We start from the raw sequence: 288358 nt of genomic DNA on the forward strand, positions 1-288358 counted from the left end.
GAGGGTTCCAGCCTGTTAAGCATCAATTTCACGTTTAGTGAGCAGGAAGTGGACATCTATGTTAAACTGCCGGGCAATCCGATGATTGGTCTTAATGGATGGAGACAATGGGCTCGTCGTGGGGCCCCTAAATCTCACCATAACAAATTGGAACAAGGTGGATTTGATGCTTCAATTATTATTATTATTATTATTATTATTATTATTATTATTATTATTATTATTATTAAGGATATTGATTTAACAGGGAAGGTAAAGTTTATAGTTTTAAAAGTCGGTTGTTGACCCTTTAACTCATCTGCTGACTTTATCTCAATCACTTGTGAATGGGAGTAAGTGAGATATTTCCCAAAACGCTTTTGAAAACGTGGGCATATGATATGAGAGGTATACTGAGAGTGGGAGAGGGAGAGGGAGAGAGGGAGGGTGCGAAAGAAGAGAGAGAGGGAGAGAGAGAGAGAGAGACGCGCAGAGAAAGAGCAGGTCTGCAGTCTGAATCTTGGCGTCGCACAGACCCGAGACGACGCTGTGGCCGAGCGCTTCGATCCTGGGAATACATACATTCACAACTGCTTATTTCTCTCCGTACAATACGATCACTGACTACACTCCAACGCTGGCCGAGAACTTCTAAAGCGAGGCGGTTTTTGTTTTTTCTTGGATTCGGATAACCTCTGTGGCTCATTCGTCGCTCGTTCCTTTTGAATCTCGGTCTAATGACGAGTTTAAAAAAAAACGTGGATTATCGGCACCGCAAATGCTGTTATTAACTGGAGATACGTTCAAGAGAAGGACAGATAAGTGCTGCGGGACAAACTGAAGGAGGGATCTCCTGGTTTATTTTGACGTGTGCCTGGTAAGATCAGTCACATATGTGGAGCGGACGAGGGATTTTCGTGATTTTTTACGCGTGCGGGGCAGATCAGTGACCACTTGAATCACACGTCTCCCCTTTGGGTTTGCCTTCCCTCCCTTTATACCCCCCCCACCTCCCCCTCCTTTTTAGGTGTGAAATCTATCTTCTCAGACAAGAGACTCTGAACCCCTCGGTCCCCGCATGACATGGTTCAGTCCAGCTGCGAGATCCGAGCCTCCTCCATGCATTGGGATTTTTCTCAGCGCCTACACCGAGTGAATCTCCCTTTTCTGACCATCTGAGAACTATCGCGCCCGCCAGTCCAGAGAAGAAGAAGAAGAAGAAAAAAAGCCCCTGCCATGACCGCCGCTTCAAATCGGGACGGAGCAACGGGACTTGAGAGGAGACCGGAATGCGCATGCAGGAGAGGGGACGGAATACGGATTTTTGCTCTAATGAAGGCGGGAGTGCAGGCGCACCGTTGGAGCCGGGTGCTGTTCTTATATATGGGGCTACTGGCCGCCTCAGTAGAGGGTAAGTCCCCGTCTGTGCAGCTGAAGACATGCAAAATGCAGCAGGCTTACCCCCCCTTCACACACACACTCTCTCCCCCCTCACACTCCACCCACCCTCCCCGATCCCTGACTGAATGCAAATCAGCATCAGCAACACACACGCACTCATCCTAAAGGCGCATTTAGGATCAACCTTGCTGTGATGTCGCTGCTCCAGCAGCCCAAAGTTATTAATAGAGGAGAGGTGGCTGGTTGGGTGGCTATTTTGGTGACAGCGGATGCTCAGGAATTGCAAACTGAGCTTGTGTCTGTATCCTCGACTCTGTTGCTGCGCGTCATTAAAGGACTGTGTGTGTGTGTTAGGCAATTTTTTTTGAGGAGCAGGGGTGGATTAAATGAGCTGTAGGGATGTTTAAATAACCATCTGTATGTGTGTGTGTGTGTGTGTGTGTGTGTGAGAGAGAGAGAGAGAGAGAGAGAGAGAGAATGTTGCTTCTCAGGTTTCTCAGGTAAAGAGGCAACGTTAGTGCAGCATGAGGAAATCAGTTGAGGTGGTCAAGCAGGCGGCTGATTATTATGCTGTTCAGAGTCCAAAAGGGTGTGTGTGTGTGTGTGTGTGTGTGTGTGGAAGGGGATGTTCTTCTTTCTAACTGTTCTTGCTGAGTTTCCTCATAATATAAGATTCCCACTTTCCCAAGTAAACACCCATGAATAACATTTATGGGTACAGTTTTTCCCCTTCTCTTTCTGTATGTGTGTGTGCGTGTGCGTAGACTAATTGAGCGTGCGCGGGCGCGTGTGTATGTGCGCATGTGTGTGTATGTGGGGGTTAGGCCTAATTAACAGACTCTGGGTTTTCTGTCCCTGATTAATTGCAAATGGAAAATCTTGTAACCGGAGCTGGACATTCAACAGATTATCATTACTATTCATTAACTTTCAGGGCCTTTCTCAACCTGACGTGTTTCTGAAAGGAGACTAAGTTACAGGATCCAAGACCCCCCCCCCCCCTTTCTTTTTTCATGTTGTCGTGCACATTAATGACAAAAAGCTAGTGGCGTTATTTAAAACCAGGAGAAGAGCCGCAATGATTTTATTTATTTATTTATTTTGCCAACCCGAGCAGGTCCTATTTTGGCAAAGAAAGCCAAACGTTTTATCACTGTCTTGGCTCCACACCACAGAATGGGAACTATTTTTAGCCCAAAAAAAAAGGGCCAAGAATATACTACCACTGCCACAATATGAATTTGACAGTGAGTCATATGGCTCCGCGTTCGCCCACTCATACCTTCGCTTGGACAAGACCGAATCCACGAGTGAGTGGAAAATAGGCACATTTTCAGCATCACCACGGCACAGTGGGCCGTATCATCTCATACTGTATGAGTGTGGTTTAAGCTTGAGCGATACTCTTATACAGAGAACGTCAGCTCTCATGTCTCCCACCATGCAAACTCCCACTTTGTCACCCACTTTTGATCAGACTTGTGTCATCAACCACCTATATGGGTTTTTTTTGGGGGGGTGAGATGTAGATTTTTTTATCACACTCTCAACTCAGTCCCAATGATGCTGACAAATCTCTCTCGACTCTCCTGTGGAGTAAATCTCATTGCGGCTATATTCGTGGGAGGCTGCTTGTTTTATTTGCGTTCAGGGAGCCTTCTTTTTTATTGCGCACTCACTCGCAGTTTGAGTCTACTTTTGGAGCCAGTAAAGCGACTCTAACTTATTGCACATATTTACGAAGAGCCAGGGGTGGCTAGACTATCTATCTAGTCCCTTGTAACGACGTTTACTTTAAACGGTGTCAATAAATATGTTTGAATACCACACCGCCGGCGTTGAGGTGGTCTGGCGCGTCCCTCGGTGGTGCAGCCACCAGCAGTTGCCCCATCCTCCCATTGAGCGGCACCAGAGCTTCACACTATGCTGAGAGGCGGAGCGGTGAGGGAAGAGGAGACCTGGGGTTCGTGGCATTTTCTCAACCCACATACTTCATCAAGCCAAAGCGAGGCGGGCCAATTAATAACCAACAATGGCTGATTCATATGTGAGGTTGCATGTTTGCCCACTTAAAAGACTGTTCCTCTCCAGGTTACGTTTGATACGCATCATTAGATGTACAGTACACTGTCTTCATTTGTCAACCAATCTTACTTGAAATCATTCTCAGCCTCCTCTGTAACCTTATTATCGTTCCCGAGGGCCACACAGACAGAAAGATAGAGATGCGTGAAAGGCTTCTGAAAAGAGAGAGATCTTTAGAGAGAGCGGCGCGCCGCGTCTCCGTGGGATCAAAACCAGCTGTCCCAGTGGACTCGTAGCTCAATAAGCGGTAATCAACCTCTATTCATTTAAAACGCACAGAGGAGAGAATGCAAAAGGCCGAGGGAGGGAAAGAAAGGAACGAAAATAGGAAGGCGAGAGGAAGCAGATTGGGGATGACGCGTCTTTCCTATCTGCTGCAGGTTTAACCCCCCCCCCTCCACTCCAGCTCGGCCGGGTATTAGATCATTCGTCAGCGGCGCATGAGACAGTCGCTCAGCGTGTCCATTTACACGCAAGATCACGCTCAGTCGTCCTCTCCTCTCAGCCACGCTCCCCTTTATAGGAAGAAAAAGGCGCCGCGTTGTGCTCATGATGCAACTTGCGGTAATGTTATGAAGACTGGAGGGCTTGATGCCCCTCTCTCCTTTTTATCTTTTTTTACTTCGTGACATTTGCTTGCATTCGCACCGTCATGAGGCTCCTGAAGAAAGAGACAAGTAGATAGTGTGTATGTGCGCGCTAAAGTGTAGGGGTTAAGGAGTGCGCTGGTGCGTGTATCCGTTCCATTTCAAGTTTCACAAATAGAAACTCATGCAAATTTTCATTTTAAAGACCTTCAGGCACAGAAAAAGGCCATGGACCTTAAATGGATAAGATTTTAATTGGGAGCACTTATTTGGTGTTGTTAATTTAGAGATTAAGCATCTAATGTCTTTTTAGATAAGAATGGAATAAGAAATTAGAGTGAAATCTAATCGTCGGGAGACTGTGCTGTACTGTGACATTTTCAGCACCACGGACAGCGACGGGCGCAGCTGAATCTGCCGAAGTCCTCTTCGGCACCAGGGACAGCTCCCCCCCCAGCCAACAGCCTCAGCAACAGCTGCTCCTCAGTGGAAGGCTAGCTGGTGTTCATGACTTTGAACCTTCAATTGGACACAGACTTATTAGATAAGTTCATGTCCTAAGGGTTCTGCTGTTGGATTTTATACAAAATGTATTAATTGGCAAACATGCCACATTACACCTAGTTCCAGTTCCCCAAATGTGAAGATTTGCTACTTTTTTTGTCTCATATAGCTCATGTTTGGATGTTTTGGACTCTTGGTTGCACAAAACCAGCAACCTGAAGGAGTCAGCTTGTGCTTTATATAAAATAATGCACCCTAATAGACTAGAACAGTGATGTTCCAATTTTTTTTGCTAGGAACTGCTGAGAACTTTCACTTTAAGATACCTGGAGATCCCAAACTCCATCATGGAGGCACTGTGTCACCTCCTTAAAAAAAGATATGTGGTACCCTAACTAGAGTCGGCTCAGTGGTCTCAGTTGTTCATGTAGCTAAAGATGTTGTGTTGACCTTCTTGAAGACCTGTCACCCCTAGCATGACCAAACCAGCGTACAAACAAGTCCATATATACATTTCTGCCTATATGGTTGCCTCACTCTTTCCTTTTTTTCTCACCTCTCTCCCACCTGTCTGCCTGCTACTCTCAGTCTCAAATCCTCCACTACCTGCACGCTCCGTTGCTTCCTATCTCCCATCTGCTCTCTATATTCACCGTTGAGCAATAAAGGAGGGAGTGGGAGCTGAGAAACAGACAACATTATCTGTTTACTCAAAACCGAGAAGTGTCTGGAATGTAAAGTCAGCACATATATTGCAGTGATGTTGCTTTTCCCCCACTGTGGAGCTGTGTAGTGGGAGAGAGTGGCGGTCAAGGATGGAGATGGAAATAGAGATTCTAAAGACAGAAAAGGGACAGAAAAGCAGCAGGAAAGGGATGACTGGGAGGGGTTATAAGAGGCAGAGAGGGGAGATGACTGTTGGAGTAGAGTGGTGATAAGCTTAAACCGGCTGAGAGATAATCTGGGCCCTATGTTTCTGTGCCTTTCGAGTGCTGGGTGATTTTCTTCTCCTTAGTAAATGACCTATTTGGAGGGCTCATTTTCTTATCAGGCATCAAGCAGACTCCTATTTCAACATCTACCAGCGTGTAAGTAAGCTTGTGGGTACATGTATGGGTGTGTTTGGATGAGTCTGCGAGTTGCCACCCCCTTTCACTGTAGGATGATTAGACTAAAGTGTTGACAAGCAGGTCGTTAGCTAGCTCAAAAAGAGGCCACCAAGAGAAGAGGTGTGTTTGTGTGTGTGTGTGTGTGTGTGTATACATACATGTGTGCACGTCAGCACGTACGCAGGCTTCAAATGATGCAAATGCTTCATCCTTGCAAAGCACCCTTTATTTCTCCACCCACTTGATGTGTCACCCCCCCCCCCCACCCCCCCCCCCCCCAACCTCTGTCTCTCTGTCTTCCCCGTGTGCCCTCCTTCTATCGTCCCCCGTCAGCCCCCACCTCCTCCTCCTCTTCCCCCCCACCTTTCTTCCTCCATGGTGATTCACACTGTCATCTGTCTCCAGATGGCCCGAGCTCTGTCACTGCGCTTCGTCACAGTGTTCGCAGCCACACCACTGACACACACACACACACGTACTCAGTAATTCACAAACACTTGCAGACCCCCCCCCCCAAAAAAAAACAAAAAAAAAACATTACTAAATACATTTGTGCAGCTGTTTGCCAGTGTACACAGATTAATTGACTTTTACCCACACATACAACACAAACTGAATCATTAGACCTTGTGAACCTTATATCTAGCTGTACGTGTGCAGAATTCCTTGATTAAAGTGGCACTCAGTGAGATGATGAGGAACATCCAATTCATTTTCAATAAAGTTCAATTGCCTCCTCGCCTGTTTCATATATTAAATACTTCACAACGGTATTAGAGTTTGATGGCACTGCCATTGTAAAAGACTTTTATTCAGTGTGACGCTGAGGCATTTATATATCTAGGGGGCTCTAGCTGTAAAGTCAATAGTTCAAATCAAACACAAGCAGAGAGAAAAATCTTGGTGGAAAACAAACAAGAAATACTCTGTTTCCTTCAAATGTGACTCTTAGCATGTCCATGAGCATTAAATTAATAAACATATATTTTTGCTGCTTTACTTATCCAGGGAATATAAATCTAGCACTGTTGCTCTATTCTGGCACTGGTTCACATTCACAGCATACTCCTGTGAGCTCTTCCATTGGACTGCAGCTATATACTATTAGCATTTTAGCATTTTCAGCTCCTTTAAAGACAGGGCATGGTAGATGGAGGGGTTTCCGTTGAAGTGCCCACTCAAGGACGTGTTATTGATTCTTGGAGAGAAAATGGTCTCCATTTAACTTTTCCTGCCCACATTTCCCAGCACCAGCTATGTTGTACTGGTCAGCTCCCAGATGTGCAGTCTACTGTGATGTAATATATGTCACGGAGAAAAAGCATATGTGCTATATCCATCTACCCTGGGTAACTAAGGGTGAAAATAAATAATAAAATAAGAAATCCAGAGCTTACATCTCCCTGAGCCAGGTGTGGGAGCAAAGCTGTAACACAGATGTCTCAGTCTTGATTCAGATTCTCTACTTCCTGGTTTTATCAGATGTGGGAATTTGCACCAGCTACTGTAAATCTCCACAAACTGAGAGACAGATGTAGGTGGCCTGTCTGTCTTGTATAGAGACAAAGCTCAGGCAGGGGTTTCTTTAGCTTTCTGATTTACACTGTTCTTATCAGATATCAGTGATCCCAGAGATTGAAGATTAGATCCAATCCTGGGCAGGAGATATCTTGTCCTTGTCCTTGTCTTTTTTTTTTTTTTTTTTCCTGTACGGCATCTCTCTCTATTCAACGTATAGGCAGTCTGTCAGTGGTCTTTTTTTCTGGGAAAGAGGCAGATTCATCATGTGGGGAGGGGAGAGGGAGAGTGCCTTGGAATCCTAGACTTGTGAGGTCCATTTTGAGTTTTGCATCCAAAGCATATTCACTTTCATCCATATCTGTTATGGCTTATATTTAAATGTAAAATGGTTGGGATTAAGATTGTGTGGCTATGGTATATCATAGTTAGTACTAATAAAAGATTGTTGAAGAATATGGAGTCTAAGTCGGGGTTTGAACTGATAAAATGTAGCGAGCACTTCTACATTTACAACCATTTGCTGTACATTTGTGTTGCTTATACACATGAAATACAACAGGTTTGGAATTAGAAACCACAATGACCCCAATATAAGGCAGTAATGGTCATTGTTTTTTAAGGTCAAGTTGCATTTTTATGTTGGATTTAGCACCAACCTGTTAACTTTCTGAACTTTACCTCACTGCAACAACAAGAATATTAATCTCTAACCTGGTAATTTCCAAGATGTCTAATTGTTCCCTTCTAGTCATACTGTTGCTAGCCAGCTTCTACCTATTTGTCTAAAGTGTGTTTGCCAGAGTTAATCACCCTCAAAGTGTCCAGTGTCCAAACCAGTTTAACCTAGTGTTACAAGAGTTGTCTGCTGGCTCATGTTACGTGTTTCGCTGCCACAGAGGACATAAATTCCTAATGAGCAGAAATGAGTGGAAAGTGTCTAATGACATCCTTACTGCACAAACAGACCAGACAACGTTAACTGTCATTTAGGAGAGAAATACAGAATCATGGAAAGTCATGTCAGAAGATGGAAAAACCAACAAGAAATTCTGAAAAAAAAAAAAAACTGTCAAAATATCGTATCTTATATCTTACATTTGGGCTAAATTAAAAGTTCACTAATTTCTTGATGGTATTCAGCAACAAAGAGGCAAACTTTTATTGAACATCTCAGTTTGAATTTCCCTGTCTCAGGTGTTGACTGATCAAAAATGAGTCAATGTTATTACCAACTGTATCATCTTAACTAATTATCATAGCCCAACACACTGCCAAAACAACTTCTTTTCTTCTCAAAATCTTAAAAATCTCTTGAAAAGCATCAACAATATTGGCTCTAATTAACACACACATTGCCAATGCAAAATTTACCAATCCAGTGTGGTCAGCAGTGTGGAAATGCTATTATGGGTAGCAATAACATGTTTTGTTTTTTCTTTTTTTTTTTTTTGTTGTTTTTTTTTTTTTTTTTTTTACAGTCGTATGAGAGCAAGTGGACAAAAGCTGACACTCGAGCCTTCCTGGGGGCCAGTTAGGATCTGAGCTGAAAGGTTAAAGTCTACACTAAGTTGAAGTGAGGCTGATTGATTATCTGCGGCTCATCCGTCTCTTGGCGATGGATAGAATAGCCCTGCAGGGGATGGTCATGACCTGACCTCCAGATCAGTGCTTCCTCTCAGGTTTAATATACACTGCTCAGAGAGGATCAAATGTTCATGTATACCCACACACACACGCACATATAGATCAACACACATCAAGTATTAATATGATCTCATATTTAATACTTGATGTGTGCTATTGATTGGTCATAGTCCAGAAAGTGTGGTTTTTAAGCACAAACAGCAGGATGTAACAACAATTGGCTCTTCTGCATAGGTTGAGTCTAACATAACTCAAAGACCCTGGCTGTCTGATGTGAGGGGAATGAAAATGAGGTGATAATTGACTCACTGTTTCACACATTAGTGTCACACATAATTGTGCTTTTTCCCATAAGTAGCAGAGAGACTGGAAGAGAAAACTGAAATTATATGAGACGTGCTCTAGGTGTTCATGACCATGTGTTTGAGTGAGTGTGTGTGTGTGTGTGTGTGTGTGTGTGTGTGCATATACTGTATGTGCATAGCTGTGTAGCATACTGTGTGTATGTGTGAGATTAAGTGTTAAGGCAGGTTCGCGCAATGATAAATAATTGAGGCGAGGGATTTGTCTTCATATGTGTTCCTCCTGTTTCCCTGTTGTCATGGGAACAACATACAGCCTCTGTGACAGAAACAGTGAATGAGGATCTTTGAACTATGCTTCTCTCCTCCTCCTCTCCTTTTATTTAAACTCATCTTTTTCTGCACATGCACAAACATGACAACACACCTATATGCATTTCTCCAGGCAACCTGCCTCACTTTGTTATGCGTGGGAGGTTCATTTGTATCAGTGCTGAATGAACTCCCCTCACAAAGACAAGGGTCTTCCTGAAAGGGAAGAACATCAACCGTAGCACACCTTTGACTCTGAATGGGCTGTTTTCTATTGATCAGCTTAAACCCTTGGTAGATTTATTGGGTGGGATTGAGGATGAAGAATAATCAAACAATATTGTCTCTGTTATCAGTGTTGGAACTGAGTAAAAATGTTTTAGGTATGGGCTGAAATTGTGTGAAAGTGTGCTGGTGGCCTTTCTTATTTTTCTTTTCTTTTGAGTGGTGGCTAGGTTGCAGGTCCTTTTGGCTGGCATGATAATACCACTGGTTAAATATGACCCAGCTGGAAGGAACTGCCTGCCTCCTCCCCCCTTCTCTTCCTCTCTCTCTGGAAGAACACATGCTCCATTGTGCTTCTTTTGCAAGCCCTGATAACAGGCAGGAATGCATGCATGCACTAATGCAAGTGCACATTTCAGCATGCACGCCCTCCCTGTGTCTTAGCGCTCAGCCTCTTTCTCCGACGCTTTAATCTTTGGCTGCAACTTTGCACGTGGGTGTTGTTTATGTTCTTACCCCACAGATTTCACCCTCAGGCTGTTTCGCCGTGACAATGTGTTTTTGTGCTTTCGAAAATGTGTGTGTATTAAGTACGCGTTGCCATGGGCGTCAACAGATCCTTGAATGAAATGCCAGAGCCTGAGATGTGAATGTCACAGCTGGAACAACACCACATCGAAAGTGGCGGGGTTGTCTGTGTGGCAGAGACACGTGCTCCCTGGTTTACAGTTGGGAGTATATATATTCACATATTTGTTTGCTTGAGCATCCTCGCAGGAGGCCATTCCAAGCTTCACATGCACAGTGTTATGGAAATGTAAGCTTCAGCCCAGTAGAAACCTGTAGGGTGGGGCTCATTTGTGGGGGGGCGCTAAGTGGGAGCAAGCCTATCACTAGTGCCTTCCACTGCATTTGGCTTGTCTGTAATGGCAGACGGTGTCTTCCTGGCCCGAACATTAGCCTAATGTATTGAGGCGAGCAGGATCGCTGAGCTCACCCATTTCCATTATAATGGCGGCCATCTAGAGGTTAATTCGGATATGATGCGGTCAAGGCGCACATACGCGCTGACACGTCAAGAGACAAATAGTGATTCTGAGAGGATCTATGGGGCGGAAGGGTTTATCTTCTCACGAGGGAGGCAGTTACTAACACACACACACACACACACACACACAAAACATTTGGTTGTTTGAAGTTTACTCATGGGGTAGGTTATATGTGATATGGGGTAGTGTTGTTACCCAACAAACCCTAAGGGATGCACTTATTTGGTTGGAAATTATTCCATGTTTGCTCCAATGGAATGCTCATTTTCTATGGATGTAGCCCCTGATGGACCATAAATATTAAAGCTTTACGGTTTCTCTTGAGAATAAGGAAAGAGCTGAACTCTATATTTTAGCTGTGACAGTTGAGATTTGGAATAGGTTGCTTATGGTCCTCCTTCAATTTAATGGTTTAGTGCCTGAGTGACTTTAGTGACTGAGGTTTCCTTAAGCATACTTTACATGTTATGTCTGCAACTTTAACAATAGTTTCCTGTTGCACTGATTCATCGTTTCGGTATTTTCCTCTTTGCGTTTAATGATATTTTTTAGACACACTGTGCTGAGAAATATTGAAATTCCAAAAGGACCTCTTTTTAAACTTAATATTTCATTCTCTTCAGTTGTATTCATCATGCGCAGCATAAGAAATAAGCCACTTCTATTATTGACTGCAGGAACAGGATGGTCTATGCAACTTTGTCTTTTGTCCAAAGGCAAAGATGAATTGTAGATGAGGAGACGAGACAGAGGCGGGGAGGAATAAAGGAAAAAGTCCAAAAAGAAAATCTGCAGCTCTGTATTGCTTGTATTATTTGTGTCTTTATGGTATTATGTGAATGTGATGCTGGGATTATGTTCACTGAGATGAAATTTCCTCCCATTGAGAGTCACTGTAGTTGGTGTAATTGTATCTCAGCAGAGGAGTTACATGCAGATATGTGACACTATACTCACCCAGGGTATAGGGATTACGCTCATACATGTGCAGAAAACTGATACCTCTACACACCAACATGTGTGTAGCACGCTTCACCTCCCTTTGCACTCACTCACACACACAGCTGAAGCACCCCTCCAAATAGACCTCAAGGTTTAGCTAACAGTGCAGATTAAGCTCCATCTTGCTATGAATGTCACAGTGGCTGTCTGTGACTTCAGAAGGGCAATGAGATGCAGAAAATAGATTAAAAATAAAAAAAATCTCTCCTTCTATAGTCTTCCTACTCTTTCCAACTCATTTACTCCCATTGGCTGTTGCTCTTCCTCTTGTTGACCTTCTGACATGTTCTTTTGAACACACCTTCATTCCTCCCTCTCTCCCTTTTCTGCTGCTATTTTTTACTTGCCCCCAGCTTGTCCCTCTTCTCACCTTTATTTCTGTTATTCCTCACATCATGTCTTCCAAATCTACTTTCTAATATGTCTATACAGTCAGTCAGTCAGTCAGTCAACTCTGTGTCTCTCTGCCCCCCTCCGTTGCTGTCATCTCACCCCCCACCCCCCACCCCTCTCCTTTGGTCTCTCCCTGTCTCCTCCCTCCGCTCTGAGGATTGCTGTCCTGCCGGAGTACAGCACAGTGGCCATCGATTCATCAAAGTGTCACAGCACACTGCAGCGGCTCAGTGTGCCCGCTACTAAACAACTGCCCTGGCAAAGCAAACAATAGCACCTGCACAGACACACACACACACACACACAGACATACACAGGTAGAGCCTGGAGGGCTGCCCCTGCAAGGTCACACTTTTCCCTGTACACCCATTTGGCGCCATGCGCTCCGAGGTTGGTTAGTGCCAAGCGGATGCTGCCAGTGGCACAGTGGGCTAAGCAGCAGACAACATATCTGTTGAACATCCACAGATATCAAGCATAGTTAACATTCCAGTACAAGCCAATGCAAATAATTCCCCTAGACATTCTGTGACGACGATACACTAACGACTAGAGCTGCTGAAACAGCATACTTACTATTCTGCCTTCATAATGGTTCATCTTAACTTACACAACTTAAGAAAATATGACTTTCTACCTTGCCCATGGTCTAACTGGACTAAAACAGCATGACCAGCAGTCTGTTTATGGGGTCTTTATGGTGTGTCAGTGGGGTCAACTGCAGGATGGGCTCTTCCCTTTAGATTTACACTGAGGGGTTTCAGAGTAGGTCACCAGCTCCCAGCAGCTAATTTCATAATGCACCATGGGCGAGGCTTAAATAATTCAACCAAGCTCCGAGCGCAGGATCTACTTAATCAAAGGCTTTTCAAAGAACAGAGAGTAGATTTACAGTACCTTGGTTTACCCCAGCTGCACTTGCGTCTTATGGTGGTAAACTGTTTTGCGGGGAGTTGCGCAAAGATCCAAGGAGACTATGAATCAGTATGACTACAGAGTGCAGCAAAAACATCTGGCAAACATCCCTGTTACTACTGCCTAATGTGAAAATTAAGCTCGACGACGCTGTAAATCGGCCCTTAATGTCTGCAAAAGTACATTTTCGAGTGAACTTTGATGTGTCTGTGTTTTTTGTCCAATTCAATTCAGAACATTAATTTTTCCAGCAAGGGTAAAATGTTTCTGACTGCAGCCAAAAAAGCAGCCTCACTAAAAGCGTTATCTTAGTCTTTTATCCCACATTGTATGCGTCATTATCGATTTAAGAGTCGGTCACTTCTTGGCACAGGTGCTCACGCTTCAAAATAGCATTTGGCCGGGCTCTGGCAGACTCAGTAGATTCACTGTCGTGATTTTTTTTTTTTTTGCTTCTCTTAATTGTACCCATAAAACATGGAGCCTGCTCTCCTCCTTGCTTGATCACCTGTCATATATCAATATGTACAGCATGTTCCATCTCCTAATAACACATGCACTCTGATGACATGAATCACTTTTATTCAGTTCTCAAAAACTTACTCCTCTGGCGACCTTTGTGGCTCTGAGGTGTTTTTACTTTAGCTGCTGACGCTGAGGAGAGCTCTTACACTCTAAACACATTGATTTTTAACGTGAAGGTTTGTGTGTTGAGCCTCAAGAGTCATTTCTTTCCTCTGGCATTACATTTTGATCCTGAAACCAATAATAGAAGCAACAATAATAACAATCCAGGCATCTTAGCCTCCCAGGTATTCCTTTAAAATTCAGCCCAGCCCACATATCCCAACTCATTGCCTATGTACAAGGGGTTCACAGCCCACTCTGACCCCTATCAAGCTCTGCCATCAGGCTGCTGCATTAGCCATTGATTGGCATTTGTCTGATAGAGGTCTCATAATGAAGGAGATGATGAGGAGATTATTGACCATGGCTGTGTGTATGAAAATCAGGTAGGAGAGGTGGATGTGGAGGCTTTACCTGGATATTAGTATTGACCTGATGGTAATGGCGAGGGTGGATGCTCGCTCACTGGGCCTGTTTAAAGGCTTTAATGAAAGATCTGATGGAGATAGATCTCACTTTGATCTTTTTTGGTTCTTGTAACTGGTTGAAGATGAGGAGGGAGAGTAAACGCTAAAAGAAGGAATGCGAGCACACACATTGTGACACTCTGTTATTTTCAGCAGCATACACAGCATATAGGTCATATTTACTTATGGGTAATCTCATTTTACACAATTGTGTTCACTCCGAGCCAGAAGAATTCATTGTAGTACTTGCAGATCTGTACTCTCAGTGCAAAAATTACACATCTAGCTTAAGAGTATTCAAGTAGCCAGGGTTCAAATGCACACACATTAGCATCTTTTGGAAGAGGTCAAGCGCATATGAAGCACTGAAAAGTGATGGGTGAGAGGCTCCTGCCTGTTTTTTGATGAGACAGGCCCCAGGGGAGTCAACAGTGGCATGATGGATATACTGTGACTGGAGATACTATTATCCTCCTGCTGCTGCTGCTGGCTGATGGCATCCAGACATTCTGGATCTTTACCTCCTAACACTACCCCCCCCCAAAAAAAATGCATTGCGATTCAGCTTTTGTGTGCTACTTGGAACAGAAAGCTAATATTGGTTTGGCTTGTTTGTGTTGCAGGTGTGTGTGTATGTGTGTGTGTCAGCTAGTGTTTTTTTTTTTTTTTTTTTTTTTTCCGGCGGCATTTCAGAATTCATAAACACATTGATGCGGCATGTAGCCTCTGAAATCTTAAACACCAGGGCTTGATTATTGTTGTGAAAACAAATCCACATTTGCTCATCTGGCTAACCAGGGATTATCCATGTCCATGCTTATTTTATTTATCTAATTATTTATTTTATCGTTTCTTCTATTTTTCTCTCTGTACTTTCTCTAAAAACAGTTGTTATTTTATTTCAGAGTAATAAAAATGACTCCTTCTTTTTCTTTCCTGTTGTATTCATGTTTGGTGCCTTATTTACCTGTAAATCCTCGCTGGATTTTCAGACATGAGTTCGGAGTGTAAATCTGGACGGATTTTGAGCTTTGGGATTGTTCTGCTCATCGGGGAGCGTGTGCAAAGTAGCACAGAATCTGTATGTTTCACGGGCATTCAATAATTCAATGATACTCACATTCCCTCCCTGGAGGGATTTGACAAAGCAGCCTTCGCTTTTAAGCATTTCAAAGTCGTGATGTGTTTACTCAAGATTCTTGTTTTTTAATGCCCTGTTTTAATGCCCTCAGGTAGTTTAGCTCATTTCCATGCATTGATTTATCGCAGACATCTACACAGTTATAAGCATGGATGTAAATGAACAAAACCAAAATCATACTACTCTACTGTTGCATTGTTTGTGTTGTTGAATAATGTGGGTTATGCAGATAACAGATGTCCTCCAATTATACTCTCCTAATTACATTTTAATCAGGCTGCATTATGATTCAGGTTTGTGGCTGAAGCAAACAAAGGGAAAACACAGATTGTTTGTTTAAATAGCATGTATCCTTGCATGACATTCTAATTTAGTCCCTCTATGACGATATTTATTCATGCAGGTTTCTTTTGTGTGTGACCATAACTCGACTTTTGCGAGGTTTCGTCTTCAAAGGAAAATTAACTCGGATCACGTCAGATTCCTGCTGTCTTAGCTCAAAAACTACAGCACTGAGGCCTGCTTATGGCAAACGACTATCCAGTGTATTCATACACAATTAGAATTTAAGATTGGCAGTGCGAGTGGCTGCTGAGAAACATCCAAGATTAGCACAATTAAATGTATTATTCAAGTGTGTGTGTGTGTGTGTGTGTGTGTGTGTGTGTGTGTGTGTGTGTGTCCTCTCTTCCCCTGCTGCCCCCTCATCTTCTCTCCTCCAGCTATGTCATGTATTAACGTGGGAACCTATTACAAATGTGGTGAAAGGGCCGGTGAGTGAACAAGTGTGCGATGATGGAGGTGGGGAAAGCTAGGAGAGGGTGAGCCATTTAGCACTGCTATATTAATGGCTTATGCCGCACGCTGTAGGTGATAATGGATGTTGCGGTGATTGGTGCAAACTGTTTGACTGTGGGTGTGCATTTGCGTGTGTGTATTTGTGTAATTTCTATTTGGGGATGTCGAGGAGTGTCTTTTTCTTTTGCTTTAAACTCAGTAATACTTCAAAATTTCAACACTGTGTCAGCTGTTCTAACATGCCTTACACCCTTTTAATGATGGCCTGTTTCTTTTTTTTTCTCTTCACAGCTCAGAACTGCAGTTACACACTACACAGTCCCAATGGGACGATAGAGAGCCCCGGCTACCCTTACGGTTATCCTAACTATGCCAACTGTACATGGGTGATTGTGGCGGCAGAGCACAACCGGATACAGCTGGTGTTTCAAGGCTTCGCCCTAGAGGAGGACTTTGACATCCTGTCTGTATATGATGGGCCACCCAGCCCTGGGAACCTGCGAACACGGTAAAGTTGGCCTAAATGTTTTACATATACATGCACGTGTTGGTTTTTATGATGTCCAGGGTTTTATTTGACCTGAACGCTGAGATAGATCTTCATCTTATGAAACCCATGGGAGATAAAAATGTAGTCATCAATTTGAGATTTGAAGTGAATGGCAATTAAAGTATGCAGTACTTGACAGAGGTAAGATTGAGCAACATCTAAAGGATAATTCTGGTTTATTACATTAGTTACATAATTATGGAAATGATTCCTCTCAGTAATAATGACAGCGTACCAATCAAGTTAACCCCCAAAATTGACTATTTTTGATTAAGTGCTTCTAATAAAGGACATAAAGTCTTACATTGTTGGACTGCCAGAATACAAATTGTTTTTCAGTTGCATACTCTGCTGTGTAAGTCTTATCTATTCAAACATACCATATCTATTCATTCATTTAACATGTTGTACTTGCAGCCCATGGAAGTCCTGCATAGCGTTAATGTTTTGTGGGTAGAAAATATAGATAAACAATGGAATTATTACCCACATTGCCCATATTAAACATCCATCACAGTTTACACACCAACATCCTGGTTCAGCTATGACCTAGCAGTCACATTTTGGCTGCTCTCTCTATTTGTTTTATCTCCATGTAAAGACAGAGGTAATCTGGCTGAACTCTTGTTTACAACCTATCTGCTCGTCCAACCACTCATCTCTTGCATCAACAGATTTCGCTGTGGTGATGTCACCACTTTCCCAGAGCTCAGCAATTATTGTAGTAGGTACAATGCTTCTGTGGCCAATAAAAAAGACAGCCAAAACCATGAAATTAAACCCCAAGTTGTATTAAACTGAAAGTGTCCTTTATAGAGCCATTTGGACTATTTGGAGATATTGATGAAAGTGGTGGACTGGAAACTGGAAAAGAGGCAAAACTATAATCAAGACTATAATCACCAATGCACTCAGAGGCACTTAAGGGCAGATCCTTTGGTGATGCTTACGTTGTGCACGCTGTGACAACAGTCAAGGTTATTCAGCAGGATTCTGGGGCACATTTTGTACTTCAGAGCTACCAGCAAAACGAAAACAAGGCCCACTTGGGTGTAAAGACTGAAACAAACAATTTCTGAATCAACAGTCTCATCCTCCCGCACAACCGTCAATTTAACAGCCCTCAGAAAGTGCTGCCTTGTGTTAACATTGCAAAGTGAAACATATTGGCTCTCTGGTTTGCAGAGTCTCAGGCTCACCAAGTTTACACTTTTTCAGCAATTCAGGATTTTAGAAGCAAATATTGTTAGTCTGAAACTAACAACTAACAACTAAAAACTCTTAGTATTAGCTGCAATTATAAGATACAGACAGAAAACTGCTATTCACTGATGCATTTATGCATTGTGGGATATTATTGCTCACAGTCTCTATCTATTGCATCTATTAGATCTCTTGGCAGCCCTTCACATGCAGGCTAACTTAATTAGTGACAATTTCTCCATCTGATCAGTTGAAGCTACACCAAAGCTGCTTTTAATTCCTGTCACCTTCTGCTATGAGCTTAGCCCTGCTAATAGTGTAAAGCATATGTTATGCAAGCCCTCTAGAGACAGATGAGAGAAATATTCTTAAGGGTTTTTGTTATTGACACTCTCTGTTTCTCCCTGTCGATACCCCCCACCCCCACATCTCTTCTGTGCCCCGTCGTCCTCTCCCAGCATCTCTCATTCTGTGCCAGTGGTGCCTCCATTGCATCTCGCTGCAGAAAGGGAATGAGAGAGAGAAGAAAATCCATTATGGATTGGTGTTGCGCTGTACTCCTCAGCCTTTCTCCTGTTTGGACCTCTGGGCTCTGTTGTATATTGATGCTCCACTGGGACGTGGTGGTGGGGGTGGGGTAGGGTTAGCGTTCCACTCTCACTGTCTAAGCGCTTTGAAAATAAGTGAGGGGAAAGAAAATGAATTTGAAAAACGAAGGAAAGAGAGGAAAGAGAGAGAAAACTGCAGAAAAAAATGAGAGACATGGAGGAGCAGAAGGAGTGTACAAGATTTTGTAGGGAACACAGATCTCCTTTAGATTCTGCTTGTGTTGTCTTTGACCAGACTTCCCCCTGTTTCAAAGGGGGCATTTTGTAAAAGTGAGACTTGAAGCTTTATCTGTGAGCAAGCTTGGAAAAAAGGCTGGGAAAAGGCGAGCTGCAGCAGCTCTCACTCGTCAACAGCAGTCTGTCAGAACATGCATGTATATTTACACTCCCAAAGACCCCCACTTACGCCACACACACACACACACACATCCATTGGCACACTTCCGTACACACACAAAGATGCATGTCTGATAATTCAGCCCTCCCTCCTCCTCTCAGCTCCCGCTTGTGTCAAAAGTAATTTTCTTTCCATCTCTCTTGCCTCCTCTTCCTCCAATTTCTCCCTCACTCCTCTCATTTCCTCCTCACCTATTTTTTTAATATCTTATCTCCTTTGCCTGTTCTCCATTTTGTGTCCTGCATGCTGCATTTGCTGAATTTGATCAGCCTTTCATGTATACCACACTATAGGTCATGGGGCTTGAAACATTTCCTTTAATCTCAAGCACTCATCAAAAATTAATGTTTTGTCTCACTTCACATTCAAATGATCACCTTTGATTTCTTTCTCAAAGCAGTCGCTTTTCTTTAGATTTGTTTATTTATCCATTAATTTATTCATTGCTGTCACAGCAAAGCCAATAAAATTGTTGTTATCAGGAGACAGCCAGTTTACAAATCAGTTCGGCTATATAGTTGTGCTTGTGTTTCTAACTATACAGCATATGCACACTGGTTAGTGTTTGTGAGTGTGTGTTCTCCTGCAGCAGTTTATTTATGAGTCACAGTCACTCCTTAGGAAATGCATATATGAGTCAGTCTGTTGTTGCAGCACTTCATTAAACCCCCGATCCCCAACTGACACACAGGAAGCACAGAGAAAATCTGATGGAAGTTGGAATTGTTTGAAAAAGAAAAACAGAGAAATCATATGCAATGATATACGTCCTAGATTAGAAGTATGAGCTGCTGCCGGTATTCCAGAGCGGTTAATTAAGCAGAGCATTCATTTTCAGAGATGGTGGAGTGATTAAGTGCAGCTTGTGCCGTCAGTGTTGTGAAAGCTATCAGTCGCTTTACACTGAGAGAGGCTGAACCACAGAGAAAACTAACCTGAAGGTGAAATCAGTTTTGCTGACTTAAGTAGTTCAAATATCTATGTAAAAAATGTTTTTATCCACTAATTTGCAGTATGACTTACTAGAAACACATTAATAGCATATTTATTTTAGTTTGTATGTGTCAGGATGTAAAATTAAACCAAATAAACTTATCTGGATCCATTAGAGGAAGCCGTGCAGCAGATTGTAGAGGATCATACCATTGTTTTTTTTTTTTTGTTTTTTTTTTTTTGTTTTTATCTTATTGATTTGTTAAAAATGCAAATACTTGAAGAAAAAGTTTTGAAAATGTTTAACTATGTAAGATGAGAGAAATGACACAATCACTCTCTTGTCTGTGTATTAAATACGGTTCTCTCCAAAGTTACGCTGTACTTCTATGCAGCATCTGTATGACAAAGGTATGGGTTTGGTATACAGTAGATCTCTGGAGCCCTGTAGCCCAGCAACATTACTGTGACAGCAAAAGTTGAGGTGTGCATAAGCATTGCACCCTGACCTTTGTTCGCAAAGAAATAGCTACACCATGTAACCCTTAAACCCCCAACATTTCTGTGTTGATAAGGGTATGTTTGAACTTTTAACTTAGTGCTACTTCGTACTTTTTGCTAAGTTAGGCTAAAAACATCTCAACTCCACTACTAAGGTAACTTAAAAATGCAAGATTATTATTGATCCTCTCATTAAATTCTGGGGAAGAAAGCCAATGAGGCTATTCCTTTAACATAGATGACTGACCATTGTCCTTCTTAGATGGATCTCCCATCTTCTAGGAAGCAATTTTATTCCATCTGTTTCAATACAGTATTAAAGTCAACTTGCCATGGCTTGATATTAGCTTAAGATATGTCATCCTTCACACTTCTGTCACCTTCATTCCATTGTTACACAACTGTCTTTTTCAGCCCTTTCATGTTATCACTTATTTCTGGTCCATAGGAAAATATCTTACAACATAGTTTATAAATGTGAACCTTTATAATATCTGTCCCTCAGCTCTGTGATGAAGGGAGTACTTTTGAATGCATCAGTTGAATGGACAGTTTTCAAAGGAGTCTAGCAGCATCACCACATGACAATAGTGCCACCCTAGACAGTAAAATGGTTTCTGTAATAGATTGCCTTCATACAGTTTCAGCAGGCCTCTGCAAGTAGATTTGAACATAGACATTTATGAAAATACTGACTGCCTGAAAGGTAGAGAGTAAATAAACAATGGTACATTTGGAAAAATGGTCAGTAGAGTAGTGGTGTGTATGTGAGTGTGTGTGTGAATGGCAAAACATTTTTTTCTCAATTTCCATTTGAATACCCCTTTTCTAATTTCCTCATATCTGCTGCCAAAACTGTTTGCAATAGTTAATTATATTTTTATTAATGTAGGTAAATGATAAGTTAAGTGACTGAGCATTTATCTATAATTAGATTATTGTTATGAAACATCTAACCCTAGTAATCCTGTTGTCCTGGGTTAAACAGAGCCTGTGGTATTATAACAGTAGTCACAGAGCCCTTTTCATGACTAGGGTAAGTGCCAACACGACCTTAAGCGAGACACTGAACCTCCACCAGCTCACACACTGTCACTCTGAGCGCACATTTCTTACTTGTAAAAAGCAGCCTTTTGTGTCACATTTCACCTTGTAACTGCCAATCTGGGAACACTGAGTACATTTTAGCAGAGGGAAAAGCTATTGGGGTGTGTGAAGGCATCTCTCTCCATACGCCTTCTTCTCTGTGATGGAGTGATGGAACGGAGGGACTTAAGGCCTGGCAGTCTGGCAAGGGCGGGAAAGTGAGAGAGAGGAGGAGGCGTGGAAGAGACAGATTTTCAGCCTGCAGGCTTGATAGGACCTAAATAAGGAGCACCAGTGCATGGTGCTGGGAGTGGCATTAACACTACAGTCAGCCCTCAGTGCTGTGAGGTTGGGGTGTCACAATACCAGTTTGTGTGTGGAGGCGAAGGAGAGAAGCACAGTGTGTGTGTGTGTGTGTGTGTGCGTGTGCGTGTTTGTATGTGTGTGCCTAGACTGTGCTTACAAAGGGGGATCTAGGCTAGTGTACAGCCCACCCCAGCAAGCTGATTCAGTGTCAACAAAATCAAGGTTTATTGGAATAGAGATAAAATGAACACTACACTCACAAACACACACTCAAACACACACTTTTAAGTACAGAGTAAATGGCAGTGGGCTGGAAAACTGTTAACCCTGTAATTTTTCCAGATACATAAGGTTTTTAGAGATGTTTCTGCTTTTAGGCAAGCACTTGAAAGTATATGTGCTTTTACAGTATATGCATGAGAGGGAAAAATATTGTGCATGCGCTTTCATTTTGTCTCTGCTGGTAGTTTAAAGTTTTGATTTGAGTTGCATCAATCTGCTATCTAAAAACAGATCATGAAAACAACATTTTATTAATTACATGATTAATTGAACCTGCAAGAACTAATTTCTTGGACACTTGGGGGTGGTGGAAACAAACTTTAAACACAAACACAACCCACATATCATCACATTTTCAGTTGATATGGCAAACTTGTTAGCAAAAAGTTCCTTATTTAGACATCTGCCAGATATGAAGGAACATTAGCATCAGCAGTTAATATGAAAATATTGGTTATAGCTGATTTAAAGGTGCTATATGTAAGGTTTTGCTATTGCTACATAGCCACCATCCACCCTAACCTAGCCTTCAGCCATGTGTTTACAAGAGGTTAGAATACACCCTCTGGGCAGTGCTACTTCTTCAACCTTGTATATTGGATTGAAGGCAGACTGGATGCTACAGTGACTCACTATCGCAAAGTGGCATTACAAAACAGGAGGAGCTGAGCACTTGCAACATTTCTTCTAGAATGGTAAAATAGTTGTTCATGCTGCTGTTGGCTTTAAGAAAACCTACATATTATAACACCTTTAAAATGAATTCTTTAAAAAAGTCACCTGAATAATCAAGAATTAAAAACATTGTTTGTTGCCGGTGTCCACCAAAATCATGTAGGTGTCGTATAAAACACTGTAACAGGTTTTTGTCATACTGTGGATCCATTGCATTATTTTTCTGTCATATTTCTTTAAAATGATAACAGATGCTTACATAAAAAGTGCTGTTTATGTGTTGTTTAATATTCTAGCACTTGTATTTAGCTTTAGAGCAGCTATAATGTCTTATTTTATCACCCCTAAGTTGATGCCAGTCATATACCAGACATTCATATACAGTAGTGGGCGTTAGCATGTAGCCATCAAAGTTTGTGTTTATTCAGTCTCCTATCTCTCACAGCATTTGGTATATTCGTGTGCATCCATGGCTCATGCTGTATGTGTGAACAAGTACAGTGTTAGTCAATGAGTCAAGCTTGTAAAGAGCCAATGTCCACAGGTCAGGGTGAGAGTGGGTGACGTACAATGGCACTTCCTGCCTAAACACTTGCCATGGCAATAATTTTTCTTCTGTGAAGGCCTTGGCCATCAATCTCTTGCAACACACACTTTGGAAAATGACTCCAGTCCGTGAACGCTGTGGCGCACACGTGTTCAATATACGTTTGCATACGCACGTTTCTTTTTTGAGTGTTCATCCCGAGATCCACGTGCTGATATATTAACATGTTGTGTGACATCTGCGCCAGGGATACATATCTAAATGAGGAGTGTTTAATTCTGTGTGTGTGAGAAATATGGCTTCAAGGCTGCATGGTTACACTTGTTTGTGATGGCAATGATTGCGCATCTTATTCAACAGCTTCCACGCACACATTTGTGTACTCTATGTAGATGGATTTTTTTTCATGAACATCCCTAGACATGTGCAAGCAGACACACTGACACAACCACACACACAAACACACACAATGTTGGATTTATGGTTCCTTTGAGTCTGGGCTGTTAATGGAGAGACTGCCACTTATCAACGCCAGCTTTAACGACAGACTGCTAAAAACAGGGGGAAGAGTGATAGTTTGTTTTTCATCATCTCGCACTGGGAAAAAAGTGAAACGACGTCGAGATTTATGGCATCTGCTCACCTGTGAGGCAGAATTATTAGGCCCTGTAACCCCAGATTAGAGAAATAATCAACTAGATGGCTGTGAATTTATACCTTACATCCTGCGTATTACTCATTGTGCGCATTGCTATTGACATTCTCCCGTCCCCAGGTCTATCAATGTTCTTCACAGGATACACTTCAGCAGTGGCATGAAATTAAATGTTTTCCTGCTGAGGTAAACGATTAAATATGCTACTCGCCCTTCAAAAAGATGTGTCATTTGCAGCCCTTCATTTGAGTTGAAGGAATGCACCAATTTTTGGGGAGGCCGGCCTGTTTTTCCTTCGGTTATAAAAATACAATCACTAAAAATAGAAGCATAATTATGACCATGACCATACGTGTTCTCAAAAAGGGAAAGGACACAATTATCCATTTTGCCTTGTACAGACTCAGTTAATAACATCTGAATGTGAATGTTTCTTTGAGCATTATGTTAAAAGGGACAAAATCAGAATTATGGTAAATAATCTTAATTGATTTGACAGCAGTTTCCTGCATGACATTGCATAAAATATATAAATTCATTGGTACTGATTTTATTAGGAAGTGGTTAGTTATGCATAGCACAGCAGCACAGGCTCCAAATTGCTGCCCATGTCAGCAGATGAAGATGCTCATGGGAGAAATTTACAGAATTAGATTTGACCAGATCAGATATTGAGTTAAAGATGTCTTATTTTGAATTTCGAATTTATTGTTTCATGCCCATGTAATAAAAATTGTACACAGCTAAAGTCATGCATTTTTCTTGTTATAATTAGGCCTGTGTACAAAATCCTAATAAGCACAGGTTGATATGCATTGTTCATATTTAAATGTTTGTAGTAATTTTTTGGAACTTGTCAGGCCCAAAGAATAACCAGTGTACAGAGAAATTATTATGACAGGAGCTAAGACAAAGCCTAGAATTTCATGATATAAACTGATAAACACTAGCTAACAAAGGGAGGGTGGGAGGCAGATGTTATGCTTTTCTCACTGCAGGGAATTCATTTTGTTGATTTGCATGACAACTTATGCAAATCACGTCAGTCACAATTTTCATTACAATACCTGAGGCACAGCGCGACCCACGAGCGCGCATGTGCGGCAGGTTTAACATGTTTGGTGTGTCTGGATTCAAAATTGTTGAAGGAGGAAGAGCAGACAGGGAAGCAGACCTGTCATAGCTCATTTCACTGCTGGTGTGACTTCTCTTTGTTTCCAATAATTTTGAATTGATCAAGCTGTAATAAGGACGCATTTATAATTTTAAGGACTGATTATAAACAATGACTTGACAATCTATTAATTCCTGTGGAAGAAAGCAATTTTCGAGTGGGAACTGTGTCTTTTGTGCCGCTGGAGAAACAGCACAGCAGCAACAGCTTTGTCATAGTGAAACCTTATTTGGATGAAACACCGTGTGCGATTTTTCACACTCTGGTTAAGGAACTCAGTGGAAGTGGTCCATTTCATTTTTACCATTGCTCAAAATACTACGGAACAGTAGGTGATTCACTTCTATTAAAACCACTGCTCAACCAATCATGGACAACTTGATTTGACCTAACATCTCATTACTACAGGTCAATGATGATGAAATGATTAGGTCATTGCCTAAAACTAGTGACTGTTTATCAAAAGAGTACAAAGAACACACAATAAACATCCCAGTTCTTGCAGTAACAGTTCATCAGACCCTAGCACATCTGTGGCTGCTCTCTCCATAGATAATAATGCCAAAAAGTCCATTCATATTGCATAGCCATTGCTCTAGAGGCTTGAACACCTGGCTTTCTGTAATCTGCTGTTCGTCAGTGTGATCATTTTATGTGATAAAAAAGCTACTTCTTTGCTTCCTTGTTTTTTTGCAGTGATTTGTAGCTGTGGATTTGAGATTCAGCGCTTTAAACTAAGTCAGGCAATCTGTTTGTGCTGTTTATACATAATCCCATCTCTCATGCATATACAAGTACTTGGTGAACACATATGCACGCTTGCTAGCGATTTCCAAAACTTCATAAACATCTCTGCAGCATTAAACATTTGAAAGATGACAGTGATAAGAGCTCTGCAAGACAACATACAGACATAAAGTAACTCCTTTTGCTGTATTCCGTTTATCTTTTACATCACTGTTTCAGTAATATTACATGTTCTGCCATTTGTTGTCATGCATGATGTTCCTGCTGTCGTGACAGGGCTGGTTCAAATAATGTTTTCCTCTACAAGAAAGGAATCTAAATTTAACATAAATATATCAGCGAGCAGCAATTCCAGGAGAAAACAAAAACACATCAAGCAGAGCACAGGGCACAAAGGTACAATGAGGACTCTTCCGCCTGCTGAGCAATTTCAGTCTTGATTGGAGGAAGAGCTGCGGACCTGCAGCCCACCTCCTGTTTGTGCCTTCACTGCCAAATTTGTCACCGCCAGATGGGGTAACATAAATGGCATAAGTCTATTGACAGAACTGCGGGAATGTTTCGCCAACCATTGTAAGAAACCAATAAATCTATTCATGAAAGCAAGGTCATCACTGCAAGCACTTGAAAAATTGTCAGTTTGGGAGACTTAAGTGCTTCTGTTGAAATTAGGATAAATGGAACACACACAAATTGATGTGATGTAAATTATATCATCAATTTACTTGTATTTTAGTCACTTTAGCCAGCATTATGACAAACTTGTGACATGTATTAAAATTGAAACTTTGAGATTTTAATCCTTAAAATTCTCCTGTATACCCACAATAAAGAAACTTCTTCTCACATCAGCTGTAGAAGAAGAAATAAAACAAGATGGTGGCCAGATGAAGTTGCTGAAATTAACCAAACTTTATTAGATGAACTTGTCTTGACCTAATAAGCTCAGGGAGAAAGAGTTTTGTTGATACACCAAAAGGCTCAAGAGTTACTTACCAAAACATGTCTTCACATTGGTACTAATGCTCAGTGGATGTGGTGTATGTGAAAAGACTTCTCAGCCTGATCTCAGTTGAAGTATGTATTTTTAAAAACATTTGGTACTCTGGGCTGCCACCCACTGCTGAACAAATTAAAGAAGAAAAAAGAAGAGACAGCAACAGTAAGACAGCCAACAATAGCAATATGGTGGCACTGAACCTTTGGTATTTGCCCCACGAACCACATGCCCAAAAACAGAAGGAATACATTCTCTTCAGCTGTAATCTATGGGACTGTGAAACACAGACGTTCTCCTTGTGCACCATTTGTTTTCCGGCTTAGGCAAATCCCTGGCATATTTTTCCAGCCTGTGTTGATTTTTCTTTTTTTTTCTTCCTTTTCTTTTTTCCCCTCAGTGTTGCTGCAGTCACGTTTTTCTTCCTTGATTTCATCCTTTGCCTTTGTTTTTTCTTGTTCATCCCTGGGAGACACAGAGCATAGCAGTCTAATTAGTTATCCAAACACCTTGTGAAACGTGATAATGGATAAAGTGCACAACGTGCACATGTGTACGCACTAGCTGTGCTGTGTCAAAAGTATTTCCCTGGCATGTAATTAGGCACTTGTTGTATGGGACCAGTTGCACTTGTGCTTATTTAGTTGCTGGAAAGGCAAAGGTTAATGCTCCATCCTCTGCTGTAAACATACTGCTATCGATTCCCGTCATAAAGGATGTGAATTGGTCTATAGAGCTTACATATAGTGCAGTGCAGAGGTGTTGAGGGCTAAAACAGAACAGTTGAATTCAGTCTCCACACCAAAAAGGACACATAATTAACAGACAGAGGGCATTCATTTTGAGATATACGGGACCTAAGAAGAGACTGTCAACAGTATAGAAGCACAAGATGAATGGCGTATGAATACATCAGTGTTTGTGAGAGCCTGCAGCTAATTCTAGATCAGAACCAGTGCTTTTTTGAGTAACACACACACAAATGCTCCACTGCCACCCCCTCCTCCTCCTCCTCCTCCTCCTTCTTCTCTCCTCCTGCTCCTGTCTCTTTTCCCTCGCTGTCTCCTTCTCTCTGTTGCTCTTTGATCATCCTTGCCACAGGAACGAAAGAAGAGCGACGGGTAGAAAGTAAATAGCATTGGTTGGGCGCTCCATCGGTCACCGTGTCCCTATTAGCCCCGCTGGCTAATCAGATCTTCTGCCCAACCTTGTTTTGGAGTTTATTAGTGGCATCCCTCTGTGGAGCCAGGGAGAAACTGAAGATCACAGAGAGAGAGAGAGAGAGAGAGAGAGAGAGAGAGAGCAATGCTAGTGAAATTTTGAATATAGATTCAGACCTTCTTCCAGTGTTTTTGAAAGAAACCTCAGTGGTTTAGACTTAAAGTCCTGTACTGCAGGCATGCATCACTACACATATGAAACCACACCTCTTATCCATTGAGTCATATATGAACAGCTATTTGGACACTACATGACCAAAAGTATGCAGACAACTGGACACCCATATTTGACATCGGGCATTATTTTGACACTATTGGCCTCCACTACTCCGGGAAGACTTTCCTCAAGATTTTAGGAACCTGGCTGCACAGACCACAGGAGTTTTAGTGAAATTAGGCACTGATATTGGGTGACAAGGCCTGGCTTGTAGTCGGTGTTCCAGTTCATTTCAAAGGTGTGTGCAGGCAGCTCAGAAAACCATGTCCTCATGGATCTGGCTTTGTGCACGGGGGTAGCAAAGGGCTTTCCCCAAGCCTGGTCCCAGGTCTTTGAATCACTGCCCACATCATTTATTCAGATTCAAATGGGTCTGGTGTTGTGGCCATTAATGATTATTTCTGACTGTAATTGTCCAATCAGAGCCTTGCACTGTAGGCTTGGATGAGAATGTGGATGTTAACTTCCTACACAGCTAGCTGCCTCGTTACATCTGTGAAAAATAGCGATGGAAAAATGGCAACAAAAATACTGACAAGTGTGGATGACGCAGATGTGGCTGTGGAGGTTGTAGTAAGTCAAACTACAAAATAATAACTCTTGAACCAGCATTTGTCTTTGATAAAACATTAACTGCAACTTCCATGTCGACAGAGAATGACATCGGTGGGATGGGAACATCACCCGTTATTGCTTGGTCGGGGGGAAACAAGACACAATAACCTTTCCAACAAAAAAATGGCAAACATGAAGTCAATGTCAGGGCTGAATGAGTGAAGCAAAGTTTGACCGTAACAGACCCACACCAAAGTCAATAAACAGGAGTGACCACATGCTTTTAGCTGTATATTGCACTGTAGAAGGGGGGTGGGGGTGGGGGGTGGATGAGTCAGAAAGCGAGAGAGAAAGATACAGTTTACAAGTAAAAGCCTCGGCTGGTTAAAGAGATATTGGCTGTGTGCTGTACTAAGTGGCAAATGGCTGCATTTGATTAAACAGTATATCCTTTTAATCTGTGAGATTCTGGGAAAAGCAGCATTGCACTCAGCCATTACCCAAGTGCATATTAGCAGGGTTTTTTGTTTGTTTGTTTTCACTTTACATTTTCCATCATGCCACACGCCTCGCTTCACTACACTCTACACTTAGCCAACTCTGTCTGTTACGCATCAAAATCTTGACGCTTGTAAGGCTGACTCATCATCACATTATTTGATCTTCTTTGGGCTGTGTGTTATATAACCTGTTTGCTTAAGCATAACTTCACACTGCTACTGTTGCTTGAATTTTCTCCACATAGAGGAGTCCATACACAACAACTATGATTACTGCTACAACTGCAGACAGGTGCAAAATAATGATATTCATTTGTACAGCACACATAATTAATTAAAATAATAGACTTATGTATGGTAAATCAATGGTAGACTTATAATCTAACATACAGTATATACTGAACACAACTAAATATCTAAAATGCAGGATAGCTGTGTAATCTTTCACCTTACTTCCTGTTGGCTCTCAATTGAGTCTCTCATGTCTGTCCTTATTTTCTCCTTGATCATTTACTACATCCTTGTTTGTCATAATTGCTCTATCCACCCACCCAGCCATGCACACACACACACACACACAAACACACACACACACACAGACAGACAGACCTGTGTGCCGGCAGTGGCGAGTAAACAACAGCATATCTCATGGCTACCACTTAGCTTTGTCACTTTCCTAGGGGCGAGAGTGGCACGACATTGAATTAGTTTTATTTTATCCTTAATTGTTTTCTGCCCGAGGATTATTGCAAAGCGATTTGTGCGGAGCAGGGGAAAACACGTTGGACGCGTGAACGTCACCTTGTTTCATTTGTCAGCCTTGATTTGTTTGCTGTAAGCGTAATTGACTTATGTCTCTACAAGAGGGAACAAATGAACAAAGCATGCAATTTCTTTTCTTTACCCCTGCTGTCAGAGCCTTTGTGTTACTCACTTAAGGATTCTATACCAGTGCTTGTAATTATTAATATCATGTCCATATCATGCAAGAATATTAGTTTACATCCTGCATTATTTGCATTTTGTATGTATATTTGCATTCATGAAATCCACAACAAGCACAGTTGTGAAGGATTAAAGTATTTGAATAATCATTTAAATGATATTCCTTTTTTTTTTGTTGTTTTTTTTTAATTTGCATTATCTGCTGAATATCCTATATGTAATACAAGAGGGATTATGGGCTGCCCAGTGTGTTGCCTTACAGGTATCTGTGTTGTTGGGCAGATGCAGATAGCATCAGGGCTATGTAATGCACTGTTAATGGAGTGCAGATAGCCTAGAGATAAACCAGTCACATCACTCACTCACTTGCTGGACTGGTAGACACTCCTAGGGGAAGTAAATCTGTGTGCATGTGTGTGTGTGTGTGTGTGTGTGTGTGTGAGCCATAACTGCATACTTAACTCCAACTCTTTGGTAGAATTAGATTTGAGAAATAGACATAATTTAAGACTATGAAGCACTTATCTCTAGTAAAGCCATTGGTACAGTGTTCCGTAACTCCTCCACTCATTCATACACACACATCCTTTGATTTAGCCGGTGATGACTTTAGCTGTTCTGCACGGCAAATGACAACTAATCAGTTCCTGTGTTACCACCCGTGTCTTTTTATGGCCCCCTTAAAAAATGAGTGAGGCATTCAATCACTGTTCTGACACTGTAAATTATTCACTTGTTTTCATCGTCACATTGGCTCTCTCTTTCACCCTTATTTCACTCTCTGCGCAGAAGTTCACCTTCCACTATTTCGCTGTTTAGGTTTTCACATTCCGTCACCCACTTCATCTGCCCCAGTCTCCTCAACTCCCCGGCAATATTTTCTCCTCCCACCCTCGTCTCTTTCTTCTCCCTCTCGCCGTCTCTCTCCCTCTCCCTCTCTTCCTCTAGAGACACTGGTTTGTTAATGACTTCACTGCGGTTTGTCTCTCAGTTGGCGCTGACTGCGGCTGATTATCTCGCCATCAGCATTCGGTGTCAGGGACATCTGAGAGACTCTCCCACCCGTGCTGTTCAACCTCGGTGCGCAAATACCTTGTGATGTCATACGCGTGTGAATATTAACAAGCAGTTGCACGCTACAGCTTTTCTCTCTTTCACGAGGAAGAGAGAAACAGCCAGCCCGTTTTATTCAGAAAGATGTCAGTCTTGTTTGAAATATTGATGGGTTGTGGGATCTGCGGAAAGCTGTGTGTGAGATTTACAAATTGCTGCAGCCTCCAGCTAATTTCAGGATAGTTTCACCTTTGTTGTGGGGCTGTGTACTTTCTGGACAATGTCATGTGATGATGAAGAGCGAAAAACTAGTAGAAATCTGTCATAAGAAACTAAAATGTAGCACATTGTTCTGTCCACTAATACAGTGATTTTTTGACATTTAAGAGTTTCAGTCCCTTCCTCTCATGCAAAACCACTAACCCTTATGATTACTGGTAATACATTTGCCAGGCTCTTAGATTAAATACCGCGATTTTTAACTGAAATTGAGACCACTGAAGGCTAACCATAAAACTCTATCAAGGCAAGATCACGCCCTTGGGCAAAGTGATGCGGTACATTACAGCTTACCCAAAGAGAAAGGATAAGAAGGCTGATAGAAATACGCTCTAATTGCTTGTGAAAGTTCTTCCTATTAGCTGCAGGAATCAAATCATGTGTGTGGGAATGGTGTGCCATTTTAACCTCTGCTAGGCTACACTGGTCAGCTTTTCTTTTTCTTTTTTTTTTTTCCCCCACTGTAAGGCGAGCCAGTGATGAGTCATTACAGACACACACACAGACACACAGACAGACAGACACACTAAACCACAAGTGTTTTAACATTTCAGTCATTTTTAAAACAGCTACAATAAAATGAATCTGTCTAATTAAGCACTGAGAATATTTTTCTTTTGCCAAAAACATACAGAAGAGCTGGGACTGGAACCTTTCGTGTGTATGTGTGTGTGTGTGTGTGTTGCAATGGCTGGCCACTAGTTCTCAGCATTGTTGTCAGTATGAATGGCACTCAGTAGAAAACATCAGGCCCTGGCCTTGACCAACGGCAAGTTATAGCTGCATACGGTCTCATATAGAACAAGTATGCACACACACAACTCGCACAACTACACATAAAAAATACACACATTGCTCTTCACTCTGCACTTCAACTCCTTCTCCCCCTGTCTCTCTCTCACCTCCCATCATTTATTGGCTAATGTCTTCCCTTCTACTTGGCCATCAAAATCTTGCTGCTGTGTCTATTTTTCTCTTTTTTTTTACTCCTCCCTCTTTTCTTCTTTTTTTCCCTTCCCTCATCCCTCCTTCTGGGGGGGTGGGGGGTGGTGGTCAGCTGTATCAGCAGTGCACTTACCTTCCACCCTGAGACACACACACACACACACACACACACACAGGAAAATGTTCAGACGGATAAAACTGTGTGTGTTTGTTTGAGTGTGTGAGCATGAATCCCTGAGTAGCTGTAAAGAAGGAGTCTCTCGCCATGACTCATCCTCACTCAACTTATAGCCTCAAAGTTGGAGTTTTTACATCACCACGTACTGATATGTCTCCCTCACCTCCCTATATGTTGCATACATCCACTCTCCCTCTGCCCACTCTTCAGCACCGCCACCTCCTCATTACAATATCTTCACGCTTTTCCTATACGGCCATCTTTCTGCACATAAACCCCGTCTCCCTCTCTGTCTGTCTTCCCCCTCTCTTGCTCCCATGGGTAGCAGTTGGATAATTGGAAGCAGAGGTTCTTCATTGAGATGATGCTGAGGCCAGTCAGGTGGAAAGCCCTCTTAATAGACCTCTGCTCTCTCCATGCACACACACACACACATGCTTATGCAAACACTTACACACACATACAGCATATACTCCTCGGTGTGGATGCAGCCATGCACACATATACGTCCATTCTTCTCCTCGAAAGGCCCTTATTTCTGCTATTACTCAGCTTTCCATACAGTAGGAACAGCCTATGACTTCCCATAACCGTGCTATTTTTTTTAATGTGACTTCTTTCTCTACCTTTCTCTTTCTCTCCTCAACTTACCACTCACTTGAGACACCTGCGCTGCAAATCTGTTCTTTTTTGTATCGCTCAGTTGCAATCATATCTCGCATCTTTTTCCTGATAACAGGCAATCCCCCAGCTGGCATTTTCACAATACATTGCTCAGATTGCCTCAGCCCATATCCCATGGCAATATTTAATCTCTGTTCGCATGTGAAGCCAGTTTTTGTGTGTTTTCTAAAGGTATCCATTTTGTTTTCTCTTAGCTTAGACAAATGATTCAGGGCCGTATCTGGCTGATGCCAGATGATCACGATGCGGCAAGAATCCCTTGCAGTTTGTAGACCCCCCCACCCCCTTCTCTCTCTTTGGCCCCTCCATCATATCCTCTATCAATCCCCCTTCCCCGCAGTGCGCTTCTGAACCAAGATGGCTGCCTTCCAACTCAATTTGCGGTCAGCGAAGGGGCTATTTGCATGAACATGTGTCCCATCGTTTAGCTGATATCCCACCGTGACAATCTCACAGAGAGGAGTGAAATCATGCATATATTAAAGTCCTCTTCCCTTTTTGGTCCAATTCATCGTTTCCTGCACTGGTGTTTTTGCAATTTTTTTTACCACCTCCAATGTGATACTTAAGGATTAAGTGAAACACTGAGGCCTCTCTAACACTAAGAGATAAAAGGGAGGGTTGTAATAGACTGTTAAGAGTGGGATACACATGCAGTGAGAGAGAGAGTGCATGTGGGAACAGAAATGAAAATTAAAGTGACACTTGGGAGGGGAAATTTCAACGTTGAGCTAAAAGTAAGGTTAGCAACATTGTCCCTTATTAGAATCTCTAAATCAGGGATCTGTAGCGTGCACACACACACACACACACAGTCATGTCTACACACAGATGAATCAACCTGTGGTGACTGGCAACAAATGAATGGTGGACACCTGTTTTTTAATTAGTATGTGCGTGTGTATGTGAGGACTGCCAGTATGTGGGTGGAAAACATGTTAAATGGATTTAATAGCTGAACCTGGTAAAGCTGCTGCTGAAAGCTAATAAGGCAAGGCTCATTACTCAAAACTATATAGCTTGTTTCCCTCAGAGGTTTTATTTGCCACACTACTTGTTACAGTATTTTATTAGACATCTCTAAACATAGTGATTCTATCTGGTTTTACCTCTGACAAACAGGATAACATGATGATAGTTAGACTGAGTGATTGAACAAGAATGATAAGAGGAACGAAAAGTAAGTTTAACTAAGACTTTATACACGTGACCATAGTTTATCATTATTATATATAGGGACATAATTAAAGATAGTAAAACATTTTAAATCATTAATTTTTACCATTTTTAAACTGATTTGCATTGCTAAATGTCTAAATAGGAGATTTTTGCCACTGCTAACTAGCTAGTAGCCTTGTATGGGATAGCGTTACCGCACGGTTAAAGAGCTAGTGCTAGGTGCAAAATTGGCTAGCTAATGTTAGCTAGTTACAGGAAAGTGTAAATAAAGAACCCTCTATTTCAAGTAGCTTGTCATTTGCTACCTAGCTGGTAGTTTAGCTTTAAAGAGATATTCAACTTAAAAAGAAAAGTAAAATCAAGCACATGTGGGCCTCACAGGCTGCAAAGTTGTGCACTTCAGCTATAGCAAACATACATTTCCTGTTCCATTTGAATTCCACATCTAAAAATACTGGTTGCCTATTATAAATGGCTGTTGTCTCAGAGTCTGATCATTTTATGTTTGTTGTCTGTTCATCTGTTGGTTCATTCCCACAGTGGCTGCTGTGTTTCTAATTCGCTGCGGATACATGATTGCAATTACTCTGTCTTCACTGATTGAGAGAAAGCTGTTGAGGTTTTCTGTCCTGTTGAGGTCTTGGCATTTTAATAATTTGTGGATGATTCAAAGCCTCATTACACAAAAAGTTATCCTTGAATGCCGGGGGGAACAGCTGGCTTGATGGAAGTGGGCTTCATACCTGACCTTGCAACCAACTGTGCTGTTGATTAGATCTTTTTTTTTTCTGTCTGACCGTTATTGTCCTTCTGTCCATTTGTTCTCAGGTTAACAGGGTTCCAGCTGCCTTCACCCATTGTGAGTACAGGCTCCCGGCTCACACTGTGGCTACTGTCTGACTACGCGGTCAGCGGGCAGGGATTTAAAGCTGTCTATGAAGGTAACACAACTTCCATGTTGTTTTGTTTTTGAGCAACAGAAACAGTTATAATTATTAATTTTTTTCCTATAGCATAGCAGAGGAGATATAATTAGATAGTTCAGCCACTCCTGTTGGTGTTTCTTAGTTCAAAGGAAAATGATTTAGTGTGTAAATATCATAACAAATGGGAAAAAAAACAAAGCATGAAGAGGTGGTGTTATACCGTGACTCATATTCCAGAGCAAAAGTAGCAACGTGCCCTGAACTAACTGTATCATCAGATGGTTTAATTTAAAGCCATTCTATCCAGCTAGGTTATCATCTCTCCCTTCCCAGGCCAGGACAGGGACCTTTATCATGATGACATAGAATGCTTTATGACCCGTAGCGGGATGATATTAATGATGGCACTCTTCAAACCCACGCAAGAGGAAAAAGCGAGCCTGGAGAGGGGAAGGAAATACAAGCAAGTGACTAATTAGGCTAATTACCTGACAGGAGTTTGTCAGTCTTTTTGAGATATTGTGAATGTGGGGATGTGGCTCGATGGAGCAACATCGAGCGACTCAGGAGGCCCAAGACCACATTGCGTGACTAGATAAAAACCAAAGATAAAAGAGCAAAAGAGACTGTTTGTTAACTCTACTGGGAGGCAGTTGGGGTGTTATGGCTTTCTTTCTCACCAGTGGAACCCAAAACTGTCAGACTTGTCTAGCTTCTGACCTTGAATGATGTAATTGTCTCTTGCTGCAAGTATGTTTTCAGTTAAACACTGTAAATTATTAATTTTGTTCGTTTGAATACTTCTACTACTGGAGCTACTATCTTTGTTTTCCTATACACAGCCATAGATTCATGCACACATTATATACACTCTATGACATACATATACATCAGTAAAGCTAACTGAGTAATATAAAATAATGTAAATCTTAAATCATGTGGTGTCTTTGGCACCAGGGAGACTAGATGATGAATATCTGGGCCTGTTGAGCACCGGGGGGAAATGAGTGCAAAGCCGTAATTACCTGTCACCCACCTCACATGACGCTAGCGAGACCAACTACAATGACCTGTGTCACATGGGGAGAGAGAAAGGCCCCGCTGTGTTGACATGTGGTGCCCCCCCTGTAGGTAGGAGGAGATATGCAAAGCACAGCATCATTTCACTGTAACTGCATGAATGGAACACCACCCGTGGTTGGCCTTTTTACTGCACAGCACATGAAAATATATGAATTGTAGCACTCAATTCCTTATTCCTCAGATAAAGCAAAACCTCAAACCCTATTCTGCTTCCCTTCATTTCTGCTGTGTAATATTCTATTCTGCTCTGCCTTTGAACCACTTTGACAATTTCCTCATGGTATTCATGGGTTCTTTGACTTCTCTGTGCCACAGAAATCCCAATAGTGCTCCCTGGCACAAAGGCCAGAGATAATAAACCTCCACCCTGCGGCTAGACCTGTTTTATCTGGTTACTGATTAAAATTAACACAAAGCTTAAAATCAGCTGGATAGTAAGAGCAGCCTAGATAAACAAGCAAAAAACACAGTCTGGGTATATTCCATGCTGACCAAAGTCAATACTAAATAGTTGTTAAAAGGAATATGTCACCCTAGCCATTTTCTGTGATATTTGTATCGCACCAAGAAATGTCTGAATTATTTAGTGAAAAGATTTTAAAGTTTTTCATTTAAAATTTGCCCATTCCTTTTTCACCACAGATCTTTTTTCTTCTCCTGAGTTATTTGGCAGCCTCATACCTGCTGTCGGCAGGAGTCATTTGAAGTTTCAAATAACTTTTCTTCTATTGAACTACCCAGGAAGCTGAGAAACACCAGGAAGATGTCACAGAGGCTGACACGCTGCTTTGTGCTGCTTTGTAAAAAGTTGGTTTGACCAGAAGCCACTGGCACAGAGCCACTGTTCTGCTTTGATTTGATTAGTTCACAGTTAGAAATAGTGCACAATGGTCAGCAGGGAACAATTCTGAGAACAGGCAGCAACCAAACACTGCACATAATCAGAGATCTCATTGTGTATCTTCTCAGGAAGTATCTGGTGTTTGTCCAGTGGTTATCTTAAATTATGTCCATGTTGAAACTGACATGCATTGTCCTGCTGTTACCCCTTCAGTAGCTTCTCACCGATAATATTCAACGTTACTCGAGCTCTGCTTGCCCTTTCCTCATTTGGTTTTTCTCTGTCTCCACTGTTGCTGTTTATCTAAGCAGTTTGTTACACTCCATTTGAGCCAAAGATACTCATAAACAAATAACTTAGCGCATGACCGGTCTTTTTCCTCTCTTCTAACTGCACAAGTTGCCCTGTTTTATAGCAGGAAAATGCAATGGGCGACCACAAGACCATATGCATAATGGAATTCTACAGTACATAATCTCATTTTATTGTCTGACAGAAAGCCCTATTTATTACTGCATGTCAATAGCTCCTCCTTAGTATAGCTACAATCCTTAATGGACCAAGTTATACCATAAGCAGCCTATCAAACGACATGTCTGTTATAGTGCATCTTGGTTATTGCCACAATTTTCCATTTTAATGTTATTTGGCAGCTCATATTCTCCACTGTGAGGTGTTTTTTTTTCTTTTCCCCACACAAGACAGTCCAACAGGTGTGTGTAAAGGTTACCTCAGGGAAAGTAAACTTGTGAATAATGTCCTTAATAGTAAATGATGCATCTGTGTGTAGTTGGCATCACCCACAATGCAGCTTGGTTGCATCACAGCTGTGTACTCACATCTGGGATTCTGTGAATGTATAGAAATGCTAAAAATAGATATAAATAGGTTCAGTATACTTCCATGTGCATTCTGGGACTTTACCAAGTATCTCTTTACCCAGGCTTAGACTGCTATTACAAGTGTTTGCTAGTATTATGTGTAGGATTCCTACTGAGAGAGACCTTTTAATTAAAGTTTAAGACCCTTTTTGTCAGCTCCACTGACAAAAACAGTTATTTTACCACGCAGAACACAGGAGTTGCTGGAATACCGCTGCCCGTTATTTTGTTATACTTTTACTTACGTAAAGGATCTGAGCACATCCTCCACCACAAATACAAACAAACTAACCAAACAAACTATCCAATGGAGGCAGCAGTATTCTAGCAAATCTTGTGTTCTACAAGGTAAAATAACTGTTTATTGTCAATGGAGTCTGGTAGTGATATAATGGCTATTTGTGGTCAAACAAAAAGGATCTTGAACTTAATAAATCGGTCTCTCTGTGTAGAAATCTAGAAATCTATAATGCTGCCAGACACTAACAACGTAAGCCTGTCAATTAGTGGATGTACTTTTTATGTGTACAATTGCCCATTCGATTACATTGCAACAGCAACATTGTTTGTGGTGTCTGGATACACTTTTCTGGTTCAATCCTGCACCAATTCCAAAGATGTTTGTCCCCATCAGCCTTTTACAGTCAAAAAACATGGGAAAATAAGGTTCAAAATGACCAGAGTTGTCCTTTAATATCCCCTTGCTTGGACAGGAAACCACTGTCCTATCTTTAGCTATTGTGTCTGCCCATTACATGTGAGCCATTGCACCGCCAAAGACTACAACTGTTGTTCTGGGCTTTGTAGTAATAGAGCGCTTGTGCTCAGCTGTTGTGGGAGGGGATCAGTGTATCTCTGATTATGTTTTTGTGCACACGTGTGCTCACATTTGTTTGTGTGCCTTTTGTACGTCTCTGTGTAGATGTCAGTGAGTATGTGTGTATGGACTTTACTCACCGGATGTCTTTCCATTTTCTCAAACAGGATAAATGTCTTTTTTTCTCAGCCTGACTGGCTTTTCTCAGCAAAGCTTTTGGCAGTAAAACCTCAGTATTCTACAGCCTCTTTTTTTATTAAGACTGTGCTTACCATCCACCATTTTGGTGCGAGCCCATCTCGTCTATATTAGATATCTGTTCTGTTTCAGCCCACACTGCAATAAGCCTAAGTGCTGCATAGTCCATCTCCCCAACACACTGTGTAATGGCCGAGACCACTCTGGAATCTCTCCCCTCTCGTCACCATGGCAACCACCAGACTCCTTTTTCAGTCTTATTCTTCCCTTTCTCTTCTCCATCTCTTTGCAAACTCTTTATTTGCGTTTAATCTGTAGCTATAGAGAAGGAGGCTAACAGAGGCAAAGGGAATTAGCTTCTGAAAATATCTACTGGGACTAGAAGAGAACTCTTATCTCTTCATGTCTTACTGCATCCACCTTTGCTACTGTTTCCTCTCCAGCTTCTTTTCTCTCCTTTAGTACTTCCTCTTCCCCTTTTTTTTCTGCTGCACCTCGAATCTCAACCTCAGTGCCTTCCATGTTTTGTTGCCTTTTCCCTAATGTTATCTCCCACTCTCGCTCTCTCTCTCTCTTGAATATTAAAGTAGCGTGATGATTATCCAGTCATGTGTTGCCAAGTTTCTCTTCCGTCTGTGTCTTAGTTGCATAGTCAATGTGCCTCCCAACTGGGTCAGCTGAAAAAAAAAAAAAAAAAAAAAAAAAGACACAGCCAGCCCTGCAGCACGACTCAAGCAGTCTGCTTCCTCAGCATTAAGTCACTGCAGGTGTCTGAAATAGGGAAAAAAGACACAATATTTTGTGAAGATATGTAGTATATCTTTTTTTAACGAGTGCATGTATGCATATCTCCAACTTTAAAGTTATTACAGTATATGTAAAGCCTGAGTCTGAGGTGAATCATTGATGTGTTTGTATTTTGTGTATTGGTAGTACTGTATTATGAAAAATAGAATGAGGATCAGTCATGAATATATGAAGTATTTGCTGTAACAATAAGTCACCATAGGCAGTCACATATTTTCTGAAAGTGAGGAAAGCAGCAGAGGGAGTCCTCCCAGCATTATAGCCTTCCCCTGCATCCATCACAGCTGATCTACAATAGTGTCTCTATCTACTCCCCCTCGACCACCGCCGCCCTCCTCCCCCTCTATCCCTCCTTCATATTAGCATGAGTGAGAGGGGAAGGCGGGGGCCGAATAGATGAGAGTGATGAGAGAGCAGTGAAGCATGAGCGAGTTTAGTGCCTAATTGAAAAATGAGGCCTTAAGTCGGGGAGTTGGCCGAACGAAAGTGTGATGACAAGAAGTGAGAGAACAGCATAAACCTGGATCAAATCCCTCAGTCCTAATCTCCTGTTTTCCCCTCCACAGGGACTAACATGTATTTTAACTTAGGGGGTGTATTATGGCCTTGTTTGTGTGTATAATTTAAAGGCATGGAGATGAGGGGGTTGAGGGAGCACCCATGAGTTACTTTCTTGTTGCTGCTTGTTCTGGTAAAATTAGCTTTGAGTAGGAGAGATGCTCTCTATTAATATACACTGTGTTCTCTGCAATACTAGCAACGCACTCTTTCATTTTCGAGATTATAATTGGCTACAAACATCGCAGTCCACCTTTTGATTAAATGTGACCATTAGCCTCCAACATGAAATAATCATCATTGTGCAAGATAAAAACAAATAATAAAAACAAATGCAAAGAGCGCACATGTAACTTGAGTTAAGAAATTACCATAATGAGTCAAAACTACTGTCAGGCCAGCTGCCAATGACTCTTATCTTTAGTAACGTGGGCTGTCCTAATTTTTTTTTTTAATATTGATCTATTACTTAACTATTAATTAGCTTAACTTAATTGAATAAATAGACTAATAAACAAGGCAAGGAACTAAAGGGGCTAATACACTGCTACCATGGAAATGCTAGAGTGTAACCTAAAAACTTTTTCTTGCTCATTTTAAACGTCTAATTACACAGTGTTTGTTCACATTTATGCTACAGGAGACATAATGAAAATTATAAATTCTCAATGTATCGAATACAAATTTGAAATAAAGCCATTTGATTCTCATACCTCAGCTGTGCCATGTTACACCTTAATTTAAGAAGTGAAATGTAGTGACAGCAAAGCAACATGACACAGTATTTATCTTTCTGCTAAAATACACTGAGAACAAAGTGATCAGGTCTTAGAGATTGTGAGACTTTTCTACACAGTGTCTGTCTATCTTACACTAATGAACGCAATAGATGTCGTACCGCCATGTGGTGAATTTTGTGATGGGTTATATGCCATAAATTCAATCAAAGCGACCTCTCTGATGGCCTTGTACTTCAGTTTGCTTGCTGTCATTGAAAATTGTGGTAAGCACCTGTGTTAAATGCTTTGGATGGAGAATAATTTCTATTAGAAACAGATAACTGATAAAAGCAAATGAAAATTGCTCTAACCATGTAACTGTTTTTTAATGTAGTTTAACTCACCACAGTGTAGTATTCATGGTGAATACATTACATTAATATGGTGTGTGGTGTGCAAGTGTGCTCACACATAAGGCCTGAACGCTGCTGTGTGTTTACTGTAGTTCTTTCTGGACTACAGTAATTTGACTGTTCGCTGCTCAGGTTATGAATACACTGTGTGTGTGCATGTGCACATAAGTGTACACATGCACAACAGTCTCTCCTCAGCTGTGAAAACAAGGAGACTGATGCCACTGTGTTTGCATGCTAATCAGTTTCTGTCTCTTCCCTCTCTCCGTCTCCTTCTCACACACAGTGGCAAGAATTTTCAAACTGAGGTTGGCTGTTTCCCATCAGCTTGAACGTTTCTATTGAGTCTTAATGATGCTGGGATAAAAGACAACAGTGATGATAATAATAATAATGATTTACAATTTTGAGGTAGGCATGGCATATTGGCATGTTGTGCTGTCATGACAACTCAACCTCTAATTATGCTGAGAGTCTAAAAGGGATACATGAAAGAGGCGGGAGAGAGGTAATTTTCATTTCAGCACGGTCATAAAACGAATTCCAATACAAGTACTTTAGTCTCAGTTCCACTGCTTATTGGCTGATTATTTAATAGCTCTACAGGAAGCACTAGTCTCCAGCACACTTAAACAGAAGAGAAGTGAACACATTTAGATGCAGAACAAGTTTGTGTCTTGAAGAGACTGTTAAGAAGTTGTTCTTTTCACCTCATTTGTGTGTTGCTATATTTAGTCCACAACACTTGTGGACTGTTGTAAACCTAGCTGCAGACTAATCTGGAAGGCATTTGTGCAAACCAAGACTTGATGGTGCATAATAACAGAACAGATGTTACTGTAATGAATGACTATATAGCCAGAGAAAAAGCTGATGTCATCTAAACACAAATGTGTCATATTAGTCAGCCTGTTTGATCATATAAATATATATGTAACCCACTTGAATTGTGTTTAAATTTGAATATTCTAGGGCTCTGATTCAGCCAATCAGTATCCATCTACTTGTAGCTCAAAATGAATTACTGCCTACTGGTGAAGTTGCAGGGTTTTTTACTGATTTATTACTGCCTTGATTGGACCTCTTATGAACAGCAGTTTTATCACGCTGTAGTAGTGCCAACAGACCATGCTACTTAACACCCTGCCACTAGAACACCTACATGTAATTCACCTATCATTTTACAGCTTTTTACTTACCAGTCTAGAAGAAATATTGTGATGGTCTAGGTGGACCGTCTGGTCACTGTCCGTTAGTGACTCACTGTAACATCCAGTCTGCCCTGAGGAGGTAGCGTTCCTCAGAGGGCATATATCTGACTTCTTATATTGTAAATACAACAATGGCTGAAACTCTTGGCACAGCGACCATCACCATCACCCACTCCCAGCAATAAATCATGCTCGGTGGCAGAGAAAACTTACAGACAGTCCCTTTAATATTATTCGTAAAATTAATAGAGTTTTTAACTAGTCAAAATGCCTGGTTCCTTAGTTTGCTGGTGGACGGCACGGTGGTCCAGTGGTTAGCCCTGTTGCCTCACAGCAAGAAGGTTCCAGGTCCAAGCTTTTTTGTGTGGAGTTTGCATGTTCTCCCTGCGCCTGAGTGGGTACTCCGGCCTCCTCCCACCATCCCACGTTAGGTTAATTGGTGACTCTAAATTGTCCCGTAGGTGTGAATGTGAGTGTCTATATGTGTTGGCCCTGCAATGGACTGGCAAACTGTACAGGGTGTACCCTGCCTGTACCCTCGCTGGGACAATCTCCCCCCCACCCCCGGTCATCAAGTCCCCAAACATTGTATATTATTTTCTAACACATCCACTCTGTCACTGGAGGTGTGCAATTGCCATAGCAGCCACAAAGCCCTTTGCTATTTTGTTTGTAAATGGCAACCATGTAAGAGTTCAATATCGACTTGAACAGAAACCTACTGTACCACATTAGGGCCACGTAGATACCTCCAAACTTGGACACAGTCCAGCTTTTGTGTGTTCTGAGGCGTATTAAGATTCAGCTTTTGTTTGCTGATGTCTGTTTTCCCACAAGCAATGACTGACCGCGCTTATTTCCATACCATTTCCCAAACCATATGGGTGAAATCCTGATGTGGGCCTCCTGCAAACAGAATTGTGCATGCATGGTTTTCATGTGTGCATTTGTCCTCAGTGACCAACCAGGTCCAGCTCATCTTGATCCTGTATTTTTCCACTGTATAGGTGGCAAAAACCCTGGCCTTGTAAAATATTTTCAATCAACTCCCCATAGATTTTTGAGAACTAATTCAACAGCACAGACTTGCAAGCCCTCTATTAAGCCTTCTCACAAAACAGCATTCAGTCTGCACCTTCTGCATGTTTTTCCATAAGCCTATTTAAACCCAATGCCACTATTATTTATTTTTTTAGCCTTTTCTACATGTTGTCACAGTTATCTTTAATAGACCAGCTTCAGTACAACTTTTGAACATTGAAATGTTACTGCAGTTCGTAATTGATTGTTTTTTAGAAAAGCCAAAGCAAATTCAGTCATGTTTGGACACAATAGTAGCAGAAAAACACCACTGGTGATTGAGGTAAGACTGTTAATTACACACCTGCCCTCACAAAAGCAGAATACTATTCTAATTCTAACAGCGGGTCCCGTGTACAGTAGAGAAGCCAGGGACAAGTGCTTCCCATTAGAATGGGGTTCAAAGCCCTGAACTTAGTTAATGTTAAATGGAAGCCCAGCTATTATTGCTGTAATTTTACCGAATGCGCTCACTTATTTCCTCTGAAAATGTTGGCACGTCCGTGTGAGTGGAGCCTCAGCTCTGGTAGATTGTAGCTGTTATTAGTGTCTGGCATGGGAATCGGCCGCCAGCGTGTCTGACCGTTAAATGCTTCTGACACTTAATTAATGGCTGATTGTTGAGCGGCGGTTCTCCGTCAGCCTAATGAACACTGTCTGGACTCACACACACACACACACATATACATGCAAGGACTCTTGCGCAAACACACATATACTGCTAGGTCTTGCTTGTGCTCTAAACGCACGCTCCACATCAATATTCCAATGCACCTGAAACAACTCTCAAAAACTGGTGAAGAAATTTGTGCAGCTTAAACATGGTGCATTAGTATTTCAAGTCTGTTGTTCATCACTACCGCTAACTCAGTGAATCACTTTAAAAAATAATAATAATAATTCATGGTGATTATAAGGACAAATAATCTCTTATGGCTCTATTTCTCTGTGTCTTGATTTGCCCATAGAAAACTGTCTTTGACTTCTGAAGTCTAAATTATTTGTACACTCATCAGAGGAGTGAAGTTAAACACCAGCTTACACTTGGTTCAAGTGTAATCATGCATTCTCTTGTTCTTAACTTAAAATGACTGGTGCGGTTGGGTTAAGAGAATGATGTAGCTGTTGAATCTCTTCCAGCTGTCTCTTTCCCTGCTCCACATTATGTTAATATTTGATACTGGATCCCACATCTGAGCCTTTTTGGGATTATTTTTCATATTTTCTTTATTCTTTATTCTTTTCTCTCTTTTTATAGAACTGACATGAGCTAAGAGAGCTCTTGACAGTTCCCATTGCCCCGCAAGTCACTGCCAGGCACGTCTGCTCTGCACAGCACTACAAGACGCGCTCATTTTTTTGGGTCTCTACCCTCATTCCTTCTAGCCCTCCATTTGTTTTCTGGGTGAATGGGCGGCAAGACAGGGTCTAGTCTGCGGTCAGGACAAGTTGTTGTTTTGCTCTCCAGATGAGGGAGTGGAAAACAACACTCCCACACCACAGTTTCCAGGCAGCTCAGCCTACAAGGACACATCTGTACACAGCAGACGTTCTGAGCGCACCCATTCACACAAGGAGTGTGCGGGAGTGCACACTCAGACATCGCATGGTGTATCCGCTGCTCAGCGGAGCATGCACGGAAAGGTCATCCTTCCATGTGAACCGTGGCTTAGGGTGAGTTTGTTTGCAGTGCCTCAGAGCAGCACCGAGATGCGTGTGCATATGTCAATCTCTAACACCAGCTCTCTATAACTGCCTGCGTGGGCGACCATGTATGTATTTCTCTCTAGGGTTGAGACAGTGTACAAAAGGAAGTGTCTACTCATTATCAATACCATAATCATTGAGGATATGAAAATCCAAACTTTTTTTAGGCTCACTGTTTTAGTCAGTTTTGGTGTTGCATTCAAGTCCATACTGTAGAGTGCATATAAATTATAGATAAGATACCTGCTGCCTTATCAGTATGCGCCCACTGTAATTTATGTTACACCTGGCTTGACTATGCAGGCTGCCTGCATGGCATAGGTTACAGGTTATAAAGGTATAGATGAATTTGTGACATGCAAGCTGCTTCCCTAATATATATATATATTACTAATATATATATATATATATATATATATATATATATATATATATATATTACTCATGTTATGGCCTCTGTGCAGGTGCACTTGACTATGAGAATTGTGTAACCAATCCTGAAGTCCTTTATTTTGCCACTTCATGCAGCTGGGAGCAAAATTCAAAAACTCAAAATGGGAAACTAGCTGCACGCCTTAATAGAACTGACAAGTTAGTGTATGATAAAACAAGAAAAAGGAGGCTCTTATACAATGCTCACACTTTAAATGGAAAGTAAAATCAATAATTCAAATCAAACCATGAAAGTAAGTGAGCTCACATTTAAAGAAAACTATGAACATTCCCACTCATGTTTCTCACATAGCTCAAGTGTGAAAAACATACAGTCCCTCTGGAGATGTGACTCTGTGGTATGGGGATGTTTGACCGAGTGCCTGAAGCAAGCAGGCTGTGTGTGTGTGTGTGTGCCTGTGGGAGCATGCATATGTGTGGGGACTTTGTAATGGTCCGAACACATGTTGGTGGATGGCAGCAGAGGAAGTCTGTCCCGCTGTGGAGAAGCGACTGAGGTGTGAGCAGTGTGACAATGGCACAAAGTGACAGACAGACTGAGGCGAGTATGAGGCCAGTGGGCGGGATGAGCGGCGACGGTACTGCGCATCTGTTTGTGTGTGTGTGCGAGGGTGCATGGACTTCTATACTGTGCATACAGGTTGTAGAGGGTTGTCTGTGAGCAGTCAGGAAGAGTGAACACTGCGGTGTTTCTCGCATGCCTGTCTTTATTTCGGCTCCTGTGAAAGGCCCTCTGTGCTCCCTGCTGTTTCCACACTGACAGACTACACACTGACAGGGCCTACCCTCACTGCATCCTAACAAAGAGAGAAGGAGATGGTGAGGAAGACAAGGGGGGAGACACAGGAAAAGAGACATCAGCTGGTGGAGAGAGGGTGAGCTACAGAAGGAAGTGAGCGAAGAGGGTATGGAAAGGAACAAGAAAACAGGAATAGCAGGAATAGAAAAATAGGAAAAACAGCTACAGCGATTTAAGTCTGAGAGATAGAAAGACAAGAATGACTCACAATTGTGAGGTAACACATGAAACAACGAGGGAAATCTTCTCCCTCCACCCTGCTAGAGATGCATCATCACGAAAAAAGCAGGTCAGGAGGAACACAAGGAACATCACACGGCACATTTGCTGCACCGTTACTCATGCACAGCAGCGCTCACCCCTTCTCCGCAGCCATGCATTTTTTAGTCGGTGAGCTCATCCCCACCCCAAAAAAAGCACCAAGAACCCAAAGTGCTCTCACCTCTCTGATGCAGCACTTCGTTATTCGGTCCTGACCGCGTTAAAATGTCACCGGAAACACTTCAAACCCTTTTACTCGTTTTATTTGACTTCTTCAAAAGGTTGCTAGTGTTGTTATTCCTCTGCTGTTTATGTGTGGCACCAGTCTGGCACACTAATACTTTATGAAAGTGTGTAATTAAGCGCCTCGGTTGGCCTCGTGTAAATGTCATCTGCTCAGCCCTCTGGATCGTAGACTTTGATGTAATTAATTCCAGCCTGAGATAACCCCTATTAGCTGACTTGCTGTAAGTAAGGGTGATAGTTCACCTTTTGAAACCATGCCCTCTTCTCAGTGATGGGTGTTGGGATAAATCCAGTTCCAAGTACAATGTAACTTCAACAACAGTAAGCGAGTTAGTTATCTAAATGACGTGCTTTTTCAAGGTGTGATTAGCTTTGTTTTTGTGGGTTTGACTTTAAATCTCACTGCGTCATGACTGGTTTTTGACTAGTTTTACCACCATAACAAATAATCATCTAATCTTTTGGGTTTTTTTTCTCTCTCTCTCTTTCTTGAAGATAGAATCAGCCTGATAAGTTTTCAGTAACAGTAAAAATTAATTACTTTGGCTAACGTTTGATGTTTGGCCAGTGGTACTGCAAAAACCAATCAAATCGAAAAAAAAAAAAAAAAAGTCCAGAAAAGTCACCTTGAACGTATAGAGACTGTGGCAGATGCAAATTTTTTATCAGCTTTTGCTTATCAACATTACTCTGCAGTTTGGCCAACCTCAAATTTGAAATCTTTGTCTATTAAATTCACTCTGATATCTGGGACCATTTATTTCCTAGCCTTAACTTCTACCTCCCTCCCTTTCCCAAACTTCCTCTCTCACTCCCCTCCACCTCCCTTCTTCCCAACAGCGATTTTTATCCTCCTATCCCATCCTCAATCTCTCATCAGGATTAGCCTCCTTTGCTTGTTAGCGTGCTAGCTCTTTTTTCTCCCTCGCTCCCACATTTGTCTCTCCGTACAATCCTTGTTTTGTGTGGATTAGTGCCCGCATTGTCCTCGGATTAGGGTGTCATTGTTTCTGAGCCGGGATGAGGTGGAGACGTGCTTCTGAATATGTGCGAGTTCATGTGTGTACAGTATGTTCGAGTTTGTATCCGCATCCTGAGACCGAGAGGTGATGAATCTTTCTTTTATAAGTGGAGTTTTTTTTCTTTTCTTTTCTTTTCTTTTTAATAGTGGAATGCTTTGTAGTGCCTGACAGAAAGCTCTGCGACTTATGTGCCCTTTTCTTGTTTATCTAATTGGCATTTGTCTTCCTCACTGCCAAGTGTCGATGTAAGGGTATGTGCTAGGTGTAAGCAAAATGGCTGAAAAAGCTTGGAGCTTGGAGCGAATTAGTGTCCTCTTATGGTCAGGTAATTGAAAGGCCAGACTCACAAGGAAGGGTGCTCGGGAAATGAGGAAGTGGAGATGCAAAATTGTGATAATTTCATGTCATTACACACACAGAGAGGGTGGGTAGGGGGGCGAGTGTCTAAAGCTATTAATAGAGGTAGGTGCAGCAGCTGGGAGGCAGGGGAGGTCTTCTATGAGTATCGAGATGCACGAGAAATTCCAGGCATTGCCATATCAGACTTCTTATCTATTGTTTGTGACAGTGTGGTATTTAATGGCTTATTTACTCTCTTCTCCCGCAGGTAAACTGGTGTGACAGTTTATTGATCCAGAAAATGTTCAGCTGTTAGAGTTAAAAAGTTATTCAGAGAGACAGTATATAATCATCCTATCTTTTGTGTTTGGTGCAGTCTTGTGGTTCCCCTCAATTGCTTTTATCCCAATTAGTTTGATTGGAATTAAACTTTTAACAGCGTGAAGTGTATTTACTGACTCATGATATAGGCGACATCAATAAACCCACGTTCATCATTAAGCAGCTGCGTAATCTAATACATCATTAAGATTGCCTCGCACACATGTTACCATCCATGATGAAATACCCAGCGGCGGGTTATGAACAGTAACCAGTGCATTCCCTTCTCTCGTTGCTTTAATTGATACCAACCAAGCGGCTCCTCCTTGGCTGCTGTGTTTAATCACTTCTCCGTTTACTAGGCCGCTGTAATGCACAGCCATTCATCAGACGTGCTTATCGATCAGCCGATTGCCGATTCCCTCCACTCATCCCTTTCAGACCTTATTGACTGTTGGGTATTCACTTGTTAGCCGCCTAAATGTCAAAGGTCAAATTTAAGGTCTTGGACATTTGTTCTGGGAAGTTTAGTCAAAGCTTTGTTGACTGAGTCTGACTATAGATTGTTTTTTGATGGCATTTTTAAATCTGGCAGTATGCAAATTGAATTGAATTGCCATGGCTGTTAATATACACATATGTTTAAAGTCATGGTTAATGACTAGATCTAGGTTTGCTGATTGTTCTGTATTGGATTGTGAATAATTCAGTCTGTACTGTGACGAATGGCAATGCTGAATCTTTACAAATAGCACACACAGACACATAAGCCAGGAGAAAAAAAAATCGGAACAAACATACACACACTGCATAATATCGTCCCCTCAACATAATAACATGGGTCAGCTGTGTTTGCTCGAGCTCTTCTTCACTTATAGAGAATCAATGTTTGCCGTACTCAGTTGCATTTCCACTCTTTTGACGCCAACAGCCCGGGCCATTTCAGGCTGATTTACTGGAGGGGAAGAGAGACAACGGGGAGGTGTCATGGAGAAACAAACCTTCCTCCGCAGACAGCACGGAGAGTAGACAAATATCTTTCATGAGTCACATAGAAACTCGGCTTTTAGCTGATTTGTGTTTATCCTTGCGTTGATTTGTGTCCCTCTCTGAGTCTGTCTCGCTGTCTGCCTCCGTGTGTGTGTGCCTGACAGGCTCTCGCTGAAGCTCGCCGTGCATACGCCGCAGCTGAAGCGTACAGTGAAGGCACACCTGTTTGTTTTGTGTTTGTCTTTTACCCATCATTTGGCATCGCTATGTGCTCTATTTGAGGCCTTAATTCACAGTCTCTGTTCAGTGTAATGATGCAAGGACCGGGAACAAGCTGAGGTGTCAAAAGGAGGAGACGTGGATATTTATTTCAGGGGAGAGTCATCTTTGTAAGAGTGGGTGGGACGTAAAGTTGGCATCTTTGTGAGTTATGCTTTGCATACTCTGTATGCTTCTGAACTATGTGTTTGAGTGACAACGAGATGATCACATGGTGTATTTATGATCTTTACTTGGATCACCTCCAATTCCATTTGATTTAGCTGCAGCAGGAACATGGAGCTTTCTTTACATATTCCCAGAATGGTGTGTGGATTTTCATCTCTATTCATTTTCTCAGGATATTGGTTGGTCTGAATAATGTATCTGATCCTAATCTTTCATTTTAGACCACATGTGTTGGTGTCTATTACAAATGAACTGTCTTTCTGTGATACTTAAGTTTAAAGGAAACATAGAGGATGACGCTATTGAATGGCACATCCCAGAGGAACAATAAGTCTGGAATCAAAAGAAGAGACTAGCTTAGGGAATACTGGGTGGGATTTGGAGGAAACAGGGAAGCAATAATATCTGGAACTGTTTCCTTCCAAGTCACCCAGATTCTTCTGGCCTGGAGGGAGCAGAGGAAGAAAGGGAACATTACAGTATGTAGATAAGATGCTTAAGTAATATGCATCTTATAGGAAAAGCCCCTGAAGCAAAGTAAAATATGAAATGTTGGGAGGGAAAGAAGACACCAGGTTAAATAGAGGAGTGGAAGGCATGTTCTAATGGATTATACTGTGATTATTACAGTGAGTCAGAGGTGAAGAAATCTATATAGCAACAGAGCATTAGCCATGTACCAAAACACAGTAATTTAATGGATTTTATGATTGCATGACTCATTCCATAGAATTACCGTTCAATACATGGCCAAATGTAGCTTATTATAGTATTAGAAAAGATCTTGCTGTGGCTCATTTGATGATGATGATTGCAGGGTTGATGAGAGAGGCTGCTCTAGAAATGCAACAGATGATCCAAATGAAACCAGTCAAACTTCTTTTGCAGGTGGAATGGTGCGTTCACATCAGGAATCCTCTCAGAAACTGTGGTAATATCAACAAATTGTTTCCCTGGGGTCTTTCACAGCTCGTGATTCTCTGCTAATTCAGTTTACGCCTCGTCGTTATTTTCTCATATGGTGGCGAAAGGCAGCCGAGGCTCCAGCTCTATTAAAAATAAACTGTAATGTATTGCCAGCTGTCACACAAGCAGATCAGGCACTTGGTCTAAAAAATAGTGACCGTGAGAAATAAGGATGACAGGATGATTTAACTGGTGAAGCGGAGCGTGCAGACTAAAGGCAGTGCTGTGAGTTAGAGTTGAGCCAAAAACAGAACTGCATCAAGTAAAGAGGCTTCACTCGGGCACAGGATATTCGCTCCACAGGACTAAAATACTTCCACTGACCTTTTGCCCAAGACAATCTTTATCAGAATGTGAGCCAATGTAGTCTTTGCATGATCTGTATGATTAACGTCTTTGAACTGATATATTTGTATCAATAGCTTATAGATGTACGGAAGAGGTGCCAGACTTTAAGCACATCTTTGAAATACAGCACTTAGCTGACTGATCAGCTGTCAGTAACAGTGAGATGAGGGTTAGCAACATGATTCGCCAGCATGCGTTCATGTTTGGAAGAATGCTGTTATTTACACAGTGCTATAATGAAAATTCCTTGGTCACAAAGTCCTGATAGGCCTCGCTGGCTTTGATTGCTCTCCTTAGACACAGCACCAAAGTGTATTTCCCTCAAGGTTTAGAATTTATTTGTGCAGTTAGCTCTATGGGTGGTGGAGGTTTAGGGGGCTGCAAACTAGATAAAACAAACAGGATTCAATGCCATTTTTGTGTCTGTACTATTTGTACACTATAGTACACACAATATAATGGGAACTAGAAATGACTAGATGGCAATATCAACCTTAGAAAATGTTTCAGTACATCACTAGTGATGTCATCTGATGTAGAGGCCAGTGGGGTCTGGATCTGGAATCAGAATATTTTTTGCTGAGTTTGAAGTGTGGTGAATCTGGAGTTCCTTTGCCTGTCACTAAAGCGAATGACATCTAAGAGAGAGAGAGAGAGCAAGAGAGAGAAAGTGAGTTGGGGGGATGGTGGGGTTGGGACAAGGTTAAATGAAGGTATCGATTAATCTTTCCAATGCACCTTTGCTTCATCAAGCTATCGCTCTATTCTCTGCACAAGTCAGATAACAAAACAGATAGAAAACTAAAGTGAACTGAAGGAGACACAGTCAATGGGATGTCAGTTTGAATTGGCATTTGACCTGTTGACCTGACAAGGAGAGGGATGCTTCAATACAATGTTTGGAATGATGCTTATTCCTCATGCTTATATGTATGTGACAAAGGCCTTACCGCCATATCCTTGTCATGTGACACGTGAAATGACCGTATGAAAACACCAGCACAGGTTGGAAGTTTACCTAGATAGTAAAGAGTATGTGTGAGTATGTCAACGAGGAATTACAGATTTACTGCATCCAAAGAAAAGAGATACTTGTTTTGTCTTATTCCCCACGAACCTGTGTGTTTACGCATCAACACAAAGTCCTCTCTAGTGGGCCTTTACTGTTTCCAAGGCAACATGCAGAGCAGGGGAGAGAAAATTGGCTGAGGGGAGGCCAAAGCAAGACAAAATACGGGAAAATGAGAGAGGAAGCTAGGCGGCTTTTAGCTGTTGCCCCAACAGCAAGACCTAAGTGTGGCAACACAGGGCCAACTTGTCTGTACATCTTTGGTGTGTTGCTGATATGTTAACAGCTACTGGCCATGAAATGTGATATTGATTGAAATTTAGTTTCCCCAGAGGATGGATGTTGATGGTTTCGGTGACCCTGACCTTTCTTTTAGTGTCAGTCTGAGCTGAAAATATCCGCTTCCATATAATAAAATATTCATTTCCAAATCAAAAACTGCAGTAGAAAGCAAGATCTTGAAAATGAACAAGGGATGCACTGATCCAGTTTTTCCAAGCAATATCCCTTTTTTGCCCTTAATGTAATATATGTAAACCTCACTGTGTGGAACTAATTAAAATCAATTTTCTATGTGTCATTTAACTGGCATAGCTGTAGCTACACATCATTTATGTGCTATAATTCGAGACACCAACTTCCTTTCAGCATGTTAATGAAATTGTGTACATTCTAATTACCTTGCTACTTTGTATGAATTTGTTTTTTCTAAAGTAGTGTTTTTATTTTATTCATTCATTTCTGTATTGTGTATGACTGTTTGCAATATCCAGGGTAAGAATCTACTGAATCAATGCGCCTTCGTTATCATGGACGGCACATTCCAGTAGTGCAGTATCACCAGCCGTCAGCAGACACAGTCATAAATTGACAACCATTAAGTAAACCAGTGCAGTTGTAATCTTCTTGATTTTGGATAAATGTGTCCGTGTGCACCTGTACACTTGAGCTTGCAGGTGTGACCACAGAATTTCTGTGATTTCTGTTTGCAAGAGTAATGTCAGTGGAGAGATAAGCCAGGAAAGCCGCAAGGATTTAGATGCTTCAAGTCAGACAGAGTCAAGGCTGTACACAGATGTGTTGATCTCTCCTCTCCCAGCTCCTCTCCTCAGCCCTGTCTCTCATCTGTCTTCTGGCTTTCCTTGAGGTCTCCCATGCTCCTCTATCCCTCTTAGTTTAGCCTCATATATAGTGAATGGCTACTGAATGGCACATTATTCCGTTTTTGCAGACATTGTCGGCAGCCATCAATTCTGTATGAGCTCTCCTTCACACCTCGCCGCCTCCCACACAGCAACTGGCCCTTTTTACCGCACCTGCTGTTGTGTGCAGGGGAAATGAGGATATCTGGAGTTCATTCCAGTCTGCATTTGTATGCATTTGCGTGTGCGTATGTTTGATTGTGTGTGTACAGAGCTTCCAACCCTCGTTCTCACTTCAGAGTTGTTGCTCGTCAATGTCAGAGAAGCTTTATACACAGCTAAGCTCAAAATCAGACAGGGATTTTCAAACTTGCATCTCTAACCCCCACCTTTCAGGCAGTGACACGCAGTGCAGCATTAACTATTGCCCGTACACACACAAACACACACACACCTTTACTCGTGTATAAACACACTGAGATGTGATTACACACAGCAACTTTGATAAGGGCTTTCCCCTGCCTATCTAAATCTAAGGTGGTCTAGATGCTAAAGTGTTTGTTTCTGCTGCCTCAGAATCTGAGTGTAGAAAATAAGCATTACAGGAAAGCGGTGCTGCAGAGAAGACAACACAGTAATTAAATTATAACTTGTGATAAAATTATGACAAGGTAAATTTAGTGTGTGACATTCTTGGGATGATAGGATTGTAAGTATTCTCTGGCTCTTAGTCTCAAAATCCACATCACACAGCGTTTATCCTTCCTCCTCCATCTGAAAAGGAGCTGTTACCTGAATTGTTCACCGCCAGACTTCCTGAACACGGTGAACTTTTATGTCACCTAGAGGTTAAACAGGGACGAACACGCTGTGACAACAGTGAGGCGAACCGGAGCCGCAAATTCTCCTTTCACACATACACACCTCTTTCTCTTTAAACCACACACTGTGGCATGAATGCACACGTTTTTTCATTCTAACTGAAATCAGTCTGATTGAAGATTTCGGGTCAACTGTTCACACGGGATGTGAATTTAATATGGTCTGGTGTTTGCATGCGCCCATGCGTTAAATTGGAACAGCTGTGACACAAAAGTGATGAATATGTCGTGCATTCATCTTCCTAAATGACTATCTTATCTCTTTGGCGCATGTTTGATCGGCTCCCTGAAGATCTTATTTTCCTACCGTCTAGACGACCAATAACGTTCAGAGTCATCAGTTTATGAAAAGGTTTAAACTACCCCTCTGCAAACAATTGAAATTTAAATTGGTTTTGGCCTGTTTATTCTGACTGAGGTGTTTATATGGAACAGTTTTATTCTGTGTGGGCTTTTAAAGCAATTATATTCAATATTGGACTCTATGTAAACATACCTAATGCTTCACTTTTGCAAATGTTTTGCTAATATTTCTGTTTATATCCAGAGAGTACACTACATACTGTATTAACATAAGTGTAGCCTAGAACAAAGATTACCTACCTTACCACTGAACCCTAAGTCAGTAGTCATAGTCCACTGTTTTCATTAGAACTTTTGACCAGTGAAATTGTTTGATTTACATTCGGAATTGACTTAGCTGAGACCTGCTAGTTCAAGTATATACTCTAGGTATATAAAACTTCAGTTTTAAACAAGGGTGAAAGATCATAACAGTTACACTGGGAATGTTTTTTCAGATTGCGTTGCTTAAAATTGAAGAAATAAACTGAAATCTAGGTATTTGAAGCAGTTAACAGTTTCAAACAACTTTCCCTTGAGAGCTCTGTCAGAAAGCACTGAGCTCATGGTGTTTACACTCTACAGAAGCCTTAAATCTATTAAGGGAAATTCTTTGTTAGCGGATATATATATATCACATGTGCACACGCTCAACTGTAGGGCGCTGTCTGTTCCTTGGATTGAAAGCGGAGTTAATTTCTGCATTCCTCAGCCTCTCTAACCAGAAGTGATGGGGAGTTGCCAGCCTTTGTCCGGCCCATGTGTAAGGGAACAGGAGGCATTGATTGAATTGCTGCTTGACAAAGCAGAAACTGCTTATTGAGCTAATGCACCTGTGTGTTTGGATCGATTTTGCAATGTCACTTCCAAATACATAGCAGGAAGACAGAGACGGAGGGAAGAGGGCGCGAGAGGAGAGGGGTAGAAGGCAGGAGGGAATCAGAGATGAAGATGGGAAAGATTGATGTAAGATGCATACTTAGATGAGTACAGAAGTGGCTACATGGGTTTGGGTTTCTTAAACTCCAGCAGACCCCATCAAATTGTGAATCACTGTATGGTCATCTTGTCTTACTGCTTCCTTTTGCTGGAGACTAATTTAGAGCCAGGTGCTGCAGAATGTAGCTCATCCCTATTGATGACAAAGCTGTTTCTCCCAACATCCCTGCAACTATTTATTTCTTACCATCTGTCTATCCGCATCTTTGTCTCTCTTTCTCTCTTACTTCAAAATATGAGTCAGTCTTAATCACTATCCCAGACATTTCCACCCCCCCTTTATTGCTTTGTTTACTTAAACTAAGATGGAACTTTGACTTTCTGAGAAGTAATGTAGATTGGAGGAGAAAAGAGCAAATTCCTCTGTCTGTTTTCTGCACCTCCATGGTACCTCTCAAGGCATATATGTGTGCAAATACTTTCCCTGCTGTGTTACACTGTCAGTCACGCGTCTTCTTTGGCTGTTTGATGCACGGCAGACAGAGTGATGTTGCGTCAACTGTACCGAGACAGGCTCGTCTCGCCAACTGTTGTCTCCACATGTTTGTCTCTGTCTCGCCCACACTTTTCTTGCTTTAATTCTCTCCTTTTCTTGCCCTTTCCCTCAGAATATTACTTCTGGCTCACTTCAGGGACTGGGTTCTTCTCCTGACTAATCTATTTTAGAATATAGCAGAAATCCATTCTTTCTATCCATCTCCGAATTTCGCCATTTGCAGCAACTGTTGCCATCTATTAAATATGGAAACACTTCCAGATACTTTTGCTATATTACACATTCAAGATCTCTTTATTTTGCAGCATAAGCTTTTTTAAAAACTATAATGTGACAAATGGGCTCTGCAGTGTGCAAGGGTATGTAGCTATTCCCTTTTCCTGAGAAAGAACAGATGACAAATTGAGGAACAGGTTTGAAGACACTCAGGAAGAGAGCACACCGGTCTTATTAGGGTCAAAGGTCATCCCACAGGAGACGAGCTTGATACCCCCTCCTTCTCCGCTGTCCTTTATCCCAGTTGCCAGGAATGAGAGGGGATGAAGAGAAAAGGGAAGGAAGGATGGAATGCAAGCGAATGATGTAAGGGATGGATGGTGTGATGGATGGTGGGGCTGCTTGATCTCAGTATGTGTGTGCATGTGCAGCTTGTGTACACATGCAGCTTGTGCGTATGGCTCCACCGTTAGCCGGTGTGCGCCGCAGAGAGGGGAAGCATTGATGGACGAGGAGCATCCTTTGCCGTTTCAGCAGTGGAAGAGCTTAAAGCATCCGGGCCCCAGGGACGGGCCATGTCACAGTCTCCCATCCTAGTGACTTATGGACCTGCCATGACAAACACCTAAGTGCTGCTGCTGTGGGGTTGGGCGACTGGGGGGTGGGGGTGGGGTGGGGTCTAACAGTCCACGTGATGATGACAGAAGAATCACTCCCCTCTGTTTTAAAACAGAAATCAGTGCTGCTAAGTTTCCACATGAAGGCTGTAAAGCTCGTAGAATAATAGAAATAATTCTGATGTATGAAAGCGAGTGCAGGGGGTAGAAATTAATGGAGAGTAATGTGAAGTCGTCTCGCAAATATTTGAAATTGTTTTCTCATTATTTCTCTCAAGCTCTTTCGTGTGTGTGTTTGTTTTTTGTCTTTCTCCCTCTGCATCTCCCTTTTTCATATTTTCTCTCTCTGTTTAGGATTTAGCCTGCAGAAATAAATGGAAGAGGTTGTGATAAATGAGTTTAGAGCACACGGTGCAAAAAACTGCTGGTTGTTTTTTTTTATACACTGCTGCCTTGTTTTCCTGATTTTGACTACATTCAGTAGATACTCAGTAAGGCTCTCTTGCTGTATTATATGTGAAAAAAGAAACATTACCTTTGTATGAATGGTATTTTTGTCTGCTAAAAAATTCTACCACTATTAGATCTGCTTTGGTGGGAAATCTGTCGGAAACAAATCGGGGAATAAAACAACATGATTTTTAGGTATATTATGCACAATGAATGTTGCTGTTTCAATGCTCCATATCAAATACTGTCAGTTTTTTTTACTCTGTGTTTATCGGTGAAAGATATATTTACATTGTGGGAATAAAAATAGTATTGATGATTCTCAATCCGGTTCAAAAAGGGCGGAAAAAAAAAAAGTATTTGCCACTTCAGTGCTTCAGGCAGAGCCCTGTTCTGGGGATTGCACCAGTAATGACACCATTAGACTTAATTTACTGCCCAAACTAATAACCTGAAATGGAGAGTGTGATGAGAATATCACATACGTGCACACACACGCACACATATGTGCTCGGATATAAAAGTACATGCTTGCGCATCAACACTCAGTGCTGTGCCCTCAATCAGTTTTAATGCAATGAAATCAGTCATCTTGTTCATCTCTCTCTCTCACATACACACACACTTCTCCCCCTGTCGTTCTCATAGCCCTGCTTACACCACCTCTTTCTCACACATCTGCCATCATTAGAGTTTTTTGTTTGTTTGTTTTTTTCCCACCCATAGAAGTTCTCATTTTGACTTGTCATGGCAAGAAAAGCACAGGTGTAACTAATAACATTAATGATGGCTCCATTCCATTTAGGCGTGCCAGTAATCCATGCCAGTGAGCCAGCATGTACAATATCAGGGCCCTGGCACTGGCACATCTCAATGGAACGCGGCCAGCGTTAATGTTGTTAGTTGCACGCGTGTTTGACAAGTTAAAATGTCTGGCTGTGAGAACGTGCTCTGTCCCTATATATACCACACTTCATTCTTCTGTCCTTCTGTTTTATCTGAACTGACCCTCCTCCCCCCCAGTTTGTGAAATACCGCTCGGAGTCAAACGCTTCTGACACAAGGTCACATGATCACAACTGCAGGGGTGAAGAAGTTACTGTTCCTGCATGCCACCAGGGCCCCCTCTGGCCACGCTGTGGCACTGAAGCCTAAATCCTGGTGGATAGTATGCTAATCGGTCCTTGTGTATATGCTAATCTGGTTGTGATGAAGGGGAAGCTGTAATAAGTTGGCCTTGGCTGGTCAAAATAAAGGCTATGGCACAGTGGAGCCTGAAAGTGACAAGTCAGTCTGTCATCAGTAGAGTATCGGATTAGACCAGAGGGAGAGAACCCGAGTACAAACCAGGCACTTTAAAAGGTAAATCAGTATTGAGTAATTTAGGGCAGAATCCTTGAAGCAGGTGAGCAGGTGTTCTGCCTTCAGCAGATGATGAAAAACACCTGCTGTGAGATCACTGATTGGGCTGGAGTTACAAGTGCAACGTGCAGCTGCAGTCTTGCTACACTAAGTGAGTCATTGCTTATTTTACCCTTTAAGAGCCTCTTTAGAAAAGAAGGGAAATGTTGTGGATGACAGCAAGGATTTGGCTGCTATGTTTTGCTGTTGGCCAACAATGCTGACACTAAACTTCTGAACCAAAGGTACTTTGTGCTTATATATCTTAAGTCTGGCTGTTGTTCAAAATGTAACTGGGTAAATATCACTATGAAACATGCTAGGTTGGGACTGTGTTAGCCACTGAGATTTTTTTCTGGCACGTTTTTGATCAAAATGGCCAAAAAGCTTGTTTTTGCCTCAGATTGTTATGACAATTGTCTGACAACATTATGGATAGGATTCCTACAAAGGAAGACTCTTAATTTAAGAGTAAGATAACATTGCTATATATTGCTGCCAGACTCCATTGACAAAAAGAGGAATTTTACTGAGCAGAACATGGGAGTTACTGGTGTACTGCTGCCTAAATCGGTAAGTTTGTTTGTGTTATTTGTGTCATTTTCAATGGCAGAAGTATTTAGATCCTTTACATAAGTAATATAAATAAACAGAACAGCTAGTTGATTTCAGCAGCCACCATGTTCTGTAAGGTAAAATTATGGGTTCTGTCAATGGAGTCTGGTAGAGATGTTTCTGGTGAAACAAAACACAAAGGTGAAACAACAGTACATTGCCTTTGTTTTGACCTCTGCCACTTGCAAATCTCTCACCACCTCCATCGACGGCAGTAGACTGCCAAACATGAACACAGAAAGTCAGAATTCATATCCAAGCTGTGATAGTGTCACTAAAGGCCTTACTCTGTCTCATGGCATCACAGCTAAGGTCACCTTTGCGATGAGAACACAGATACACACACATGCACATTTGAAATCAAGCACTTAGAGGTCATGTTTGTTTTGTCTGATAGGTGGACTGGACACAAACTGTTTGCAGTCTATTTATTTTACCAGCCAGTTAATTCCACAGCTCAAGCTCTGGGATGCACTGTTGGGTAAAATGACTGAACCGTCCTTGTTAGACCTTGCTGTAAGGTATGCTTTAGCTTACTGGGCTAGAAGAGGAAAAGATGAAAACAAACAAAACAATGTGTTTTTTAGGCCGTAAATTATCTGTACATGCCAGTTTTTGTGTTTGACATGTGAAAATACAAAGCTAAAAATGACCATTGCATTATATCTTCTCTAGATAAAGACAGTTCCTAACATCTTAACATGTCATTTAGTATTCTTCTTAATATAAAGGATTTTTTTTTCCAAACTGATGATTGTTCTTGTTATGATAAACATTTTGCTGTGCAGCCAAAATAAGCCGATTTCCTTTGAAATGTTATAATCTTTTGTAATCCGTTATGAAGCTGGAGACATTCAATAGGGTAGAAATGTGAGTGTACATTGAGTGTGATGGTGAGGTGCCAGGAAGCCTTGTCGCTGTAGCTATAGGAGCCATTCTGTCCTCTCCAGAGTTCAGCCCAGTCCCTGTGGAGAGACTGAGTTTCATCCAAAGTCCAGCACATGCTCTGGCCAGATCCCTCATTGTGTGGGAGTGTGTGTCTGGGACTGTAAACTGGATGACAGGGTGCACACGTGTGTGTGTGTGTGTGTGTGTGTGTGTGTGTGTGTGTGTGTGTGTGTCTGTATGTGTGTGTGTCTGTATGTGTGTGGTATGTAATGCATGTTTGGTCATGGCAGTTTTATTCATGCTCTGGGGATTTATTGCTTGGGATGCAGCAGAAACAAAACCTCCCACTACACACCTATACAGCATCACAGCCAGTGTTCCATAGGGTTACCCAGACTACTGCATCTCATCAAGGAGAACAGAAGCTACAACCATGTCTTTTAGTGGAACATAACAACTGCAGCAACTGAGGTTCAGGAATGGGAGATTGGCTGAACTAACTTTGAACTTGATTTGCATAATAACACACAATTAGACAGGGTCCTGTCAATACTGAGCTCACTTATTTGCATGCAAGTACATGACTGTACAAGCAGTGATGGTCAACATGAATGATTTAGTGGCTTTAATGGTTTTCTGAAGCACTTTAGGTAGTAAAAGAAGGAAAATGTAAGTCTGTATGTCTATAAGGTGGATATACTGTGTGTAAAATGTGTTATTTGTGTAAGTGTATCTTTGAAGTAAGTCATTGCTTGGGTCAGATACATCGCTGTGAGCAGATGGCTCTGAGTGTATGTGTGTAAGTGTTATGTATCTGTACTTTTCTGGCTCTTGTCAGGACTGACGTGACGCAGTGCCACACACACACACACACACACACACACACACACACAAACTCAACAGCAAACTGCCTCATTAACTGTCCTCTCCCTTTCCCTCTCTCTCTCTCTCTCTCCAGCTCTGCCCAGCTACACTTGTGGTAATCCTGGGCAACTACTCAATGGCCACCAGCAGGGGTCCACGTTCAACATCGGGGACAAAATCCGCTACAGCTGCAGCCCGGGCTACGTACTGGAGGGTCACACCACCCTGTCCTGTCTCGCCACTTCGGCTGGTACTGCTGCCTGGGATTTCCCCCTTCCCTACTGCAGAGGTATGTAGGAGGGACAGTGGATGACTTTGTATCATCGCCAGGCTTAATCTTGAACTCTGTCAGTCCACAGAGCAAACATTTTAATCATATCCAGTTTAAGAGACTCTGTAGGGTAGTTTTACAACCCTCAGGGCTGACAGCCAGCTCACAGATATACCAGATTTGTTTGATAAATATTTGATAAATGACTAATTATATTTAAAAATAGATGAAGAACAAAAATAAAAAGACATAGAGAGTTTGTTTTACTATCAACTGTAAAGATGGAGTCTGGGTTACACAAACTGACTGCAGAATGGTTGGACCCATTGTCCTAAATAACATCATTTAAAACATACAATAGAAATATGACAGTCAACATGATATTTTATCCATCGCCTCTGGAAACCATGACAAAAGAATCTATATTGTAAATGGCAACACTGACCTTCCTGTTGAAATGAAGACCAAGCAACCTTGCTTATACAGTCTTTTTATTTTTCAGTTCATAAAACCCGTCTTTCAGCCCACACACAGTCACGTACTGTATGTTTACACATGCCTTCACATGACCTAACATGGTTTTCTGTGGTTATACTGATATCTTATTTACCATGACAGGACCTCATGTGTTAGCTCCCAGTCAGGCGCTTGTGCCAGTTGTCCTTCCCTCACCGTCAGCAAGCACCCCTGCGGCATCGACACCTGCCAGTGCACGTCGTCTGACCCAACATAACACAGTTCTTGAAAATAGTTCGCTGTGAGCAGATGTGATACCATTGTGTGTCATTTCTACAGGATTACACTTTGTATAAAAGTGAAGTCTTACATAATTGAAATGCATCCACACGTCATACCTATGCAAGTCTGCGTAATGCTGTCTCGTGTGTGCGTGTTGCCTGTGTGTCCATGTGGCCAATGGCTTGAGTCAGTGTGCCTGCTGAGCAGAGCGCTGAGACACTGTGCCATCTGCAACCAGGCTGGGAGTCAGGAAGCCCACATAGGAGCACACATGGCTGGGCACCTTGCGCCAGCACAGTCCCCACCCACCCAGTCACATGTAGACATATGCACATGCCTGTGCTCTACATCTAAACGTGAAATCTTTGTGTGTACATTTCTTACAAGAACTCTGTCATCTCCCTTCTTTAAATGTTGTCTCTGTAAGTCACTAACATTTTGTCGTTCAGACCCAAACTTAGGTCTTTTGCTCTCCTCCTCTTTGCCCAACCTCGGCTCCTTACTGAAAAGTATTTAAAAAAAAAAAAAACACTCAAGCACTCGAGGATGTGATTATGCCACCTTTCCAGCAGAAATTATATGCCAACAAGTTTTAGAAACTGGCAATTTTCCCTTGTGATTAATTGAGGTCTCCCAGTGCCACATAAAAAAATCAATATGTACACCTGAGTGCTCCCTCATAATGCATAAGTGTATTGTTAATGTCACTCCAATTATAGAGCTTGCCCATATGTGTAAAGAGCAGAACTCACGCTGCACCTTGGGAGCACAGGGTGGGGAGAACATTTTGGCACAGTCACCAGTCTGGACTCAGGAGAGGACCAGTGTGCCAGCACTGTCAGGCCAGAGATAATAACAAGCCATTGATACTGATGGTACTGATAATGTTTTTTCATTGCCTGTCTTATGCTCATCAATTTTTTCCCCTTACCTATGAGCTCAAAAACTACATCACAATCCACACATGAGTAGCGATTTAACATCTCTTTTATGCCGCACCGTCACTCTTTTCTCTTCCTTTTTAGGGAGCGAAAACAGTGATTTTTGTTGTAGAAAAAAGGCTTACCGCTGACAAGTTCACTGCATTTACCTACAGCATCACTAGTTATCTTTGGTGTGTGCACATGCTGTATTCTAAAAGCATTTCACTGGTTGTGTTTATTGTACTTGTCCCATTTAAAAAAAAAAAAAAAAAAAAAAAAAAAAAAACATATAAGAGTCTTATAGCTTGTTTGCATTGCCCACATTGCTTCCGCATATTACCGTGACACTCAGAGGAATTGAAGCGGCTCCTTATGCTTTATGGAAAACCATGACATCCTGTGTGACAGCCTGAAAATATGTACTGTTCAACCATGGGAAGAATCTTGACATTCACAATTGACTGAGGGAGGAAATTGAATATGTTTCTGCACACCTCATATACTGAAGAGTTTTTTTTGTTTGTTTGTTTGTTTCATATGGTCCTTGGTACAGCCACTTTTAATTTTCCGTTGTGGAAGAGGGCTTGCGGTGGCCACAAAAATGTAAAGAACGAAGGAGCGAGTCAAGGTGAAGGGGAGAGCTGGGAGAGAGTCAGATACTTCCCTTCAAGTGTGACGAAACCGTCCTGTGTAGAATATCAATGCACTTCCTCATCCTTTCTTCTGTCTGCCTTCTACTTCCTGTCACTCCCACTGCAACAATCACCTGTCACCCCCCCCTCCCTCTGCCTTACCATCTCTGTCTCTTTCTTCATTGTCCACCCTCCTCCCCCGCTGCACTTTTCTCTCACCCATCCTCTCTTGTCACCTGTCATCCTTTTCATCCCCTTCTCCTCGCCCCTGTGTGTCGTGGTTTCCCTCCCATTCGAGTTCACACCTCACAGGTTTCCGCTCGTCTGTATGCTCCCCCTCGCCCTCCCCCTGGGGGGTTGCCGTGGTGACAGGCAGGATGGATGATAGACAGGGCCAGGTGCTTCTGAGCCCCTCCTCCCCTTTCCTCCCCCTTCATTCTTTGAAACACCCCACGCAGCTAGCTGGCCACCCACTGATGAATCCTACACCATCCTAGCACACACATACACACAAATTCACATACAATAATAATGTGGAAGTATGATGTGTCCCCTGTATTAACCAGCATATACTGCTGTGAAGTCTGCATTTCCACGAGTACAGATATCACATGATACTCTGTAATGAACATATCAGAAGCTGGGCAGAGGGAATTATCCTGGCAAGACTTTAAATGCATGCTTTATTATTTAATGGTCTCCTTAAAGCAGTCTTGAGGAGGGAAGAATTGCCTTGATTAACACAAATCTGAATTAATCAGAATTTAATCACTTCCCCCCACGTTGCATTAGGTTGCATCACGCATCCTACCCTGCTCCCTGCTGACTGTAGAAACACTGTGGGGCATTTTGAAACCCTGTGACTGGCGTCTCTCTGGCCCGTGGCGAAAATCTCAGACAAAGGGACAGTATGCTGTAACTCACTGCACATTTTCTTAATGCTCCTAAATTTGGAAATCTGCACTTTGGCTCGTAGCAAAAAGATAATTTGTGGCCAGAAAAAAAGCAAAACAAAGAAATAAAAAATATATATATTTTAAATGCTAAAAAGCACACAGGGTTCCTAGCAAAAAAAAAAAAAAAAAAAAAAAAATCACCCAAGTTTCCACTAAGTTAAGCCTATGTGACACAGTTTGGAAGACTTTTCTTGCTGAATCATAATGTCTGTGTCATCACTATTATCAGTCATGTGCATCTCTGTTCTCACAGCATTTTCTCAAAGGAATTTAGTAGGTTTGATTATAATTTAGCCTAATTGGTATCTTTCCAGAGGTTATTCTTTTTGGCATTTTTTTTACATTTAGCTAATTAATTTTTCACGGAAACTCTGTAAAATTATAGAATTATGACATCATACATTGTACTTTTCAACATCAGATGGTCTCTCACTCATTACAGAGTGAGCCTGTTTACTTTAAGAGAGCATTTAATCATGGGCCTTTCTAACTATTTCTTCTATTTCAGTCTGAACCATTACCCGATTTCTTCTATGCATGTGTGGGGATTAGGGTCAGAGTAAGGGTACAAGTGACAGGAAGTAGCTGCATTTTTGCACAAGCTCACAACAAATTGAGTTTCCAGTATGGTTTGTACCATTAGCTAGTCTCTAAAGCTATGCACGCCATGCACGCCAAAATCTTTTTCCAAAGCAGGTATTACAGAAGGAGTGCTCATATAATCAGTGCCGTGCCGTTGACCCAGTATAGTGCCAATTCTGAATAATAATTCTGAATAATTCAAAATGGCCTACTCAGATTTTAGTATGACTACTTCATGGGTCAAGCGAAGCTGTATTTTGTGTTTATTAGCCTCTTACTACCCTCGCTCTCGTATTGTTTAAATTTCTCTCTGCACCACAAGTCTGTGAGTTTATATTTCCCTCTTATATTAAACCTTTTCTCTCCTCCGTGCTCCCTCCCTCTGCAGCAGATGACGGGTGCGGCGGCACGCTGCGGGGCCAGAGCGGGGTGATCACCACTCCCAATTACCCCGCCGAATACAACAACAACGCCGACTGCACCTGGACCGTGCTGGCCGAGCCGGGAGACACCATCGCCCTGGTTTTCTCCGACTTTCAACTGGAGGACGACTACGACCTGCTGGAGGTCAGCGGCACGGAGGGCTCTTCACAGTGGTGAGTAGTCAGCCTGCAGCACTTTTTGTCTGGAGAGTGAGGTGAGCTTTCGGGAGAAGAAGGGAAGGAGAGTGCATTGATGCTCCACCTGCTCACAGGCAGGTGTGGTTGGAGGTGTGGTTGGAGGTGGATGGGTGTGGGTTAGCTCCAGTAGAACTCAGGGTGACTGGCTGGACCATAGCTGTCTGAAACATCAGGGTCATCCAATATAAAAGGCAACTGGTGGTATCTGAAATGAAAATAAAATACTAATTTTATATGCAGTTTGTAGCTTTTACCCCCCCCCCCACCAGGCTGTATCATGTTGTATCATGAACACTCAATCTTGGTCATTCACTCATTCTCTCAATTACTCAGCCTCACACAAACACACATGCTCAGCTCTAATGATGAAGAGGTAGGATATCCTGGCGTCAGTGTGGGTCTCTCACCATCTGTGGCAGCTCCTCCTCTCTCTGACAACTCTCTCAGCTCAGGAAGTAATTAGTGAGCTCGATTACCACCGCCAGCCGCATAGTGTCGTTTTACCCACACTCACACATACTCACACACACACGTGCGCGCGCACACACACACACACACACACACACACAGAGTAGAGCCCATATGGGCGCAAATGGACATGTGCACATAAGTATTCACACTTGTCAGCCACACTTCCATATATTTGTGCTGGCACACTTAGAACTTGCACAAACAGATGTACCCTTTCACACTCTCTCAGACACATTGTGCCTCCTTCACTCACAAGGCTAATATTAGCATTAAAAAATAGGGGTTGAATACAGGTGGATGGATGCACCTGTTGTGCACTGAGAAAATCCAGTGTCTGTCTCGAATGAAATGTTAAAAATGCAGGTTTAGTTTCAGGACCACGGAGGAGATTGGCAGTTCGGATAAACAAGAAAAGACAGAGGAGACTTTGAAGTTGCAGCCACAGGCAGTTGGCTGGAAGGGACAATGGGTAGTGCTGGCTAAGCCATTAAAATACACAGACAGACAGAGGGATAGAGGACTGTTGATACAGCAAACAGGTTCAGAAAGAAAATATGAGGAGTCAACTTGGGAGTGAGATGGTCCCTGGAAACTTGTGTCAGATTCACTCATTCACTCAGTAGTTAAGCAATAACACTTCACGAGAAGAACTTGATTGACTCTCAGTGCTCTTAAAACTGAGAACTGTGCCTTGTAGTCTGATATTAAAGTCTCTTTGAATCTCTGGCTCGGCCAACTGAGAGTTGATCGCTTCCCAGACTCCCACAGACGGCAGCCTGACTATGCTTCTTTTGCACATTTTACAATATCATCAGCTCCTTGTCCCAGACTTTGATTTGCTCTCTGTTACCGTGTGGGGTGCCTGAATCTCTGCCGAGTCTGTCATCTTTGTGGCGATTGTTGCCGGGGGCGCCTACGTTGGTGCACCTGCGGCATGGCTAAAGTGTCTTAAAGAGCAAGGAGAAACAGTGAGGGGGAAGAAAAAAAAAGGTGACTAGAAAGAAGAGGGAGAAGAGGCTATTGGCAGGCGATGCAGAGCGCAAGTCACAGTTGATCATGCACATTGCAAGGGAAAGGCAGCACGGGGGACAGAGGACACGGTGCAGACATGCTGGCTTGCCTCTATTGTTTCTTTTTTTTTTCCTAGTCATGCTGGCTTGGGTTTTACCCACATAGCGTTGACTTCAGAAGTGTAGTCCCAAAACATAAAACTCACCAGCCTATTTTCAGCGCAATAACTTTATCTCTAAGGCATCTTAGTAGCTGCATAGCTACAATTTTAGAGTGGGCTGGGAGCAGTAAGGACAGACAAAGGAGGCGACAGGGTCAAACAATGAGAATGAGTGAACACCAGAGAAGAGGAGTGGAGAGGAGGGCAGGACATTTTGGAAGAGAAGATGGACGTGGAAGTGGAGGGTTAGATAGATGGGTGGAGGGATTACGACTTTCCAGCTGGAGGCTAATTAGAGAGGTCAGGTGGAGCGCTATGATGGCACTGACCTAAAGCACACATCCCCTCAGTGAATGGCGCAGCGAGCCCTCTACTCTGCGGGCCTTGAAGATTGTGCTTTCCTGTCTTCTCTCACCAGATAATTGGACTGGTCTGTGATTTAATCATGCTGGTTTGTACAGGGATGAGTTATAGTTGAGTTTAAAGTGCTTCAGGTGCGCTATTAACTGTGAATTTGGGTTTACAATTCAACATAGAGAAGAAAATGCATATAACTTATACCTGGCTCTTGTTTTTTCCTCTTGATTCTTATCTTCTTTCACCACTTTTAAGGATCATATCTGTTATCTGAAGTTCAAACGCAGGAACTGATATATCCTTGTGGCCTGACCGAACAGCAAGGATGAAAGTGCTCATGTACTTTTATCATTTCACAGCTAGTGAGTGTGTATAGAGTTCAGGACCACCCCCCTGCTGGTTACTTAATTCAATCTGCGGGGAGTTCTAGGAGCCGTATTGATTGATAAATGACAGACAGGTGGAGTGGTCCAATAGGAAGAGGGAGGCCAAGGTTCATGGTCAAAAAACACACTTCCCCAATTGATCTGCAACAGCTCAAACGAAAGCAGGTCAAGTTTGCATGCTCCTTGTGCTCTAGTTGCATCTGTGTGTCTGTCTGTGCTTTGAGAGGAAGAGAATGAACCACAGTAAACACTATCAATCACCATCAGAATCGTCACCCCTTTGCATATGCGAACCTGATCTTGCTCACTTACATTCCTGTTTACCCCTACCATCCAGCGATTTGATTGGCGGCCCTGCAGAGTTAGCATTCTGGAAAAGGCAGCAGGAAAAGACAGCCTTGAAGGCTGACTTCGGGAGCTGAGATGTGCATGCGGATTGAATGTGGCAGCGGGACTGGTTGGTAAAAACGGCAACTGAATTCCGCCTCCACTCGGCATTACCCTGACAGGGCTTCTTCAGTGTTGCTTGCCCAGGGGAATGCATTACTCTGCCATTATGCTGTTTGCATCCACATTGATTTTCTTCCCCATCACCATCCACTTTGAGGCAATGTAAATAACGCCTGACGCTCACCAATTGCCGGATGCTCATTCGCCCGCTCACTACTAAGTGGAACTCACAGCTATTTGACTTGTAATATTCTTTGGCGCTCAATTGTTTTGCAAAGCACCGTAATACATTTTCATCTACCAGCAGCGCTCCCTTGAGATGTTGAGAGCAACTCCCGCAGCACCTTGGATACTGTAAATAGAGAGTAATAAGTGCCTGAATCTGGAGTTGAAAGCACTCTGAATATTGGCATTACTCCCTTGGTTCAACAACAACAACAAAAAAAAACCCCAGCCATTCTGTTGCCGCATCACAGCTCAGTGATCGCACCATTTTACAGAAAGTATTCCAGAACAAAACTTCTGTCTTCATTTTGGTTACTTTTGGAAACTATATTTCCCAAGAGAGTTTTCTTTTCATCTTTTTTTTTTCCATGCATCCATGGCTGACAACACAAAGCCTCCCTGAGTGCATTCACCTTATTCCTTCCTGTTTGGAGATCTGAGATCCCTGTAGGCAGCCTCCCATCCTTTCTCCCCTCCCTTTTAACCCTATACCTTATGGACTTGAGACACTGACATTTAGTGAAGATATAGATTATCCCTGCAGTGCTGATATGTGTCAAATTGTCCCAACCCGTGGAGGGAGCATGTCTGTGTGAGAGAATGAAACAGGAAGAGATAAAGAGTTGTTGGAGCAGAGTACAGAACACTGGATATATATTGATTGGCTGTTAGGTCGACTCACCTGAGAGTGAGCGAATAGTCTTCCGAACAGCTTTTTAAGTCCGGGGGCTGTTTTTTTCTGGCTTCCGATGGGAGTTACAGCAATATGAGTATGTTTCGTTTTTTGTGGAGATAAATACCTCAACTTTTTGTTTTTGTGTTTTCAAAGAGATTGTTAAAGTTTTCTGTTTTTTTTTTTTTTTTTTTTTACGTTGGGCTCATGAGATATAAGTCTGGATTTACTGCAGCACAAATTCAGTTATAATTTACCTTAGATGATCCATCTCCAGATTTGTGTGTATGTATCTGTACAACCATGACAGTTTTTGTATTGACACTTGTATGAAAATGTGTGCTGTGTGCACGCTAACTGCTGTTCACCATGGGGGTAACACACTCGTCCTATACTCATTACCAGCGGGACTCCACGGCAGCGTCCATCATGTCAAACTATTGGCTGCTAGTCGTGTGTTTTCCTGTAATAAAACAGTCAGAGTGAGTGATTGTGCAACACATCCTGTGACCATTGTTTGCCTGGCAGTACAAGAATAGGTGGTTGTCCCCCACCCCCTTCCTCGTGATCCCCAAAGTCCCCTGCTCGAAAACATCGTTTAATGTACGCTCACTAAGGCACTAAGGCAGTTATTTTTTGCATGAGTATTGGCACTGAATGCAGGCGCACTTTGCATAGATGTGTTTTTTAAATGGATGCGTGTGATAGTTGAGTGGGCGTATATTCTCGGTCTGAGTGTTGTAATACATTTTTTTTTATCCATTCCTTATGCTGTGGCCTGTTTTTCACAACACGGACTGGTTGGAGTAAAAGGAAGCGTTTCGCTTTGGAGCTTTACCGGTAATTCACTGCAACATCACTAGTCTGGTCACGTCCAGGAGGGTCTGACTCTGGCGATTTTCTCCTTCTTGCTGTCTTTCTCTATCTCTCTAAGTCAGTCTCTCTCTCTCTCTCTCTCTCTGTCCCTCTCCCTGCTATGTGAATGTCATAAAGCATTTGAGTGGATAGTTTGGTCTGAGAGTCATTATACATTCTGTAGTCATTTACTATAAGTGGTGCTCTCATCATAAAGCCCACATACAAATCAACCAAAACAAAAGTAAACTGTGGATAATGAATGGCGTACACTGAATTCTGTAAAGTTTTTCCAGATCCCAGAGTTTGAGATGCAGCCCAAGGTATCTGTGCGGTGCATGTCAGAAGATTTGCTTTTGATTTGTGCATTCACAAACACCGGTTACTGTCGACTTGTGTATTCCCCCAGCATTGCATGTCTGTTGCAATGGGGATGATGCGCACATCTGAAAGCCCCGCAACTACACTTCTCTAAACTTAACAATGGAGGAGGCTCGATGCGGAGGTAAACTTTGGTCGAGATAGAAATGTTTCACAGCTGATGTGAGGGATGGTAATGAAGCGCCGATGCACGTCAAGGATCATCACGTCAAAGGCAACGATATAAACAAAAGAGCCCACGAATCGTGCTGTGAGAGGGTTATATATACCAGCCACATCGATCACATCCTCTTATCTAGCTGCATCTAGATCCCCGTTTCTCTCTGTCTTACATATTCTTCCTCCCTCTGTCTCTACAGACTCTCTAGACTTATCTACCACTTAACCTTTCACTATTCTCCACACTGAAGATACTGCTGGTCATCAAAATGGACAGTCTATATTCTTCCAGCTGTTTATGGCAGATGAACACTAAAGTAACTATTATTTTTTTATGTTGTATGTTTTTGCACCATTGTAGATTTGTACCCGTATCCACCAATATAGAAGGAAGTGATTCATTTTGTGATATTCCGTCAAATCTATAGGTTTAGTGATTAATATATGGTTGTATTACTGGTACAGTATGCCTTTAGTATGCCGTATTCTGCTGGACAGATATACTGTACTTATGTCAGTATAAATAATAAGTTAGCCTGTGGAAAGAATCTGTGTATGAGTCATATGAATAATAGATGCTATTCTGGAAAGAACTTTTAATGGCTTTAATCTCAATTTACCCAATAGTTCAAAATGTCATCTCTGCTGTGATCTTGAATGCTTTTTTTATTTTTTTTTTTTGCCCCTGCGGTGTCAGCTTTATACATCCAAAACCATAGTTCGGCTTATCTGCCTGAGCTCGACCAGCGGATCAATAGCTGTCGTTGCCAGTCTCTCCACCATGGCCCCTCAAAGTATGTTTGTCTGAGTCAGGATTTATTAACAACAGCACTTGGTTGAGGAGTCAATCTGCAACGTGCCATCGATCAAAACTGCAGTCGTGATGAACTTTGTGCCACCCGCCAAGAAATGCTCCAGCGGAACATTATCTCCAACACCTGGTGCCGTGCTGCAGATTGGCTCACCCCAGCACTCCACACTTTGTTACTCACTCTGTCACATTGCTCAGGCTAAGAGCTGGAGAGGAAAGGGGATTTGGAGTGCAGAGAGCAAGGTTAGCAAAAATGGGCCAAACCTCACCCATTTATTCTATCAACCTTCAAGGCTTGCTTGTGTCTTTTTCTTTTTCCCCCTCAAGGTCAGGCCTATTTCAGTATTGTCAACATTACACTGCAGCGAATGAGGGGAGACATTCTTTTCTTGATGATTATATATCATTAATTGTCATTGATCATCTGTATTATGTTAAGAAACAGCAGGTGCAGCAATTTACTAGGCAATATTTAGTCTAACCTATAAACCAGCTCCCCTGAGGCAAGCAGCCTGGATAGCAATGTGACTGTGTAAGCATGTCTAGCCATGTGTTACCTCACCCCCTGCCCCCATCCCACTGAGACCAGGGAACACGCAGAGGTTAGAGGTAATGGGCCAGATCAGTGTGCACTGACTGGGTGTCTCTTTAGTTGTGTTTACTAAGCACTGCACCACTGGGATCCAATCTGTCGCTTTTAACAGTCCCACAGATGCACTAATGGCTTATGATTTGCGCACAGAGACGTATTTGAAGTTATGCACATTGGCGCCTTGGGCCTGCAAATGGATTGGTGGCTTTTTCTGAGATGCACTATTTCACTTATGCAAAAAAACTGAACAACTTATAATAAGCAAGTGATGTCCATTTCTCAGTAGCTTTACTGTAGTACATTTTTGACAATTAGAAAATATATTTGTGATTAATCCTCTTATCCAAATGTTTTCACTGTTTTTTTTTTTTTAATCTATAATCCCCCCCAAACTCTTAATTCTGCCCTTTAGGACACTGGAGCATGGGGTCTGTTTATCCTCTTTAACAGTGTTGTCTGTCTTCCTACTTATATTATTTGATGAATTATATTTAGAGATGAGGATCAACATGATCACAAACACAATTAATCTCTTGTTCCCTGCATCTTTCATCTGTCACTTTTGTGAAAACAGTTGTTGTACATTTGTTTGTGCAGCAGCCTTCACTGATGCTTCATCCCACAGCTCACTTTGAAGCCTTAATTCACTTCCTGGGTCAAGTGCTACTAACCTAAAGAAAGATGGCTTGCTCCAGAGGTTTTTTTTTGTTGTTGTTGTTGTGGTGTGATCAAAAGAGAATAGCAGTTGCATGGAAATTGTTTTAAGAGTGCCTTGCTTGGTCAACATCACTGTTTTCTGACCAGATCTGTGTGCCCTTACCTTGACCTCTCTCAGTCTTTCTTTGAGAATGTGATTGGGGCAACACACTAAGCTTCAGATGACTGTGAGGGACGTCACAGTGGTCGATTAATCAATCACAGTAATTAGCCAAGATTGAGCAGTAGGGAGAGGGAGGGCTGAGAGGAGAGGCTTAGAAGGAAAGGAACATATGAAATCAATTGGACAAAAGCACAGTGCACTCAGTGGTCTGTTGTAGAGGACACCGGGTACAGCAATTAGATTGTAAAAGCAGGGCAGTGAGGACAAGTACATGCAGCTCTTTAATGCCAAGTCACTGCATTACATTTGATTGTGTAATGAAATGTGTGTGTGTGTGTGTGTGTGTGTGTGTGTGTGCGTGTGTGCGTGTGTGTATGTGTGTGTCGTTCTCCTACACTACTGTAGAAAACTATCTCAACAGGTCCTTCAACTGAAAAAGGGCAGCGGTTAGCTTTAGTTTTTTGTTGGAGATGTTAGCTTACAGTGACAGTCTAGTATGGCAGGGCCTACCTTAGAACCTGCTTCTTCATCTTAGAGAGGCTATTTGTAAGTTTTCTCTGCTGCCAAAAGTGGTTTCTTCCCTGGAGCGGGTGGTGGTCATTATCAAAAACTGACAAGACAGGCCGGCTGGGCTGGGGCTAGCTGGTTAGCATACTAGCTTCAGTAGAAGAAAAGAAGTGATAGAACTAGAAGCAAAACATTGTTGTTTCTTTCCACCACTGGAAACAGCTCTTGCCAAGTAATGGAATGAAGTTTAATGTTGAACTTGCAACATTTCCTCTGGACTGGTAAGTAAACAGCTGTTAATGCTAACTGGCTATGTAGCGACAGTAAAAACAATTACAAAAAGCTCCTTTAATTGTTTTACTAGCCACTGAAGCATGTGCTGCCTTCAAATGGAACTCATGAGCTCATAGTTACGACATGAGAGGTTGCATACACAGTATGCTTGGTGTTCAAATGGTTAAGTTGTGAGAACACTGCTAATAGGTAATGGCAACATGGACACCAGACATTAGCTAATACTTCTAAAAATGTCAGCAGACATGTCACGACTCGTTGAGCTTTCAGAAAATTCTGAGGTCTGAGGTCGAGAGTACTCGAAAAGAAAAAAATAGATTTAATAAAACATTTCCAGAGACAGAGACATCACGACATAACAAATAATAATGCTTATTAAATCAATTCTTATAGTTATTGGAGAGGTTATTTCAACACATCTCTTGTTCTAGCTATGATAAAAACAAAATATATAGACAAATACAGGACAAAATGACTTTTAAGGTGAATCTTTGTTTTGCAGTGTGGCCATGCTGCAGTAACAGCAGAACATCTTGTCCCTCAGCATCCCCTGAGTGGACGGAGATGTCACTGTCTGATCTGGGTCACTGCTCAACCACAACACATCCCTATTCTGTGTCTCTAACCTCCCCTTTTCTACTTGCAAATATAACAACAAAGGGCAGAAACACATACACACATATCTAGCCTCTGCTCTGGAAAAACTAGCCATCCTGACAAGTAATTTAACGTGACAACATCAGCCAAGGGCGCCAGATAATACCCCTTCTTTCCAATGCAAATCAGCTTGCTTTTGTTGAATCAAGCACCATTGTGCTGATACAAGTGGAGTGATCTGCTGTTTGCAGACATTGGTGCTTGTTTCTGCTAAATCCCTGTAACAACTGAAACCAGACCTGGCAGAATGAAAATGTCTGATTTTATATTTATTCATAAGTATAGCCCACACTTGAATCAGATGTCAAACATGTGCCTTAAGTCGTAACGGCTGAGTCATTCTGGACTCCTGGGAACATATGGGCGAGCGATGCAGCGGATATTTAAAGTGAATCATTTCACCTTTGAGGACGCATCAATCAGACAATCAGAGTCCTCTTCCACATGCTTTGACACTCATGATCATTCATAAAATATCCCTGTGTTTTTAGAGTCACATTTGTGGCAAGTGATGAAAGAAGAAAAGAGGGATCAAAAGAGAAGGAGGGAACCTGCAAGGTGAAATAAAGCAAGGACATGCTCACCAGTTTAGAGTGTAATATATCTTAATCTTCTGTGGAACAGCAGGACAGGTTGTGTGTGTACTGTATATGCGTGAGCTTGTACAGTCAGTATATATTTGCTTCTCACCTGGTGCTCGCCGCAAATGCGTTTGTGTATGTGAAGGGTGGCGGTGAAATACCCCTCCTCCTCCCATTCATCAGACGGAGGTTGTCTTTTTTTTTTTTTCGTTATGAGGTGACACTAGGCCAACCTGAATATATTCACAGAGGAACCTTTATGAACTTGTGGTGAACGTGTCTTGACCGGCAATTACAGGCCTGCACAGCAGCGTGCCTCCATAAAAACTCCTTCTCAACTGCATCAATAAATGCGGGGGAGGCACAGGGGAGACAGGCAATGTTGTCCCTTGGCGCTAAAAGCCTTAGCTGCACTGTCAAACCTATAGAGGGAAAGTCAGCGTCAGTTCACAGTGTTAATAACTGCATGCTGTATGTCTTGAATGATTAAACATTTTTATCCAACGCAGACAAGATACTAACTTGTGAGAACAAATTATTATCTGGTGCGAACAAGCTAATACCTTGTGTAAAGTCTACAAAATAATAAAGAAAAACTTGTGAACATATTAAATTTTCCAGAGAAAATGTCACAAACCATAGTAACATATAATAACATATTATAGGTAAAAAGTTGTTACATTATGCTTTCAGCATGTTTTAGCCATTTGTCGGCTATTAAATTAGGATTCTTATTGCATTTTTTATTACATTACTAGCAGTTCTTCCATTCTGAGTTTCAGCACAGGTGTTTTTTGTTCCTTAGTGAGAGAGGTTTAGAGTATGTGTGTTTCTTTTATTTTTGGATTTCCAATTATAGTCATTGCAGACAAGACTGTCTTCAGGGGTTAAGTCAAAGCTAAAGTGATATAGTGGTTACTGTATGTGATTCATTAGACCCCCTCTGTAAGTGGGTTTTTGCTGGGTAGAGATTTTTTTCAAGAGTGCCAGAGAGGTGTCAGCATCATATTGATCCCGCGGCACTGCAATCTTTCTTAATCCCACTTTCCCTGCTGACAGAATGAGACAGAAGCAAAGACAGAGAGACGGAGGGGAAAAAAAAAACGTTATCTTGTCAAAGCTTTAATGTAATATGTCTGTGGTGACAGGACTTTGTAAGTGCACCAAAGTGCACTTTTGACAAATTATTGGTTGTCTTGTAATTGTAGTAATCTAAAATGCAACTGTTGATCTCACAGAGTTGCTAGTTGCAGGAAGTTAAATGCTGAAATGAATGACACGCGCACACACCCACACACATACACACATATCCATCAAATGTGCAGTTCATCCCAGCGTACCTTGTAGCACAGGTTATCAGTGTAACCCCTCGACTAACACATGCACCTCATATACTACTGACATTGCACCCTTTTGAGACATTGAGGCTGCCTGCTTGCCATCCTTCCTGTTTTTTAATTAGATGGTCTGATTAGAGAACATTGACAAGAGGGGTAGGCAAGCGGTGGGGGGGCGAAGAGAAAAAATAATTAAAATAGGGATTAGTGTGGTCTGGGGCTCATGCAGACAGAATTAACGGCTATGGGCTGCCTGGCTCTATCACTCGCAGATCAGTGTTGCTAATATCATGGTGTTATTAGCTTCACTATTCTCCCCAACTGCGTGATAACAGAGGATTACCGTAGGTGCTGTGGCCAGTGAACCAGGAAAAAACAGTGCGATTTGTCTTAGCGTGGCTAATTAGTGCGCCGTTTGCATGGATGATATGGATCAGGGATGAAGCTGATCCTTTGACAGAGGGCCAGCGTTAGAGTTGTTGCTGCCTCGTGCATAGAAACAGGAATTCAATGCGATTGTTTACTTGGTCAGTATGATAGAAGAAGCAGAGTAGTCATGTATGCAGGCCTGCCTCCAAACAGTGACCTGTCTGTTTGTTCACACCGCTCTGTCATGTTAATTAACATTGCTGATGTGCCCTGGGTCTAGGATACTGCATAATGCCGTGCTTTGTTTGATCTATCGGTTTGCATGGGTGCAGGTTAGTAGCATGCATTGCATGTTTGACTTGAGGTTTGGTGTCAGATGTTGGAGCTGGAGGCATCTCAACACATGGCTCTGCTTTTTTTTCCCTCATGGAAACATGTGAATCATGTTTTCTGGAAATTATTTGAGATTTAATGTGAATGTGGGAGGATATTTATGAAAATAAAACCAATTTTCTTTTCATTTTTTATCTCTAGTTTAACATCTGCAGCATTCTGTATCTGAACACACTTGAAATGAAAAGATTCACTGTTTAATAATAAAAAAAAACCTTTGATGATGAAATGATGTTAGTAACTGCAACAGATACACAATGTATTCCATGTAGGACAAGGATATCTCTGTGAAATACTATTGGCTGGTTTTTGTACTGGGTCAGCATAAAGTGGTGCTGGCGCTCCTCCATTACAGCCATTGTATTCATAATCAGCCCCAGTAATGTCCATACAATTAGCTGGAGGGTAATTGCCTATGAGAATAAACTACATATGGTTATGCATTCTCTTTGCAGTGTAAATTAAAATGAGGTCTGAACTTCAATGTGTCTTCTCCGATAAAGAAAAAAAAACAGACTATTTTATTTGACTAATATGTTTCTGGATAACCCTTGACTCAGAGAGCTGTGTTCTTTCTTTCTCTCCTCCCTTTTTGTTTGAGTTGCCTTTGCTTACACACTTGATCCTGTTAATAGGAGCTGTAACTTCCAAGGTTTTTTTTTTTATTTTTATGTTTTGTATCGGAGGCGAAGAAAAGGCATTTTTACCCCTTTAATGTGCTATAAATAGCACCGTCAGAGCGAGGTAGATGAATAGTATTGCTGAGGGATTATTGAGGAAGGGGTTGGATTGGAGGGTTGGCTATAGGCTGCACCGCAGCTAATACATTAGCGCCTCTTTAGCATCTTTCCTTTTTTTTCCATACAGCTTGCTGACAGTCTTTGTTTGGACTTTCCCTCCTCCAGTTCTTTTCCTCCCCAGTTCATTACGCCATCATCTTGTGTTTTAAAAAAAAATCTTTTCTGCACCCTTCATAACAATGCCCTCACAGCTTTTCTTTCTCCAGGATCCTTAATTGGCCTGCTGTATACCACTCTATTTTATCTATCTGTTCATTAATGTTTCTAAAAACTGTGGCTTCCACTGTACATACCACCATTGTGCTCTCCCAGGTTTCTTGGACATTCTCCCCCATTGTCCTCCATACAAAATATATAATTTTAGTAAATCTATAAATTTGTCATTTTATATTGAAATATTATTCATCTTGAAGTGAAATGTTTTACCACTGATGTGAGATAAACATAGCTTTGCTGGCAATGTGATCCATCTTTCTCTATGTGATTAATTAATTCATTTCCAATTGATTCCTGACAATAGTGATAATGCAGTGCAAACATGGTTTTCAAAACGAAATGGGTTGAATTCTAAACACAACACATTTAAAAGAGACTTGTAGAAGAATATTTTTCCAGTGCTCCTCTGTCACCTCACTCGTTCCATGTTTTCTTCATTTTGATCCTATGCCATGTTCTTGATTTCCAACTCTTGGCCTGGTTATGGCTTAGGAGGCCCCACAGCAGATTAGCTCAGGCTTTAGCTGTGGTCTTTGACATCAAAGGTGCAAGGGAGAGAGGAGAGACACAGCAGAGGAGCAGAGAGACAGGACAGCAGACACTGGCAAGCGATGCAAAAGGGGTGAGGGGAGCACAACAAAAATATGGCTGAGCAGGAGATGTGGAGGATGAAGGGGGGGCAGCAGAAACAGCAGAGAGATTGTTAAGCATTATTAAAAAGCAAGCAAAGTGGGAGGAGAGGAAGTGTAGTAATGGGTACAGGGTATTCAGATCGGACCAAGGTCAAATAGTGTTTGTGCAGATTCATTTCATTTGTTGCAAGATCATATTGATTTTCCTCATCTAATAACACCAAATGATAATTGGACAATTACGAGAATATAGCTGAAAGTTTGTCCCGTAAACTTTTCTTTTACCATCTTCCTCCAGTCTAGTCCCAGAGTGAACTCTAACCACTGTGTACTACAAGCAGATTCTAAGCAGAGTCTATTAATTATTAACATTTAACAACTGTACCCAGGTCTTGTGGGGTATACACAGTGGAATATAAATACCAAATGTACATTAATTCCCAGAGCTGAGCGATTGATGTTCCTTGTCAGAATTAAACTGGATTACAGATGATAAAACATTAATGATCCCGTGGGGAAATCTGATCATTGTAGTTAGAAAGACATATATGATCATTTAGCAAATGTAGAACGGAAAATTATATAATTACAGCACACTGCACAGCATTCACAGTCACATATTCATGTATGCGCAATACTGTGGTGCATACAGCATTTGCACCACTTACTATGTGGCTCACTTGCCCTAAATTGAAGGTAATTTCACTTTGATTGTATAGAAATAATCACTGCATACACATACTATCATCTAAATGTAGTGTGAACCCTTACTGCTGATGTACATTAAGCCAGAAAGATCACAGAGGCTGTAATTGAACTTCCATTATGTCTAGTCTCAGTAAGCACAGAACAAGACCTATAAATCCTGCACCATGCAGCATACAGCACAGTCTTTGTACTACCTTCTTATGGGTTAGTGTCCCCTTGTATCAGATACATTCAAACCATTCATGCAGTTTGTTTTGTATCCCTTCAGAGAACAAGTTAGACATGAAAAGGTGCCACCAAGTATTAATCCCAATCTGCTACAACATTGGATTTCAATAATGTGACATATTCTCATCATTTCATTGATTATTCACTAAAAAACAAAAACATTTACTGGTGAAAAAAGAAAATAGTTATTTAAAGAAAGAAGCAAATTGCTGTCTATACGAACATTTACCCATGCCCTTTTAATATCATTACAAACTAATGATATTAGCAGACATGAGGGTGCACTTTCTAACTCCCTGCTTCAACAGCTCCAAATAGCAGTAAAGCAATAACTTCTTTGAACCTTGAAACCCAGAAATCATGCATGGTGATGTCAGTGAACAGAACAGTGTGTGTTGCACGCCATGTTACCTGAAATCAGCATAGCATGTGGCTAAACGGGATGGAAATAAACAGGACCCAGCTGGAGGGAATGTGACTGTCACTGTTGCATTTGATTTAGACTGACAGTATGGATTAAGTAGTTGGTCAAAACCCAGCCACTCCTTGCTTGTTGCTGGTATGTGCACAGGTTAGAACTGGAATACTTGGTCCTCGCTGCTCTGTTCGCTGTGTGTTCACCGGTCGTCACTCCCAAGGTCGCACAGGAGCTACTTAAGAATGAAGACTTGTTGCAATGTTTTGTTTTTTTTTTTTTTTTACAAACTCCCTTAGTTGTCACTGGATACGGGTTGGTGGATGATAGTCACTCATAGCATTCACCCTTCCCTAAGGCAGCTCTCACTCTGCCAACCCAGGCATGTGTTCACAGAAGAGGCTAATTATCAAACACACACTGCTGCTCGGGGAGGTGCGTGGCATATCCCAAGACACAGGAAGTGTGAACATAAAGTCACACACACACACACATGCATGCACCCCTGCACACACCTACACACAAGAGATATATATTTTTAGAGGGGAAGATATCTGGGTGCTCATGGGCAGGGCATTAGAGTCACACCATTTATTTAACTGTAGCTAATTGAGTCCAGTGGGATTGTTTGTTGTGATTGAGTTTTCTTTATGAGGCAAAGAAAGGGGAGGAGGAGGGAGGATAGAACTTTACTTGTATACACATACACCTTATATAATGCTGTTCACAGCTCCAGTCTGACTCCACTTTCTCTCTCCATTCCAGTCCACAGGAAATTTACAGTACTCTTACAGCTGCACATCTATTCACGCTTCCCTCAGATGATTATATTGCACACAATCATAAATAAATCAACATATTTGGATTCTTCGAGTTTATATAAAACAGTCTGCAGAATGAATATCATTGGTTTTATTTTTAACCTGAGAAAACAAACTGAATTCTTGCTGTTAAAATACAGTATCTGTCAGTGGTGGTTAATGATCTGTGTGGGTATTATTTCTGGGATGTCATTTCATTTAGAGATGTAACAGTAGTCCTTTTTATACAGACTGGCTTTTGTTTTGTTTTGTCCAAATAAACAGGCTGGTGTTGTCATGTCGTTTGGCTGTATACCTTGTTTACAGACAAACCATATTCCGTTTTTGTAATCCTCACTACACAGTACTATTAAAGAAAGTTAAGAGTTAAACAGTTGAAATATAGTGGAATAACTGGCAAGTAATAGCTCTCGTGGCTTTAAAGAAAGTATTCTCTATTCCCACTCTTCATTTTCATTCACACTAAGCAGGCTTCTACCCCAATACCCCTTAATGACACATATATTTGGATATTGCAGACAATTATTCATCTTTACAACATCTGAAGTTTGTGTTCTTTTTGGGCAATACCTTTGGTCAGAGCCAGAGCTCCTGTAGGAATAGAAATTCCAATTAACCAGAAAATCCACTGGACTTGAATATTTGAAATGTATCTCAAGGTAGAGAGGTGGGGGAAAATTCAATTGTCAGAGGCAAATCATTAATGCCCTGCTCTTGTTAATTATCCTCTGCTGACTTTGATCTGTGTCATTCCAGGACAGCAAAGCCGGGCAAGGCTCCATACCTCAGGGCCTTGTCCCTCTTACTCAGGATAGCAACACACTGTACAGTACTTTACCCCGTGTGGCTGTGTTACCGCAGGCTCTCTGCCTGTCAAGGAAAGACTGATGCTGATTGACAGCTAACACAAGGTCTCTGTCACAGCTACTGTAATCACATTCACCATGGCAGGGCTGAGGCATGCTCAGTCATTGATGCCCTGATGACCTAGAGGTATCAAATGCATGAAAGATATTTCTTCACCACAATACAGTGTGATGATATATAGGGGAGCTAAAGTACTATATTCCATGTATTAGATGTGTCTACAGATGTCTGTTACAGTGTTTGTGTAGCTGCTCCTACATTTTACAATACTGTTGTGTCTTATGAATCAGTTTTTCTGATAAGATTTTCAAATGACCAATTGACATTTGTTTATTATTCACATACAGTGCGACATCAGTGTCCACTTTCTCGACATAGCTTGCTTTCTGTTTGTCACAAACGAGCTGGAAAGAAGAATAATCTCAGCTGCCAAGTGACCCGCTAGTGGACAAGTAGAGGCTATGTAGACATCTGCTGGTTATTTGCCTCATACTGATGACTTGAAAATAAATGCTAAAAAAGAGACTTAAATCATAGTGCAACAAGCTCTCTATGACTCCTACAGCATAAACTGACTGATACGTTGCTGTAAAATTGTGGTCTGATAAATTACCATTTGTCTGTGATTCCAAAAAAGTGCATTTTGTTTTTTTGTTTTTTTTTATTTGCTGAAATATTTACTGAAAACTGATTTTGTTTCTGTCAAAGCCACTCCATCCACACACACAGCCGCCTCCATAGCCTGTTTGATCCCTTTTAAGCGCTTCCTGCTTGGGGCTCCAATATTAATGAAAGAGAAATTAACAACAGTGCCGCCATTGTCCCGCCATTAGGCTACTCCTGTCCCAATTAACTGATGCCACTGCTGTCATTCTCATTATGGTGCCTTACCAGTTTTGAATTTGAAGTTGAAATGAATATCAATTACTGCGCGCTTTCAGGAGAGCTATTTTGAGAGAGGCTAATGAAGTTTGTTTGTTTAGCGAGATGAGTGCTATGACGACTTAAAAAGCTTGCCTCAAAATGAAATGGTCTGAGTGATGAGAATGGAAATTGAGTGTGCAAGCGAGCAAGACAGCTGTCGCCAAACACCTGTATGTGCATGTAAATGTCTGCATTTTGGGAGAGGGTGGTGCATGCTTGTGTATACAGCCTACAGTAGGGCGATGTGTTGGTGCACATAAATGGGCCAGTAACAGTGGATTTTGTGGCTTTAAATAGCAATATAAGAGTGAGGGACAGACTTAATCCACATGTCTGGCAGGAGGGTTTGACTCACAGCTGTCATCAGTAAAGTCTGCTCTTATGTCTGTCTGTACATGTGTCAAGTCATGCAGCTTTGAATAACCATACATATTCACTGAAGCTAAGATATTTGCTACCTAAGCAGGCATGTCTTTGCTGAACTTCGAGGGTGATTCTGCTTCTGCTCATCTGTGGTGGCGTCTTTCCATTGACTCTATTTGCATTTACACTATACCTGCATATCAGTTTACGTTGTGAAATGCACCTGAATAGCATCATTCACCACCATCTGCTGCAGAAATTATGGCTTGCAGCTGCCTATGGAGTCTGGATAATGCTAGTCCAGAATCTGCATTGAAACCCAGGTGATTTATTTATTCCTTCAAGAATTCGTCTGCACCAAAATCTATAATAGAAACTGCCATAAAAAATCAGTTATGTGTAAAGGCTTGTCATAAGCATCATGGCTGTATCTAACTGTGAGTCCTGTTTTGTGAATCTTACTAAATGGTTAGCTGACTGCACCATTACATCCCTTATTAGTGAGTTCTGATTGAGGAAAGTTGTATTAGATATGCTGTACACACATCAAAAACCCCTCCACTTTCCTGAGGAGCAAATGTTCTACAATCTGGATATTTTCCGTTGAGCGGAAAGGGGTTAGGCAGCTCTTGAGATGCGAGTGTTCAAACACAAGTGTTACCAAAGGCCGCAGAAGGTTGTTGTAGGGTTGCTCAGAATAATGAAGCAGCTCTCGTCTATATTTGAACAGCTGCTCTTATTACACTCTTCACCGTCTTTGCTGTTTTCCACCCAGAGTGGCATGAACTTGGTTTTGATGTTAACAGAAAAGTAATAAAAAAAAACCAACCCACAGCTCTGTTCCCTCCAGTGTTTTCCCACTCGTGCACCTCTCACCTCACTCATTCTCCTCCATCCCTTGTTCTGCCTGGTATGCCTACATCCAACTGGCAGACATGCTGCTGATTAATGTGTTCATAATCACCACGGAGACAGAGAAGGGTGATTAATACTAGTCATTTAACATAGTTAGAACCTCCACAGAGAGTGTTTGTCCGAGAGTGTGTGTGTTTGAGTGTGTTTGTGCGCCTTCCTGGCCCAGGCTTTTTGTCCATGACTGGTGTGTTTGCGTGTGCTGATGTTCATGCGATTGTGTGTGCGCATCCTGTACATGTCAAAGGAATGATTTATGTATTTCCACTCTAACGACTGCAGGGTAATTGTTGTGAAATGAAGGCATGTTTACACCTTTTTGAGTGTCATTGTGTCTTTGGATGAAGATGGAATTCAAGGGTGAACAGGCAGAGCTTGATGTCATTGTCTTTGAAAGTTTCCACCTGGATTGACAGACGCCTCTGAACTGGCAGATCCGATCCTATGGGACAGGACAGAATAGTCCTTGTGTGCTGGCAGCAGCCTGCTTCATGTCTATATGTTGGCCCACAGTATATTATTATGAAAGAACCTCCAGGGTTTTGCAGTCTAGTCAGTGGCCACCCAGCCTAATGACATGGGCTATTAAAGCTTCATTAATCCACACAGTGAGGGAATGAGGATGGGGATGATATGTCTACCCACATACTGCAACCACTGCAATGTCCTCCGTGGACCCAGATTTTATATATATCCTACAGTGGCGTATAACTTTGTCAGTGACAGCCGAAGACCATTTTGTTTCCCTCTGAGATTGGCTAGAAGGAGGGACATATAGCATGAAGCACATAAACACACATGCAGCGCACGTACACAAACATGCATCGTAATTATCTCTGTCATCATCGTCATTATTATCATCTTCATCGTCATCAGCAAACCAGTGAAAAATATAATAAAAAAATATAATAATTTAAAGTCTGAAAACAAGCCCAGACAGAAAATAGCCAGAGAGATGGAGTCAGTGCTTCCTCCCTTGCATTATGTGCAGTTTTTTTTTTTTTTTTGTTTTTTTTTTTGCCTTTTAATAGTAGTTCTAAAGAATTGATTACAGTTGGGCACATCAAGAATTGTTTTTCAAACGACCCACTGTTTAGCACATAAGTAGGATTTGCTCTCCAGCACCATACATTAATTAAGAAAAATCAGTGGGGTATTTATTTTCTTCTTCTTTTTGTAGTTGGTGAAGTAACTGTTGATGGTTGCAGCATTTAAAGAGGATACTGATACCACTTGTATGTATGTATTTATTGTCCCATAATGTTTTGCTTTTAGCTTGCGTAAACCCCTTATGTTTAGCTCTACAAAGTGATGCCTCTAATGTGTGGTCAAGTGTTTTGAGTGGGTAATTCATCTTTAAAAAAGGAGTGACAAGGCTGACTTCACACCATTTCTTTTCCTGCTTTAAATCACAGCACGGTTGGAAATTACGCAACTATCCTCAGCTGAACTGCAGTTGCAGTATAATTTTTTGCCCAAGGCAAAGTTTTTTTTTTGTTGTTGTTTTTGTCATGACTGGTGAAGATGGATAATGTAAACAAGCAAATGACATATCCCAGAGTATGATATTGCTGAGAGGCACAGTGACCACCAGTAAAAGTTTTCCCACTGAATTCTACGTAGGCAATTACTGTTAACTCATACAAAGCTATTTTTAACCAGTTAAGAACAGAAGAAGCACCTGCAGCAGAGCCAGTACTGACTCACTCCACGGTGCCTCACATGGACAGGAAGATATGAAAGTAAAGCCTTTTTATAGTTTAGTTGTACAACATAGACACAACCTGAGAACACTCTGACAAAGAGTAATGACATTCAGGTAGGGCTAACTGTGGCTCTGTTATCCTCAGACACACACGCACACACACACACACACATATCTATATAATGTATTTTCTGGTATCATGTTTTGTTCATATAAACTCAGGTAGTTACTGGGTGCCATCTACATCATAACACACGTCTGCAGTGAGCAGAGGGAGTGGATATATCATGGCTGAGGTGAGGGGGGGAGGTGAAAGGTCAGCGCTGACTCAGGAGGAAGCAGATGGAGAGTCCTCTTTTAATTGGATGGTAGTTTTACGACAAATCGGTCACGGTCATGGGCGTATAAAAGATAGCTCAGCTCTTCTCTTCACTTCTCTTCTTTTCTCTTCTTTTCTCTTCTCTTCTCTTCTACTTTGAGGTGTTTCCCATTCTTTCTCCTCCCACTTGATTGATGTCTTTAATATTTACCTGCAATCTCCCTCTCTCAAGACTGGGGAAGGATGATTAAAAAATTAAATAAATTAACAAAGCAGAAACACATGATGGAGATTAATATATTTTAAAGCTGAATAAAGTATATAACCATAAAAGGCTATATGAGCGCATGTTATCTCCCTGGAATGGTTTTAGACGGCAGCACCAATAAAGGCTAATGGAAGACGAGATCAGGCTCTATCAGCTGAGGGTGAATATCACCGCTCTCTGCTGTATAATGGAAGAGAAGTTGGCCCACTTCCACTTTGCCCGGATTACTTAAAAGCTTAATTCTACCTGGCCTGTTTGAAGTTTAGTGTAACATGTGGAAGGAGGATCAAAGATTGCTGAGAACAGATTGAGAGCAAAACACACCCACAGGCCCAAATTTACCCGATGTGACGTGAGAACGTTCATAAATCCTTTTGTGATTGTTTGAATATGTTTAATAGTATTAAAGGAGAAGTATGCCACAGTTTTGCGACACTTCATTGAACATTGACTTTTGTATCCGCACATATCCCTCTTCCTGCATCCCTGTATGTGTGTGTATTCATGTTTGTGTTGTGTGAGGACACCTTGAGGTATGAATATGTGTCTACACCTCGATCAGTTTTCTTAGCTCGTCTTAGGCAAATATCCCCATCAGCTGCTCTAAGAGGCTGTCATCAAAGCTCGCGTCTCAGTCACCTGCCAACCCACAATAGCTGTTGGAGTACTTTCATTTTACCATCGCTCTCTCAGCCGATGCCAGCCATCTGGATTCGGGATTGAGATTTTCTGTCAGTCCACCTGTCCGATCTAACTTTGACAATCTGTCAACCTGACTGTCCGACCATACGTGCGTGATGCCTACCCTGAATCATCTACAGCCTCTAAGTGAAGGACATAACAGGCCATTTTACTCTCCTCCTCATTTTTCCTTTCTTCCAACTCTCACATTTGAGAAAGAAAGCAACAGAGCAGATAATACTGGCTATGGCATCCATTTGCATTGCGTATTGTCCCCAAAGGAGGCATGGATATAAGACAGAGGGAGGGATTACAGGGAGTGACAGCAAAAGAGAGAGAACAAACACTAATCTCTCTAAAAAAAAAAAAAAAAAAAAAAAAAAAAACAGGCAGTGAAAGCCAGACAAAGGGCCAGCGAACACAACGGTGGAATAAAGGCCTCCTCATCCTTTTTTTTTTTTTTGCATCCCATACTTTTCAGTTCATGCATTTGGAAGAATCTTTGAATGGGCACACAATAGAACAACTTTGTCAGCAACCCTCGAAGTAATTAAAAGAAAACAAATACACTGAGCTCCTGGATGGGGGTGGGGTGGGGGGAAGTACTGTGGGTGGACAGCAGGAGGGACAGTACGGAGGAAGAGACAGGGAGAGTTGAGGTCGTGGTTGAGGTTTTGGCAGTTGGCGGTGTCTAGATGACTCATTCCCTCTGTCCTCCGGAAGCTGCTCATCTCTCGCCTTTCTCTCTTCCTCCCACCTTCCTCCCACATTTTGCCGTTCTCAAAACTCGGATCTATGCTCACAACCAGAGTTAGATGGTGCGTGATCTGAAAAATCTGGAAAAACTGAACTTCTATACTTTATAAAGACATAGGGAAAGAGAGATGGACTGTTGTGTGGTCGGGCATTGAGGGAGAAATACCACAAGGGACTGAGGAATCGGGCTGAGATGAAAGAGGCCACCAGATGTCCACCTGGGGTTCATCCCAATATCCATTTCCAGCTTGTCTCAGCAGCTCATTACCACAAACATGTGGCTTAACAATCAGGCTAGGAAAATCACTTTTACTTTTACAAGGGAGACACTGACTTCTCTGAGGAGAAAATCTATTTTCAGGCACAAATATACAACCTCGAATATGCCCCCGAAAGCAGATAATATCCCTTTTTAAGCTGGATTTATATTTTCTGGAGACACTACAGTTCTTGTCCATGGGTAATGATGCACACACTGAAAAGATCACAAGACAGACTACAAGCACCTCAGGTAGTAGTACAATAAAGTGTTTTTCAGTTTAACATTTTGTTGCTTATGTCTTGCGCTGTTTGACCTGTGTAATGTGAAATGCAGAGTGCATCCCTCAAATTGGAGACTACAAAATGAACACAGATATTCCTGTATAATATAGCTTCAGGGATTTAATCAAACTAAAAGGGAAAGAACATGATACGTCTTACAGAGTATTGTGGGTAACTTTATTGTTAAGAATAATCCATCCAATTAGACTTCATTGCATTTTAAAATGTATATTGACAATCATTCAAGTGGGCATTGGATGAAATTTTGCTATCAAAATAAAATATGCACGATTCAGCAGACATGTGTCTCACATGCTTTTGGTGAGGTCATTTTTTGTCCTTCCACCAACGAAAGCTACATAAGCTCTACAGTATACTGTATGTGCCCGGTTTTGTTATTCATAGTCGTCCAAGTAGGTGGTAATGTGAGCACAATTTCTTGCCAAAAAGTTTTCAAAAACTGCACTGTGCCGCCAGATCTGCATATAATTACAACCTCCGTTGCTCTGCTCCACCCACCTTGGTGCAAAAGGGGGGAGCATTTGGATCCTGGAACAGGTGCAAGCACGAGAAAATGGACTGGACAAAAATGGCAATGCATCCGTGTTGATGCTTTCTGCAATTTAGTGCTGGCACAAAAATAGAGGTATAGTCTTAATTATTTCTGTACAGAGAGCCTCTTCAGAGTTCATCTGAAAAGGTGCCAGAAAAAAGCAGTGCAGTGGGAATTGAGTAAGGAGCCACTGAGAACTAACAATAGTAAAAGATAGGGAGTCCATTGCGGGACATATGAGAGCTGAAATAGTGGCTGTATATTGGAGTGGGTGATTTAGAGTAAAACTGAAGTGTGTGGGTAGTAGCCATCGAATCCAAAAATGATGTACAAGGATAGATGTGGTGGATGTTTTTTTTTTTTTTTCTAGCACTTTGGTGAGGTAAAAATGTCTCCCTGTCATTACTCCTCCCATGGTCTATTTTCTTGTTCTCTGCTGATTCAAACAGACCACTGTGTAAGGCTTTACGTGTGGAGAAAAAAAACAGGTAGAATTTTTTAAAAAGTCAAATAATGAAGAAAAAATTAGCTCCTTACCCTTTGAATTCCACACAAATAGTCCCTCAAAATAACCCTGGATGGATTTTAATGGTCGTTATTACTTTGTATATTTTTCCCACTTGTAGTTAATTAGGTCGCTTTATATTTTATGTCGACCTTTATGTACTGCACTACCCTTTAATACGTGGGCGCCTTGGGGGCTTATTGTTTTAAAGGGAAAATTCTGACTCTGCACTTTTCAGCGCCTTCATTATAAAAAGTGCGCAGGAGCAGATTGTATAGCAACATAGGTTGATATGCCATTTAGTTTTATGATTGCCAGTAAGTTGCTGTTACTAATGGGCTGCTGTTAAATCATGCATGCATTTAATATCCACATGAACCTCAAAAATAATAAAAAATGATGCATAGATTTGGCATTTCCTGAGACCAACAGCACTCAGCTGAAGAGCGCGTATGTAAAGGTGATACATCATCTCAGTGAAGAAATACTGTACAATTCAGCAATACAAGTGACAACTCCACACCATGAAAGTTCTAAAATTAGTGAAAATTCTAGATAGTTTTTGTTTCACTAAAGCATCAGAAGTTACAAAAAGCAGGAGGAATGTAAGGAATGATGCTTCTTAAGCTCTACATTATGCATATATGATTGTCAGTCTGGTAAGGGCATGCAAGCATTTAATTTTAAATATGATTCCTGTTGAATCGTCTTCACACAGGCTCATACTGCACATAGACATGCAATCACTCACATACACACATAAATACAAACAGTGTTGCATGCAAAAGCCCTACAGATGCTTCTCTCCTAACACAACAGTGTAGTTATTTCAGGATGCTCCGGTATCAGGGGAATACAATGTGTCGGCTGTGTTTGGGGGATTTGACAGTGTTGCCAGGTTCAATATCATTAGCATGGCTTCACCTGTCTCCTCGCGTACTGCGTCATCCCAGACTCGCTTTGAAAAACTAACAGCTCATACTCACAAACCACAAGGGGAAACAAAAGAATGAGAGAGAGAGAGAGAGAGATAGGGAGGTGAAGGGAGAGAGAGTAATTGTCCAGTGTCGCATAAATGTCCATCTTTTAACTGACAGGTCATCTGATATTGAATATTCTGTTCTCACTATTATTATAACAAGTAAATAAAAAAAGATCATTGCACTTGTCTCTGGGACCACAACGTTTCATTTTCACACTTTTGTTTTATAAGGATTAAGCAAAGGAGATGAAATGTGTTAACTGATGAGCTCTTAGAGGTGCTGCTAAGTGGATTTAGTTGCCTATGGACAGAGCCAGGCAAGTCATCTCTCCCTTTTTCCAGTCATCATGCTAAACTAAGCTAAAAGGCCTCTGGCTGTAGCTTCATATTTATCATACCAATGTGAGAGTGGTGTCGACCATCTCATCTAACTCTCAGCAAGAAAACGAATAAGCACTTTCCCCGAAATGTCAGACTATTCCTTTAAAAGCTGAATAAAACACAACAAGATGAAATATATGATAAAAAATAGACCAGTGATGGTACGAAAATACTCAAATGTCAACAAGTGTAAAAGCAGTTTTCCAGTACTTGCATTGCAGCCATTGCCGAAGGTTCTGTGTGTGTAGCCTATTCTTTGTTCAAAGGCAAATTACTTTTAAAGGATCATTTATAGAGCATGGCATGCAAGGTAGAATCATTCAGTGCGATTCAATGGTAGTGGGAGGTACAGTTTTAGAGTCATACATTCTAAATGCAGTCACTGTATGTCTCAGCCTTGAGTATGATTTGTTTAAAATGGCATTCTCTACGCCTTCTTTCATCCCCACAACTTAACTTTTGTGTTCTCTAATTGGTTTTTCTCCGTCACACTGTGATGGTCGCTTTGTCTTTCTTACCTCTTTCTCTCCGTCTATATCTACTCAAGCCTCCCGCAGAGGAGAAGGATGATGTTCCTGCAATCGGCCCAGGGATATTATTGGCACTTGTTTATTGTTGTGTTTGACGGATCTACGGGGAGGGCTCAATTATCACTGCCTGCTTTTAAGAGTGACCTTGGAAACTCATTTGTTTTTCTCCCGTTAACCACAGATCCAATACCGCCCGCGGACGATTACACCCATTGAGAAGTACACAGATATTGTTTTGAGTGGTTTGGTGTGATTGATGGCGGGTGTATACGTGTTTATGTGTGTGTGTGTGTTTGTGTCTACAGCAACCTTCTTTGACGATGACAATGGAGCATCATGTCAGCTGGGTTTGACAGAAATTAAACAGAAGGGAAGAAATGGAGAGAAAAGCGACGTCTGTATTTGTCTTTCGCTTCAACTTGGTCAGATAATTAATTTGGGCCCGTGTGGGTCATTTTGTTGAAGGCAAACATTCAATAATCTCAGTCATTAGGCTCTGTATGGTTTCCTCACCAGCATTGTTCCACAGTCCATTCAATGGCACTTCAGTCCTTTTGCTTTGTTCTTTGTGACTTTGCCTACATCTACCTTGACTTTTTGAGAAAGAGTAATAAATCACACTGACGCCAGGATCAATTGTGGAACAAGTGGCACTAAATTCTTTCCTTCCATGAATTGAGCTGCTTGAGTTTATGTTTCTGCCCCATTTGGTCTGCTTGTCTGTTTTCCTTTTTGGCTGTTACCAAAATATCTTTATTGTATTTTGCTGGTCATGGTGCAAGAAACTGATTAACTTTCCAGACAGACTCTCTCAAAATTGACTTTAGGTGGATGAAGTAATGGGGTCACCCTTCTCTCTGGTGGGTCAATTTTTGGATAATGTCATTTTTTTAGATAATGCACTGGCATAGAGATGTGCTTTATATTGTCCCAGGGAATGGTGAGAGTGTACAGTTTCACAAACTGTGACTGAACCAGATCAAAGCAAAACAAAAGTCAGGGCTCCTATGAGGCATAAGCTTGAGCTACACTGTTAAAAACAAAAAGAAAAAAAAGTTCAGTTGCTGCCTTAAAAATGTGAGTAAACTCATCTTGAAGAAAAGTTTTGTTTCATAAAGTTAAGCTATACAAGTTATTTAACTAATGATAATTTGTTGTTTAAACTTGATACTCTGAGTTAAAACAACTAAATTCCTGTCAAATACACATATTTCCATCTAGGATCATTTAATGAGTTTTAAAATGTAAAGTTAAATGAATTAAATTAACTGAACTTGAACAAAGTTCAATAAATTTCAAACTTGAAGTTGAAATAACAACTTAAGTCATTATAGACAGCCTCCTTACATCTTCTCATATAGTCACTTCTTAATTTGACACAAAGAACTACAAATTCAATACTAACCCTCATTATGTTGTTTTCATTGTTTCAAAACAAAACAGCTACCTACCTTCGCGTGAATTAAAGACACACAGCAACTTTCCATGCATGCTGGGAAGTTTGTTAATATGATAGTTTAGTTTTTCTTTCAAAACCTCATTGTTTAACCTCATTGAGTTAAGTGAGCTATCAGCAATTCATTCAGTTTAACTAATCATTCCAAGCCAAAAGACCTCAAATTACAAGTCATGTTTTAAGCTCTAAAGTGGTCTGAAAATTAAAACTAGACAAGTTGAATTAATTTGAAAATAACAAAATGTACATAATGACAAAATGTGAAACTGTGAACTACCAATTGTAGTGCAACAACTCAATCACTAAATGATGGAAAAAGAAATTATATTTATCAACACCGTACAGAACTGTTGCTGAACTGACTTGAAACCTATTCTTCACCTGGCAGTCTCTATACACACTCCTCTCACTGGTAATTTAACAGGTCATTGCCATGACCCAAACTTTGCTGATGTCCCTGGCAGATGTGAATATGCTTGTGAGGGAAAATCACTTAACAACTTCTTTAGCTGGAGACTTTTGTTTTTGTCTGGCTACCATTTCTCTTTGGTGGATGAAATGAAAGAGCATGGAAGAGCAGCCAATACGGTTAGTTTTAATTTGCATGGGTATTAAAATTGGAGGAGTACATCATCAATCAAAGCACCATTGCTTTCATATTTTCCTGTCTTTGAAAGAGAGATCTGAGCCAGGATTGAGGAGGAAATGTTTGTTTGACCGTCATAAATGACGAGATGTGTAGTCGTATGGCAGTTGTAGCCAACCAATCAACCTTGAGGGGGGATTTAACATAAACTGTATTTAAAATGACTTAAACAAAAAAGTGGATTTGAAGGAAACTTCTTGATAGGCTTGAGGAATTGTGGGGGAAAAAATGAAAAAGATATGAAAAAAGAATAAGGGAAAGAGAGCCAAGATGAAGGCTGGTGCGTTGTTCTTCCCAAAAGGAAATTTCTTTCAATCAGTGTCCATATTATATGTTCTGTGAGGGCAGAAAATGAGTTGTGGGAAGAGGAAGAAAGGAATCTCTCACAAGATTTAACAAGGCTTTCTGATGGGGCCAGAGGTCTGTGCATGAATAATAGATGAGGGCTGAGAGAGGAGGAAGAACAGACATTTTGGCGCTGTTGGACCAGGAAGTTTAAGGGAAGAGCAGGCATGTTGGTTCTGAGGGGTCTGCAGTTTTACTGGCATGGCCAGTGGTGGTTTCGCCCTCCTCTGCAGTGCCTTGTTTTTGCACTCGAGAGCAGCACAGACGCAGGAGACATAACTGCCCTGAAGGCCTCTCATAATACTTTGGCCTTAACTTATATTGTAAGGTTGATGGTTTTTACTGCCTGGGTGGTTGTTGTTTGAAGAAATGAATGAACAGCGTTGAGGGTTCTGTGTTGTGTGGAGCAGGGGGCTCCGGTGGTTCATTTAAACCCCCAGTGTATGTCTGATCTCGGTTACATCTGAAGGTCACAGCTCCAGCTCCACTGCCAGCACTTTAATACTGCCACTCTGGACTTAAGGGTCTTCAACACTGATTAGTTTTACCTCAGAAAGATGTGCTGTGTATGTGTGTGTGTGTGTGTGTGTATGTGTGTGTGTGTGTGTGTGTGTGTGTGAATTTGTGCCTGTGTGTGTGTGTTTGGGTAAATGACAGAGAGAGGGAGAAAGAGAGAGAGAGTGAATTTATTGATATCCGCATACAGTACGTGTCTGTACCGTGAACATTTGCTAGTGGTGGTGTATGCGTATGTGTGTCTGCGTGTACATCTGGATAGGCTGGCTTGTGCTATAATTCACATAGCCTCATTAAAATGCTAAAACTTATGGCTTTAAAGTCACTGTGACCCACGGTCTGCAGGCCCTGCATACTGAGCAGAGGCCTCTGATTGATCCGGCTAAGTACGTAGCCGCAATTAACAGAGATTCTCCTCACTCAGAATGGGTCCCACCCACTTGCATGCAAACACCCACGCATGAACGCATGCACGACCATCAGGTGCTATATCACAATGAAGTCCTGATTTAATTCACCTGATCCTAATGCAGAGTTAGCCACCTTTGACACCCAAACTCCGCCCATTACTGATTATGCATAGAGTAATTTGACACCTTGCCCCTTGAACAGAGAGCAGATGACATGAAACGATGAATATAAAGCAGGGGAAAAAGACCCATTCCTCTGAGGAAAGGTTGCTGAATTGCCTGACGACGAAGACCTTTGTTCGAAAATCCTGAAAGGCATTAACAATTTAATGAGTTACATCACATCAGTATGGAAAGTATCTCTGTTCTAGTGTTACGTAAAATGGATTTTGACTAGTCTGGCGTATTCCTAAGACGCTCGGCCGTAATATGACAGAGAAAAGACAAGTCTAAGCGACAGGGATTTGCGAATCTGACTTCAGATACACACAGATCAGATGTTGCTCATAAATGTTGTGTAACCATTAAACCATTTCAAACTTCTTTATGAATGTCGATGACATGAGTGGAGGCAAAACAGCTGCACTGAAACCCAGCTGTTTTTTCTGACAGCTCCACGTGCCACTGCGTGGCTCACAGCTCGATCCCCCCTCAGTCAAGAACACCGCTGCCCGCCTCTATCACCTTGCCTTGGCCAGAATACGTTTCTTGGACAATCATCAACAGTCTGAGTCAGACTGAGGAGCTTTGGGGCCTGGAAGTGGAAACTGATTTAGCACTGCTCTCTCAAGACAATTCCGCATAAAATCTAATATGGTCAGCCAGAGAGAGAGAGAGAGTGAGAGAGAGAGAGAGGGTGAGGCAAGAGGCAAAAATGAACTATAGAAGTGGTCACAACACCCTTCAGGAGACCTCTATCAGCCTGCTGCTCAGGAGTTTTTCTGTTGCTCCCCATGGTCACTTTCACCCTAAAACTTTTAATATTTTTTGGGGAAAAAAAAAAATAAGGGTGGACCGTGAAATGGGGGAAGGCAGAGGTGACACTGGGTCAAAATGGTATTTATGGTGGTCTTTTCATCCCTCATCCCATGTTTATTAATGGCCTAATCCTTAATGGCATATCCATCAGTCCCTGATCCTCTGCCACCGCCACAATTTATCAGAATCTTAAGTCAGTCTTTAGCTTTATTGTTGCGCATTAATGAAAGCTGATTCCAGCTCAAATTGCCCTCTAATTCAAAGGGACGTTTTCATTTGTCCTTATGGTGAAAACGGGGGAGTAACTCGACACAAGTGAACAGAGCACTCGGCCCTGGTGTTTGGGAGCCTTTGTGTGTGTGTGTGTGTGTATGTGTGTACATGTGGGTTGGTGGGTGAGTGGGGGGAGGGGGGTTGGGGGGGCGGTGTCATATACAAATCATATAGATTTGCTGCCAAGGATACTGAGCTGTCGCAGGTCCCAGTTAAATACTTAGAGCCAGAGGTAATTCTGGCACTCTCCATCCCACTAGTATCACTCCAGAACGGACATGTGCCAGACGACACATGAGCCCCCACCTCCTTCTGTTAAGTGATAAAACATCCCCTGTGGCGTGCTGACTCACTCTATCAGTCTTGCACTTGGCATTGTAAATCAAGGCCAATGTCATACAGCATGGCTTCACATTTTCGCCTTATTTTTCATTATACCATGCAGCCTGCAGGCCCACACTGATCAGATAAATCCCTTAATTATACCCATTTTTAAAACTTTTTTTTTTTTTTAAAAGCAACATATATAGTCACATGTTGCACCCTTAATCTGGTCGACACTCATCTTGCACACACCTTTACCCTCTGCAAACACACTGTGCTTTTCATTAAGGACTCTGACGTTGTGTTCATCTGGTTGGGAAATAAGGTCAACTCCAGCCATGCTCCCGACCCTGACCTTGACCTTTTGTGATTTGAACATAACTGTTTGACCTAGCAGAGTTTCCTTCAGTGGAAATCTCTTAACCAAGGGTTGAGGTCATTGGCATCACTGACTTACAGGTGAAGAAAGATGGAAACCACGCAAGCTGTTGTACGGGGCTGAAAGCAGCCACAGACAGGAGAGATACTTCAGCTTAATCAGTGACAATACTCACTTTTCGACACTCCATTTTTCTTCAGTTTGCTTGCAGTGTGGCTCAAAAAGATAAATCAATGATGTTCTGATATACCCATATTTCTTACTCATTTTCTCATTGTCTCATTCCTCCGTTGCGGCTTGTCCTACCTGCTACCCAAAACCTCGCTATAAAAATCTGTCCCACTCTTTCTGGCTCTCCCTGCGACCCACCTGGTGAGTCTGTGTTCAGTTTAACTAATAAGATGATATACTGTGCAGTGCAGCTGTGGCCCCACCACAGCAAGAGCTGACTTTATGAAATAAGGAATTTATGTTTTCATCTAAATAAATGTGAATTCAGTCTACATCCAGAAACCTACATGCGTTTAATTGACCCTCAGGGAGCTCTACAGTGCAGTCAGTCATGTATCTCTTCATAGTAGATCCCTGTCTTGTCTGGTTGGAGTTGTATGTTTAAAGCTGGTTTATTTTCTTTGTCCCTGCGGCATCAGTGAACCAAAATGTTTTTGCATTCAAAGAGGAGTAGTTATTAGCTTGCAAAATGTGTCTCCTGCCTCTCTTCCATTTTGTCCTCCATTGTATTTGATTATTTAATCAAAATTTTCACTTTCCTTTCTTTGCTTTTCTTCCAGTGCATTTTTCTGGTTGTCTTAATGGGGGCTGGGTTGAGGCATGCCTTAGTATGCATCTACTGTATAAAGTGAAGCAGATATGTAGGTTGGCGAGATGAGGTGGACACAGTTGGGGAAATGTAATTTGCTGTCAGGGAATTGGAATTAATGCACACTCTTGTAGGAATGTGCGCATGAGGGTATAGGTGCTCATACTGTCCGGGTGTAGGGGTGTGTGTGTGTGTGTGTGTGTTATGTTAGTGTGCCTCAAGATAAAACATGATGTGTCCCCAAATGACTTTGGCTTTAACAACTGAAGAAATGCCTGGTAAGCAACTGCCCTCATTAGCATAAAGATCAGGAGGCACTCTAAGTGTTCGTGAAGTATAATTCACTATTGCTTTTTCAAAGCAATAAATGGAATGTCCTTTCTCTGCAAATGCCAACGCTGGTCTTTCCTGGTCCCATTTTTTCATTGGGCTGCAGTTTGGTTAAGAGTCGTTAACATTACAGTTCCCCCCGAGTGTTAGACCCTCCCTTTAATAGATCTTAAAGGTGCTGCATTTTAACATCTCAAAGTCATGGCCACATTAATTTTGAAACATTAGTATAATTATCATAAACAAGCAAGACAATCACCAGGAAGACTGGCAGGTTCTGCCAGCCTCTACAATATATTGTCTGCCATTGGGGCTTGACTTTATTGGAAATCTGATGGATTGCATAATTGGATTACGGCACAAAACAGAAGCACAAGCAGAGATACTCTCTTCAAGTGCCTGATGAGAAATTAGTTCCTATATATTTATTCTCAGATAACCCTTAAGCAAAACAGTGACAGGGAGAAATGATATATGTGTCAATTACAGTAATTCATACAGCTGTATAATGTATAATATACCTAACCCAGCAGCATTTTCTACTTATAGCTTATGGTGTACAAGACACTGTGCCTTGACAAACTGATTTAAATAAATATCTGAAATGACTTTGAAATGACCTGAAACAGACAGATTCATTAGCTGAGTTCATTTACAGAGGAAGTGTATCAGTGTTGATATACTGTAGAGGCTGCAAATGTTATTGGTATATACCTTAACTTAACCTGAATTCATTTATGAGTAAGAGGGTATGCAAACTATTACAGCAGTTTGCAATCTGCTACCTTCACATTTGCCTGTTAAAATGTTTGTTTTCTAATATGCTAATACAATAATCTACTCTCTGTCTGTGTGTCTACAGGTTCACTGGCCCCAACCTTCCCTCACCCATAATCAGCAGCAAGAACTGGCTTCGACTGCATTTTACCTCTGATGGCAACCACAAGTTGAGAGGTTTCAGCGCCCAGTACCAAGGTAAGATAAAGAGAGGTACTGATACTTGAAAAGGACAATCATTAATAATTTTCTCTCCGGTGATTACAGGTTTATCATTGCTCAAAAGGATCAGCAAATTTTCATTATTTTTGATCTGAATTTTCTTGATCCCGCTCAGGGGTAAATCCTAGTATTCATTTTTGACCTACTGATCTTTCTTCTAGTGCCAAAATCAGAATCTGATTTCCACTTGTACGCATGAAATAACAAAATCTAGTCACCAACAGCCCTGAAATGAGACACATTTGTACTCCCCAGAGGACAAACCATGATCTAAGAGGCAGATGGCCATGAAATTTGTTTACCACCTTCTTGCTAAGGGAATGAAGTGTAAGTGACCTTAGTGAGTCCCTTTGCTTTTATTTTGCACCACCATCAAGGAAAGAACACCAATGTGTTATCAAGTCCAAGAAAGAAAAAATCATCCAGGTAGACTGACATCATTCATCTTGTTCCTTCATATTCTTTTACGATTTCTCCAGTTTGAAACTGCGCTGACAGCAAGTGCAATTATTTCACTAGTTTTGGCAGAATAGTTGCAGTTGCTTTCAAAAAAAAAGAAAAAGAAAAAAGAAAAACAAGATTTGCAGTCTGTTAGGGTGCCACATTGCACAAACACACGTACAGTATATACACACACGCACGCACAAAAGCCTCTCTCCCCCCACACATCCATTTCCCATCCCATTACTCTTAGAGGGTTCAGGGGTCAACTTTGAGAAGGGATGAGCAGGGAAAAAGGATTAGATCGTCCACAAAAAAAAAAAAAAAAAAAAAAAAAAAAGGTGATCTCAGAGGACCTCACCTCCAGCCAGCCACTGGAAATCTCAGAGATAATGGTGAGAGAAAAAGAAGAGGGAAAAATATAAAAAGCAAGAGAGAGAGAGCAAGAGAGAGAGATGAGAACTGCGGGGGGGAAAGAGGCGAAGAGCCTGTGGGATTACAGGTTCAATGTTAAATAAATATGTTTAGAAGATCAGAGGGAAATGGGAGACTAATACTTTAATTAAATTAAACACTGACTCCATCTCTACCATCCCCCACTAGCCATTCCTGTCATGACAGTTCCCATGATTCCACAGCAGCAGCAGCAGCAGCATGTCGCAGTGATGAAAATGAATGTTGATTGAATACCTTCATTGGCTTTGTATCTTGTCCTCTTCAGTGTCCTTCATTTTACACGACAGGAAACAGCCCCATCCAATCCAACCCTGCCCCTAACACCATGAACCGTGATTATACCTTTTTCCCTCTTTTTGTAATCAGGGTAATGAATCTGAAAAGACATTTTTTTAAATTATTTCATTTATTTCTTTGACACTCAGATTAGCTTTGAATTAAAATGCAGCCAAAAACCGAGCAAAGGTTCAAAACACATTTGTGCAAAACAAGTAAAGTTCCATTGTCAGGAACCGTCAAAGTAATTAAATAGGATGAGTGTGAAGGGGTGTGCAGACAATGCTGATGGTGTTTTTGAAATTGGTGAATAAATATGCATTTAGATGAGCCCCTTACTTTGCAATGATGACTTTGTTTTTTTGTTTCTTTTTTCTGCAATTACCATGAAACTTAGTAATTTAAACCTCATATTTTTATTGTATAGAAGGTGGTTTTGCTTCTTACATCCCATGCCTTCTAATCCTAATAATCATATAATAATGTGCTCTGTGCGCTTCATTTCACAAGATTGCAAATAAACTGTACATTGCTGAGCTCTTTTCTTCAACGTAAACTAAATGTATGACTTTTATGGGCTAATATCAGACAAATGTATGTTGTAGACCTAGAAAAAAACGTTGAGTTTTACTGTCATAAAAAGATGTCAAAACTGCTGTTAACATAACTGGAGTAGGTGTGGGCAATGATGTATGGTACAGTATATTATATATTGTATCTGCTGCAGACATTTACGGCTGCTGGAATGTGCAGGTGTCATCATGTTGCACTTTCTATATATGTGTCTCTCTGCTGTGTTTTCCTCTACAGTGAAGAAGATGACTGAACTTAAGTCTCGAGGTGTGAAGATGTTGCCTAGCAAAGACAACCACCACAAGATATCAGTGTGTAAGTTAATAATTGCCATCCATCTTTCGCAAATAAACCAGTCACTGAGTTATCAAGGGAGAAAAACAAGAACATTTCTGTAGATATACTGGTACCACAATTGAACAATTATAGATGTTAACAATGACCTTCTCTCCTTGTGCTGCCAGTGTCTACTTTTCTTTCAAAGCACTGCAGACATACACCAGAGGCTCTCATGGTCTTGAATCTGCAGTGTTCTTATGAGCCTTAAATCATTTTTTAAAGTTTTACTTTACAGTAAAAAAAAAAAAAATACTAATACAAGTGAGTCAAGGCTCTGTCCAAAGAAAAAACAATCCTGACACGGTGCCTGTTGTGTGTCTAGCTATAGGAGAAGATGCCAGACAGTCCATTTTTTTTTATCTTTTCACCTTTCTCAACTCTTGTTCAAAGTCATTTAAAAGTTTTTTTTTTTCTCTCTGCACTACACTTGGCCAGAGAAAAGGGTAACTGCTGACTGTTGAAAGAACAAGGTACAAACACAAAGGACACACAGTCTGTGCTGGAGATGCTGCTCGAACAGCAAATGGACAGCAGTAATTGCATTGGTCTTCCTTGCCCTTGTTCGGCATCACCCCTCCGTCTGAGTTCACTGTTCATTATCCCATTCAGTGTCATCCGAACATCTGGAACATTAACAGCTTGACAGCCATGAGTCACCTGACTCAGAGTGGCACAGAGAGAGGGATGTCAAAGGGTTTAAGAACAACCTGTGGAACAAAAAAGAGGTGCATTAATGGTAATCCTGCCTCAAGGCCATTTTCCATTCACTTTACCCACTTCTACCTCCCACTTTATCTTCTGCTTTTAATCCTTATGTCTGTCAGAAAAATCACTTTTGTCTCCTTTCCCTTCATTTGCGTTGCTTTAATGCCTTTCATTTTTGCTTTACACATCCCTCTCTATAGTGTTTCCATATTATTGGACTGCCTGTGACTCCTAATGGAAACACAATGAAAATAATGTTGTTCATTACTAAGATTTTTTTCCCCATAAACTGTAGAATGGATTAAAACTTTGAAAAGTTACTGTTTGTACCTCAGCAAATGATTAGTCTCTATGCATATATCAAGGTGTCAGCCTATAACATGCAAAAATGGCTTATAAGTATTTTCTTCACACCTATGTTTATTTAATATTCAATAAATAAAAAGCCTCTTTTAAATGGTTGAGTCACCCCCCACACCCAGCAGCTGAATTGCTAGACTGGATCCCCATCAGCACATCACTGTTTGCTGCTATAACCAAATATTGATTTAGCATTGAATTCTTTCAAATCTAGCCTTACGACTGTCATGGTCAATCAATTGTTATGATTGTGCGAATAAGACAAAATACAGTAGCCTGACGTTTGCATTCTAATCGATGTCAACATTGTCTTCCTCTTCTGTTCATTCAACAGAAACCTTTATCGTCCTTTCTTTCCTCCATTTTTTTTTCATAACCAGTGCTGACACCATTGAGCCTTGCTTTGAATTCACTGCTGTCTTGCCTCAAACTTGGACCCCAGCCAACGAGCAGGTGTCATCTTCGATTCGGCCCTGCAGACCTTTGACCCCTCCCAGTCAGTCAGACGGGCTCTCCTGGTTGGCCCAAGTTTGTCTGACCCCTTCTGGCACTTTGCCTTCCACTATTTTGCACCCAGTGACATGATTTGACAGAGCACCACCAGGAACGTGCTCTGAGATAAAATGTCCCTGGTGAGAAATGCAAAGCAGGTCAAGGGGTATGCTAAATGAGTTGATGTACGCAAGTGCAGTGCAAGTATAAAACACTGGTGTTACAATAAGGAAAGCTGAGGAGCTGTTAGGACGTACTCCACTCATCAGCCTTTTAACCTAAAATTTGCTCTGTAATCATAAAGCTGTATTCAGTGACTGTTGACCACCATAACACTGAGACTTGATATAGCTGATCTACTTTTTATGTTCTCATGGGAGACATCGGAAAGACTGTATATACCTTCACACAGACATCTGACTTCCTGTCAGATACATGTCCAATGTTCCCTCTTGCAAAGTTGGGGTGTGGTTACTTACCACTTGATTCACACTGGCCAGGTAAATGTACTACAGCCAGCTCATGAAAACATCTCTGTGTCTGGATCCTTTAGTTGAACAATCTGCTTCCATTCTTAATCCCTTTCTCTCTGTCTTTCTCTATCAGTGTCTCAGATGGGTGTAGCCCAAGGACACAACATGTGTCCAGACCCGGGGATTCCAGATCGAGGAAAAAGAAAAGGCTCAGACTTCAGGTAAATTATTTCAGGAGCAATTAGTGAACCCTCAAGTGTAACTGAACAAGTACATTTAGTATGTTTTAGTTAGCAAAGATGTTTATCAGTTATTCAGGTCCTCACTTTTCTTTGAGAAGTGAATGGATGGCCATATTAGATTATATAACTGGACTAATACATTCTGGCTCTGAAGTATAACTGTGTGTGGTTTGTGAAAAAAAAAAAAAGTCAAGGTAATTTCTTTCTGCACTTTTTTGCAGCTGCATTCATTAGCCTAATTTTTCATTTCTGATGTGACTTTTGTCACAGTTTTTCAAATCAGTAACTTTAACCTTCAACACTATTGGTTTTCTAATGGAATGTTTTAGCTTGTGTAGGTATTCTGAGAGTGCCCAGTCATAGTTTGCCGTTAAGATTTTGTTTCACATTTAGTGAAAAAAATTTCAGTACAGTTGCCTTGTGTCAAATAACATCAGAGTCTTAATTAGTCTTTTGAATTTGAGTTTTTGAGTTTTATCTGATGCAGGAAGCAGGAAGCTGATGTGCCACACAGAGGAGTTGTTGGGTTATGGTTATTGCTAATTTTCAACTCTTGTCCCTGGTTGGGCTTTTACAGAAACAGTATAATTAAAACATACAGCTTTCATTCTCATAAAACCACAATACACCACAAATATGGAAATAAAATAACATACAAAACAACAACAAACAAACAAAGGTAGGAGGTAGTAAATTATATAATTTTCTTTTTTATTTCTTTTTTACAATTACGTAAATCCAGCTTTGAAATTGTGCTTAAAAAAATATATTTAAAAAAATCCCAAAATGATTCCAAAATTAACTTGCTTACTTTGCTTAGTTGAGTTTTAATCAACAATGAGCTGAGAGGTCATACTGAAATATGGGGACAGTGTTAGGTGCTATAACAAAATCAGGTACTGCATCTTGAAATGTGCTACAGCACATTGCCCAATGTCATGCCCCATAAAGCCACAGCAATCAAACCAGATAGAGAAATGTGTAAACTAAAACAATATCCTACCATTTGAGCCACTGCACACTAATAGTCTGCCTCTGTGGGGTGGTGGTATTACCGTTGGGATTATGGAGTTTCATTCCTGTCAGAGCCATTGTCTCTCTCAGTGGTCAAGTGTAACACAGACAAATGGGTAACATCCGTCTCCCACAATGCAGCACTTTTGGAAATCACAGCCGAGAAGTCAAAATGTATATATGTATTTTTCACTGTGAATATTTTTCTTGATATCCTCCCCTCATCTGCACTCTGCCTGCTAAACAACGATTTTTACTGGAAAGGTTTGTGGTGCTGATGTTTCGTTCTTTTCCCTGTGTGCAATCTAACCGCAGGCGGGGAGCCACAGTGCATTTCTCCTGTGATGAAGGTTATGAACTGCAGGGCTCAAAGAGCATCAGTTGTCTCAGAGTGACGGACAGCTACGTGGGCTGGAGTGACGACCGGCCCATATGCAGAGGTAAGGACTGACGTGTGGGTTGTCCGTCCATGCACATGTGTAATGGAGGTAGACTCAGCGTGACCTCCATTTATATTTCCATCCCGAGAACCCTGACGGAGATGTGTTTGCTTGTGCGTCTGCTGTTGCTCTGTGTATCTGCCCAGTCAATTTTCATCTTTTCTATTTTATGGATTCAGTGTTCACCATTTCACTGTGACTGGTCTGACTTTGACCTTTGGCCAGCATCCTTTTGCTTCCTGCTGTTTAGTCATGCTGGCATAGTGCTGCCCATCAGTCATGTCTTCCTCACTTCTGACTGTGTTGTGACAGGCAGGAAAAGTGGTCAGGCTCCCTGTACGGTCCTCCTGATGCTCATACTCTCCTCAGTCCCAGTTTTCAGCCTCAGTGGACTCAATTAATCTAACTTATGAAGTGCATTTTGATATATTCGTAATTCCAAATAATAATGCACATTTAGAAATTGGCCCTTACTTTAGTATTTCATTTTAGAAGTTAGAAAAAAAAATTCTGCCAATGTATGGAAAATGTATGTCAAATGTTTTAAGGCTTTCTTTTCTGGTGGGGTTTGTTTTTGTTTTCAATTAAAAAGGGTTCTGATTGTCAGTACCAATCTGAAAGCAGTCAATACAGGTAAAGAAAAATAGTCAAATTAAGCATCATGACCCTTTTTTAAATATATCTGTGTTCCACCACCAGGAGCAATGGAAAGGTTCAAGTGGAGAACACAAACCAGATAAAATAGCCTCTTTCTAGTCATTCCTTCTTGAAGTGTCTTAAATCGATGTGTTTTTTCTAACAATGTAGCAGATGACAATGTCAAAACAATGTGATAATGTGAAGGGGGTTGCTCATAGTGATGAAGCAGCTCCCCCTCAGCTGAGAGAGCGCAGCTGTTTTCAGCAAACCCACTGTACTTTTCTGGCTCAGCACCACTTGGCAGACCGACACAGTTCGCAATTAGCTGGTGAATGTGAAGCATTTAGCTGCTCAAGAGCCACATATTTTTCTTAGGAGTTGGTGGAGACCAAGAACAGAGTTACAAGAGAGAGAACAATGAACTTAGATTTGCGAGGTTGTCAAAAACACAACTCCAAACGAATGATACGTTTCTCTGCAACTGCTGGATGTGTAAATAAGCAACTGTTTGCTATCAAGGTCTCCGTATCAGCTGAAAAGGTCAATGCAGGTTTAAACTGGCAGATGTCGTGATGGTTGATTATTTGTTTCATTGATTCAACAGTGCTGAAAGCTTTAGGGAGCCCTTTAATTGTACTTAGCGATAACTCCAAGAGTTTGAAGTAATTAAGCCAAACAATTCTGTATGTTTTGAGAAAGTGCATCAACAGAGCAGCTCATATGAAATTATCTCTCTGACATGTACCAACCTCGAGCCATTTCTTTCATTAAAAATAGACCATTAAAGTGATTTTTCATATCGCAGCAGGAACATCTGTGTCATTCATTTTATGCCAGTTTCCCCATTTCTCTTGTTTTGTACTGATCCAATTGTGGCAAAATTTAATTACGACACTAAGAAGAGGATGTGGGGTGTGTGTGTGTGTGTGTGTGTGTGTGTCTGTGGGGGTGGGGGGGGGGTGCTTTGTCTCATGCAGGACACCGTCAGTCACCTGGATTAAAAAAAAAAACTTTTTTGCTGTTTTATGACATCAAACATGGCGATGAAGGCCTAGATATGACACTATTTGTCGTCTGTTCTTCTTTGAACTAAAAAAAAATAACACAAAAAAAGCGACTGCGCTTTTTTGAGCGCAGGCCATAGTATCACTGTCAGCTGCTTTTCTGTTTTATGTAAAGAAAACATTTGAGATTGACATGTCTGCAAAAATGTCAGCGAAATTGCCCTTTAAAAAGACTCTATTCCATCATCCTCATTTAACCTTTGTTACTGCGCCTTTGTTCTGCCTCACTCTGTTTAAATGAAGATTAAACATCATCCAGGAATAATTGAAGATCTGTATCCTAAATTAGCATTAGTCATCATTAAATTGTACAGCCCTATCATTAGCACAGGGGAAAAAAAAACTCATCTCTGGCTCCAAAATTCATTCTCTTGATATGAAATTCACAGTTCCCTTTTGATTCATACTGCCTTTTATGGTTACACTGAGCCGTTACAATTCTTCTTCGTCCCGGATTTTGATTGCTGGTTAGCCTTGCTGCACTTTTATGTCTGTCAACGAACTCACAGGGGTGTGGGTGTATCAGGCACAATGATCCCCAGGATTTAAAAAAAAAAGATAGGAGGGGATATGATAGCTTCAGTGGGCTTCCTCTCTGCTGTATTATTTTCATTAAGGTGACCCTCACTGTCAGCGCTACTCACAGTAATTACTTTATTCTCCCCTTAACTTCGCCAAAGTTCTTTTTGCATGTTAATAAAGGTGATTTTTGGTGGGAAGAGGGGTGTAGCATAAAGCCACAGAGTGTGGGGCTCGAACACCCGAAGGACCTCTTGTAGACGTAACTCATTAAAATCAGGGTGGCTGGTTCAGGCCCTTTCAAATACTTTCAGGTTACCCCCCCCCCCCCCCCCACACACACACACACACTCACTTCCCTTAAAATACCTATTAGAAATTCTACTTTAATTTGAAAGGGTGTTGAATAGTTCTGCCACACATACACTCTCAAGCCTTGATAAGAAAAGTCACAGTGTCCTTTAAAGCTTGGTTTACAAACTAATCACCTAATCTGTTCAAAGAGAATATGCAAGTGTGATACTCGATTCTTGTTTTGTTATACGATAGGGTCTTCTATACATAAGATATACTTGAGAGGGGTCCAACCATATTAATGGCTATATTCTGTGTACTCTGATCCTTTTTATAAAGACAGCCTGATATCATCTGGTTTGTTTTATTTGTATAATAAATTACACAGTCTCACAATATTTAGAAAATGAACCTCTTCCTAGGATATTTTAGACTTTTGTGATTTATGGGTTTGATTGAATCTCTCATTAGTCTCTTTCTCATGCTGCCACGCTAAACTGGCAAGTCGAGTGTTTAGTGGGAGCACAGCAGATGATTTTATTTAAGATCACTCTTTTGGTTTATAATTTGATGAGGGTTTAAAAACAGCCAACCACTTGCCAAACAGCTTCAACTTTTTGAAAAGTGATGCTCGCTTGCAGTTCAGTCAGGAACACAGAACTGAAGTTAAACTTCAGCATATGCAGTTTCGAATGGTTAAACAGTTGTATTTGCCAGCTCTCTCCTCATTAGGATGCTCTTTAAGATGCTATCCATGTCATTTGGTAAAGACTGAGTTCGGAGTTTTGAACACCCCCACAGGTCTCCACAGCAAGCACGAGTAAAATATGAAACTACATTATTCACAAGTCAAAATATACAATTTCCAGTATGTATATGAGTAATAAGGAACCGTAACAGGTGGAGGCTGAGGTGTTTAAGGAATGACTCATATGGAGGGGGTTTGACACCCACTCCTTTTTTTGTGGTTTATAAATGAGAGTGTTGCTTTTGAACTGTCATTGACAAAAACATTTGCCTCTCTCTGTGTCTTCTCCTGTATAGCGCCCATGTGTGGAGGTCAGTTGAGAGGACCCACTGGTGTCATCACGTCTCCAAACTACCCGGTCCAGTATGACAACAATGCCAACTGCACCTGGGTCATCACGGCCACAGATGCATCTAAGGTAAAAGTCATTTGACGTGGGATTTAAGCAACAGCTTAGCGTGCCAATTTAGCTTTGTAACTGTAATTGCCTTATCCAGTGGTGTGTTTAGCTGCCAGCAAAAAAAAAAAAAAAAGAAAAAAAATCAGTTGACTGGTGTGTTTGCACCTGTTAGGGAGGAACTCCAGAGGAGGCTCTTCTTTGACACACATGACTCATTTCATGCTTTTATAATTGTGACAGGACATTCTGGGGGGCTGTTAAACGCACCATGTGGCAGGAGCTCTCTCATGGAAAAAAATGTGAGAGATAAGGAAAATGAAAAGGGGGGAGGTGGGTAAAAGAACACTGGAGCTGAGCCAACAGAAGACAAAGAGAGTTGTTAGAAACACCTGTGGTGAGGGAGAGAAAGAGAGAGTAAAAACAGGATGGAAGAGTAATGGAGTGGTTTTGAGAGCATGCTCAGAGGATATCATGAAAGTGTCATAGCCATTCTGCTCAGACCATTGACTTTGGAGTTGTGTTCAAGGCCACCCAGCTGCTTTCCTGCCAAATATCCTTCTCTGAACTCAAAACAAAATGGTTTTACAAATGTGCTCTCTTATTGCGCTGCGCCAAGGAAGTGTAGGAGAGGCTGCGCGAGGTGAGAGGCAAGGCAGAAGGGGCAGTCAGATACAACGCGCGCACAGCCAGCCCCACCTATTGCTTGCATGTGTACACACACACACATACACAGACACCCTTGAGTATAGCCAGTGGGCAGCCTGCTGAAACAGACTTTGGGCTGTCTCTCGCTCTGTGTCTGTGTCCAGATGAAGATGGAGCGAGGCTGTTCTTTTTGTTTAGAGAAGTAATGGGCTTCTATTCCTGCCTCGCCCCGCGCAGGCCCCAGACAGAGGAGACGTTAGGTCAGGCAGGAGACCGAGGCGGAACTGCGTGGAGAGGTGGGTGGGGACGCCGCACAGCTCCTCTAGACCCTAAAAAACCCCACCGGATGACATCATGACTAATGTGGGTTCTTGTCAAGTGTCGCTCCTTCATAATGTCCTGAAGGCAATGAATGCAGCTGTTTTTAGTTGACAATCTTTCAAGTGTTTATCCATCAGCGTTGGGGACACTGGGGCCGCTGTTCCAAAACAACCAAAATGTCAGCTATGCCGTCAGCAACTGCAAACAATATAAAGTGTATATATATATATATATATATATATATATATATATATATATATACTTGCTGTGCCTTTTCCTTTTTCTGTTTATTCCTTCCCCCTCTGTGCCTCACCTGTTGGCTGGCAGATGTGAGATGAGTTTGCAGTATGAAACTCTATTTATCGAGTGATCTGACCTATTTTGCCTACACGCCATCCATCTCTTCTCTCCACCTTGGCAATTTTCATTAGGCACCGGGTTTAACATAGGACAGAATGCAATTTGCATTTATATAAGCTTTTTCATTAGGCCTTGCTCTCTCAGCCCTCCGAAAACATTAAGAATTTGGCGGAAATCAGTGGCAGCTAATTTAAAATAGGAGACAAAGACAGTCTTGCTTTGCTTTTTATATATTTATATTTTAGTCTCCCACATTACCCTGCTACTTTTTTTTCTTTATTTATCAACATTTTGCAGTATCATAATCAAATCTTATTTGTTTGTCTGTCTTTATTAGACTTGCCCCTTGTCTCCCTCAGCTAGGGCACACTTATTGTTTTTCTTACCTTGTTCCACCTTCTCTCGCACATTCCCACCTGCAGCATAGAAATTAGATGAAGTGTGTATGTTTTTTTTTCCTCCCCTCACAGTTAAAATCCAATACATAAATCTTTAAAAACTTCTGTGTCACCTTTGTGATGAATATATTCACCTTGTGGACAACCTCAAGTCCCCCCTCCTGATGCGCTTAAAGTCACCATAAGTCTGGCTAAATAGGCCACAAAGGCTTCTGCAACCTGCTGATTTGATGAGCAAAGAGTAGGGGTCATGCAGACCGTCTGGCAGGCAATCAGATATTTGATTAGTGCGGGAGAGTTTATAATCACCAGACTGGAAATCAGATGTAGCAAAGTATACACACACAGTCACACACAGGTGGACAAAACTCTGTGGCCACAAGTATTTACAATAAAGGAAATAAACTGATATCTATGTGTGAATGGAATGGCAACTTGACAACTATTCAGATGAGACTAATAGATGATGGATTGATGGGCAAAAGGATGGAAAGTCACAGATGGGAAGGGGGTCCCTCTTCTGCACCAAGTGAAGGGAGCGTTCACATGTCTGTCGCTTACAGTTGTCTCGGCAATGTCCCCACTGTCGTCTAGGTGATCAAGCTGACATTTGAGGATTTTGACCTGGAGCGGGGCTACGACACCCTGACGGTGGGAGACGGCGAGGTGGTGGGAGACCAGAAGACCATCTTCCACGTGTGAGTGACTCCTTCGACCTCCATCTTTTCTTTTTTTTGGGGGGGGGGGCCTCTAATCTTCCTGTCTGCTCTCTAACTTTACTCCGCTCCATCGTCCCTAGCAGTCGTTTTTCATTTTCTCGTGTTGCATGTAATCATATTCCGTCTATTTCTTTCTCTTTCCTCACCTTTCTTCTTTTCTGGCACACACGCCTTCTCTCCTCCTCCACTTCCCCGCACCCGGCAGCACTGTTCTCTCTTCCCTTTCCCCCTCCAGCCCTTTTTCTCTGTGTTGTACTGTTTCTCTTTCATTTCATCACCACCTGATGCAGTAGTGCATGAAAAATAGATGCTGCACCACATTGTCAATCATCACTCTTTTCAATGTTAAAAACAAGATCACAGCCATGTGGCGCAACATTGCGAACTGCATATTGATGCCCCCTAATGGAGTTTGTCATAGCAGATGCTCCATAACAATTCACAGGATGTTGTTATTAATTGTGCTGAAATTTACCACGTTAATAAAGTTTTTATAGATCAATTTTTATGCGAGGCTGCCTCGCCCGGGTGGAAACTGGGAGGAGGTGGGAGATAAATGAGGGAAAGGTTTGTGGAGGAGGGGTTTGTTGATGAGAGAAGATCTTTCTCACTTAAATATTTTTGCACACTTGCATATACTTTCACAACACACACACACACACACACACACACACACACACACACACCTAAAATGACCCAGTCTATTCAATTAAGGACTTCCTCTCCCTTTATGGACTTGTTTATGATATGAAAGTAGAGTGAGCAATCCTGTCATTGAGACTGGATGCACTCTCGCACACGAACTAGAACAATTTAGGGCTGGAGAATATACTGCAGCTATCAGCACACTTTAACTCAGGACCATATTTTTGCGAATCAGTGGTGCAGGCAAGCGTACGCAGGGTGTAGGGAATTATTTCTTTTGTAACTTTAAGGTCAGAGGCACGTAACCCTACAGCACCACAGTCATAAATGTGGTGGTTAATAGGCAATGAGTCACAACCAGTTAAATCTCCTCCTTTTCCTTCACTTGAAAGACACTGTTCACTGACAACCTGATAATGGGGAAGAGCAATTTGGCATGAATGTGCCACAAGTGCACAGCGTTTTTCCCATAGGGAAAATTATGTTGGAGGAACATAATTGTCATGAGCAGACAGACTCCCTCAAACAGGCCACCAACAAGGACAATGTTTTTGATAGCAATTACCTTGCAGGTAAATTATAACAAGCAATCCAAAGTTGTTAGGGTGGATGTTAGATGACAGTCATTCATACCACATACCTATGTTTATAGATGTAAAAATGGAAAGAAGCAAAGCTGGAAGAAAAAGGCTTGATGTTATGTAGCTTAATGTTATTTTGTTACAACATATCATCTGAATAAAGGGTCATAAGCATTTGGTAAATGAGTGCAAATACTTTTCGACAAGGGCAAATCCCCATTATTTTCAACATGAAAACAACACTATGGTGCCTCATTAACAATGCCACATATTTCATTTTCCTTCCCACATCTTTTTCCTCCCACATATGCAGAGACAGGTTTACAGAAACCAATTTTCCAAAAGGCTGCAGGAACGGACAAAAACATGGACCCAACTTATCCACATGCCACTTCCTTGCTACTCCCACCATTCTCCATGTGCCGTCACTAAAATTAGAACCCTTAATCACTTACTCTGCAGCTATACACTTCCTAATTAGAATTAGGTGGAATTACTATTCAAATAGGATTAAATTACGTCTGTGGCATTGACTGATCTCGCCTTCATTTCCCCCTTTCTTGGCCCCAACTGTTTTGAATTAAAGGGTTAGGATAAAAAAGGATTTTCACACTGGAATTGCTTACAACAGTTTTAGAGCACTTTTCTTTGATGACAAAAGTCAGATAGTTTAATATATACAGGAGCTTCGGACCCCTTCTCTCTGCACTCTTTGTTGTGATGTAGGTTTAACCATCAATGGATAAAACTGGCACTTTTTAAAACTGATATTTATCAACAATCAAAAGACCCTATTCAGACCCTTAATTCAGTATTTTGTAGAAGCCCCTTTGGAAACAATCACAGCCTCAAGTTTTGCTGGACTTTGGTGAGCTTTGCACACTTCGACTTGGGCAGTCTATAGCATTCTTCCAGGCAGATCCTTTCAAGCTCTGCAAGATTGGATGGCTCGTGTCCTTAAACTGCCATCTCCAGTCAGAAGTCTGGGCTTTCGCTGGGCCACTCAAGGACAGTCAGACCTAACCCTGATGCCAATCCAGCATTCCCTTGGCTAAATGCTTTGGGTCGTTGTCGTGCTGAAAGGTGAACTTTCTTCTCAGGCTGGCAGGTTCTGTCATCTCTGCAGAGGATTTATGAAGCTCTGTTACAGTGATCGTTGAATTTTTGGTCACCTCTCTGACCAAGGCCTGTCCAAGGCACCTGCTTTCATTTCAGGTGCATAATTTGGCTGTATGGCCAACTCTCAGAAGAGGCCTGACGGTTCCAACCTTCCATTTCACAGCTTTTGGGACCAATGTGCTCTCAAAGCTTTAGAAATGTTTTCTTACCCTTGCCCTGATCTATACCTAACCACAGTTTTAATATAGGTAGATAGAGGTCTACAGAAAGTTCCTTGGACTTAATAGCTTGGTTTTTGTTCTGACACGAAGTGCAAATTGTGAGACCTTATATACACAGGTGTGTGCCTTTCTAAACTATGTCCAACTAGTTCAATTTCTTAAAACTTGTTTTCACTTTGTCATTATGGGTTATTGAGTGTGGTTCAATGGGCAAAAAGAGTCATTTGTCATTTAGAATTAAATGTATAACACAATTAAGTGTGGGAGAAGTGAAGTAGAATACTTTCTCAAGCTGTTGTAAATTTGGGTTTTGTTTTTGCTCTGCTTGTAGTTGCAAGTTTTTTAATGATGCTACAGAAACAGGACATTTTGCTATTGAAGTGACACCTAGGTCACTGCAGGAAGTGCAAACACTGCTTATTATTATAATAATAATTATAATAAACAACTGAGCCACACCTTAGAGATCTATTCTTAAGAAACTTGTCCTCTTGTCTCTGTTTGTAGCCTGTCTGGTACCACAACTCCAGACCTTGTGGTCAGCACCAGTCACCAGATGTGGCTCAATTTCAAAACAGACGACACCAGCGGCTCCCTCGGCTTCAAGGTGTCCTATGAAGGTAAGGGTGCTTCAAACATTCCGGTTGTCACTCAGTGGGATGCACTGGCTTTGCTTTCTGCATTTTAAAAAAGGATTGTTTGAATTGTTTGAGGTACCCAACTCAACTGACACTCAAGCAGCATCAAAAGAGATAAGGCTGCATAACACCCATGTGAAATTACTTTTTCTGGAACTTTTTCAAATGATCCTACGCTGCTTCATTGTTTCAAACTTTCACAGAAACACACAGTTAGAAAATGATAATATGGTCTAAGTGCTTTAAAATTCTAACCTAGCATAAGTCCTTTTGACAACTTCAAATAGAATTTAATGTCTTTTTGGTAATTTACCATTCTGCGTTGGAACTCTGGGCTCTGACACATTTTGCTTCCATTGACTGTGATTGTTGTCCTTCCTTGCATTCATTGTCCTCAGTTTAGTCTCAAAAACATAGGGATTAGAGATGCTGCACTTGTCTCATCTAAGACTTTTGTAGTGACGCTGAGAGGTGTCAGAAGTGTGAAAAATATATAAGGTGCTTAAGGTCCTGTGACCTCCAGGTGCCACATGCACAAATACAGCCAGATTACAAAGCCTGTAAATGAAACATAGACCCAAGCGATATCTCTTAATAAAACCACAATGGAGAACTGCAGATGAGTAATTTTATGGTCTGTACCACATGAGCAACCAAGGATTATCTGTGAATCAAATGAATGTAGCCACGAATTGCAGCTTCAGTAGCAACTATGCACAAATTACGGCAGGACAATAATGGTTGATATCTGTGGTAAAATACACCGGTCAGAAACAGTCAATGGGCCATTAATACAGCCTACCGCAGATAGCTGATGCATTTATCCTATTGCCTAATCAGTGTCTATATGTGTGCATGTTTGAAGACAAGACAGAAATGAGAGAGAGAGAGTTTATAAATCTGTATGTGCGCTCTCTGTTGTGTCTGTGTGTGGGTTTGTGAGTTCTGAGTCTCTCAGAAGCACAGCGAGTCCTCTCCCTTGCCCACAGATGCTTATTTTTCATCAGTAAAAATAACAGAGAAAGTGGAGCAGCATGCCCAACCAAAGTGTAATTAAAACAATGAGTTCTACTTAATGAAGGGGAAGAAACGCTTTGAACCACTTCACCTCCCAGATTGGAGCACCCAAAATCTAATTTGCATTCTCAATTACTTGTATTTTAAGCCTGATCATCAAGTGTAATTGCAAGCACAAGTCACGCCAGCACACACACTCTCACTTTACCCTGGTGTTTGAGTCGGGGCTGCACGAATTCTGCAGTGGCCTCAATCTTTCAGCTGAAATTTGAATGCTTGCAAACAAATTCGGTGTTAATGCACATGTGTAGGTCTAAACCCAACCACTGTAGTGGTTTGTACTGACAGTGAGTGTGTGTAATTTTTAGATATTTGGATGTATGTACTCCCATGCACGCATGCGTGTACCAACAGGACTGGACCTAACAGTGAGGACACAGAGGTCAATTTCTTTATTAATTTATTAAAATTTAGGGAATCATATGTAAGTGTGTAACCATATGTTGACAAAATACTATTGTCAGTACTTGAATGGGGCTGGTACCTGCAAATAAGATATGAAAGTACTGTTGATTTTTGCTTAACAGCACAGTTACTATATTGCCATGTACTTATAAAATTAGATCCACATGGAAATGTATGCCTATAAAGCCCATTGAGACATACTATGCAATATTGGCTTATACAAATAAATTTGACTATTAAAGCCTTTATGTCATCCTGGGCCTTTGGAGATAGCTGTGCAGTTGTTGACAGTCATGTGAGTCTGAGTCCCATTACAATGCCTGGATTACTCTGGAATGTCAAGCAAACAGGGACAACAAATATGCTATATTACGTCTCTTCCCTTATTCATGAGCATCAAATGCCGTTTCATTCACTCCTGCCTCTGTGTACAGTCTGTTGTGTATAAGAGATCATCTTATACTCAACATACACAGAGAGAGACAGAGAGATACATTTGCAAACATGTGTTTAACAATAGATAAACACTCCTGAAACACATGTGTACATGAAACACATGTAGACACCAATGTACACACACACTTCAAAGGGCTTATACAGTATTTATTGACTCAATTTCCCCTAAAGTTCTAATTGTAGAGACCCATGAGGCAGAGAAAAGCACTGCGGGGACTTCAGTGAGTCTGTTACAGTGGCAAACCAGTGATTATATTACTGTGTGTGTGCTTTTATGCATTTGCATATGTATGTATTTTTGTGTCTGCTGCTTTATCCCTCTAGATGTGGTTTCTTTTGGGGTTTGTACATTCCCTTTTTTCATTTACCCCTAAATCCTCTCTCAGGCTCACCTTAAAACTTGCTTTCAGCATTCCCCCTTTTAAAGGTGACTTCCATGTAAGATCAATGAGTTGTCTTGTGAATGAGGCTGCCTCAGGACAGCCATACATCCAAACAACAGTGAGCTCTAAATATGTGTTCTAAATGATGATCATCATTAGGGCTGAGTATGGATTTATACCCAGCATCACCCCTGGTGCGATTTAAAATCGTATTAGGCCCTGCCATCATTTCCTGGATGGATGAGCAAGCTTATTCGCTCTGTGTCGTCCCCGCCCTCCCGCCCGGATGCCCCGATAGGATGCCTCAGCATTCCCATCTGCAATCTGCATCCTCGGAAAAGTAGAAAGAGGAGTGAGCAAAAGAAAGACGGGCATAAATCTTGCCGTAATGAAATTGGCGTGTGTGGTTTTAAGGGAAAAGGGGTGGTCGCGGAGGGGTGTGTGCCAGGAAAGTGCTCACGTCAGCTTCCAACGCAAGTGCGAACGTTTGTCACACAATAAAGGGAGGGATACATTTCCGGGGGGGGGGGGCAAACAAGCAAGAGAGACGTTTGCAAGATTAGTGAGTAACAGTTTGTTGGGGAAGATGAAAAGACAGTAAAGGCTACTTAGTGGCAAAGAAAATTAAGTCCAACATTAAATGCACAACGAAACAATGGTAAAAATCACGTTGATTTTAATGTCATTAAGCTTGTCTGGCCTATCATTCTACAGTGACCTCTTTCATTCAGTCATTCATTGCTAATCTCCATTATGTATTATATGCATCCAGCCTAAGGCTCCAGACAGCAAGAATGTCTCTGATGCAAAACATCTCACCATAGTTGAAGTATTTTATACTTGCAGTGCCCCAGGTCAAATCAGGCTAACCCAAATCTTACTCCTAAACCAGGCTTAATTTAAGTTAACAGGCAACTGGCAGCATCAGCTGAGCCAGCGGTTATAGCTTTTATTCAGTAGAAGTGACAAATTATACCAGGAACTGAAAATGAGTAGTGGTGAAAATCATCTCAAGACTGAGCTGTGGGAACAAAAACATGATCTATTTCTGATAGACACTAGATCTATTTCTTCAGTAATATCAATATTTTAACCTTCATAAAAGATTATCGATTAGAGAGGTAAATGAGACCATTTTAGTGCTGTTGTAAGGCATTTCTTGTTTTGATTTAGTCTGTTTCCACCTAGTTCATGTCTTTATACTAAGCATTGTCAGACAAGTCCTGGACCTCTCACTTTACTGAACTTACAGATATTAAATCAAGGGAGACAATAATAAAGGACTTTTTTCCATAATAATATAATAATAACCCAAAGCACACCATATTCTTGACCTAACATGCCCTTAATGTTTCCTGCAAGTAAAGAATTTATTTTGCTAGTCTACTCAGAAGGGAGGGGCTGGGTATGGTGCTGTTGCGATGTCCTAGTTGCAGAACATCACTGTATCGAGTGATAAGGGTGGGGTCATTGTTTTCCCGCCTATATGATTGCACGTGCATTATTCTTGCATTGACTTTATGTTAACCAGCTCAACTTACAATTACCTGCATCTCCGTATCACTATAGTTGCATCTTGTCAATGTCTGCTCGAGGCTACAGTCAGTAATAACCTTGAGTTGAGATGTGTCAGAAGTGGAGAAAATCTGCTTCTCATGTGCCACATGGCTACCATAATAGTCTATGGTGCTAAAAAAAATACTATTTTTCTATTTTTGATTTAATATGCAGGTCAAAGAGGGAACAGTCAGGGAGGTGGAATGTGATAATTAAAATGTGGCCTTTAAATTTATATCTCTACTGTGATACCTAGTAATAGAAATAGGTCTTTATTTGTATAACCCCCATTGATCTTTCTCTGCTTAAAATAATAACTTACTATCAATGTCAGTTTTGCATAGTGAATATTCTATGTGTTTGTTTCTACCCACGCAGAAATTGACCAAGGCAGCTGTGGAGATCCTGGAATCCCAGCTTACGGCAAGCGGGAGGGGACGGGTTTTCGTCACGGAGACAGACTGTACTTTGAGTGTCTGCCCGCCTTTGAGCTGGTCGGGAAGAAGAACATCACTTGTCAGAAAAACAACCAGTGGTCGGCTAAGAAACCCAGCTGTGTTTGTAAGCTCTTGAGATGCCTTACGCTGTTCAGACTCGACATGCGCCGTGTGCCCACACATGTGCATGAGTACAGCACCGCTCATGTGGGTGCATAAATGTGTAACAGATGAGTGCAGGGAGGGCTGCATAATAAATGGTCAGATTATCCCTACAGTTTGCCTAGCAGAGGCTGTGGATTTTGAAACAATAGGAGGGCTTATTAGCTAATTAACGCCATGAAAGACAAACACAGAGTGTGAGAGCGTTAGAGGATGAGGGGAGAAGGAAAATAGAGCTGACCATGCAGATAATGCTCACTTTTGTATTATTGATAAGATAATAGGGCGGACAAAAAGCTGCAGTATCTAGATAAACATCACTGAGCTGACTGACAGAGAGGATGCTGGCACAAGAGTCAATTTGGCTACATAATGCAGAGAAACACTGTTTATTTAGTTAACATTCAATTAACTGTTTTAGTCGTGTAGACACAATGCAGCATGCTTGTCTTTGTCATTGAAGTTGATAATGTTAATAAGATGATATGCTTTCCTAAATGTACACTTGATTGCCTAATTGTTTGTGTGCATTAGGTATTAAGAGATATGTATTTATTTATTTATTCATATCCCATTTATTCAAGTGAGAACAGTGCATGGGCCCTTTTTAAAATCACACTAATCTCAACTGACCAATCCTAAACCTCACCAACCCTTAGTTACTGTTGCTACCTTGGGCCATTTACTGACTTTTTGTCAACAGTTATGTTGGAGTACATTCTGTTTATCCGCCTACTGCACTGTATTTAATACCTAACTGTTTCTAAGGCAAATGCAGGAATGAAGTTATAAACAAATCACACATGAATGCGAAACTAAGCAAAATGTCATCAAATTCAAGCAGCTGTGTCCCGACAACTGGGCTATTTAAAGCTCCCGTGCATATTTGAATATCAATGTAATGTTCATTTGTGAAAGAAAGTAGTGTTCTCTGTTAGTGACTCAAGTTACCTCACTGATCTCTCTCCAGCCTTTGAACGTAGAGTATCATTATTACATGCCCACCAGACACCAGGAAGTTGTCCAAGATGCACATTCACAATTGGACACAGCCCTTGCCTTAAAAAGCCAACCTACGTCAGTTTTGTAAACTCAGGTTTCTTTTGGGGAATATCCCCTGACCATCAATAGATCCCAGCAGCCAGACGCTGGAGCAATTAACAAAGTAAGAGGGTTTCAGATGACAACATTCAATTCTGAAACCTTGTCAAAACTCCTGCATGAGTTTCTTTGCGTGGCTGCGTTTCTCATATCAGGATTATCCTCAGCAGTGATAGTGGACAGTCGAGAAATTTGACAACTCCAGAAACGCTGCTGTGAGCAAATAGCAATGACAGTCAAAAAGTGGCTTGTTTGTCCCATCAGTTGTAAAATGTCTCTTTGAAGGAGAGCATTGTCGGTGCTGCCATTTCATATGGCTCCTTATCTAAGCATATGCCTGTTTAGCCTTGCTACGGCACCATGAACAAAGCAGAAAGTGTGGGCTGGCTTTTTAAGGAAGGCTACATCTGCCCAGTAACATGCTGTTACTCTCTAAGCACATCTACTGGAACAACTGGGATGAAGTGACAGCCTTGTCAGTAGTCAGGGAGACAGATGACAGTGTTTTTCATTTTCATTGCCAACACAGTTTTAACACATTTTTTTACTAGACATTGATTGGAAACAATGTTTTTTGTAGTTAGACATTTCCAAATTTTTGAGGCTTAGTCTTCTTCTATCCCCATTTTCATTTCACAGCGTTGGTTAAAAAAGACATGTTGTTTTTAGTTGGCTCTTCCTGTCAGATGAAGTTTAATGTGCGCAGCTATTGCTTCCATTAGTAAATCACGCTTTCCAAGTTCATCCTTGTAGAGAAACAGATTTTGTCACAATAAACCACAACTGTCTTTTTGTTGCCCAACATTATTGGCAACTTTTATTACATTTAGACTTATGTCTTTTTTCATTTCCAATGAGGCCTTTGTAAGCCCAAGGTTACAGACACTGTGCACATATATGTGCTTATGCTGCAAGACAATATATAGTGGTGTCTTGAAATAAGACTCTCTCCCTGGTCTGTTAGTTGTCTACAGTATATGTGGGATGTGAGGTGGATTGTGACAGGTTCAATAAAATAAATCAGATCATATTGTCTTGCACCATGTTGTCAGCCTCCTAAACAGTCCTCATTTTTATGTGACTTTGTTTTATTTCTTTCTCTCTCCCTCTCCCTCCGTCTGTATGTCTTCATCACTCCTACAGTTTCCTGCTTCTTCAACTTTACCACTCCGTCCGGGGTGCTGCTGTCTCCCAACTACCCTCAGGAGTATGGAAACAATATGCACTGTGTGTGGCTGATCATCACCAACCCTGAGAGCCGAATCAATCTGGCCTTCAATGATCTCAGCATGGAGAAGCAGTTTGACTTCCTCTCGATCAAAGACGGAGGAAAGGTAGTGCTGAATTATAAGCTGTTGTCTTCAGTTACTTTGTGCCTGTCAGTAGGAAAAGCAGCCTGTATAATTATGTGCACGATCCAAACAACCTCTCTCTGAATTTCATTGGACTTGTTTGTCATTGTATCATTATATGTCTTCTTCACTGTCTGAGCTGTTTACTCCCTTACTACTGACTTTTCTCCCATTTTAGTTCATGATACCTTTGGTTTCATCAAAGAAAAATCTTTATCTATCTCTATCAGGCTGAGTCTCCTATCCTGGGGACCTTCTCTGGTGACATCCTGCCTCCTCCCATAACAACTAGTGCCCACGTGGCACGACTGGAGTTCCTGACTGACCACACCTACACAGACAGAGGCTTTAACATCACGTTTACAAGTACGTACTGCTTCAAAAGAGATAAAGGGAAGTCTTTAAAGCTTATCACAAAAGCCCACCCTGACTGGATGTTTTGTATTCGTGTGTGTGTGTGTGTGTGTGTGTGTGTTTGTGTGCAGTGCAATAGGGCTCATGATTCATCTGCCATATCTATGTGCCTGTCTCCCACAGACTGCGTAAACTCTTCCACCCATCAGCAACACATTCATTACACACTCACATGCACAGTCGCATAGAGAAATGACAAAAACCCCTGTCTTTATTGTCTAAATAGAGACTTGACATTTAAATAAAAACCCAAACAAAGATGCAGCACCCTTACCTGACAGATACATTGCGGCAGTGCTCATTATATTCTATTCTGGGTAGCTGCTGACTTCTGAGGAAATTCCAGATGGGTTTTATAGTTGAACGCAGTACATGTTGGCTGCGTGCTGGTAAGCTCATTTCATGGATATACTGTACCGTGAGGGGTTGGCAGCAGTATTATTGCATTCATTGCGTATGCTCTATTGTGTAATGAGCCTGATCTTTGCATTCTTCCACATCCCAAAATAAATATCTCCATACAAAGTGTCTAACCCTAACCTTATAAACCCACAAAGCTATTTCATAGATAGTTAAGGTGCCGTTGGGAGGTTTGTCTCAGTAAAACTCGGCACGAAGATTAGTTGCAGTGACGCACTTTCATGCACGCAATAAAATGTTATTTTTACTTTTACAGTTTTTTATTCTTGTAACTCCTAGTTTGTACATCTCACCTTCAGCCCACCACAGGATTAGAAAGGAAGACACTGGTTTATGTATTTAGCTATTTGAGAGCATATCATTAGTAGTAGTAGTAATTAGTGAGGTGGTTAGACACCAGAACAGTTACAGTGATGAAACCTTTTTCAGCCCACCTTACCTTCTTTCATTTAACATTACATGCACCGCAAATAACACCTTCCACACAGAGAGTGCTGTCCCTAAAACAAAGTTTTTACAGCCATTCAGCCTGAACTCATCAGAAATGAAGGGCATTTTACTATTCCATAATATCCCATAGTAGCAGTAATAGTAGTTGTTTTAACATTTTGTTATGTTATTTGTATGCACATTTACTCTGCTACACTATGGTCGTGCACTCTGAAAGCATCTTAGGTTACACAGTTATGTTTTGTATTCGATATTCCGTCTAATATACGGAGTACACCCCCCAGTGTTCAAAGAAGGGAAATGCACGCCTTTACGGATGGATAAAAACATCACCGCAGCCACGGGAGGGAGTGTGCTAAAAAAGCTAATTTTGTCGGTTTGACGTCGCCCAGTATTGTGGAAAGTGGAGGAGGTTGGTCTGCCAGGTGTGTAGAAAGTGTTGTGAAATATTTTGTAAGAAGACGTACGCACTATACATGCTCTGTATATGTCACACAGTTAGCATGCTACCAATGTTAGCTAAACACGCAATTGAGATGTTAGCTAATGCGTTTTCATGCTAACTTCCTGTGGCACACAGTGCAGACGGTCTGCCCGGAAGTTCAAAATGTCAAAAAAGAAAACGGAAGTATGAATTTTCCACGCAGGTTGGAGATCACGGACGTTCCCATATGTATAAATGGACATCCGGATAGCTGGCATACACAGAGCTATGTAGAAATTAAGCGTTTTTGTTTTGGTTTTAGCTTATACCACTTCTACTCAAGTTTAACCATACCTCAGCCATACCTCAGTCTACCCAGAATGCTATTGGAACCTGGCCTCTAGCTCATTAGCAAATATGTCATCTACCCCAACCCAGGTGCTGCACTGTAAAGTCACAATGTGGGCAACACATGGTGCCTAATACATTCATTAGCAAGTTAGATGAATAAATAAATAACCAATTCAGCGTGGTGAATGGATGTCAAGAGCAGTTAATTGGAGATGACTGTTAGTTCCTGAGAACAGTGTCATCTAACTGCAGGACTGTGTTTTTGGTGGGGGTAGGGGGGTTGTGGGGCTGAGCGGACAACTTCCATCATTCATGTTAATTAAGGACATGCCAAACTGTATTGAGGGGATTTTTGGCACGTTAATAAATAAGATGATCGTGATGGATGAGGTGTGGCTGGCACTCTGTTTGGGTCCAATGGCTACAGAAGAGGGATTCATCAACACCTACATGTGTCACCTACCTGCGCATGTGTGTGTACAAGAGTGAGAGCGAGAGAGTAAGTGAGAAAGATAGTGGCACAGGTGATATATTTGTTTACAGGCCGTGTTCCAGGGTTATGCCTCTTCTTGTGCGACTGCGTGGCCTTTCTAACCGGTACCTTCTCATCGAAGAAGTCTGATAGATAAAGTTTTGAGGATGTATAAAAACAATTTCCTGAGTTTGTTTGCTCCTCGTATCATTCAGCAGGCCCCTGATGATCTGCATACTGTGTGGTTTCCCGCCCGCTAGAATTACTGCGGCAGGGTGAATCAATGTGACTCACTAAGTGAAACTAATTTCTTCTTGTTAAATGCTGGCATTGCTAAATGCTGACAGAAGAAGGAAAAAAGTTTTGTTAGGAAACTTGGGTAATTATTTTTAGAATTTCCATGGAAATTAGCATCTTTGCATAGATGTTGTAATATATAACAGCAGAGTAACATGTGCTGCTTTTTTCTTGTGTTTTCATGCAAGTGACACTTTCTTCATTTCATTTTAAAGATTTCATCAAACAAAGGCTTTTTGTAATGATGACAAAACACATTTTCTGTACATTTGACCTTGATCTCTGTCTTGATCCTCTCACTAACCCCATCTTCTCTCTACATTCCCAATAGCATTTCGCCACAACGAGTGCCCAGACCCAGGTGTTCCTGTTAACGGGAAACGCTTCGGTGAAAGCCTTCAGCTGGGCAGTTCCATCTCATTCCTGTGTGAAGAGGGCTTCGTTAAGACCCACGGCTCTCAAACAATCTCCTGCATTCTCAAGGATGGCAATGTGGTGTGGGATAACGCCGTTCCCCGTTGTGAAGGTGGGTTAAGGGAGAGGAGAAGTTTTTTTCATAACTAGCTAGATAGGCTTTTACTAATTTTTTTTATTCATTATCACACCCTTTGCGGTTATACATTGATATATTTATAGTGGTTTTGGCATGGCTACAGTTGTATGCAAAAGTTAGGGAACCCCTGGGTAAATTGCATACTGTATTTTGTTGACTTTTGTGACCGCACAGCACCTGCAGGGAGGTTTAGCCAACAGGGGAGTGGTTGTGCACTGTTCTAGTGAAGAAAGATGCATTTTAATGTCTGTAGTTGTATTTCCTTCTTTTCAAAAATCAACAAACTGTGTATTTTAGCCCAGGGTTTCCCATACTTTTGCATACAACTGCACACTGTGTGGCCCAGAAAAAAAACGATACCACCAGGATAAATATGTAGAGAAGTTTAGTTGCTAAGCAGAAGATGTGTGTATCTTTTCTTTGCAAAGCATTTGTTCCGTGGTCTAGCACCTCATTAGCTGGGTGCCCACTGTGTTAGCGTATATACAACTGTTATAAACTGATGAAACTGTAGTATGTCTCAATGTTCATTCCAGCTAGAAATGCAACATCACTACATCTGAGGATTGTAGTGAACCTAAATAGTGGACGGATTTGTGAAAAGCTTCAGCAGAAATCAGTCTGAAAATTGATTTGCTGCCTTTCTTAAATTCCATGAATTCAATTTATTTTACAGCTGATGCAGATATAATTAATTAATGTGCTAAAACTTTCTGTGGAGGATCACTGAGATCTGACTTGAGGCTAGTGATGATATAAAGGGTTTGTTCATTCAAGTATGTGATGCAGTAGACATGCTGTGTTTGCATGCAGATTGCTGAACCATCCATTTACCCTTCTCTGACTCAGTTGTCAATAAACTATTTCCAGCAAACCATAAAAGGCTAATGTGTCTGGCAAAGCTAAGATACAGCTAGGTGTTAACCAGCAAAGGTTCTTGTACACCAGCAGCATATCACACTCAGCGACAGACATGGCTAGGAGTCTTAAGGGGCCTAATCAGGTTCACTGTTCATGATACGCAAAGGAGAAACCATTATTAAAACATGTCACTTCCCCCAGTGTGTGCCACAGCAGCTTTGTATTCCTTCGAGACCATCTATCATACCCATGCGTTTGTAGCGTAATGCGTTTTATAGATGTCCTTCAGTATGCTGAGTTGGCTGATTAAATCATTCCACTTCAAAGGGAGCAAGGAGCTGGCACTGTAACTAAGCCCTCCACTGTGTCTGTGTGTTCTGGTTAAGGATAGGCCTTTAAAGAGATGCATGGCAAAGTGAGCAGTATCAGAGATGAGGGTAAGGGAGAGGGGTCGATGTGCTCAAGTGTCTTTTTGTGCCAGCAATCGGAGAAATGCTCCGTTTTCTCCGTTTGATGGCAGCGACAGTGGCACCCTTTGTAGGAGGAGTTTGATGACAGATTTAAAGGCAACAGCACAGGGGAGGAACCCTATGCATTCACAGAGATACGCAGCGCACATGCTTGTGTCCGTGCACTCTCACACACGTGCAATAACAGACACATTCTCAGGAGGAATGGTTAACCTTGAAGTGAGCTGTCACCAATTTACATTAGATAGACCCCTGGCAGTAAAGGAAATGAGATGAGCCCCAGCTGATGCATGGGATCATTTGTGGACATTGTCATATATCAGCTGTTTTTCTCTCCTTCTCTCTCTCCATTTCTACTCTTTTCATCTGTTAGCCCCATGCGGAGGAGATCTGAAAGCTCCCAGTGGGATCATCCTATCCCCTGGCTGGCCGGAACTCTATAAGGAGGCCCTTAACTGTGAATGGATCATTGAGGCTCCTCCGGGCTACCCCATCAAGATCATCTTCGACAAGTGAGTCACCCAGATAGCAACTGCTGGCACATCTCAGAACAAGCATGAATTTTTCTTGCTTTTACCCTCTCACAGCTTCAACACGTGAGCTCCTTCATCACTCTGCTATCTATCATTTCCTTTAATCTTTTTGTCTCTTCTTACTGGGGGAAAATGCAGTAGATCTAATGCACATTAACATACGGTCCCAACTAGGATAACACAATGTTTTATTCAGTAAGCGCTCATAAGTATTATATCCTTTCATTTGATACCCCAGTCCCTGAAGAGATCCACAGATATACTTGCAGTTTATCCACACACACACGCACAAAGAAACCCAACCAAGACCTGCAAGTATGTAAATGTACATGCGTATGTAAATAGAGATGGCCTGTCAAGGGGAAACCGGAGAGATGGGAGAAGAGGTAATTTGTCCTGATGTTTGAGAGAGAGAAAGAGAGAGACTTACAGTCGCAGGATCAAACGCTACATTAGCGTCTCACCAAGGCTTATCCTTGCGAGCCCATCTCATCCCCGTCCCTGCCACGACAGCATGCCATGCAAAATGAAAACAACATAAATGTTTGTTGCTCTTTAATTTTTATGTAACATCAATAAAATATCACAAACCGTTTCATTTAGATGACACGGTTCTGAAACTAAGCGATTTATTCATGGCTTTGAAGATGAAGCGGCCCTGGCAACAAAGAACGGAAATACAGAACGAGCACGCACGCATGCACAAACACATGCACGCCGCATAGATGCACTCACCACAGCATGCCAAATGTCTCAGGGTTTCCCAAAACTCAATGTGTGCAAATAATTACATTTAACCTGCTTTCAGAATGTTTTTTGTTTTTAAAGTTACTTTTTCTTCCAGCATTACAATGAGCAAGAACCCTGAGGTGGCCTTTGACAGTGGTGTTCTTAAGAAGCTCTTGTAGATAAATACATTTTAAAAAGGTTGCTTGATGTTTAAAGTCACTTTTGTCAGAATCTTTTTTAAATGATTGTCTGTTCAGTCAAATAAGTGGATTCATCTTTACGTTTTGTAAGATTTTAATTGAGAACAGATGTCAGAAATGCGTGTTTCTATTTTGTGTGATCTTTTCACATTGGTTTGCAGTGTTGTTTGTATTTTCTTTTTAATTCTAAATTTTACTTAGCTTTGCCCATTTGCCCAAAAGCAGAATATCCCACTTCAAGCCCTGGAGCAAAAATGAACTGTACATCCCTGTTGAATCCCTGTTCGTGGTAATTCACTTAAATAGAAATTTATGTTGAGATATTCATTATGTAAATTTTGACACAGTGCCCCGCTGCGTACAACAGGTAATAATGCGCAAACTGCCCTGAAGGCCCTTATCATTTCAGCTGATATTCTGTTTCAGTAGTGACCATTTTTTCTGCGAAATCAGCAGGCACAGTGAATAAAAATGCCTTGTTCCCTGTTCCCAGGTTTCGCACAGAAGTCAACTATGACGTCTTGGAGGTGCGTGATGGCCGTTTCCCGTCTTCACCTCTGATTGGCAGTTACCAAGGCACTCAGGTTCCCCAGTTTCTCATCAGCACCTCCAACTTCCTGTATCTCCTCTTTTCCACCGACAAGAGCCACTCTGACATCGGCTTTCGCATTCGCTACGAAAGTAAGGGTTTATAGTCCAACCTATACACAAAGTTACAGGATACATATACTCTTCACCCATGGCTCACAAAGTCCTAACAGAAATGAATCCATTACGTACAGACCAAATCAGAGCCAGAACAGCCGTGAGCCTTGTTCAAAGTACTGGTAAAAGCTATTGAGTCATGGCTGTAAATACAATCTCCGCAGGCTCTCAATTTCACCACGAAGCCATTCTTATTAGAACACCTATAATTAGAAAGTAAATGGGTTGAGATTATTCTGTCAGATATATCCTGTCTTGACACACAAAAATCCAAATACACTGCCATATGCGCATACATACACACTTTTCCCACACTTGTCTTCACTCATGCAGTAATTCGCTCCTTAAAACAATCTTACCCTCACTACTTAGTTAGAAACTATGCAAGGTTGAGTGGGAGCTCTGAAACTTCTCATTGGTTCATTCCTGTTGATAAAGGATGTTTGTGTAAATTATTTATCAGAACTGCTTTGGGAGCGCAAACTGCTTTTTAACATTCATCGACCTGCACTCAACCTATTGAAAACAGGATAAAAGCCTAATTATACTGCAAGCGGGTGGATTTTTCTGTATATATGTCAGTGTGTGTCTTTGATTGTGTGCTTACTCTCTTTTTCTTTTTTGTCCCCTCCCTCTCCAGCCTTGCAGTTACAGTCGGATCATTGCGTCGATCCTGGCATACCTGTCAACGGACAGCGACACGGCAATGACTTCTACGTGGGGGCTTTGGTCACATTCAGCTGTGAAGCAGGGTACACGCTTAGTGACACGGAGCCTTTAGAATGTGAACCCAATTTTCAGTGGAGCCGCCCCCTGCCTAGCTGCGATGGTACGTTCCATAATATTGACCTAGAAATGAACAGCAGCCTGCCAGATTTCCGCCTATTCATAAATGGGATTAAAGCTAAATTCATTGTTGTATGTTGTTGCAGATGAGAAATGGTTTTGAGCACTTTGCCTCATATTGCATCACATTTAAATCTCTATATATTTCTGACTTATTATAAAATCTATATAAGATGATAGTGTTTCTTTCTACGACTCTTGTTTTAGACTTTAAAAGTTTCTTCCTCATTTCATCATAAATGTTTTATATGTATGGCAGTGAGCTTAACCTTTGATGTTTCCCTTTTTCCTCATCTGTAAATGCTTTTATATTTAAGGACAGTATTGATTTCTGCCCACTTCGGTAATGATACTGATGATACCACTCTCTCCTTTTTATGCTTTTTTGAAGGGCATCTCTTGCAAAATGCATTTTACCATGTTGTAAATGCACAGACAAGTTTTGTAATGTTTTTTTTCCGGGAAATTTTTCTTTCTGTCCTCTTTGCCCTCTCTGATGTCGCCTCTCCGCTCTTCTCCTCATTCCTCCCCTTCATCCATCTTCTGCGTGTGTTCCCATTTGCCAGCCTTGTGTGGAGGTTACATCCAGGGCAACGTCGGCACCATCCTGTCACCTGGCTTTCCAGACTTTTACCCACACAACCTGAACTGCACGTGGATAATCGAGACCTCCCATGGCAAAGGTTAGCAGACAAGTTCCGTGTCAACACATGCGGCAGTCAAATTCAATTTCCCTTACAATGTCATTTCCCCCCACCGAGTGGCCTTTTTATTCTGCCGAACAAGCTGTCTGTGGACGACTGGAGTGCTGAGAGGTTGGCCTAGGGCTACAACACCGCAGGATTGCTCTCTAGTCATGTCACCTTTGGTAGCACGCTTGCATCAAATTGACACAGACTTATTTGCAGATGCTCGCTCTGCATGGGTGAAATGTGTTTGATAAGTAGTAAGGGAGGAAGACAGGGAATTGATGCTGTATGCTGCATTATGAAATGAGATTATGTTTCACATAAGTCCAAAGACCCAGCCTGAAAGTGTTAAACCTTGTCTTCACTGAATTATAAGACTCATTGTGTAATTATTTTTCTCCCTTGCTGAATATAGTATTTGTACATATATATATAGTAATAGGAATCCCCCACAAAGACTTCCACTTACGCAAAGGTCAAACATAAGAACTGGATCTCACCTCGTCTCTTATTCAGGTGTCCAGTTCACCTTCCACACCTTCCACCTCGAGAGCCCTCATGACCATTTGTTGGTGACGGAGAACAGCAGCTTCTCTCAGCCCCTGTGGAGGCTGACAGGCTCCACGTTGCCCCCGCCTCTCAGTGCCGGCCTGTTTGGAAACTACACGGCTCAGATCCGCTTCCTCTCCGACTTCTCTGTCTCCTACGAGGGATTCAACATCACTTTCTCCGGTGAGAATGGATTTAGTCATTCGAAACACTGAGAGAGGAATAGAGGGACAGCTGAAAGTGCTGGTCACAGCAGAGCTGAGCTATGCTAATCATTTGGAAGAGACTGAGACCGAGAAAGTGGGATGAGAGAGATCAGACCATTAAGCACCTAAGAATCATGTTGAGAGTGGATGTCTCAGGCTCCTGAGTATGGATCAGACACTTGCCATGACCTTTTAATAACAAGGGTCTCTTTCAATAGCTTATTGACACAAACAGGCCTTAGGAGGATGCCACCACAGACAAAAAGACAAATAATAATCAATAATCATCCCATGTCTTTTAGAAATATGTAATTGCATGCACTTGAGAGTGAAAACATCAACATTAACATCAAGAGAATTGATTAATTTTAAATGAATCAATTAGGATTGAGCACAGATGACCCTTTACCCACCGAGAGCATCATTTCACCTTCTTTTGCTCTCATAGCACTCCTTGATATGAACACATGGATACAGTAAAAAGAATATCAACTATTGCTGACAGTTTGAAATACCACTCCCACCTTTCTCAAAAAATATTAGATTTTGCAGGAAAGATGAAAAACACTGAATGAATAAATTTAATGAATGATTTTTAGATGTGAAATTGGATTTAATAGGGATTCAACTTACTTAAGCTTGATTTGCCCCTCATATTATCTGTTTAAACGTTTTCTCAACCTTTCAAAGCATGACAGAAGTCTTAATTGGCTAAATTTATGCTTTCACACATTTATACATCATAGGAAGCTGCATCAATGAGGCAGTATTGTCTAGGTACAAATAAAAACAAATACAACACAAGGAAAGAAAATCCTCTTATTGTTACATTACATTACCAATTTTTATTCTTCCTCTGTTTTTATAGAGTATGATTTGGAGCCGTGTGAAGATCCTGGAATCCCGCCCTACAGCACCAGAAAGGGCCTGCAGTATGGTGTGGGCGACGCCCTCATCTTCTCCTGTTTCCCAGGTTACCGTCTAGAGGGTCCGGCGAGGGTGGTGTGCTTAGGGGGCAGGAGGCGGGTGTGGAGTTCCCCTCTGCCAAGGTGTGTTGGTAGGTGGTCACATGCTTTATTTTGACTTTTGTCACTCCCCCTCCTGTAATCCCTTCACAAAGCCATGTCACCAGCCCTTTCACTTACACCCACTCATTAGGAAATGTACAAAACTGCCAGTCACGTTGGAAGACGAGGCATTTTCCTTTCAATCCTCCTCATTATCGTCTCTTCATTCGCCCACGTTTTGTCTCGTCATTGGATAGCTTCCCAGAAACAGCTTTTTTGACTTTGTCCAAATTATATAGAGCAGCTACTCTAATGAGGATGACATTAAGGAGCTGAAACATGTTAATTATTGATGCTGCTCGATTGCTAGTGCCAGGGAAACATGACGGGTCAAATTGCAAAGATTTAGGTCAGTGTGTTGATTCTACAATGCATCAAACCTTAAGAGCTGCATTTGTGTGTTGATATGAATATGAATTTTAACCTAATGGCACTAATGATAGGTAAAGCACAGACCACTGTTGGTGATTGACCTACTTGTGTTTGTCCTTTGCATGTTAAACAGTAACTGCATATGGGAAACAGCGGTGAACTACTAATACCAATTACTTAATGAGAATATATTCACCACTTGCATTTTTCTTTCTTTCTAAACTTAGAGAGTAATTTGTAAGCATTACAATTTTGACAGTATTGAAAACAAATAATTACAGTTTAACAAATATTGTGAAGTCATATTTATTTTCTTTACCCACACCAATAATATGTGATTTGTTTCCCAGTGTTTAAGCGTTTGTGAAGTACGTCGAGCAGTTTCCTGACAATCACTTGGCTGCCTCGTTTGTTCATGTTTAGCTTTCTGTAGCTCGCAGCTCTTGGTTGTTTTTGCCTCTAGATAAACCCAGATCTTTGAAGGATGGCAGCGGTGACACAATTTTGTCTTTTTCATACTTCCATCATATTCAGCCTTATTTTAGAAATTCGATACTTTTCTGTATACAGTACCTCCCAAACAGTCCCATCTCCTCACCTCATCTTACCTCACTGCATTCATGAAGTTAAAATTCTTCGCATATTTGTGGTCATTTAAATTCTGGCAGCTATTTTGCTATAGAACCCCCCTTTTTTTCAGCCTTTCCCTTGATGTGATTCAGAAAAAGGCACTTTTCAAATAGAGCAGAAATTACTGTTAATCATATTCAGATTGCAGTGTGATTATGATGATGTGCCACTCAGCATTCAGGTGTAGTCAGTGACCATATTCTTCTCCCCATCACCTCTCCCATCTCCCTATGCATGGCAGCATGAATAAATACACTCTAAGTTTCAAGCATATAGCGATTGACATGTCTTCTGCTCTCTCCAACACCACCACCTTTTCCTTCCCTATCTACTCCACTCTCTCTCTCTCCCTCTCTCTGTCTGTCTCTCTCTCTCTGCTCCCTCTCTTTTTCTCTAGCTGAATGCGGCTCATCCGTGACTGGCATGCAAGGGGTGCTGCTCTCGCCCAACTACCCCGGTTACTACGGCAACAACCACGAGTGCATCTACTCGATCCAAACGCAGCCTGGCAAAGGCATCCAGCTACGAGCACGCGACTTCAGACTGGAGGAGGATGACGTACTCAAAGTGAGCGGCTGGCGGGAGATATACCCTTCTTGTTTGTGCATATGCAGCCTTGTTAGCTCTCTATCTGTGTGTGCACACCTGATCGCCTTAATTCAGATGGTTCCTCCCACACACTCTCTCTCTCCCTTTCAGGTCTTTGACGGCAACAGTAATAAGGCTCGTCTGCTGGGGGTGTTTACAGGCAGCGAGCTGCTAGACACAACCCTGAACTCCACCTCCAGCTCCATGTGGCTGGAGTTCATCAGCAATGCAGATAACACCAGTAAAGGCTTTGAACTGCACTTCACTAGTGAGTAACACTCTCCCTCTTCCAAACAAAACCACCTTACTTTACATTTAATATTTACATCTTAGCATAGTTTTATATGCTGATATGTCATTTTCTAACTCTCCATGTTGCTGCATTAAAATCACATTAATACCTTCTTCAATACTCCCCTAATCCTTGTCCTTGTACCTCTCTTCCCTCTCCCTCTCTTTCTTCAAGGTTTTGAGCTGGTGAAATGTGAGGATCCAGGTGTTCCCCAGTTTGGCTACAAGAGGGAGGACAAAGGTCATTTTGCAGGGAGCACTGTGTCATATAGCTGTGACCCTGGCTATACCCTGAAGGGCCCCGAGGTGCTCACCTGCTTGAGGGGGGAAAGGAGGGCATGGGACAGTCCCCTCCCACTCTGTGTCGGTGAGTCAGATGCTCCTCTCATGCAGTATAAATGCTGATGAAGTGTAACCATGCTGTTGGCTGAAGTATTGGTTTATCTCTGCATATTGCTTTGGGTTCTGCTGATTAGGTGTTGGCATTACAGTGCATTATATTAAGTTCAGTTTCTCACTTTACTTTGTTGTGTCATTATTGCATCATGGAAGGAGTGGAGGAGGTACACAGATCCTTTTGTAGTATCAAGTAAAAGTATCAATACCACTATGTAAGCATACCCTGGGAGAAGGTAAAGTACAGAAGTATATATTATGCATATTATTGGATTTTTATGATGCATTAACATATGAGCAGCAATTAAATCTTGCAATTGGCCAAGTTGCAGCTAAAGAGCTTACATGCTATTGGTAGTTTAACTGCACCTCAATCAAATTTTATAAGCCAGTGGATTTTGTCTGAAAAAATCAAGTCAGTCTAACTGGTAGTTAAAGCTGTCACAGAAATGTTGTGAAGTAGAAATGTAGAGTTTCTTTAAAAAGAAAATAGTCAAGTAAAGTGCTTCAAAATTGTATTTAAGTGCAGCACATGAGTAAGTGTACTTGGGTAATTTTTATCACTGTTTATGTCAGGTACCTTATGCGATGCTATGTAGCGATATGTTATTCTGCAGCATCCTGCCATACATCAGTGTGTGTTTACCTTACATCACTGTATGTTACATTATACATTACAGTTATGTAAAAAAAGGATTGTGTTGTATAATGTTACAATATAGTTTTTATCAGTGGTTGCTTTACTGTCTGGCACGCCGCTAATCCAAACCAGTTTCAGTTTTTTAGCTGAAAAAGATGTCTGACCTACTTCTTCATCTTAATAACAATGTGAATATGCAACTGCAGATTTAGAAAAGCTATGTGGTTTGTTTTAGCTCTGCTATTTTGGGGACATCCATTTGGTCGCTTTCCCAGCACCTTATTCAGTGCATTATCTCATCGAAAATGACAGTGCTTGGTTTAGCTCCTCATATTAATATTGCATCATGGTTGCAGATTCCCCTTTGTCGCTTTTTTATTTTATTTTTTTAACTAAAATAAGACTTTTCTCCATAGAAGCAGCACACCTGAGCATATAGGCAAGTTTTTTAACCCTTAGCTATCTAAAGTGGGAGGACTTTGAAAATCAGCTATATGGAGATAATTTCTCCATAAAAGTTAAGCTGATCTTTTTATTTATAGAGTTCATCTAAAGTACACCTGTCACTCACTGCCAGCTGACACAAACATGCTGTGCATTATTTTCAAAACTATTAAACCCACATACATAAACACACATACCGCCTATGTGGTGTCATGGTAGCAAACCCAAAGCAATTTTTTGGATCTTCTCCACGGGTGACATTTTTGACAGAAAGCAGCCAGAAGCTCAGTGAGGAAAACAGGCAGACTGATGTTCTTTGACATCAGCCAAGGTGATTAGAATAATATTGCTTGGCTCCCTTTTCAACCCAGACTGACAGGTAATTTTCATGTCTGGGTATAAACAACATTCAGCACACTGTATATCTCTGAACACGTTTGTCCTCCCCATGCCCCTTTCGCTGCAGATGATAGCCTAACAGCCAGAGTGAATTTGAGAGCAGATGAGGGACTGCTTCTGTTTGTAATGGTGAGATTACTTTCTAGCAGCGGGGACACACTGAACACAGATGAGATGGGTATAGTGAGCAGGGGAGGAAAGAAAATGAAACTGAGTTGAAAACAGTGGGGAGAGTTCATATCCTGAAAGTCACGAAAGAGGAAAGTCGCAGGTTAGACAGGTTAGACAGTGAGGTGTTAAGAGGGTAGCATCTTATTAACATTTAATAATAAGTTGCATATCAAATCTATATCATTGCATTTAAATGTTTTTGTACACCATACGTTGCCACTCATTAAAAGTGCTATATGTAAGTTTTTGCTACGGCCACATAGATATTTTATTTCCATATATTGCAAAATATATATTACATTAATACAATATGATACCCCATATACATTAATTCCTATAGAGAGAAATTTGGACTACTTTGAGTGGAGGGTGAGAAAAAAAGCAAGTCAGAACCTGGGTTGAAAGAAAGATGTAAGGTGGAGACATAGATTGAAGGAGTAGAGTAGCTGAGGGAGTTGCACTGCCGTGGTAGCATTGAGCAGTAGTTTCTTAGGTCGTAAGGCTAGAGGAAAGAGATGGCTTTGTCTTACTGTGATAGATCACTGTCTTCTCCTTTCACTCCACAAAACAGCAAGTTTTCTTCAGCAGGAAAAGCATACAGAGGGAAAAAAGCTTGAAGAGAGACTAAAACCTCAGCAAGACTGTAAAGATTAATATGTTTGCACTTTAATTTTTTTTGCTTTTTTCCCCTATCCTTCCAATCTTTCTGTGCCTTTTATTCCTTTTTCTGAAAGTGAAAGCAAAGATGACAATCAAATCTTCAAAAGAGTTTCTGTAACTAAGCACAGAGTCAGTTTACAGTATGCATATACAGTATGTGTAGGGGTGAAATGCTTTGTGTGTTTATGCTTTGACAGCAAAAATGATCAGAGGCCAACTCTGGTGATTATTTCTGTTTAAATGTAAAATGCATAATGGAGGTGGAGATGGAAAGTGTGGAGGAGAAAGAGGAGAAAAAAGGAAGAGAAACAAAGGAGAGACTGTTCTGCAAATAAAAGGAAAGACATTTGTCAAATGAAAGTTAACAAAGTGTTTGTATATCTGAGGTTGTCTCTGTCTGAACTCTTTCCCTCTATGTATATCTGCTACATTATGTTAATTATTTAGCGCCTCAGTTGAGTACTTCTTTCTTGCTTGTGTGTCTCTGCCATCATTGCTGTGTTTGAGTACAGAGCCTACTTGTCACAGATGGATTTCACAACCATCGTCATCACCATCATCATCAGTACAACTCCCAAGCCTCTGTTTTCCTCCCTTTTGAAGGAGCTTTTTTCCTCTCCAGGGAAGGAAAAGAAACAAGAACACTCTTACCCTTTTCTTGTCAGTCAAAATGGCCTCAAATATGTGAACAAAAACACTTCAAATCTGATGTTGTTGGAGAACATTTTCTCTTTCTTTTTTTATTCACTTTTTGGATAAGGGTAGGAGGTGGTAATTGAAGAGAGGCTGAAAATTGCTTTTCAGTCACAGAGCATTTCTGATGGCAATTCATTACTTGAGGTTGGGAAAAAAGAACCCTGCATTCTTCCCACTGCTCTTGAATTTGCTTTGTAGTTTCATAGAGGTGCACTTTGTGCAATTTTTTCAAGAGACAGAGATCATGTTGTGTGTGCTGTATACCTCAGGGGGCCTTGTTGAACTGTGATATGATACAAAAACCATCATATTGAGTACTACTTGTATTATAATCATACATGAAAGCATGTTCAAAGGCTCTGATGATTCATGGCAAATCCTCTTGTTTTAGTATGATCTGTTGCCTATTATGTTGCCCACTAGATACCAGGGTTGGGTATTATGTTAAAATTTTCCAACAGGCTACCGTCAGTCAAACAGCCAGTGACAGCCAGTATATTTGCGCACACTGAACAGCTGTCGTACACTATTTGAAAAAAAAAAAAAAAGGCTGGCATCAGATGAAAGATTCCTCCGCTTTGCAGCTTCCAAATGAACAAGCAGGTGGAGATAACATATGCTATTAAATGATCAGGGTGCACAACCGCACATATAGTTTTTGGTTTAGTTCTAATTCTAGATCGCCATTGCTTTTCAGCAGGACCCATCCATCGGACAGCAACCACCAAAGACAGCTTAATTGTCATTTAGTCACTGCCCTGGTTTTGTGAAAGATAAAAATGAGTGCAACTAGAACATGCATAATATGGCTCAACTCCAACTGCTAGTTCCTATTAGTGCACACTTTGAATTGCTCTTAGTTAGCTTAGTTCTGTACCTACAAAGTGTATTTCCTGGCACGTGGGGCAGAACCTCTTCCTTAAACTTACTCTGAACTTGAGTTTGATATATTGAATGTTGTGTTGCTCAGTCAACAAGTCCGTCAGCCTTCAAAGGCAACAAGATGAAATCATGGTTGAGATGGTGGATTGCCTTCGCTGAGCCAAGAAGACACACACAGAGTATATTGAGTTGGCTGCTCTCCCTCCTATCATTCAAATTGCAAACAAGATGATGAAGCACATCACATTTGAGTATATGCCTGCTATGTCAGTAATTAATAATGATGAGAGGAGACTGATGTGATGCACTTTACTGGAATTGGGATGATGCAGTTTCGGGTATGTTAAATATGTTAACCATGCTGTACCTTTCTATTAATTTGACTCTCCAAACACTTGCAACCCTGCTCATTGTTCACCTCCTTAAATCTCTCTGTCTGTTTTTGCTCCTTTTCCTAGCGGAGTGTGGGGGCACCATCAAGGATGAGCCTTCTGGTCGTATCCTGTCTCCGGGCTATCCAGCTCCCTACGAGCACAACCTGCACTGCATGTGGACCATTGAGGCTGCCCCTGGAAGCACTATTAGGTCTGAGCAACACTCTTGTTCCCTTTTTGTCATGCTTTTTAGTTTTCTGATTACATTGTTCTTTTCCAGGCTTTCTTTCAATTTACCACCTTTCAATGTACTTCCAATTTAGCCCCCCTTTTGCAGTGGTATTCATCACTTTCACAGGGTTGCTGTGTAATCAATCTCCAGTGAGCAGCCTTTGGCCAATAGTTGAGTTACTACTGGGTGATGGGAAAATGCCACCTCAGAGCCTCCAGGTTTTAGACTACACCAAAGAAAGTCAAGTGCTCAGAGTGAATTCTGGCCTATAGATGGATGCATGTTACACCCTTTATTTTCAAGAATTAAATGAAATGTAAGCAAAGAAAATCCTGTTCTGGATTTTGGTTGATACCTTTTTGTGCCAATTTAATCTATGTGAGCCTGTGTTGGACAATATATAGATACTTTGATATTAGATAAGATAGTTTCCACATCCTGGGGGCTCACTAAATGCTTCCAAGACTGTGGGATTGATGTAGTTTGTCGTGTGTGTTTGTGAGCTGCCCCAGGGTGTTGTTTCCTCGGTGGGTTGTGCCATGAATGGCGCACCCCGCACACAGTCCACTACTGTCTTAGTCCTGAATCCAGCTGAATGATGACATTTCTTTAATTTCTATCTGTGATTTCATTTTACAGGCTCACTGAATAGGGTCCAGCTGGAAAATGATTGACATTTCCTTTCAATTTCTAACTCAAGTGGTGGAATTTCAGGAATAATTAGCTACAGGCTTCACTTTCTAACACCTTATGCATCAGATTGTTGTGGATGTGCTCTGTCCTGTGGCGTTCAAGGAAGAGAGTATTTAGACATTACAGCACCCTTAATTTGCCAGTGTTACTGTATTTTGAATGAAACACAGCTGACACAATAGGTCAGTCATTTGATTAAATCCCATAATGGTGCTGCTAATGAAACAACCTGCTTTTCTTTACCTCACCTCTTCTCACCTAGATCTCCCCCAACAACCAAACATGTTGTCCTTTTGGATATTGAAGACTTAACTGAACCCTGGTAGTGTTAGCATTATGCTGTATCCATGAAGCAGCTTAGGACTCCAGACATGTCAGTCCTATATCAGCATGGTTATGTAAAATGCCATGTTTTAACACCATTGAAATGGAGGGCCATCAAGCCACAACCATAGCACAAGCAAAGTAGTGCTTTTCAAGGAGACTACTGTTAAATCCATGACTACATGTCTGTATGAAGGAACATGTGGAAGAGGCAGAGAACACAATAGATGGTTTAAGTGGGAGGGCTATAATCTCTTCTCTCATAAATTGGATTAACTTTTCCTAGAAGATCACATGCTCATCATAAAAGAGCATTGTATTTTTATGACATACATTTTTTTCTATAGATGCCGCTCTCCAATTTTAGCATGCAGGAAGTATTTTCTGAGTTGCATTAAGTATTTAATATTTAGTTTATGTCTATAGACATCATCATATTTTTGGTATCTATACTGGTAATGCTCTGTAAGGCCTTTAATGCAGTTGTCTTTACTACTTGCTTCCTTCAGGTGCTTTTCAGCTTCATTCTGGTCATTGTTTCATGTTAAACCCAGTGTGCTGGAAAACAAAACAATGAAAACATGCTAATACTTTGAGACTGCACTGTACCAGATACAGTTCTTTGTCCACTGTACCATATCATTTTGCAAACATTATACAGTTTTGTGTGGTTATCTGCATGGATCTATTTGTGTGCAGATGTCGTCTCATAGCTTGCACATCTGACATTCTAAGGTCCCTCATGATTGCTGGTTTAGATTCATTAGTGCCTTTGCTACCTCTGGGTCCCTGGCATTCCTCTGCAAGGTATGCTCCATATCCATGCCTTTGATCTTACCCATGCAATTCATTATTGAGAAGAATTTGCAATGCATTAGCCCAGGGATTCCTTGTATATCAAATGGCGCAGATGAAGGTAACACACTAATCAAACCATACTGAGTTTGTGAGAGACCAGGAGTTGTGCAGCGTGACAGGAGACATCTAAAATGCCTACGGACTACTGGTTTGCCGAGAGTTATTGATGGAAAGAGGATATAGGTGGGAGACAGAGAGTGGAATACAGACATAAAGAGATAATAACGAGATAAAAGGAATAGTGATGATAACAGAGGCAATGAGCCATTTCACCGATGGAACATTACCTAGTTACTGCTACAGAGATCAAATGAGGGTTCTAGGCCACATGGTACACTGAGCAATGATGCCATATGTATTCATCTAAAAATTGGTATTTATTAAGAAGCATGCGCACTAATTTGAGAGCTTCAGGATTGTAAAACATGGTGTACTGTGTGGGTCGTAACACTGTATGGTGCTGTTTTGACTGACTGCTCACAAGACATCAATAGGACTAACGCAGTATGTGAAGAGCACAGAGACCATTGCAATTAGGCCCATAGTTGAACTCTGTCTATAGTAGAGTATTGCTTTCAATTGGCTGCTTAATTCCCCTCTTATTGATTTGCTGTGTCTTTTATCCTCTTATGCTTTTTCACACACCGTTCCATTGTTCAGTTAAACCAGTACATGTATCAGTGATATTTAGATAGTCAATCTACTGACAATATGATATTATATACTCACTTAGCACTTAAGTAGGAACACCTGTCCACCTGCTTATTCATGCAACAGCCAATCATGTGGCAAAAGTATGGTTGCCAGAAAGGCTATAGTAGCACAGATAAGCATTGTCAGATAGCCACTCAACTTTGGTGAGTAGAACAGTAGAAGACCACGACGGGGTCCACTCCTGTCACTGTTTGTGAAAATCATCATCTTGTGGAATCTTGATGAACTGAGGCTTTTTTGAGAGCAAAAGGAGGCCTTACCTAGTATTAGTACAGCCTTCCTATTAAACTTCTCGGTCACTGTAGTTGCCTTTCAGAAAAGATTGTATATAACCACGGTGCTTTTTCCTGATACACGTCAGCTTTAATGCAATAATCTACTGTAAAACCAAATTCTCTGTTCTTAGCCAGTGATTTTGGACAGTGACATTAATCTTTACAATCACATACATCTGTCTCTTGAGATCTGACAAAGCAGCAAAATGTCTTCAAATCCCAAGCAAATCACAATGGGTCCCATAATTAGTCCTACTAGTCTTTTTTTTTTGCATTGTCTGGCTTTGTCTCCAGATAAGATCATCAGTACTGTCTGCACTGTGGAGCTTAAGGAGAGAATTGTTCAAATATGACAAAATCTCAGCTCTGAAATACTTCTTAAAAATTAAATACAGTATGTACATGCTTTTCAGGGTGAATTTTTTCCTTTAAGGAGCCACATATAACTCTTTACCAATGCAGTGCATCACCCATCAGGACATTTATCATGATCTATCACAGAAATAGTGCCCTCAGTCTCAAATGAATATGCACATATATTTCACTGGGTTTGCACAATCCAAAACGTGGTTTCATATATTATGTATTTCTTGTGCCTGTGTGTATGTGCTTCTGTATCTTCCTGAGAATCAGTTTTCAAAGTTTTGGACCATTCAGAATATGTTATTTTTTTGGTTTTCTTTTTACACAGTGGAGTTATATTGGCTTGCCTGTGCTTTTTAAAGGCTGTATTTTAAAAAGAGACTTGGGGTTGGGTTTTGGCAGTTTTTAATAAGGTTTAGGTTCAGGTTGGGCAAAGATTTGAGATTGTGATGGTTAAGGTTGCAATAGTGTGTGTGTGTGTGTGTGTGTGTGTGTGTGTGTGTTCTTTCTTTAACCTCTGCTTTTATCTCTCTGATTCATTTCCCTCATTTCACACCCCTTCCTGCCAGAAAATAATTGTGGACTGTCTTTAATCTGTATGATAACACTGCTTACATGTTATTACATCATGTGCCTCGCAGTACTTGAACTGGACGAAAATTGCTGTGACCACAACTTGGCTCGTGCTCAAGAGGATCACCACATGTCCACGGCAGTCCCGCAGAGGCCACATCTACACATATTGATGAGGTTAGCTCTCATTGTGTGACATTGGCTTTATGCGCACAATCTCAGTTAGTTGCGAAAAAGCGTACAGCTGCAAGCGTACATTTGCTCTACATTTCTCTTCTTCCTTATTCCGTCATACCACACACATACACACAAACACACACATATACACCCATACACTCCCCGCCCCCTCCCACACACATACTTATTTATCATCCTCATGCACACATACACCTACTCTGAAGACTCCCCACAGGACTCGTGATTGCAGCTCGACTGTTTTGTATTCATATGAGAGAGTCTCAGCACTCTCCATTTCTCTCTTTATTTCCCTCGTATGAATACAGAATAGTTAAAGCAGAATCATAAGAGAACTTAGAAATCTCTTCCATCCCTCTCTTCCCCATCTCATCTCCTCACAGCAATTCCTCTGACACTTGATTGAACTGTTTTATCTCGTTAAGAGGGAGGACAAGTGTAAAAGGAGAGCCCCTCAGCCGTAAACTTCAAAACATGGTTTTCTATGATCCCACAAAACGTTAGCCGCACGCTGAGACCCAAATTTCCTTTTCCTTAGCGAGACGCGCTGTAATTCCACTTTTCTCAACCTGTTGTTTTATTCATCCCTCTTGTTCCCACACCTCACCTCCACCCACTCCACCCCACCCCCCCCACCCCCCAAGCACTTGTGTTAAGTGCAGAAGTTGTCTCTAAATGGACTCTTCCCCGCACTGGAAGCTAACACTTCTCTTCCTAGTTCGTCTGAAATGAACAACTCTTGGTGACAAGCTGTGAAGCATTTTGTTCACATTAAAAAAAAGTGTGAATTTCACACACACACACACACACACACACACACACCACACACACACACACACACAGCACTCTTTCACAGGAGCTTTAGAGGTGGCTCATAGAGTGCACTTAGAAAGCAAGAAAGACAAGGAGTGACCATGAGGAGAGAACATGATCAAGAGGATTGGTTTGTTAAAAAAAAGAGTGCAGTCTACATCTAATACGTGTATTCTATTAAGATCTGTGAGCAAAAGAAAGAAAAAGACAGCCATGCCAGAATCAACATCTTTTCTTACTACCTTCCTGCCTCCCTCTTATCCTCTTTCCATCGTCTCTTTTTCACTATCTCCTCATCCCACCCTGCAGCCTTCACTCTCAGAAAGTGACAAGAAGAGATAGGCTATTTAGATCTCGTGTAAAAGGAACCAATTACCCTAACATGCAGCCCACGTCCGTTCGATCCATCTGACCGCTCAGCACAAATCCCTCCATCCCTCAGAGCTTCCTCCGCTCTCCATCAGCCTCTTATCCTCCTGCTATCATCCTCTTCCTCCAGCAACCAAGCAATGATTAACGTTGGGGCTTGTTTTCGTTCCCTCCCTCACCTTCTGCTTTCCTGCAGTGTACTTTTTTTCCTTCCCACCCACCTTTCCATATTTCTTTTTACACATAAATCTGGCAGTCATGAAGGTTGCATTAGAACATGCGACTTGTCAACACGTGACATGGTACTCGACTCCGCCGTTGCGCGTGCAGATCCCGAGAACCATCTGTTACACTTACTCATACCTTCAGAGCTGTCTCCATACACACACACGTGCACACATGCTGTATGTAATGCACATTCATTTTGTATGCAAGAAGGCACACACGTGTACACATATTTGAAAACATGCTCTTTTTGTTTTATTCATGCAGGCACATTCTGTGAAACACCTCTCCTGTCTCGATTATGGGGAGGTGGAGCGTGGGTAAAAGGATCGTAGTACCTGAGGGTTTCATAACAGCATTTGCATAACAAGCATTCTGCTGCCTGAGGCGCTTACATGACAGGGATGGAGGCCTTTGAACATCACCTTTGGTCGCTGGAAGCGCAGGAGCTATCCAGGATGGTACTGGGAAATTAGTGGGTCACCACCGTGACTATCACCAGAACTTAATTAGGTTTCTAATAAAACGGTATAGATTATTTGGGCTGGTAGTAGAGTTATGATGAATTTGTGTGTATATTGACTCCAACGTCACATTTACACAGAGAAATACATACTGGGATCTGATCAACCGTACATAAATTAAGTGTTTTTGTTGATTTTCTAAACATGTTAATTGCTGACATCATCTTTGCCGTTTAAAAAAGCACACCACCTTACGGGACATTTTGTTTACGTATTTTAAGCTTTTCGTTTGTCAGTTAAGGCATGTATTATTTGACACTGTTTTGGTTTGGGTTAGGAGTTAGGAGGCAAAGAAATGACAAAGTGTGAGATGACCCAAAAAGTCAAAAATGCTCAATAAGCAAATAATATGAAAAATAACTGGCGTGTTATTCACATGTTGTTTGCCGATACCACACTGGAAATTGATGCATTTCTGCATATTACCAGCACAGATAAAATTCATAAATGGGGCTACTGCAAAAGGTTTGGCACCATGTACCTGGGAGCTGCCAAGAAGAACCACTGTCTTCTACTAGTGCATTTCAGGGTCAATCACCCTGCTCAACAGATCCTTAGCAGTAGTTGTTAAAGAAGGTTCACTTTCACAACCACGTTTCAGAACTCCCATCCTCCCAATCTTGAGGCTGCTGCCACTCTAAACAAAAGAAATGAGAGTCCTCACTAACTCTTAATAGACTATAAACTTCGGGGTTTGATTATGTGGGCCACAAGAAAAAACATAGATGTGTGCCTTTCTAATTCAAGTTTGGCAGCGAGTCAGTAGGTTGTCTGGGGCCACAGAGCGCTCAGGCAGGAGAAGTAAACAGGTTAAGCTTGCTCTGTGTTCTATCTGCTCTAATAGCTCATATGTATTAGTAATGCGCTGCTGTTTGTCATTTACAATATTATTATTTTCATTGAGCTTCCTGTATACATCACAGGGTATTATCAATGCTTCAGTGAATATTAGCAAGAGAGCTGTAAGCAGGGAAATGATCACAATGAATAGGATTAGTATTAATGCGAGTTCTTATATGATGAAAGTTGGAATCATGCGATGTGCTGCTTTGCAGAGATAAGTAGGTTAATGTGTGCACTGCATATATGTGCTTCCCTGATCCCGCATCTGTTTCCCAGACAAGGATGCCTATGTACTGGTGTGTAATATGGCATACCCTTTAAATATACCTATCAATGTACATTTACGTGAAAATATAATGGTGCTCCTGTTTGCATCTGTTTGTTTTCCACGCGTTTCTCTCACAAGCACTGCGACAGGACTTGTCAAGTAGGTTACGTACAGTATGCACACACACGCAACACATTGTTGAGTAGCCCCTGGCTGCTGCTTGCATATCAGACAGTATGGGAATCAGAGTCTGACACCAATTATGCAGAAACGGTGGGAACTTGTTGCTAAACCCGACATATCAGTGGGTTGCTGTTTCTCCTCTGCATCATCTGTAGCTCAAGGCTGTATGTGTGTGTGTGTGTGTGTGTATATGTGTAAAGGGATGAGGATACTAAAAGCACATAAAGTACCATGATTTCCTCTGGATGACTGGAAAAGAGATTACCATTCAACCCACTGAATTTAAAATGGTATTTGAGAAAATGACAACTGGACAGATTAAATTAAATAATAAGCTAAGCTTAAGCTTGTGGACAAAATAATAGAATAAACAGAGATTTACAGACTACTCTTTAAACAGAATGGACTTGAGTATTCCATTACAATTACTGCAACTTCAGAGCGCTTTGCTTTGGATTAAAACTAAAATTATTGAAACATGAGGGAGAGTGTCAGGAAATTGCTTTGGGGGGAAAATGTCAGTTTTTCATAATTAAATTGTTTTTGTAATAGATTTTCATAATAACTCACTGAAACATTTAGACGAATGTTAATATCATGGGGCCACAATGGACCAAATTTTCATTTAAATTTGGATGAACCACAATATATATTTTTCTTTTGGCATTTCTCACTGGTAAAAGCATGCGAGATGTTACATCATCCAAGCAGAGCATCTGAGGCAACATTAGCGGCAGTGTTTTCTTTGCTGTAATAAATTTTAGTTGTGATAAATTCTTACTTTTTTTAAAGCATTTCCTTTATTTTGAGTACACCTTCATCTCAGTGCATTCTGCTATATTCTTTTATTTCGAAGGCATGCTAGACAGCAATGTGTTTCAGAGGAAAAGACATAAATTAAATGAGCTGACATGTTTTTATAATTTCTCGCCTTGCTTTCTTTCCTGCAGGATAAAGCTGCTGCAACTACTGTTTGTCTTTAAATAAGTCCTTACATGTTTATGAATAGTACATGTCAACATCAAAGTCAGTCGATCATTTGTTGTAAAATACCACTTTCTATCCTTCTTAGTCCTGTTGAGCCTGTCCAAAACACATACTTACACATGCTCACGCGCAAGACTCTGAGCGATAAATCAGTGTGAATCCACTGCATTGAGGCTGGCGCACACAAACACACACACATTCACAGCTATAGTGCATCTCACATCCAGTGGACCACCAGCTGGCTGACAGCTGTCTGAGCGGAAAGTGAAGGGTAGATCTTTTGACAGCATCATCTTTCTGATGTCTAGACTGAAACTATTAAATGCCATGGCAGACATATCTGCTTGACTGACATTGTGGAACATCCATTGAATGCTCTGGATCTGGCGTCTGTGATTCACTTCAAATGTTATTTGTTTCCCTGCTTTATATGCAGCCCTGGCCTGTGTTTTTGTCTTTCCTCTGTTCTTATTGTCTCCTTTTTAATCACATTATTACCTTGTGTGCATTGATTCTTTTGAATACTCAGTAGTTTTATGCAATCCATTTATTACCCCCTCCTTGGCTCAGTCTCATTCTTTTCTACGTTTTAGAAATTGTGACTTGTATTGCTAAAAGCCTAAACTGTTTCTTGTTTTGTTTTGTTTTTTAAACCTTACGTTCTGCTGTTGTTAAAATTCTATTTAATTTTAGTCCCCATATAAAACAAACAAAATACTGAACCTTGATCTCACAATTTTGGAATCTATGTACCAACACCATTATGTGGCAGAACAAATGGAGCCTAGATTTTTCTCTTGACTTAAGCAGTTAATGGAAAAACAGCAAGATATGAGCTACAATTGCCTTCCATTAAGATGACCTAAGGTTTGTTTGAACAAAGTGAAATGCAAATCGCAGGTGGCAATACTCAGAGCCAACTTTTAATTTTCCAGTGAGAAAATAAACCTTTGTCTGCCTGAGGTTATTTTCTGTAAGGCTGAACTGTAAGGCAGTGTCATCCATCAGCTGTCATGGCCTCTAAAGTATCTCATCTGTGTCTTAAACAGTCTGCATTTCCTGGTTTTCCACACGGAGGAGGTCCATGATGTGCTCCGCATCTGGGATGGGCCCCAGGAGGGAGGGGTCCTGCTGAGGGAGCTGAGCGGTTCGGTGCTGCCCCCAGACGCCCACAGCACCTTCAACACCGTCAGCCTGCAGTTCACCACTGACTTTTTTACCAGCAAGCAGGGCTTCGCTCTGCAGTTCTCTGGTGAGGGGGAAAGAATGTTGGGAGTAAGGGAGGGAGGTGAAAGAAATGTCAGACGGACAAGGGTGGTATTTGGGCGTAGAGGGAGACAAAATTCACCATTTACAGGTTTAACTCTGAACTAAAGTAATAATACCACACCCCTGTATCACCTTGTAACTGAGGATCACTTCCATGTCATTTCACTGATTGGGCCACATCTCGCTCCTTCAGTCTCCACCGCGACCTCCTGCAATGACCCGGGCATGCCTACTAATGGCACCCGCAGTGGAGACAGCAGGGAGCCTGGAGACCATGTGGCGTTCCAGTGTGATCCTGGCTATATCCTGCAGGGGGCCAACAGGATCACCTGCACTGAGATTAACGGTCGTTTCTTCTGGCAGCCAGACCCTCCTACATGCACAGGTACTCTATTAACACAGCATGCAGTCATCAGTTACAGCTAATGACGCTACATGACTATGATCAGAACTAGCTTGTTACATATCTGCTGAGTAATAAAAACACAAACTAGTTAGTTTTTCACTGTTTCATATATACCACAGACTTTATTGTGGTCTTGTATGATGTAGTAAATACACTGCTGCAATTTGTCACACCACCTTAAGAGGGAATACACTTGGAGCTAATTTTTCAAATCACATTATAGGTAAAGACAGAAAAGAACAGTATAAAAAGTAAAAGTTATCTTATAAAGTATATTATACCCCCACAGCCTGTCTAATACAGTGAACAATATAACCACTCAGGCTGGTCTGACTTGTGAAACAGGTAGACAGCACAGATTCCTAATGTGATTACTTAACAGACTCCTTAAGTGAATCTTAAGTGGCAAACCCGATTGCCGGTGTTCCCTAGACGTTTCTTGAAGTCACTGCAGCAGACAGAGAGATCTGATTATCCTGTTCCTCAATAACAACACAGACCTCTCAGTCAGACCTCTACTCTTTTTACAGTCTTGTTTTTTTTAAAATATGTATATATGATCACACTCAGTGCTCTACAAAACAAAGTGAGGTAATTAACAGTGGCAATTAAGACCTTATAATTAGCTGCCTTGTTTAATTAGTGCTTAGCTTAATTAGTTTGCAGATTTTTTTTAGTGAGGTGTTGGGCAGGACAGTTCTCTGACACTTACAGGTGAGAACGTGGTAACCCAGTGTCAATGGGCATTAGCTGCGTCTCAATTAAGCATCTGTCACCACAGCTTCCTGTGGGGAAGCACCATACACCACATACAGCAGGAGATAATAAATAACAGTTGAAAGTGGTTTTAACTACCTTTTGAAAGTTTCATTCAAATGTTGATTGGTTTCTGTTCATTGTCATTGCTGTTTTAAGTTGTTTAAATTAACAGTTGGTCATCAATCAGTTCATTTCAAGTGTAGGTTCATAAAGAATTTGCCTTATCAAAATAACTACTCAGTAAGGCAAATCACTACATTTAAGTCAGAATAAAGACTATTTAAACTGGAAATTAGATCATATATCATCTTAAGATGAACCTTTTCTGTGATCATTAGATTTTTGTATTGATATTCAATAGCTTGTTGTTAACTAGGAAAGCCCATACCCACCACCATTGTCATGAGAAACTTTCGCAGAATAATGACTTTGACAATGACTTAGCACAAACAGTCTTCCATAGTTTACTGTTTGATGTGCTACCTCGAATTCTAATCATTTGCTCCCTCTTCATAGCTCCATGTGGCGGGAACCTGACAGGTCCTAGTGGGCTGATTCTGTCTCCGGACTATCCTGAACCCTACCCCCATGGGAGGGAGTGTGACTGGACAGTTACTGTCACACAGGACTATGTCATAGCTCTGAGCTTCAACCAGTAAGCTTTAATGATATAAAAACTACAGTGCTGATGTTTTCTATGACTGCTGTATACTTATTCTATTCTATCACAATAGCTACAAAAGACAAAGAAAACATTATAAGCATTCACTTATTCCCTTAATTACAGCTCACCTAAGCTGCAGATATTCAAATTTTATGTCATGTATTCTTCTGTTATCAGGTTCAGCTTGGAGCCCAGTTATGATTTCTTACATATCTACGATGGGCCGGACTCCCTTAGCCCCTTGCTGGGCAGTTTCTACGGTACAGATGTGCCGGACCGTATTGAGAGCAGTTCCAACACGCTCTTCCTGGCTTTCCGCAGTGATGCTTCCTTAAGCAGCAATGGATTTGTTCTGCAGTACACAGGTGTGTTATTTTTGGTTATAGGAATGACTTGGGAATAAAAAAAAACTACTTGGCTAATTGGACAAAACTAGCAAAACTGTATTAAGCCAGTGGAAACTTGGATTCTGTGTGTCTGTGCATGTTTTTCATCTCCAGTGCCTGAACAAAAGAGTGAATTTTAAATAGTATGTTAGGTTTTATCCCCTAAACAGTTCATGTTTTAAAATTCTTCCTCTGGCAGAGTGAGAATGGATTTACCCTCTGCTGCTTATCGACCTTGCAGATTGTTTCTTTTTAACTTTGTCTTGTGTCTGCTCCAAAGTGAGTGAGATTAGTGGTGTGAAAATTGCTTCAGAGAAAGAATGGGGTGTCTGTGCTGCAGCGTCCCGATCACCACCCTCCCATTTGTGCTGCGGTCTGCTCGGGCGTCATTATTGATCTGTGCCTCCTCTAGTAGCCGAGTAACACAAAGAATTATGAAAATGAAAAGCTGACAGCATGTGTGCTTAAGCTCTTTTTGATCAGCGCTTTGCAGCTGCACAAAAGGCTTCTCATAAATTAGAGCAAACAACGTTTTGTTGTCTCATGTCTGAGCTTCGCTGACCGCAGCTTGTTGTCTGGGGGACCCGAATTTATTTGCTCACACGAGGTGCTCTGTACTGCACACATGGTGCAGAATGATCACAGACATCCTTGATAGAGGGCCAGTTGGTTTAGGGATAACATAAGACATCTGTGTTTTCTGCATTTGTGTTGCAGACCCACAGGGGAACGCCTCAGTGTCTGTATGTTAAAGCCTTCTCCTAACAAATATACAGACGCTGAACAAGCTCTAAATTAGACAGGGCATCTTCGTTAAGGGCTTTGCTTGAGAGAACAGTGTTAAATCTTCCTAAATCTCCCCGCTTCAATTAGAGCTGTTTAAGGTATCAGACGTTTAACCAATTCCAGATCGACCCTGAGCTCTCTGTTTCTTGGCTGGTGCCCAGATGGGATTTGATCTATACGAGCAGTTCAACTGATTTTAGAACGCTACCTGTTTGTGTGATCCAGCTCTGCGATTCATTTGCAAGCTGCACATAAATGGGGTGAGACACAGAGACAGCGTTACAGAGCCTACCCCTTAACTCACTTCCAGCAATATTTACTGCAGTGTGTGATACAGTGTGTGATATTGTATGGCCAATCTGGTAGAGCAGATGGACCCAGTGTGTGGCTCAGAAAAAACTCCCTCTCCCCACTTCCAATTCTCCACACTAATGAAGCATAACCAAATAATACATAAATTACCTCCTCAGTTTCAGACAAACAACATGGCACATAGGCGTGTTTGGCTGCAGCTTTGGGTCTGTTTGGTGAGGAAGCTTGGTAAGTTGACGAGTTGGCCCTGCTAGTAGTAGTATTTGGTCAGCGCCCGCCACTGAAAATTGCATTAGAAAATCTGCCTGAGGTGCTGTCAGCCTCTTTACCAAGCAATCGTTACGTCTTTCTGTTTCCATGTCTCTAGCCGTGCCTGATTGGGCTCTCCAGGGAAATATGTGGGGCAGAAACTTTCCATGCCTGAGCCACATTTGAATAACACATATACACACAGACATGTACACAGAAAAAAAACACATGCACAGGCACCCTCATACTCACATCTGTCTATACCAGTACCTTTACCAAAGCCTAGGCTCATTTTCACTTCGCATCACATCACCTGAACTCCTTTGAGTATTCTCCAAAACAGATGACGCCCCTCGTCCATTTTCTCTCGCACCTACAAATGTCCCAAGGCTTGTTAAATCGGCCATCTTCGTTGTGACACCCGACCTTCTCACTGCTGCCTTGTGTCCGGGGCCAAGTCCGCACCTAAAGCCCGCTACATCCATCATGCTTCCGCCGTTTCTCGCCAGGTGTGCCAGTTTAATGGCGAAAGGCGGCGAGGGAAAATTTAGGTCTAAATCGGCCCATGAAAGGGCTCAACCTGTCCAGAACAGGTGCCCTGGGTGACAGACAGACAGACCACATGGCTGGCATCAGCACTCTGTTCAGCCATGAAGGGCAGCATCCTGTCTGGTCAGCAGGTCTCCAGCTCTCAGCTTAGAATCTAGGCATTTATCCAAGATGCTTCATGTACATTCTATCATGAATTAATCATTAGAAGTTGAGTAAGGCATAGACTAGTAATACTGCACACACACATGATTTTGCAGTAAATATGTGTGTTGTTTTAAAGCACAATTTGCTCATTTCAAACGTAGCTTCACAAAGAATTTGCCACAGAGTTTGCACAAATTATGGCTTTTGTAAATACCATTTGCATGAGAAAGAAGTGAAGAATAGTCTCAAAGACTTTGTTGGCATCCCAGTTGACCTTTACAAACTGAAACATTTAAATATTATTTTTTTAGTGTTACTTATTCAGAGTTTGCTTTTGACAAGGTGATGTTGAGATAATTCAGGCTCTTTTATCAGACAGTGATTTGTGAGTCGAACTTTTCGTGAAAAATAAAAACATCTGACTCACCTTCCCTTATGTATGCGTGTGCATGCTCAGTCATCAAATATCATTACATTTGCTGTGAGACTAGAGTGGACTGCATTTAAGTCTAAGCTAAATTGCTTTGGGCATTTTTCCTATGTTTATTTTAGCTGCAAGGGTGTGAAGTGTGCCAAATTGACAGGCGTCCTCTCACATGCACATTCTCCACCTAAGAACAATGTGAAGGTAGATTGAGCGAGACATCTTTCTTCCGACCTCAGGAGTGGTGATTGATATGTGGTTAGATACAGTGTGTGTTTGTGTGTGTGTGAGTACATTTGGAGGCGAGCGTGTCTGTGCATGAGAGTGTGTGTATGTGTGTGTGAGAGAGAAAGCTTGCGTATGGGCATTGTCTTCTCTAGTTGACTGCACAGCGAAGTGTTGTGTGAGAAGCGGTTGTGTGCAGTCAGCAGACCTTGGGCCAGAGCAATGCCACTCTCAATCAGCTGCCTGTCTGTCTCCACAGCCATACATACCTCCAGCAGCCACAGATGAGAGGGCACCATCAAGAGTTAGAGAGAGAAGTGGCAGTCAGTGAGATATATTTACTAAAAGAGGCAAGCACGGAGTAACTGGGAAAAAAGAGAGAGCAAAGGCAGCAGCAAAAGATGGAAGTAAGAAATCAGAGATTATCGGGGAACCTTAGGCAGAAGACTATTTCTACTCCAGTTTCATCGCTACGGCTTGATGCAAAAAACACACCTTTTTATTGAATACCAACTTGCGTTCCCTTCTGTCACTGATTTTCCACTGTGTTACCTCTCCCCGCAGAGAACCCCAGGGAGTCTTGCTTCGAGCCGGGCCTGGTGCGCAATGGCACACGGGTGGGCGCCGACCTCAAGCTGGGCTCCACTGTCACCTACCACTGCGATAGCGGCTACATGCTAGAGGGAGACCCAACCCTCACTTGCATCATGGGAGGAGACGGCAAGCCGAGCTGGAACAAACCCAAACCCATCTGCATTGGTAAACACTGACATCTGGAGACAGTTGTTAGGAACACAAACCACATCAGTGCTTATAGATTTATCACATGTAAACATGCAGGCGTGATTATGTGGGGTTTTTTTTCTGCACAGATATGTGTCCTGCAGGTATATGTGTAGAACTGTGTGGATTTTGCTAATGTTAATAGATTTGAGGGTGTAGCTTTTAATTTAATCTGCGTTTTGAAGGCAGCTACCTATTTTGCATATCTGCTCCTCACACTCACGGCAAAACCTGCGTCATCTCGGCTGTTCTCTGACATTCCCACCACACTACTGACACCCACTGTGGAAAGCCAGTAAAAGCCCCCCCCCGCAAAGTTATGTGTCAGGTGGAATGCATGCTCTGTCATGCACATTTTCATATAAGCAAAAAAAAAAAAACATATATAAGTGCTCAGGAAAGATACAATCACACGCACAACATTTTTTAGGGGCTTTAAGCAAGAGAGGAGATCTGGGCCTCATCTCACCCAGCCTAACCCTGAGAGACACTTGGAAAACATTGCAATTTCACTGTGGCAAACACCAGGGACATCTTCTACCCAAAGCCCAATCAGACAAGAAAAGTAATTTAGGAGTGATGGAACCGAAGGGATGGAAAAGCAGGAGGAGGGGGGGACAGAAATGGAATCTTACACTACTGGCTTTAACGTTTGCCCTGTCTGTTCCTGTCTCATCCCTGCGTCTCTACAGCTCCGTGTGGTGGACAGTACTCAGGTTTGGAAGGAGTGGTCTTGTCTCCCGGTTACCCTGGCAACTATAGCAGTGCACGGACCTGTCTGTACTCTGTGGTCGTGCCCAAGGATTACGGTAAGCCGAGAAAAAGCATTGTATTACTGCATTTGGCATTATTTTTCTGGCAGATTTTTAATTGTGCATGCTTGTGTGTGCCTGTGAGTTTATACAGGAGGGTAATTATATGTATATAATTTAGATGCAATTAGTCTATAGTGCACAAAATGCCCTTATTATAGGCTCAAACTACGCTCAAGTGCCTCACTGAATGCTGCACATTTTTTCACTGCTGAAAAGAATTTTTAAAAAAGAAAAACAGCTTTTTTTCTACGCATGAATATTCTTAGTGACAGGTGTGTAGGAGAAAACAAGTTTGTGGAAAACTTGTAAAAGCTCCCACACACACACCGTTTTCTTGACTTGCAATTAAAGCACTTTAGTCAGAGGTTTACTGAATGCATTTTCTCATATTTTTCTACACAGAGTAAAATCACACAGTGATTGATAGTTCCCATATCCATCAGTCTCATTGCCATACACATATTTTCATATTACTTCAGTGGAGCAAGTTAATCACTGTCTTACACACCAGGCATACAATATGTCTGTCTGAGACATACACACACCAAAAAATAATTGGTGTCTGGAAGATCTGGAGTTCCTGGAGTTTCGCTAGTTTTGGCATTTCCATCTTAAAGGTCACAGCTTGCTTCCAATATGTGATCTGATGCTGTGGGAGCGGCAAATTATTCAGGAAGCAAAACAATGCAGAAGCGTGACACAGCTCAGACATGCAAAAAACAGAGGCAAACATGTGTCACTCACCCACTTGCCTGCGATGTCTCTCTGCTTCACTTTCTGTCTGTCATTCTCACTTTTTATCCTCTGCTCCCATTTCTCCTCCCTCTGGCTCTTTAATGAGTTATCAGCACAGGGCCTCTCTAAGGGAAGCTCACGTCCTGTCATTGTTAAATTACACCAAACAGTGGCGGCCGGCATGTGTTTGGCTTTGGGGTACTTTCTGAATGTCGAGGTCACGATGCCCATTTGGAGGGGTCTGGTGCTGTTCCAAAATAGCTGGGCACCCCATCCTTGTCTCCTTGGATCCAGGCTGTCGGCAACATATTTCACTCAATGAAGTCAAAGCGAGAGGGGAAATTGAAATAATTAAAGTCCACATTTGCATTTTCCTGGAAAATGACAGTGAGGCCCAAGGCGAGACACTTTGCCGTGCAGAGCCACAAATGCTCTTGCCTCCATTCTTGCCGCTTCTTCATTAGGCTGATGCATCAACCCTAATGATAAGCTATTTTCCTCAACGCAGAGGACAGGGTAGGTGCCACCGCAATCACTGGCTTCTCTTATCGTAGATACAGATGAAGAGATGAGTCATGGAAACTACAGAGGATGAGCAGGAGATGACAGATGCTGATTCAAGTTGAAGTATAACTCATATGATAAGGTCTTGCCATCGGACCTAATGGAGAGCACCAGTCCCCCTGTCCCCTCTGCCCTCTTCCTTTCCCCTTCATCCTCTTCATCCCTCTCTTTAACCTGCACGTTCACTGCAAGTAAACTAGAGGCAGATTGAATGTGAAAGGGCTGAATGTACTCAGGCGATAGCGGTAGAAAGAGTGGGTTGAAAGGATGAAAGCGCCATAGTGGAGCTTTGGCTGCACATTGTACAACAGATTGGCTGTCATTGCCAAAGCCTTTCATGTACTGACAAGCCATCAAACCCAGACAGGACTGCTGATCTCCCCGTGTAATATCAGTTTTCGGTTGTGTTGTCATAACTGCCGGCATTATCCACCTCACTTTAAAGAAGACAGTTTGATTGAAATTGCTGTTGATAATATTCTTTTGAATGTGGATACTACAAAGTACTTTTCATGGATTTTCGGTGTCATTTCAAATGGATTTGAGAGTTTTCCATGTGACTGTGATGGTGTCGCAAATTTTAGCTAATTTCAGTTTCCTCTGATGTCAATTTTCTGTCTGCATCTGTCTTTTCCAGTGGTCTTCAGTCAGTTCGCCTTCTTCCAGACAGCGCTGAACGACATTGTGGAGGTTTACGATGGGGCGACAGCAGCATTCCCGTGTTCTTAGCTCACTGTCTGGAGCGCACACAGGTACTTAAATGCAAATGCACATAAATAGATGCCTGCAATGCATGCATATTTTGTATAGCCTCTACAGGATAGGGGGTATTTCAGCAGGCTTTAAACTTTAGGGAAGCTATTTAAACAGAACTGCTGGTATAGGCAGGACACGATTCACACATACTGGTACTGCTTTCATTTCATATTCTGTACCAGCATGTAACAAATATGGAAATGTGATTTGACTATTTGATCTCCTAGCCATTATTTATTTATTTTGACATGACAGGGGACTAAGTAAAATGTTGTCTTAGCCTTATGCCTTTCATAAGCATCCAGTTAAACTCAGGAGACAAATTGCTGACACAGGCAGCGCTGCCGTGGCTGCAGGTGGGCTCCAGTGAGCTGTAAAACAATTCAGCGGTGACAACAACAACTTAAAGAGTCACAGGGATAACATATCAGCAGACAGGCTCAAGCAGACTTGCATGCAGACACACCTGAAATGGTATTATACATACAAACATGTCAGCTCTCACGATATATGTACATGCACACACGCACACACACATACATACAGAAACACTTGTATGCCAAGTTTAAGCCAGGGCAATAGGCAATACCTCTCCCTCTTTCATTAACAAAAATAACTATGCATTTTTAGCATGAGTACCTGAAACAAAGACACCCACTCATAGCTTATAAATAGTGAATTACAAGCCTGGTATTATGTTAATAATATTGTCTCAACTGCAGCTGTTTATTCATCACTGAAAACACTGAAAGAGCTGGATAAATCCTCACTAAAATTGCTGCCGTGATCCTCTTTCCATGCCACTGCATGCAATAATTACCTCAAATAAGCACAAAAAATGGCCACCTGCCTTTGCAAATTGTTGTAATACCTTCCATTTTTATTATGCTATTAAAAACAACCAAAAAATAATAATTCATGCAATTTTGTGATTAATCATTCACAGTTTAATCCTCAGTTATCTTGTGTTTTTAGTGAGAAATCCCAGTTTCCCTTCAACAGCAATGATACATTCATGGGAGGTGTCTTTAAAGACACAGCCATTCTTCTCAACCCAATGCTGTGACCGTAACTCTGGCCACCGAGTGCCTAACCTTTGCCAAACCTTTTCTAAAATCTAATCAGCATCCATAGCTCCAGGCCCAAATCCTAACTTTGGGTTGATCTTAGTCATTACTTTTATCTGAGAGTAATCCTTATTTTAGTTTTAATCCTTAAGATAAACTTTGACATCTGAACTAGTCCCTAAATGAAGTGAGGGCTTCCAAAATAGTCCTAACATTTCTGAATAGATGTACAGTGGTACAGCACAGATGCACACAGATAGATACAATGTAATACAGCAGTTATGTAAGGGAATGAAGAAAAGGATAACAGTTGTAAGGTTAAGCGTGATGAGGTCAAGGAGAACGAATGATTTCTGTAAAACTGCAGATGCATGTGTGCAATAACTGCCACAACTGCATTGATAGGCTATGAAAGAAATAGCTCAAATAAGGGAGGTTCAATGTTTGAAGAAGGTGAAGTCAAAAGGTGTGCGGAGTTTAGGGCAGCTCTCCATCTCAGCCTGCCCCCAGCCCTGTGGCTTGACAAAAGCAAAATGATTACTTTGGTTTGTGTCCAGGGCAGCCTCAGAAAATCCAGTTTACAGCTCAATAAACAGGGCACTATATTAACTATGGACTCCTGGCGGCAGGTTCACAGAGCTCTCTAACCAGGCATGGCAGAGCAGAGCTGACACACTTTGGCACGGGAAGAGAGACTTTTAGCCCACACAGACAGTGCTGCCGAAGATCTAGTTCACGCAGGCATAACTAGCATGGAATTAGGCATAACCCAGAAGAGTGTACCTGCATCTACCGTACCGATGCACTGAAGCTCGTAACATACACATCTGCAAGCTTGTAAAGAAAGAAATTCATCCATGCAATCTTAATATACAAGCTGTCATTATGTGCAGTAAATATATAGTCATGTAATGAGTATTTTAGCGGTTGGCAGGATATTATTTGTCAGGCACGGCAAGGCAGTTTGCTGTGATTGTGCTAACCTGGATAAATATGTTACATAAAATCATTCTGAGTATAGCATTCAACAGTATGTTTGCAATGCTGTCATGTCTCGTGATGTAAGTCACTCTTTTTCAAAAGGCAGTGATTATGAATTATTGGAGGCAGCAGTGACAAAAATGAGCAGATAAAAGGTGGGAATTAGAAAAGAGAAAGAGGCAGCATGTGGGCAGATGGGACAAAAGGACTGAATCAAGAAATCAAGGAGACTTATCTAAATGCTAATTTAAAAAAATAATTTAAGAAAATCTGCAATTCTCACTCTCTTGGCCATCAAATGTGACTTGGGGGTCCATTTTTATTCAACTGTATTTAAGTTTGACCACTTTTATTGCTAATGTGCATTTACTACTTTAGTTTCAGTGCAAGCATTCTGCTCAATAAATGCAAAACATGCACTATATTCATAAAATGTAAAATTCACTTCCTGTAATCCCCACTGGGCTAACTCTGTTTTTAATTTCAAACCTGTTTGATTCGCGGTTTAACAGCTTGAGCGTTAATCTCTGACATTGTACCCCACGACTGCTGTGTCTGAATCAGTGCACACCAAACAACTGCCGCTGAATTTTGACTATTGAATTGCAGCCAAAGTCATATCTGTCCCTGTAACTCTTTCATGTGCCAGCGAAGAGGACTGTTTTAAGGGCAAAGCAGTTAGAAGCTGGAGAGTGGCCAGAGGGTTGATAAGTTACATGCTGACACATGTTTGAGTTGTCTGGATGAATACCTGCTCAAATTATGAAACACTGTCACCATGACGGCACCCAGCAAGGGCTTCCTCTAATAAACTACCCAGCATGCCTTGGGGATCCTACAGTGGAACTCGAACAATCTGGTGGTGACGTATTAAGAAACGGTGCCATTGGAGCTATCTCTGGACACTGCACTTGAAGGCACCGAAATATTCACCTGTAGAAAGTGAGAGCATGAACAGGATATATTCAGTGATACCCACACACACATATACACACACAGATGTTGCCTCTGGGGTTAAGCACGTCTGCCTCCCACTACAGTGTGACAGCAAGCAGACACAGAGTAATGAGATCCACTGCAGAGAGCCAGTCAGCAGCACACTGAGAGAAAGACAGAGAGGCAGAGACAGAGATGCTCACACTTTATTTCATGTTCTGTGTCAGTCAACAAATAGTTTTCCACCACGGCAGATACATCATATGGGTTTTTTGTGTTTAATTACACTGCCACACTGAACTAATGAGGATAGCAGGTGATGATATTAGTAATTTCAGCGACAGAATATTCTCCTTCTGAGGATTTCATTCATAGAGGTTTACATTTTTGCATAGATAAATGTTCTTTGAGGAATAATCCTATAGTAAAAATGTAGCAGTCCAAAAGAGTTATGGACCTTACATTTCATACTAAATTGTCTGTAATACATACTATAGTTTATGCATATAACATCTTGTAGAGCAAACCTCAGAAAAAGCTTTACATTTAATAAAAAACTAATTTCACACACACAGACCAAACAAGGACAATCAAATAGTCTCAACCATTTAAACAAAGCTCACACCTGACTTGTCGAATGGTCTGTTGGCTGTTCCAAAACCTGGCCACTACGACAAGAACTCAATCACCCTCTGTCTTTAATTTTGACAGATGGACAGCCATTAAGCTCTGGTCAGGTGACCTTAGAGTCCTGCCTGTACAGTATGCCATTAAGACTTTCTGAGTGTAAGCAGGAGCTTGATTGTGGAGAGCCTTACGCAGCAGGTGATAAATCCAACCTTGAATTTGATTCTGTAGTTCACACACAGCCAATGGAGTAAAACCAGGGGGAGGTGTGATCTCTGCAGCTGGTTCTGCAGCACTCAGGCACCATTTTAAATGAGCTACAGATTCTCCAGTAGTGATTTGTTAAGTGGGAATTTAAACTACAGTTGGGGATGAGAGTCACAATAGACTGGCACGATGCATCAGTGTCAATATCAGGACTCCATTAGACACAATGTAGCTGAAGGAAGTTGTTGCTATCCAATAAGCTCGCAGATAATGTTGTTGTATGACCATAACACATTGGTACCTTAATAACACCATGTATTTGCATATTACGATATGCTTGTGTGCTTATGAGCATGTTATATTTTCATCACAGTAGGTCCTTCTGTCAGAGCATAACTCAGCTCTCGACTAAACAGCAGATTTTTACTGAGTTGGATATCTACACTTTTTTCTCATTTTTTAACACTCTCCTGCAATGTAGTGCATTAATAGATGTTCTAAATATATCCATATTCAGAGACCTGCAGTTTGCTATGTTTCACACATCATTAACAGATCCCCTGTTTCTTGAATTTTTGAATTTCCATGCTGGACACAGATTTAGTCCTTTAAACAGTCACTAACCTTCACACATAAATTGTATTGCATTAGACCGATGAGGAGAATTTAGTTAGGTATCAAGAAACAGTTGTGTGTACAGTCTGTGGTACCTACACAATTCTAAACTTAAAATAATACTTTTAAAAAAAACATTACAAACATTGTTCTTCAACTTTCTCAGGCGAGTCGTTGCCGTTAGCAACCTCCAACCAAATCCTGATCTGCTTCACCTCCAAAGGGCAATCCAGCTCCAGGGGATTCCACTTGGTCTACCAGGGTAAGTGTGTAACACACAGGCACACACGCGCACACATACACCTACATGCACATAAACTAACACTTACTGCCTTTTTTCTGTTGGATTCCCTCTGTTCTAACAGCCGCAGTTCCTCTCCATAATAGATGACATGCTTAGCGATTTCATAAGGATTCACCTTCAGCCACTGCTTCAGCTGTGACTTGCGTGTGTGGGTGTGTGTGTGTGTGTGTGTCAGCAGAAGTATGTGCTTTGGAGCATTAAGACCATAGAAGTATGGCACTGTTGAAAAGGTTGTGCTTAAACTCCCCTGTTCATCTATTCCCTTAAGAGGGACTTTTCTCTTGAATTGTTATTTCCCTTAAACAATGCACTGTACCAGAAATGGCATTTGCTGCAGATATCCAAAGGCAATGGCAGCTCTGGTGGAAGTTTAATGAATAAATAATTCATTTTTTGTATTTTATTATAAGTAGGCTGACGGAACCAGAAGGCAAAGAAAAGCTGAATATTATATTTTGTATTATCTATTTGGGACACACTGTGATCATACTGACACTGATAAAAGTAGTGAAAATGCCATACAAAATTAAGTGTTTTGAAAGCTCTTTTTAAATCTTTCAGCATAGAGGACCAAAATAGCCTTATTTTTTTCTTAAAAATGTTGCAGGTAATGGCTTAAAATCAAAGAACAGTCACCTCAAATCACCCTGTCTTTCTCTCTGTTTCTCCAAAGCTGTGCCACGGACCAGTGCCACCCAGTGCAGCTCAGTCCCCGAGCCCCGAAATGGCCGCCGTATGGGCAACAACTTTGCTGTTGGCGCTGTGATCCGCTTTGAGTGCAGCCCGGGTTACATGCTGGAAGGATCCAGTGCCATTGAATGTTTAACAGTTCCCAATGCCCTGGCACAGTGGAACAGCTCCATACCCAGCTGTATAGGTAGGGCATGAATAAACACACACACACACACACACACACACACACACACACACACACTCACACTCATTTAAAAATTTACAAGTCAGTGTGGTTGTGCTTTCGTTTGCTGGTTGGTTTTTCTCTTTATTTTTTTCCCTTTCTTAGTTTCTTTGCTCGGAAGTTTCTTTGTTTATTTTTTGTCTTTACTTTGTTTCTTGACAAGTCTCGTGTCTCCGTCTCTCCCACTTGATGCCTTGAGTGTCAGACTCTTGCTACTCTGACACAGATGTGGGCTGCCAGCCACTGCCTGTAGCAACAGAGCAAGATTCAGCCATGCAGCACACAGGTGGCAGGCACTGCTGAGGGTCACAAAATGCACACAGATGCATACACGCACGCATATGGTGATATCCACATGTATATACAGAGACACACTCTCTCACACACACACACACACGCACACACACACACGACATACAGCTGTAGCAGATGCTTCTACACTGTCACCAGATGTGTAAATGTGCAGAACAAGCTGGGGAGATGGTGATTGAAGATAATGTGTGTGTGTGTGTGTGTGTGTGTGTGTGTGTGTGTGTGTGTGTGTGTGTGCGTGCGCGTGTGTGTGCGTGTGCGCGCGTGTGTGTGTGTGTGTTTGCACAGCCAGGTGGAAAGCATTTCCATGTTGGCTGTGATTTAATGATTTAAGTATAGTGAATCCTAACATCTCTTTTTTTCTTTAAAAAATTTAACAACTGAAGATAATTTAATTTTCCTTCGCTCTATCTTCTTCTTAATCCTGTTTCTAATATTGACACGTTGGGAGAAAATTTCCCAATCCTACCAGCTGAGTCACATCTGTGTTGAGGAAAAAGATAAAGGAAGATTAAGTCATGTTAACATATTTGTTATTCATTCATGTCATTTCAGTGTGCAAATGTATCCTAATCTTACTCTCCCTGTGTCTTTGCACATCCAGTCTGTAGCCATAATACATTACATGGTGCTGCTAACAAGATTCACTTTTTTTCAAATCTCTTTATTTTTTCCTGCAGTTCCATGTGGAGGTAATCTGACCCATCGAACTGGCACCATCTTATCTCCTGGCTTTCCTGAGCCTTACCTCAACAGCCTCAACTGTGTGTGGAAGATCACTGTTCCTGAAGGTTCAGGAATCCAGGTTTGTGCAACAGAATTTCTACCCTGGTATCAATGTACTGTACCTCCCTGGGTGACAGCTTTGTACTAATAAGGTTATGCAAAAATTAGTTCGGTCAGTGAGTAAATAAGAGATCGTTGTGTGACAGCTGTGGTTCCGATATGTTAACAACAAAGAAAATTCATTGCATCATCTAACCTATCCCAAACCCAATCCTACATATCTAATCCACGTGAAACCCGGGGAAGTAACACACCATTCACACACTGTCCAGATAGGGAAAGTAAGTAGTGTTATAATGGTAATGCATATCATGAAATAGTAAAGTAATTGACAATATAAAGAAACAGAATTAGATGTATGATTTAAAGGAGTTCTTTGTAAGTGTTGCTCTTTCTTCCACTAACCAGCTAGCCCCGTCCCGGCCACCCTGTTTCATCACTCGTCGATAGCTACTCTCTGTAGTGTCCAGATTGCCGTGAAGAAGCAGTGCTGCTCAGAGGATGTATTCTAACCTTTGTCACTGTTTAATTTTTTTTTTATCTCCCTACTGTCAGCATGTTAGTTTATCAGATTCTGTCTCCATTAATGAAAATTCTAAAACTGAGCTGTGGTGACCTGTTTGTTCACTTCAAACATAAAGACTAATCCCTTTTTAAATCTGTCTCTGGTCAGACTGTAAAGGACTCAACAGATTTTATTTACTTTTAGCGTCTAGCCATTACAGCTCTGCACAGTCTTGAGAGCAAGCTCATGTATGGTAGTATGTTTTCAGCTTACCTGGGGCCAGTTAACAGAGCTACCCACAGTATATCAAAGTATGGCATTTACAGTTTTCTAGGTACAGGGGAACAGCTAAATGATATAGTCTGTAGACTTTACAGAGGCTCAGAATTTAATTTGGCAGATCACCACACCAGAAACTTAAGATTGCACAACCTGAAATAAATTTGTATATAATTGCCTCTTCAATTACTTTACTTTTCTTTCTCGGGAGTTAATTCAGTTTGCATATTCCTATTCTGTGATGCATGCGTGATGGAACTCAGCCCGGAACCTGGGCAAGGTCCCCTGTGGATCTGACTGACGGAAAGTTTTTTAGGCTTATGCTTCAGCCTCTGTGGCTAATGACCTCAGTGGTGTCCCTCAGCTATTAGCTACTCCACCTCGGCTGACTGTCCTTGCAGGTCAAATACACGAGATGGCCCAGAGGCGTGCTTAGCATGCTGCACTACACGCTAACATTGCAATAGCTTGGAGGTGAAATGGAAGAAGAAGAATAACTGAGATGTGACTGCACCCACACTCTCTAAAATGCAGCATGACACTGAAATGTTTACATACCAGACCGACAGTAGTTTAGTTTGCTAATGATATATGACAGTGTGTGCTTCCATACACACATTACCTCACTGCAAAGGGGTCACTTAATGTCTGCAGAGGAATCGCCCTCCATTCTGTTCCTACCCCACTTCAACGCTTTCACACCTTCATCCTCTCTCCGTCTGTCTGTCTCACTGTTGCTCCCCTTCTACCAGCTAGCAGACACATTAGATTGGAGTGTCACGATCCAGAAGAGAACTTAAGCGAGTGAGGTGCCTCACCGGCACATTTGCCGTGGCCCCCCTAATGACAGATCAATCTGCGATCTGCCTCGTCTCCTCAGGACGAGCCAGAACCCCTACCGCCCCTTTAATTGGCTCGTATCCGATCTATTACCATCAGAGACACAGGAGAAGGGCCAAGGGATGGATGTGAGGAAGGGAGGGAACAAAGAGGGAGGCTTGGAGAAAGTGAAAGAATGAAGGAGGACACATGCTATGCTGAAGAAGTGGAGGAATTATAGCTAAACATGGAGCACAAAGATATAGTAGATGATACAGTGTCGCCTCTTTCACACATTCACTTGAATTCACAAGTGCTCTGGGCAGTTTTACATACCACTTCCTTTGGTCATCATTCAACAGGAAAATAAGCTTTAAGAACCATCATTTAGGCAACCTTTGTGAGAATGAGAGTGCTATCCTCACAGTATGTGGTAGCTGTTAGCCTGCCTTTCCTTAAAGAATATTCAACAGTCTCTGCAGCTGTCTTAGAGTTTTCTTCATTTCAAATACAGGTCCCACTACTTGAACACTGCCTTCTAAGAGTGCATTTAAAAAAAGAAGAGAAATCTGAGAATTCTGTACTCTTGCTGTTTGAGAAGTGCATCATGGCTTTGATTGTCTCATGCCTTACCCTTTATGTATTTTAAACTTTATAAAGATAAGAAAAAAGTTTCTATATAGTAGTTATTTGAGCCTTTTGAAGACTGTCCTAACTGTCTTAATACTTGTAAAAGACAAAGTACAAAGGAAAGGATTGAAGATTGTTGACTTTGGGATGTTGGACAGAAATGTATAATATATAACAGTTTAGCAAAGAGTTAGGTTTGTCTTGGCTTCAACAACTGCTACTCTAAAGGTGAAAGTAGCTACTGGCCAAATGACCATGCTTTTTAGTGCTTAACTGTCCCCTTTTCACATTTTTATTTTGTCTTCTCCTGCTCATTAATCTTAAACCCTTCAACCTAATTTTTGGTTTCCCTACACATACGCACTCTTGACCCTACTGTCACTGTTCTGCTCACTAAATCCCATCTTTCTGTCTGTTTCCGTACCAATATTTCCATTTTTCTGCCACCTTTTTTCACAATTTGCGTTCCCCTTTCGGTCTGTCTCTTCCCTTTCTCAGATCCAGGTAATCAGCTTTGTCACAGAGCAGAACTGGGACTCGCTGGAGGTGTTTGATGGAGGAGACAACACTGATACCATGCTTGGCAGCTTTTCAGGTACTGCTGTATACAGTATGTGTTTTTACAATATGAGTGCATTTATTTTCTAGCATGTGTTTAATCTTGGGAAACAGATTTTAAAAATCACTCATCTATACCTGCCAAAAGCGTAGTCAAGGCAACTTAATAGGCTAATCGGTTATCACAGAGCAGCATCCAAGACCTGTATTTGTTAACCAGCAAGTACTATACGGAAAATAGGGGCCCCATTTGGGCACACTTGGCATTGTAACAGTGCTATGCTGAATTCAGAGTACATAAAGCCAGCCAGTGTAGTCATGGGAAAGTTTCAAAATTCCAATCTGTTTGAGCTTCCCCTGGCAAACTCTTGGTACATTTCTACAAAGGTTAGCCTTTTTTGTGTGGAGTGGAAGTGAACGTTTGTTTACGGTATCTGTGTTACTCCCCTCAGAGTGAGGATGCAGCAACAGGGAATTCTCCTTTTGTTTATGCTTGGAGCCAGACCAAAAGTAAATGTTAGATGTACCCTGAAGTAAAGAGATGAAAGAGAAATGCCAAGGCTCACAAATTTGAGTTATTAAACGACCAATTTTAGGTCATATCTGTAAAAATGTGATTATATTATGTCATTAACATTATTATTTTTTTATTTTTTGGAAGGATAATTGTTGTCTTTTATTATCAGCTGAATACATACCCACACACTGGAATAAACTATTGTCTCTGTTTTTAGTCGTTAAAAGCGAGTAGGTCATACTGTTTTGCATCTGCTTCCCTAAATATCCTAATGCACCTTTACACAATCATTCGTGTATGCATCCTTTCTGTACAAACATACACAGGCACACACTCTTAAATGGCCAAATGCAAAAAGAACAAGCTTTTCAACTTTGCCAACAGCTTTTACAGTTAGTTATGGTCGGCCTATGCAGGGGATAGCGTTGCTAAACTCTACTATTAATCTTCTTCCCAAGGCACTACGGTTCCAGCTCTCCTCAACAGCACCTCCAACCAACTCTACCTCCACTTTTTCTCTGATATTAGTGTGTCTGCAGCTGGATTCAGGCTGGAATACAAAAGTAAGTGAGAAAAACACTTCTTACTTCCTGAAGTAAAGTACAAACACCATGAGGACAAGTATTACATCAAGTACCTTTATGAAGATTTATTGGTTGTGTTCTTTGCCAAATTTTGAATTGAATTTGTCATCCTTAGTCTTGTCCGTTATGTTTCTGTTTTATTATTAAAGGAGCTGTTTGTAAGTTTTGCTATTGCTACATAGCCAGCATTAGCATTAACAGCTGTTCATTCAGCAGTATAGAAGACACATTGTGAGTTGTAGCATCAAACCTAATTTCTTTATTTGCCCAAGATCTGTCTCCAGCAGTGGAAAGCAATGTCAGTGTTTTTCTTATATCTTTTACTTCTACTGAAGTTAGCATGCAAACCAGCAAGGCTGGTCTATCTTGTCACTTTCCAATAGCAACTCACTGTTGTGCCCAGACTGCCCTAAAGATGCAGCGCTGCTCCGAGGGCGTATTCTAATCTCTTGTAAATGCAACAAATGATTAAGCTTTTGGCAAGCGACCATCACCACCTGCTCCCAGCAAGAAACCACATTCAGCGGGCAGAGCAAACGAAAATAGCCCCTTTAAATATCCTTTCTTTTTCCTCTGTCCCTGTCATCTTTTTCATCTATTCTTCATCCCCTCAGCGGTGTCTCTGACCAACTGTCCAGAACCCGTGGTTCCTATGAACGGCATCAAAGTTGGGGAGCGTCTTCAGATGAATAATGTGGTCTCTTTCCAGTGTGAACCTGGATATACACTACAGGTAACATCTACCACCTTCAGATATGGGTTCAATCATAAATGACCACAAAACCATATTGACGTTTTATCCTTTTCTGGCCTTTGTCAGTGTCACTCCTGTGAGCTTTCCTTGTTGTCAGTTATCTCTGCAAGCAGTGGCTACATTTTACGGTAGTGGATACAGCAAAATGTCATAGAGAAGAAACTAGTTTAAACTGCCAGATATATTAGAAGTTCCATTTAGAAGTTTATTTACAAGTTATCCTTTCATTTTTCAGCCTCAATGAACTTTATGCTGTGATTATGTTAATGTGATTAAATCCGCAATAACATTTGGAGTATACTGACTTTAGCATTAATGGACACCAGACAGGGAATGCATGCACCTTATTTGCATCTTTTCACCTGTGACTAAGTTATGCATGTGCTGAGCTCAGTGTTTCTGAGAAAATTGTATACGTGGTAGATGAAGAGATGATTGTTATGATTCATCTCTGTCATCCAGCCTGGATGTTATGATGCATGACAGTGTTCCCCTTAAGTCCATCAAATACTTAAGGCCATACAAAGAAAGGACAGGTATCCTCAATATTTAGTTATAATTTATAGGATGGGGTGCTGGTTTGCTGTAAAAACTCAGGATTTCGCTCAGCCCCCAAAGTTTGACTGTATATTGCGCATCCTCCAGTGCTTCCACAGTCATCATCTGGGCCTCTGGAGACAGATGGTGACATCTGTGGAGCACATTGGATGCAGCAGTTCACACAAATTCTACTTGAAAGTTCTCTCTCCACTGTGCACCACACCATATCTATCAGGACTGTGTGTTCCCACCAGTTCTCACTCCCTGTCCTAATCCAGAAATGACAGGTATAGTTTTTGTCACTTCCTTTTTTTCCAACACAGTTTTATTTTTGGTTTTTAATTGTAAGAGATATTTATCCAATGGCTATCGAATTATGTTTTATTGTACGATAGGTTACATCAGTCGTACTCTTAAAACACAGACATACAGCCTCTCTGTCACTTTGCATCACCTTGTGCCTGGTTTCATGACATTGTTTCCTTTCTTTATATTCTTTTAATGCTTAAGTGTCTTCTTGTTTTTTTCACTTACCTACTAGAGTGCAGTTATAGGTAGATAGGATAAAGAGGAAATTAAGATGCTTCAATTTTGAGAATATCTGAAGTCATTACCAACCACTGCAGCAGCAGTCTTTGATCAGGAAGATATGAAAGAGTGTGTTCTAATGGTTCAATAGACTTCAACAGCATGTTGTCTTGGTCTCCATTTAAGATAAGATAAGATAAGATAATCCTTTATTAGTCCCTCAATGGGGAAATTTACATTGTTGCAGCAGCATAAGTGATTGAAAAAGATAGAAAGACATAAATACAAGTAAGGGCAAAAAATAAAAACAAGATAAGGCTATAAAATATATATATATATATATATATATATATATACACAACAGTATAAACATGACAATGTAATAACAAAATATTAACAGAAGAGCAATATACACAGGACAATACAGATATTGCACATTTTGAAATGATTTATGGCTTATTGCAGTGGATATCAAGCTTTCTCTGACTGTGACTGTAAACACATCTTCAGAAAGGTCAGCTTAGTTAGTCCATCATGTTCTGACATTAGAGAATTTCAAATAAATTGTTGTTATCAGCTTTTTAATCTTTGCAGCAAGTTCGTCTCGAAAGTGAACTGCAGAGCTTTCAGAAAAAAATGCCTGTGGTATTTGTTATTTTGGCAGAGCAACAATAAATGCGAAGTGCTCTCTAATCTTTCTCTCTCTGTTTCTCTCTCTGTATGATCATCTTAATATGCCTGTGATGCTGCCTCTCTGTTGTTCTCTGTCACTTCAGATGGATTTAGTCATTTAGTCGCCACATGAAGTCATGTCGAGTCAGGCAGCAGGTTCAAATAATTGGTGCAACAGATGAGTGACAGCGGGGAGAACAAATTAATTCATCGACTTTTTCTTTGTTGCACTTTTTGTCTTTGTGTCTGTGTGTCTGCTCCTTGCAGGGGAACTCACATATCACCTGTATGCCTGGAACCGTTAGACGATGGAACTACCCACCTCCTCTCTGTATAGGTAAAAATACCTTTTTCTTTATTTTCTTCACCCCTGTTTCCTTTCTCCTGTCTGACAATTTTTTTCCTTTGGGTGTTCTTTACCTTGCCTAACCTTGCACACCAGCTAATCATTCCAAACGTTAGAAAGAGCATCTCAGGCCAAGGTGCAGATTTGTTGTAGGCTGACATTCTTGTCATCATCAGCCTTTAACTGAAAGCAGAATTGGATTGCCATGTTGGTACACATAGTACTATTGGTGACAAAGATATGTTTTCAATACTATTTCACAGCTCACACACAGAAACACCAACACTAATCCACAGATAATCTCTTAAATGTAAATGAAGAAAACAGGCAATATAAATAAAAAGAGCAAAGATTATATTTTACTTGTTTGGGTTTTTATTTGACAGCTATGGCACTGTTGAAATTAATTTTGTATTTCTCCCTTGAAAGCTGAGAGTGCACACTATGTGAAACTGCATTACGAGTTATCCTTTCCCATTTTGCACATTGAGTCCTCCTGCTTGTGCAAGCGCCTTGACAAACGGGTTCCACTTATTGGAACAACCTACTACTGCCTAATTAGTTCCATCTCAGACCATGATTGGCTGAAGTCGAGGGAAGATTCATTGTGTTCACAGGCATCAGCAGTTTCCTGATTACCTCAGGCTTTTTTTTCCTGCTGCTACAGGATAACATTTAACCCTCACTTATTCCTTACAGAAACCCAATGGGTACATCTCTCTGTTCTCTCTGTACTTTCTGTCTCCTCTGACTTATAATAGGCTGTTTGTCCCATTTATTTCTTAATCTTCTTTTGTTTATCGTTGTTTTTTTCTCCCCCTTGCAGTACCTCTGTCTTAATCTTTTCCTCAAGTCAGCTAATTCTTCCACCACAAGTTTCAGCGCCCTTTCATCTTTTTAATTTTGGTGTCAGGATCTCTCATTCTTTTCATCTCTCTTGATCCCGTCTCCTCTTTCACTCAGTATTTCCATGCTTCTATTTTTTCTCATTTCACCTCTTTTCAAGCTCTTTTGAGTCTTAGTCCTGGATTTCAGTCAAAGAAACATTTATCCATCAGTGGTTTAAGATGAAAGGCAAAAGATGAAGAGCAGCAATAGATACTTTATATTGAACCTTGATATCTCAAGTAGAAAGAGAAAAGCTGCAAAGTTCTTTAATAGTGAAATAAATTGCCCCTTTTGATGTCTCCTTCTAAGTCAGTTTAAACTATTTTATCATTTTTTTAATTTTTGGCAGTTTTTTTTCACTGTATTCATTCTTAAAAAGTTTTTTTTATTTTTTATCAATGCGATTAGAGTGTACCAATCTGAACTTTAAAACAATCTCACTTTACCTTTAAAATATAGTAAATTAGAGGGATTCAGAATTGTCTTTCTCATTATCCAACTTCAGTTTTACAGGCTTTCATATTTAGGTTTATAATGACAAAAACTCTCACTTCTGTTATGCTGTAGCAAAAAAAGAAGGGACAGCTGACAAACCATGCAATTTTGTCTTATTTAAAGTCACAAAGTATTTTCTACTAGCTCTTTAGTTGCTCAAGCCGCCCACTGCCACTAAACAAAGAACTGTGCTGAGATGTATTTTGTAATAATACTTTAGCCTTGGAGAATCACTGTTTGCAGATGCTAATGAAATGCTTTTTTTGCCCTCTGTCAGCTCAATGTGGTGGAATCCGGGAGGAGATGGAGGGCATGATTCTCAGTCCTGGTTTCCCTGGCAACTACCCTAGCAACAGTGACTGCACCTGGAGAATCTACCTGCCAGTTGGTTATGGTGAGCATCAGAGGAGGCTCTTGCAGCATGCCACACTTTGGCATTCCCACACTGAGGAAGCTTTAATTATACAACTTATGGGGCTGGACTGTGGAATGACGACATTTATAGCTGTAAATATATCTGACTAAATTCATTCAGATGCAAAACCCTATCAAAGGGTGGCCATAGTAGTATTTCAAAGAAAGCCTGGCATTTCTTTTTCAGTTTCATTTTTCTTTTTTCTTTTCCCAGGAGCCCACATTCAGTTCCTCAACTTCTCCACCGAGGCCAACCACGATTTCCTCGAGATACGCAACGGGCCCCTCGATACGAGCGCCGTAATCGGCCGTTTCAGCGGCCAGGATATTCCCTCCTCCCTTCTCACCACCTCCCACGAGACCACAGTATATTTCCACAGTGACCATTCGCAGAACAAACCAGGTTTCAGGTTCGAGTACCAGGGTAAGAATCCAAACATGATGAAAGTGTATGAAAGTGTACTTGAAGCTCAGTGTAAAAGATTTATAAGATAGGAATAGGAAATTATGATCAGCCTTTGGACTTTGACAAACATAGACTTGGTTAACATATATTTCTAATAATCAGCATAATCACCAAGACTAAATTTTGCTAATTGCAGAGCTGAGCCACTATCAGTATTAGTTATTTTCTTCGGCAAAGCTTGATCAAACTAGCAGTTACTTTAGTGCGACTGGAGCTTTTTGGCTTCTTCAAACCATCTTTGCTGTCACTGAAATATGGTTCCATAGAGGTACACAGAATAAAACTATAATGATCAGAGCTATTTCCCTGAATTGACACAATCACAAAATCACTATAAGTCAGAGTGATGAATTATGTCTTGTAAAAGCATAATGATATATCATAATCCCTGGGAGTGATACCTTTTTTCTTCATGTTCTCCTATGTATTATAAGTGTCACTTCACTGTGAGGTGTATGCGTGTAAAAGCTATAACATTACTCAGTTAGCCTTGGAGCTGACAGTGTCAAACTAATCAGTCCACACAGCCAGTAAATTCCACAGATCTATAAATCTCTCTATATAAAACCGTTGATCACCTAAAAGATTTCCTCAGCATGTGCCAGTAAAAGGCTTCACTGCATATCTGCACGATTGCAAGGAATAAATTGCCCTTGTCTACAAATGCAACAGGCACACAAAGTTAGTATTTTGTGATTCAACAAACGAGCCGGCAAATCGAAAGGTAGCATTGTGCATTTACATAATTATGTGTACATTAGCATATAAATCAAGCATTATATTTTCAAATACCCCCCTTTTTTTTTGCAGCATTTGCATGAGTTATCTCCTACAAAGGGAAGCTGTGATCCATAGAAATCAATTTCTTTAGTCATATTTATATCCTGGCTCTTCAAGGCTCGCTGCCTGCTCTTCTTTTGTATCCAAGAGGGGTGTGTGTATGTGTGTGTGTGTGTGTGTGTGTGTGTGTGTGTGTGTGTGTGTGTGTGTGTGTGTGTGTGTGTGTGTGTGTGTGTATGTGTGTGGTGGTGGTGGGGGGGGATTAAGAATTATTTACCTACACTACTTCTGATGACTGCTTCATACTCTTCTGGTACAAGACAAACCTGCCCCTGGCATTTTTTTTTTCTGAAAACTCCTGTGTAAAGAGGTTGAGGAGGAGGAGGAGCCAGAAGGAGTGAGTGGGAGGTTGAGCAGAGGGAGGAAGAACAACAGAAAGATGAGGAAGGGGAATTAATGTGGAAAGTAAAAATAGAGGATGCTCCACTGCTGTTGTTTGGAAGCAGAGCGTTAGCACATTGAGGAAAATCATTGGTGGGTGTTTAGCTTCTGGCAGCAACAAAGAATATGGAACAGTGAGTTGGTCAGCATTTGTAGGTGGCCACAGTACTTTTATACTAAATGACTCTTAAAAACATGGCTCAATAAAAATGTCTACCGTCAGTGGTAAATTTATCACTGAATTGAAATCCTTGATGTAATTGCTCCTCTCTCTCTCTCTGTCAGCATATGAGCTACAGGAGTGCCCTGATCCGGAACCTTTCCGCTACGGAGTGGTGGTGGGTGCCGGCTTTAACGTGGGCCAGTCTATCTCCTTTGAATGTTTGCCTGGGTATCACCTAATGGGACATTCCATCCTCACCTGTGAGCACGGCACCACCCGCAACTGGGATCATCCTTTCCCTCGCTGCGAAGGTAAGGGAGATTTTGGACCCAAATAATGTGCAAATGTTACATAAATCTAAATTGATAAATCTAAATAATCTAAACAACAAATAAACAAACAAGTGGCTGACTAAACTGCCTCATGAACTAAACTAATAACATGACAACTTCCTGTTTAGAACATATCGAGCTATTACATCATTAGTGCAAAGTGCGGTCGTGGAGATAATGATTATCTATTATGAATAATGCAATTAAACTGAATTATCATACCCCATTAATGAAGCAAAGTACTCCTCAATGAAAATCAATACAGTGCTAAAGAGGAATGGAGACAAATAAAAAGATGAATTAAAGAGGGCCTAAATTGAAAAGGAAAGTAATGGGTGCTCTTTTTTTTCGCCTCGTCCTTGACCCACATTCTCACGCTCTAGCTGTTGACTATTCAATAAGGCAGGCAAAATTACAGAGGCAGCTGATGGCCGTGACACTGGAACTTTGATTGGGCAAAAGGTTAGATAAGTGGGAGTGGGAGAAGGGAGCAACAGAGTGAAAAGGCGTAGGGAACAGTAGTCTATTTTCTCAACGCTATTTGCCTTTCTGTTATTGCCAAAGAGGGCTGGAATATTAGACTCTGTGCATGATGATTCATGTGTGCGCACACATCTGTGTACAACATGCACAGGAGCATACATGAATGCAAATTCAATTACTGATACATTAATGTAATATTAATCATATTACATCATATATCCCAATACCATGCACACATACCTCTGTATGTTAATGTACAGTTTATTTCTATCATCGTCTGTGCAATTCCAATGCAACCACTTTCTGTGCTAATGCAATATGCAGCAGTAATACAGTATTTAATATGCTCCAGTATATGCCAATCTAATAGTACCTCCACCAGTGAGCGCTACCTTACACTAACTGAAATGTTTTAATGTGGGCAAATACATATATTCACTAATATTTCCTTTTTGCATTAAAATGTGTATATCCTCTGGCATGTGTTTATGTGTATGTACTGCATGTGAGTGCATGTGCTATCCAAAATGACCAGGAGAAGGTAGCCTGGTGCTTCTGACTGTGAGTGTAATTGAATTGGCTTTAATGCTATGACCTGGATGTGAGGGAGTGATATAGCAGGAGACAGAGTGTTAGGAGACACCTCTGTCTTAATGGGATAAATATACCTGAACACACTGACTTATTGCCATATTAAATTTAAACTAACCACAAACACACTTATTTCCCCTTCATTTTTAGATTAGTAATTTGGGTGGAATCCAGATTACATTCACAGGGAAAAACTCATTCAAGGCCAAATGGACCACATAATTCTAAATGCTGTTTTTTACTTCACAGATATTTCCATGCATGTACACACTTACAAAAACATACATCACTGCCTTTGCAGAGCAAATGTATTGATCTTTTTAGCACATCTCCTCTCACCTAATATGTTGTCATTATTACATAGCAGCAAACCATGTTGTAACACCTTAACTTGACCTCTGTGTAGCTCAGTACAACCTGATCTTTGGTCTCTCTGTCACTTCAGTATTTGCATAGATTTCCCTCTGAGGGGAATGGGAGACATTGATTTTTGTTACCTTGCCTCCACTTACCTGCTTGCTCGGCTTTATAATCACACTACATTGTGTCTATAAAATGCTTTGCGCTGTACGCTGTTTGTTTAAATTTCTCTGTGCACTTGGCCTTTGCTGTCTCATCTCCTCCTCCTTCATCATCCCTTTTCCATTTTCTCTTTATTTATATAACATATAACTGTTTGTATAGAGACATAATTCTGTGATAAATTTAAATGCATATGGATCACTGGGGAATAAATACCCATTTCACTTTCTTGTTTTTTTCTGTGGAAAAAGTAAAGGCTGCAAGTTAGGATGTGGCATTTGGTTGAGACAGTTTAGTTGCAAAGTTGCAACATTATTATTTAAAGTGGTCAAAAAAGTTTGAAATTTAACCATGGTAACAAACTAGCAAACAAGGTCAGGATTTTCCAGCAGTAATCATTTTCTTTGTTTTACATGTATCTGCTCCCTTTTTGGGTATTTAAAAACTGTTCCACCACTTTCAAATTTTCAGTTCCCACCTCAGCCTTTGAGCAAACACACTCTTTCACACACAAGGCTTAAGTAGTTCACCAGTCGATGGCGTCACCCAGAGGCACAACTCCATAGAGTGTCCAGGGTTTAATCAATCGGCCTGATCGATAGCTCATTTAAACAGGTGAGGGCAGCAGGAGAGGGGGCCACTCAACCACAGGGCTAAAGCAGGCAGCTGTGTTACATGAACACACGCATAACCTGGGAGAGAAACAAGAGGGATACAACACACAATCTCTGCTTTGGGAATGATCTTATACCCCTAGGCATCCAAGGGTGTGCTGTTAAGCTGAATACCCTGTCTGGTTTGCTTAAGATGCCTGCACTACTGCGATTACCACTCCCTCCTGATTTTTCCCCGCTTCACCACTGTGAATATGGGGTTTCTCTAAGGGCACCAGCGGGAGTTTTAGGCTTCGTAATCGTTAAGTTGGTGAGAACCTCCTGAGTTCCTGAGGAATGTTTGAAATATAGTTAGAATTTCTATGCGTGCAGATTTGGGGCTGGGGTGTTAGGATTGTGTGTATGCAGTTGTGCTGTGTGTGTGTTTTACCGTATTTGAGTGGTGGTGCGGGATTTTTTTTTACCTCGGGATAACAGACATGTGTGATGACTTGTGATGTTCCAGTGTTGTCAGTTTTGACATAGACATTCTGCTGTAACCTTTGCTGTCACTCAAACAGGCAAATACACACACACAGGCTTACACACTCATGCATATCCACTCCCTATACATGTACTGTAAATATACACACCTCAAAAGCCCAGACCACACTAACCCCTCGCCTCATCTCTGCACTGCCTCTCTTCACCCCCAGTGGGAAAGGGTTGAGGCCTTATCTTAGCAAAACACTCCATCCAAGTCCCCACTTGCTAACAGGCTTTACTGGCTAATCTTTAGCTCAGACAAGCGCCTGGGCACTAAACGAAGAGTGAAGGAGAAGGGGGGGAAGAGACACTGAGAAGGGAAGTAGAAGAAGAGGGGGATGAAAAATCCCCTTTTTCCACCAATTGCCGCTGAATTATGCATCTGTCCTGTTGTATTCCTGGCCCACTGATACATTTACACTTCCTCGCCCTCTCTCTAACTCCCTTCCCTCTCCCTCCCTCAGTGCCTTGTGGTGGGAACATCACATCGGACAATGGGACCATCTTCTCCCCAGGTTACCCAGAGGAGTACCCCAGTTCTGCTGACTGCTCCTGGCTGATCACCGTGGCTCCTGGCTTCGGCATCAAACTCAACTTCACCTTGCTGCAGGTTCACGGGCCGCATGACTTCATCACGGTCTGGTAAGAAATCACTGTCCCCATGGCTGTAGAAATGTGATAATTCTTTTTACCTTCATATTTGTTTTTTGTAGTCAAACTGAAATGTTGTTTTAACAAGTTTTCTAGTAATAGCACAGACATTAATCTCAAGGCCATCTCAACAAAGTGTTGAACTACACATGCTCAACTGTCATTGAAATGTTAGTCTAGTTGCCATTCAGTTTTCTTTTTATCATCACCTCCACATTGCCTTATCTTTGAAGTCCTTGTCACCTACTACTGCTTTTCAAAAATGTTACGCCTCCAGCTTTTCTCCCATATCTGCCTCCGTTGTATTGCTTGACAAAACTGAGTCAGAGTCCAGTTAGCTAATCCTCTAATTCCCCTGCCCCCTCCTCTCTATTCATTCACTGTCCTCCTCATGTGACTTCACAGATTGTTTTCAGCAAGTACAACACCCACCCACCCCCTTAAATATGACTATGGGAAAAAACAGAGGGAGACAGAGGAGGACTTGGCTGGTGGAAATGTGTGTGTTAGGACATTTATGTGCTGGATGCATATATGTTTGCTCGACTAGAGTCTTGAGGGGTAAAGCTTCCTTTCATCACCTCCATACTACTCGGTTAGGCCTGCCATATGTGCGACCAAAGACAGGATTTTGCATGCATGATGGCTGCCAGTCCCAGTTGATCCCCTCTCCCTGAGAAAAGCTCCAAAGGTCCCAGCTCTCAGTGAGACTGGAGATCTGACTGCCAGCCAACCTGGCAACTTGACGACCACATGAAAAGTACACATGGCATGAGGTGACATCTTTGTCTTTCACACTGTGCTGCTTAGAGAAATTTGTGTGAAGATTTTTTTTTAGCCCATGGAGAGTTCAAGTCACTGAGTAGACATGGCTGGATGAGCCAAAATGTCCACTCTCTATCTATTGTTGCTCCTCTATAAATGCCCCCCGCTGTGTTGATCTTTCCCAACAAGCTCCTGCAGAGCCAAGATGGGGGATATCATGTTCCCCAGTTTCCAGTTACCACTGCTGTGTATCTATCCACTGAACTACTGAGCCAAGGAAATGGGCCCCGTAATGGCGGCTTGGCCAGAGTGCTGTCAGGCAGCAGTCCCCAGCCAGCCGTTTCCAGAGCTGCTTGTAATCTCCCATGCCCAGTCTGACAGCCAAAGACAGATGGTTTTTAAGCTGAATGGTTGTGGCAGGAATCAGGGAGCTGGCTTAATCGGCCATGCCCACGCCAGGGGACTGCCAAGGCTGGGCCACAGCTTCCAGAGACACTCCCCCTGGATGGCAGTTAGCAGGAACTGCGCAATCCAGACCTGTCATTTTACGCTTATCTGTAATTTTTTTACCTTATTTCAACATAATCACCCAGAGCATCCCAGAGTAATTGCCTTGGGTTTGATGAAGTGAGAGCAGCTTGGTTACACTCTGCTGCTGGAGGCTGCATGACAATAATCTGGCATGTGGCTTTGTTTGGTTTTCTCACAAATATACGTCTTGAGGTGCTTTATGGTTGGAGACCAAGGGAGCACTTTAGCAGAGGCTGTTGACAGAAACTCCCTACGGTTAATTATCAACACTGTATCTCCAGTGTATTTTTATTTTTGAAGTTATAGTTGACTCATGACCTTTTCTTTCCTACAGGGATGGTCCACAGGAGACAGCCAGGAAACTGGGGGTTTTTACTGATGGAGAGCCCAATGAACCACCCACGAGCACATCCAATCAGGTGCTGATACGTTTCCGTAGTAATACAGAGAAGGGTGGACTGTTCCGCATCAACTATCAAGGTATGTGAAAGATCTTACTTGATCTTTAATTCTACCAGATATTTCACATATACTCTATGTTTGACTCTTTTCATGTCTTTGATGCTCTCAATAAAGCTTACAGACTGCAGCACTGCCTGCCTCCCCCCATCATCCCCAATGCAGAGATCCTGATGGCAAGCAAAGAGTTTAAAATCGGTAGGTGATAATTCCAAAAACAAAAAAGGCACATTCACACGCATACAAACGCACACAGTCACTGCTGTCTGGGCTCTGCTGGCTTTTTTTTGTTTTAGATGTTGGTCCCATCCTGACTTGAGGAATTGTAGCATTGTGAAGAGTTAATCCTGCTGTCAGTTCACCTCCTGGCTTTGACACTTTACATCACCCTGCCTTTAGTGACTACACATCCCATAAGTCAGAAGCACTGAATGCAGAGTCATTCCCAAGCTACATCACCCATGGAGTTTTCAAGCAATGGTATAAATGAATGATTATGACAAAATAATCAGAAAGCCAGGGGGATTTGGGGCAGGTGCTCTCACTCTCCCCTGTAGAAGACAATAGAGATTAATTCTCCTTATCTGTTTATTTGCATACCTCCTTGACTCGTTATTATTCAGAGGCACAAAGGCAACGGCACTGACATAGTGTTTCATCTATAGGATTCCCAGTGGGGATTTATTATGGTACTTTTCTCCACTGTTAACTTTTTCTTTCACTCAGACACACAATGGATCATGATTAGTTCTGCAGACATTTTTGGCCGGTTGCCCCCTCCCCATCTCTAATTCGTCAATGACTTTACCTTTGCCACCTCCATCTTTCTCTCCTCAGGTGATATAGTGCGCTACCGTTGTCTGCCAGGCTACCAGTTAAGTGGAAACAGCATCCTGACCTGCCGGCTGGGGACACACTTGGAGTTTGAGGGGCCTCCGCCCTCGTGCGACGGTGAGTGAATACCTGAGGCTTGAGAACTTGAAAATGTGTCCAAAAAGGCCCTGTTCACACTCAGACAGTAACACTTGCACACCAGGAGAAAATGAACATACAAATAAGTAATATATGAATATACATATATTCACTACTCTTATTAATAAGCTAAAAAGAATAATTAAAACATGCATGTAATATTTAAGGTTAGAGCTCTTGCTCAGATCTCCTGTGACAGTTAAGACACTCAAAGCAACATTTTGACATTCAGAAAAACTTTCCCTTTTTTTTTTATTTTGTTTATTTTGGTTAATTTGGTCTCAAGCCACTTGGCCTGGTTTAGACCTAGTCTTTACTCAAACTCCACTGTTAGACCCAGATAGTTAGGGCAACATGATGGTGCAGAATCACAGTCATCCATAGTAATCCTGTAGATCTCTGTCATCTCTGTTTTTGAATGTTTACTTTGGGAATAAACTTGCACCAGTATAGAAACAATAGGCCCAGTTGTAAAATCTAATAGAAGCTGTTGTTGTACCTGTAGTGGCAGAGTTAGCTTTGTAAACACAGTGTCTGTTTCTTCTCTAAACTGCACATTATGACACATCATACTGAATAAATGCTACTGTTTGTTGAATAAGCCTCTTGAGATGCATCATCTCATTTTCACGAGGGTTCTGATGTTTCACAAATATATCACAACAGAGGTGAAGCACTGCCTTCATATGTTTATTTTTAGCTGGGGTATATGGGTAGCCACTGTCATTTTTGTTCCAATCATAGACTCATGCACTAGTTGCAGTTTTGCTTTATTTCTGGCTCTCGTGGGTACTCTTTCTGCCTCTAGTCATAGAGCAGCAGCCACATATCAGTTTGGTAGCACTTTCTATCTCTGTAGATGATACTTGGCTCCCATGAGGCTGAGGGTAGCTGCTGTGGTGCTCTCTACATGCCGAGATATCATCCTCCCAGAGGACTCAATGAGTGTAGTCTTCCCAACACATCATCATAATACTGTATGTTGTGTGCAATACTTTTCCTCTGGGCAAGACACTAGGTGCAAAGAAGGGTTCCTCTGTTTCTCTCTCCCTCACTGAGGGAGAGAGCATGTATCTTTCATTGTCTTGCTTTCTTTTCTACAATACCATGCTTCTTTTTTATTCCTCTATCTTGCCATGTTGTTGTCATTTTGTGTGTGTGTCTCTTTTTGTGGTTATGTGGTGGTCGAGGAGGAGTAGGCAAAGTTTGATAAATGCAGCTAATTCAGAGTGCTCAATGGGGAAAAATATGCAAATGCTCAGTATGAGGTGAAAAAAGAAAGGGACAAGGGAAGAGGATCTATGTATAGGCTAATAATGAAGATGTGGAACGAAATACCCAGGACACCCAGTGTGAGACAGAATAGAGGAGACTGAGCGTCAAGAATCAAGTCAGAAAAAAACAATGAAACAGGGAAATCCTGTGTCCTCCCTCTTGACCGCTCCCCCTACACTGTACCTGCAGACATCTTCACGTGTGCAAGTGAAAGCATCCGACTGCACAGTGCACAGTTTTGACTTGCTAAGCTAAACAAATACATGTGCTGTTTTTAAAATCTAAGTGAAAGCCAGTGACGGTTGAACGATTTTTCTTGCAGTTGGCCATGCGTCTCCGCTGTGAGGCTGCACTTGCTGCTCATGGCTTGTGCACCCTGGTAATTTCCCCCCTTATGCTGAGAGACAAACTCAGGGACAAACAGTTCCAGCACACATCCATCCTCCTGCAAACCTGTCACTTTTTTTTCCCCTGCATAGACACAGACCAGGGTGATAAAGAGGAGAGCCTCCGACAACAAAAGCTGAAGGATAGAGTAAGCGGGAGTTGAGAGGAAAGTAAGCGTACAAACTGACGCTAGTGTGAAGGAAGAGGAGAAGCTTGGATGGGGAGAGAGGAGGGTAAAAGACAAACTGATACTCTGGGTAGTAAACAGTAAAGAAACAGGATTCTTGGGGAAAAAAAATAAAACAGAATCTAGCTGGAAAAGATGGTGGAACAGCTGCTAATTGAGCAGAGGGATGGCGAGTAAGTGGGAGTAGGACAGGAGTTAAAAAGCGAGGGGAGAAAGAGAGACAGAGAGAGACTTAGTTGGGGGGGGGGTGAAGAGAAGAAGTGTACAGCTCATTGAAATGCAGGGGACATGCCGGCTGCAGCTGCACCTATCAAATCACCACTTCTTGCTCTGACAAGCACAACCCTCCCTGCACGTCTAGCTGCCCTCACACACACACACACACACACACACACACACACACACACACACCACACCACAGACTCACTCATACATATACAGTATGAACATAAACACTGGTCAAGCATGTGTCTGGGTTTACACAACAGAGGATGTTGTCATTGTGAAAGTCTTCCAGAGAGCAGCACTGGAGCCTACAAGCCAGTTCTGCAGTGTTGCTTGCCCCCTCAGCGCCAGTATCTTCTCTCATCCTCTGCATCCCCTCCGTCAGCGCTCCCTCCTCCCTCACTCTCCATCTCACCACTCCCCCCCGGCCCACTAGCGTCAGACTTCTGTTCTTACGTAACACATGTACCCTTTATTCCCCATTCTCTTATTTAATTTTTTTGTCCTTCTCCGAGGCTGCTTCAAAACAGTGCAGTGTTGTCTCACGCACTCCCAACACACAGGTGTCTATCAATCAATACTCAGATCTGTCCTTGCCTCCATCTCTCCCTCTCTCTGTAAAACTGACACACAGGCAGAAAAATAGTCTCGATGGCAAAATGGGTTTAGCCTCTGGTATTTCCTGCCATCAGAGCCAGCCAGTTGATTTGTACAGTATTTGATTTGCCTTCTATTTGATTAAACAAGGCTTGTATTGGACCCACAGCCTTTAACTACATCTGTTGTCTGCTGAGACTACAGGGAATTCTAGCATCACACACACACACACACACACACACACACACAAAGCAACAGCATCAGAACAAAGTGTTGCTTGAATTCATTAATAAAAAACAATGAGCCCTGATGATATAAAATCCCCGTGTTTATCCCCCAGACACATTTCTGGTTAAAACCTGCATAATCACCCATCACATTTAGTTTCCCAACTCGCTCACTTTTTTGTTCCCTAGATCTTTTTGTTTTTGCCCCCTTCTTCTTTTAGTCCTGCAGAATGGATTACAGCTGCCCCTCTTTTGACATCTTCATTGTCATCCTGACTTCTTAGAGTTGTTAGTTCCTGATCCACACTAATGCTTATGTTGGGGCCCATCCCCTTCAATCAGCTCGTTATCTCAGCTTATGCTAATTAAATACCAAAATGAGTAAAGGCATCTCAACAGCACTGGAGCACAATGAGCTTGATATAGAGTGAATTTATGCACGTATGCCTCCGTACTTGTATGCCGGAGTGGACAAATGTATGGATGCAGATGTGCGTGCATCTGTGCTTATCTGCATGGAAGCCCTCCACTGCATTTTCTTTTATTGGGAAGCTGTTGCACACTATGAACAATTTATACAGAAACAGAAGGGATGTCTCACAGATTGCCATTCCTCCCACCCGTTTATTCCATTCCTTGTCTCATTAAAGTGAAATTTCATTTTGAGCCCTATCTGTGTTGATCTCACCTTGTGTGTTGAAGCTGCCTTTTTTTCCAGCTGTCAGATTTGTCCCCTAATACCCTTTTGTTTACAGCGAAACAGAGTGATGCTTCATTTCAAAGTGGATTAGTTTAATAAGTAGCAGCCTATAGATAAGAGGCCCCTGTCTGTCCCTCTCAGACAAGCTGACGGCAGTTTTGAAGACACGTCGGAGCTCTCTGAAAGGTCACTGACAACACATATCTCATCCTCGGAGAATTGATCGTTTAATGAACTTCACTCTTAGATTTTATATGCTACTTCCAGGCACAATCAGTTTCACTATCAGTGATGGATTTAAGCGTTTTGACTCACATCTACTGAGGTGCTTGAGGTTGTAAATGAATTCACAAACTTGGTGAATGTCGTCAGATCAGTCCATTACTGTCACTTTTCTACCAAAGAGAGATGTGAGATGTGAGATGCCAGAGATACTTTGCAGGTTTCCAGTTTCAACATCATATGTAACATGGTGAAACTGTATGCTACTGTACTGATGTTGCTTAAATTGTATTCTCTGAGATGTTGGTCATAACCAGCAACATTATCTCCGTTCCCATTCACAAAATGTATGTTTTAAGTTAGCACATTAGCTGTTTTATCATACTAATTTTGCTTTTATACAAACATAATATGAAACTGGGACACAACTACCGTTTCTTGAACCTGTGGTAAATCACATTAGCAGATTTTCATTCATTCATTCATTCATTATCTATACCGCTTATCTGTTAAGGGTCATGAGGGGGCTGGAGCCTATCCCAGCTGACACTGGGCGAGAGGCGGGGTACACCCTGTACTGATGACCAATCTATCGCAGGGCCAGCACATATAGGCAATCAATGAATTGCACTCACATTCACACCTACGTGCAATTTAGAGTCACCAATTAACCTGCATGTCTTTGGACTGTGGGAAGGAAGCTGGAGTACCTGGAGAGAACCCACACAGGCACAGGGAAAACATGTAAACTCCACACAGAAATGCCCCGGGCTCAAACTGCGGCTCGAACCCGGAACCTTCTTGCAGTGAGAAAAACCACTGCACCACCATGTCGCCCCCATTTGCAGATATTTACACTGTAAAAATAACTGATGCAGTTCAACTTAGAAACGTCAGTTCAATTGCTGCCTTAAAAACAAGTAAATTTGAAGATGGGCTCTGTTTCAACTCAAAAAGTTAAGTTACACAGGATGTTTAACTAATGATCATTTGCTGTATAAACATGATAATCTTAGAACAACTCACATTATGTCAAACAAGCAGACAATTCCGCACTATTTCAACTTACAGCTTCAGCTACATTCACACCTCCACCACCAAGTTTACGCACATTTTTTAGGCAACAATTGAACCTAAGTTTTCAAACTAACTTTACTAATGTTTTTAATTGGTATCTCTTATCTTGACTAACATTTGCATTTAGGCTTCGCAGTTAATGCCTCTACCATGAATAGCAAAAAGTTGTGGAAAAAGACAGGAACATGTTTTTGAAGTCATTTTAACATGCCTCTCTGTTAGTGACAGCTTATCTGACATTATCTGAGATTTCCTGAGGCAAAAACCTCACCTAGTTGACACACCAAACAAGGTAAAACAAATGCCAAGAATTATTTGCAAATGCTGTTTAACCCAGGCTGTCTGCCATAATCTTTTACCTGAGGATTTAATAATGCCTTCCCCTATGAATGCACAGAAAGGAGGGCAAAGAAGCCAAGACATACACACACAACCATGCATTGACACAAACACACAGCACACAGTTTATCCACACACACACACACACACACACATTGTCCCACAAAGGGGGGCACTGCTAGAATGCGATTGAGAGCGCTCAATATTTCACCACTGTAATGAAAGACCTGCAAGTGCCAAGAGCTACCTTACCCCGAGGCAGAACAGGTTTGGGTATTCAGATTGCAGCATACAAACAAGGGCATTTCCATAAATTAGAAATTTTCTCTTCTGTGTATTTTGACAAATACACAAACATAAAATGTATGCTCATGCAAAATGTGCCTGGTCACATGCTCTTTGAGTTGTGTTTTTTAAATCAAGTTTACAGCATCTTACAGGTGTGTATTTCTTGATTTCTGTTATGATTGAAAGTAAAGCTTTTGTTAATTACAAAGCTCTTAACAAGTGGTTGGGTTGACTTCCAGCAGAGATGACTTCAGTGTTACAGTTAAATAGTTAATTACTATTATGTATGGCAAAGTAGACCTTAAGGATTCTTTGTGATATAGGGAGATGTAATGTACTGTGCCGTAGAACATTTCCTGTGTGTGGGTTTGTGGTATCATATTTAGCTACAAAAGCAATCACAGGCAAACAAGAAAAACAAATGTATATATTTCTCTGCTGTGGAAAGAGTTATTTCACACTCTGCCTCTTCAGCACTCAGTCCCATTAGGTAAGCAGCAAAAAACAATAGGAGCTTTCAAAAAAAAATGTAGCTGTTGCATTGTGTCATTGTTGCAGCACTGGCTTCCTTTTATTTTGCAGCTTGTTTTTTTTTTTTTTTTTTTTTGGGGGGGGGGGGGGGGGTGTTGTGTATGCAGACTCTGGCAGATTAAGAGGTTGGCCTCACAGCATTGCGGCGAAAACACAACAGACAGGAAAGCTGTGTAACGTCTGATAATACAGGCTGAGACAACTAGGAAATGTTAAAGGATGTCATGGAGATGTCCCGCAAGAATACCAGTGACAGAGGGGAGGGGGAGGGGGAGCGGATGGATGTGGTCCGCCCAGACATGCCACAGCAATAGGGCTTCGAGGCAGATGTGAGCGTTAGCCGCCAAGTTAGCATCACATCTGTCACATACTGACAATGGGCTAAGAGGAGACAATATGCTCATGGCATTTTAGTGATATTATATAATATGTAAGCCATTCCCCAGACTGACTTAGCATGGACAGCTTTGTCTCCGCCAACAGCATCAGGACCAGAATGAAAATTAGCTTAGCTATGCTTTTAGTCACATTGAGCTGCCCTCCAATAAGAATATGGATCTAACCAATCCAATTTATGTTTCAAGGTGAATTACATTCACCAAAGAAAGAATGAACAGCCATTAGAAGCAATCAGCAAACACTAGAGGACAGCAACACAAACCATTACCCCTGGAACTCAAATATATGTATTTTTTTGTCTTTTATCTCTCTCAACAGTGACTTGTCCCATGAACGAGGTGCTGACAGCTTCCACAGGTGTCATCATGAGCCAGTCACCAGGCAGCGGTTTCCCACATTTTGAGTCCTGCTCCTGGGTGGTGAAAGTAGAACCAGGCTACAACATTACCTTCACTATTGAACACTTCCAAACCAGCCGTCAGTTTGATGAGCTCGAGATCTTTGATGGTGAGTTCTTGTATCTGCTATGACAACATACACACACATACCAATGGTTACACAGTAGTCTATTGACCCCATGTCTCCATGACACCTCTCCCCTACTCTTCCTTGTTTAAAGACTCATTTTCACAAATATCCACAATTATAGGCTGCAAAGAACCAGGCAGCTGAATTTATCGTCCTCAACAAGGCATCTACTAACAGAAAATCACACACAGACTCCCTTTCATGGTGACAGAACATCTACATCTGCCTTGTACATTTGCATGTGATTAGAGGCACAGTCAGCAACTCTGCCAGGCTGCTCTGAGAAAATGGCGCTCGTATACACTGGTGTTGCTGATTAGTGCTTTTTATCTTCTGCCGAGTGGAGGGGAACAGACGTTCGCTAACCTTGGGGCTGCTGAGTCAATTATGGAAAGAAATCTTCTTTTTTTCACAATTAGGAGCTGAGCAAATTTTTGATTTTTATAAGTGAAGCAAAATGCATAATCCCTTAAATGCCATAAGTCAGAATGGTTTGATTAATATCATAATCCAATATTTTTTTTATGAAATTTGTAGAAATAGAGAAATTTTAGAAATGTTCAAATACAAGGCATTATTTTAAAGATGGATTCTCCCTAATGATTTTCATTTCTCTCCATGTTTCTATCCAGGCCCTTCCAGACAGAGCCCCCTCCTAATCACCCTCAGTGGCAACTATTCCAGTCCGCTGAGTATCACTAGCTCCAATAACAAAGTCTACCTGCACTGGTCCTTCGATCACACCACCAGCCACAAAGGCTTCCGAATACGCTATTCAGGTGAGTAAGGACCAGGGATGTACTAGCATGAAGAAGTTATTTATAAATGTGATGTTGCTGCAGTTGTCCATTTAGGATTGGTTCCCTGGAAGAATTGATATTTGGTTTTGCTGACTTTCAGACAGTGGTTGTACATTCAATTTTATCAGAGGTGTCTTTGGTTTACTGTGTCAATAAGACCAAACATTTGGGCCTGTCAACTGCAGCTGAAACAGCCAGAAATATGACCCATCTCCATGACAACCTAACGGGGGCGGCAGGCATCTGTGGCGCTCCTCGCAGTTGCTTGCACAGGACTGGGAATTAGTAGATGCTGTTTCCTTGTATTGCTTATTATTCCTCTGTTTTGTCCTTCTCCCATGAAGGATCTGTTGGTATACAACACCTGCATAACGCGCTGTGAATTATGACTGTGTAAATATTTAAAAGGCTCCCTCCGTTCTGTATCAACACCACTCAGCCAGATTGACTAATCGTCTCTCTTCCTCCTCTCAATGGAAGCGCTCCGTCTCCCTAGCCGGATGTTCTGTCATTTCTCTGCCCTTTTTTTGTGTGTCATGCATCTTTTACATTTTCTTTTCTCAAATATGATGGATTTTGCCGAAGCAGGCTAAGTGACAGACGGACAAAGTGACGGCTGAGAACCCGCAAGTTGCCGTGGTCAATATGGAGTTGCCTTCTGTAGCACCTTGGTGGGGGAAGAAGAAACAGATGGCGCAGACAGATTCAGTGTATTCAGCTGCGCTCTTCGTCAATCCATCGTTTCCCTCCACGGGCCAGTCTTCCATCACCAACTTGCAGACATCTCCTCCAGCGACTCCCAGCCTCAGTTTTCAAGTCTTTCTCTCCATCCGTGGCTACTGTCACTGTTTTTTCCTCTCCCTTCATTTAGACACGTTACAATCTGCCCGACTCTTTAACTATCTTCCTCACTATCTCTTTATGCTTATATTCTTCATCCTTTGTCTATATCAACCAGTCTCTCCCTCCCTCTTTCTCCTCCTCTCTATTATCTATTCCAATCCAATCGCATGCTCATGTAGATCTGATTCCTCTGAGCTGCAGGGCTGATTGCAATGAGACAAGCTGTATGCTGTAACAGGCAGAAGGAGAGAGGGAGCGTGGAGCGCAGGGAGAGAGGGCCAAATGAGTTAGACACAGATAGAAGTGAGGAATTGAACTCGAGGGTGGCTCAGGAGCCGCCAGTCACAGTGACTGACAGGAGGAGGCCTTGCCGAGGAACACATTGCTACCTTAGTGTATTGAAAACACCGAGCTCGCTCTATTCCTTACCCATGTAGCCATCAAGGAGGACATTAATAAGAATTTCCCCCTAGACGATTGCGGTGATGACAAGCTTTTCAAACTTGAACACTACACTGCACCTACTGTGTATCATCTACTAAGGAATCTTAACATCTTTCTTAGTGAACCTCAGTGTCACACTGCTACATAAAGTCTGTTTTATCTAACATCTCTTCAGTGCCACAAAATGGTCTGTCAGCTCACTTGAAAAGTCTCACATTCTCTGTCTCACTGGAGCCATTTATCTGAGGCAGCAACATCTCATAAATGCTGAATGCATATTACAACGTTGACGTGGCTTTAAGTTTTATACTGTAAGGGGGTTTTATCTGATTGTCAGTGTGGTGCTAAAAATTCCAGCTAACTTGAAAGAGAGGGTATTTTCTTTGCTATGTATGAGCAGTTTGAGTCAAAATTAGCATTTTTATAGAAATGTAATGTAGTCATAATGATTAAGTGTAACGGATTATATTTTTTTGGCATCCGTGATCCACTTCCATCTTAATCTCTTCCCACGATGTCACACAGACGTATACTTCTTAATTTTCTAAAAATGTTTTTACAGTCTACACTCTTTTACTGAAGCTCTTTTTCTCCAGCACATTTGTAGTAATGCCATGTTATTGTGAGATCTGCAAAATGCAATTTAAACCTAAGAGTCCTCCATTCTTTGGAAACCACGGAACCTGTTGCTGCCGCCATTTGGGATGATAAACGATTATTGCAGCCAACAATTTAGCCAACAAACAACAACAGATACTTTGTTCCTGTTATTATGTATCCATCACTTTTATGATCCTCCTCTGCTGCTGCTGACAAACTCCTGGTTCGCTTTGCAGAGCATTAGTTTCCGATAATCAATTTCCCTTGTCTCTAGTCTTCAGTTTTTGCCTTAAACAGATTGTAGTTTGGCACTGGTATTAATACACATCCTCCTTTACTATGCCAGGCAAAGAAGACAGATGCAGACGTGATCTGGGGCTCTGTGCTATCCAATGCACATTAATCCTTCACCTCCTCAACAGCAACTTGCATCATCTTGCATCATGATTGGGTTTTTATGCTTGTTGCACTTAATTTTATCAGTATGCATATTTATGTCTTTACCTATGTCTCTTTTTTTATCATAGCGGCCTACTGCAGCCCTCCAAACAACCCTGTAAATGGCACAGTGCACAGTCTGACAGGCACTAAGCTGGGCAGCACCCTGCGTTTCAGCTGTGACCAAGGCTTCCGGCTTATTGGTCAGAGCAGCGCCACATGTACCCGCACTGCACAGGGGATCTACCAGTGGAATGCACCAGTGCCACTTTGCCAAGGTAAGGGACCCATCATAGCAGCAGAAATGATTAGAAAAACATGAATCCTAAAATCTACATTGTCTCGTTTGTCTTAATTCAAGAGGTAACATTACCTGGATAATTTCATATTGTTAATGCAGATCAACTTGTAGAAGAATTTTCTTCAGTTTGATAAAACATTATCATTGTGACTGAGCTCATTCAGCATTTAGTTCCACTTCTCAATAGTGGTGAAATGAACCTTGAAAATGTGCAAATAAAACAAGATTTTGACGCTCGCAGCCCAACTGCTATGCTGAGTTGAAGACATTTTTTGTAGCAAATATGTTTTGAAAGTTGAGTCAGTCTGATTTAAGTCGATTGAAAAAAGTATCACTGAATCCATTTACATGGGATCAAAGTGTGATTTCAGTTGACAGCGTGCCTTCACCAGCAGCCCCTCAGCCTAAGGCATGCTTCCAGGAAGCCCACTTCACCATTTCCTTCAGAATACCTTTGAAGATAACACTGCATCCTATTAATGATATGTGGTTTACCTGAACTGAATTGTTTGATATGTCAGTCTTATGGGTCATAGTCACAGTTATCTACTTGTCACTGAGCTTGTTTTTGAGAAATGATCAGTGATGGGATCAGTAGAGACTAAGAGACAGATGCAAGTTTGAAATGCATTGTTTGAAAATACAAATAAATCATGAGGAAAAATGTATACACTTCAATATAAAAGTGCTTCTTTAAAAAAAGAATACCAACATGTCATTTCAGATTTTATAAGGCTGTGATGCTGCTCAGGTTTTCTTTTCAATTCTATCACAAATGCATAAAAATCTAACAGCTCTACTTCCACAGTCTAGTTTCCAACCAGCCTTATTAACAGTATCAGCTGAGGCGAAAACTGAAAGCGGCAGGGCAGCTATTCAGTGTCTGGTCAAGTCTGCACCAGGTGTAATCTCCACATGAATTGCATGCGCCCTCTCTAGACTTGATTGTTTGCTACTGTGCAGATGGTGGCCCGAGCTAATGTTTACCGCACATCAGTGCCGGCTCTGGGATTGTGTTTGTACAGGAAGCCTATTGTGGGCTTGGCACTGTGCATATAAAGATGGTTATTAAAATATATTTTGCTACCTGTGCTTTCACTCTACCAACCATTTTTTTTTTTTTTTTTTTTGCCTACCTCTCTCGGGGCATCATTTTTTTCCCTTCCAGTTATGTCCTGTGGAATGCCAGTGCCTCCAGTCAATGGCAGTATTGTTGGCCAGGACTTCTCTCTAGGAGCCAGAGCCACCTACCAGTGTAATCCTGGATTTCGGCTGGCCGGGCCCGTCACCACATCGGTGATCTGTCAGGAATCTGGGAGGTGGAGCCCCATTGAGGCTCAACCCAGATGTGTTCGTGAGTATTTCTCTCTTTTCAACATGTTATGCATCCAAAAGCAGCTAAACATAATTATCAACACACTTCTGCTGTAATGATTACAGCAACATATTCAAATAGATATTTCAGTTACTAAATTTGCTCTGACCTTTGACCTTGCAGCTGTGACGTGTCCTGACATCGGCCACTCTGCTGTGGAGCATGGGAGATGGAGACTAATCTATGGAACTCAAAACCAATATGATGCTATTATGATGCTCATATGTGACCCAGGATATTACTACAGAGGTCAAAGGGTCATTCGCTGCCAAGCTAACAGCACCTGGAACTACCCGGATCCACGCCCTGTCTGTGAGAGTAAGTGAAAGCTGCATGTCTAATCTTCTGGTGTCTGATTTTCCTAGTGTTATTTGAGTTAACAAACTCATTTGCACTAAAAAAAATAGAAAAACGTCTGCCAGAAAAAAGGTAATTTGCCAGGCTTGAAAAATAATTGCATCCAAATGTATCTTATTTCCACTGTGATATTAAGAAAAGAACATAAGTAAACAGGTGCAAATGTTCTAACCAAAACAAAATGAATGAGAGCCAAACAAAACCATTTCCCAAACAAAACAAATGGATATTGCTGATTATATTTTGGCCATATGGATTGCCATAACATGATATTGTTTTCTCATTTCAGTCATCTCCTGCGGGGACCTTGGGACTCCACCAAATGGTAACAAGATTGGAACACTGACTGTGTACGGAGCCACTGCCATTTTCTCCTGCAACACAGGCTATACCTTGGTGGGCTCCCGGGTACGAGAGTGTATGTCCAATGGGCTTTGGAGCGGAACACAAGTCCAGTGTCTAGGTGAGACCTTCAGCACCTGAAAGTGATTAAAACTTCAAGTCCTGCAATTTGCTTCTAAAGTTCAAAACACTTAATGTCTGACCTTGATTCTCTCCTTCCTCATCCATCATAGCTGGCCATTGTGGTACCCCGGAGCCCATAGTGAACGGACAGATCACCGGGGAGAACTATAACTATCGAGGCAGCGTTGTGTACCAGTGTAACCCAGGATTTCGTCTCATTGGGGTGTCGGTGCGAATCTGTGAGCAGGATCACCGCTGGTCGGGACGCACTCCTGTCTGTGTCCGTAAGTGCCCAGAGAAAACAATCAGTAATAGTGTATCAGTGTTTCAGATCAGCAATTTGTGATAAGTACAGTCATACCTATGGATTCTCTAATGGGGCTAGTTTAAAACTGCCACCGACTACCAATTTAGTGTGCTTAGACTCGAGCCATCTGGTACTGATCACCACTTAACTCCTGTTATTGAAGATTTTTACAGAAACTCCCTACACAAGCTCCTCCAGAAAATAAACTATAAAACCCCCTCTTGCTTCACATTTTCAAAGATGTGGCCATTTTTCCCAAGTAATACACTGTATTCTTCTATAATACTGCTCATTTTACAAGAAGATTATTTTACTAGAGGCCAGTGGTGAAAACAGAGACATGTAGGCAATAGGTGCAGCTGCAGAGTGGGGCTGCGGCTTTAGAGTTTTCTGGAATTTATTAATCTACTCTGCAAATCTGTTGATGATGATCATAATTTTCTTTGACTTTTTCAGCCACTACGTGCGGGCATCCTGGCAACCCTACCTTTGGTGTGACCCAAGGAAACCAGTTCAACCTAAATGACGTTGTGCGTTTCGTCTGTAACACCGGATATGTTCTGCAGGGAGCTGTAAAATCTACCTGCCAGGCCAATGGGCAGTGGAGCAATGCCCTCCCCAGGTGTAAAAGTAAGTGTAAAGTAAAGTAAGTGAGTACTATAGATGCCCAAGTCTCAGTTACTGCATGTTACTGCCTCAGTTACTACATGTATGATTTCTGGAGAACCTCATGGCTGCTAAGAGAATGGAAGGTTATATGGTCCTGGTCCTGTCTACTATTGGATCCAGTTTTCCAATTGGTTTTAGAAAACAAAGTTGTGTGTGTGTGTGTGTGTGTGTGTGTGTGTGTGTGCTGTGTGTCTGTGTGACAGTATATGTACCTAACCTGCCATGTATATGGCATGCATGTGTGGGCCTCTCCTTTTTGTATTTTCATCCATTTGTGTGGGAAGGTATTAAATTACTTATTGTATTGTACAAGGTCATATCTTGTGTGACCACAAATAACCCCAATCACAGAGAGAGAGAGATGGAGATGAAGCGCAGAGACACCCAGAGGGAGAAAGAGTTTAAACGACACATATTAGGGGAAATTGAAATGAAAAAACAGAAGAGAAACCTGGATTATTTAATCACCACTATGCCCTCAACCACATGGTCCATGGAGGTTCTGGGTACTATTTACATGTGATGTTATTTTTTGTTACCCTTGCTACCTCTGTTACACCCTAAGGCACACCTGTCTGTCAGGGAAACAAACTTGGTTAGTAACCATGCAGAGGCAGCCAAAAACAATCACAGGATCCTTGAGCTCATATGAAAGATAGCAGCCTTTAGAGACCTGCATTCAGGCTTTTACTCAGAATAAGAAGTACTCGCTCTGCTTTGAATGAGGCGAAGCAAGGACTTTTAATTTGGCAGTGTTTTTGCGACAGGCGATGTATCTCCGCACCCACGTCTTGTCTCTAAGTCCCCGCTAACTGAGGGCTTTGTGACAGGCACAGAAAGGGACCGCTCGCAAGGTCGGGCCCTGAATGTGACAAGGCAGTGACAGAACCAGTGACGGATTGACTTATGAGTTTGTTTTAAATGAGGAGAGAGAGGATTTTTTTTTTTTTTTAGACATTTATGAAGGGATGAGGAGGTTACAAGTCTCACAGGAATCTGTCTTCAGTTGTTAAAAAAAGAGAGAAGTACATTTTGGCTGCTGCATGCATAAGCAGGCGAGATTTTTCTCCCAGACATACGCCTTAAATCTCTACGCTCTGGTAGTGACATCATATTAGCATTGGCCTTGTTTCCATGCAGATGCTGACTCCCAGATGCATTTTTCTGGGAGACTGTGTGTGTGTGTGTGTGTGTGTGTGTGTGTGTGGGTGTGGGCTTCTGTTTTGATGGCACATTATCCTTACTGTTGATGTGGAGACATAAGTAGCTTAGAGGTCTTTTTGTCAATCAGATTTACCACCTTAATTACAGCATGCGAGGCGTATTTGCCGAATCGCGCTCTCCTGTCTGCCATGTACTTCCTCCCCTGAGTGGAAAACTTTAAGTGCCTTTGATGACATTCGCCTCATCCATCTCACCTTAGCCTGGGCTGAGCTTAACCATCTGCTTTTTCTTACGGAGGGAAAGGGAGAGAGAGAAAGAGAGAGAAGCGGATAGACACAGAAGGCAGGGAAAGAGGTGAGGGCGGGGCAGGAGTCAGTCAGACAAAGGTAATGATTTCTACGGTCCAGATTTTAACTACAAGAGTCTGCAGGCGCCATCAATAATGCAGGGAGCAGGAGAGCACCACCGGCCCAGCCAGTCTCCTGTCCCTCTCCAATCACCGCCAATTTGACTCACAGCAACAGAGCCACAACACCGCCTTCTTTGGATGACTCGTGTGTGTGTGTGTATGTGTGTGTGTTTATTTGCCTTTCAGTGATAAAAGGCAAGAGACACACAGGACAGAAAGAAAAAAAAAACACCCTCTGACACACCACTTACAGGGCCGTTACTTGGCAAGAGGCCAAGAGGAGGAGAGGGTAACCGGGGTCCCCACTTCTGAGTGGAACAGAGATGAATTACCTCAGCCCCTTCTTCCCTTCTCACTTTTATTCTTCTTTTCCCTTTCATCCCTTCTCTCTCCTCTCTCCCTGCCCACTGGGCCACACACACAAAATTTACCAGGAGGCCGGTCGTTTCCGATGGCTGTTGGATCGTTTTTGAGCCCCCGTACTGCCTGAGCACATTTCATTCAAAGCCGAATTCCAAGCCTGGAAAAGTCTCGTGCTGAAGCAGCTCCACTGCTTCAAATACGCTTTGTGGTGTTATTATGCAGTAAGTTGTAAATGATGGCACCGCGGGTCAGCTCTCTATTGGAAGGAATACATTATAATAGGTATTTTGGGGGTGATTTAGCTGTGCTGGCCTGCTTAGGAGCATGGAACGAGAGAGCTTTTAGGCACATTAGCATACAATGGGTTCATTCTGGCTGTGGCAGAGTCACACTCGTGGGGGCAAGACTGGCAAGGCAAACTGGGCCATAATGGCTGCGTGGGCTCTCCCAGGCAGTGTTTTATAAGCCATTAGAGTTTTGGCATCATAGTACACATTTAGTTGTGGTTCACGGCATACAACAGCAACTGTTACTCGCTGCACTCTGACTTTGTTGAGGCAATGTAAGGTTTTGGTTTGCGTCTTGTATCTGAGACACTCAAGATGGATCGCTGCTGGTGGCAGCCATAACCTGACATTCTGTCATGAATTTTAATATATTCTGCACCATCAGGGTCTCTCTTCCTCTCCTCTAACTCTGCATTGCACCCCCCAATCCCCTTCACCCCCTCCTCGCTGTCCCTCGCTCCTCACTCATCCCTCATTCTCCTCTTCCCTAACTCTCTCCATCTGGTGCTAAACTGACATGGTGCCTCTTCTCCTGTGAGCTCTCCATCCATCACCATCTCTGCACCACTGCGGCCAGCAGGAGACCGGCTCTAATGAAGCAAATGTTTATTTCCGGAGTCTGCCTCCTACTTCATTTGGACTGGCAGTGGATGGATGGATGCTGGATGGGTAGAAGTAGTAGATGACGAAAGTAATGGACAGACAGAGTAAATGCAAAAATAGCTTATGAAATGGGCATGTTTCCTGTGTGTGTGTGAGAGTCGTATATCTGAATCATGGCAGAAAAAGAGGTCTCTAACATTGAATCGTCATCTCAAAATAATATTCAAATAATTAGTTAAATAGAAGCTGAAAATGGTTACACAATATGTCTTTTTTTCCTCTTTGTCCCCCTCAATGCACGCCTCACTTGCATCCCTTTCTTCAGTTGTGAACTGCACAGAGCCAGGCCACATAGAGAACAGCATCAGGCAGGTACTGCCCAGCGGACCGCATCGCTACAGCTTCCAGACCACCGTGTCATACCGCTGTAACCCAGGCTACTACCTGCTGGGCACCAGCTCCATCTCCTGTCAGGGGGACGGCACCTGGGACCGCTCCCTGCCCAAGTGCCTGTGTGAGTACCTCAGGGGTTGGCTGTGAGAGGCGCTGCATGATTCCCAATTTTTTTTGTGTGTATTTAAACTGAAAAAGAGGACAGTAACAAGACAGCAACACAATCCTCACTACTGGCCTGGAACGTTTCCACTTGTTCATTGTTCTCTTTCTCTCATCTCTTCGCTCTGATTGGACAGTGGTGCTGTGTGACCGCCCCAGCATGCCACCGTACGCCCAGATCTCAGGCGACCGTCGGACAGTAGGCTCAGTCATCCGGTACAGCTGCATCGGCCAGCGCACCATCATCGGCAACACGACGCGAATGTGCCAGCTGGACGGCCAGTGGAGCGGCTCACCACCACACTGCTCTGGTACAGGAAACTACACCCAGATTGACTGACTGACAGTTTGGAACAATAAAACTGAAAATAACCATATTTTGGGATGTAGATACTTGATGCTTGATTTGAACAAACAACATTAGTTTGTTAATATTTGGAGCTATGTACTATGAGGCCCATCTTCTCTTCCTCTCCTTCGCATTTCTGCCTCTAACACTTGATTAATCCAGTTGTAATATCACCACCCAGTCATATTGATGCCCTCGTAATGCCAGGCCAACAAATAAAGAGTTTGGGTGTCAGCTGTTAGCAGTTAATGAGTGAAGTAGGTGGACCAAAGATGGAGCTGCCTGTCTGCTCCACAGGCCTCAAGGGCAAAGAGAATGTCCTCCATAAAACTGCTTTAATCTACTCATATTAGACTGAGGAACAGGGATGCCCACACCTCAGCTGGGTTATGAAGTACCATAAAGACATCAGCCCACATACTTCCTCTCCCCTCAGAGCGATTCGCTCCAGGACCCCTAGTGTACCTAATATACATGCGAGAGGCCATGGAGGGGGGTATCCAGACATGCAAACGCACATCCACAAATACAAACACATTCGCAAAGATGTGACAGAGACACAAACCAGTGCACACACACACACCCATAAGCCATGTGACAATAAAATATCATGCTGACAGTTTAATGTCACAATTCATGACACTCATATATTTCCTGGGGATTGCTAGTGTTCTTTCAACGGGCAATAAACACAACCTTTTTATAAAGATTTGCCTGACTTTCTTAGCTTAGCTCTATTAAAGTGATGTTGACCAGCTCCTTGTAAAAGAAGGAGAAAGAGCAGTACACAGCAGTACTAAATGGTTAGTGATTGTATTAAATCTAAGGACATGGCATTATGTAGCCAGGTGCAAAAAATATATCTGGCCAATGAATCATATTGCACATTTTTTTCATGTTGAACAAACAGATATAATGAAACTTAATGTATTTGTAGGGGAGTATTATTTTCCTGTTGGGTGGCAATCGGGGAGTCACATCATCATTGGGTTTTAATAGGAAAGCATCACTCGTGGAGAGTACCTTTCTAATGTGTGCCCTCCACAGGAGGGATAGTCAAAAATATGAGTTATTTTTCTTGCTACATTTGTCACATTTATAAACATATACTCTATATGTATTAATATATCTTCTTTTTCATGTTTCTAGGGGAGTCTGCCGGGCTGTGTGGAGATCCAGGTGTTCCTGTGCACGGCATTCGTCTGGGCGAGGAGTTTACAGTGGGCAGTGTTGTCCGCTTTAGCTGTGAGCCCGGCTATATGCTGAAGGGTTCGCCAGAGAGAACCTGTCTGGCCAATGGGACCTGGCTGGGAACTCAACCTGAGTGTCATGGTAAGGAATATGTACAGTGTGTGCTTGTGTTTGTTTTTTGTTTTTGTTTTTGTTTTTCTTTCTTGTCTGGCAAACATAGACTGAAGGTTAGTGCTAGTGGTGGTAGAAATCCTGCTGCACTAACAGCAGGATCACACTGCTCAGCATTTACAGGGAAGTTTTTACAAAAGTGCTCAGAAGGAGAGTCTGACAAGTTGTCAGAGTTGGGGTTTCAGGAGGATAAATATGGATTTTGGCCTTGTCGCTTCACCCCTCACCATCACAGAGATGCTGGAGGGGAACATGAACATGTCCTCTGGTGGTAGCTGTGGGAGTATGAGGTACTGAAAATATTTGTTCCCAGTTATTTTGTCCTTACTTAACCTAAGCAACAGCCTTGTGCGCAAACTTCTGCTAAGTTGAGTGCATTCACAGTGTGTGTTGCACTCCAGAAATCCTGTGGATTATCAGTGATTCTGTTTGTGATTTTTATAGATGGAGTCCTAAGGTTGCTCCACCAAGTAAAGAACTGTATAAATGCTGGGGTCTTGTGAGGTGACGGCAAGATAAGATCAATAAGGCGGATTGGTGTGGCATCCACCAATTTGTGATGAAGAGGGAGCAGAGCTCTAAAGTAAAGCTTTCAGTTTAGCAGTCAATTTAAGTTCCAGCTCTTACTTGTGGCTACGAACATTACCAAGGGAGTAAAACCCCTTCGAGACAGGGTGAGCATCTTCATCTCTGGACACAGAGGAGAGTGCTTGAAGTAGAACAGATGCTCCTTGCCTTCCCCTTTGTACACTGGATGGACATGTCCAACTGGAGACCCTGCAGCAGACCCAGAAGACTATGGAGAGACAACATACAGTGTCCCATCTGGCCAGGGAATGGCTTGTGATTCCTTCTGAGGAGCTGGAGGACATCACTTGGGGAAAATCATGCGTGCGCTGCTGATTAAAGAGACCAGTAATGAATGAACACAATATCTGACCATGTAGTACCACGTAATACAAGGCCAGCTTGATAGTTATGAAGTTGAACCTGATGTTCACTGAACTTCTAATGAAATACTATATATATATAAGACGTCTACATTTCATTTAGTTTCTTTTCAGTAACTTGTATTTCTTTAAAGCAGTCTTTTCTTTTGTCCGTCCTTTTTGTTCCTTTTCTTCCTCATTTGCACAGAAGTTTGTTGAATTACTCCCACTGCATTAGTTTTACAAACCTTTGTATGCAGAGATGGTAATTTCAGGGGTAATAGACACCCAAATAATTTCCTCGATTAGAGTTAATTGTGGCCTTAGTGAATGTTTGAGAATGTGGGCACTTTACTAATGAGTATTTATATTTCCTCATCTCTGCATTTTTATGTCTTTTCAGAGCTACTGTAGCTGATCTCAACAAATCCCACCACTGAACCACATATTTTGAGCTTTTCTTCACCCAGAGATTGTGGTTAATACTGTAGTCACAGTCACTGATTATGTAATCAGATGCTGCCTTTTGAAACTGAATGAAAGACACGTCGCAAATGTTCATGTGTTTTGCCTGCATTTGCAAAAATGTGAAACAGTGATTAGACAAGAAGAAAATGTTTTCTCTATTGATAAAACAACATCTTTTTTTTTTTTTTTGTCCTTGTGCAACATTGCATTCATTCTGTTGTTAACCCCTGAAAAAGCTGACTCCGAATATGTAGTGTGCAACCGATCGATTTGGCCCTACGCTATCCGATATTACTGCTGAGAGAGGACAAAGACATTACAGACAATCTAAGAACTAGAGGACATTTCTCCTTTTTCTACTGTCAAATAACTTGTGTGCAGCAGAAAAAGATAAAAGAGAAAGAGGCTGTTAAGGATGTTCTCAAGAGGCGGTATTGTACAAACAACTTAGTTAGAAGTGTTTGAATTCAGCCTGATTACAGTATAATCAAGTCAATTACTGTCAATAGTATGCATAGTTTATTTTCGCTGTGTCCTTGCAGCTGTTTGAGGAATTCAGCTTACAGTTGGTTGCCTGTCAGAGTTGTGTTTCTTTTTTCCATTTTTCTCTCATATTGAGTCAAGGTACACTGCATGAACAGCAGGGAAAGTTAGTTCCAAGGGTTTTTACTCATCACCCAGCAACACTAAAATGATGAAAACCATCCATAAACTTTGCTGCAGTTTTACACCTTCTAGCTGGCAAGTTCTACCATCTAGTTATATCTACGGGTTATATTGTCTTATTTCTTCCCTGCCCTTTTTCTTACTTTCTGTGAACACAGGGCCCCTTTTTCTCTCCTCGTCATTGTATACGGTGTGTTATTTCGAGAGCCTTCATCCTTTCTCCCAGGCTGTTTTCACTTGTGCTCTTAACACCTCCTGCACACACATGCATGCACACAGGCAAATAACCCCCTCCTCCCACACCACCACCCACCTCTGTCCCTCGCCTCACTCAGTCTCACTCCCTCTGTGCTGTGTGTGTATGTGTGTGTGTGTGTGTGGGTGGTATGCCTACTAGCCGAGGTTGCCCACCTGTTCTCAGTTGGCACAGACTTCAAGGGCCAGGCCACATCTGGTCATTATGGGAGGGCGATGCCCACGGGGGTCTGAGGGCCCAGGGGCAAGTTGGAGACTGTAATGAACAGAACCACCACTGGCAGCCGGACAGACACCAAGGGATTTTCTGAGCAAAGGATGTGTCCATCAAAGCAGAGTTACTTATGAAGTAGAGACACAGGGGAAGATGATGAGGGTGGACGGAACAGAGAGAAAGGGAAAACAAACCAAGTGTGGACACGACACATGAAAGAGAGTAAAAGGGATGTAGTAGAACTACATTTGTTCAGTCCCAAATTATTCCCCATAGAATATGAAATATCTTTGTTACTGGTTGATTGCCTTCAGGTATCACTGAATAGAAGTTATGCATGAGTTTAACCAACTTTATTTACTGCTACATTGCTGGGTACAAAATGTAATTACATTCAGGTTGGTGGGTGGACAGGTTTAATCAAGGCTTAAGTGGATGGAAAAAAGCAGTACAATTGGAAGAGAGTAAGGGTAAGGAGAATTTCTCGTCTGTAATTCAGACTTTGGCCTCTGATCTTTCCGAAAATGCTCAGACGAAGAAAAGTCTGCAATGGCAAAGTGTCAACACTCCTTAACCCCTACCCTTCTCCTCAGTCCCCCCACACACACACACTCACATTATACAGTACACTCACACTTGCACCTCTGAATCTAATCTGTAAATGAACAGTACCTAATCCTTTCCTGCTGTCATCTCTTTTTTTTCCCTCCCATTTTCAGTGATCTCCTGCGGAAACCCGGGAACTCCAAGGAATGCCCAGATCCTGATCCACGACGGCCTGACGTTTTCCAGATCCATCACTTACGCTTGCAGGGAGGGCTATTATTCTACTGGCCTGCTCACCCGACACTGCACCGTGAACGGGACCTGGACCGGGAACATGCCCGAGTGCTCAGGTAATTAACAGCTCTAACAGAGGAAGAGCCCTAAGTGTATCTACAGCTAGCTCTTATCTTTTTGTCCATATTTAAATGGAAATTCGTGCTTCAGTAGAGAATGCTTTCCTGTTTCTCTCAGCTTATACACACTTCTGAGTTGCCTATCTCTTGGCCTTTCAATCTTATGTAGCGCAACAGTAGTTTACACTGTGCATTTAATTTAATAGTTGAAATACCAGCAGGATAAAGAACCTTGTAGAAAAGAGAAATGCAAGTTGAATAGGTAATATTATGTGAGATATGTAATATCATGCAAGAAATGCAGGGGAATATGGGAGTCATGCAACAGCAGATGTCTATTAACAATGAATATGATTCCCTGGATCAGTAGGAGGACACTGGTTCGTGGTATGGTCCACTCAAATGGCACAGGTCTGACTGACAGCTCTTTATCATCTTGTTTCACAAAAGACACGCAGCTGCTGTACAGAGCCAAGAGACCCTGGAAAATAGAGGTCGCTGAGAGAACCAGTTTTTTCTGAATGGAGGGGATAAACCCTAAGAAGCACCATAATAGATCTCAAAACTCAGTAATCCAAAGGAGTGAGAGGGTACGTGTTGACACACTTCAGTAGAACACCTTCAGTGAGAGAGAGCGACATGTGAATAAGAGCAGTTTTAGTTCAGTGATTTCTAATGAACTGGAAAAAAATCTTTATGTTAGAGAAGAAGTCTCCTCTTCATTTTAGCTGTAACTTACTTAGTGCAGGTGAAATTTACTCTCACATACAAATTTTATTTAGAATCTCCAGTATCATGCACAGAAGCAGTATGTGTTTGCCAATCTAACGATATTGTTACACAAGAGGAGAAGTTATCTCAGTCTATCTCAGTCCTGTAGGTATTGTTACAGGGTAGGTAGATATTGCGACTGCAAGCAGCACATTTACCAGCCCATTGGGACATATAAGTGCTTGCTCAGTCAAAGGGACACACTATGCCTCCAAGAGGCCCAGTTTTCTCACCCTACTGGGAATTTTTTTGCTGGAATGCTGGTCATATGCATTTAATAATGCATTTTTGTCCCAAGGAAACTCTGCGCAAGTTGTGTCCTCCTGTGCCCTGGATTTTCCTCACAGCAGCGATGACTGAGCCACGATGTTGCTGAGTCACACAGTGGAATTCTCACTGTTGTTACTCAATCACACTGTTTTCCCCCCGTAGGATGCAAAAGTGTAATCAAGGAGAAATATGGTTCATTTTGGGAGCCTGAGGGAGCTACTGTAGAGGGATACCCATCACAAGATTTAGTCTCTCTGCATCTTAAAAGCTCCAAACTGTGGGCAATCAAAACACAAGGACACTTCTTTCAGATAGAAAACATTAAATCACACCATGGACGATTGTGATTGAAAAGTCTGTATATTTTTAAGCACACTGTACCGTATATTCGGTATAAATATATCATCCAAAAGTGGCTGTCCACAAATGAATGCAGTGCTAATTGCCTGTGAAGACACGTTGCTTATTAGATTGTTAAGTTTTGTTGGTGAGGTGAACTGCTCAGGTCAAGTGCATATAACAGTTCATTAATTTTGAGGCACTGTCCAATGTGCAGTTTTAAATAGTTTGTTTACTTGTTTGTATTTCATCCCAAGTGTGAGACATTGATTTCCTGCTTTACAGAGTATAGTCGTAAGTAAAACAAATTAACTCATCAAATAATATGACTCCAACATGACAAGCTTCTTCTGTCCTTGTCTTCAACTACGTCTGCTGGCACCGTCAAGTCATATTCAGCGATTTAATTTGTTCTCACTTGTTCTTACTTTTTCACCAGTGATCAACTGCGGTGACCCTGGAGTGCCAGCCAATGGGGTGAGGTTAGGGAATGATTTCACCTACAACCACACAGTCAGTTTCCAGTGTTCTCCAGGTTTCACCATGGACGCCGACCGGGCCTCCACTCTCATCTGCACCAAAGACCGCACATGGAATGGCACCAAACCACACTGTAAAGGTAAAGTTGTGGAGGGTGTACATTGTGGATGACAGTAGGGTGGTGAGATAAATCTAGATGATATAGGCTACACGAAAGGAAGTGATTGTGGAAGGATGGAGCAAATAGATGGTAAAGATACTGTTATTGTTCCCATTACACTAATACTGACTACGACTGGAATGTATCACATCATTAAATATAATATGAATTCATGTTCCTGTCTTGTCTCTTGCAGCGATCGTATGTGGTCCACCACCCACCATCCCCAATGGGCAGGTCGTCGGTACAGACTTCATCTGGGGTTCCAGCATCAGCTACTCCTGCAACCAAGGTTACCAGCTGTCCCTTCCCACTGTGTTAACATGCCAGGGCAGCGGCAACTGGAGTGGGGAGAAACCACAGTGTTTCCGTAAGTGGAACCATGCTGGCATGCCGAATTACATTACATGTCACTGATTTGTCTCTGACATTGATTTGCCCTAGTTTGCAGACCTACAGTATTGTGACAGTTCATCCTTTCCCCCTTGGAAAGAACTGAATTAATGCACAACATGGTTCACTTTACCACATTTCTCTCTTTCCTCCGTCCTTTATCTCTGCAGCTGTGTTCTGTGGAGACCCGGGGATGCCAGCCCAGGGGAGGAGAGAGGACCGAGGATTCACCTACCTCTCCTCTGTCTCCTTCTCCTGCTACCCTCCTCTTGTCCTGGTGGGCTCTACCAGGAGATATTGCCAGTATGATGGCACTTGGAGTGGAACGCAGCCCTCTTGCATAGGTAACTCACTAGTTTGTTCCTCCATTTATGATAAGTCTAACATACTGAAAAAGTTAGAATGCAATATTGAGTGTATTAATCAAAGCAACAACATACAAAACAGGTCATGGTGGCTGCTGGCATTATTGTGCATGGCCTGTGGCGGAGCATAGAGTATTGTATGTAATTATTTTTATACAACGCTAGTATTAGTGTGGGAGATGCCACCCACTGCCTTGCTTACATTTTGCCTCCTAATGTTCTCTCTTGCATTTTGCAATCAACGAAATAATCCATGCAAAAGCCATTTAACCTTTCTAACAAGCTTATATTGATTCTGTTTTTCAATTCTGATCTCTGTAATTAATTAGAACAGCCAGAACCTTTTTCCACCAGTTTCAGAATGACTGCGGAATCTGGCAATGCAAGGAAGCACAAGGGGCCAGTTTCACCAAATTTGCAACATGGAAGCTATGATTGCAAACATGAGACCAATCAAAACTTGACGCTGCTATGTTTTTGAATTGCATGTAAGCATTGTTTGCTATACACTTTTGTGAATCTGGCTCCAGTATCAAATTTCATACTTTTTGTCTCAACCCTTTGCCACTAAAAATATTGTTAATGTTAAAATATCCTTAACCTAGAAAGCATAATACAATTTTCATGAGTGCTGAAGCACTAAATAATAAAATAAAATGTATTGTTCCAACCCTTAGGTCCACTGTGATATTTGAACTTAAAGTAGGAAGCTGTAAAATATGCTCACATGCAAACCTTTGACCCGATAATAGTTAGTTTAAAAATGAATTCATTATAGCCATGGGTCACCAATAATTCCACTACCCATGCATCATTTATCAGGCAGTTTGTTTAGCCACTGATGAAAAACCATAGTGCCTGACATGTGGGAAAGGTTAAACTAAGATTTAGTAAGATTTAATCAATTAAAAATAGAGACTGTGTTGTGCATGTACATTCTGCAGCCACTGCTGAAACTGCTCAACTCCTTGATTTATCGATGAGCGCACTGAGACTGACTGAAACCCCTTGAGAAATGACAAATGTTATGTTTGGACCCTATAGCCTTGGCAATAATGGTATGATGTTATATTTATATTTATTCACGATTAGGATTTTGAACCTTTCTTGATCGCCTTAAGACACTGTAGGCTGCAAACAATCAACTTTGGGGTGGTGAATATAATGCATTTGTTGTTGTTGTTGAGAAAAATGATGTGATGATTATCAGAGTGTGTGGACTTAATAAGGCCTGAGTCTTCATTCACTGTCATTAAAGTGCTTTGAGCAGAGATTGAGGGTGGGTCCAGATCACTATAAGACTTTGTAGGATTTGTGATAGTCAGTGCATGCATATTTTTGCTCATGTGTGTACATGTGGAGTGTGTTCATGATGACACCAGAATTGTGAAAATTTCCCACGCAGTGTCTCCAGTGTGATATATATATATATATATATATATATATATCGTGGGTGACATGTATATTAAATGGGACTTGGCTTTAACACATGAGTTGTTATTAAAGAATTGTTGCGTGTATGTGTTTGTGTGTGTTTCAGATCCCACTCACACTACCTGTGGAGACCCTGGCACTCCTCTTTTTGGAAATCAGAACAATAGTCAAGGCTACCAGGTGTGAATATATGACCTCACAGGAAATTGAATTCATATAGTGAACAAAAATCTAATTAATACCTGAAAGTGTTTTTTTTTTTTTAACCTATGTACTGCAATGTGTATTACCTTCCTTTATTATTGTACCTTACACTTTCCACATTATAAACTGCATGACAACCTTAAAATTGTTATAATATATAATCTTTCTTCTGCTAACATAAAGAACTTTTCTTCTTCTCAGCTCATTAAGTTATTTTCCATACAGAATTTCATAGGAAGACTCTTCATGTTTTATGATGGGCAAGGTTATACTGTACTTATTACCTACATTGAATGATCATACTTCATTCAGATATGCATTAGCAGTAGCATTATTAGTTTCATCAGCCATAATTATAGTTAATTACAAATCAGTGTTTCAATTTCAAGTTTAAAACTGATGATGGCTGAATTCTATTCAGCTGCAACAGCATTATTTAGTTTCTCTGATAAATAGGTAACAAATACTTACCACTGTAATAACAAACCACAAAAAATGATCATTGAACTGCCACTTGTGTGCTCAAAATAAGTCTGCTTGCACTATGTATGTTCATTGTCCAAATCCACATCCTCACATCTTCCTATGTGTTCTCTTACAGATCAGCAGCACTGTATTCTTCAGCTGTAGAAAGGGCTACTTACTGCAGGGCTCCAATTTCTCGCACTTGTCTGCCCAACCTCACATGGAGTGGTTTTCAGCCTGAGTGCATTGGTAAGCACACTGTCTTCTTACATTGTAAAAACATACATATAGTTGAGTGGGAAATATCACCTTGTCACCTCGTCTACATATCCCACAACTCCTCCTCTGCACATTTTTCCACTTCTTCTCTTTTATCGCATTTTCTCTTTCTTGTCTGTCGCTCCACTGATCCCTCTCCCCCGCTTATCTCCTCATCCCAACTTTAACCTGTTTTCCTAAAACCCCTCACTCCTCTTCTTTGGGCTCTTTAATCGCTCTTCCCTCTCTTTCTCTCTCCTCCCCAGCCCACCACTGCAGCCAACCAGAGCTGCCAGCCCAGTCTGATGTGAGAGCCATCGAGCTGCCATCCCTTGGCTACACACTGATCTATACATGTCAGCCCGGCTTTTACTTGGCCGGAGGATCAGAGCATAGGACCTGCAGGTCCGATGGGAGCTGGACAGGAAAACCACCTCTCTGTGCAGGTATAACACATGGTTACATTACCTCAATAAGGGGACATTGAGAAATACTTGATATTAATTATTCAAAGATATGGACACACATGTAACCCTTTTTGCTTTTGATGCTGCTCAATTTCTACAATATTATTTACACGACTGCCCACACATAGACCGTGTGGGAACACCAACATATACACAGCCACAAACAGGCACATATATACATTCACCAATCCTCATAAGACTACAGAATTGTGCACATGGCCACCCAGTTTCCCAGGGAAGCACACCGATGTATTTCACATTTAAACCACTTCACCTCTTATTTATAATGTGCAGTTTCCATTAGCAGCGTCTGTTGAAACCAATAGGAAACTGTAGTGGTGCGGGATCCAGTGGTGACTCAGGTTGGGAAATTGGGGATTCGGCTAATGTTGATGAATAGCTCTGTTAACACTTGCTTATTCTCAGACACATGCCAGGGTAGGATGGCCCATCCATCACACAATTACACTGCATGGAATTACACACACACATACACAGCGTCAAACGCACACACAAGCGTTGAAACATTAACAAGGGTGCAAAACCTGATTAGACCAATGCATCCCATTGATTAGGTTAGCAGAAGTACCCCTTATAAATGGTGTGGCAGTGTTAACAAGGTCTAGCAGACAAATAGACTGCCATTAAGACACCCCTAAGCATTGGCCTAAATACATATAGGAAAAAAATAGAGTCATCGACACACAATTATCTAGGCTAGACAAATGCTAATGGCTTAAAGAGAAAGGCGTACTGGAGGGGGATTTCCATGTGATGGATTCCATGCCAAGCTGTTGCTGAAATATAGAGGGTGATGGGTATTTTTAAGGCCATGCCATTAAGAGTGAAGGCAAGAGAGAGAACTGGCCTTAGCACATACAGGATATTAACAGCGCCTGTGGGCTCAGTGATGGAAGGGCAGCTCAAAAGACTGGCAGCTAATAAAGTCAAAGGCTGGAGGAGTGTGTGTGTATATGTCTGCTTGTTTGTGTCTGTATACATCATAAACTACCATCAGTGTACCTGTCTGTGTGTGCAGTTGTGTATAAAACCCTCCTTGCTCTGTTTGTCTGTGTGGGTGTATGTTTACTACTATGGTGTAGACCTGGGGCCCCATGTGAGTACTAAGGCATTATTAAAGTGCTTCCCTTGAAGCTGCAAAACTGTGTCTCTAACTTAGCTGTAGTCCTGCAGGGCCACCCAGGCTGCTCTTTGACGCATGAGTCAAGTCCTGTCGCAGGCAGCCCCTCATTCTGATCACCACAGGGGGTTATTTGGCATGGAAATAGACAGGAAGTGCTGATGGTGACATCCTTTTACTGCAGTTACCTCAGAGCTGTTCCTGTTCAAAGTGAAAGTTTAATCTTTTCCCCTTCCCCCCTTTCCTGAGGCAGACACGGTACCTGTTTTATTGTATTTATTTATTCTTATGTTAATTATGTGTTCTTGTACTCTCCAGCTGATAATCGCCCAAGTGGTAAGAGCCCTGTGGGGACAGTGCAGGAGCCACCTTCCAAATTACCAGGTAATATTCAAATGTTACTTTAGAAGAGTTTAATATCACTAAAGTTTCCATTTCAGTATGTGTCAGAATAATAAAATCTCTCTGCTATCTAGAGTACTTATCTTGTGTCACTGATTCATTCCTTCTCCTCAGCAAAAATGTGTATGTAGAATAACTTAGCAAATCATTTGACATCCCTGGTGTAGTCGATCATAGCTTAGTACTAAAATCAGCACCAAAAAATATTTAAATACTGGGAATCAGTTCGATCTGTGTCTGTGGGTCCTTAAAGGTGCTATATGTACGTTTTTGCTATCGCTGCATAGCCAATGTGAGTGTTGCAAGTTCAGCGTCAAACTTCACCCTTAACAGCTTACCAAAGAGCTGTCTCCAGCAGTGCAAAGAAATGTTTATTTTACCTCTATTTCTACCACTTAATTTCTTCAACTGAAGTTAGCATACTAGCCACCTAGCCCTGACTCGTCCCATCTCATGATACCACTTTGTGATTGTCACTGTACTGTCTAGTCTGCCCTACATCCCACATGACAGGCCAGAATTGCTTGTAAACTCATCAATGGCTAGTAAATAGCTGTTAATGCTAACAATGGCTATGTAATGATAGCAAAAACATACATATAGCACCTTTAAAGAAAAAAGATATCATTTATCATATTGGTAAAAGTAGAAGGAAATTGCAAAAAATAACCTCTCTCCCTCCTCTATCCTTACTCTTTGCCTTCTGTCATGTGCCCCTGCCTTCCTTCAGTCCCTGGTGGTGTATTTGCTAAGAACTCTCTGTGGAGGGGATCCTATGAATACCTGGGGAAGAAGCAGCCGGCCATGCTCAGCATCACTGCCTTTGAACCCTTTAGCAACCGGGTTAATGGGACACTCATCGACCACAGCGGAGTGGAACTCAAACTTGCTGGTTGGTTATTTAATCAACAGAAGTCACAGTCCACACCATCCACCCCCACCCACCACACACACACACACACACACACACACACACACACACACACACAGAAACACACACCCTCTATGACTCTTCAGTTTTCCTTTTGACATCATTCACTTATAGTGAAAGACTCTATAATAATTATGTCAGACAAATTCAAGTGAGGACAAGGAGCAAGACACTAATGTGGTCCCTGCATGGAGTATATCATTGCTGCCGTTACAGAACAGCAGAGATTTTATTTTTTTTCCCCCGTGGTATAATCACTGTGCAGCTGTGATCATTAACACACAAATTTGCATCAGTAATGACTTGGACTCTTCACTCCTCTGTACCTGGGTGCTATCAATCTTCATCATGGTGTAGTAAAAATTTGTTTCTACAGCTACAAACTGAGTGCCATGCTCTCCAATGAAAGTAATGTTGCTGATTCAGACTCAGAGATTGCTGTGTAAAAAAAAAAACTAGCTAAGTTTCTTTATTATAAAATTTAACATTAGGTATGATTATTGAAATGAAATTAAAAACACATCGGTGAATCATTCCCATATACACCGCCGTCCTGTAAATACTCTATAGTGAACCCAAAGCTACACCTGAAAGCAGTCCCCAGCAAATGCAGACGTGTGTTCAAGTCTTTACTTGTCTTCTGTAACAGTCACTCACTAGCAAAGTGCTACTGAAGTGAGCAAACAGGAGGAAGCTGTGATGTGTAAATGTGAAATGCAATGTTTGCCCTTAGATTTGTAATTATGTACATTGCTACTAAAGGTGAAGTTGTATTTGCGCTTCAGTCAAGTCAGCAGTTAATCACAAGGAAGGAGTCAACATAACATGATCAGAGGATAAGTCAGATTTAACTTTCGAATGCCCAGTGAACAAGTGTCACATATAGTTGCATGCAAAAGTTTGGGCGCCCCTGAGCTTTTAAAAAGGTAAGGTTTCCTTGTGCTTACACCTCCATGTAGGCCTTGTTTGTGCATCAGTGCTGCTCAGCAGAACAGCACATCCATACTCCTGTGTCAGATGAACAGATGGGTTTTGCTTTACTTTTCTGCCCAGCAAATGTGCAGTTTTATCTGAAAGGTTACTTGGTCTTGCACAGTTTCCCTTAACTACTATATCTTAATGACATTCCAGACAATGGAAACTTCAAGCTGGAAGTGCTTTGATATCTTTTTATAGCCTCCAATACTTAGTAGACATCAATCAGCTTCATTTACAGATCCTCTGTCAGCTGCTTAGAGGAGCCTGTGGTTGTTGAGTGTTACCGCAAGTTTTTAAGAGTCTGAGAATTTATCACAGCTGGAAATGTCATCAGCTGACAAATCCTAGTGACAATTCTTGACCTGCCTTACAGGTCCTAATGAGCCAGTTAAGGTCTAATGATTTAATGAAATTAAGTAATTCAGTGAAGAGTGAGTCAAACCCTTCCAACTTTAAGCCACAGGCAAAACAAAGGGTATCTTAAAATGCTTTTAGTTCACAGCCATCGTCTTTCATGATGTGAAATCAGCAGAATATGTTATTTTCCCAACTGTATCTACATCAAATAACCATTTTTAGGCAGTCTCAGTTTGGCTGTTGCCCCAGTTTAACCGTGAACCTGTTTTTCTTGAAGGTACATATAAGAGGGAGGAGGCTCAGCTGCTGCTGCAGGTCCACCAGATCAGAGGGCCCGTGGAGATCTTTGTCAACAAGTTCAAAATAGACAACTGGGCCCTAGACGGACATGTAAGTTCAAGTTCAGGGTCAGGTTCAATACAACACCTCTCTTTGTAAGAGCAAAGATGTTACATCGCCCTCACACACAAATGCGCACCTATATTGTGAAATATGCACAAGCACACATGCACACTAACCTTGTCACTCTGGGGAGATGGAGGGCCCACCGAGGTTTTCTCTTTAATTAAAATGTCAGTTAAATCATTGCCTGGTAATCAGGACTCGACAGACCCCCACCTCCCTCCACTCCTCTCTCCTGTATTATCCCCCAACCTCAGGCACCTCTAATGCACACACACTCCAGATATCATTTAAAAAAAAAAAACAGGCCACAGCATATATATGTGTGCCACTGCGTATGCCTGTGTATACACATTTCACCAGATGCACAGGCCATGAGTGTTTACGCACAAGCTTGTCTTGTGCAAAGTGGAGCATTACTCTTTAGTAACAGGCCCGTGTGTGTGTGCAGCGTGGCCAAGCATGTTTATGTTTGTGCTCTTGAGCAGAAAAACGTCATATTAAATGTCAGCCATAAGAGCGGCTCTCAGCTCCTTTGACATGATATTTCATTTTCTGCATGCACCAGCTGCTGACACTTTGATGATACGCTCTTTTGTAAAGCCTGGATGTGACACATAAAGTGTCTGTCTTCCATTCCTCTCTCTCCCTAGGTGTCCTACATCTCCTCATCCAACTCCTTTGTGTACCAGGGATTTGTCAAAGGAAAAGGCTTTGGCCAATTTGGTCTCCAGAGACTGGGTGAGTGAGCTGTCCATTTGGTTATAAAAACCACCGTGACCAACCGGTCTCCTAGGTAAAAGCTGTATGCCTGTGTGCTTTCTATCAATGAAATATTTCACTTTAAATATACCGCATGTAGTGTTCTTAAGCAGAGTGCTTTCACAGCACGTTATTCGCTGTGTTGGATTTGTCAGTCATTTCCCTTACAAATGTAAAAACACATCTGGAGAATGTGACTGTAAATCCAGCATAAAGAGGCAAACACAGTTCACAAACATAATTAATAGTCAGAGAACGACACACATATGCACACATAACACAGCCAGGCAGAATCTTTCCTGAGAGAGTTTGTGGGTTGGCACATCATGCAACCCTACATCATGCAGTTTTGATACAGTAAATATCATATATTCGTCACCTACTTTTTATTCTTTGATTCCTTTATAGCAGCTTCAGCTATGCTGTCAGAGGTACAGAACACTTTTTCAAAAAGCTGCAGCTATCCATATATTCTGCTTCATGTTTGTGACCTAGAAATCCCACCCACGTGATCCTCCACCCTGTGATTTTTTTTATTTATTTATTTTTTGCTACAGTATGTGTACAGAAAATCCTTACATCCTGACTCCATGGATCTAGATGGCTGTGGCTGTTACGTGTGCGTGTGTAGGACTTTTATTCCCCCATTTTCCCCATGGTTTAAGGCTCTGCAACAGCAAACACTCCCCACTCTTCTGTGTGAACTTAACAAGGTGCACATGGAAGAGAAAAACAGAAGATATAAGGTTCAATCGATGTGTGTTGATGTGACTACTTAGTGCCCCAGATGCTGTTCAGTGCAGCAAGCAAGTCTCAGTTTATGCGGTACATGGACCTAAACCTTAACAACAGCACTGGGTATTCATTACCCACTAGCTAACTTTATTGGCTTCCTACAAGATTAATGAAGTGTAAGTCCTGATCATATATGTCATATATAAATGTGCATGTTGGCCAAACTTACGTTTTCCACACTGAGCATCATGTGGGGCATTGAGCTGTCACTCAAATTCATTAGCCAATGGGGACACACCCCCCCACTCATGTGAGAGTTTTGTGTCAGAACTACAAACAAAAAGTCAAAAATGAGAGAGCTGGCAGCATAGCCGCAAAGCCGACACAAGAATAAATGTCTAATCAGTGAGAAAGAAACAGAGGGAACTGTAAACAAAAGCATATGTTCAAAGTGAAAAAAGTAAAGGAACAATAGTTTACACAATTATATCAATCATTTATTTGCAAATGACTGTTCTAAGTTTTACTTTTGAGATGATATTTTTTGCTTCAGTGAGCTTTATTCTTTCTCAAATTCTTTATTTGTTTAATATTTAATTTGTTTGATTATATTGAGACAAATCTGATTCCATATATGGTACATTATGCATCAACAAAGAAAACACATTAATTAACCCATGTAAAACATGAAAATCAGCAAAAAAAAAAAAATGTCATAATGTACCGAGAGATAGGAAACATTTTTGGACATTAAACATCACGTCTTTTCCAACTTCCAACCATCAATTGTAGACTTTTTAATGAATCTCCATAAAATTAACTTAATCTCAGCACTAAAGTCACCATCAGTACATCAGTTGTGGTTAATTAAAAAGCTCTTTATTCATTTTCCATGTAGATGCAACCTCTCCCTGTGGCACACTGTGTTCAGAAAAGGAAGATGTGCAGCGAGAAAAAACTGTGTTTATGACATATGTGACTAAAGTTACATTTGAAATACAGCTGAAAGTCTCTACATCGCAAGTCCTTGCTCCTTCATGTGACATTAATGTACATTGTGTAATCCATGTAAAACAGTTAAGTAGGAAGTGTGGCTCCTTTTGCTGGTTTTTTTTTTTTTTTTTTTGGCCGATGCTAGTGATAGTGACAGGTTTCACAGGAATTCAGCAGCTTTTAAAAAAGCAAGGCACAGGTTGGAGTGGCTTTCATATTGACTGCAAGACAGATTGAAGAGCAGATGTGTAGGTGAAAACACAGATCCAACAGGAGCATGAATTTGAAATTGAGCACAAAGGTGTGCAGTGTTAACATAGATTAAGTGTGTGTAAGAATGGGAAAAGCTGTGTGAAAATAAAGAAAACGGATGTGAAAACATGCTGTAATAAGAAAGGTACTTGAACAGCAGGTGCAGAACCCTCTCCCCCCTTGCTGTCTCCCCTCAACACAACACACTGATTATTATTAATACTCAGGACTGGGGCTAATGCCAGAGTAGTCATGTGTATGTGTGTTTAAGTGTGTTATGGGAAAAACGGGTGCGAGTCCGGGAGGTGGTGTTGGACGTCTTGGAAATAATCTGACTCAATTTGTCGACGTTTTGGTGTTTTGTTTTAACTCAGTGGTGGTGTAACTGCGAGCACAGTTTGCCTGCGTAAGTGTGTTTGTGCATCTGTTTGTGTGCTCCAGCTCATCCGGTGGGGGGTTGATTGGCAAACACCACAGAACCCACTAATTGAATTCCTTCTTGTTTGTCACTCGTCCTTTATTGGAGCTTTTTTGGCATTCGGTGGCAAACAGGTGGGCTGTCACTCCTCCGCTGTTGCTGTTGCAGACACACACCTCCATAAATTAGGGAATGAATCTGAAATGAGTTAATAGCTGTCGGCCTTTGATGTCAGTAATTAAGAGTCATTGTTAGGATAATGGAATTTGACGTTCCCAGGGGGGGGAATGAAAATAAAGCATAGAAATGAACATGAAAAACTCACTTGTCTGCAAATGGAATGTTCCTGGAAGCTCTCTTCAGCCATTGCAATTCATTTTATTTCACTGTTTCTCCGTTCTTAAACCTTTGTCAGGTCAAGTTCTTGGCAGAAGATTGAGAGGATCATGTTCTGTTCTTTATTTTAATTGTGGTATTTATAGGGTCAGATAATAATATCTGCTACTGAAGTCATTTTCTACTCTAAGCGATGTTGACGTAACGGCATGATGTCTTGCCTCTTTTTCTTCCAGAGAGTTTAGATCAAAGCAGAGACAACCCTGGCTACAACTTTGCCTCCAACAGCAGTTCAGTGGCAGCAGCCATCCTAGTGCCTTTTATAGCCATGATCATTGCAGGCTTCGCTCTGTACCTCTACAAACACAGGTAAGGCTCACATTGTTGATTCATTTCACACTGCTACATCATCTGCAAGCAACATTATGAGATTACACACTGATACTGGCAGTTCAGAAATCCTGCCTAAATTGGAAGTGTTTTTATGTTACAACTCTGCCAAGTGAGGTGTTTATTTTTTTAGATAAGAACCTTACTTTTGTTTAATTTCATTTGAAAAATATTTTTTGCATTCACCCTGTAAAATACATTAACTTGATTTTTTTCAATCTAAAAATCATTTTGATAGAGGAGCTCCTCTACCTGGACAGAAAAATAACTGGTTTATCACAGTCAGGCAAGTTGAAGTTGAAATAGTAGAAGTAGTAATGAATGAAAAGGTCTGTCAGTGTCTAAGCTTCCTGTGTGCAATCCTCACAGTGCTGGTGTAACAATTAAAGGAGCTTTATGTAAATCTTGTTCTGTTTCCAGTTGTTCACCTCTTTTCTTCCACTGAAGTTAGCATGCTAACCAGCTAGCCCTGGCCCAGCCAGCCCATCTCGTCATCTTCCAATAGAAGCTCACTGCAGTGTGTCTGCATTGAAGCAGTAGCGCTGCTCAGGGGGCCTATTCTAGCCTCTAGTATTGTAAACATGACAATGGCTGAAGCTCTTGGCAAGTGACCATCATCCTTTCCCAGCAAGAAATTACGTGCAGCAGTGGACAAAACTCACGTATAGCCTCTTAGAAGCAAAGCCAAATGCATATTGTGTATGTCTTTGCTGTGTATTAGAATATACTGTCCACCCCTAATGTGAACACAACTCATAGGTTATTATATTGATTCATGACATTTCAGAAGAAGACCCAAAGTCCCCTTCAATGGTTACGTGGGCCATGAGAACACCAATGGACGAGCTACATTCGAGAACCCTATGTATGACCGCAACATCCAACCCACTGACATCATGGCCAGTGAGACAGAGTTCACAGTCAGCACAGTGTGCACAGCTGTATAGCAACTGCTTCCTCCAGAGGTAAGAATCAGGCATCACTGGGGTCATCAGGCTATATGATACAGTAAGAACTTGGATCTTAAGGCGTGCTTAGATCCTGATTTCTCTGAAAATTATCACCTTGTGGCTCGCCTGAGCTAATCACACACCCAAGGCATCAAAACTGCTGAAGCAACAAGACACAGATGCTCAGAACCTTTTGCACAGTCCCTCAAGAATTTTCTGCAGATAGAAAATTCTGTGATTGGATTTCTTCTGCCGCAGTCCCTTTGATCCGTATCTTTCATATTAATGAATCTCATTTGATTTGTTTATACTTTATTGAAAAAGAAAGAATATGTATGTTTTATTTTAACACTGTTCAGAATATAATATTAATGCTTTTATCTTCTCTCTTTGTGATTTCCTTCATCTTTATCATCTCCATTCTTTCGGTTATTGCTTACCTTTTATTCATTTGTCTTTGTTTCCCTGCTTTCATTTTCTTTGCCCTTCCCTTACCATGTCTTATACTTTTCTTACACCCCCATTCTTTGTTAGATCTTTGCATTCATCCTTGATTCAGTTAGGGGAGGAGAGGTGCACCACATCTTCGCCTGCCTGCCAACAGAGGACATCCATAGTTCCTCGAGCAGAGGGCAAGACAAAGATTATTTTATTTGCTGAAACACATTCAAGAAACATCTCCAGCGGTAAAGGCTCTTACCCCGGAGTCGAGAAAAAAAAAAGGGAAACCATGTGGAGACAACAGCAACTGTAACAAATGCCAAAAGCAAAATGCTTTTTTGTAACTTAACATGGTTTCTTGATCATTTTCCATATTTCGAGGAGAAGCTTCCACCTGAAACTGCAGCCGGCAGGGTGGAAGTGGTAGTGCTGGAAGCAAAGCTGTGATGACTTTTCTCACCGACCTCCGCCTAAACCCAGAGGGAATTTAATGGTCAACTAAGTCAAGGAATTGACCTGTAGCTATCAGAGATCTCTGTGCAAGTGAACTGTACGGTGGACAGCTGCCTTTGCTGGCCTGTGTGAGTCAGAGAGAGACAGTCTGGACTGTTTCGATTCATTCTTCTCTCTGTTTTTCCATTTCATTTTTTGTTTCGTTTTTGCTTTCTTTTCTATATGCTGCTCGCTTTCTGTGATGAGTAATTGGGAACCCTGCTTTTCCCCAACTGTCTGCTCCTGAGGCTGTTGAAAGGGTTCATCGGAGGCCCCTGGTCTCTGGCTGAGGATAAATTAAAAAATCAGTGAGTTTTGAAGGCCATGTTGAAGACACACATTCTATCTTTACCTTTTGAGCTTGACTTAGTTTTTTTTGTTGTTGTTGTTTTTGTTTTTTGAAGCAGGGATGAAATTCTGCTTGCTGAGGCAGCTGTGTCTAGGCAGGGGTTACAAGGAAGCTAGGGTTGCTGAAAAAAGCACTTAGTAAGAATTTGTAGAGAGAATTTATGAGTGTGTGTGTGTGTGTGTGTGTGTGTGTACGTATATGTGTGTATGTATGAGTGTGTATTTCTACACACATTTGTGGTGGCTGCAACTGCAATCTGTCCCAAAATATGTCCTGTCTGTTTTGGCCCCAAAGATTCAACCACACATGACAGATAATTTGCTAAAAAAAAACGTTTTTTTCCTTACTTACATGTTATTTTTTACTTTAAAAAATACAAAGGATATTGCTTAGGAGCACCACTTTGTGTTCACCTGGATGCTCTGGACACCAATAAATGAAATGTCTACTTGGAACAAGTAATGATGACAATGTACAGCTCCTCAAGAGAACAAAACCTGAAGGCTATGTCAGTCTCTAGCTCTGACATTCATCCTCTTTCTCTCAGCTCATAGTGATTCATATGCAGTCACTTCACTTTTTTGTGTCTGAGAGACACTGTAAAGAAAGTGTGGGTAGACAAAACCACCTCTCAAACTGATGCACCTAAATCAAAATGTTAATCAAGAGGATATAGTGTCAGGTTTGCCTCTTTGAACCATCCATTGTTGCCTGTGAGGCTGGGTATCAGCTTGGTTGATGTAGGGATGGCACCTGCGATAATTCCGTCTGGGGACCACATCATATCTCACCCTTTTTTTGCCTTCATTTTCAAAAGTCATAACAAAGCTGTGGCACCAAGTTACAGAGAAACAAGTGGCACATTGTCTTCAGAAAGAGTGAGTGCGAGTCTGATGTCAAATTCTCTACTTTTGACCTCCTTTTTAATCCTGGATCCACCTTCACATGGTTCCTCTGGCCTGAAGGCGGTGCACGCTGCACTGCTCTGAGATCAAGATGCAGTATGAGCTCCCTAAACTTGGCCTCAGGAAAACAAAGATCAAAGAGCGGTCATGTTTCTTACTCCCTCGAAATGTTCAACTGAAGGCGTTTTATAAAGTCTGAAGAATGGATGAGTCAGTGATGTTTTCCCTCTGGATTACATTCAGGTCTTTTCCTCCAAGTTAACTTCTGACAGCTCCATCTCTTTGAAAAGAAGAGTAGCGTCGCTTTGTTTTGTCTTTGCTCATCACGAAAATGTTGCAGAGGGCTTCCTCGGAGCTGTGACAGCAGGGGAGTTGCTGCCATACTGATTACTCCCATGCTTTCAACTGGAAATGATAAATATGATATTTGTTGAGGGGGGGGGGGCGTATCCCTCTAATGCTAACACTCTTCAAATCTGTGGCAAGTGGGGAGTGATATACATGAAATATTGTTTTGAAAGTGCGACACAGGAAGCCAACTGTCATCACACTGACACTGATACGACAGCAGGACTTTGGCTAGTGAATGACATGCCTGATGAGAAGAGTGGATTCAAAACATGAATGCTTTTGTGACCCTTACAACGTGTGTGTATGTGTGTATTGAGAAGGAACGAAACCCACTGGATTTTTAAACACCCTATTTACCACTTACTGTCCCCATACCTGTGTATCCTGTGGATGCTGAGTGGGGTGAATAGTGCTCCAATTTTCACTGCAGCAAATTGAGACATTACGTGCAATTTGCTTTAATTTAGCCTCGCTTCATTGTCGAACCCATATCGAATCCTGAATTCATCCTTCCATTATCACTGACAGGACAGATCCTCAATTATGTAATATCTGACTCCCCCCCAAAAAAAGCAGTCTAAAACATCCATACTGCTTTGATTTACCATGTGCTCTTTGGCATCCTCCTTTTAAGTACCAAAATTGGTGGGAATTAGGAGGAAATTCGACTTGCATGGATTTGTTTTGGTACATTTGCATATACATTATACCTATATAAATGTGGCAAAGTGGGTTTCACAGTCAAAATCAGCCTCCATACCAACAGGTTTTTAATGAAGTCTTTACAATCACCTACAGTACATAATTTCCCTCAGAAATTCAGACCTTTGAAACCAATCACTCTATTGTTCCTTCAATCAGTTTCGCTGTGGGTCGGTAATTGCTTTTACAATTTTATTACTTTTAAAGCTCTCCGCTTATCTCGACAGTACAGATAGAATATTGCCCCTTGCCTGCTCCGGTCGTGAATTGATGGAAAAGGAAACGATTGAATTACCCTGGAGATTTCACGGGGGAGAGGAGCAGTTGCACTCGCGTTATCTCGAAGGCATTGGTGCTCAGTTCTCATAGTTTTATGCAGCTGTTGCATTGCGCATTTCATTTATTTAATTTATTTATTTATTTTGATTCTGAAATTGCTCCAAATATTTTAGCTGAGTGAACAGCTTCATTACATTCCAGTTAGTTTCTGTTAAGGCCGCTTTGAAGTGGTCTTTCCCCTCCATTGATTCTTCCCATGGCGATGTTTAACACGAATTACGCAACACTTTATTAAACTATGTTGAGTATTAAACAAACAAATGTGATTAGCGAGTGCAATAGGAGATGATGCCCCACTGCCTAGATGCAACTGATTCTATTTGACCGGATTTAGACAGAGGATTTGGACAAACATAATACAGAAGCATATTCTCTCACAATTATGATTGTTTTTACCAACAAGGGCTCAGTCTTAGAAAATTCAGAAAAGGTTTTAAAGGGCCATAGTCATACTTTTTTCCCATGTTTTTGTACCTCCTCCTCCTCCTCCTCACCAGTCTCCAATAAGCACTTTACGTTCATTATAGTGCCTTGGTACAACCCCATGTTATGATGAACCAGCGCGAGTGGCTCATGGGTTATCATACTTTTATATCAGAGCTCCATTTCTCTGTCTTTCAGACCAGTCGTCGTTATCGTTTCTGCCTGTATAACCCTGACACACACCTGCTGAAGGAACTGGGAGCTCTTTGCATCTGTGTTTTTGATCTTACAGGAATTAAAACTGAGCTTGTTAGGATCCTGTTAGAGTAACCATCAATTTTTTGCCCTTTTTTTTCACGAACAACGTGCTCATTAGTACTGCATTTCGGTGTCTTGGATCTATGTGCTGACATGTTTGGCTGCGTGTTTGTGTTGTGTGTGTGTGTGTTTTTAAGAGGTTAAAAAGTCACTTTTTCAACCAAAGAAAACAATCTAAATTCAACCAGATTAGAATTTGGCAAAATTGCTAAATTAAGACTAACTGTTCAGTCAGTTCTTGATGTTGCCTCATTTAGTTCCACTAGTGAGAAAAGTTTTTAATAAGCAACAAGACATTTTCAAAAATTCATGCTGGTAATTTTGCATAAATGGGAGTTTTCACTTAATGGGCACTACATCTATAGAAATATTTTCTTTTTAAGAAAGTTCTCAAAGAAAGTGCAGCACAGTTATATGAAAATGAAGATCAGTGAGTTCTGGACAGAGCCGTGCTATAGGACTTAGAGGACAGTCTTTCTTGATAGCAGCTGGCTACTTCCTGGTTCGTTTTGCATATTTTAAGACAGAAACTCTGTTCATCCCAGGTTCATTTTCGTTATCAGCCAGACACAGCTCGAAGTTCTCTCCTGCCCACCATCTCTTCTATAATGAAACACACCACAGTTATGGTATGGTGAGTTCCCATTGAGTTCACTGAATTTCCTCACAGTCGGAGACGAGACCAAAAGCTTCCCATTTCTTTCTGCAGCTAGAGCTCTCACTTTTCTGCAAAGGCTGCGCTGTGCATGCATTGAAAACCCAAGAAATCCATTGGTCATGCTGCGTGACATATTCTGCATCAGCTGTCATTTATAATCTCCCATCTTTCATTGTCACCACATATTGACGGATGCGACAAAGCCACACTTCCTGGCGTGTTTTTTCAGGCCTATTCCATGTAATCTGCCTTCACTATTCAGCCCATTTCAGTGTGTCTAGTGGACTTAAACATGGGGGGAGAAGCAGATGTATTTTGAAAAGTTTAGATGAATTTTATTCTATAAATGGAGATAAGAGTGGACTGGTATGATTTGCGATCAGATCGCTGGAGTTACTGCTGAAAAACTACTGAATGTATTTCATTTCACTGAGTGCATCAGAATTTATCTATCTATACTGTGTTCAATATCTGTAATCCCACAACTGCTCCTCTGTTTGTGTGCAGTAATGGAAAAAAATCTGTGTTGCCAGTTATGTGTCATCCTTGGAATAAAAACAGAATGTCCAATTTATCTAGAGTATAATATAGCAAAATATTTACAGAGAGCTGCTTTTTATTACCAGAGACTTTACATTCCTGTGTGTTTGTCATGGTAACAACGTTATTACAAGGTCCCAGGTTTTCGTTTCCTTTTTTCATGATATTATTTCATGCCAGTCCTGTAGATTTCTCCACTATAGCCTCTACATGAGACTGAAATGCATGACAACCCATAGCGCCTAAGCGAGATCAACATGGCCCTTAAACGCCTCAATAAACCAACAAAACAGTAAAAGGCAAAGATTGAGTGTCTTGCTGTACACCAAAAGGGATTACTGCAAAGGAACGGACAGAAGTGGACTTGAGCAGACTGTGTGTAACTTCAGAGAGCAACTACAGATGGAAAGTGTCTCTATGAAAAGAGAATATGTTAACGAATAAAAAACTTTTTTTTGTACAGAGATATATTTTTATGAAAATACATTTGTAATATAAAAAGAAAAAATGGATTGACATATATGTAAATGTTTTTCTTTTTCATTATTGTAGTACAAATGCTAGTGGGGAGTATATGAAAAATCTATATATATAAATATAAATATATATATATATATATAAATATATACAAAGAAAATAGAAACAAGGCTTTTGTATATGTAAAAAAGATTGTAAATAAAAGTTTACATACATACTGTACATATGTAAGACCCACCATGGCTTGTCTGCAATATATAAAATGTATTTTATCCGTCTGTATATGATGCTTTGCATTGTGTCTAAGCTTATTCTACTTTCTTGAACTTGAAACTTATTTTGAAGGTTTTGGAATAAAATATAAAACCTACTTTCCATTGAGGGGGTTTCATTGAATACATGTATTTATTGCTTCCAAACCCAGAATCCAGTAGCTTACCACCCACAGTTAGCCTCTGGGGGTAAGATGCAATGCTGTTGTATATAACCAGTTTTTTGATATTTGTCCATACAACATATGGGCACTGTATCCTTTGTGTAAGTATACTTTTGTGTGTGTTTAAGGGCCACATTCTCTCTGCATATTGACTGTTTATCTGCATACTTACACGGTCTTTCACCTCCACTCTCTTGACTTAATATTTGGCTGTTAACAGGGTTGTGGGCACTAGTAAGACAGAAAGAATGAGAGAAAGAGAGTCATTATTATCGTTATTATCGTCATTATTTTGACATGAATAAACATTTTAAAGGTATGGTTTACAGTGACACACTTTCTCCAGGACAGAACTATTTGTAAATCCAATACTAAGTTTGTTCATTAAGTCCTTTCCATTAAGTTATTAATAACTACCAGTCAGAGTGCTGGGCATCCTGTTCACTCAGTGACCTGTAACCTGACCTGTTATCTGGTGTGTGCACACAATTGACAGGAAAACAAATCCAACACACTACATACTACAGTAATGTGAAATATTGATAAGTACTGGAAGGCTAATTGGATCGTATTACTTTTATGTCAAACTTGATTTAAACAAGTGTATGAGCATGTTCAAACAGTGACTGTAAAAAAAACAAGCAATTGTATTAGAAAGTAGATCCAAGAGAAACAAAAATAATATATAAGCAAACAAGTAGTTTGTCTTTTGCATTTAGCGTGACTAATGTAAGGAGGCCCCACTTTTACAGCTAATACACTGTTGTCTATGTTTTAGCCACTGAAAATGGGAAACTTTCAAAACACAGCAGGAGGCGGGAAATGAGATTTTAAAAGCCTTAAATCTCAGCAGTTAACTTACTAAATAATGCACTGCAGATCTCAACATTACAGTCATAAAACTTTTTAAAACTCATTTAACGTATTTCGTCTATTGTGACAATATAGACATAAAAGTACGCCCCCAGAACTTCACTCAGTTGTCGTTTTCGCTCCAGCAAAGTTGATAATAGCATCAGAAAATGCCTACAGTCGTTTTTTTCTCCCTTCTTTTATGAAGTACCAATAGACTGCTGGGAAATGCTCATTCTTTTTACCATATAATAATGGTTTTCTTCTCTACTTTCAAAGGTCATTCTTGCATGTAGACTACTTTTGATTACTTTTAGTGTAGTAGAGGACAAACAACCTGCAGTTCATAGCAGTAGAGTAAAAATATTTTAATGCTTGCTCCGGCTCGTTCAAATAAGTGAGTGCATATGTGAGTGTGTGGCTGTGTTTCACCTAAGTATTGGCAAGGTTAGAGCCTTTTCTTGATTGATTAAATCAACAGCCATACACGGGTCATTAGTCACTCCTGTTCTCGACCAGGTTTCCCACAGTGATTAATCAAACTTTGTCAAAGTTGCCCTGACCTGCGAGAGTGTTCCTTCGCAGCAGCCGGTTAGCTTTCCGTCCTCAAGATTGGACTTTAAAAAATGTTCATGGCTTCAGTGTTTGTGTCCCAAGTCAATGTGGAGCATTAACTTAACGGCCGCTCTACTTCATCACCGACTGACGATGCGGATCAAAAAAAGGAGCCATTGACTTCATTTCCAGGCAGATAAATCATACATGCTGACGTCCTGTGAACTCAAGGCGCTCTCCGTGATTACCTCCGCATCAGATTCTGCTCAAATGCACTGTATAATGGTTTATCCTCTTCTGAGGTCATTTGTAAGATCAAGTGGATTGGGTTTCTGGGTTGGGAATTAAACTGCCTTTTAAGTTGCTTGTTGCTCTGGCTCACTGATAATTCTCTTTATGTGCATCATTGCTTCTGTGGATTCCACTAAGTTCTCTGATCAGTTTGCAGCTACTGTAACATCGCTCCCATGAGTCTGTGCAACAGCCTGCTAATTCAGCCTGACTAAATTCTGAATGACACACATTGCACTAGCCGGTGCTCAGAAGCCAGTTTAACATCAACATCAGTTTTACTACTTTTCTCTTACTGCGCCACACAAATGTCTCCCTCAGGCCTTTTAATGGCAATGAGAGAAGTTCTGAGGGAAAAAGAACGGAGGAGAAAAGATTTTCTGGAGCTTTTGAGAGTGTCTTTGAACATGTAGATGCGAGACGACAATTAGCTTTGTCACTTTTATCACTGTGCAGAGTCTGACACATCACACTGACAGCTATACACTCCGCCGTATTGCCTGAGATGACAGCTTCCTCCAATTACGCAGATGTCCGGCAGCCATGTTCCCTTTGTTGCTTTTTTAATAAGAGGAGCTTATTATGCTGCACTGAAGACTGCACTATTCATTGCAGAGATCATTTGGGACTAAGCAAGTCCCCATCTCAATTTACAACATATGAACTGTTTACTTGAGATCCTCTCAGAGAAGCTGTGTGTGGTTTTGAGAAATTAAAGATTGAGTCATTACAGCTTTAGCAGGCTGATATGGTGTTTGAACAGACAAATATTAATGTCTTGCTTCTTGCTGAAACTGCTTTTACACTGATAATCCTGTGCATATGTTGTGGATGTGGATAATCTTTTATGTGATTGGCATAAAAACACTAGCTTGGACAGATAATATGACATTATTATATCTGTTTTCCTATTTTTAATCTCTGTTTAATTACTTTCCCTGTGTTTGTTGATAGCAAGGTCAGAGGGGGCATCTCTTTTGGATCAGTCCACTCGATTTCCCGCCATCCCTTGTTTTACTGTGTCAAGCCGGGATATTCGAGGAGACATCAAAGCATGGGGTTTACCCTTGCAAATCCCCCCAGCGTGCTGGCCCGGGCCTTGGCTAATATCAGGCAAATCCACCCGCTGCTGTCCCAGAAGACGTTGGACCAAGGATGAAGGGACTGACTGATGAGAGGAAGTATATACAGTATTTGCTCAGTCAGTTGAATTTGTCAGTGGGGGGTAGGGGCTTACTTACTGCAGCTCATGCACCGTGGGAAGACTAACTCACTGTAATTATGAGTAAATATCAGAGAGGCCGGTCGTTGCTGGTGTTTCTTGAGGCCAAGCTCTCTAATCTGGGTTTCATGTGGTTGTCACAAGCCTGTAAGAATGTTAAGGTATGCTGTAATCAATTCAAGTCGGAGAAATCCTTTTTAAAAATTCAATTAGATTAGTAAACTTCTTCACATTCAGTGTTTTCAGTCATTACCCTGCTGAAGTTGCAAACTTTTGCTGGTAAAAAATGGCAATAGCAATAATCTCCTCAGCCCCTCTTTGTTCTAAATCATACAGTGGTTTAATTAATAAAGAAAGCAGAGGGGGAAAAAACAGACTGATAATGTCCTTGCGAGTCTTGAGAATGAGAAAAAAAAACTTCTCATTATCTTAAATAATGAATGAGTAAAAAGAAAATCCGAGCACCATGATAACAGTCAACAGTGAGTCTCCAATTACCACCATCCTTGGCTCATAACAATAGGACAATAACGAACAGGGAACTGTCAACACTCTGTGGCATAATGGGATAGCGATACCCAAGGCTCATCAGGAGGAGATGCACAAACGTGGAAGCAGTCTTAGAATCAGCTCTGTCGCTCTTTCTTATTCCTCCTTTGTCTCACTCACTCTTTTCTCTCCCCTTCCCCTTTCAGTCAACTTGAAACAAGCACTCTTCCCGCATGTGACTGTCAGATTGACTCATTAGTACATTTGTGTAATTATCAGGATAATTAATGTCAAATCAGGGAGTAATGCAGCTATTGATGAGGCAGCTGAGGGAGATGTTTTTATTTTGATTATTTCACACTGAATATGTTATAACTAACTTGAACAGATATCATTTTTTTGTCATTTATTGTGCATGACAATGAAAGGCAGTCACACAAATAGCTAGCGCAGGATTGAACTGGCTTTACAGATCTTTATAGCTAGGATCAGCTCATTTCAGCTCTTAGTTCCACTACTTTACTCTTTTGGGTTCACTCTCACTGCTCTCAGAGCTCTCATTTTTTGGCCACACCAAGCAGCTGCTTTTAGTGAAAATCTCGAAAACGCTACAGTACTGTCCAATGCACAGTTAGAGCTTTTAGTAGCTGTGGAGCCTGTTGTTTCCCACAGAGTTGGTAGAGACCAAAAACAGAGCTAAAAGAAAGTAATTATTAAACTTAGATTTGTCTGGTGGCCAGAAACAAGACTCCAAATGAGTGATAATGTTGCTCTATAACTGCTGGATGTGATTGCTAACAAGTTCATCATTTCAACTTAAAATAAATAATATGTCAGTGTTGTGTTAATAGCTTGTTTCTGCTGCCCCCAAGTCTGCAAAAAAATGTAATCGTCATAGGTGGTTTGCGGCTGGTCAACATAAATACAATTTGTACTTAAAGCATCACAACTACAACTAGATTTCTTCCAGAGCTCTCACACCATAATTCATATTTCCATTTTCCATATTTGTCATGTTAAAGACATTCTGCACTGCTAAAAAGATCCAAAATATATGTTTAAGAAGCCAACAAAAGACAATTAGCGCACACTAAAAATATTTCGTATTGTAATAAACTTATCTTCCAAACAGATGGAGCAAATCTGAGACATGGGCTAGGTCTTGCTGTTATAATTATGACTTACGTGCATTTACACTTTCAGTTTCTGTTTTTTGATGGTGCTGTGAAGGTGACTAGGCCATCAGACTTCAATAACATGTTGATTTAGATTTTATTTTCATCTATTCCTAAGCCTCATTTTTGACTTAAGATTCACAATAAAAATGCTATAGAATACATAAAACACTTTTTGTTGAGTTTAGATGTTTTTCATGCATAGTTCAACTCATTTTAGCTCCTATACTTCAAGTGACATTTCAGCTGATCTCAGCTGATCTCGATTCAACTGTAATGAGAACAACTCATTATTAACATAAGTTCAGGTTGATGAGCCATAATAATTTTAAATTAATTAATAAACTAATGATTGAGGTAAAAATGTTAAAAACTTTCAGTGCTTAATGCAGATGTTGTATTAGTATCACTGGTTTTATCAAAACATCATATCAAATATCATTGCACATTAAAGTCAGTGTGTTCTGTATGACAGTTGCATCCAGCAACCACCCTTCACAGACTATGTATCACTTTGGCTTTTAATAAAATTAATATCATAACAACCTTTACTTAGCCATTAATATTTATTCAAAATCTTTAATTATTTTCAAAAAATAAGGTAAGAATGTCACATCAGAACAGAATTGTGTCACAGAGCAGAATGTAGAACTTTCTGAGTTCTCCAACAGGTTACATCACCAGTGAGTACAGTAACTTCAGAGAGTGAAGACCTGTTATAACTCAAGTTTCGTTGACCTTCAACCTTTGGAAACTGAAATTTGGATCCTCAACATATGTATTTGCCTGAATTTCTTCGCTTTAACTTCAATTTAAAACACTTTTTTAAACATTTTTTCAAGACATCAGTGACACCAGCTGCTTCACTTGGTAAGTATCCTAAGTTTGTTGATCAATCTCTGGTTTTACAACAGCACCACACTGTAACACTTTTATTTCATATGATGTATATGTACCTTCTGAATTTGGCTTAACTAACAAAATGAGTTCCACAATTTTCATATCAGTTGCCAGTGACCCTGTGATAGAGATGTTATTGTGATAGAGTTACATTGTGACTAAATGTTATGTCCACATCTATCCTCTGTTACTTTCCTCTCAGCTTTGAGCTCACAGCAGCAGGTGTCCCATCTCACGATGGCCTCCAACATGGTCCCCACTCTACCTGCCCAGGATGACCAGTTAGTCACTGGATGCAGGCTCACCTCCAGATCCTGTGTCTACACAGTGCAGTCTTTCCTGGGGCAGGGCACCTTTGGCAAAGTTGCCAAATGCACAAGGATGGATGATATGAGGACTGTGGCCGTCAAAATGATCAAGAACCAGGGATCTCATGCCATGCTGGCACACCTGGAGGTAGGAAAAGAAACTGGACATGTTTACCAGAGTTTGAGTTGTACATTTTTTATGATAATGCTTCAAACATTAATTCCACCAGCTGTACTTGGAGAAATAACTGCAAATATGTATTGGCTTGTGTAAAGTTATGTGTGTTAAATATAATATAAAATCTGTCTGTGACCTAACCCCAGGTGGCAACCCTGATGAAACTCCGATCGCTGCATCTGGACAAAAGCATCACCGTTGAATGGAACGATGTGTTCTTTGACAGAGGACACATTTGCCTGGAGTTTGAGCACCTGGATAAGAGTCTTTATGATTTCATGGAGGAGAGATATTTCCAACCTCTCCTTCTGAGAGAGATCAGACCCATTGTCCAGCAGGTATGTCCTACTGATTTAATCTCTGCATTAGTAAACAGTCTGAAAATATTGTTGACAGTATTATTAAATGAATGACTGTAACTTTTCAGCTCGCCAACGCGCTCAACCATTTGAAGGCTGCTGAGATAATACATGCAGACCTCAAGCTGGAAAACGTGATGTTGGTTAATCATCTGCAGGAGCCGTACAGAGTCAAAGTGATTGACTTTGGCCTGGCGTGTAACACGTCAGCTGCCAGGCCGGGCTCATACATTCAGAGCCGTGCATACCGGTGAGTAACTGGAACCATAACTGATCTTAGTGGTGGCTGAAAAGGTTGAAGACTGAAATGTTCATAGTGTTTATAGCTAATGTAATCATGGTTGTTTGTCCTCTCTCAGGGCTCCAGAGATTATTTTGGGTCTCCCTTTCACAGAGGCCATTGATATGTGGTCTCTGGGCTGTTTGGCAGCCACCATGTACCTCGGCGCTCTGCTCTACCCTGGCAGCAGTCAGTATGATATGGTAAGAACAACAAGTTTACTCTTTGGAATCTGCTTCCTTGTTTTATTGAAATAATTATCTTCTTAAGAGTTAGGATGTACTATGATATGTTCAACACATAGAATTTAATCATAAAAATTAACTTTAAGCCTTCAACCTGGACTCCCATTGTGACTTTAAGTTGTGTTGTATTTTCAGATGAGATACATAATAGAGACTCAGGGTCAGCCACCAGATCATCTGCTCACCTTTGGATACAACACCAGCTCTTTCTTCCAGAGAGACTACAACTCCACCACCAGTCACTGGAAACTCAAGGTACCTACAGTACCCAAAACCACACGATGAGTTCAAATGTTCCTTTTTCTTTCTCTTTCTCTGTCTGTTTATCCAAGTTTGTTGTAGTCAGAATATCAATGCTAACAAGCACACTGTCTGTTCAGACACCAGATCAGTTCCACAGAGAGACAGGGATCGAGCCAAAAGAGACCAGGAGGTTCAAGTTCACCTCTCTGGATCAGCTCCTTCATGTAGGTGAAGCACTGATAAATACACTCAAACATCTCCAGGAGAGGTTTTTCTAGTCACTCCTGACTTTTGTTGTTTATTCATGTTTTAGGTCCGGGTCATCAATCCTGATAATGCTGCGGATAAAATTGCAGAAATCCATGACGCCCTGATGTTTGTGGCCATGGTGAAGGAAATGCTTCAGCTGGATGCCGCCCAACGGATTACGCCTCGTCAAGTGCTGGAGCATGACTTCATCAGCATACGCCATATTGCCAACATTTACTCCTTCAGCCACTAGTAAGTCAATGCTGTGATTTCATTAAATCTTTTGAACATATTAGGCTTTTTTCCATTAAAGTTGTTCAGTTGTGCTTTGGTTGCACTGCAATGGATAAGATTCCACTTCACGCCATGTAGATTACATTCAATTATATATATATTATTTTATCCAAATCTGACTTTTGTATTCACATGGGTGATGAACTTGGCTGACGAAATGATTCATTGTCTTGCAGTGTCAGGTCCTGCTATGACATAATGGGAGTCTGTCAGAGCAAAGCCCCGACTTCTGACAGTGAGAACGCTGCATGTTCGTCACTGCAGCAGCCCCCGTCCATGACCACCTACACCGTCCAGCAGAATCCTCCTACACCGGCTGAGGGGAGCAGCCTGGACCAGCCCCACTGCATCAACCCACATCCCGGCACCAGCACCCAGACCACCAGTTCAGATAGGTCAGGGATGAAGAGGAAGGTTGACGAAGAAGATGGAAACAAAACCTCTTCTGTGTCCAAAAGTGTCAAGTCCATATCGGATGATTGTCAGCAAAGGTAAGCTTACATACATCAGTCAGTGTAGAGAATTTAAAAATGTAGAGGCTGTGACATCAGCTTGACGTTTGTTTGCTTACACAATTTTAAACTTCAAATTACAAAAGCCACGCAGCTCCGACCAGTTCCAACAGCAGCCAGACCCAAAGTCTGGTCAGGTCAGGCATTAAAAGGAAGATGGCTGATGATGAACATCAAAACAATCAAAAAATGAAAGGTCGCCACAATGAAAGGCCAGATGACAACAGGAAGAGGTTCCACAAAAGCTCTGCAGGTCCATCCACCTCAGGCTGCAGCAGCAAGACCCAGAGTTGTGTCTCACCAAGGGTTAAGAGAAAGATGGCTCGTGGTGAAGACTCAGACACTGACTATGACAACAGGTCAGAACGTGAGAGGAAGAGAGCCAGAAAATGCAATGCAGGTACATCTACCAGATCTGACCGGAGGAACAACCCAGCCGATGACCACCACCGCCAGCACCACAGTGCACGTCCTTCAAGCTGCACTCAGACCGAGAGCCAGGCTCGGTCAGGACTGAAAAGAAAAGCAGCGGATGATGAAGATCTCCAGCCCAGAAAAAGAACCGCTGATTCCAGGTCAGATGATGCCAGACAGAAGTCTGTGGTGCGTTTAGAGGAGGAACGAAGGAGAGGAGGTGAGTAGAAACATTCTGTTGGTAGATTTGAAATGAACACATAATATTTCTCTGTAGCTCTACCACGACATGACTGTGACTAAAACCTGACTATTGGCTTCCAGCACGTCACATCAGCAAGAGGAGGACAACCGACCACAGACAGGACCAGAGGACCCGTGGGCGTAGCCGTCGACATTAGGGCTGCCCAAAACGTTCCGTGGATCCACTGGCATGATGTCTGTTTGTCTGTCTGTCTGTCTGTCTGTGTCTCTCTCTCTTTCTCCCACCCCCCCTCATCTCCCCAACCCCCCGTCTGTGTGTGTTTGTATGTGTGTGTGTGTGTCTCTCTCCCTCCCTCTCCCGTCTCCCCCACCCCTCAACCCCCATCTCTCTCTTTCTCTCTCTCCCCCCATCTCACCCAATCCCCCACCCCCCTGTCCTGTCTCTCTCTCTTTCTCTCTCTTTCTAAACCCAACTGGTCAAGGCAGATGGCCGCCCACCTGAGTCCGGGTCTGCTCAAGGTTTCTGCCTGTTAAAGGGTCAGTTTTTCCTTGCCACTGTCGCCAAGTGCTTGCTCATGGTGGGCATCGTTGGGTCTCTTTAAATAAAAAAAAAAAAAAAGTGCCCTGAGATAACTTCTGTTATCATTCAAGTTGATTTCACATGTGTAAAACCAGAAATGGTGGATAGACTGATGTTCTTCCCAAAGTTCTAAGCTTGAGTGAAGGATCCATACAGATGCTTACAAACCGAAATGATTACATTTGACTAAATTATGCAACAGGTTCAAGACAGAAATGTTCACCTGCTCTGTCTTTATGCCATTAATAATTGAACTGAACCTTTCTAATCTTGCCTTGCATTTATTGGGCTTTATTCACACACAGTTAAATGGTTATGCACAAGCTTGAATCGATGGAATGATAAGAAATTGTTAACATTTTGTAAATTAGACAAGGACACAGCATTTTGAATTTTTAATGTGTCTTTGTTATTCTTTGAAGGTATTTAAAGTAGAACTCAGACATCCTACACAGTCATCAGAAAGGCAGGAACTATGTTTGACAGGGAGAGAGAAAGAAGGCATTGTTTGCAAATAAATCATTCTAGAGCTGAAAATATATATAAAAAAAAAAACACTTAATTATGAGTCATTTTTTAAAAGCAAAAATGCCAAAAAAATTGTTGAATATTCTTGATATGCATATAGTGGTCCTTCCTCAGCATCTGCACTTTAGCACTAACATTCCAATACATGCATGCGAGCAACAAGTTACCACACAGTTTTTTTCAACATTATTTGATGTCCATAGAATTTGCGCTTGAAGATGTTAACAGCACCACAAAACTGTCAGTAGTTGCAGACTTATTGGCCACACTGATGGGAATTTGCCCACCATCACAGGAAACTTTAGAATGGGTTCATTGGTGTCACTTAATGCCTCGACCCAGGAGGCTTTGCTCTTTGTGACATTTCTGACATGGCAAGGGTCTGTTCATTCAGTCAGGTAATAAGCACTCGACAGGGAGGCACCACTACAGATCGCTACGCCCCACTTCACTGCCAGATTGAAAAATAGCTCGGCAAACAAGACAGTTTCCAAAGCTATGTTGCCATAGCGACAGAGGCACTCTGCCCCTTCATGTTAATAGCGGTGATCTCAAGTGGCTGATTTTTATGCCAGTTTTGGAACATTTTTACCTTAGGAGGCTAAGAAGCTACTTGTGTCTACCTGTGTATCCGTTAAGTAGAACAGTGTAGATTATTACAGTGATGAAATCTGATTTATGGCGTATGATCTATTGCTTTCTTTGCCTCATGGGAGATGGTAAACAACAGTCAAGTGTCATGTGTATTCATCACAAATGCCACCCTGCTTAGCATATCACATTACACTGACATGCTGCATTCACTGGTGCCCAAACTAAAGTGTGACTGGGAGGGTGTAAAATCCTTGTTTCTGCTATGATAATAATAGAATGTGCTGGTGTTTTACTGTAGATTTTAAGATACTAACTATATCCAGGCATCATGCGGAAGAGGAGTCATGCAAAGTTAAGAGGTCAAGAATGAAGCCACCTAAATCCATATGCAGGTCAATGTAAATAACATCCCAAATTTCTAAGAATAAAAAGATTAACCTATACTTTTTGAAGAGCTGAAACAAGAGGAAAGAAAATGCAGCTGTCAAAAAATATTTACTTTCCAAGCAGTTTTCTCTCTTTATGCACACTGTGTCTGTAGCTCCTGTGTTGATTACCTGTCCTGCTAGCTCGCTATGTATCTAAATCAAATACATGCTTTGAACCGTCCACAACTTTCTTCTGAAAGAAATGTCAGAATGCCATGTACAATGCAGCCTGACATTTACGTTGCATTATGCAGTGCTCAAAATGCACAGCAGTGTCCTAAAATATGCCAATATCACACATCTCAAGATTAACTTAAGAGGAAAAAAAAATGCAAAAGAGAAAATGACCAGAGTAGCAGAAGACACAGGGTAAGTAATGTTACAGGGTAAGTAATGAAACATGTTCATGTTCAGACTGCATCAGTAAGTACCAAATTTGAAAGAATGGCAGTAACCCAAGAACTGAGGCCAACAATACCTAGCTAGCAGCATTTTAAACAAAGAACTCCTCAGGCACTAATTACAAGGTTATCCAGTGAACCACTGCCTGTCAATATTTGAAATTAAAACTGAGCAAATAACTGATTTATTTTATTTACACTTTTATTGTTAATTGAAATGTGTTGAGTCAAAGTGAATCAAATTGTTAAAAATGTATCTATCATTTTTGTATTGGAGCTTTGATTGTCTAGAGCCTTATAACACTATATATTGAATCATCTGGTATTGAGAGATACATACCCCTTAAACTCTGTTCAGCCTGTCATAATTTTGTTATGTGTTAACAGTAAAGTCTATGTCCTGTGTTCAGAGGTATAAAAGAAGGAACCACCACTGCAACAAAACCTCCCTAAGTGGGGCCTCTGCTTATGTATGCTGTAGCTAGCATCTACCTGTATCCTGCATGTAAGGTGTTTAGGGGACAGCTGTAATTTGTAGCAACAGAAAATAACCAGGGTTGCACTCTCCCTGTCTACACTGCATGAGTCTTTTCATGCACACTGATCACATGCTGTGCCACCTGTCACCACAAGTAAATCCTCAACCTGGGGAAACACTGCAACACATGCACGTGGTATTTATGAATTTTTAATAAGTGACTATGATGTTTGATCAAGCACAGTTGACCAAATTCATTATTTGTAGAACTGACTGAGTGCATTGTTCTTTGCCTGGGGCCCCACAGAGTCTAGGCTCACTACTGCCTGTGCTGTATTTTGTTTCCACAATTCAAAATGCAAAGCGAGTACTCATGTTGAAGGGGCTTTAATGTACTTGACACCCAAAACAGCTGAAAATTTAATGACAGCTACTTTTGTTTCCCTCTCAATGTTTGATCCTGTGACCCTATCATTTGCGCTCTAATTCATCTCTCGTGTTTTTCACACAATGCATGACTTAGCGGAAACAAGACAGCGTCCGTGGGAAGTAATCAGCTTTGTGTAGGGTCAATAACACGATCAGATGAGTCCATTGTTAATTCTTGATGAGGATTGCTCAGCACTTGTACTCCCTCCCTCCTTGGAGTTGGAGAGAAGATAAATTATGAATAAGGGCATCCATAAAACATGTACTTATTTATGGAGATTAGGGGATATTTAAGACAGTTCTAATTAAATTCAGCTGATCCAAGGTATTTTGCCAGAAATCCCCGTAGCTAAGGCTTATTTCAGTTATTGTAATGAAAGAAGAGCAGCAGGCAGCGATAAAAAGGTAGCAAAAGAAATCATTTTGCATATTCAAAAACATGTTTGCTATTATAAAAGCCTTCTTATGGCCTCATGCAGCATTTTATTTGCCTTAGTTGTTCTATCTTCAACAAATCATGGGTAATATTGATTATATGTTTTTCCTCAGGTTGCTGTCCATCACTAGGATTCTCCACAGTCCATTGCTAAAATAATCAGTGAATGAATGAATAGTTTCAACTTCTTTGAGCACTTTGAAAAATGGTCTTCAGGCAGACAAGTATTGATTTGGTTTTCCTGCATACTTTTGGAGATGTGTAGGTTTGCTGCAATACGTGACTTTTATCTGAGTACATCTCATTCGATGAATATTTATTTTTGCTCTTTCACATATTCTCCACATACATACATTTTTTATGGCACGGTGTATATTCTTTTCAGCAGTGTATACATTGTGTTCATACATAAATCTGTAAAGCTAAGTGATCACACTCTGTGGGAGGGTAGGAAATTTCAATGGTGAGGTGGTACAGAAAGAGATCAGACATTCTCTGGGTAATTAGACACACCATGTTGAACAATCCTCTGGTTTGTAAAATGGCTTGAGTGTATTGCTGCTCAGGTTTAGATAAAATTCCAGCATTCACCTTTATTTCCTGCTTAAACCACTTAAGGCAACCAAACTATTTAACCAAAAAACTCCCTTTTTCTGCCTGTGTTTGCACTGTGATGCATATTTCATCTAATTAGCTGATTTTCCATTAAGTATAGTAACTTAGTGAGTGACAGTCTAATGTGTTAACACTCCTTTCCCATGGCCAAATCCACATCAATCGGGCGAGACGTTTGATTTCCCCCCCTGCCTTTAAACTGTGATTACGTGTCTTTATTCACTGTTCTGGCAGTGGCGCCTGAATGTTGATGACAGATTGAGTCCAATCTGGAAACTACTGAGGATTTGTAGTTCCTATTGTGATTACATGGCATTTGGGCAGAGAGATATTTAAAGTTGAAAAACAAATGTAGAGCACCACAAGTAGATCTGATAATGAGTTGTTCAAATTTTTTGAAACATGTTATTTTCTTGGCAGTCTCACTCAAACTGACTGGCTTTATAGAGACTTGTAGGAGCATCTTATGATAGCAGTGAGGCGATGAGTATATAGTGGCTCCATTTAGACACTTCAGAGAGTGCTGGGGAAAATACAATCAACTACACTCTCTATAATGAAAAAGCTCCCAGCCAACTGCTTTTGTGGGGGTTGGTCAAATAAATACGCAACAGCCAGCCCCAGAGGGTGCGACACCCGCTGGATGCGATGCTTTGTTCAGCTCCTCAGGTATTTGTAAAATCAAACTATCAGTCATTCCACTTCAATCATACTCTGCCACCAGTCAGCCCTAGAGTGGATGAAGCAGCAGCAGCAGCACACCCACTCAAATCCCGCATAAGTGTGAGTGAACATCCCCTTCACTCCACCCGAGTCATGCTTAAAAGTAAAGGCACATTTCATCATTATTTTTCTTAATGTTATTGCACAGTAGCTCTGCAGAGAGGGTGGGTACAAAGGCAGGCAGAAATCTCCCAACAGCAGAAATTTAGCCCTTTGTCTTCCAACACGTCTCATCACTTTTTTTCACTACTTGCTTTCTGAATCTTTTTCAGCACCAGCACTTTGGTTGAATTAGTGCTGAGAGATATGTGGATTTCCTTCAGTAGCAGGGATTGACCAAGAGAGAAAGCCAACCCTCTGAGATCCTAATAGACAGACTGGTAAGACCCTTCATCATTCTTTCTCTCTGTATCTGGCTTACTATGCACTTATAGCAACAAACACTGACTTTGTTGTTCTATGTCTCGTTGCAGGTGTGATACTTTTCTTTGTACATGTTGCTATTTGCCATGTTAGTCTAAAAATTTTTCCTATTAAAGTTAAAGTTATTAAAGCTATATGTACATCTTTGGTATCGCTACATAACCAACATTAGCATGAACTTTTTACGTCCTAGACTAAAAGAAACATTGTGAATTCAGCATCAAACATCATTCCTTCATGTGTAAAGGGCTGTTTCCAGTGGTGGTAAACAACACTAATATTAACTCTTGCTTTGCTTCTTTCTCTATCATTTCTTTTCCTCTCCTGAAATTAGCATGCTAACCAGATAGCCCCAGCCCGTTTCAGCTCATGGAGGATGACATAGCACTGCACTCGGGGCATATTCTTATCTCTTGTCTTATAAACGCTGAAGCTGAAGTAAGTAAACAATTAGTTAATGGTAGCGTTCACTATGTAGTGATAGCAAAAACCTACATATAGCACCTTTAAACCTCAAGAAAGAAAACCTCAAGGAATAAGAATTAATGACATACAGTATTAGATCCATTATGTGTAGAGTAAAGAAATAATCTTAATGGCGCTTATAAAAGTCACAGTTTAATTGTAGTGGCATAAAGTTAATCTATACAGTATTTTATTGTCCTCATGAAATTATTGCAAGGCATCAGTCTCTCAGTCTATATACCTCACAGCATGTAAAGAAACACTTAAACCTGATGAGCCAAGAGCTTTGCTTTCCAAGGCTTTTATTGTACTATATAGTAGCCAGGCAACATGACACCCCTCTGTGATACTGTAATTAAAGCTAGTGGCAAATGACTGCACTGTAATATGATAAAAATGACTCACAAACACGAGGAAGGAAGTTTTCGGACGCATGCAGTAGCTTCTATCAATAAAAAACTAAAGCACTTTTGCAATCAGCTACCTGATCGAAAGTCATTACCCAGAGGATGATAACGTGGCTGCTAACTTTACTGCCAGCTATGCAGAAAGTTTATATGATGTATCAAATGGCCAGTGAAAAGAGAAGAGCTGGTTTTTTAATCAATACATACATTTCTGACCACCCACACACTGTACCTTTGACCCCAGTGAGCCTACTACAGTGTTATAGAGAGTTATGTGGAATAAATGAGTAATTTTTTGCAGTTACATGGAATCCTCTCATTGCTTTGAATAATACCTCCCACCCTTCATAAAACAGCACCATTTAGAAGATAGTTATCCCTACAGTGACCACCAAAATAGGCCAAGTTTAAGTTTACAGTGCATCTTAAGCATTATATCATTGATAAACACTAGAAGATTACATTAATCATCTGATGAAAGTTAAGGGTTTAAATTCATTATCGAGCAGGAAAAAAAATAAGTTATCCAACATGTCACAGGACATAAATGACAAGTTTTGACAGATTTGATAAAAGAATATCTTGAGTTCTGTCACTTGACACTGAAAATCACATAATACAAGTCATACAATATCCATCGCACAGCTGGATATGAGATTGTTAACTGAGAAAAACCTTGCCAGTGAGAATACATACATTGCAAATCAAGATCAAATCCAAAAAAATCCTGAGATAAGTACATGTCTTCATCATTCTGACAAACTACAATCTCTTTATCCTTTAACAGCACATACTGACCTCCAAAATATCCAACATTTCATCATTTTTCAACTTTTCTTGTAAAGAATGTAAACAAAATTCACCTCTGCTTTGGCCTCTGATGGCTTGTTTTACAAAGCAGTCTAAGTAAGTTATATGGATAATCATCAAGTCCGTGTTTCAGATTTGAAAAGGTTCTGGATTTTATTCAACAAAGTCACACAGATAACAAAGTAATCCTGCTTTGTGAGGCAGGCTGCTTGGTTTCTATAGTAACACCACGCACTGTTTCTGAACTATGAATGCCTTATGTGAAACATTTTTGTCAGCCCACATTTTGTCATATAACAATTTTAGCCTCAATGTGAAGTTGGTTTATTTATACCTTGAGCAAAAACATAGAGTAATGAAGTGTTACAACATAAAGAAGAACATGACACATGTGGGAATGTATTTTCCTTCCATCTTTGTCTGTAGGCTGTTTGTGACTGTTGTTACAAGTATGACCCCATGAACAGGACCCAGACAAAGGCCAGTACTCATGTAATAAAAAAACAGATTGCTGCTTTTCCTCTCTTCGCTCTCGGCCTTCTGGCTTCCTGTGGTGCAGAGGGTTTCCCTGCCCCATTCTCTGGAGCAGCCTCTCTGAGTGGAAACGGCAGACATGCCTAAGGCCTGTGTCGTCTTCTGTCTCCAACTGCTCTCTGTATCGCTTCCTCCACAGGCGACAGATGCAACCAACAGAGAGATGCATAGTGAATACCAGGATTTGGAGTGTGAAAATTAAGCGGGACCACTCAACCAGACATCAGGCTGCAACAGAAGAGTTCATTTCCCTCAGAAAACCAGAGCTGAAACTACTGTACAGGCCGGAAAAACACAGTGCAACAAGCCAAAAGACTCCAAGTAAGGCTGCAACAACTGAGTTATAGCATAGGAATGACATATTATATGTTCAGTACACATTGATGTTTACATATTTTCCTCTCATCTGTACTTTCATGTGAATTACTGCCTCCAGACCTTCTCAGATCTCTAAAAAATGATTCAAATATGAACTGGCAGACACTTTCAGCTGGAGTGCGACCAGTTCAAATTTGAATAATATGAACAAGTTCAGGTAGACGTTGCTTTGTTTTGAGGGGCTGTATAACTCAGTAACCCAAGCTCAAAGGTCCATTTACCAGCTCTTCAGAGCTTTCAGCTGTATCTCCCAGCCTTCTTTAGTGAAGTAAAGTGAATGACGATGGTGTGACTGATTTAGTCCCTTGTCCGGAGTCCTTGCCGTTTCAACGATGAAGACTTTCGTACAGTGGTTGCACACTGCTCTGGTCTGTCACTAGATACAATGAGTTTGGTGGTCCCCATTAATTTTGCAGTACCTGTCCTGGTCATTGGTCAGGGTGGGATTCTATCCATCCACTCCTTGTAACCATGTTCGGTAGTGTCCCCTAGACCTGCTTTGTCTCCCTCTCTCTATCCTGCTCCTCACTGATAAAATCTGCTCTGCACTGATCTTTTGGATTTTAAGAGGTGGTTAGAATTGAAATTTCAGTCTGTGTGTCTTACACCTCTTTCTTAATGCTACCATGTTGCTTAAAGTTATTGCTGTGTTGGGTGAAGCTGTTAATGCCAGAGCAGTGCAGCTTGGTGAAAATGACAATTATGTGCCTTTACCAGGTTTCAGGTGGGATGTTTGCCAGGTTTAGAGCTGTCACTTGTTGGTCAAAACAGAATATATCCAGCCTCGGGGTGAAGACCTGGAATGCACAAAGTGCTTCCATCCACTGTGGTTCACCTGTCATACTGACAGATGCTTGTTTTTGTCAACACTCCTCAGAAAAGAGAAGATGGGAGAAGGTAAGTGTCCTTTTCCCATCTTCTCTTTTAATGTGGTGGCCATTGTCAAGTCATCTTGTGTCTCCTTCCTCACTCCAATCTCAGGCCTCTATATTTTTTCATCCCGTCCCCCAGAGCCACAAAATGTCTGTTGCATTTCTCCCTTATATTCAAGCTCCCCACTTTCCCCCCCCCCCTTTTTTTCTCCTCTTAGCTCAACATCTCATCTCACTTTTCGTCTCACCCCTGCCGCTCTGTGCCACCATCTTATCATCTTTGGCCTGTAGATTAGATTTCCTACCTATTGGGATGCCATGGATGCCAGAGGGGAGCATTTAGATGGATCTCAGATCGCTAGCTCACACACATAGATATTGGACACATGCATGTTGCACACACACACACACACACAACCACATACACGCACACACACCTGTCGGTTTATATACAGACATCCCTTGCCAGGGATAAATATGTCATTCATGTATCACTATACTGCCTGGAGCCAAATTGTTATGGTACCTTGACACCCTCATCATCTGAGAACCTGAAAAGGCTCCAACTCTCCAACACACACACACACACACACACACATGCATACAAACCTGTACTCTATTTCTTCCTCCTCCATTCCTCTTTCAAATTGTCACCCAGAACATAAGACCATCTCAGAGAGATTAGAATCAATCATGATGATGAAAGGTGGTTGTAACGCCTCCGTCAGTGTGGCCGATGTCATTCAACAAAGCAGACATGAATGAGGTTTTTGTACACCCTTTTATCTGTCTTTCACCCTAACAATGTTACTTTTATCTGGTGTCAAGGCGAGACGGACAAAAGACCATACTGACGAAATGATGACAAAAAAAAAAAAAGACGTCTGGAGCGAGTTTTCAAGGAGCCGTGTGCAGCAGCGAGAGACAAACTCCTCCAAAAATCCCAAAATGAAGCCGGTTAGTTAGCTGGCCACAAGTTTGGCCCACTGTCCAAAATGGCATTCTGAGGGTGTAGCTCAATGCCGGGTTGGTCGAAGATGAAGAAGTCCGACACCATGTGAACCAAATGTTTCATTTCACAGTAAAGATTCATTTGGCATGTGTGGAGCTGCTGTGCATGAGTCCGTCCCAGCTGCTCTGCAGAGCATCAGAGGAAAGGAGCCACATCAGTCTCTCAGGTGATAGATTGGAAATCAAAGTTTTAATCATACACTTTGGGCTGTTGCCTGGCAACAGGCCTCCCCTCACTGAACTTGTCTGTTGGCTGAGGAGAAGCAAAGATGAGAAGAAGATGACGAGCCAAACGGAGAGATGCATGGAGCTGAACTGCACGACATGTCTGACTGAATGGGTCGCAATCAAATATTAAAGGATAGAAACTGTGATAATATATTGCATACAATTATCAGCAAAAGCACTAAAGTTCAATTTTAAAAATTGCTATTAATCTTTTTTTTTTTTTTGCACTTTGAGAACCTTTAACGTGTGAGACTCTACCCTGCTAACTCTGCTGCTTTCATATCTCTTCTTTGTTACAAAAGAAGTCATCGTTTTACCTTTTAAAGCAGAACAGCTAAAAAAAAAAAAAGTATTTCCTCTGTTAACAATAGAGCCCGGTGCTTTAAAGTGCACCTCACTGCATCAGCACGAGCCGCAAGCAGAGTCCCACATTAATATGCATAGCACTGCCAACACGTTTCTGTGCATATTTCCTTCTGTCTATTAAACTAATAATGTGAGCAGCTAACTGTGCACACTTTGCACAGTCTGCACACACTCACACAGTCCATCTACACAGTAGAAGCACAGCTAAGTAGACCAAAAACATCAGTAATCAAGACCAGAGATTTGTTGAACCTTTACACTGTTGTACATGATTTAGTTGTAGTTGTTCGTGGTATTACTTAAATGTGTACATTGTTGTTATTTTATACGTCCTACCCTTTGCCAGAGTGGCCCAGCTGTCTCATGATCATTAATCATTATCAACCCAGCAACGACTTGGAAGAGCAGTTCGGCAAAAGACGAGGCAAAGACATCTTGGGGGATGATTTTGGAGCGTTAACTTCATTTCTTGCTTGGTCAGTGAATGAAGATACAGTCTCTCTCTTCCTGCTGTGGAATTTTATCCTGCAATGAGAAGAGACAGTTTCTGAATCAGTTCTTGTGGTGAAATAGGAAACTGATTTTGTGTAATGCAACTGTTCTCCTGTGTATCGTGGACGATTTTTGTTGAATAATAGTCTCTGCCACTGGGATATGCATTTCTAAGCCTGTTTTACTGTGAAACTCATTTTAATGGGCATGTATTGTGAAATAAACTCTGACATCTCATACGACCTCTGTCATGTATGTTTTCCTGCTGGTGCACCCCGAGGAAGGCTGCGTCAATCAGTTTACCCATCGGTCTCTGTCCGTCCCTGCAACACTTTGAAAAACTTGTCAGGGGTCATATCACATCACTCCCCGCCCAAAGTTTTGACCCCCACCAGTTTGCTTATAGACACCATCCTCCCCCACAAACTGATGGACAAACTGAGGGACCTGGGTCTTCCACACTCCACTTGCATATGGATCAACAGCTTCCTGACTGGTCGCAGCCAAGGGGTTAGAGTGGGCCATCATACATCTACAGCCCTCAGCCTTAGTACCAGCTCCCCACAGGGCTGTGTTCTGAGCCCCCTGCTCTACAGCCTTTACACATACGACTGCACCCCCGCCCACCACAGCAACACCATCGTTAAGTTTGTTGACGACACCATGGTGGTGGGGCTCATCTCTGGGGGGACTAGTCCGCCTATAAGGACGAGGTGGAGCACCTGACAGCTTGGTGCAGAGAGAGCAACCTGCTCCTCAACACTTCAAAGACCAAGGAGCTTATAATAAACTTCAGGAAGAAGAAAACAGACATTCCACCACTGATCATCAGTGGGGACTGTGTGGAGAGGGTGGTGGACTTCCGTTTCCTGGGAGTCCACATTGAGGAGGACCTGACCTGGAGCGTGAACACCTCTGAGCTGCTGAAAAAAGCCCAGCAGAGACCACACTTCCTGAGGGTGCTCAGGAAAAATAACATCAACCAGAGACTGCTGGTGTCCTTTTATCAGTGCTCCACAGAGAACATCCTAACATACTTTAAATGTGTGTGGTACATCAGCGGAACAGTGGCTCAGAGGAAAGCGCTCCAGAGGGTCATTAACACGGCCCAGAAGATCATCGGGGAGGCTGCCTTCTCCCCACATTGGAAGATCTACACAATTCCTGCTGTCTCACAAAAGCTCATAATATCAGAATCAGAATCAGAATCAGACTTTATTGCCAAGTAAGTTTGCACATACAAAGAAATTTGTCTTGGTATATCAGTGATAGTAAAAAAAAAGCAAAAACTATATTTACAAGGAACATAAATATACATAATTAAAATGTAAAGTGTAGAGTGCAAATGTTTGAAGGTGGTAGTGATTGTCCAGAGAGATATACGTTAATGTAACGCATAGATGTACGTTAATGTAACATGTATGTAACACTTACCTCTATCCTGTTGTTTTAGATGACACCCTTGAGGTCTCATCAAATCATAATGGGCAGTTTGGAATTTGATTCACATTCATCGTGAGCAAGTTAATGTGTCTTTTATTTTATTGATCTCATTGCTTTTTCTCTAGCACCCTCAGAACAAACATTGCATTTTTAACCCCACTCCTGTTAAGCCTTTAAGTATATTGTTTTCTCCATTCAGCTCCTTTATATTGTGCTGTGAACTGAACATTGCAGCCTCTACTGCTTTAGGCAAGGCAATTTTATTCATAGCACAATTCATACACAATGGCAATTTAAGGTGATTTACCAGCTGCATAAAAAGACCTAAAACTAAATAAACTCCTGTGGGAGTTTATTTAGTTTTAGGCATCCCTATAACCTCTCTTTATGTATAGAAAAGAAAAATAAATAAATAAAAAATGCAGCCCCTTTTTGTTTTGACTGGCCAACATATCCCAGATGATATATTTTAGATATTCATATTGTAAAAGCACACAAAAAATGTATTTTGTTCCTAACCACTCAGTTCATTTGTAGAGGAAAAACAGTACTTTAAATTCTGTCAGTTTAGAGGCTTGAGAATTAATGTAGTGCATTTCCATTAATTTGTTTTGTTTTTTGTTTTTTTGTTGTTGTTTTTTTGAAAACTCACACCACTCACCTACTATAAACGCACACTTTTTTGGACAGATCCAGGTTTCCTAACAACTTTTTTGGCTGTGGTGAAACAGCTTTTGTGGAAGTTATTTTTGGTCTTTTTTTATGTGGGTGTTTGCTGCAATAGAACATACATAGTTTGATGCTTTTCAGTATCTCAGAGAATTGAGATTCTGTGAAACCAGTATAATGAGTAATGCCAACCCACTCACCAGGCACTGCAATTATTAAACAATGTTTTTGCTAGAGTCTTCCCACATCAACTACCCCATAGTTAAGGTGTGGCTAAATGTATGTGATTTCATTGTTTGGGTACGTTTAGTTTAGGGTTGTTGTTGGTTAAACAAAAAGAAAGCAGACAACCTTACAAGGCTGTGATATCTAATATTTTATAAAGCAACACCAGTGAGTAACGCTGCAACAAAGCAGCACTGGCACTTCTGATGATTCCCTGATGATTAAGTATAGAAGTTGATCATTCGATGTAGCCCCACTGCAAAAGGTCAAATTGTTGTTTGAAAACATTTTAGTGGCCTTACTTTGAGTGCTCGCCAGTAATTAGTTCTCACATCACTATTTCTCATTGTTTGGGTGTCTGACTCATGAATTAGACTCATGCATTTGCTTTGGTCTGGTGAGAAAATAATGGCACTTTCTTCACACTGAGCCTCAAAATTAATAGGATAAAATGGCCTCACTTAAACATTTCCCAGTAGGTCTTACACTTGCCAGATACACATTTTGTTTGTCAAATAAATGTTCTAATCATGACAAATAATTCCATATCCATTTACAAAATTTCTTAGTCTGCACTTCATTCAGGGGACTATAGCTTTCATATGTAAATGTTGGTCATGTGCGGCCAAGAGGATGAACACTGAATCTTCTGCTGATAGATTTAAAAATAGTTTGCTCTGGATGCTCCCTGTGCCAACTGTAGCTACTCTATTTAAATTCCTGCAACTAATTTAGCTAAATTTCCTCTCTGTAATATTTTACTCTTCACTCGCAGTAAAAGTCAAGCCTGCTGCCATTTGGAATGGGTTGAAGGCTGAGCGGCTCATTGTTTAAGCCTGTAATGTGCTCTGTAAATGGGTTTGTATGGGCACAGATGGATGTCAGAACGGTCCAAATGGAGAGTCGGCCCCTGCGGTGAGGACTTGAGCAATTCCGACAAACAGTGAATCATAGCATCCCTGTTGCATTCCAATGCCTCCCAATGTTAGTCAAGAGTTCATCTGTAGTGACAACATCTTTCAAAAATAGTGCTACCAGTCCTTATAAGGATTTCTACACTTCCATTCACCTTTATACACACCTTCTCTCTCTCTTCTGTCCCCTTGTATTTAATAAAAATATGACCAAGAAACAAAATGAGCCACCTTGAACCACCAAGCAAGTGAACAACACTGCAGTCTTCTACAACTCCTACAACAGGTTGTCCCAAATATTGCTGTTTACTAGCTAGCCACTTGGCCTTCTGTTTTGGCTTTCTTTTGTTGTGCTCAAAATTAGCAATTAGATTACTATTTATTTTTCCAGGGCAAAAACTGCACATGTGTCAGTATGCATCAATTCTACTACATCATTTAACTCACCTCCTTTGCCTTTCTTAATGAGCTCAGTATCTTTGCCGGCTAAAGACAGGTGTTTTATCTTGAAACATACAGTATGGTGAACTTATTTGACACCATTATTGCATTGAACTGTGTTTCTGACTACTATGCACCTGGAGGAATTTGCCGTGTTACAACACAAGCTGTTGTCACCAGTTTTAGCTCCAGCATAACAAGTTTAACAGGGTCATTTTGATTTTTATTCTTTCATTTTGACACTATTGAAAATGTGTTTTGAAAATAACGTCAATGTTAATGTCATTATCTGCAAGATCGTCAAGGCAACCCAGGGTGCTAATGTACAATATTTGACTGTTAACCCTGCATGTTTCAGTAGCACTGCAGTGGAAAGACGCTAGATGACTCAGGCCTGATAAGTTAGCCCTGTCATCCACCCCATTTTGTACACACATCCCTCACATCGACAGAAAACTGACAGCATGGGAAAAGGGCAATAGATGAAAGTGCAGATGCAGCAGCCAGAGTTGACGTCCTCATTCCTTCTCCCCCGGTCTGTTTTATTACAGCAGTGTCAGGGCTGAGCCTTCTTAATTGTATTCAAGATCACCATGTCTCCCTTTGATGATGCGTACGATGGGAAACAGAGGGAGAATCAATCACAGGGCACCCATGCTCGCGCTCCGCCATACAAAAGGCAAGCACGTGCCGAAAAAATGTGCTCACTCACACACACACACACACATACATAAACGCATGAATATTTTTCTTTTCCTTATCTTTAGTATTCTCTATATCCTCTCTTTTCTCATTCTGCCTCACCCTCACACATGGAATCTCACACACACACACACACACACAAATCCACAGCTTTCCCTGTCTCAGTCCTTACATGATGTGAGCAAAAAGCTTGAATTTATCCTCTGTGAGAACCCCCCCCCCCTTCCTACCCCTCCCCATTTTTCTAGCATTCACACACATACCAAAACACACACATACACACAACCAGTAAACATGTATTATTTGGCTTTGTCATTGTGAGCCACAGTGGAAATTAAGCTATACAAATGTGTTCCGTCTTCTGTGTGTGTATGTGTGTGTGTGAGTGTGTTTGAGTGAGTCATGTGTCAAATGTGAAGTGTTGTGTTACCAAAAAAAAAAAAAAAAAATGTAATGAATGGTGGTCCTGCCAGCAGTAAAGAGGATTCAGTGCAGGGTGGAGGTGCAGATTCAATTAGCTTTGTGGGCGCCATGAAATGGTGATAATACAGGCTGGTAATGTCAACAAGCATCAAATCTTTCTTTTTTTTTTCCCCCGCAGCAAAAGCTTCTCTCTCGCTTCTCTCTCTTTTTCTCTGCACCCTGCATGCTTTGTCCTTCACGTATGGTGGTAGTTAGGGTCACAGAGGCCGTAAATCGCTGCTAGCAGGATGCACAGCCAACGCCATTCATCAATGTAATTAGCGCTCGGCATACGACCCTGCTGCTATGGACATGGCTGCCTGCTTTCTGACGGGCTATCTAACAGTCTCCCATCCTCGCTCTCCATTTTCCCTCTCTTATCGTCTCTTAGTTAGCCTCCGCAAAAGGGGTGTGTGCACCTGTCACGGCCTTCACCTGCTCCGTTCGATTTCCATCCTGCAGAAAAGTATTTGTGTGTGTGTATAAGAAGGAGGATTTCTGATTCCTAATGGGTGTGTGTGCGTGTGTGTGTGTAAGGCTGTTGGAGCAAAGTGGGAGAGAGCAGGCCATGGTATTGTGACATTTGTTCATTTGTCATTTCGGTTGAGTGGTGCAGTAATTACTGCCACTGGGGGCTCGCTCTTGTGTTTGGGGCTCGGCCAGAGAGCAAAGAGCGCTGTCAACGGGAAAACACAGAGGGAGAGTTTGGGAAAATGCAAGATCCCCGGAGGAGCTGCTTTGCTCTGTCCCCTCATTGATAACACTTCCGTTGTGCAAACAGCTTGAGTTGTTGCCTAAATTACAGTAATTTTTTAGAAGAATATATTGAGGTGAAATAGGATCTGCAGTTCTATAGCCTGAAAAGCTTATTCTCAGATACCCACACAAATCTCAAGTACACACACGCTAACATGGAAAGTATTGCACAGAGATGGAAATCAAGCCAAAGAAAAAGGAAGCACAAAGCATCCGGGGCAATGGAGCACTGTGGCACAGGAACAGTATGGATTCTTACCATGCTCTCCTTCCACAAAGCCTCTTTTGTAAGATTGCATAATGACATAATGCTTGTTCTCTCATTCATCCATTTCCACCCACATCCTCATCCATTACATACCCCTTCTTCAAAGTAGGTGCTTGTTAATTGTTGGGTCTTGGCTGAAGAGGTTACGAGTGTTTCAGCTCTCTGCAGTGAATGAATGTGGCTTGTTGACTCCCAAGTCGCACTGGAGTGTGCGTTCGGAATACCAGAATGCCAAGTCCATTAAAGTGAGAAGGGTTCATTTGTCACTGTTTCCACTGGTGTTGCTGTAATGACCAGGTATGTGGTTGATGAATGGCCTGACCTTTTCTTCCCCCTTATAATCAAGAGTTCTTTGTAGATTCCAATGCCCAGTACATGCCCATCCCCAGAACTGAGCGTTGAATTACTGATAAATATTTATAGGCCCTATATAAATACCTTAATTACATATATTTATATATACATGCATAGAGTATGTATGATGAGTATTGTTGTGATGCCACACTGCTCTTTTTATGAGCTGGGACCTACTGCAACAAGGTACAGCAAGTCTCTCACACTTTTAAGCTAAAGTGGTGTGCATGCGGCTCAAGTAAGAGTGATACTCAGAATAGAAGAATTTGGTGTCTTTTTTCGTTGAATTTCTAAAGCAGTGTTGTGAGGAATTGATTTAACAACATGTGTGTCTGCTCTAAGGATAGGGTTAGATGCAAAAGCCCGGTTCATTAGGTTACTATGTACTGTGCCATAGTACTAGCTGAACTTTCCAAGCTAAGAAGCTAAGGAGTATTATATGTTGGAACATTTTGTCAAATTTCATGTGTAATGCTGTACTATAACGCAAGAGCTAAGTAGTATCATCCTGCGATACATGAACAATGCTTTTCCTTTATTTAAATTTCTTTCATATGGGTTATGAACTGATCAGGATGTCGACTGGGCATATCAGCTCAGGTTTTCAACCAACTCAGTAAGTGTTGATTGGTTAGCCAGCTACAGCTGAGAACCGCTAGGAACATTTCTCATTTCAGCTAAGACAACTGACTTTTTACAGCTAGCAGTGATGAGCCTGCTATTGTTTTAAGATGTTTCAAAAATTACATTCTAAACCTGCCACTATTATCACTGTAAACTGCATATGTGACAGAGGTGCAGCAACAAACAGTCTGCTAAGTAAAAGCAAAGCAGCAAGGTTAGCAAAGGACCTTATAAGTTCAACTAAAGGCAGTGTTAGAAAGTAACCAAGCGCATTTAGTCATGTACCGTACTTATGTAAAATTTTCAGGTCCTTGTACTTCCCATTTAGTGCTTTTTTTAACACTTCATCTCCTCAACATTAGAGGTAAACTTTGTATTTTTTTGTTCATGTTGCATCTGTATGCTGCAGAGGAACAGCTTTGTTTAAGCAAGCGGTGTTTTTGTCTAGCTTAAATGCAAATGCATTCAAGGGATCACATTTTCGCATCAGGAGTTCCAACAGCAAGGAAGAGGAAATGTTGAAATGAAGCTGTTTGTCATATTTACTGTACATGCTGTGACCTCCACACAAATCAAGCTTCACCTCCCCATCGCTCCATCACCAACTCATGTCATGTATGGATTTGCAATGAACAGCCACTGTGGATGACTTACAGTGGTGGTTCAGGCAATCAATGCACATTATGGAGTAAGTTATGCTGTCATTACAGGGGCTGAAAAGAGTTGTCACACAAAAGTTGGCAAAATATATAATAATTGGTAGATTAAAAAAAGTAAGATGCAAGCTTGTCAAAAATAGCATGTTGAAAAACACATACCAGCGTTAAGGCCCATATACAGATGCTATGCAAAGTTACAAGGCTACTGTTCCTTCCTGCAGGCACTTTGCTGTGCCATGCTCTTTTCTAATTCTATCATTCCAGATGATAGAGCCGAGAGCAAACCGCACTGAGGATTATGCCCTGTGTTTGATCGTGAATGGGCAGAAAACCAAGGAATCAGCATGTTCACAGGCTTGACTAGCAAGTTTGCCATCATCCGGGAAATAAAAGTACCTGGCAACAGCACAACAATGAGTGATATCAAAGAAAAGCACAGGGAAAACAGTGTCCCTTCACGTGATAAGGCTCTGCTGGAGACAGTGGAAATCAAGGGGACATAATAGTCACTCCTTCTCTTCGCATTTCAATATATGTAATCTCTGTGATGCTGTCACTGTCCATCATGTTCGTCCAGTCTGCTCTGTTATTGAATTTGTCTTTGTTTATTTAATCTTGAATATATAGACATAGTATGTACAGGCTGACACATACAGGGGGTAAGTAAAGTGGCAGGAGAAAGTGCTGACAGGCTGGGGTATGATGGGAAGAGAAGAGGGAGGAGAACTAAAAATTGAAAAGACAAAAATAGGACAATGGAGGATGTACACAAAGCTTAGACTCGCTTCCTCTCCTAGAGAAAAAAAAAAGAGCTGACTGAAAACCTATTTTCCAGGCGTTCCATGCACAGAGAGGAAAAACCATTTGCATTTCATTTCGATAATATCTTGAAAGCTTTTCCCATCCTAAGTTATGCCAAGGCACTCATAAATAATTAAATCATTACACTAATGACTTCAAATACTTCAAATAGCATTCATATTTTTTGTACTCGCTTTAGGAATAATTGGAATGGAGCTCAAATGTTTTTTATATGATTTTTTTTTTTCTTTCAATAAAGTCAGTATTCAGGGCAGCTGAAAGGAACTTCAAAAGGAGTGTTGCTAAATCTCCACTAACATCAAAACAGACCTGTTAAAACTACAAACGGTGATATTAGGTGAATTATTATGGGCAGAGAGCCAAGAAACAATATGACTTTGCAGCGTGCTTCTCAAATGTCATTTATTGCAGCACTGCAAAGTGCTGTGAAGTGAATAGCTAAATAGTGTAGATCCAATTTCAGACATGGTGCTGCCTCTTCCCACATCAACCTCTCTCCCAACCCTTCTCTCTCTCTCTCTCTCTCTCTCTCTCTCTCTCACACACACACACACACACACACACACACACATACAATCTGGCAGATATTATACTGCAGACCAAGCAACACTGCTGATTTCTTCCCTGGTGTCAGTAGAGAGCAGGAAATGGTGGGGGTGCAGAAACATGCATAGTAATATTCAGGTAAATGTTTCTATAAAGCGATGGCCAGCACTTTGGCCTCAAGGGGCGTTCACATAATTTCTCTAACAGTAATGGCTCACTGAAGACCTGCCTGGTCAGTAAGTGATTGTGAGAAACAAAAATGGAGAGAGGGAAAGACCCTTTATGGCTTCTGCACAAAATTATCAATACATTCATGAAACTTCTTGATTAGTTACATAAACACAAAAATGTCATCACATCTGACCACTTTAGCCATTTCTATTAATTTCTCTTTTTCTTCCACAGATAAATAATCTGCGCAGGCTGCATATGAAGTACTCCAGAGAGCTAAGGTGCTTTCTTATTTTGTTAGTCATATGTCGTATGTTCTTTTATTTCTCGAAAAGAAATTGTGTCTTTCTCTGTCACAGTCTCTTGCTATCCCCATCTCCTCCCACTCCCCCTTTCAAGTTTCTTTTTCCTCTGCCAAAGCAGGCAGAGGTTTGGATATACCACTGACTTGCCACAGGGCACTAACCGCACACGCTGACCTGTGCTACCAATGCTCCACAGATTCCTGTGCCAAGCCCTTACCACCCCACACAGAGACAAACCTCGAGAGGAGGGGGAAGAGGGGCTGGCTCTCTGGCACTCTCTGCCTGGCAAGGCAGCGCTGGCACAGGGGGAGAGGGGAGGGTTGGAGGTCTGGACAGACCTGGGCCCACCATTTTGCCCATCTGCTGTTTCAAAGCCCATAATAGCAGACCAGCATATAAATGTGTGTCCTCTGTGGTTTGCATTCACCTGCTTGCAGTTTACAAAATCTGAGTTACAGGTAATAAAACAAGGAAATGAAATGTAGAAGCTAAGAAAACACATGAAGCTATGGCAGTTTTGCCCTTTATTATATAGTAGATATCAATTACTCAGTGACAGTTCCTTCATGACTACAGCTAAAAAAAAAAAAGATACTAAAAGAAATGATTTGAATATATAAATAACTTGTAAAGTCCTTTTAGACTTTCTCTTCATATGAAGCCTTAGGGTTTGATATAATGAAGGGCTGCATGTTAAAAAATAATAAATCTGAATGAAATAGCACATCTGAGCTCTATCACCACAGAAAGGGTTATTTGGTTGTGTAATGTAACAGATAGGGAGAGAAGTTATTAATCAGAGAGTCTGTAAAAGATGGGGCTCTGACAGTAAGAAGGAGATATATTTGTGTTTAAACCTGCTGTTAAACATGTATTATTCCAGTTTTATTATCATTAGGTCACTGTTTGTAAAACAAATCTTCACTCGCAGCTGTCCACACCATCAGCATCATATTATCACCAAAAATGGCAGAATGTTGCATTGAATGTTAGAACCATTTCTTATTGACTTTCTAGAGCCTTACTGTCACTGTGACCAGGGAGAAAATAGTTGCAATTCCCCATGAAACCTAAATTTGTCACTTTACTGTTTTTGGTTCTGGCTTTTCTTCATTTTCTAACATTTTCGGCCATTTGCTTATGTTGAAGTTGCAGTGCGTCAAGCCAAAGCTAATAAGCATGTGATGCTGAGCTATTCCTTTGGTTAAAGGACCAGTGTGTAGGATTAAGTGGCACCTAGTGGTGAGGCTGCAGATTGCAACCAGCTGAATTCCCCTCTACAGTGGCCTTCAGGTAACATAATTGCAAAAGGTGGAGTCAGTGTTTGGTTTGTCCGTTCCTTGCCACTGTAGACACAGGACCCCTTCCCTATGCAGATATGAACGGCTCATTCTAAGATAACAAAAACACAACAATTTTTAGTTTTAGGTAATTATACCAAATGAAAACAAAATTACAAATATTATATTCCATTTCTGCCAATAGACCTCCTTACAGTAGTCCTTTAATGTGATCCTAATGATTCTTACATAGAATTTTGATAAAGATGTAACAGATGTTTCTTATGTATTTCTCTATTTGAATAGCTGTTGCTGCTCAACATTGCAGTAAGAGAAATTCAAGAAATCTTTATCTCATTTCCACATCCCAAAAAGCATTTACATGATAATTAATACACGTGGTCTACATTAAAATCTGACCAAGTCAACGAATGCTAAACCATGCATATAATCTGTATCTGCTCCCTTGTTTATTCTGCATTGGGACACTTAAGTCATGCCTCTATGGTAATGGCAGGCGTGTGAGCAAAGCCTTTGGATTTTCACCAGTAAGTCCCTGCTCTCACCGAGATCTGTCACAGCACTCGGAAAAATAATGGACTGGGCAGGGGGAAAAATAAAACAAAGTAGAATTTGCATTACATGAGTTGTACATTAAATATTCATATGGAGAAGTTTTATGGACCCACAGCATAGCTGCTGGAAAGGGATTTGTTGAAGGGTGAGGGGAGGGGAAAGGAAGAGGGTTTACATGCACTCACTTCACTCCCATGTAATGCATTTTCATAAAAATCTATTATGGCATCTTATTATCTACCAAAGGTACATTTGATGCATAAATGAGCATTTAAAACATGAAGTGCCAGGGTTCAATTGCCCTTGTCCCATTGGTGATGGTGGAGAATTACTCCGCAATACTGTAAAAGCTCAGCTGCCCCCATACACACACACATACACACATACACACTGGGAGACATTTACATGCTGGTCACTGAAGTAGAGGCTGACACAGGAATAAAACGCTTCATGTTTGAGAACGTTTAAATGTAACAATGACTCAATGGGCTTTCAAATAGCTGTTAACCTGCTGGCATACCATAAAATGCTTTTGCAGAGAATGTCTCTGGTGCCTTTTAAAGGCAGCCAGTGGGAACATCACAGCACACTATAAAACCGAGATACTTGCTGAATCATTAGACCATCTATTAGTTTAATTAATGTATTGTAATACCACCATTGTGTGGCTTGGTGTCTGCAGTTCAGATTACAGTCAGTTAGATAGCTAAAGTCTGCACAATTTTTAAATGTACATCTTCAAACTTAGTTTAGGACAGCATTTCCAATAGAAACTATGTGAGTTGAATTTCACAGTCCAATAAATAAGAAAAACTGCCCCAACTAATAAAAAGAATGTGGAGCATAACAAAAATAAAGCCTAAAAGGCTCATTTCAACCACAAACAACCTATATACAGTGTTTATCTTTTTAGAAAGAAGGTTTTCAACAACAACAGCAATTAACGTGTCCAAAAAAGTCTGAGCCTCTGTGTCTAATTTGTGATATTGAACTGGTGGCTGTTGCTTTGCTGAGAACAGCAATACAGTTTTCACAATACGTTTCAAATCTATTATATTGCTTACAAAAAAAAGAGTCAGGATTTGTTAAAAAGCTTCGTTGCTGTCAGCGTAATTTGGTCTATCTCTTCCATTTAATTCTCAGTGGCGCTATTTTCGAGGAGAGAAAACTCCTTTTGTAACAGGAAATAAAAGCAATAAAACTCAACTACAAAAGGCCATATGACCAGCATATTTCAAAACAAAAGCTATATAAGCTTGTATAAAATGAGCACAAATAATTTCACTGCACAGTGTAGGGGAAATGACTGTGAACTAGTATAGTCCACTGTATATGTTCTACTATTTTTTAGTATAATTCTCACACATGAGCATTAGGGAGCTTAGGATTGCTTTTTTTAAAACTGTAAAAAGCCTTTAATGCAACTAATATTTCTTCATATAATAATTATCTTTTCTCCACAGGCTCCAATAAGTTCTTGTACCTCTGTGAAAGTGTGTATAGTGTGTGTAAAAATGTGTGTGTGTGTGTGTGTGTGTGTGTGTGTGTGTGTGTATGTGTGTGATGCCTCGCCCTTCAGTAGCAGGTGTGTTTTAACAAGCTAATCAAACTGTGTCCACCTGTTTTTAATTCGAGTGAGACGTTTTTGAAAGACCTGTGGGCAGCTGGTAAAGGCCGCAGATTACACTCAGCAACTGTAGAACACATGGCTGTGCCGCGGAGGACGCACACAGCCTCACGCGCACAGATGCGCACTAGCACAGGTACACACACACACACATGCACACACCTTATATTTGTTCCGCATTACGCTGCAATCTAGCAGGTTCAGGAGGAAATGTGATGAGCTGAGCCGCTGCTTTGGGAATGCTTATTACGTTTCTGTCAATAACTGGCTTTCCATCCAGGTATTTTGATCCAAAATACGAATTGAATTAGGAGGGCTGAACAGGGGAAAAAGGCAAATCTGATCAAATTTCTTCATTATCACAAAGAAAAAAGGTTTTCAGTTTACTTGAGGTAGAAATGCCTTTGGCAGCTGCATTAAAATACATTTGGTGAATTGTTATTTATATAGCAATGCTCATGACCTTGTCATTCAGTATGTGCTGTCAGATGTTCAACAGTTCCAGTTATCATAATTTGTGTCGGCCGTTAGTCTGTGCGTTTGAATTTTTCCATGTGCATTTTTTAAATAAAATACAGCCACTAAGAGCTGACATTGAAGAGCTACTGTTTGACATTAGCCGTCAGTTATTGGAAAAGTCTCTCTTCCATTCAAACCATTTTCGTTTCTGATGTATTTGCTGCCTCTGTTTAATATTTCCTTTTTTTTTTACACTTCAAAAGCTCACTTGAAAAGGTTGCTCATAATGTTGCATAGTCACACATGGATGGTGTTTCATTGTTTGTGTGTGTACAGGAGAAACCGCAGACCTGCCCAGCACTTAATTCTTTGCCTCTGCTGTGCCAGGACATCTCTTCCCCTTGTCTACAGTATCGATTCATTCATTTCTTTTGCATTTGTTCCTCCATTCTTCCTGCCCTCCTCCTTGCCCAACCCATTCTTATTATTTTAATGATGACAGACTTATGCATTGGCCGGGTGCATGTAGAGTAATTATGGGGAAATGAACCTGCGGGATGCATGGGCCATTGACCAGCATATTGACTTTGACTGCCACCACAAGCAATTAAACTTAAGCTGCTCGCCGTCTATAGAAGCCCCCACCTTTCTTTATTACCACCCCCACACGCACGCAAACACACTCAAACTGGATGCAAGGTCGCCAGAGAACAGTTAGTCAGCATGTTTTTCTAGGGCTCCAAACAAACTAACAGCATTAAGCTCTCTAAGAATCAAACCAAAACATCCCTAGGCATGAAAAAGTGTGATTTCTCCTCTCCTCCTTGCTCTCAATACCTCGAGTGAACGCACAATCCTCTGCCACGCTTGAGACATCGTACAGGCTGACATGATCTTGGCTCCCCAGTGTGGACTTCTTAGTCCAGAGAACTCTACAACTGTTTTGACATGCCTTTATCAAACACTTTTGCCCCATGGCCTGCAGCGAGGTACCGACAACAGGGATATAATCCATCTGTTGAGCCATCTCTGAGTCACAGAGTGCTCATCCAGTGGGATGGGTGTGGAGAGCTATGAGTCTGCAGCTATGGTTGTTCACTTGAATCAGTTTTAGGAGGAGTGTTAGTGAGAAGTTTACCAAGCCCAAAGCTGGAGGGATTGAAAGTTGAAAAAAAAAACAGGGTCAAGCAGGGGACATACAACACTCATAAAAATGGAAATGGATCAACAGAACCATAAAGGGTGACCTTGTGCTCTAGCTGGAACCTCCTGTTCATGTTGGAGTTTCACTTGTCCTGAAGAGAGGTTTTTGTCAAGGTCCCATAAAGTTTTGGATAATTTTATCTGACAGGTCTTCATTTGAAACTTTTATGAAGTTCTAATAAATTCTCTTCATTTGCAGTTTTTAAATAATCTATACAAATTACAGGGGCTGTCTGAAGATCAGTCAGAACAATTCAAGTGGCTCTGAAAATCCTTTGTAAAAAGTTTGTGAACTACTCATTATATCACAATTAAACACAATTTTGGCAATCTTTCATCATCTTCAACAATCCTGACATATTTACTTAAAACCAGCAATTGGTTTTAGTTAAATTTATTGGCCACTAGGGGACAACAGTTGCCTGTTTATACAGATACAGAGCAATGATCATTTTTTTTTTAGTTTAACTTCTTAGACTTTTCCAGTGAAAGCAGCTGCCTGCTGTGTTAATCTCAGTACTAAACCACAGAGGAAGAGCTTTCCTGATCAGTCAGCCGCTGCTATGCTGCAAAATTATTTGGCTGATGGTCAAAGCCTTGGGCAGCTGAATGTAGAATGACAATAAATGTACTAGCAGTAGTACCTAGTTAGTTAGCTTATGCTAGCTAGTATGCCAGTACTTACAGAGAGATTGAGCTTTATATTTGCAAATATTCTACATAAACTATTGTGTAATTACATCATTGCATTATGGAAATGTTTAACTTTTTGGTTATCCTTAAGAAGCTCATAGAAATTCAAATATAAACTCAATATAGGCTAATCATTATTTTATTTAGACACTGAAGTGATTAATTCACTCCCATCTCTACACAGCTGATTTGTATTACCTGAATATCCATGCCCATGTCTCAAAATGATGTGAAAAGCCTATTGTCTAAGATGCTTTGTTGTTTTAGTCTTATTGTTTGTGGTTCCTGCATCTGACTGTGGGATTAACAGTGTGGTGCATTTGAGGAAGGAATAGTTAACAGAAAATCTACAGACTTGTGGCATCTAGGATGACATTAGCTAGAAAGAAAATTGGCAGGGATGTGAAGTGTGTATAATGTTATTAGTACATGTTTGTAGAGCTGTTGGAAAGAACACTCTTAAATTAGCATGTGAATTAGTCTGAATAGATACATTCCCATCACTTGATCTGTTTTTGCTACTTTTCAGTTTCCTAATTGGCACTCAAAAAGATGCCTGTGTGCCATTCAGCTTCTCCTTTCACAGTGAATTGCTTATGTTTTTGGTGGGAATGCACTCAGTTGTCCGATCATGTCCTCAGTGACAGAATAGGACATTTATCCTGCTGGGATTGCATGAAAGATGTAAAACATGGGAAGGTCTGGCCCGTAGCATGATTTCTGTGCTTGCATTTATCAGATGTGACAGATGACAGGGAGCTCTGCATAGCCCAAAATCAAAGCTCCTGTTCTGTTTTCTTTTTTCATCCATCCAATTAGGCATCTGAACATGATGTTTTTCTATCTATACATTATTTATTGTCATCATGTCTGTGTGTGTCGGTCGGTGTGGTTGGGTGTGGTACATTTCTGCGTTGGTCGCTGTGAACATTACACAAAATCTCACTGGAACTAAATATGAGTGCAGAGTTGCATATTTTCTGGATTCTGCCCTCCAGCCATTTTCTATCCCTCTCCACTCTGAGAGTGATTCAGGGCAGTGGATTAGTGTTGGGTTGACTGTCAAACAAACAGGCCTACCGCAAGACTGGTGCTGTTTCTCTAACAGACCTCCTTAGTGTCCTGGGGAGTTTGAGCACATATTGACTGAACACCTGTGGGCCATGGTTTTAACTGACTGCTGACACTGTGTCTAAGGGGAGAGGATTTTAGGCTGTCACAGCACCCACAGGTCACCTAGACAAGTCAGGGCTGTCACTCAACCAGTATTTAAGGCAACTATTAATTTTTAGGTTTCGATATCCTGATTTTTAATCACTTCAGTGCTCACAGAAGTGACAACAGTTAGCAGATGTACAGTATTTGTTTATCTGGGTGTTATTTGCATATTTGGTCTGTTATTTTACTCAGATGTTACTCCAGCAGGCGTACTGTCCATCGTAGAAAGGAGCACAAGGCTCCTACAAATGCTAAATGCTAACATCAGCATGAATGACAAAATGACAAACCCCAACAGCAGGTTAATTTTTTATGTTACACCTGATTAAGGTTCAGAAAATTTCTCAGAAACCATTAGAAGTTCTATAAAAAAAAAAACAATATGCCTTGTGTAGAAATTCTCTTTTTGTGTTCAAATACTCCACAGCCATGCTAGTAGTGGCACAGTACCAGATGTGCTTTTCACTAAATGGTAAAAATTACAGACCAACTTATCTTTAAGGTTTTCTGGTGCAACAAAGGAATTCTCTCCAGGCAGGTTGACTTTAGAGGACCAAAACTTTTCAAGCTGCCCATCAACTGTCCAATGAACTCACAGTGAGGGAAAAAATCCCTTTCCTCATAATTCCAACAGGTTCTTGTCCTGAGGTGAACAAAACTACTGTGTTTATGAAATGACAGGTAATAATGAACAATGATGCCTTTTTATTAGTGGAATTACCTTAATCTTTATCTAGGATTACCAGTGTTAGGCCAGATACAGCAGTCAAAAAGAGCCTTTAAGTTGGACTTGCTTTGTGAAGGATGCAATTTTGGACATCTCTGTGGCTGACTGATGGAACCTAGGTCTTCAAAATTGCTGCAAGTCTTTGAGTCAGAACTCGTAAATAAAGAATGTACTGAGAGTAGAAAAACAACCCAAAAATGAATGCTTAGTCTTAAATATGTGACGACGACAAAGTTAGAGGTGGCAGCTGAAATAATAAATTCACCTAGTGCACTAGATGAAACATGCCTAAATACATGTATACCTAGGACTTAAAAAGAACTCACAGTAGTGCTGGATGGTATAATTCTAGGTCTGGCTCTGCAGTTATCTATGGCCTAAAAGAGCCAACATTTTAATGTGGCTAATATTATATCTATTTCTAGTACTAAGGTAGCATGTCAGAGAATAATCACATTTGAGGAGTAATTAAAGTTGAGGCCTGGGCTAAAAGTGCTTTTAATTGATTACCCTGGATTCTCTCTGAAATAGGTTAAATACTCTCCTAAAATGACTTCCATTAGTCTCTCGCTCACTATTTATATTCTCTCTCCCATTCCTCTCTTATTATCCAGCCGGGATGGTTGTGATTAAATTGCCCTATACAGTACCTCCCTTGCCTCTGCATCTCTCCTCTCCCTTTAACTCATCCTCTCACTCTCTTTCTCTCCGCTGCTTGATATCCCCCATTGATCACCCAGTGTAGTTTGCAACATCTACCCCACACACACCCCACCCCCACCTCTCTTTTTCTCTCTCTCTCCCTCTCTCTCATGTATTTCTCTAATGATAATACAGTTGCTGTAATGTGTTGGCCGGCCGCATTCATGTCTGCAGCACAAGGCCCTGCAGCTTGTACTGATGGCTAAACGACCATGGACCCTCACTAATCTGCACTCACCATGGTAATGGGTGATCTGTTTATTGACTCCCCCACCCCCACCCCCAACTGGCCTTAGAGGTATTGGACTTATTTTTCTAACTTTTTTTGGAAATGGATCATGTTTTTTCAAAGCTTCTCCCTGCACCCTGGCCTAACTTCAAGCAAGTCCAACAATCCAATAAAAGCCAATACTGTGAATGTCAACTGACCCTATAGGCATCAGTTTCCAATTTGCCATTGGCAGCACTTTTGAGAGGAATTTCTTTCTGGGTTTTTTTTTCTTCCATACCTGGCACAGTTACCAGTGTGAAATTCCCATTCATCATAATAACCAGTGTTGAGTGTCCATTTATCAAGGCCTGGATGCCAGTGCTTTACACTGTGGCAAGTTGAGCCAAAGGGATTTACCTTCTAATGACTGTTATAAAACCCTGTGCTTATGAGACAAATTAGATGACAAAGGAGGGGAAAAACAAGATGGCCGCCCACCTCTGCATCCCCTGTGGGAATTTAACAAGCCTTAAACAGCATTCTTAACAAGCAAACTGCTGCTTTTCTAGAGCTGATTACAATTCACGTTTAGCAGCCAATCTCTTCAAAGAGGGCAGGGCCGTGAGAAAAGTTCAGCAGGTTTCATATTTCTAGCTCCATTTATTGTATATCAAATTGGTTTTGCGTCTCAAAAAGGCATTCATAGATCTTTGGTTGATATTCTAAGTTCATCATCTGTATTCGCTGTATAACTTGTCACATCCACCAGTAGACACATAGTCTTTCTCCGTCTCTCTTTCTCTCATTCTGTCTTACTTCAGACCTTGTGACTTGGGTAATACATTAATGTGATGACTCTCTGGTGAGGCACCTTCACCAGAAGACTAATCTGTAATGCATGCCTGTTTGAGCTTTATGCAAGCCAACATGAACTTCCCCAAAATGTGATTAATACAACCTCTGTATCCCACAAGGTACTGTTTTGATGAATTAACAAATCGGGTGTGAATGTCTCCCATTTAATCACACTGAGAGATGAAATGCTGGACTGATGGGGCAGGCTGGGTAAGTGCATCCGCAGTAATCTTTCCCCATCCATATCCCAGCTAAGATGAGGCGCAAGCGATGACTCGAAACCTACTTTGGCTTGATAGAAATCCAAAATGGTGAAGGCCTGGAGAAGATCTGAAGGAACTGGAAATAGTTCAAACGTTTGCGCCGGCTGTTGTAATCTGTTTCCTGTCAAACACAAGTCTATGCCTTGTTTGTGCCAACCAGAACTGCATAATTTGTAATCAGTCTGCACCTACAAGCAGAATGGAAAAAGCAAAGTGTGACAACGGAAATGTATCTTAGTATAACAAGAATGCAGTAGATCTGTGTGTGTGTGTGTGTGAGAGAGAGAATTTGAGAGATGGGATTGAAAAATATGTGTTCATCTGTTTTAATTATCGTGCTTGTGACTTTCGTCTTTGATGTGTAGGGGAAATACTGTGCGAATAAGCAAGCAAGACAATATATTATTAAATATATTGCATCCTTTATTATAACGAGAAGATAAGGAAGTGGAGGTGGGAAAAATTAGTAAAAATGGAAGAAGAAGCAGAGGAGGAAGTGGTTGTAGGGAAAGAAATGGAAGAATACATATGTCAAGGTGGAAGTGGAGGCAGAAAGCTAAGAAGTGGAAGAGGTAGTCGAGGAAATGGAAGGAGAAGAAGGAAAATGTGGGGGTGGAAGAGTAAGTGGAAAATAAATTGGAAGTGAAAATGAAGAAGAAAAGATGTGTAAGTGAAAAAGGAAATTCAAGAAGTCAAAATGGAGGCAGAGGATTAGGAAGAATAAAATAATATGTCAAAATTGAAGAGAAATTAGTAGAAGAGGAAGTAGAGAAGGAAGAGGTGTAAGTCATAGTAAAAGAGGACAAAAAGAACTCAAAGTGGAAAAGGAAATAGAAGTGAAAGTGAAAGAGGCAGGAAGAAAAAGAAGTGGAAGAGGAAATCTAATGTGAAGAACATGGGGTGAAAGAAGAAGTGAAGTAAGTGAAGGAAAAAAGGCACAGATGAAAGTGGAAGGTGAAAGAATAAGAAGTGAATGAAGTGGACATGAAAAAGGACTAAGAGGAGAAGTGGTGGAAATGGAAAAGAAAATGGAAGAAGTCCAAGTAGAAGAAGCTGATGCAGATGAATAAGAAAAATAACAGGTGGAAGACAAAGAAGAAGTGGAAGATTAAGAGGAAGTTAAAAGGAACAAAGAGGAAGACAAGAAAATTGATGAAGAAGAGTAAGAAGATATTCAAATTCAGTATTCCACAGTGGTGCCAGGAAATGTGACTTTGTCAAACTATGTCTTGAGCGTCTACCGGTGTTTGACATCATACAACCTAGAAATTAAACAGACCTTCTCTCTGAGAGGAGGAAACTTTTTATTGAGTAAAACTCTTCAGCTAAATCAGCATTCAGTCTTTGACACTGAATAATTGATTGCTGGCTGATAATTCTGAGGGTCAAGCCACTTTTCCGAACTTTGATGAGTTCTTAATATCGGGTTGAGTTGTGCTTACGTAAAGGCTGAGAAGGCTAAGGAGGAGCTGGAGGGGAAAAAAACGTGCTGGTCTCTTGATTCACCTGATACAAAGTAAATGCCTCTCATAATATTTAGCTCCTCAGATGCTCCCCAAAGTAAAGCCAGGTTGTTCTCTCTCTTAAGCCACCCATCTCATTCCCTTGTCTCATTCCATCTGTCCGTCTAAGCAAGTAAAAAATGTAATCTCTGTAGAGAACAGAGTGAGCACTTTTTGATAGTGTGAGGGGAATTAGATGGATGGAGAGAGAAGCACTTGCTCAAAGCCATAACATTCCTGATCTGCCTCTCTTTCACTCACAGCTTCTCTCTAACAAGCCATATGTAACTTAAGGTTATGCGCATACAATAGCTGCTGTCCCAAGAGTTAGTATGACAACAGACAGCCCAATTAGTTTGTGCGTATGCTCACAGCTGTATTCCTGGTCCTTGGCATGCATGGATAAAAACAGCACTGCAAACAGGCTTACCGTGCTGTGCCACGGCCTTGTGAATACAGACGAGGACAGACCTCCCTCGGATGATCAACTTCTGTTTAGCAACAGGATCCAAGATGCGTCGAAACAGCAGGAAACTTGTTGACACCTTTCTCCTTCTTCAGCTGTAAGATGTAATACTATAACACAGGATGTCAAAGCTATATCAGATATTATGTACCTGTGCCTGGATAGACTTACTGGAGAGCCGGCTTCACTCATAATGAGAGGTGATATTTAGTTTAACAGCTAGGAACAGTCAAGGATCAATCTTGGACATGGATCAATCTGCGGTGAAAATAAGTAGAGCTCTGTGGGTAAAGAAAAAAAAACATGGCTCACACTCAATTTCAATTTTCAGATTACCACAGGAAGCCTGTTTTATCAAGACTAAATTATCTAAATGGAATTTGTTCTTAAAACTAATCTCCCTGGATTTCTACAGAAACTGATGTGAACGTGTATCCAGTTACTTGTGCGTTTGTGGCACTTTACATATATTTGTGCGTTTATCAGTGCATGATATACTGCAAATATTTTCTTTTCTATTCCTGGGCTTTCAGAGGAGATTAATGTTAATAATACATCTATGCAGAGCTGTATTAACCATGAATATTTCCAATCTGTTTCTGTAAAAAGTAGTATCTGTGGTTGGGTCTGTGGGATCCAGCCTCCTTTTTCTTAGATGTCTGTGGCTGGAATTAAAGGAGACGGTGCTTTACTGGCTGCTCACTGTAGATACCTCTCCTAATGCTTGGGCTATCTCACCGCACACGATGGGTATTTTTAGTGGCCCTTATCTCTTTATGAAACATGAGGCGCACTGCAGAGGCTTACGTTACACACCTCGGATGCTTTGGCTTAGGATAATGCAGGCATGTGGATTGGAGGGTGGGTGGGGTGGATGTGGGAAGAGTGTGTTGGGGCCGGGGAGTGGGATCTGGGCACACTAAGAGTAGAGAAATAAAATTATTGACTTACTCAGCTGGAGAGCTTTTGAGTGAGTCAAATCCAGCTGTTTGTTCGTTTTTGGTTTTTTTTTTTAAACCAGAAACTGTTTCCACAGGCTGTGAGAGATAGGTGAAGGGTGGGTGGGGAATCTGGCAGGGGTAACGTGAAAAGTGGGTGAGCTGAGAGGGAGGGAAAGAGTGACAGATGGATGGATGGTTGGTATCTTTGCAAAAGAAAGCATTGAGGATTCAACCGTTAACTGTAGTTAAAGCGCATCATGTCAGTGTTTCTTCAGCTGTAATGAGAACTGAGATTTGCAGTGCAAACTGTGCTAAACATAACATATACAGCGTTCCTCTTGTTACCACTGTTGTTACTGAATGATAACTTTCAGGCTGTGAAGGTAAAGTGCAGAAAATCTCTCCATAAATGAGATACTCGTAAATGTCCCGCAGTACTGTGAAGGATTTAAGGCTGATGTATCAAAAAGCAGCATGTAAGGAGGCGAGAGCGGCTTATTTTTCTCAGCTCTCATCTCCGTGAACCAACAATCCTGTGAAGCCTTTCAGAATACCAGATTCACTCGTTAACCCCGTCCCATAATCAGCGCGCTGAGCCCTGACCCCTTGTCTCCCGCACAGCCTGTGCTGATCTCTAAACTGACATTTTTCTTACCCAAAATTTCAGAAGAAGTTGTCTCAACCTAATTATAGTCTGTTATGAGTCAAAGTAACATCTTTTAGGAATTCTACTCTGTTATTTTAGAGCTCTTGGTAGCACACAGTCTGCTCTCCACCAACTGACCAGCAACCTTCTTTTAGCAGCAGATATGTGTGCTGCATTTTTATTACGTTAGATGTTAGTGCAGGCTTTGATACTTGAGATCATTTTGTTCTCAAGGATAACCGGCACTATTTTCTATCACGACAGGCAACCCACCTTCATCTTTCATGTATGCCATGGAATTAGTCACAATATTAGAAAAAAACCTGTCAGTTAATTTGTCATTAATAGAAGGTTTTAGTTGCCAAGACACTGTCACTCAGTTGGACTGTAAATTCATGGATTTTACATTATATTTGACATTCATGGCCCCCAGAGGATGAGCCCAAAGAATTTGGTCACTTTTTCTCTTGTGCCACCATCAGATTGATAAGTTAGGCAGTCAGTACTTGTAGTGAAATGTTCCAACAACCACTGGATAGATTATCATGAAGTCTTGTGCAGACATTCATGGTCCCTAGAGAATAAAATCTGGAATGTTGAAATTAACAAATATTAGCATCCAAACAGGCTAAACTAAGGCATTCATTCCCATTCTGCCCTGTCTCTGCTCATGGTGAGCATGTTATAGCATTCTGCTGTTAGCATTTCACTTGTTACCTCCGTATCTGTTTGTTTAATTGTCAGCAGGTTTACACAAAAAGTGCTGAACTGATTTGCCCCTAACTTGGTGGAAAGATGGGGCATGGACCAGTGAAGAATTCACAAAATTTTGGTGTGGATCCAGCGAAAGGAGCAGGTATGATAAACAAATCATTTATATTGCTATCAGACCACTTCCTTTTTCCTTTTATTTTAGGTAGTAGCATTTCTGTTTTGTGAGTATGCAGCTGAAGCTGTATCGTTTTTCTTGTGATCTGTGTTAGCATCAGGGTGTTTTCAGATCTTCAGATTTAACACTGTCTCAATTGGTAATCAGTAAATATATAGGGAAATCATGTATAAGGCTGCATGAACTTTTGCATTTAGGTTTATGTAGGATAAAAATTCACAGTTACATTTCTGGTTAAATTTTCCACTAATAGTGGGGCTTATTTTACGGTCTCATCTCAGACCATCATGTGATCAGCCTGCCCCTGATTGCCACTGAGCCACTGCATCTCCAGAGTGAGAAAAGCCAAATGAGGTAGTAAGTATGGCTCCCTGCCGTCTCCCTTTGGCTGTGCTGTGGATGCAACTTAGTGGGAGGGGCCCCAAGGGCAGACCCGAACATGCTGGAGAAAGGACATCTAGCAGCTGACCTGGAAGTGCTTGGCTGTCCCCCAGGAGGAGCTGGAGGATGTCACTGTGCCGAACAACGTCTGGGCTGCTCTTGATTGCCTTGTTAATACTGCAGCACTGAGTTCCAGGGTTGCTGATTCCCACAAAGATGCATGTATCTCCTTTATTATCTGTTAACAGGGACCATTGTTCAATAGTAATACTTGATGTTCATTCGTATATTTATTAGGTTGTGCCAGCTGTCCAGCTGATTTTAATTAAAATGGATGAAACGACCATGAAAAATAAGCTTGATGGTTGATTTCTGACCTTGAAAACAGCAGCCTCACAAATAAGAAATTCTCGCCTGAAGATCTAGTAACACTTTTTTAAACCTTCAGCCACATCTTGTAGTTGAAAAAGAATGAGTCAAGGATAAAGTATAAAGGATAAAGAGTGTAACGAGTAGTAGATTCATATTGTGGGACAAAATTAAAAGTACCCTGTGGAGTTTATGATTACTAGTAAGCCCATGGAGCTATATTTTTTGCACTGGATGAATTAACACACACAGCTATTCCACTGATAAACAGTTAGTGGCAGTAGTGCACAAAGGTAGTGAAGCAGAGGAAAACTCCAAGCAAGCAAACATTAATGTAAATAAAAATCTGCTTTACACAAGTGTTATTGGAAAAATAATTTCTACATGTTTAGACCCAAAACAATCCAATAAAATACATTTAAGTAAAAAAATTATGTGACTTTTCTTTGTTGTAATAAAACTCCACTGTGCACCTTTAAATAGCAACTCAACACTGTGGTGGAGAGCAGTGCTTTGCTGTCATCTTTGGTTGAAAGTTTCAACCCTGTTTTACCTGTGACCACACCCAGAACCATGGATATTATGTGGGTGTGGTCCTAGGTAATTCACCTGCAACCACACCCAACAATATTGTCACACATGTCTTGGAGTGCACATCTGGAGTAAATGACTGCTGGTGATGAATTTCAGCAAGAATTTAGATTAAAGATTAAAGGACATTGTCTAGTTTTAAAATGTACAGTGTAATTCTGCTGATAAGAACGTCAGATCAGAAAACTCACACATATCATTTGGAGGGCAGGAAAAATTACTTATTTTGCCACTGAGTTTGGAGGACTTATTGAAAACAATGTCTTAGTATAAGCTCAGATCCAGAAAAGGAACTTGTTGCATGTCATCCCAGTCTTTCCTCCCCCATATTTGGAAAAAACACTAATCCTGGGAGCCTTTGCGACTTGGCCAGAAGTTATTTGAGGGTGGATTTGAAACTGTTTTGACACACTTGAAAAAGCAGCTTAGCCAGATATAGATTATGCACTGGCAAAATGCATAATCTATATCTGAGTAAATGTGAACTAGATGCAGAAATAAATGTGCCACATCTGCAAATGACACCAGTGTTCATCATTAACGTCGTCCCATTCGTCGTACTGAGTACCTCACCTTCACTTCATTTTTTTCTTACCCAGTTGGCAGTTCATGAGGAGCTGGGGGATCAATACTGCACTCACAACAAGAGGGCAGAAAGTCCAGTAGTGGAGCAGCTTAACAGCTCCACAAAGACCTGGATGTTTGGGCTGGGAGGCAGGAGATCAATGGTGTAAAATAGGAGAGAATTAACAATGGTAGCTGAGCAAGGGGAGGATGGTCTGTTTTGACCTGGTGTGTGTTGAGACGACAGGCTTCACCCTGTCGCCCTGATAATCGCTCCAGTGGAGGGGGATAAGGCCAAACAAGAATGGCTGTGATAAAGTAAAAGCTCCTCTGTGTCTGAGTAAAGGAGTAGTTGCCAAGGAAAACTGTGGGTTATTAGGACTGTGAAAGAGAAATTACATCAAAAACCTCCTACAATGAAAGGAAAAATGTGCTTATTTATGGATAGTAATGTTTTGAGAGGACCTTTTGTTCTATTAACCAATGACCACTGTGAAATTAGTGTATTTTCTCTGTAACAACTGTAATTTTTCTAAGAGACATTTATTATTTAATTGCCTCAAGTAACGTTCTCCACAGTCTGCTCTGGGCTCGCCTTTCTTCCCCTCTTTTTTTTCCCAGCTCCTTCATTAGATTAACATTGATATTCATTAACACCTGATCTACCTTGTGTGCCTGTGCACTGGGCCTGGCACTGTGCCTCCATAGGAAATCAATGGTATTTTCATTCATCCAGTTGGGAGGGCCCACGTCACTTGGCTTCCACACGCAATAGTTGCAGTAAGTGATTAACAGGCTAGTAAAGGAGGGTACACGGTGATCCTTAAGTAAAAGCTGTGACTGTGTGGGCCCTAAGACTTTGCCGCTATGATGACTGAACGAGCAAAATGAGGAGAGGATTTAGAAGGAGAGATGAAAAAAGAGAAAGATACTGCATGGGGTTATGGTTAATCATGTCTATCATCTCCTCCTCTCTCCCATTACAGATGAAGGAGTGAAGGATGGGGACAAGTTGGCAAATTTCCCCCAAACTCCCAGTGGGTGCCCTTGGAAGTGACAAATTGCCAGGTTAATTGTGTCGGGGTCACGGCCATTCGGAGGGAATGAGCCACTTTATTTGGAGCGAAAATCCATAAAGAGAGTTCATTCCCATTCTGCCCTGTCTCTGCTCGGATCCAGTGAGGGATGGCCTCGGTCCTCTGGGAAGAATCCTAAACCAACCCTGAGTGAGTACAGTAGATATTGTATATGAGTTCATTTTCCTCAATTCAGGGGCAATGACAGCAGCATTTCCAAGAATTTTCCCATAAAAAAAATGTAATCCCCCCCCCCCCGGGATCAATTGCACTCCATTTTTTGTTTGATATAGATGAAGCAGGGGGCATCTCCAGCGAAGAACTATTGAATTCCTGGAAGAGCGCTCATCCCTAAATCCAGCCACCTGCTTACTCCCTATCTTCCTTTCAGTCCACCTCTTAGTAACCAGACCCTTGTTTTTTTTTTTTTTCGAATATCTCTTTCACGGATGTTGAAGGGGGGCCGCACAAACAATTTGAATTTACATCTTAATAAGTACATGCAAGGTTGAGTAGGGTCAGAGCATTAAAGGAGACAAGCGTTGGGGGCTTGTTGGGCTGGTGTGGAGTGTGTGTTGGCATATTGTCAGTGGTAACTATGAGCAGAGATTTTTCTGGGCAGAGGCAAGCGAGTGGGGGTCTGTGCATCTGAAGCAAAGCCAGCTCCAGCCTCTCTGCCATGCTGAGATTAGGGAAGAAGAGGAGGCTTTCATATAACTGACTCTCCCCGTGGCATGACTGCGGAGAGGCAGGGAGAAAAAAAGAGACTGGCAGTTGGGGCTGGATGGCTGGACGGTTGGTTGGATGGTCGGATGGATGGAGAGAGGGAGGCGAGGGATTTAAGGAAATAACATGGGAACTGGTGCAGAGGAAGAAAGTGAGAGTGAGCTCTCTTTTTGTCTCTGACTGTACAAGGAGAGGTACGTATGGAGGAGTAGGAGCGTCCTCCAGGACTATGATAATAGGTTGTTGGAGAGCTGACAGACCTTGTTCTTTCCCTCCGCCTCTCCCCTATCTGTGTTCCTCTTTCTTCCCGCCTGTTTCTATCTTGCTCATTCACCCTCTCTCTCCTTCTTTCTATTTATCTAGCTCAGTTTCTATGGGATCAGCCAGCCAGAGGAGCCTTGAAGTCGGAGAGGAAAAGGAAGCAAAGCCAGGTGTGCAGGGGGAACATGATGGGCCCCGAGGTTGGGGCTGAGAGGTGAGGGACAGACACTGGAGTGTGTGACAAAAGGATGAGCTTCACTGCTAATGACTCCCACAGGGGAGACCAGCTGCTCAGTTTGCAAAAGGCTTACACACACACACACACACGCACACACATACACACACGCACCGCTACTTTGTATGGACTGACTCGGCTGTGTGATAGAGCGTGTGCGCATGGAAAACACAAACTTTACAAGACTTGGACATCAGGAAGCGCCCACACACATGAGTGCCTCTTGAAAAACCCTCCTCCCACTTCTATTTTTCACCCTCCTTCTCCCCCTCCCCCCACACTTTCATCTAAATTCATCTAATTTTCAGAAAAATCCTCCCGTCTGAGTTCACTCTGTCCTCATTTTGCACTCTGGTGTCATGAGACATGATGCAGTCTTGCTTATGAATTCAGATGTTACATTCTATCTCCTCATTGGTTTTTTGTTCGCTGCTATAAAAGGAATGTTTCGACACAATAAAGCATAATCAATAATACATTGGACAGTCATCTGCTGTGATAGCGAGAGATTTCTAACAACCTCCCCAATGCTTAGACAAAGAGAAGCTCGACTGTATGGCAATGCATGTGAGCCCTCTAGTGTTGGGCCAAGTACTAGTTTCATGTACTTGGAGGAGGATAAAATAACAGCAGCAAATGAGGGCTCAGTGCCATGGTTGTGTGCTTTTTTTTTATAACAGTTTTAACTGTGTTGGTTTGTGTGTTGTGTAGCATACCACACACATTTTAAACTGAATGGCTAAGATTCTCTTTTCCCCTAAATGTTACACTCACAATTTGCAAATTGCACTTTAATCATCCAGGCTCAAGTGTAATATTCCTGAATAAAAACCTCAAGACAAATGCCACATATTTACCTCCATTCATATAGCATTTGAAATGGGCATTTAAAATGGCATGAAGTCCTTGATGTTCAGTATACAAATTACCATTCAGGTGACATTTGCCTGTGGATTTTCACGAGAGAGAGCGAGAGAACGTCCACCGTTTTAGAAGGCATGAAAAACCTTAAAGGCCCGGACTCTATCTGGTGAATAATGTGATATTAAGTAGATGTGACATTTTAAAGAGGCTTTAAAATCCGAGCATTGATCAAATGCGGGGTGACAAGCATCATAGCTCAGTTAATGGCTTTCTCAACAAGACTTTCCAAAGGTTCACTTATGGACTGTGGGTTCGTAACTGGCACGCTGCCTTGGATTTCTCTATATCTGTATTTACATGTACAGTAAGTGGCCTTAATTTGGCTATTTATTGTCGTGTCTGTATTACATGAGCAATGGCTTAACACACTGTACAAAAATCACCCTCACCCTCACTGCCAAGGTTCAAAGTGATACATCAACAGGAAAGCTAATACCATGGCTAAATGTCCTTTTAAGTGTCTTCTCTGAGAAAACAGTTTATGATGGACCTGAATATTACTTTTTAAAAGGAAGCGCTTCTGTAAGGGGAGATGTGAAATATACTTACACGACTGACCTTGGTTCATTTTCTTTTGGAGTCCATGCTCTTTCATATATAAAACCTATTATACCGTTCTTCACATTTCAGTCTTTGCCTATACTGATCTGTTAATTAATATTCTATATGTTTTCAAGGTAATTGACATGTTTACAGTCCAATTTCCTCCAAAGAGATGATGAACTGAGAGGTATTCAATGCTTTGGGAGCCGTGTTTCCATTCTGAAGAGTGAGAGACAAAGATGCTGCCGTATTATTACGTAGGACATCTGGTGATTTTGTGCCAGACATCCCTTGTCTAAGAGGGCCCTTTGTTACGAGAGGTTCTTGCACTACAGGCGCTGGTAACTGCTGGCAGGTAGAGATACAGACAGAATTAAAGCAAAGGATTAAACAGAAGAAAAAAAGAGGCTAAAGTTCCTGCTCAACATTTGCATGCCAGTGTATATCAACAGTGTTTTTTTCTTTTAAAATTCATTTAAATGCATCTAAAAAGTTGAAATATTTACTCAAATAAACAGTTGTCACTTGTTGACACCATTCTGGTTTATGTACACTAATTACGAAGCTACTGCCACCAGCCTGTTAGCTTAGCCAGCATAAAGACTGGAATCAGGGGAAAACATCTAGCTTAGCTCTGTCGAAAGGTTAGAAAAACATGTCTATTAGCACCTCTAAAGCTCACTAATGAACAAGTTGTACATGTTTGCTAATTCTTGGATTCTTCTTGCAGTGACTTACCAGATTTGCTTTGGAAGAAGCCAGGCTAGTCATGTATTACAGTTTCCACGGCCCATGCTAAGCTAAATTTATGACCTGCCAGATGTATAGCTACCTAGCGTACAGAAAAGCAAATTCCCAAAATGTCTAACTATTCTTGCAACTTCATTTACAGTAGAAAAAGATTTATTCAGTTGCTCGGTTGTTTTGGTCTAATTCTTTAGACCTTTACTTTAGCAAAGTAACAGATTTGTGTTGAATGTTTGCTAACCCATGCATAAACTGAATGTGTTTTCTGGGTGATGCATTAGTTTAGTGAATGCATTAAAATTTCAAGAATATGAAATGCCTTAGTCCAAAATTTGGTCTGTCAGATTATCTTTTTAAATGTAACTTGTTGCTCACTGATGTCAAATAATGTTAAAATCTGCACTTCCAGTTATTCTACCATTTTTAACACTAGAGTAAGCAGAACATCTTGAGTACAACACAGGCATTTTTGCAGATATTCTGTCCTTACAAGTGTCAACGTGAATGTATGGTTTGAACAGTAGCCCGTAGCGGGAGTGAACCCACTCAAGCCTGATCATTAATCATTTTGTGTTGTGGGTATGTATAGGTGTGCATGCATATACAGTACCAGTGTGCAACAGCGTATGTTTGTATGTGTATGCACTGAGCTACAGGATGTCCTTTCTACTCTTTTTTCAGCAGTCAGTATAAATGAGTTTAAAAAACAGGGAGGTAATTGATGGATTGGACTAAAAGGTCAGATTACAAGGGCATGGTGGGACTGCACTGGAAAAAGGCTGTTTCACCTCTGAATGTCTCTGCTGCTGACATACAAATCAATCACAGTGACTGAATACTAAAAAAACATGAATGATGAATTTTGGGCTGCTATATAACATTGCTGTGGACACATATTATATTTTGCTTTAAGTTCATTTAATTTTAAGAAGCAAAGTGTAGACTTGTAGAAGATAAGTCAAATGTTGAGTCCATTATCTTTAGCGTATGTAAATAAAGATGCATATTTAGATCAAAGTGAAGCTTGGAATATTGCTTATACCTTGGAAGAGGTTATGGGAAATATTTTCTATAAACAATTATAATACTAACAACATTTTCGCTATTTATTCGATGGCATTGTGGTTCTTTGCATATTTATTTGATTTTCATGCTGTCTTGTTTCTGAAGTTGGAGGTGTTTCTTGTGGCGCTGAGAATTTTACCATGCTAACTTTATTTGTGCTGGCAACCAACTGAAGAGTTGGCCAAATGACCACAATTAGTGGCGTGTCCAGACCTCCTGTGCTGATTGGTTGGCTGGCAAATAAAACATTTTGTGTGCGCTTTATGAAAGCCTAATAAGGGACAAAGAGGGAAACAGATGAAGCAGATTGCATGAGGGAGGGTAGGATGAAATGAGAAGAAATAATCCCTAACTGTGAAATCAACCATCTTTTGATACTCTGAATTTTGAAAAGAGATGGCCCCCCTGAGCACACAATCTCCCCACCAAATGTGGAGTCTCTCACACAGGCTTCGAAAATCAGCGAACTCCATCAGCAAGCTGAGTGAGCTTGACTCTCAGCGCAGTTTGCCTGGCCAACTGCCGTGCTGTGTGAGTGTTGTCCTAGAGCTGCTGTGGGCTTATGCTGCCCACATCCCTCTCCATCGAGATGGGCCTCCTCCTCTTCGCTTCTTCGGACCACTGCTGGCAGCGGGACTGAGCACTCAGTAGTTGTAGAGAGACATAACAGGCTACAATTCCCCAACTCCCACCAGGAAAGTCACTCTAAGATTAACGAGTGTTGTGATGTCTGCTGGCTACATGCTTGGCCATCAAAAATTTGGACCAATGGATGTGAGATAACTTCAAGGGATGCGGGGGGGGGGTTCGAAGTTTTTGGACAGAGTTTTTTTCAAGCTGTGTCTACAAAAAACATCACTATATGGATATCACTGAAGAAAGTGCTCTGTATTCATTTGATTTATATAAAACATGAAAACCTATGTATGCTCTATCCCAGGACATGCAGCAGAAACCTAACACAGGCTGGATAGGGTACAGAAATAATGAGCAGATGGAGTGTGCTGGAATACAAGACTGCCACAGTTCAGGGTTGCTGGTTTATTTTCTTTTCCTGAGACAATTTTGTAGTACCAAATTCCATTCTTTTTTCCCTTAGGCTTCTTATGAAAGCTGCCTCATTAGGCATGTAGACAAAAGAAACACATCATTTTGTCAGGAAGTCACCCGGACAGACAGACAAGTCTGTGGCAGGAAATGAAATAAATAAGGAAGGAGTGGCAGGAGTGAGTGGCTGGGTTGACATTTACTGTGATTAGCGTTTGTAGTGGTGAATGCATTTTCTGTCATCCTCTCACTCACCATCTTTGTTTCGTCCTCCACCGCGACCCCTCACGTTCAACTTTCCCTGCTGCATGCAGATGTCCATGACCTTTAGCGTCTTTCCATAAATTGTAATAACAGAAAAAGGGGAAATGAATTCGCATGCACAGGTGCAGAACCAAACAGTGCAACTGGAGAGGACACTGGAGCCAGGTGGCATCATTTCTAAATAAAAAAGTAGAGGTAAGTAGAGGTAGAATTTTTTCTCAGAATGTAAAAATTTCTCTCAGGTGTGTGAACTTCATAAATTCTACTAAATGTAGAGTCATGAATATGAATACACACCCAAATCTCCATAATGAGGATGTCTACCTAATTCATGTAAATGTGTGTTTCTGCATTTTTACACGAATGCACCCTCTCCCACACCTGCTTGTGGCATGTCTGCAGATTTGCAACACACTGCGCCCATTTTCGGTCTCCTCCAGCCACATCCAGAGTTCCCCTCCATCAAGGGCATAATGGTGCGATCTGTCGGCTGATAATGGTGGTGTGATCCACAGGTCGGCCGGCCCGGCGCCAGAGCAGAACAGCCTCTCTCATGGCCCATTACAGTCTGCTTAATGACCACGCTGATGACCCAAACTCTGTGGCAGGCTGTCCTCACTCTGCCTGTTTAAAACAACATTTCTCTCCCCTCGCCAAGGTTCAGTCTCTTTGGCAGCTGACTACAAAATGGTGGATTTAGTTTGTCTGTGGTTTTGGTGGTTGGCACCGCTTTCTATTGTCCAACCAGAAAATTAAAGCATTAGAAGATATTCCATTAATTGTGGCTATGTCTTTCCTGAAAAAGTGTAGTGTAGGACATTGAGTATTGGCTGAATATTGATAATGAAAAATGAAAAATAATGGAAATTAGTAAAATAAAGCATAGTAATATTTAAAGGTACTATATGTACATTTTTGCTATTGCTGTATAGTCAATGTTAGCACTGACTGCGTTTACAAAGTAAGAAGTAAGGATATGCCCTCTAGGTAGCGCTACTGCCTAGCTCCCATTTTGGACTGAAGGCAGACTGGAGGCTACACTATCGCACAATGGTATAAGATGGGACAGGCCAGGGTTAGCTGGTTAGCATGCTAACTTCACTGCCATTGCTTTCCACCGCTGGAGACAGCTCTTGGTGAGTAAAGGAACAAAGTTTGATGCTGAACTCACTTTCCTCTGAGTAAACAATGCTAGGCAATGTAGCGTTAGCAAAACTTTACATATGGTACCTTTAATCAAATGGGTATAATGTAATAGAATAAGTAATACGATGCGATCCAGCTTACTTTCATGAGAAATGTCAAAATTGTTTCATGAAATATAATGAAACTTTCATTTGCTTAATGGAAACAAAAATAACACAAAATCCATTCAAAAAGTATGGAAATGTAAACACACTGGGTAAGGCTGTAATTCAAAACTAGAAGTTGTGCCTGTTGCTACTGGATCAGAGCATTGCTCAATAAGGTTCTAAGAAAACAAATGTGAGGATAGCAGCTTTGTTCTCCGGCAAATGTGTATGTGTGTTTGGAGTTGCAAGAGTTAACCCGTGTTGGTGAAGCTGTATTTTGTTGGATTCACTTACGTGATCTCTGTGCTGCTGCCATATTTTTAGTAAGTATCCTATCACTGCTCCAAAAGTTAAGCAACTTTCCACAGACATGAAGAAATAAAGTAGACAGAGTTGCATGTTAGTAAAGAGCATGAGCTACACTTGGGGAAAGTGTCATGAAAAATGAGAAAGTAGTGACTCAATGAAAAACAAGCCTTACCATAATTAACTCTCCCTAGCTGCTATATTAGTGAGTGATATATTACTAGCCTAATACCATTTTTAATATTAATGTTTTATCATTAATAGCAAATAACATCTCAGCTTGGATCAAATAGTTAAAGTCACTATTGCTGATATGTGATGTAGCACATTCAGCACAGATTGCTCTGATAATACAGGGTCAGCATGTCCCTGGGTGAACGAGTAGGTGCTGATAACAAGCCTTGATTTTTAAAGCCCCATAATTAAACATCTGGCAAAACAGCCCCTATAACCCTCAGTCTATACACACACACACACACACATAGCCACTTTCACACTCATATGCTCACTGTCACTACCACCGTTGCTGCACTGTTTTGATGTACCAGAGACTTATTATGCATGTATGTGTCTGTGTGCTAAGGGAGGACTGTAGCGAGTGATCTGATGACTCTTTTGCCAGAGGTGGCTTCACACCGTAAAAGCAGCAATCAACAAAGATGCACAAATGTATTAATGTATGCCTGATGGATGCTTGAATTACACATTAATACTGTACATGCATCTCCAGGCTTTGGCACACAAACTCACACACACACACACACACACATACCATATACACAGATAGACACAGGAAAAAGTAGTCTCTGTGCACAATCTTCATATCTGTTCAAGCAATTGCGTTTCAGACATGTTGAGAGCAGAATGATATTCAGTAATTATATCCAGCCTGTGGGGCTGAGCAAGGCACAAAGGATGTTCATGTTCTTTTACACACAATATCCACCATGGAATTCTGCCTCGTGTCACATTTCAAACTCAGAAGTCTTAATTTGCAGCCTTGGACCATTAAACAAGTGACGCACAGTGTCCAGAGTATTAGAATGACTCCTTTCTTTACCACAATAAGTGATAACGTAAATGAGCCATGGATGCGCATATTTGCTCAACATTTAATAAGAATCTCCTATGTGTACTTAACATGGTGGCTCTTGTTTGTGGTGTATTTGGACCAGAAAGAAAAAAAAACTGTGGTAATTATTTTTGCCAGTCTTGGAGGACTCTCCTTGTCTAACTAAAAGTTTTTTGATGGATACAACAGTGGAGGAATCCTCAGACATGAATTTAATTTTTTGCTCTTTCTCTGCCATTTCCAATTTTCCTCACTCTGTATCTCTCTGTCCCTCCCTCTCTCATTCCTGGGCTGTTATGATATGCGGCCATGTTGTACAGTGACTGGAAATGACTGATGATCTCTCTGAATGAGTAATACAATCAGAGCCATGGGGCATTGGAGTGGGGAGAGAGAGAGAGAGAGAGGAGGAATAGATCAGCTGGAGATATGGGACTGAATCTGGGTATCTTAATTTAGTGGGCCATAATTAAAAATCTGTTTGCCAGTTTTCCCTCTCCCTGCTCTACAGTCCCACCTCCCCTTGACAATTAAAGATTTAATCACCATCTGCAAAAAGGGGCTGTTAAAGTATGTCTGACCCAAAACTCAAAATGCAAGATGATGCTGTTGAGGGACAACAAGAGAGAACTTGGACACTGTTATTTGCTGTCCATTTTCATCCAAGTATGAATCTGTTTACCGACAAAATTACTGATATAATGAGCCACTGGAAGTAGGCACTTGTGGCAGTGCTTGCTTTTTGTATCTTAATTTTGTTACTTGCCAAAAACAGAAGAATCAGATCTGAGCTTTTAGCTGACTTTCCTGGAAAACACAAGCGTAAATATCTTGTTGCAACATTTAGGAAATAAGATGTAACAAATATACCATGGGTTAGGTTAGAAAAAAGCCTAAAATCATTCTAAATTTAAATTCTGCAGGAGCACATTTTGTCTGTCCAACAGACCAATCTGTACACAAGCTCAAACAACTAGAATATCAAATGCACTTCTGTAGTGTGTGTTGGGAACACTGTGTTCCACATCCAGCTCCAACTCGTTTTCTTTTTTTCTCTCTCTCTCTCTTTCTGAATGCATCTAGAGACTGACAGCAAACCTTGAAACATAACATCACACAAACACAGCATTTCCTCTCTAAAGTTTTCAACTCCCAGAGTATTCATGCAGACAATAATCATTTCTCTGGACTGTAGCCCTCCCATAACAAAAAAGTAAAGCATTTTTATTTGTGGAATGGAGAGGGGAAAAAAGGTAATTCTGTCAGTCAGACTCTTGCAATCTCATGTGCTTGTTTCAGTGTGATCAGCCTCCTGGAGTGTGAACTGTACTTGCTACTGTTATTGAGTCTATCGTTCTGATCTTTCTCACCAGTTACTGTAAAGAGGAAATTGTTCTTTTGGATAACCATATTCAAGAACCCAGAGGAAATCATTTTAGGTGATGTTTGTATTCAAAATGAAATGTTACTCTTAATGATTCATTGGCGTTCATTGCTGGTGTGTGACTGCTTAGCAACCCTACAGAAGATAAAGGAACTGGAAATCTAAGATATTGCAAGGTCAAGTGCTTTACAATCAAGCTTCTTCACTTTTAAAGTAGGCAGCACTGTGATTTTAGCAAAAAATAATCTGGGGCATTTGAGATTTGGATTTTCTCAGCTGGGCTCTAGTAAGATAGCTTTCTTGATTCGGCAGAAGAAGCCTAGCCTTAAGTCTACCCAGAATGATTTGATTCCTTTATCCACCTTTATAAAATGAGGATCAGCAAAGAAACAAGTTTTATTTCCAAAGACAGACACTGGATTTGCTATTGATCCAAAGTGATGCCGTAGGGGTTTGCAACTTTTTTGTTTCACCTATATTTTCTGTCTTTTTTGCATGTCTCCTCTGTGTTTGTGTGTTTGATCAGTGGATTGATTTTTTGCCACAGCAGTGACACACAGTAGCTTGGCCCAGACTGTAATTCTCTGCTACTCACTACTCCACTATACTCTCCAAACTGTTAGATGGATTACACAGACATTCATTGCTGTGAAAGGATGAATCCTCCTGATAGCAGACTATTTTTTGATCAAATATCTCAACAGCTGAATGGGCTGCCATGACATTTTGTACAGATATTCACGGTGCCCAGAGGATGAATCCTAACAACTTTTGTCATTCCCTGACTTTTCCTCTAGCACCACCAGGACGTTAATAATTTTGGGTTTTAGTGAACTCAAAGGAACAGTATGTGATTAGCAGAAATGGAAAATAGTATTCATAATTAGGTTTTTATGAGTGTATAATCACCTGTAACTATGAATCACTGTATTTTCATTAGTTTAGAATGAGCCCCTCATATCTTCATAAGGAGTGGGTCCTCTACCATGTTGTGCTGTCCATGTTTCTACAGTAGCCCCAAATAGACAAACCAAACACTGACTTTAGAGGGGACCTTTTGCATTTTTAATCTGCAATCTCACCACTAGATGCCAATAAATCCTACACACTGGTCCTTCAACAGCTAGTGGATAGATTGCATGATATTGATACAGATGTTCGTGCACTCTCAGGATGAATTTCGATAAATTTGATAAGCTCTTCACTTTTCCTCTAGCACCACCATCAGGGCAAAATTTTATTGATCTAATACTTGGGTTTGTGACTAAATACCTGCAAACAAATGACATTCCCAACACCCTCAGCTGTACTTTTGTGTATATTTGTGCTAGGTGATAAATAGCAAGTGTTAGTACAACATGGTAAATACATGGTGAACATGGTAAACACTGTACCTGCTAAACATCAGCATATCAGCATTGTCACTGAGGTGTTAGCATACTGACATTAGTATTTAGCTTGAAGTGCTGCTGTGCTCAGAGCCACTGGCATGGTTGTAGCCACTTTAATACTCTAATTTACGCTCAGAGGGAGACTATACACAAGTCATTATTATTCTTGTCATTTTGAGAATCATACATGTTCATGAAAAACTGAAGAGGCCAGCCTGCTGTGGGTCTTCGTCTGCCGGCTTTGTAAGGCCCTCCACATTTGCTGCGATGCAAAACATCTTTTGAACTCATACAGTACAAGGTCAGGCATGATTCTACACCAGTGCACTCGCAGGAGGGTATCTGCAAGTTGGCCAAGAGGCTTTCTGGAATCTACTGGACACACTGCTCTTCACAAAACAGACACTAATTAAGACAGAGACTTGGCTCAGTGTGGCACTGTGAGGCAAAATAAGCCACATTCTTCATCGAGCTGGACAAGGAATGATGAAAATCATCTAGGAAATAACAGAATGTACTTTTGTATTTTTTATTGCGGCAATTTGAAGAAATCAATAGGGACATTCAATATTTGCTCAGACCTCCTATTTTTGTGCTTTAATTCCAGGACAAACTAAATCCCCCTGTAAAAGATGACTTTATCTCAGACTTACCACAGTATGTAATTAAGTCACAAAGCAGAACTGTCTGGAGTTATCTATGGGGAGAAGGTGGGCAGGGAAACTTTGAGACGGTGACATATCATGAATTACAACTCAGTCTATTTCCTGGCCAACTCTTATCGGGTTCAGAGACCTGTTCTTAAGGGGAGTTTTAGTTTTGTGTATCAGGCCAGTGCTTAATGGAATTGATGGCTCTGTATCAACTTTTGGCCCGACGAGGGGGGGGGGGAATCAGGGCTGCTTGGACTCAGAGGAGCTGTGCCAAAAAAAAAAAAAAAAAACACAGAAAGTATCCTCAGCCACTTTGACCGAGCTTGCTGATATTAGTTTTGGAGTTAAGTACCTAAATTATGTGCTTTATGACCGTTGGACAGATCATTTTTCCGGAACATTACTGTTTTGTTTCTAACATGTTGGCTGTTGGGAGATTGCTACCTCTTGAGCAGTGGCCATAACAGCCACGGAGGAAAGATAAATAGAGAAATGAGATGATGAAAAGGATCGATGTGGCCGTGGATGCAGGGATAAAATATAAGAGACACCGAGAGGGTACATAAGTTCAAAGGCCCATGTTGTCAGCTGCGTTGACCCGCTGACTTCTCTTGCAGGGAGCTAACAAGGCAGCGTCGCTTTTAGCCCAGTGCCCAGAGCAGGAGGAGGTCAGAGGGGGTGAGGAGAGGCAAATTATATCCCCGATCTAGCCACAGACCGGGGTCCTTCTGATGCCTTGCATAAAACTCTCATAAATGTTTGATTTTGTTCCCTGGGAAGCACAGCATGAAAAACAAGTCTCATCACACTGAGTAAGCCTCGCCTATGCTGAGAGCCTCAGGATTGGCTTCCAGTAGCACACTGTTGACAAGAATGAATGAGGAGCCATCAGGAAACAATGAAGAATGATGGAAAGGAGGTTTTTTCTTGAATGTGTTTAAGACAATATGAGTCTGGAAGTAAAGTAATTACATTCATGAAACAAACTGGTGCAGCTGAGGAGGTTTACTTTTTGCCCTGACAGAATACCTAGCTCCAGGTAGTAGTCAGTTTCTTTTTTTCTTTGTGTTATATAGTAACACTTCTCTCTCTTCTCTAAGTAGCCATTATCGACACGTGTAATTCTGCTTTAACAAGATAAAAGCTTTTGCCACGGGGCATCAAATTCGTGCCAGCTGACTTAAAATGTGTTTAAAAAAGTGTGCGTCACCAACTTTGTATAGAGTCCAAGGATAACAAATATTCAGACCAGATTGAGCTCAGAACTAGGGCATGGATAGGCTTTACAAAACTGAAAAAGTGCAGTGCAGCAATGAGAAAAAAAATATTTAAAGGAGAGATGGATCAGTTATACATCACAGATTAAATATTTCACTGTATCTAGAGGAGAGGACATTTCATTTTGTAGTTGATCTAACCTGAAGAAAAAACACAGCATATGTTTTTTTCTCATTTCATTTGACTTTCTTGCAGTATCTATGCACAAAGCATCCAAACAATGCACACAGTCCACAAATTCACTTCTTTGTCTGTCTCAAATTACTTTGATAGATCTGCCTGTCTAGCAGCTAGGTATTGGAAGAAAAAGTTCAATAAGTCCAACATTTTCCATACTTTTGCTCCACACAAAAACACAGTAAACTGTGAAATCTGAAAAGCACTTGCCCTCACCCCCGCCACTGAGATCCAGCAGCTCAGTCCCCCAGCAGTGGTGCTTCTGGCAGGGTAATGCAGGTCTACACTTAAGACATGGCTCCAAATCCGAAAGAATGCCAATTGATCAATACATAAAATGAGCTGGAAAGGTCAAATGCACACACAGTTGAGACAAAAGTGAACGGATTTATAAGCACATTAGCATTATTGATATGTTGGCTAGCTGGTACAATTAAATGTAACTTGAGCACCCGATTAGTAAGTCTAACTCTTTATTATCTACTAACTTTAGATAATTGCCTTGCACTAAAAATGGAAACACTTATTTGTTACAACAACAGAATGATGCACTTGAAGTTATTATACTTGTCACTAAAACAGCTGTTAAGATTGCTACACAGTTTATTCTGTCCTAATTAGATTGTGGTGTTTATTAACAAAACTGTGCTTGTGAATAAAACCTGATAACAAACACATTTTGTGATCAGAAAACTAATTTGTCAAAACTAAAACACAAACATGTTAATTGAAAAGTATCCAAAAAAAAAAAAAAAAACAACCCAAACAATTAAAAATGCAGTCTGTGTGGTATCTGTCTGAGTGGTACAACCCACTGCTGTGATGAGGTTTAGGTGTGTGTGTTGTGTGTGAGCCCGAACAACAAAAGATGTATGATGATCACCACTGGCTGCTACTGACCTTAAACCCAGACTGAGCTTCTGCTGAAACTCTCTCCCTCATTGTCAGCGCCTACGTTCCCACGTCCATTTGTCTAACCTCTCTAAGGAGCACCTCCATTAACACTGGTGTTGGCCTCTTACATTATTTTCTTCTCCCTCTTCATAGACTCTAACAACATGGGAAAGTTTACAAAGCCATTTAGAGGAAAACAGAAAAAAAAAACAGAACAAAACCTTTGAACAAAACTAGCGCATTTACGTAGAATTAATGAATCAGTTAGAAAAGTTCAACACCTTGAAAGTTAAATAATGTAACATGCACACACAAACACCCACTTGTGGATATTTTGCAAAATGCTTGCAGAGTAGACAGTCTATTATTTTATAACAACATGGGCTTACTTTTGTAGATGCCTTAATACCAGTCAGTTCAACAGGACAAGTATTCTGGGTTAACTAGAGCCAAGCTCCCAAAAATGTGGCACAGGTCAAAAAAACACTGCCTTTATCTAGTTCTCTATAGCGTGCCATTGGCTGATGCAAAGCCCTGATGTAAGCCTGTTACATTTGAAAGGTGTCTATTTAGCACTAGACTCTCAAATCTTTGCATATTCTCAGTATTTGTATCCCCACCAAAAAAAAACCCTAAAGAAAGAAAAACCCTAGAGAAAGAAAAAATGATGGATGTAAAACTAAATACTGATGTTATAATAGAATCAACTCAAGCTGAGTACACTTACTCTAAAGTGGTGAGTTGTATTGTAAAGCCTTTTTTTGTGGCCAAGTATCTTGCCAAGCAGCACTAACCCCAAAGGAAGAGATGAATTTTTGTCAAGTCTCCCCATATAATGTTCACGATAGGCCAAGTGAAAGAGGTGAGCGAGCAGTGCAGTAGCAGTGTAGTCAACAGTGTAACGTGTCAAATGGACAAGGATTGCTTTTGTTTGGCAGCCCTAAGGCATGGCTGCCGGGCCTGAGTTGAGTGTGTCATACTTGGATTCCACTGAAATTGAGAATCGTACGTGCGCTTGGAGTCACATAGAGCTGTGTCTATTAGTTAAGTGCTGAATAATAATGATCCATACTATTCAGATAGAAACCATATCTTTTTTTCTCATATTTATACAGTACCTATAGCCATGCTAGAGGCATGGCTCGAGGGTTTGTGCAATGTTGGTCTGTCAGCTGGTCAGTCAGTCAGTTGGTTGATCGGTTGGTCCATCATTTAAGTCCAGACTGAAATGTCTCAACAAGTATTTGAGGATGAATCCTACTGGACTTTGGTGATCCAATGACCTTTCTCCTAGCACCACCATGAGGTTGACATTTATGGATTTGAGTAAGATGGCTCCACAACTTTTGGACTGATTTCTAATACATCTTGTACACTTAAATGTTCCTCTCAGGATGAATTCTAAGAATTTTGGTGATCTCTTAACCTTTCATCTAGCGCCATCGTCAGGTCAAAAATGTAAATACTGTGGTCTATGGTTTATTAGCATTTAGGTTAAAGCACTGCTGTGGCTAATTACAGCCTCGCAGAACTCACAGACTCTTGGTATTGTTCAAATTATCTCTTTTTAAGTTTTGCTCTCGCTATACAGCCATGTTAGCATTAATAGCTCTTTACTTACCAGTCTAGAGGAAACACTGCAAGTTAGCATCAAACTTAATTCCTTTACCTGCCAAGAACTGTCTCCAGCAATAGTGGAAAGCAAGGTTTTTCTTCTATTTCTATTACTACTTTTCTTCAGCTGAACCTAGCATGCTAATCAGTTAAATTCAACTTAAGAAAAGTCTTGTCTCAGTCTCGTCACTTTCCGACAGACTGCCCTGAGGATGTAGTGTTGCTCAAGGGGCGTACTCTAACTTCTTGTATTGTAAATTCAACAACAGCTGAATCCCCTGGCAAATGATCATCACCACCACCATCCGCTCCCAGCAAGAAACCACATTTGGCGGTGGAGGGAAACTTACAAGTAGCCCCTCTAACACTGAGTGAGCAACTGTTTCTGTTTATTTGCCAACTGGAGTGTACATGCCCTCAGACATCAGGCCAGTAGCTAAACTGGATTCTGAGATTTTTCTAGGTTAGATTTTTCACCTTTTAAACTTCTTCACAATGACATTTTGAGTGTATTAGATAAACAGGAGACACTGTCTTTCTTCCTCTCTCTCTCTATCTCTTTCCAAGGCTCAAGTGGAAAAACTGGTTCAAACCTAACAGTAGTTGGGTGTCCTGTCACACAACAACATAGAGCAAGGGTCTGATCAGCTTTCACACAGGGAGCTCAGCAGCACCACAGGGTTGGTGCTGCCATCTTAGAGCAGAGGTGTGATGCCAAGACCTGATTTGGCAGACAGACTGATGCCCTGAGTATACAGAGTTGTTGCTCTGTGTTTTTTTTTTTTTTTTTTTTTTTTTGCTGTTGACTCCCATCTCATTTCTTGTTTCAGGCAAACAATGGAACTTGGCAGCGTGGGCGCATGAACCTGCAAATGATATCTACCGGGGTTTGGACTGGAATATTGTCAATCAGTGAGCAAGAAGAGGAGCATGGGATGTTGTGTGTGTGTATGTGTTTGTACAGTACACGTCTTCATGTCTGTGCTCGTGTCTTGATATGTAATATACAGTACACATAGGGTGTATACTATTAATGTCTTTGCTTGTGTATGTTGATATATAAAATATGCACAGGCTGTATGCAACTGTCAAGCGCAAAAAACTGTATGGATACTGTATAGTTGTGACGTTCCTCACTGCAATATTTACTTAGGAGAGTAAAACATTTATATGAAGCCTCTCAATGAGGAGCCAGAGAGGAAAAGCAAGAGAGAACAAGCAGAGAGGGAGAATATGGGCATCCTGACCTGCAATGAACTGTTACCTCCTGTTGAGCTTTCATTTCATGGTTAAATGTGGAGTTAATAGCTGGTCTTACATGGTGGTGGCTTCAGTGTCTCTTGACTCAAGCCTCCATTAGTCCCTGTGGCTTAAAAAAAAGAATACAGCCTTCTCCAAACAGCAGAGCAAACAACAACCCACTTGTTTAGAGGTTAGGTTTAGTACACCCACTACAAAATGAAGTGAAACTCAAAACAAACCCAAAATAAGCTGTGTGTTTAAAAAAAAAATAAGACAACTGATTTGTGCTAGTATGTAATACTATGATCAAGAAGCAGCTCTTTCTACACTAGACATCCTCTGTGCTTTGAAAACGTCAGCAATCTTTAATTTTACTAAAAAATTAAAGTAAAAATTACTTTTAACTGCAAAGGAGAAAATGCTGAAATGCTTTATTTTGCTATATAAAAATACAGTAAACGAGTACACAAAGATGATGTAAAAGAAAATGCTGAGAGTGGCACTCACATAGTTCAACTTTAGGGAGAATTCTCAAATCTATGCTTCAAAAACATGATCACTGAAGTACATTGAATAAAATATCGAGTTGATTTTATAGGTCTACATGAGTGTTAAACTAAGAACCCGACCTGTACCTGCTTCTTTAAAGGAATAGTTTGACATTTTGTGAGGTATCCTTAGATGAGAAGATCGATACCACTACCTGTCCATTACATATTAGGCTACAGCCTGCAGCTGGTTAGCTTAGCTCAATGAAAAGACTAGAAATACTTGGAAACACTTAGCCTGGCTCTTCCAAAAGGTGATATAATCCTTCTACCAGTATCTTTAAAGCTCACTAAATAACATGCTATATCTTGCATGTTTAAACAGTACAAAGGCAGATTTGTCGTCTGGTTAACACTGTTTCAAGTGTTTGAGCAAAGCTATTTTAGTTGGCTACTGTTTGTAACCTTATATTTAACAGATGCTTATGAGAATAATATCGATTCTATCATCTCACTTTTTGCTAGACAGCATATTTCATCAGATATCAAACCATCAGTTTAAAAGGAAAGTCCACTTGGAGTCCAACTGCATATGTGGAAAGAAAGTTGTTAAAGCCTTTTGTGGCTGTCTGAGCTGCT

The 288358-nt window shown here is 41.3% G+C and overlaps 2 protein-coding genes and 1 long non-coding RNA gene across 4 annotated transcripts in view; all 3 read left to right on the plus strand.

The window, feature by feature from the left end:
* Positions 1–449: 449 nt before the first annotated feature.
* csmd2 (CUB and Sushi multiple domains 2) lies at positions 450–223465 on the plus strand. Its single transcript, XM_018701481.2, is given in 74 exon segments — positions 450–1390; positions 16353–16569; positions 35306–35418; positions 61985–62179; positions 66381–66588; positions 99550–99662; positions 101670–101747; positions 103935–104022; positions 105373–105497; positions 109058–109179; positions 111480–111583; positions 114678–114790; positions 119065–119247; positions 121530–121720; positions 121969–122104; positions 124898–125092; positions 126824–126962; positions 128406–128593; positions 129258–129446; positions 130030–130146; positions 130669–130884; positions 131776–131964; positions 133374–133543; positions 133676–133832; positions 134031–134222; positions 138602–138728; positions 148006–148208; positions 148419–148610; positions 149907–150045; positions 150232–150419; positions 153697–153891; positions 154608–154724; positions 156667–156734; positions 156736–156781; positions 161385–161480; positions 162196–162399; positions 163431–163555; positions 166268–166364; positions 167303–167407; positions 168043–168161; positions 170190–170259; positions 171929–172045; positions 172280–172489; positions 174038–174226; positions 177447–177624; positions 179264–179409; positions 179506–179586; positions 180226–180339; positions 187133–187321; positions 187975–188121; positions 190557–190745; positions 191937–192122; positions 192267–192461; positions 192790–192963; positions 193076–193249; positions 193729–193902; positions 197093–197281; positions 197460–197633; positions 198821–199003; positions 202285–202461; positions 204284–204463; positions 204681–204854; positions 205048–205221; positions 206783–206856; positions 207482–207538; positions 207540–207594; positions 207870–208049; positions 209530–209595; positions 210344–210505; positions 212157–212269; positions 212935–213022; positions 216014–216146; positions 216955–217132; positions 217652–223465. Coding segments are annotated over 73 exon segments (10806 nt in total). The 5' UTR covers positions 450–1215; the 3' UTR covers positions 217115–217132; positions 217652–223465.
* Positions 223466–228849: 5384 nt separating this feature from the next.
* Positions 228850–232961, plus strand: LOC108900436 (homeodomain-interacting protein kinase 3). Its single transcript, XM_051078460.1, has 11 exons — positions 228850–229002; positions 229235–229488; positions 229665–229856; positions 229946–230127; positions 230237–230360; positions 230538–230657; positions 230783–230869; positions 230959–231146; positions 231365–231679; positions 231787–232334; positions 232439–232961. Exons 1-11 carry the CDS (start codon positions 228909–228911, stop codon positions 232513–232515), a joined length of 2181 nt encoding a protein of 726 aa, XP_050934417.1. The 5' UTR covers positions 228850–228908; the 3' UTR covers positions 232516–232961.
* Positions 232962–270937: 37976 nt separating this feature from the next.
* LOC127143678 (uncharacterized) overlaps positions 270938–288358 on the plus strand; it is an 18398-nt gene continuing 977 nt past the window's right edge. Inside the window, exons 1-3 of one of the 2 annotated variants that reach the window (XR_007815249.1) lie at positions 270938–271036; positions 271206–271317; positions 286820–286937. This is a non-coding gene — a long non-coding RNA (uncharacterized LOC127143678). The remainder of the gene's footprint in view (positions 271037–271205; positions 271318–286819; positions 286938–288358) is intronic. The other variant, XR_007815250.1, reaches the window with a different exon arrangement.

This window comes from Lates calcarifer, linkage group LG3, assembly GCF_001640805.2.
Source record: "Lates calcarifer isolate ASB-BC8 linkage group LG3, TLL_Latcal_v3, whole genome shotgun sequence".
Classification (NCBI taxonomy): Eukaryota; Metazoa; Chordata; class Actinopteri; family Centropomidae; genus Lates; species Lates calcarifer.

What these genes read in the sequence shown, in the direction of transcription:
- LOC108900436 (XM_051078460.1), top strand. Translation starts at nt 228,909, where the DNA reads ATGTATTTGCCTGAATTTCTTCGCTTTAACTTCAATTTAAAACACTTT. An exon ending in TCGGATGATTGTCAGCAAAG is followed by an intron (nt 231,680 to 231,786) that starts GTAAGCTTACAT and finishes AAATTACAAAAG; the next exon opens with CCACGCAGCTCCGACCAGTT. An exon ending in GGAGGAACGAAGGAGAGGAG is followed by an intron (nt 232,335 to 232,438) that starts GTGAGTAGAAAC and finishes ATTGGCTTCCAG; the next exon opens with CACGTCACATCAGCAAGAGG.